Source organism: Ammospiza nelsoni, chromosome 1, assembly GCF_027579445.1.
Source record: "Ammospiza nelsoni isolate bAmmNel1 chromosome 1, bAmmNel1.pri, whole genome shotgun sequence".
Lineage (NCBI taxonomy): Eukaryota > Metazoa > Chordata > Aves > Passeriformes > Passerellidae > Ammospiza > Ammospiza nelsoni.
Window position 1 is genome coordinate 137,156,076 of NC_080633.1, and position 243,793 is coordinate 137,399,868.

Sequence of the window (243,793 nt, forward strand, 5' to 3'; positions counted from 1 at the left end):
ATGTTTTTACTGTTGGACTCAGCTCCCAGTAAGGTACTGGCTGTTGTCAAAGCACCACGGGTCTGCAAATAGACCCAAACTTGTTGCAGAGCTATTTATTTCAATAGCAAACCAGAAGTCTATTAAATTTTCCTCACAAGCAAATGATAATCCATCTACTTATCATCATAAATTTTTCCTTTAACATGAAGGGTTACACAATATGTTGGCTGCATGATATTTTCCATCCATCATCTCATTAAAATATCGACACCTGAATGCTTGGAGAAGCAAGTGGGTCCTGCAGCCAATCATTAGGCATCAAAATTTCTTTTCCAAGAAGATTAAAAAAATGACTTGAAGTCTTTTGCAATTTCTTGCTTTCACTCATTTGTCTTGTTCTCCCTTTGCCACTTCTAGTTATCTCATCTACTTTGGGTCTTAGAAACAACAGAACTGCTACAGCAAGAAGGAAACCAATAATACCGTTTTCCAAGAGGCTGACAGCTCTGTGACTCTTGTGCACCTGGAAAAATCAAGCTATTAGCATACTTCTTTGTCCTCTTGATAGTCAAAAATGGTGAGCACAGTCTATACAGACTATGCCAGTCACTCTTGCACAAAGCCCTGATGACAAAGTCATGGTTTGGGCCATTCTGCAAAACAAATCTCCTTTCTGCCAGGAAGAAAGAATATATTTATGTCTTGATCTCATATAATGCCCAAATCTTATCCTTGAAATGATACAGGAAGTGCATCTCTCTGGGAACATTTGGATCACACCGGAATTAAGAGTTGTTTCTGGCACCAGACCACAATTTCTCCCACCCTGTGGCTCCCATCAGCAATTAATCTCTAATTCAAACTTGATCAATTTAAATGGTATTTCAGAAATATAATGGAGATTAACACTGGTTTTCCTACTGACACATCAAACTCACCTATTACTAAGAATCATTTTGCAAGACTGAATGGTATTCCTCGAAGCTGCATCCCCCAATCATGGCTAAATGCCCTCTTTCATTGGATGTCCTGAAGTACAACCCCCTTGTCCCAGTTGGGCAGGTGTTTGGAGCATATCCTGGCCCCAGACATGGTCTCTGGCAGTCTCTGGCAGTGGTGGCCTCTAAGCCATGTCCCAACCTCAGCTGTGCAAGTACCAACTGGCCCTGACTGTCCCCATGCTGGGGACACGACAACCACTGGGAACAACCATTTACTGCTGTCCAAGCCCTGTGGATTTCCCAAGCAGCCTGAGAGTACTCTGTATTTCTGGTGCCTTGGCTAGATTACAGAAGGCCTTGTGCCTTCCCCTACACATCTCCATTCACCTCTCCCACTCACACACCACTGTGTCTTCCTCCCTGGCCAGGGATGTCCCTGCTGTGTCAGTCCTCAAGCTCCCCACATCTCACCACCCCCACATCTTTCACTTCTCCCTCACACATTAGTTGATAACCAAATCCTTAGGCTCCACAATCTGGATAAACAAATCTGAGTTTGTGGTAATAATGGTGAATCAGGTGAACTGACACAGGTTTCCCCCCTAGTTCTATCTTTCCATGATATTTATCTCTCAGCTGCCTCCTCTCTCCTGCTGCCTCTTTCCCTGCACCAGAGAGAAGGATGCCCTCTGCACCACCACTGCAGACCCTGCTCAGCCCTGCAGACTCTCCTGGAACCAGCATGAGGATGAGTGTCCAAGCACCACCAAAGCAAACAGCCTTTTCAACATTCATTTCTCAACTGATCCACTACAGCCCCAGGTGCTCAGCGAGCAGCCTGCTGGGTGGGGCTGCCACAGACCAGGGCTGCTGCTTGGCCTTGCTCGTGTCAGCTCTGCCCCAGTGCAGCAGTCCCTGTCCCAGCAGGGCCATCTCAGGGGTGTGCCTGGGTGCGTGAACATGTGATCTGGGTGAGCACAGGCACAGCCTGAATGGACATTTGGCCTGGGCAGCCAAAATCATCCCTTTCTGCTGAGCAGTGGCTATGGAAGCACTGGAGTCTTTGTGAAAAGTTCACCTCTGCAATTTTGCAGGCTGAAATTCAAATGTTGCCCCTATCTACGGTTGTGAAAGCTCTCTCTTGTTTCCTGTGCTTTACAAGGGACTGAACAATTGCTATCTGGGTCAAAATTTAATCCCAGTGTTGCAATGATGGACCATAACAACCTGAAGGTGTTTTGGACTTGTTTTTTCTGTAGCAAGATGGACAGAGAATAGTGATTTTTCCTGGGGGTTCTCAAAGGAAAACTAGATTTTGTTAAAGATCCCATAGAGTATGATTACCTCTTTCTCATTTTATTGCCCCACTCTGCAATGACAAAATACATGAAATCCAACCACGTCTAGTCATATAACAGCAATTGAAAGCACATTACAAATAATATATTATTTGTAATATATAATTACAAATAATATATTATTCACCACAGTGCAATATAATTTATAATACAATTTTAATAATCCCAGAAAAAATGGAATTTTGCAGCCTATGAGATTTTCCTAACTTGTGTTAGGAATGTAACAGCCATTGGATTATTTTTCATCCAGCCTGCTCTCCATGAGGCTGACACAAAACAATATTAAGTTAATTCTGGGAGAAAGCTGGACTTAAGAGTATGTGTAAACTGAGTACAATAAACTAAAGAAAAGTAAATTTAGAATAAAAATAATATTAAAATAATAAGGAGGCTTGACTGTAAATCAGAGATTTCGTAATTTTTGTATATTCAAATGTCTGCCCTAGCCCAAGAAAATTAAAATCTGAAAGTGGTGGAAAGTGTTCATTTTTTTGCCATCTGGCAAGTCTGGGGATCCAAAGACAATTCTAGACTTTAATAAAGTCAATGGTCTGGCTGGATCATCGCCCAGGTACAACAGAACAGCCTGGGCAAAAAACACCAGAAATGAATCAAACCAGTTACTGATCCATAAATAAATAAAAATCCATGAGCTATTGGAGAAATGCTTTAGAAATTAAAATCTCTGAAATGCTTCATGTTTTCTTTGAACCAAGAAGTAAATTGAGACAACTCACTAATTGACAAGTCTATCCTGCTTATTTCCCATGCTGGAAAAAAAATCATGAATAGGCACAATTTCATGGCTATGGGCCCATGACTACATTTCAGCAATGTCATACACGACCTGCTGGTTGCAAAGACCTGTACAAACTGGCTTTGAAAGTTAGGAAAGGCATGGCAGAGAACAATGGTTCCATGAGATGGACAGACAGCACAAGTATGTTTGACTGGATTTAATGCCCAGCTCCATGCATTGTCAGCTCAGCTGTGTGCACCATTAGAAATTTTGCTGATGATAGCAAAGTGGGAGGTGTTATTGAGTCACTTCAGAGACATGATGCCTTGCAGGGTATAGATACATTGGAGCTTTGAGCTATGGTTAATGGGATAAAATTTAAGTATTGGACTCCGCACTTAGGATGAAGTAATGCCAAGCACAAGAATAAATTGGGAGAGGAGTGCCTTCCTCAGGAAAGGAAGTGAAGAGGGAAGTGATAATTTTTTCTCCCTAGTATCCAGTGATAGAACATATGGAAATAGTTCAAAGCTGCAGGGGATGTTTAGACTGGACGTTAGAAAATACTTCTTTAGTGAGAGGTGTTTAAACACTGAAATAGGCTTCCTTGAGACATGGTCAATGCCCCAACCCTCTGAGTGTTTAAGAAGCATTTTGACAATGTCCTCAATAATAGGCTTTAACTTGGTCAGTGCTGAATTCTTCAGGCAGTTGGACTAAACTATTCACTTCCAACTGTGCTATAGTATTGAAATCTATTCTATTCTATTCTCTCTTTTCTATTCCATTCTATTCTACAGAGTCTGGTGAACTGGTGGGATGGATGAACCTGCTGTGTGCTCTCCCAGCAGGGTGCAACTCCTCAGCTTGGACATTATCTGGATACAGTGATTAAATATTAAACATGAAGGTGCTGCAAATTTTTTTCCCTCTCTCCTTGCCAACCCAGCTTCTGCCACCCAGCCCTCCTGTTATCATACAATGACTTTGGGGGACAGCTCCTGGTGTAAACTGTGAGACAGGCTCTCATGGCAATCAGCTGAAAGCCAGGTGCTTGGTGTAAAGGGGAAAACCTGAAAGACAGACAGGGGAAAAATAACAGCAAAAGGGAAGACACCTCCATGGAAAGTTGAAATATAGCTGTCCATTGTTGAAGATGGATCAATAGTCACTATAACCTCTAAAAACATCTCAACGTGTTTCTTCAGGCTGCAGCTGGATCGAGCAAAGCTCTCAGCATCTGCATGAGTGATGCACCTGGAGCAAGGCCATGTGCAGGGCCACATGGGTGCCAAGCTGGGATGAACCAGTAGGGGCAGGTGGGGTGACATTTCTGGCTGTCTGGCATGAAGGCGCCATTTCATTCTTTGCACCAAGGCCCATGCCAACCATGCTGCAAGGCTACCCAGAAAATTATGTTTTGAAGCAAGAACAAAGCCTGCTTAATCCTTGTTAACGCAAAGTCTCTGTTAAAAATGATGCGCACATTTTTAAGAGTTTGTTTCAAGCTGGCTAAACCATGAAAAGGGGACATTCTTTATTACCATTTCTCTTTAAGTGGATTAATTTCCATTCCTCCTGAAGTGAGCCTTAGGGAGTGAGGAAGAATCACTTCCTAAGAGCTAATGGGGAAGGCGTCGCCTATATAACACCACCAAAAATATTCAGTTACACTTTCCCCACAAAGCCAGTGAGTAATTTAAAAAAAATAAAACATCAGAACACAGGGCAGTTTGCTTCTCTGTAATTTAGAAGCATAAAAGGGAACTGATGCTGTAATTACAGGCTGAAAACCCAAAAGCTTCATTTTTTAAAGTTGTTTCAGTGAATTTTTTTTAAATTGGCATTAGCTCCTCCAAAGCAGGGACAAAACCTCCAGTCAAGGGCATTGTTAAAATTTGAATTGACTTAGGAAAGGTGCTGGAGGGGACCCTGGCAGATCAGAGGAGCTTAGTGTGCCACAAGGCAGAGCTCCAAGCGAAGGCTAGGATTTGCTACAGAGAGAATTAAGTGCAGAAGAGATTTGCCATGTTGATGGTATTTTCCATCATACCAGATAAGTATTCTCAGTTCACAGATAAGACACGTGAGGCACAGAAATAATAAGATTGATTTAAAAAATGCTGCTGAAGAGACAAAAAAAAAAAAAGCTATGCTAACACACCTTCTGTGTTTATCTTAAACCTACAAATCCTTTGGGTTCTGAGGTAGTTAGTGCATATACAGTCTAGTTAGCTATGTATGTGTAGTATAGTTATATATGTGTGCATACATAGAACAGCTCAAAATTAGCTAATTCTAGTATTCTAGTAATCTTAGTATTCTCAAAATTAGCTAATTTAAGCTCAAATGCTGCAGGACCATTGCAGCCTTTTGAGAGATCTGTTGCTGTATCTTCAAACAAATGAAACCAAACCTAGAGGGAAAGATATATTTGCAGTGAATATTTTCAGGGAAGCAACATAACTTGGTTGGACAACATAACTTCAAGATTATTGTGTCTTTTCCAATGAAGTTCCCTGTTCTGAGGTAAGAGAAACCCACCTCCTGTATCTCTGTGCCCTTTCTCAGTAATTGAATCTGATGTTGTTGATAATTTTCTGTTAGAAGGTCAAAAGAGATGGTCTCCTCCCTCGCCTCAGGAACACACTGTCTCTTGCTTATGCCAGAACACTTTTTTAGGCAAGGCCTCTGACTTTCTCATTTCCTTTCCTGTTTTGTTTTGCAAGGATTTTAAGCTCTTGGCTTCCAAGTTCTCTTTTGCCTTTGCTTATTGCCATTTAGATTTCAGTTGTTTTTGTTAAGATGCTTCAGGCGTGGATGCCCATAAATTAAAATGCATTATTATTATAATAAAGCTGCGTCACTGCTGAAAGCCAGACGCCAACATTGACCTCTAAATAGAGGGCTAAGTGAGAACTTGGATGGTATTGACCTGTACAACAGGCAACACAGCAGAAAGTATCTAATCTGGGAGGTGGAAAATATGGAGAGGAAATGTACAAAGGGGTGTTCATATAAGCTTCTGAGGACCTGTAAAGTTAATCTTTGAAAAGTGGGATGACCATGAAAACCTTTAAAACTTTCATAGGAAACTGAGATTAATTATATGCTTATAAAACTGTGGTTGTTCTAAACTGTTGGGATTAAATGCTAAAACAGGCAGCATACTTAGACTCCCATCTTAAATGAGCCAACCAACTTGAGACAGCAGCGACTGTGCACTACCACAATTACAGGGAGAGGTTGCTTATTGCAGCAGCCATCTATGAAATGAAGAGTTCAATGATCAAATAAAACAGCCTGCTCTATTTTTCAAGCTTCTCTTTGAATAGTCAAATAAAAAGTTTTCACTTCAGTGTGTAAAAAAAATTACCCCAGGTAGTTGTGCTTGTCGCTTCACTGCTGTGTTTAACTCAACTCATGGACAAACATTCAAAAACTTAGCAGTTCTCTATATTAGTGTGAAAACACTAGGTAGGAACCATCCTGCACAAGAAGGGGCCCTGGAAATTGTGTTATAATTTTACAACCTAAAAAGTAATTCTTACATGCTGAAGTTGTCCATGAAGTAAAGGAAATGCCTCAGAAGACTTCCCGAAAAATCTTCTTCTTTCTAATGCAGATGTGCAAGGAAACCTCCATCCAAAGAGTTTTCAATAATTTGCCTTTCTCCATTTATTATACAGAGAATGTTGTTCCCTAATATGTATTAGATTCCAAAGTTTAGCCACTAGTTAGTTGCCTAAATTAGGTGACCTGGATTCAACTTATTAATATTTTTCATGTACACTTTTATTCTGGGGTGCCTCCCATATGGAGACCTAAAGGCATTTCTATACATAAAGATGCACCACATTACTATGAAGAAAGCAAGTATTTCCATTTCCCCATAAGAAAATTGACCCCAAGAAAAGGGACAAAATTACTTAGGTTAGATATGCAATGCATACTTACAAACTCAAGTACAATCTTGTCCTTTAATTTTCAGGACTGAAAAGGAATAAAGTCCAAACCTGTAGTCAAATGCTGTCTGAAAAATACTTAGAACAAATAATCTCCCAAGCTCACAGAAAATTTACTGAGAAAATACCTCCTAAAGCCTAAATTCTAGAACCCACAATCTCTCATGTTAATGTGTCTTTTTAATTTGTAGCTTATTAGTCCTGTTCATGTTCCTCTATTTTAAGTAAAAATCCATGAACTACCAGTAATTTAGGCCATCTGGTTGCCCTTAGGTCTGAAATGTTTTCTTTCCATTTCTTGGCAGGTTTGACTTTTTAGCCTTTTCCAATTGAAACATGATGGGTCCTGGTTTTTGTTTGGTTTTGTTTTGTTTGTAAAATATCTGCTGATCTAACAAATAGAAAAGCTTAAGAAAATGTTCCTTGGAAAGAAATTATAAAAGTCATGGCTGAGTTGCCATAGGTTTTTTCCTTGATGTAAATAACATTTCTTTTAGCTAATAGGAATCAATACAACAGATATTAGAGGCTGATCTAAAACCAGATGATAATGACACTTGAATTCCTGCTACTTTAATGGAAAGTCCTACTTTAAGTTTTGCTAACCAGGAAACAGGCAGCACTACAGACTTCTTTAAATGCCATAGTTGTTAAATTTCTGCATTAAGTTCCCTTTCTTCCTATTTTTAGCTGTGAAAAGGTACTCTGGCTTTTATGCATACATGGATGCCTTGCATTGCTATCCAGAGAGTATGACAGTAAACATCTCTTTCTGCTGAGAAAGGAAAAGCTGGAGCATCAATCCTTCACTTCAGGTTTTAAATATAAAAGCAACTGTGTGGTATTATTAAAAAATACATTAAAACCAACTGAAAAGATTGCAGTAGCTTCTTCAAGGGAAATGAGCATCATGGCTGATTTTACTGCTGCTCCTTCTGCTAAATGCAGCTCTCAGCTGTTCCCGTCTAGGCTTCTGTCAGAACCTGGCCACAAGTGCAACTCAAAGGACCTGCCCTGGCTACTATAAACACTGACACAAGATTGCTTGTTATCTCCCTCCCTCCCTCACTGCACAGGAATCTGAAATGTGCAGTAGCTTCTGCACTTTAACAACTCCTCCTGTCTGGACCACTGCTCTGAGTGGGTCCTACTAGAAGCTGGAAGCCCTAGATCTCTCTGATCATGGCTCTGATCTGGTTAAACACACACAAAATTCATTAGGGTTCAACTTTTTGCAAATATTTTGGGGCAAGAAAATTTGGACCACATTAACTGAATCATCTGCCATGGTATTTTCCCCTTCTACTGAACTACAATTCAGTTATTCATACATATTAATTAATAATCCTTCAAGAGCCAAAGCATTAGTACATCATTTATTCCTTGCTGCCAGGAAAATTATACAAGGGACTTTGTATTCATTGCTCTGTTGCCAGTAGAACTGTACGCAAAAAACAGAAAAAAAGGGAGAAACAGACTGCCCATTCTGTAAAAGCATTGAAGGCATACATCAGACTTTGCTTATCGTGTCCTTAAACAAAAATACACAGCCTTGATGGTCAAATGGGAGACTGCAACAAACAAAGCTAATATAAACTGCCAATTCATTTGGGAGACAACCAAGTCCTTCCCAGGGCACTTTTCTTTCTTATCTGATATTGGAACTTTTTAACAGGCTCCTTTAACCACAAGCCTCGTTAATGAGGACTACTCAGCAATGGCTGCATCACAGCTTTGAGATAAAGTCTCCAGCTGTGATTTAAGGAGGGCAAATACATCTCTACTGCAAAGATAATCAAAGTGAAGCTTTCCCAGCAGTTTCTGTTCCAGTCTGATGGAGAGGACATAACTCAGTGCCTATGACACTGCTCCTCTGCTGCAGCCACTTGTGTGACGCAGCAGCTGAGCTGAGCATGCAGCATGCAGGGTGGTCAGGCTTGCCTTCTCACACAGGCCATGGAGATGACATTTAGGTCAGTTCCTTTAATTGTTCGTATCTAAACATTCTCCAAGAGTGGTTGGCTGTTTTCTTACATCAGTCTAAAGGACCTGTTTATTTTTTGTACATTTCTTCTCGCCATGTGTCACTGCAAAATTAATCAAATGGAAAACTTGCATAAACATTTATTAAAATGTTCATTCTCATTCAGCAAAGCTATCTATTTATCAAATTAGTCTGTTTTCTCATGTGAAATGATCTTATCTGTCCACATGAGGAACTCTAAGAGATAATGAAACAAAATTAATGTAGAGGTTGATGAATTCATGATATAAAATTCTTGCCTGTCTGTGAAGAATGGCTCATCTCCATCCTAGGATGTTTATTTCTCCCTCTGTCCCCAGATAAGGGACAAAGATAGTATTTGTTCTGAGAAGGTTTTACATCTATGTCCAAGTGACGACTTGACTATATAAATATAAGGGTCAGTCCTCAAGAAAACAGTTTCTCCTACAAGACTGTGTACTATTTGGAAAGCACCCAAGTAAGATCTTCTTAAAACTGTCTATTTTCTGGTGGTTTTGTCCTCAAACAAAACAGATGTGCTCAGGTTTTGCTGCCCTCCTCCACTGCAGGCACAAGTACTGTGGTAGAGAAAAAAAATCTGGTAACCAAGCCTTTGATATAGAAAAACCACATGGAGTTGAGTCATAAACTGTGGACACAAGACAACTAATTATGGGCTGTGTTAGGCATGAGGAACAGGTTAACTGCTACATAATTACAATTGAGATGGCTGTAGACACAGTCAAGGAAACCCAGTTAATAGAAAGAAGTAAATGAAAATGCATTGGTACCTATGAAGGAAAACAAGTCCTGTCTGTTTTCTGTAACTTCTTCAGTGATTTCAGATGTTTTCAATGTTTTATTGCTGCTTAAACATTATACTTATGAAGCCTAAACAGAGGTTTATGTTTCACCTTCTGCTTTTTTTCATGTGAATGGCAGGGAAGGAGTTAGCAAAGATTTTTTTAAGTAAGTGTCCAGCACTGCCAGTTGAGTGAAACTCCAGAGATGAGTGACACAATACAAACTGGGAATCTGTGAAATGGAAACTCCTGTGAAACAGATCAGCAAGTGATGAAAAGGAGATGGGTGGTCATACCAAAAGTGTTGGCAGTCAAAAGGCTGTGGGTAAAGGAGGGGCACAGGGAGAAGGATGAGCTGCAGGATGCCATGGACAGCAGAGCCTGTGGCTGCCCTGGGCCTTCCTGCCCCAGCAGCCCTGCCAGAGCTAGGGCAGAGCTGTCTGCTCCAAGGCCACCCCTTGTGGAGAAAAACCTTCTTCTGACAACATCAAAGGAGTGAGGAAAGTGAGGTGAGCATCCAGACAGGCTGCTTCCCCGAGGTTTCCCTGAAGAACTGACTCAGAGTAGTCTGAAGGTTTCCCCATTTCCTCCTAGCTTGGTGGAAACTTTTATCCTGGTTCCTTGAACTCGGCCTCTGAAAGTACACACCATTTCTGAGTATTCACCTATATATAGCCTCCTTCTGCAATGACACCTCACCATCACAGGCTGTTTCCTGTTGACACCAGCTAAATGTGGCATTGAAGTCTGAGGCTGAGGGGTCTCTACCTGAGTGAGCAGGCAGGCAGCCAAATGGACACCCAGTGTGCTTGACCTTTCTGTGGTGTCACAACTTGTGCAGCGGAGCTGCAGTCAAACACTGTGGCTCTCTGGGTTTCTCTGTTTGCCACAACGTTTACACTTCTGGTACCACTGTGGGGATGCCGTGGGTAAGCCTGGGTGGCACCGTGCATGACAGCAGCACAGGGTATCCCTCTGCCACACCAGGCATTTCCTTCCAGCTCCGCGGCTGGGAATGTACTCTTGTGCAAGAGACCCAGGTGTGATCCTGGTCTTTCAGGCACTTGTCCTGGTTTTTGATCTGCAGCTGTAAAGACACAGGTCTCCTCTTCAAGGAGAATGTCACCCTGTCCTTGAGCTTTTCCATAAATTTTTTGGCATTTTCTGGGTCCTACATATACAGAAGGTTTTTCTGTTTGAAGTACATTGACAGCAATGTATTTACACAAGTTAATCATGTGGGAAATTTCCAATGTGTACAAATCATTTAGCATCTCACAAACCTCCATAGTTTTTATTACTGAAAACAACTTAGTCATCTGCACACTTTAATTAGCTGGCTGCCTGCCTCCTCCTGCAGGTCATCCATGTCTGAGATAACCCCAGTCCCAGAAACAATACCTGGCTTTATACCATGATTCTCTTCTTTTCTAAGCCAAGGAACAGGCTTCCACTGTTTAACCATTTCCAAGGTTAACCATTTGCCAAGGGTTTCTTGCCCTAAGGTTACTTATACTACGGCCATTTGTACTGTGAATATTTGGAGTGTCTGTTAAAAAATTATGAGGGGTCTTTTTTGAACACTAGTGTAAATTGTATTTTCCAGATCAACTTTTCTGCAACTTGCCTTCAGGCTGTACTATTCCAGTTACTGACAAACTGCTGGTTTTCCCCTCACCAAATCTGTGATTTAGAAAGACAGAAGCACTTCTGATTCCCCTCCACATGAAGAAATGTCTTGCTTCAAGAAGTCAGGAGTGAGTTATGAGCCTGTGGAGTTTTGCAGCCACTGTGTATTAGAAATAACAACTAATTACAAAACTGCAAAGCGAAACATAATTACTAAGGAAGAGTATTTAAATGTCACCATAGTTTATTTTGACAGATGAGCCTGTCTTGAAAATAAGGGATTTCCCAGAGAAGAAATAAAGATTCTCAGGTTATTTTTTGATCTAAAGGCAATTTCTATACTTTTCTTTTCATCATCTCCTTTAAAAGGAACCATGATGCAGTGAGGCACAGGGTTAAGGGTGGAATGAACATTAAAGGCTCTTGTCACTCCAACAAGACACTGGAAACCTATGAATTTTTTTGCTGTTTTTCCTAGTAATAGTGTGATAGGATTGAAAGCAAATTTGGGCCCTGATGGATGACAACGGCAGCTCCAAGAGAAAAAAATTGAGGTGATTTCAGAAAGCCTTTCTATAACATCAAGCAAGGACTACATACACCAGGGTTCAGGGGTGCACTTCCAAGTATTCTGACTAAGAGGAAAAGAAAAAGGTAAAAAAAAAGAAAACAAGAAAGCCATCACTGTGCAGTGCCTGGGAGATGTTAGTCACCCTGGCTACTTCTTGTACATGAAAGTGAAGGTAACAGCTTTGCTTTGGTGATGTCTGCAGTCATTTCTGTAGCTGAAGTATATGCTTTCGCATGTGTCTATCTGATGCTGGCTGCGTAAATTATTCAAGTTTTTATGAAATGCAGGTGATCACTCCCAGCTGTGTGCTGTGCCCCTAACTTCAATGCTTTTCTGGGAAATGATCTTGAAATGACACTCAACCATAAACACACAGCATTTATTTAATTATTTTAGGGACCTGAAGTTGTTTATAGGCCGTTCCATGTCTTGGTTAAACTAGTATGTGTTGCAACACTAAAGTCATCTGATTGAAATATCTATCCTTAAACACCCACCAAAACAGAACTATCTGTCACTCCTAGATACCACAGAGCAGCTCTCCCAAGACAGTTCACAGAAGTAAAGCTGGTAATTTCATATATGCTTCATAAATCCTCTCATATATCTTGCTCAAGTTAACAAGAATATTTCTGACACTCTCTAAACATTGGCCTTCCTTCCTTCTCTCTCCCTTTCTTTTCTTTTTTAAATTTCAAGTTTCTCTCCTTTTACAGTCTTATTTTGGTTGCAGGCACCCATTTCCTTCATGTTCAATTTAGGTACGGGCCACTTTCCCAGAACTAAAATGAAGGCATGAGTCAGGAAAATGGCATGCAGAATGTGAGCACTGGTGAGGAGTAGACACTCTCCATGACTACAAGTGAAGCCTTTATTATCACCATGACAAGCCAATTCAGATTTACCATTAAGGCAGCTTTATTTTGGCATAGGAGAAAATAATCAGTCAGTTCTTAAATTGAGTTCAACTTTATAGACTAGCACAGTGAGTAAAAAAATTTTCTCTTCATTTGGGCCAGACATGGAACGACCATTCATCTGGGTAGTACACGTCTCTCATAGAGCCCTGTTTAATGTTTAGGCCTCCTTCAGAACATCTGGAAATTTGTGGGATTGACTTCAGCACTGTTTTCAGCCTCGGCACAAATAAGGCCATTTTCCTTGCATGGGGCTACCTCACATGATATTCACCTCTGCTGCCTGGATGAGTTCATTCATCACCCAGTCCCCAAAGCCAGAGCAGCAGAGAAGTGTGCACCTGTGTTTCATCCTACTGCACAGAGAAGAGAACCTGGCATGCTTTAAAAGTACCATTGGTTCTGCATCCCACAAGTGTCCTCCTCTGGTGATTTGCTTTCTCTGTGGGATATTTTTATTTTTCTTGCCATTAACCATATCACTGGACCCAACATGGGCCTGATGGCCATTTCTGTGAGGTGCAATAGTGGCAAATGTTGGAATTCTATCAATGAAACAAAACTGCAATTTCTAAGGAAGCTGAGAAGTGTGTGCATGCAAGTGCTTAGAGACTGAACTACTGTTTCATCCCATCATGGAGCAATATGTATCCCATTGAAATTCAATTACAAGGGGTGAGCATATATTAAAAAAAAAAATAAAAGAAAACCTAATTCTTTTTCCAAACCCATTTGCTTATTTACTAAAACAAACGGGTAAAACTATCATCAGGAAAACACTGCTACATGACCATTGCCTGAAGTGTATTCTTACCACTGGATCATAATTCCCTTTCTTTCCATTCCTTAAAAGTTCATTCAGTTCTAACTTCTACAGTAATGTTTATCTAGGGTACTTAATTATATAGTGCAACTTGCATCTGGAGTGCTGGTTCAAGGTTATTATAGTTCTCCACAGACATAACAAAAATATTATTTTAAACTTATCCATTGAGGAAAAATGGCTGCATTTCACCACTGATAGGAGCATATGAATGTAAAATAAAATCATTGGTACATAACAGTGTTGTCTATTCAGATTAATTTTCTCCATGACACTTGCTGTCACAGAAATATCTCCTTTTCGTTTCTGCTGCAGACATAAGATCTTTCAAACTAAACTTAAAATAAATAAATTAGATGTATAAAATGATGGATTATAGTGATAGGCAAATAAGAAAGGTGAATTTTTTGGATGCTTGTCAGTACATATTCCTTGTTGGGTAGATTTGATAAGATTAATGAAATATGAATAATGGAGTAGAATAATAATTTGATAGTTTCTCAGTACTCAGTACTGAGTACTTTTCAGTACTCAGTATCTGAAAAAGAACTTCTATTCAATCTATATCATACTGATTATATGCAGAGCACCATTACTTTTACTACAAAGAAGAAAACTTTCTTTGGCAACAGTAGAAGGAAAGTGGGCAGATAAAACAAACTCTTTAATTCATATGTCCTTACTCATAGGTTTCCCGTCAAGCATGGTTTCTTCTTTATTTAGAATCAATACTAAGTAAGGAAAGGATAAATATATAAATCGCAAAACTCTTTCTGTGGGTGTATTGGTAGCCAAAGTAAATTGCCTGAGGTTTGGAGAGACCATGGGCTTGTTCTGTATTTGCTCTAAAATTCAGAAGTGATGAAGAAATATTTTGCTTCAATCCCTAGAATGAGGCCCACGAGCTCTGCTGGAGCACTGGCCATGTTTACAACATGCAGCATTCCCGACAGCAATGCTCACTCCCATAGCATCCATGGCCTCTGTGGAAAGGGTGAGGTCTCACACACAGCCAGAAATGGGAAGTCACGAGCCTTTGGCTGGAGCCCAGGTATCATTTCTGCCATGCCAAGCATGTGCAAGGCAGGAACACTAAAGGACCTTCTCCTAAAGGGTTTAGAGAGTGGAAGTCTCCTATTGCTACCTCAGGTAGCTATTCAAGTGCAAAGGTAAAAATAGTCCTTTAAAGCCAGCAATGACTTTAGATAAGGAATGTGATTAAAGTTCTTTTACTGACAGTGGACTGAATTAATTGTACTCATACCAGCCGCCCCCACAGCACCAAGAAAAAATCACTGCTACCAGGCAAGTCACTTCTATTTTGTCCATGTCAGTGCCCTTATGTGAAATGGATGCAGTAAAAAGCCCAGGTGATGATGTGATAGAGTTGAGAAAGTTCATATTTTTGGCATATCCCAAGAACTCCAGAAAAAAGTTAAGCAAGAAGTATAGAAACTTTGATTTTTTAAGTAAACTTTGGTTTGTTGCTCAGGTAAGGCAGTCTTCAGATAATGAAGTCAGTTGGGAGAAATCCTAAGTTTATTAAAGGTATGATTTAATGCTACTTGAAAGCTCCTGGGACTTTATATGTGTTCCAATATTTTTTATTCCTCTTAATGATCAGAAAGAACTTTCACTTTTACTTGGGTAAAGATAGTATCAATATTAAAATAAGTTTGGGAACATGGGAATTGATACTTCAAGCTATTTGAAGTAAAGTACGTTTAAAAAATAAGGAAGTATGAAATACATGTGTATGGCATAGCTACTCCTCCCTTCTTTAAAATCAGGCATTTTTACCATTTTACAATTTACTATTCACATAGGTAAGCCAGGTCAAGTCAATGCAGAAAACTCCTTCACCATTCATAAAAGGTTTTAACACGAGAGGTTAAATATCACTTCAAAACATCTGAGTGTAGCCATCTGACTGGTTGCTTAGCAAAAATTGTCAGAAATGGATCAGTATCCTAAAGAATTATTGCTTGCAATATGTTAATGTACTGTTTGATCAGTCTTCCTTCCTTCCTTCCTTCCTTCCTTCCTTCCTTCCTTCCTTCCTTCCTTCCTTCCTTCCTTCCTTCCTTCCTTCCTTCCTTCCTTCCTTCCTTCCTTCCTTCCTTCCTTCCTTCCTTCCTTCCTTCCTTCCTTCCTTCCTTCCTTCCTTCCGCCACTTCCTTCCGCCACTTCCTTCCGCCACTTCCTTCCTTCCTTCCGCCACTTCCTTCCTTCCTTCCTTCCGCCACTTCCTTCCTTCCTTCCGCCACTTCCTTCCTTCCTTCCTTCCTTCCGCCACTTCCTTCCTTCCGCCACTTCCTTCCTTCCTTCCGCCACTTCCTTCCTTCCGCCACTTCCTTCCTTCCTTCCTTCCTTCCTTCCGCCACTTCCTTCCGCCACTTCCTTCCGCCACTTCCTTCTGCCACTTCCTTCCTTCCTTCCGCCACTTCCTTCCTTCCTTCCGCCACTTCCTTCCTTCCTTCCTTCCTTCCTTCCTTCCTTCCTTCCTTCCTTCCTTCCTTCCTTCCTTCCTTCCTTCCTTCCTTCCTTCCTTCCGCCACTTCCTTCCTTCCGCCACTTCCTTCCTTCCGCCACTTCCTTCCTTCCGCCACTTCCTTCCTTCCTTCCTTCCGCCACTTCCTTCCTTCCGCCACTTCCTTCCTTCCTTCCTTCCGCCACTTCCTTCCTTCCGCCACTTCCTTCCTTCCGCCACTTCCTTCCTTCCGCCACTTCCTTCCTTCCGCCACTTCCTTCCTTCCTTCCTTCCTTCCTTCCTTCCTTCCTTCCTTCCTTCCTTCCTTCCTTCCTTCCTTCCTTCCTTCCTTCCTTCCTTCCGCCACTTCCTTCCTTCCTTCCTTCCGCCACTTCCTTCCTTCCTTCCGCCACTTCCTTCCTTCCTTCCTTCCTTCCGCCACTTCCTTCCTTCCGCCACTTCCTTCCTTCCTTCCGCCACTTCCTTCCTTCCGCCACTTCCTTCCTTCCTTCCTTCCTTCCGCCACTTCCTTCCGCCACTTCCTTCCGCCACTTCCTTCTGCCACTTCCTTCCTTCCTTCCGCCACTTCCTTCCTTCCTTCCTTCCTTCCTTCCTTCCTTCCTTCCTTCCTTCCTTCCTTCCTTCCTTCCTTCCTTCCTTCCTTCCTTCCTTCCTTCCTTCCTTCCTTCCTTCCTTCCTTCCTTCCTTCCTTCCTTCCTTCCTTCCTTCCTTCCTTCCTTCCTTCCTTCCTTCCTTCCTTCCTTCCTTCCTTCCTTCCTTCCTTCCTTCCTTCCTTCCTTCCTTCCTTCCTTCCTTCCTTCCTTCCTTCCTTCCTTCCTTCCTTCCTTCCTTCCTTCCTTCCTTCCTTCTTTCTGAAAATGGTAGGAAAATCATCTGAGCACTCAGGATGACTCAGTTCCAAAGGAAATTAAATTGCTTTCAGGAATTTTCAAATTTTGGATAAAATTACCTGCATGTTTAGATGTGGGGCAGATGAAAACTACTGTCACAGGAGATGTGGAAGGTCAAATGACGAGACAATGCACTCCTTGTTCTTGTGTCCAACGATGACAAAAACAGGAAGGAAGTGGTAACATAAAGGGGATTATCTGGGATTACAGGCTGCCAGCACTGGTTAAGTGTTTTTGTTGCACATCTATCCATAACTAAAAACATAGTTCAATTTTCATAAAGTTGGTCCTTATGCATGTACAAAACATTCAAATAAACGTATTTCTGGAATCATTTGGTTTCAGGGGAACTAACACTGAATTCACAGAATAATTTCTTTAGGAGAAAAAATGCTAGTATTAGAATGGAGATGACGTGAAAGCAGTATTAGGGGTAGCTGGGACAGACAAGTGAGTGGTTCAGACCTGAGGTGACTAACGTTCAACAATTTGATTGCAAGATTTTGGAAGAAGGTTGCAAAAAAATCTCAGCCAAGATATCTTATGGAACAAACACAAGAAAAAAAGGTCATCATTCTAGAGTGAAAATTCTGAAAGATGGTGACATTTCCAATCTTGTTTTCATTGTTTATTTCAACCTTTAGAAATATTCTAAGTATTTACTCTCTACACTACAGCCCACTGTACACAGAATAGGGCAAATCCATGTTTAGTCTAAAATAATACAGGGATCTCTTTTTTGACATTTAAGACCACCCCCAACCCCTTAAAAGCCCCATGGGTCATAAGAACACAAAATAAAGAGAAAAGTAGGAAGAGTTTGCAGCAGCAAGATTGGCAGGCAAAGGGAAGGTGGTGGCATGGATCTCTTCAAGCCTGGGACAGAGTAAGTGGATTTCTTGGAGCTGATGAAGTGCCTTATTAGAAAGGCCAGGAAAGGAAAGAAATGTTGCAGCCCAGACATGGAGTAGGGCTAGTGGACACAGGCCAGACTGGAGCAGATAGGATGCAGGAGCTAGGGATGAATTTGTGAGTGCAAAGTGATACATGAAAGAAAAGATTTCAGGCTGTTAGTCAGAAAAAGGTGGGAGAATTTCACCCCCGCCAAATAAATCATAGGAGAGCTTGCGGTGAGATCATTATTTACCTAGAGGGTGTGGTAGCACCTCAACCAAGCAGGGTGCTTTCAGCCTGGGCTCCATCCACAGAAAGATTGCCACAAAGTCGAGCGGTGCAAGCAGCCAAGCTGAGGCCAGACAGGTTCAAATTTGCTTAAATCCAGAGATACCCTGCATTTTTTCCAGACTTTCAACAAAGCTATTACAGAGGTGATTGTGAGAACTGGCAAACTGCATGCTATGACATGAAATCCTTGCTGAGCCCAAGTGAAAGGAAAATAGCAATTAAATTTTTTTAAAGTCCTTTCTTCCACTCACAGTAGAGAAATCAGGGAAAGCTGAAGTAATCAATTCAATGCAGTACAATATCAAGAGTTCCTCTTAGTCTGAGAGAAAGCTCTACAATTTGTACACTGCATTGCCATCAGTATTTTTGAAATTACAAGGAAAATGGTTTTCATATAAGATTTGCACATGAGATAAATGTTCCCATGACATCAAAATACTCCCAACTACACTAGGAAGGCTAAAATTAATTGCTTGTTGTCTGAGCTCACACAGCTCTTCCAGGCCTTCCTGCCATGCCAGCAGAGTGCAATAGATATTTTTTTTTTTTTTTTGAGAGTTTCACTTTGGTGTCTGTCTGGCAGATTTTAGAGTGCATTCCCTTATTGTCCTTTTCACACCTACCATCAAAAGCTCCTGAAGACCATCACTGAATTCCAGTGAGAACAAAGGAAAAAGAAAAAAAATTAAAGGGATGAAACACCAGCCTCTTGTTTTCGTGTTTTTCTATTTCCAATAATATCAAAATATGTGAGAATCATTTGTTCCAAAGAAGAAGTAATGTAAATGATTAATTTTGTTCTACTTCAAGCTAGGGGACAATGGGATTACAGTTCTTTGTTTTTTCTTGAGTTCCACTAGCAAAAACTGAAAACATATTGGAATTTGTTTTTTTCAATTTCAAATGCTTGAGAAGTTTTCACTTAGAAGACACAATTCAAAACATAAAGCATGTGGGTACACTGGCAACCTGTTTGGGTTTTAATGAGCATTGTGTATATTTTTACTGGGGAGAAAGAAGTTCCTGTGTTTTTTTTCCAATATACCATGGCTTTAGTGGGATTCAAATGTGAAATGAAACCATGGTGTTAACCAAGAGGATACCAAGATGATAGTGTTCTTCGGTTGTTCCCAGCACTAATACCCACTTGAAAGCTGTTAGGAGACCTTATTTCCTTTTCGGGGGGTTTATTTTAGCATTTGAAATATGGTAGATAGCATAATTGGATTTTAAATATCTGATCCAAATTTATTTCAGGGGACTGAGTCAAAACAAATACAAATTCAAGTTTGTGTAGTGCATCTAAAAACTGGCAGCACATGCATTTCAGGACCTCACCAATTACAGCACTTCACTTATTTCTGAAGTAGTTGGCTGCAGATTATTTCTATCTGAAACCTGGTCCCACACTTTCAGGCTTAGTTGCGGATTCGTAAGTGTTTGTTCTATTATTCAATCATATTATAAAATGGACCACATTTTCCAATAGCTACTTCATGTTCCCTATTTAATTTTTAATTGCGGCGTTTCTTCAAACATCAGTTCTCCCACAGGATTTCGGTTTTGGACCACTTTTGCAAGCCACTAAAAATTATGAATTCTTGAAGTTTGCAATCTGAGCTCTCTTTAAGTCCACATACCAAATTCTTATCCAAAACCATGTCAAAGAAGCCAGAACCAACCATACCACTTCCTAGGTCTGAGTTGCACAACAAATAGGTCTGAACCCTCCCAAAAAATAACATAGGTCCCCTGACTGACTGTGTTTTTAACACACAGAGAGTTATCTCAATATCCAAAGAAGTATCTATTGTCTTACATCATGTAAAGATGAGCCTTTTGTCAATGTATCTGGTTTTTACTCTTGTATTTTAAATAATCTGATTTCCTGTGATCTGATGGCATTATTTGTCCGTCAAATACAGAAAAAAAAATTTTGCAATGACTGACAGGGTAGTTTTTGTCAGCTAAACCACCTTTTAATCTTTGTTTTAATTTCTGAGTGTCCGAAACTACCCAGATGCTTCTCCTCCCATACCCATACACAGTCTTAAGGACCCTCCTCTGCCCTGTGCTGCAACCTCTAAGACATCCTAAGCTCCCTCAGAGAAGTATATGGGTCTTTCAAGAATTCGTAGAAATACCTCAGGCTAGTAATTCAGCTTTCTGAGGAAAAAGCAGATCATTATTACAAAGTCCACATGTGAAGAGAACAATCAATCATCATTTTCTGGTGCAATAAGAAAAAAACTGCTGGTGAGAATGAGGTTGCTGCCATACGACTTATGGTGGCTGGGATCCAAGCAATCACCACATCTCAAGCAGGTCAAAAAGTACAGGCACCTCAGCTACACCTTCCATCACCATTCTGTTTGTAGCTTCTTGATGCACCACCAAAAATATAAAATTTTATTTTTCTTCTTTGTTGTAAAACACTCTGAGTAGAATTATTTCTTTTCCCTAAAGTCTCCTGAAGGCTTTTCGTTCTGGCACCAAGGCAATGAGGTTGTCACTGGGTTGCATTTGAAATTGCCTCCAGGCTAAGATTCAAAGCCAGCCTCAGGTGCTGCTGGAGATGCAGAAGACAGATCACAGAGTCACAGAATAAACTAGGCCAGAAAAAAACCTTCAGGATCAACAAGTCCAACCTATGACCTAACACCTCCTCATCAATTAAACCATGGCACTGAGTGCCATGTCCAGCCTTTTTTTAAACAGGTCCAGGGACAGTGACTGCACCACCTCCCCGGATAGATGACTCCAGTGCCCAATCGGTCTTTCACTGAAGAATTTTTTTCCTGATATAAGAAGCTGCAGCCTCTTCCAACTGCCACCAACCACTGTTGGTTCAAGGGTCCTGTAACCCACTGAGCAGCATGTGGAGGCATGTAAGGAGCTCTGAGGTGGTGGCAGTGCTGCCCATCTCCAGTGTCTTTGAGCCTACTGTTCTGCACATTTCTGCCAGGTTCTTGCCATAATCCCTGCTGTGTCATGCATGGAGCCCATGTTTTGGTGATATTCCCTGCATCCAGGTTGAGGAGTACTTGTGAACACTTAAAGAAGAGAAATTAGGGAGATTTGCTGAAGCTCTAATATCCATCTAACCTGGTCCATATGGCAAAGCAAAAGCAAGCTCAGTTTTTGCTGAGCAAACTGAGTTTGCAGTTCATGTTTCCATACAGCACTTGAAACCCTTAGTCTGTATCTCCACTACTTTCCTATATTACAGTTACAGGCTTCTTAAATTTCCCTTCTGTCACACAGTTGCTCACAAAGCTTGCCTCCCTACAGCACAAACCATTCCTGCCTCTTTCAGGCCAGGAATCCTCAGATCTTTCAGGAAGGTCAGTCAGAGCAAGATGAGACTGTGTGTTTTGCTTTCATGTCCAGTAAGAGGCCAGGTGCATTTCTTCCTACACTGTAACAAAGAATCTGGTATCTTTGCTAATGGAAAGGCCTGGGCTAAATCCCTTTTTTTCCCATTGAAAAATATCTCTTTTGGGATCTGTAGTCCACAAACAGCAGGTGAATAAATGTGTCTATAAGGCATGAATGAAACATCTCAGAATATTAAAAAATTATACATCTATTAATCTCAGCAGCAAGAAAATCCATTTGCATGTCCTGCTCCCTCAGATAGGAATCTGTAGAGTCCCTTGGCTTGGGAGGGTCATGTGAAAAGTTTGTAAATGGAAGAAATACAAAGGAAAAGCAAGAAAACTGCTGAGTTTAGAGAAACACAGTTAAGGGTGGACCTACACTCTGGTTCAGCAGTTAGTTCAGAAGCTTTTAATACATAGCTCCATTCAAGCCTCAGCAATCTTCACAATCTTCTGTATATTTATGACTCCTCATCAGAAGAGTATTACAGCAACCTCCTTTTGGGTGGCCAAAATGTTGATTGTTACAGGTTTGCATCTGGCAGAGAAAGTCCTATGTGCCGTGACATGACCATAAAAATTGGTTCTGGACTGAGTTGCTCCTGGAGAGTCCAGGTATGCAGCTGGAATATGCTGAATGCTGTATTTCACCATGCTGCAAGAGCCAGCTACACTTTCTCAAAGAGGAGTGCTGGCAAATGCTGCCAACTCTTCTGGCTGCCTTCCCTATTCAATTCCTCCTATCTGGCATGAGTCGTGAGATCTCAGCCAAGGCTTAAGCTTCTCAAAGTGGTCTATCACTCATCATCCATGTCAGAAATTACAGTGATGTAGGAACTGAAAGTCATCAGTGAATTGGATACACCAAAGGCAACATCCCTTCATAATCTTTCTTAAAATGTCTTCACACAAAAGCTAAGTCAGAAACAACGGGATATAAATTAATTGGGGAATACAAATTATATAGGTCCCAGCTAATCTCCTCTCCCAAAAGAAAGACTGGAGCCACAGACTATTATCACAGGTACTTTCCTAAGATTTCCTTATGTATACAGAAAGTCACAGTAATTCTATGTGAGCTTCCAAACACAGGTACAATGCCACACACTATAATGGACAGTATAAACTAGTGCTTAGTAAGATTGTTCTACCATGGAGTGCACCAGACACAGCATCTGGGCTGTGTCCAGCTGGGGAAGGGAGGGATTGTCCTCCTTTGCTCCTCACTGGGGCAGCCTCACCTTGAGTCCTGGGTGCAGTTTTGGGCACCACATTATTAAAAAGACTTTAAAGTATTGGAGAGCTTCCTGAGAAGGGCCACAAGGGTGGTGAAGGGTCTTGAGGGGAAGCCTTATCAGGGGCAGCTGCCGTCACTTTGTTCAGCCTGGAGAAGAGGAGACTGAGGGGAGACCTCATTGTGGTCTTCAACATCCTCATCAGGTGAAGGTCAAGTACTGATGCCTTCACTCTCATAACCAGTGACAGGACCCAAAGGAATGGCCTGAAGTTATATCATAGGGAAGTTTAAGTTAGACATTACAAGAAGTTTTATCATCCAGAGAGTGGCTGAGCACTGGAACAGGCTCCCCAGGGAAGTGCTCACAGCATTGAGCCTGCCAGATTTCAACAAGTGAATTCTTGGGGTGTTCTGTGCAGGACCAGGAGCTGAACTCAATGATCCTGATGGGTCCCTTCCAGCTTAGAAGACTCTATGATTCTTTGGTTATTCTCTTTTTAATTATCTACAGTGCAAAGTTCTTGATGATTTCTATGTACATATCTATATCTGGTTGAAAATGCAGAAAATGAAAGCAGGAAAGTGAATTCCAAGCAGAGTCATTCTGCAAGCAGCTACACAGAAGCACGTTAAATTACAGTTACAGTTGGTATCTGTAATTTTGATGCTTCTTAGCCTCTAATAAGCTGTTTTGCAGCAAGCTTTCTTTATATGAAGGTGGGGGAGTGTTGTTTGCAATTTTTAAGGTTCTTTGAAAATCCAGCAAAATCCTCTCCTCGATCCCTCCTTGTGGAATCTTATTGATAGCATGGACCATTGGCAGGGCTGATGTTTCTACCCAGAGAAAGTAAGACCAGCCAGTCATCTTCTGAGTGGGCCAGTTTTATAAGGGAGCATGAGAGGCAGTCTGAAAGTGAATTTTACAGATACTTTTGACATGAAGACAGAGCAAGTCTCAGCTATTGGGTGTAATTTCAAGTCTTCATGGTCACAAATCATGTGTACCAATTTACAAGGCTTTCCTTTCTTGTTTTTCTTTTCTCCCTTGACACATTCATGACCTTTTTTGCTTTATTCCCTCTAATCCTTTCTTATCACAAAGCTTCTTTTTCCTGTCTGTCTGCATGGGAAGTCCCATACACAAACATTATTCAGCATAACACTAAACCTTCTGTTCCCATCCACACTCTCCCCTGTTTCTGCTTCTTCTTCCAATTTCATTATTCTTTTCTTCTCCGTACATGAACCTGGCTCTACACCCAGCCTCACCAAATTAGTTTTGTATCTAGTGAATCTGCTTTCCACACACTTTTTTCATCACCTAGAGTTCTGTTTTCAGCCTTTCCTTTCCTCCAACCAGTTCTCACAAACTGCCATTCCTAATACTCTCTTTAGGCTGCTCAGCCATCTCTCCCTTAGTCTCTCTTCACGCAGACTGACTTCTCATCTGCTTTGCTCTATATTGTAACCAGCTCTTCATTCCTACGGTGTCTAAAGGTGACCTATGTCCTTGCACTTACCCTTCTTTATGGCTTTTCAGATGGACAGCAGAAATTTCTTTATCCCTGTCTTTGTTCTGTTCTGATATTGCCAGTCTTACCAGTTTTTCATATAGCCCATTCCTTCTTACTGGTTTTAGATTACGGTCTCCTTATCCAACAAGTTTATCCATTTATTTTCTTTTTAACAAAGTCTACCAGCTCTTATGCTTTTCCAGCTTAAGCTCTTGGTCCTCCCTGGACATATATCTGAGATCTTGGTCTTTTCTCACCTGGACTGAAGAGAGATGATCACTTGCTCTCTGTGGACCTGGCAGTGCGTGGGCACAGGAGGCGCCAGTCACAAGCCTCGCTGAAACTTTTAAAAGCATCTGCAAGGAAATCCTGGGTTGGTTAGAATGCAGAAGGCATAAATTACTCTGTGGAGATAATGCAGTTGGCCTGCAAAAGGTAGCACATGCTCAGGACAGACAGAAATTTTGAGGAATTAATCTGCCAAACTCTGCCATATTACTAAAGAATAGGGTTTAACGCTCAGCCAAATATGGGCAAGTGCTTATGTGTCTGGCACCAGGGGGCCTCCAGCCTGCCAACCTCCAAGTCAAAGCGTGGAGTAGCTAGCATTTCCAAAAAGGAATTCTTACAACCAATTCATTAACATTGGCAAAACAATGTCTTTTTTCATAATCTTTTTTCTGGGAAATAGTATAACCATTTTTGATTAAACTTTCCAAAAAAAATTGAAACATAGGCAGACACCCAGCATAAAAATTCACAAAGTTATAAATAACCAGAATAGGAATTCATAATGAAAAGCATTGAACACATTTGCAGTATTGGGTAGCATTGTATGGATAAAACTATTTTCACCAAAAATGCTGTTCAGGGACCACAGCTAAAATGCATGCAAACATGGAACACAGATATGTCTGCAATATTGTGTTTCCAAAGAGTTCATAACTCAAATTTTAGACAACAGAACACAAGTAGATCCAGAGACATGGACAGTGCAGGAAAACAATATGAAAATCCTATTCAGTGTGACTGGCAAGTCATCCCAAGGTATCATGAGTCTTTATTTCCCAATTATCATTTGGAAAAGTAAGACCTTTTAAAGAAAGTGAGGCTTGATCAGAGAACAATGAGGTAGTTTTGCAGATACTTACAGAGGTGTGGGGTCAGGATAGGAAGAAGTATGGAGGAATTTAAGTGATAGTACCTAGTAATGCTGTGGACCTGTGGGACAATGACATCCAGCAGTAAGAAAGAGCCAGTAGGTAGAGGGACAGGGGACTGAAAAACAAGCTAGTCAAGGATGGTACCCAAGGAGTCATCCTAATTATTGGGATTTCCACATGTGAACATCCCTGTGACTAGAGGGGACTGTACGACTTAAGGACTATAATTTCTCTTTCCTTTCACTTTCTTGTGAGGGAACCGTCTGCTTCTCTCTTGTGTGCATTGGAAGGATCTTGAAGATCCTATTTCTTTGTCCCTCAAGGGAGATTCGTTGGAGGTAAAATAAAGCCCATCTGTAGCTCTAATTAAAGTGGGTTCTTTTGGGATAGAAATGACCTTATCAGCTTGCCTCCGAAGCCTGAAATTCTCCACCATCCTAAGCGACGCTGTTCAGCGGGGCTGCCGCGGACCCCGGGGCCTCTGGCGCTCAGCTCGGCCCTTCGCGGGCGCCGGTGTTGGACCGGCAGGGACGTCGGGCCGGGTCACGCTGCGAGCGGCCCTCGGGCCAGCGGGAGCTGCCCGGACACCGCAGGCTGCGATGGGGAAGCCGAAGGGAGCGCGGGGAGGATCCTGCGGGACGGGACCGAGGGGAGCGCGGTGAGGATCCTGCGGGACGGGACAGAGGGGGAGCGCGGTGAGGATCGCGATGGACGGGACAGAGGGGAGCGCGGTGAGGATCGCGATGGACGGGACAGAGGGGAGCGCGGTGAGGATCGCGATGGACGGGACAGAGGGGAGCGCGGTGAGGATCGCGATGGACGGGACAGAGGGGAGCGCGGTGAGGATCGCGATGGACGGGACGGCGCTGAGGCGGGAGCGCGCGGCGCGAGCGCCATCTGCTGGGCGGGAGGCGGCGCGCGGGGGCTCCGCGCTGCCACCGCCCCATAACGTGGCCGGACACCGCCTGCCCTGTGTGACATGTGCCCAACACCGCCCTGTGCCATGTGCCCGACACCGCCCCATAACGTGGCCGGACACCGCCTGCCCTGTGTGACATGTGCCCAACACCGCCCTGTGCCATGTGCCCGACACCGCCCCATAACGTGGCCGGACACCGCCTGCCCTGTGTGACATGTGCCCAACACCGCCCTGTGCCATGGGCCCGACACCGCCCCATAACGTGGCCGGACACCGCCTGCCCTGTGTGACATGTGCCCAACACCGCCCTGTGCCACGTGCCCGACACCGCCCCATAACGTGGCCTGACACCGCCTGCCCTGTGTGACATGTGCCCAACACCGCCCTGTGCCACGTGCCCGACACCGCCCCATAACGTGGCCGGACACCGCCTGCCCTGTGTGACATGTGCCCAACACCGCCCTGTGCCATGGGCCTGACACCGCCTGCCCTGTGTGACGTGCCCAACACCGCCCCATCAGGTGGGCCTGAGACCTCCTGCCCTGTGACATGTGCCCAACACCGCCCCATAACCTGTGCCCGACACCTCCTGCCACTGCCCCATAACATGTGCCTGCCACCTCCTGCCACCGCCCTGTGACATGTGCCCAGCACTGCACTGTGACATGTGCCCAGCACTGCCCTGTGACATGTGTCCGACACTGCCCTGTGACATGTGCCCAGCACTGCCCTGTGACATGTGTCCAACACCACTCCATAGCATGTGTCTGGAACATTATTGGAATAATGGTGCACACTCATAGGATTTGCAATCTTTGTACTAGGTTGATTTCAGACTAAATTAAAGTTGCACAAAAAAAAAAAAAAAAAAAAAAAAGGAAAAATTGGCAAGTGGTAAAATATCCCACTGAGATTTTAAAGACTCTTATCCATGATTAACTGCTTTCTTAAAACCATTCAACTGAATGGTTGAAGCTCTACCCTTCTGAAACCTTACCCTTCAGATCCTTCTCCATACAGAAGACAAGTACCCAAACTTCCACTTGCAATTGTCTTTTATTAATGTTCCTTGAAGCACCTTTTGGAAGATACATGAATGGTGGTTTCAGACCATTTGTAATGATCTTACTCTTCATCAGAATCTCTGGATGCATCCTTCCACCACACTGTGAGATAAAATTGTGTTACAAATCACTGGCAAAAAACCCAAGACAGCAGAGATGAAACAGGGAGCTTAAGGCAAAGGATAAAAACTGGTGCTCACCTTGGTGGGACATTCCTTCTCAGTAACAGAAATTAAAGCTGGCATGTAAAAGTTTGCTTTTTCTGTTTTACTCTGCTTTTTGTTTTGTTTTGTTTTAAATAACGAGGTAGCCATTATGGCTACAGCTAACACAGTAAGGGGTTAGAGTTGGCAGAGCATGAGCACTGTAACTAACTGCTTGCTCTGGGTCTGCCCATTTCCAGCTTCAGTAATGCAGTTTGAACTGCCTACACTCTGGGTCCTAGCAGTAATATCCCTACCTTCAGTGAGTCTGCACACCTAGAAATATGAAGGTGGGAAACCTTTCAAATGGATGTAAAAAGACTGAAACCACAAGGCTGCTCTTCTCTTTCAAAACAGGTCCTTCTGAAATCTTACATGGAAGGCATTATCCAAATGATAAACAGGGTGAAATAACCTAGACTTCATCCTTGGAGAGAACCAGATCAATTATTTCTTGTTAGGAATAGAATGTTTTCTTACATTTGTCCAGTTGCTCAGTGGTTTTGTCAACTTTGCTACATTTAGCCCAAGGCTGTGGGCATAGGTGAGTGTAGGGGCAGCAGTGCACTGCTTGATTCAGTTGAGTGCACTCTGACCTGCTACCTAAGTACAAGGAGACTCTCTACAGCTACTTGTAAGGCCAGTTTTGAAGATAAAACCCTACTCTACATAGAAAATTAAAAAACTGGCACTAATCTCTATGAGACTGTGTCTCCTCAACACCGGTGCAATCAACTAATTCAAATTTCTTCATTTCTGAGAACATTTTAATATTGTCCTGTAGGGAGAATGATATTTCTACTCTACATCCTGCTTACACTTCTCCTTAAGAAATAATTGATCTGTCTCTTTCTTCTCTTCCCCTTTCTTCCCTTTTCTGTGTGTGTTAAGGCAGTCTACCAAGCTTATTGTGAATTACTATAAATAGTAATGTTATAGGAACCTTTCTAATTGTCTTAATCCTGGTGCCCAGGACTCCCTGTATGCACTCAGCACATACATTGACCCAAAGAGATTAGTCTAAACTGGATGTAGTGCATCTTTCAACTTTTTTTTATTAAAAAGACCACAAGCTATTGTGGACCATGCCTGGAGCTGACAGGGGTGGCTTTGGGTGGTAACTCCTACCACGGCAAGGAGAAATCTGGGAGGAAGAAGCCGTCCTGATGCTCAATGCTCTGCATTTTTGACTACTTGGAAGCATTAAGCAACCTGACAGCTTGTCCATAATTAAAGGATTTACTAAGATAGGTCTGTGATAGAGTGACTGCAAAGCAGAGATGCAGCAGCACTTTTTCTTTCTGCTATCATTTATATTAACTCCCAGAGGAAAATCACTGGTGCTAATTAGGACTTGTAAGTCTAAATGCCAATATGTAACTTCAAGGTAGAGAGGAAGAAGCTCTTCAGGAATTTTTTCTTTCCTGTACAGAAGAACACACAGCAAAACATTTATGTAAAAGGTTAGTCAGAAGCCAGCGGAAAGGCAGGAAACAACCATTTTTAAAATATATTTGGTAACACTTATCTGTTGCAGAATGTATTTTATACATGTCCTCTTCTTGAATAAACACTTGTTATTTGTTCATTTCAAAATATCCTGCAGTACATCTGAGTCACTGTTGTTGACATCCATGGACAAGGGAAGGCAAAAGAAGGTAAAAGACATTTTGACTAATTCCAGTGCTAAAGGTTGGACATTCAAGAACACAGAGATTTGCTTTTTTTTATCTCCCTGAACTCTTACCTTTCCATGCAACTGAGATATAAAATAAATTACTTAAGAATAGAGAGATAAAAATAATTTCCAGTAAACTGCATTTTCATTAAGTGGTTGGTTAGATATTGATGTTTAAACAACTGTAGAAAGAAAATCAATAATGAATGCAGCAATTTTGAGGAAAGTTTTTAAAAATAGCATTTCCTTTAATGTCCATGGTGAAGGAAAAAAAATCAGTGATATTATTACCTGTCTAAAATAGCCAACCTATAGCTAATTTCTTTCGTTTGATTAAATATGATCTTGAACAAGTTATTTTTTACTTTATTTGATATGACATAGCTTTAAATCAGTATTTATAGAGTGTGACAGCCAAGAATTGGAGGCACTGATTAAAACCAGCAGCAACTTAGGCCCAGGAAACAGGATGAACTATAAAGTGCACAGACCCCTAAAAGCTGTGCAACGCAAAATTGTCCTACAGATTTGGAAAAAACTGATTCCTGCAGATTATTTGCAGCATTTTAATGCAAAGATTCATGCAACTAGAACAAATGTTCCTTTAGTGTTATGAAAATTGGGATATAGCTTTCTTGAAACACACCTGACATCTATGAGTCTGTTCCTCGTGCCCACCCTTCACTGCCCACTGAATCAGGTTCTCATCTGTGTTAGTCTTAGCCATTAATTTTCTCCAGTCAAGCACATAAAACCCACTGACCCCAGCTTGGATATGCCTTAACTCAAGATGGATTTAACACAGGGAAGAACCTGCTAATGTAGTCATAGAGACTGGGAAAATCCTAGTGTGTCTCAGCAGATAACACACTTGGACACTCAAGGAATGCAAAGCCAGACAGGTAATAGTAATATATGTTGTACTTTGTTGTCCATTTTAATCTGGGTTAACCTAGATTCTCAAAACTAGGTATCTGTCATACAAGGAAGAGCTAAAGTTTGCTCTCATCCTATGCCTGAAAATCATGCATTGTGCAACACTGCAAGAAAGGACTATGTTAGGAGATTTGAGTCTCAAGAAAAATACAGGTTTGAGGTCTGTTTATATTTGTAGCTATGACCTAACAAACCTATAACTTGCCAGATAGAAGTTTATAATAACAATTTGGGCCCTAGCAAAGTGGTAACTTCCAGTTGAAACTATTTAGTAACAAATATTTTCTTGGCAAAATCAAAGCATTTTATGGGAAAAGTAACAACTTCATGAAAAATAGAATTGTTTTTCTACTGAGCAGAAATGAAAATGAAGTATTTGGTTTCAGGTTTACTTGGATAAAATTGTTTTGTTAACCAACAGCATGTTCCAGCATCCATGCCCAGGACCCACAGCTGCCGACGTGCAAGCAGCAGTTCTGGTCATGGATGCCAGAACTCTGTCCCAGAGCAGAAGGGAGGTGTTTAATTCCACAGAGCAAGCACAGTGTTGAATATGATGTTCTCATTGTTGTTCCTGTTGTCTAGCTTGTGGTCTCTCAACGTCCTTCCTCCTCTATCACGTGCTATCAATCCTATTCTGGGATTTTGGGCTCTTCCCACCCAGCCCAAGTGCTCCAGCAACGCCCTTGGGTTTCTGAATTCCTCCCGGAGAACGGGGCTTTCCTTGCCAGTTTGCATCCAAATCCCCTGATCTTTCCATTCTGTTTACTTACCCCAGGTTTTAATCTAACATTTTTTTCTTTTGCTCAATTTCCTGCTTGCACTTCTCCTCTTTCCTTGGCTGGTGCTCTATTCAGTGCCCTCAGGGCACAGTTATTTCCTCATTCTATTGATAATCCTGCACCCATCTTTGTGCCACTGGAGAGCTTCACCCTGTGTATGAACATGCCTTCTTCCACGTCATCACCACACACTGGAAGCAGTCTAGCTGGAAATACTAATCCTGAGTAACTGAAGCTAGGGTTCAGTCTATCAGAACTTACAGAAGAGTCCTGTAAGAGAGAGTCTTAAAGACAGAGCTGACAACAGGAAAGGGGAAGACTGGAGAACCAAATATCTCTCAAAAATACAGAGGAGAAAAAGTTGGAAAAACAATAGTGAGAAAATAATCAGTTTCAAACTGACTTTGAAACCATGGCATGAAAATCCAAAGTAAAAAAAATACTTCCAACTTCCAAAATGACAAGACCTTTTCTACTGGAGAGCCCATTGGTCTTTAGGATGTACACCCCTTTAATTAGCCTGAGAGTCCCTGTCTTAGGAAGACATTAGAGATTTCTGAAGGTCTTTCTGTGCTCACATAAAGTTATTGTTGCCAAAATAATATCTTACATACAAACTATTGTCAGCATGAGAATTTTCAACCTGCAGCAAATGTGTAAAATTTAATCTAGTTTAACCCTCTGCACGGAGGCTGACCTAATTCCAGTGGCTATGCATTTGTGGTGGGTTAAAATGCACACACAGCTGCTGTGATGAGGATGACATGGAGTGCATCACCTCATGATTTACCATTTCCAGGGATGTGTTTCAGAGAATCTACAGGCACCTTGTCCAGGCCTTCTAGACTCGGTGGTAACTTTTTCCTTCATGTGAATTGGTCCTCAGGATCAGTCCTGCAATGACAAAACAGGCCACTTTCTGTCTAATTATCCCCTTGCCAAAATACTTAATGTCTTCTCATTGCAATGTGAAATCACTGGGATGGGAGATTGCTTCCAGTGCTGAGGTGATTGATATCACTAAATGATTTCTGCCTGCTTGCACTCTGCCAGCCCTGTGCTGTCGATACAGGTCAATAACAGACTTATCACAAAATAAATAAATTATTTATTTGTGCCTGTGGTAAGCTGCAGCTCCAGTCTAGGTGGAGCAAGTAATTACTGAGGAAAACAATTTCTCCTTTTGATGGTTTTTAAGAGCACAAAGGATAAGTCAACTCTGACACTGCTGATTTAGCAGGAATCTGGTGGACCTCAGTAGAGGAGAAATATTATCCCTCCTGCCTCTGGGTTGGTGGTAGAATTTTAACAAGGAGTTCCTAAGAGACCCCTCAAATCACATCACTGCATGTAATTCATTAGCTCAGCTGCACCTGAGGTCTTGGATTTTCTGGACAGGGTGGGCTTCTGCAAAATAAAAAAATAGAGACCAGGTTCAAGCACAAATCTCCAGAGGAAGTCCAGATGGCTATTGTAAAAATGCAATCAAAAAAGGCCTCTGGCCTTGTTAATTTGTAGACTGATTTTAATAAGAATTATCAGAGCATTTTCTCTCCCAAATTGTGAGAGGATTTTTCAGTACAAAAATAACAATCTGTTACTCAATTAAAATTTGTTTATGCCACAAACCACAGGGAAGTCAGATGGTGAAGGATAGAAAGGTTGTCACTGACAACCAAATTTGTCAATTTTATTCTTTTGGATTAGTTTATTCTCTTATCTTTTCTCTAGCATATTTTAAAATATTTGACTAAATATTACAATAGTTGTGGGAAGGTTGAAGAAAGAATAAGTTTAACTAGATTTGAGGAAGTCAGGTCTGAGCAATTAACAGTTCAGTCATGGTTGGCCGAAGATACAATTTCAAAAATCTTAGCAGGTGCAAAGTGATGCTACATGGGGAGGTGGTACAAGTCTTTGTTGCAAGTCTGAACACTTCCTAATGAGCACATGGGTGAAATTTGGAGGATATCAAGCAACACGTGAAGGCATATCTTTTGAGAAAAAGTTGCACAAGAGATTATTTTCTAAGGTTTGGGCGCACTGTGGCCAGCAAGAACACTCTTAGCCAAAATAAAAGGATTAATAATTAATGTCTTATCTTTCACAATGTATAATTAAACTGTGACACTCATTTTTACAAAATATTGAGACCAAGAGTCTAACAGCATTAAAAGGAAGATTCTATCTTACAAGGATAATACTTAATCAAATGGGGTGGAAAAAAAATCAGGTAATACACAACCTCCCTGCTGTAGGCACAGACATCTACTAATTAATAATAAGACAGATATTCCTCTTGGTAGGTTATTCTGTAAGTGATCACCACCATCAGGAGATTCCTGATGCCCTCTCTTTCTGCCAAGAACAAACTCCCTGAGACAATGACCACACCAGCAAACCACCAGTGCATGCCTGGGTGCCCACGTACTTGAAAGGACTTCATCTAAAGAAGGGCCCATCAAAATTACTGTGACTTTAAGAGAAGAACACTGTCTCAAGCATGACCAGGAAATTACCTTCAGTTCTTGTATTGCCTGTTTTGCCTGAAAAACGAACATTTTATTCTAAAAAGGACCAAACAAGATGGGTAACCACTGTTAGGGGAATGGGATAAACAGTGCAAGAGATCTTGCCTCTACAAGGGGGCTAGCACAGAAAGAGACAGAGTACTCAGGTCTCTGAAGTGTTAATTGACACACACAAACATACACACACACACACACACACACACACACACACACACACACACACACACAAACACACACACACACACACACACACACAAACAAATTATTCTTTAGCTTTTTCCACTGTCGCCCATAAGAAATTTGAGGTTGTCTGAAAAGGCAGTGTTTTTCGTCAGATGGTCATAAAATATTCTTTCTATGGGAACAAAAATTAAAGCAATTATCAGTGAAATTTTATATACAGAAAGATTGTGCAAAGGTGGACTCCCACAAAGAATGGCAAAAGGAGGAGAGAACAGTCACAGGACGTACACAAAATTGTGCTTTTGTTGAAAGCATCTTCTGAAAACCAAAATAGCTGACCAAAACATAATTTACTCAGGCATAAAAAAATTAAACAAAATTTAAAATGGAAAATTCCAGTGAAATATTTCCTTTAGCTCTGTGCACAGTTATGCTGCCACATAGGGGGACTAGTAATGAAGACTACAAACAAAGGAACATGCTGAGCAGGATGCATCAAATCAGTCTATGAGACCTGGTCTCATTTGCTACTCTTGATCCATTGACTTCTCACATGAATACAACTCCTCCCTGATGCCCAGGATCCTATCATGCCTCTAATTTACTCAGACTCCAGTTTCATATTTTCCCTATGATAACAGCATTATACTAAATCCCAGGGATTTGGCACGAGGCTCGCTGTGGAGCTGCCTGGGAGATGAAATTGTGACAAGTACAGCAGGAAGCTTCACTGAAGGATGAGACACTCCAGGTGAGAATAAAAGCAAGGCCAGCAGCTACAGCTGGGAGGAGGACATTCAGTGCATCAAAGGTGAGGGTGTTTAATTGCTAAGTGGGTTAAGTGGCTATGTGGGTTAAGAGAGAAACTCCCCTCTCCCATCCAGCACAGACAAGGTGGAAGAATGAAGCAGCTGCCTACCAAAGACTGCTTTGCTCAGAAGCTTTCAGCACTGCCCATGAGAAAGGCAGGAGTGTGGGCTTGCTGCAGTGTCCATTGCCATCCAGCCCCAAGTTCAGAGGAAATACAGCTGCCTTTTCAGGATGTGCAGGGTTTGGGTCACATCCACCAGCTCCATGCAGATATCTCAGATCCATCCCTGATGTTCAGGCACCCAGACTGAGCCCTGAAATCCATCGACTGAAATAGGAGCTCAGACACCTAAATTTAGATGCAAATGTCATTTTCTAGAGATGCAACTGGAACCTTTAATGTGTTATCTGTGGCTGAGTATTAACTGCTCTGTGATTAGAGGATATATGATGGTAACATAGCAGATCCTTGCAAACCAGAGCGCAGGATCTCAAATGTCTTCACATTTTTGTGAAGAGAAACTGTAAATATTTGGTCTGTAAATGAGATTCTGGAAAAAGAAATTACAGTGCTGCTAAATATATCCTTTTAATCTTACCCTGTGAATCTCAGAAGACCTGAGTTGGCAGTGTTTTCTCAGTCAGAATTTCCTCTGCTGTTCATGGGATGATGTACTGTGGCTGCGAGTACCAGTGTGGGCAGAGTGGGAAGGAGAGGTGAGCTCTTCCCATAGGCATGGAGCAAACCCAGTGACCATGAACATTCCATCCATGCAATGATCTGGGCCTCCCTGCTCCCTGTGGTCAAGGGAAATCTGCCCCCACCTTACCATGCTGCAGAGCCAAACTTTTTCTGCATCCTCTTCACAAGTTAATGGAGCACAAGGAATTGGATTACATTAACCTCTGTGCTCATACAAGGGAGGAGGAAAGACTTGCTTCATTCTTCCTGGCTGCACAGGTCCAATGACATCCTTGCCCTGGAGTGCTCTCTTGGCTTGAGTAAACCCTGAATAAGCATGGACAGATCTGACTCAAACTACTACTACTTAAAACATTTTTAAAAGGATTAATAAGCAGTCTGAAAATCCCACATCAAATACATAAGGCTATACATATGGAATAATGCAGAATGTTTCATTCTCAGATGGATTTGCTCCATTCTATTTAAATTCTGTGACCTTCAGGCAATCAAGTTAGTTCTAGCTTTTAGTTTATAGATTTTGTGTTTGGTATTCAAGGTTAACTTCTTGCTTGATTAGACACAGGCAAATTCTTGCTGCTGCAGAACCACAGTGGAAATGTAGCCCTATACTGTATTTAGTCAGAAATGTCAAGAACCTAGTAGTTATCTACAAAGAACTCATTTTGTCTTCCATTAGCAGCATCAAAGTAAATTTAGTACTTTTTTTTCATGTTGCACAACATAAAAATGTCATAAAGTGGAACACATGAGATGATTTGAAGATGACCATCCCTATTTACACAAGGAGTACTATTCTGTTGTTAATTCATTATCACTATCAGTACAGAAACAGCAAATGAAAGTTCAAGCAATTTGGAAAATTATTTGCCAGCTAAAGGAGCCATTCAAACTATCCTGGTAACACTGTAAACAGATGCTAAAAATTGCAGAAGTTTGAACAAAATAAAATTCATATTCTGTGGCACACAAAAACAAAAGAAAATAATCCAAATGCACAGGAGGAAATCAGGTTCAGAAAAACCAGCAGTGTCGTGTTTGCCCTTGATTAGTTGCTTAAGATGCACTGGTGCTGGCAGAAGCTGGCCTGTCCAGACAGCTGCCTGTGCCTGCACAGAGTCTTGTAGGGACATGGCACATGTCCTTTGGCCACCTGATAGCTGCCATGGTTTGTGAGACACCTTTTGCAAATGCTGTGTCAGACACAAGTCTGCACCAGCTGAGATTATGAGGTGCTCCAGATGAGACCTGCTGTACCTGAAGCTGGCTGCTCCCAGGGGCTGCCAAAGCTGAAGGCAGTCTCAGGTCCAGCTAAAGAAAGTAAATGCTCAAGGCTGTTTTCAGGATGCTTCAGAACTCATTTGCCTTGGCAGCAGAGTGTGGCAGGGCTCTCTCTTCTAGGAGAGGGCCATTGCTGTGTCTGCTGTGGGCAGTGACATGAAGCCAGGCCAGAAGAAATGGGTGAAGGTGTTGGGCCAGGCAGTGAGTGCCACCCACGGGCTGAGAGGGCAGCCCTTGGAGAGGGTCTAGTATTGCCCTGGCAGGTATCCTTATCTTGCCCCAGAGACATTTCCCAAGACCTAGCCTATGAATTGTATAATTGTATAATCTCCATTGTATAATCGTGTCAGCATTTCCAGGGAAGTATGACTGTTATACAGCTGTTTCATGCTCCCAGCTCCAGTGTGAGCATCAGCTTCAAGTCAGACCTTTGCCTTACAATGTTTGGTTTACAAATATTACTGACTTTATATCTGAGTGAAGAGAGACAAATTTAGTTTGCAGTTGAAGTAAACACCTTTGAAATGACCTTGGCTAGTACATGGCTGTTATGCATCAGTTTGAAGTGAGCTTGACAAGAGAATACACATTGGCTGCTTCTGATGCACAGTTCAAGTGAAGACATGAGAGCTTGTTGACTGGGAACATTCAGTTATGGATCAGGGAAAGAATGTTTTCACATGCAGCTTCCTCCTCCACCTTTTTTTTTTTTACTTCCTTTAATATAATTTCCAGCTATTTCCCCAAGACATTGGCAATAGTATTTGCTACGTGGCAAAGAAACCCTATTTAGAGTTTTTACAAGCCATTCTAGACACATATTCAAAAGGTATTTGGATGCTACAGGAATATGACTATTTTTCTTCACTTACTAAATCAGGATTCAATCAGCTTTTTTATTTTTAGAAGTTGCCAGTGCAAAAGAATAAAGAAATATCATTTAATGCCTTGGTATTTGAAGATATCTGATCTTGCAGCATTGCTGCTAAGGTATATAGTGTGCTGAAATTTCAGCAGGATAGATAAAAAGTACCCTTTGTAGGGAAGGTCCTAAAATTGTCATCAGAATTTCAACAGCCCTCATAGCTGTCTGTGTGGGCATGCAAGGGATCTTGAGACTCACTTTGTTTTTTGAGGAAGATAAGGAAAGAAAATGTCATGTAGAGCTCCACTGTGGTGTGGCTGTCCAGAAAATATCTGTAGCTCAAAATTGTCTGCAAGTGTCAGGGGGACCAAATAATATGCTTTTGATACCATATCTGAGACTGTTGAGACTGTCCTGCACCCACTGGAGGTGGTCATCAGTGGGGTTGGGTAGGCTGTAGGCTCTGAGATGTGAAGTACATGGCTCTCCTGAGACTTGTTCTGCCACTGTCTGTGGACACACCTGGTGCAACTGTTCCCTTTTCCTTGTACTACTTTGTCCAACAACGCCCTTCCCATCACTAAAGATATGATTATCTCTCAACTGTGGTGATTGAGGGATTTTTCTCCATTCAGGGGACTGAAGGTCTGCAAGATCAGACCCACCCTTGCAAGCACCCAGGGAGCACAGGCTGCTCCAGAGCAAATTGCAGAGGAAATGTAACCTGGTTATGTTGTACCCTGGAAAAGTTTAACTTAGTATTGCTTGTGGGCTACTGTAACCAGTACTGGCCTCCTCGCAATGCCCAGGAAAGCTGAACCTGCCTGTGTTAAATCACTCTGCTGCTCTTGGAGGTGGGCTCAGCTTGTGCTCTGCGGAAAGCTCACAGCATGAATGGGGCCCTGACTGGGAGGAAGTGTTTGCACAGACTCCTGTAGGGTTGGCTGGGCCTCATGGCACTACATTTGGTGAGCAAAATATACAGTCCTGCTGCTGAATTGCAGCAGGGAGTAGTCCTCTAGAGCACTGTGAAGATCCAGAGGAAGAAATACACCAAAACCCCATGAGATGTGGAGGCTTCTCCCACTGGGCCATATTTATCATTCCCTGTGGAAGGACCATCTCCCCATCATGGAGGGTTGGCTTCTCCTCTGGGCAGCTGTCATGCACAAAGAACAGCCACCTTCCTCCTGCCTGCCCATGACTCCCTTCTGAAAGCAGTATCATGCACTGTAGTTTGCAAGCAAATAAATCAAATCATTCTTTCATTGTAATCTGTGACAACTGTGTTGAAGATGACAGTATTGCGGGTGAAGCAAAGCAGCAGCTTCCTATCTTAGAGTTGTCTTAAATGATGGGCTGGTGCCTTTAACCAGCATCAGCACAAGCTCATGCCACCATTCAGAACTGAGGGACACTCAAAATAGGAACATGTGCGTTGGTGATACTGAAGAAGAAATATCTGAGTAAAGTGAGGACTAGGAGTAAAAAAGCTCAAAGTGATTCAGTATGTACAAGAAAGTCCAGACAGAGAGCCAGGGTTAAATGTTTGGATTTCTGAAAAGCCTAAAGAAGGACTAAGATTTGGGGCTGAAAGCTAACGAAAAAGGAGCACAAGAAGGCATGTTATGCTGTATCATTTCATCCTTTTGGGAAAAGAAGCAGGATTCTAAGGTCAAATTTGCCAATGAGAATATTTCATGGCATTGCCTAATCCATGGACCAAAACTTTTTGGAGCATTAGCTTACAGTTGGTGGCCTATCATGTACATTTCCTGGATGGCCCAATCTACTAATTTTATGCCTGGGAGCTCAACTGCATCTTGTTTAAAACATGACACTCAGCTCTTAGATCCAAGTGATTACTGGCTGATTCATAGAAATGTTAATATGTATATAGAGGTGAGGGCTTTCCTTTCCCCACAGAAGGCTGCAAAATAAATCATAGATGCTAATGTTGATGCCTTGGAAATGAAAGCTAAAGTAAACTGTCAATGAGACTTATGTAATTGGTTCCAATAATTTTGTTTTGAAGAGAACTCAAACTCTTAGCATCCGCCAGCTGGCATGTAAAAAGTCTGTAAATATTAAAAGTTTTCTTTGGCAAGAATACCAAAATATTACTGGTATCTCTGGCATGTAATTCAAATAAAAATGAAGTCAACTGCAAATGTTAACAAACCTTAAATAGCCCTGATATCTACTAAATGGAGAGCTTCATTATGCCAGGCTGACATGGCCTCAAGTAGTGCTTGAATCATAAGGACTGTGTTGTGTGATTCCTGGGCAGGTGCATGAAGTGTTTAATGAGCCATGTTTTCTTAGGCACCTTGGTACCTTGCCTTGTATGTGGCTGGCTCTGCAGTGATAATCCCCCTCCCCTCTGTCTCCTTCTGCAGCAAGCCCCAGGCTGGGCTGTTGCACAGCCTAGTGAGGTTTTCCTTTTTCTGGTCCTTGATATTTGAGACATCTCAAGCCTTTTGCATAAGACTAAAAAGCACATGTGCCCTTCAGAGAAGGTCAGCACAGCAGCACATGCACTGAATGCTGATGCTGTGGATGCACTGAGGATTTCTGGATATTCAGTGGCCCTTGATGGACATGTCCAGTCTGATCTGTGAGCACTTGTGCAACTGCTCAGTGCACGGGAAGAGGCCCAGATATTCAGGGAAGGATTTCAATTAGAAACCCTGAAGAAATAGAGCAGTTGCCAAATTATGTGTGGAGAAGAATTGAGAAAGATATTTCTGGAGGAGGCTGACTACCCAGTAGCCTTATCCATTCCTGATTCCTGGAAAACAGGTCTCATGCAGCCAAGTAAGGATGTTGTGCTTGTTACCTTCACTTGTATTGATTAGGCCAGGTATGTTTGAAAAGATGGCAGGTGGCCCATTAATGCACAGGTCATTTCTCTACTCTGAACTATAAAACAAGCTTCAAAACACTGCTTGAAGATTGTTTCCCAAAGATCCCTGTCAGTGGGAAGGAAAACCAGGAAATCTGAATGCTGCTGGCAGCCTGGGCTGTGATGTGCATTTCCTCATCAGCCCCAAATCTGCCAAACGATTTGGAATTGTCCCTTGGGTCAGCTGTGATCAGCTGTCTTGGCTGTGTCCCCTCCCAACTCCTTCTGCACCCTCAGCCTCCTCACTGGTGGGGTGGGATGAGAGGCAGAAAATATTTTATGCTGTGTAAGGCCTGCTCGGCAGTAACAAACACATCCCTGAACTATCAACACTGTTTTCAGCACAAACCCAAAGCATAGTCTCATATCAGCTACTATGAAAAAAATCAACTCTATCCCTGCCAAAACAGAACAGTCTGGAACTGAGAAGCATCAAACTAATAAAAGCATGGAGATGCCCCTTTGTTAGTGAGCCCAGAGACTGTGGCACTGTGGCTCATTGCATATGCTCCAACACAAGCAGCTACATCTGTGCAGCAACCTGGCAAACCCCAGCAGAGCTCCCCATGGCACAGCACTTAGCCTGGGAGGACCAAGACCTGCAGGATCTTTAATTTAATCTGTACAACTCTGTGGCATGGAATGATAAATCTAGCAGAAATTGCAATTTTGTATTGTTGAAAAATAAAAAAAAATACCCATTAAGCAGAAAGAATACATTGTCAGGCACAATTATTTTTTGGATAAAAAGCAATGGGAGTTGGTGTAAGAAGTAAATTTTTCCTGTCTTTTCAACTGGCTAAGGGTTAGGTATATATAATACAATATTCCATGGTTCAGGAGAAGAACAACCTGAGCAGTATGGCATCATATTTTTCAAGGCTATATAATGAAAGAGGCCAAAACTGTGTCTAGATTATATTTCTGCAAGTGAGTAATGTGGAAGATAATAAAATATTTATGTTACATAACGGGAACCCTCTGGTTATGCTTTATTTTTGGAAATGTTAAAAAAAAGCGCCAGGGTTTCTTTGAAATGAGCATTTCCTAACAATGGGAAATGCAGTGTGGATTTAGCAGAAGCCATGAACAAAGCAGCAGACTGAAGTATCCAGTGGAGTGCTCTGGAGTTCTCTTGCATTGTACTTGCTGCAAGCCCCTATCCCATGGAGGATTACATGCTTACCACATTTGCCAGGAGGGCAGTTTTTCTCTGTGTCCCCACACAAATGTATATCTCATGTATGCTCCTAGGGCTTTTGACTGAGATGGGGTGGGTTTCCACCCTGCATTATCAGTGAGTAGTTTACACTCTTCCAGGGAGCAATACAAGAGAGGCAACAGAGCTCTGACCTACTGGAGCTGCCCACACTTTCCAAACAGGGTTGGGGGCTGGTTTTGTTGAACTGCTGCAAATGAGGAGGTGCAGGATCACCTGGTGATGTTGAAGTGCTTGTCTCTCCCATTATTAACCCTCTGAGTGCAAAATAGGTTTTGAAATGTTCTCTGATAACACCACATCTTTGCAGGCAGACTTGGCCTTTTCCAAAATGATGCAAAAATACCACAGTAAGATAAATACAGTACCATACCATGCCATTATCTGCCTCCTGACAGGATATTTTCCTAGGTAAGTGCTCAGGCATCCTGCTGATAAATTTGATAAGTGAACAGATGCAGAAAAACAAAAGAAGGGAGGACCACTTAGTGAAGAAAAGGTTGGTAGAGAGCCTGAGCCACAAAATTCCAACTCTGTTGGTGATCAGGTTAGGGAGATTGGACAGGCCTGTGTCATGTTATTTATTCAATTAACAGTACTGAAATCAAAACAGCCTAATTATTTGTTACAAAAAAGGCTATGTGAGAGTCAGTGCATTTTAGCACTGGCAGGATTTTTTCACCCCTACTTTAGCAACTGTTTGTCTGAGGACTGCTTGCACCAGCCTGTGACTGGCCACACGGGCACTGGTCATTGGGAAATCCAGATTTTGCATCTTCTCCGTAAATCCAGATTTTGCATCTTCATCTTGCCAAGTCTGTCATGGTGGGTACTGATGGCCAGGCTGTGCAGAGCTGCTTTCAGGGACAAAATTGGATAATGGTGAATAGACTGGGATTGTTGGTGGCTGCTCAAGATTTATATTAGGTTTTTCCCCCATTCACCTGTGAAAATGTGTTCCCCAAAGCTGATGGAGACAATGTGGTCTCTTCTACAGCTCCTGTGTTGGAATTCAAAATATGGGGAAGATGAGTGATTGGGGCAGGAGGTTTTTATGAAGCCCTACACAGTTTGTGCTCACTGTCATCTGGAGATTTTCTGCTCATTCTCTGAGATCTGTGAGAAGGAAAAATGTCTGCTGTAACCAGTGTTACACAAGCAACACAATACAAAGTAAACATCAGCTTGGATCAGGACAGTATGAGGTTCCCTGAGTCCATGAGGAGCAGTAAGATTAGTTATCAATATCTGCTATTGCAGATGAACTATTATTGGAGATGAAACTCAGAAAATTCACTGCCCCTGGCTATTGGCAGATGGAGGGTGTGTGGCAGTACGGGTACAGAGACAGGACAGGGATAAGCCATCAGCTGCTCTGCTGATGGGAGCCAGCATCCCACATACCCTCACTTCAGGGCAGTTACTGAACTCACTCTGGCACTTTGAAACATGCAAATGTTTCAAAGGCGGGTGGAACAAAAAAACCCCAAGTATTTGACAAGGACAGAGGTACAGGAAGGAATGGAAAATTCTTACTAACATATCAGGATGCCACAAATCATGCAACTATTGAAAAGTTGGGGGGAAAGCTGAAAAAGCGATTAGTAGCATACAGAGTACGAGGGTATTTAACTGTGAGACTCAGCTTTCCAAACAGTTCAAAGGCTGCTTGGCATCTGTGTGGCCATGACTATGTTGTTTTCTGATAAGGATATCAGTATTTGAAGAAGGATTAAGGAAATGTGATAGTAAGATCCTACTTTACATCTGCTACTACAATTCTGAGCAGCTGAGGAGAGAGCCCACTCTATCCAAATACACAGTACACCAAGTGTAGGAAACATCTACTTAATTGGCAGGTGAGAGACAACTCAAAAGATCTCCAAGCAGCTAAATTTCCTTCTAAAATTTCTAAACAATACAAAATCAGAACAGCTTGGGCATGTTCTATCCTTTCCCCAGTTTTCTGCCCATTGCCAGTGCTTTCTATTTAAGACCATTCATGTCCCAGTACAGCCAGGGCTGTCTGTGTTCCTGTATCAGCAATGTGCCAGTGTATGGCTTGAGCTTTACACAATTAAAAGTTTAAGATGTTTGTGATACAGAAGGCAAGTTCCTAAATCAAATAAAAATATTCTTCATTTGCTTCAGACTGTACAATAATTTGTTCCAAATTTCATGCTCTCCATTGGTCCAATTTACACAAACTCACAGTAATTAGGTGCAGAGATTCTTTTAAATTTACAAAAGCAATCATTCTCAGCGATAGCTTGATGCTATGCCCAACTCCCTCTGAATAGACTTTAATGACACAGTAACCATGGCTACAGTATATAAAATATGCAGCCATGAAATGGGGAAATGTAACAGTGTGATATAATTTTCTCTGGAAAATAAAGGGGTTTGGCATATTTGCATTAATTAGGACATCACATTAAGTATTTCATGTTTGCATTCTTTATGAAAATAAAAGTCATAACAGGCAAAGTGATTTTTGAATTCTATTCAGTGGCATACAGTACCATTGGGAAAGCATTTTCCCCAATAAAATGGGACAATTTAATTGGACATCTATAAGTGCCATTCTGGTAAATTAAAGTTATAGCATGTTGGAAACAAGCTGAAAGATCCACTGCAACTGGAGCAGCCATATGTCACAGAGCTCAGGCTTTTAATCTGAGTGGCCACTGGGAGGAAGCAGCTAAAGCCCTCGCCTGCACAGCTCAGCAGGTAACAGGAAATCTGTGAAGCAGCACAGCAAACCGGCACTGGCTGCATTGTGTTTTCAGGCATTCTGCTTTCCTGCTGATATTTGCTGTTACATCTGCTTAACTGGTATAAAATAATCTATAGCACACAAATCAAGACTGCTGCTAAATGATAATCTGTATATTTGAAAGCTGCAGCCCTGGCCACCAATGCTTCATTTATCATGCGACCTTCTTGCATGGGGCTGAGGATCCTCAGATCTCTCTTCTCCTGACAATATGCCTCTGCTGCAGACTTCATTGTACTGGTGGGCTAAATATAATCTACAGCATTTTATCCCTCCAACTCACACCTTCAACATCTCTATTTGGTACTTTATTAGGAAAAGGGCTGAGGATGGCCATCTCAGGGCAAAGGGAGAGGCAAAATGCAGCCCTGCTCTAACTTTTGATCTAGCTGTATTTCATGCTACCACATACATGAAAAATGTAACAGGTTGGGTGCTTCCTTCATCTCTAGTTTGAAATTGTAGAGAAAATTTGAACCAACTTAGCTGGTTAGCTGTGACTGAAACTCAAAATTTTACTTCCAACTGAGATGCTACCTGCTGCTCTGTCCTGTCCAGGGGACAACTTCAGAGTGGTCCTAATTAGCCCATCTGCTTAGCTGTAGTTTCAGCAGAGATGCCATAATGCGTGGCAAACAGCCTTGAAGGGACAGTTTTTATCAATACAAAGACAGTTATTTTATTTTTTCTTGAAGCATGCATCAAATGACATTAGATGAGGAATATATTTATGTAATCTGCTCTCTTCATGACAAACTGATTGCAAGAGAAAAGATTAAATTAATTGAAAAACATTGATTATGAGCAGGTCATTAGTTCTTGCCTCAAGCGAACCACTTCCTTATGAGCTAGGCATGGAAAAATGCTCTGAGTTCAGCTGTACCTCTTGTTCTCCCAGCTGCAGCCTAGTGAAGGAATCACAAAGGAAGGAAGATTACCCTTAGAAAATACAAAACGATGAAAGATTGGTGAAAATCCTTCAGTTCCATTTAGGTCAGGCTGGCATTCAGCAACTACTTATGTCCAATTAGGCAACTGGAGCGAATCTGCTTTTTGTCCCCATATTGTGCAACATTATTGCAGAAACAGAAGTGGAAGATAACATTTTCATTTCAGTTTCAAAATACAGATATAATAAGATTCCATTTAGGGAAATGAGACAAGGTTTCTCTTTTTTTGCTAGCATGTTATCTTTTTTTGTTTGTCTTCGATTACTTTTTTTTCCCACCATCCAGAGATCACATAGAAATGCAATTAAGATTGACATGCATGTGTTCTTTAAAATCTTGGACTCAGTTTCTGAGATATATATTTTGTTGGTGCAGAAAGGACAAAAAGAGCAGGACTCCTTTCTAAATCTTCTGTGTGTTGAAAGGATTTATAAAATAGAGTCATAGGATGGTTTGGATTGGAAGGAACCTTAAAGATCATCTACTTCCAACATCCCTGACATGGGCAGGTGTACCCTTCTCTAGACCAGGTTACTCAGAGCCCCATCCAACCTGGCCTTGAACATTTCAGGGGATGGGGCATCCACCAGTCCTCTAGACAACTTGTTCCAATATCTCACCATCCTCACAGGAAAGTATATCTTCTTTATTTCCAAACTAAATATATCCTCTTTCAGTTTAAAGCTATTCCCCCGGTTTGATCACAATATGTCCTCAAAAAAAGTCCCTCTCCTGCTTTCTTGTAGCCCCTTGATGTACTAGAAGCACTGGAAGGTGCTGTAAGTTCTCCCAGAACCTTCTCTTCTCCAGGCTGAACAGCCCCAATTTTATGAGCCTGCCTTCAAAGGAGAGGTGCTCCAGTCCTTTGATCATACTTGTAGCCCTCCTCAGGACTTATTCCAACAGGGACAAGCCCTTCTTATTTCAGGGCCCTGGAACTGGATGAGTACTGCAGGTGGGAGCTCACCAGAATGGAGCAGAGGGGCAGAATCCCTCCCTTGTCCTGCTGGTCGCACTGCTTTTGATACAGCTGGGGACACAATTGGCTTTCAGGGCTACAAGTGCACATCATGATGAGCTCCTCACTCACCAACATCCCCAAGTCCTTGTCTTCAGGGTTGCTCTCAACACACTCTCTTCCCAGCCTGTATTTGTGCTTGGGATTGCCCTGATGCAAGTGCAGCACCTTGTACTTGGGCTTGTTGAACTTCATGAGGTTCACACAGCCCCACCTCTCAAGCCTGCCCAGGTCCCTCTGGATTTCTCCTCACAGCACAGAGCATCTCCTTAAGATATTTGCAAAGCACTTGTCCCCGTAGGATCAAAATTAAACATCAGAAGAGCAAAGGAAAAACTATTTTCTACTGTATGCTTCCAAAGTAAAAGAAGGACTAAGTAGAGCACCAGCTCCAAACTTCATTCTAGGTTTGAGCTCATTTCTAGCAAAAAGCACTATGGACAACATCTTCCTTCCTCCCTTCCTTTAATGAACATTAAATCACCAAAAAAATCAAAGGACATTATTTGAGAAAGTAATGACTGTGTCCTGGTCTACCTAGAGTCATTTTGATAAAAAGCATGGTAAAATCCCAGTCTTCATTGAGTCAATGCAAAAATTAGCATTGATTAAAATGTTTTTCTTTTCATGTGAAACACAGACTCAACACTCTCTTCAACACTGACAATTGACATAAGTAATCCCTGACTCCTGGTCAGCCAGCCAGAACTTTCAGAGGACTGTCAGAGCTCATGGTGGTCAGGATTTCATGGCCCTTCTGAAGTCTCAGTGACATCCTGATGGTGGTTCCTGCCCTGTCAGTGCTGTGCCCACCTGTCCTGGTTCAGTTCTGCATCTCACAGAGAGTGGTGGCAGACACCTCCCACCCCTTTCTTACCCAGACACAGCACTGACATGCTCTGCTCACTGAACAACATGTCCTCATTCTGGTGTTCCCAATAATTCAAACCTACCAAAAATAGATGCCATTTTAAAGAGTAATTACACACTATTATGATCCTTTGAAACTGAATAAGTATATCAAATTATAGCAAAAAAGGACAAAGATATAGAACTGTGAGCTCCTTCTTACTTTTTACTGCTATGTTTTTGAGGTATACATTTCCATATGCACTGGGTTCTGTACCCAATGGCAACTTATGGTATCATATGGTATCATGGTTTCTTCTCCAGTCTCTCTTCCATGCAAAAATGTCAGCTAGACTCATCTCAGAAGCTGGCTGTTTGAAGACTACTACATGTTTTTTGATCATAATAATGTATGATACCTGTGTTTTATGGTCAAAACCAGTACTGACCTGATCCAGGAACATCTCCTGATTTAGGGCTGCCCCACAGGAACTGACCCATGGCATTACTGAGGAGAACCTGAGAAGATCAGCTGATGCAGTATACGTCACATCCAGACCTGCAGTGGTGCTTAGGTTCTCCCTCTTCCCTATCTCATGCTGAACTGTGTTTATGCTTTTCTGGGTTTTTAAACAACTGTGCTGGTAGATCTTTTTCAGTTGCTTGGAATGAAGAAAGTCTTTGCTTAAAATTGCTGCATTGCAACATCGCTACTCCCAGCTATTAAACATCCCACGGCACGAAACGCCGAGTCCACACAGGCCTACCTCAGCAAGAGTTCCAGTCAAGCACAACATGAGTCATCTTCTGAGCTTCAGATGGATGACTTGGGAGGAATTTGCAGGTGTGAGTGTTTGTTTGGATTACAAGGAGACTATTTAAAGTGGAGACAGAATGTTTCATTCCTGCTCCTCAGTCTCATATGCACGTTATATTTGTCACTCCGGTCAACAAACATTTGTAAACTAAAAATAATGAGTTAAATATATGCACTTTATTGCACTGCTCTGGAAGCCATTTCTGCTTACAACTTGAATTTCAGCTCTCGGCTATCTCCTTTCTTTGGGAGACAGCACTCTCACTGTGCCATTAGAAAGAAAGATCTGTCCCTCTCCCCCCATCCGTTTTCACTTTAGGCACCCTTACTTTCAAACTTCATATTCAGAGAAGAGCAACATCTTCTAAAAGTCCAAAGAGTTTGTAGACAGCCTTGGGAAAACTGGCTTGGGCAGTTTTTCAGGGCAAATTTGTGAGACCTCATTTTCCACCAGTGGAAGTTACATGCAAGCAAATGATAGCCTAACCAGGACCCTGTCAGGTTAAACAAACATGCTCATCCTTTCCAGCACAGGCTTTCCATTTGCTCTGCGTCTGTTTTGCTGGACAGCTCAGACTCTCCTGAAATAATTGTCTCATTAGGTATACAGGATACAATTTGTAAACTGCATTCTGTCATCTCACAAGTAAATTACCCCCAAACAGCTACTGAATAGTGAGTGAGAACACAGTCTGGCATCTATTTTGCATGATTCTTGGAACAAGCAATATCTACATGTAATCATTGCCATTCAGGTAGTAAGGTCAAGGCCAAATCCTTTGCATTGCCTGATCTCTTCCAAAGGCTGTGCAGAAGGGGTGCAATCATTATTCAGCATCACCTAACAAGGCATCCAAATATTTTTATGCAAATCAGATCAGATCTGATTATTTACAAGATCTTTCCAGTGGCCTTTCACGTGGTGCATGTGAGATAGGTAAAAAGAGAGGTGAAATGGGCAAAGTAGGAAAAGTGTCTATAGAAAACAAGGCAAAATAAGAAGGAAAAAAAGATAATTAGGTGAATGTTAACTAAGGATTCAAAATGGGATAAATATATAAAAATTCAAGCAAAAAAAAAAAGAAGTGAACAAGCACAAGATGCAAATATCATAAATTAAATAATCTCAGATGATTGTTATTATAGACATCTGTCTTCTCTTCAGCAGATGCTCCAAGAATTTTGCTTCTGAAATTGGCTGACTGCAATTTAATTATACTTCAAGCATACAACAAAGTGTCACAAGTGGAAATAGAATATACAATTATTTTCATTTTTCTTAATTAAAGCAAAATTGCATTCAATTTATACTCTTTTTTCTTTCCTGTAACACTTACAAAAAAGATAGTCAAAATGATTGGACCTTTTTGTCCTTCATTGTATCTTTCATTGTATCTATCAAATTTGCCCCTAGGTGATTTAAGTGTTTGATCAATTAGGAATCCCAGATGTAAAAACACACGAGAATTTCATGAACAGAACAGAATGAGAATGAAGGAATTTAGTTATGATTTTTCTGAAATGGACAGTGCTAGCAAGTGGTTCACAGGCTGTAGCAGGACTGCTGCATCTTTAATAAATGGCAGCTGTGCAATCTCAGGAGTCATCCAGGAATATATCATTTTGCTCTGAGACACTGGTTCCACCTGCCCAATTTTCTTAATGGCTCTGATAAGCCATTAAGACCTTCCCCCCATCCAGTCCTGCTCATCAAAAAATGTCACTGAGCTCCCATCACACACTACAACACGGCATGGGCAAATGTGTGGGCATCCTCTGCTCTTCTCTCATGGTGCCTAAGGCAGATACTCTGATTGTGGGACTTGTCACCAGCTCAGTGCATATCTCACTGTTGGGAGGAAAGGGTTAAAACAAGAAGATTTGACAAAGAGGATGCAATAGCTCCTCTCAAACTGACCTCGAAGCTGGGAATGCTAAGAATGTTGGTGTGGGGAAACTCTTTTATGGCTGGTATTGTTCTTCCTCTGCATGTTTTGAGAGGTGGAATTCTTGTGTGGAAGAACTCTCAGAGATACACTTGAGCTTCCTGCTGGGGGTGGGGAGGGGGAGAGAGAGGGGGGGGGAAGAAAGAGAGAGGGATCCTACAGGCAGAGCCTTGTGGTGAATTGTGTGTGTGAGAAGCCCTTTGGAGCAGGCAGTACCGACCCCACTGCTCCACTGCTGTGTGCAAGGATGAACCGAGCCTCCCCTCGTGTCTCTGCTGTCCAACACTGTTAGCCAGGTAATGAAAAACCCCAATCTTTGTATCTCAGCTGCAGTTTGGATTCACTATGGTTACCTGGGTGGGTTGATTCACACGGTCACACTGGCACCGGGTGCCCATTAAAATTAAACTCTCAAGGGAAAGTAATTTTAATTTGTTGTTTCTTTTTGCCTTAACTTGCTTGCTTAACACTTTTTTTTTGTTAGGGCAGATCAGTTTAGGATAGCACTAATGGTTCTTGATTCTATGTAGACCACTGCTGTTGAAGAAAGTGGTTTTGTGACAAACCAGAATGCTAGGGTGAATCTCCTGCTGCTTTGAGGGCTGTGCACATTGCAGAGCCATGGTGAAAGTGTTCTGGCTCTCACAGGTGCTGCCAACAAGAGCAATGTGCAGCTGCAGAGATGCTTGAGTGATGCTCTTCATTACAGCCCGTGCTCCAAAAGCCAGACTCCTGTTGCTGAATCTCTTCCATGGAGCTATTAGGGGTAATGATAAGAAAAATTTTTCTTTGACTGAGATCCTTCCACCTTCCTGAGATATTTCTGATCAAGGATGGTATGTAGGAGGAATAAGAGGAGAAAGCTCAGGAAATCTTTTTGTACCAAGCACCACTAGAAAAACACTTGCAGAAGATAATTTGTTTCAGCAGAAGACACATAATCTAGAAATAATGATTTGTAGTGCAGACTGTGTACATAGTTATGCAGAAAGAAAGAAATTTTTACAAATGAAGGAATGAAACTCTGCTACTGTGGGATTAACGGAAAACTCCAAGGAGACATTAACTCTGCCTGCAAGAGGTGGCAGACACTTGGCATGCTGAAAAGCATTTCTATATTATTCTAAAGGAGCGGCAAAAATACTGAAAAAATAAGCAAAGGGAATTGAAGATTAACTTTGACATGCAATATTCATAGCCAGAGAAAATAGCTATTATTATTTATGTAGGAAAGATAGACAATATAGGATTCTTGTGGACATTCAGCAATTTGTCTAATAATGAGAACCAATTTCAATCTTGTTCTAATCATAGACAAAACAAATCCAAGTATTTCTAATACTCAGATGAAAAAAAATTGAGCAAACAACAGAACAACCTATTTCACGCATATACACCTCCTTCTGTATCCTTGTCTCCAAGGACTGAAAAGATTTTGGTTTGTGACCCAGCACTCCAGCTGTATTTGGAGCTGTCCCTGGAGACAGCCTGAGCATCTGGGGTCACCCCAGGCTGAGCACTCCATCCTGCCAATCTCCTCTCGTGCTCTGTGGAGCCAGCAGGTTTGGAGATCAGTGCTGGAGGGGCACAGTTCAGCCAAGGAGTCTGGTTGAGGCAGAGAAGCAGCAGAGAGAAGATGGCTAGAATCTAGATTCCTGGGTCATTCTGTTTTAATGTCCACAGTCTTTTTTTTTCTTTTCTTAAGAATTTGGAGTTGAAAATTGGCTGAAGCCATTTGCATTATTTCTGTTTGGTGTTGGTTTTTTAATTCTGTTTTTTGGTTGGTTTGTTAGGATTGTTGTTTGGGTTTTTTTGCAACATCAGTATCTTCATTTGGAGAGAAATCTTTACCTGGTGAACTCTAATTAAATGTGAAGGTTGGTCTGTTTGGATGAGTACATACAGATTCAGGAGTCTGGGAGTGTTGCAGATGGTCACACCATGAGGCAGCTTTGGGAATCCCAACTGCTCAGGATGATGTAGTTTTAGGATAGTGCTAATCCTGTGATCAACAGTTCCTACCTTTGTGCAATTTGCATGCTTCAAAAAAATCAATATTGTTGTTGAGGGATGTTGTTTCCTTGAGGAAGACATGCCAGTAAGTGGCTGAGATGCTAAAAGGTGCTGGGGTTTTGCATCTGGGTGACAGGACATGATGCGCACTTCAGCACTCATGTAGGCAAAGAGATGCCAAATGTGAAAAACTTAGGGCTAGATGAACTCCTGTCAGAAAGCTGACTTGTACCTGAAATTGTTTTTCCCACTCTTCCTTGAAATATTCAGTAACAAGCATCGGTTGGACAGCAGAAGGAGTACAAAATGTGGAGAGATCAGAGATATCAATATTAAACATGTGTCTTCTGTGTATCATGAATTGAAATTAGCTACCTCTGCTCACAGGGAGGGAGTAAATCACTCTTTCTATGTATGGGGTTTTTTTAAATGCAATTTAAGGCCACAATGAAAGCTCCTGAACACTAGAAATGAAGACTAGTGTGCAAAGGCACACTTCATGGGTAAAGACTGTCCCTGCTGCACTCATGCTGGCCCTTTGGTGAGCTGCTGAGAGTGAAGCCCTTGGGAAAATCAAGACACTTGTTGGGTGCTTGAAATAAAGTTTTCCTTTCAAATCTTCATTTTATGCCTAAGTGTGTGATACATGAGAATATGGCTAAGATCCTTCCCACATAAGGACTCTGAAAACATGTGAGAAGGGTTCCGGCAATTTTTAATAGATTGGTATCTATATCACAAAAACCACAAAAAATTTTGATTATTTGATTTACTTAGAGCAACATGACTATGTAATAAAATGTCTGCTCCATCTGAAACCATTTGTTACTAGAGAGGGCCATCTATCCTGAAATGAAAAAATACTGTGACAGTGAACAAGAAATAGAGTTTATAAAACTTACAGAAAAATTCTAATAGAAAATGCATGGTATTTTATAATAAAAATCACAGGTGATAGTATTTTATGCCAAACAAAGATCAATATTTATGTTAAAGCCTGAGAAAACAATTACTTAATAAGCCTTTTTGTTATATGTCCTACAAAATTAAACATGGACTATGTACAACAAACTAACACAGGCTTATAGCAACAGCAGGACTTGAAAAGTTATCTGAAATTAGTGACATTTTGACTGTAAAAAGACAATAATGCAAGGCTATGGTTAAACCAGAATATCTTTGGGAAAACCTCTGTGGTAGAGGAAGCACTACAAATACAGGATAAGAAAGGATGAGGGATTTCCTTTGAAAAGGCATTTTTAAACAACAGTATCAATTAAGTTATTTACAAAACAACAAGTGAAATAACTAATACTGCAAATTGTATCAAATTCTTGACTTTCCCAACATCAGTTGATTGGAAACTACTAGCAAAGTTTAGAACAGGGTAGAACACATTTCTTTGATAAATGTTCAATGAAGGACCAGGAAGCAGTGGTGATATGGACGCTATTTCAGTGGGTGTGAAGCTCTTGTAGAAAATGTGGCTGTAAAATTAACTATGGATAGGTTACATTCTTCATATTAAATTGCAATATGAACAAATTCAAATTTGTAACTAAATTAGAGAACCAGGCTTCCCAACAGAAAAACACCACCATATAATATAATAAAACTTAGGATGTAGGAAATTCCTCTTCCACACCATTAAAAGAACTGGAATGTCAACTGGCAAGTCCAGTAGAAGGCACTTGGTGAAACCATAAATGTTGTCTGAAAGGCTGCAAATGTAGTACAGATATCTTCAGAGAAGGACAAAAACATGATTCTGAGCAACACCAGGCCTTTCAATGTAACTTTTACTGTGCAAAATTTTAGAAGAGATTTTGGAGGAATGCATAAGGAAGAGCAGATTGGGAATATGAAGTAGACAGCATTATTTTATTAAAGATAACTCAAGACAGACTAATCTTTTTTTTTTTCACTTAATGTCAAATCAGTGAGTTACTACACAGAAGCGTAGAGCAGATATAATCTAGATAGGTTTATGTGTTCATTACAACACTTTATAGGAAATTACTATTTAAGTTGAAGATATGAGGGATTAATGTGAAATGGATAAAGAGCTGTTTAAGGGGAAAAAATTGCCCTAAATCATATTTTGGAAAGAGTTATGAGGCTGACAGTGGTTACTACCTCAATGTTCAGTATTGGGACCTATGCTCTTCATATCAATGGCCAAGGAGACAGAATCAAATTATTTGCTAATGGAATTTACACATGACACAAAGTTGGGAGATATTATGAACAGCAAGAGAGTCACACAAGAAAACCTTTCTGCAGAAGACACTGAAATACTTTGGAATATAGTGTTCTATTCTCACCTATGTTGAAGAAAAGCAAAGCAAAACAAAACTAAACTAAATTGGAATAAGAACACAAGAGGCTTTGGAAAATGGAGTTTTCATTTTATAGGGAAAAATGAAAAGATTAGGGTTTATTTAATTTAGGCAAATGAAAGTTTGAAGAGGATTGACAGTTCCTTATATTTAGGGGAAATTGTTAAAAAGGAAGGAGTCCTTACATGAATTAAAAATGCTGGTCTAATATCAAATCCTATAAAACAATCATGAGTATTTATTAGCCAAGAAATTTAGAAGATGACTTCTAAACATCCAAAAAATTAAATTCAGGAGGAGTTTTCAAAAAAAAAAAAAAAAGGTTGTGAGAGCCAGAGTCTGAATTTGTTTTAAGATGGAACCTGGCAAATGAATGAAACTGTTGTTTGGCAATCTAAGGTTGCCTCACTAAAAACTGAAGTCTTTGGTATATATGTATTAGTATTTGATAATGGTGTTTTGGAATCTTCAAGAGACAATGAAGGATGGCTTGCTGATTGTTTGTATCATATTTACACTGTATCTGCATGACATACATGTTATTCTATATTTAGATTTAGGTTATTTAAATTTAGATTTATTAATATTTATATTTATTTATGAGGGTCATTCTTAGCAGAAGAAACGAAAATGTTGTTATCCTTGATAAATATCATCCAACTTCTGCAGTGGAATGAATGTGAAATGGGATTATTTAGTGTTTTCATGAAACTCTGGATGTTGAACAATCTAAGAGAATGTAAATAGAAGACAGTGGTGATTCTAGTGTCATTAAGTTCTTAGGTGATTGATTGATACATTCTGTTCTAATCCTCAGTGGTAAAACAAATGTCAGATTTGGAGTCATACTGGTGGTCTAGGGAAATTGAAGTATTGTTCTTTCTTTTGTCTTCTCTGCAACATATGGTAGTAGGCCATTTCCTAATATAAAGTAAGAGTTTTATTTACTATTTGCCTTCTAGGGACACTGATGAGTTCTTGTAATTCTTCCATTTTTCCTATGGTCCATTATAATGGAGCTCATTCTTTATCTAATATAGGCTTAAAGTTTAAGATGCTGGGATGCATTCTTATACTTAGGCTATAGCCTGATGCAGATTAGGAATTTCACAAATTAACCACTGTTACATGGTTTTCCCAACTGGACAAAACAGAACTGAGTGACCCCTGAGGGTCATTATTATTATAATGTTATTTTTCTTTATTATTATTAATTCTTATTAATTGTTATCAATTGTTACTATTTTTGTTTCTTTGCCCCACACTTCTGTAATTGGACAGATGCTCAGTCAGTAGTAAGGGGACAGGCAGGTGGGTTAATCACTTTTGTTGCCCTCTGCTGGATTTTCTCCAAGTCCCTCTGCCGGATTTTCTGTGTCTCTCAAGTCCTGAGGAAACCAGAACTGAACACAGCTCTCCAGAAGTGCCTCACCAGGGCCGAGTAGAGGGTCACCTCCCCTGACCAGCTGGCAATGCTGGCAATGCTCATCCTGATGCATCCCAGGATAGCATCAGCTGGCTCATGGACAGCTGGTTGTCCAGCAGGACCCCCAGGTCCTTCTCCTCAGAGCTGCTTTCAGCAGATCAGCTTTTGGGCTGCACTTGTGCCTGGGGTGATTCCGCCCAGGGGCAGCACCCTGCAGCTGTGTTTGTTGAATTTCAGACAGTTCTTCTCTCCCAGCCTGTCAAGATCTTCTGAAGGGTTCACAGCACTCAGGGGTATTGGCCACTCCTCCCAGCTTTGTGTCACCAGTGAACTTGCTGAGGAACCATCTGCCCCTTCATTAAAGTCATTGAGAAATAACTTAAAGGATACTAGGCCCAATATTGAACTTTAGGGGAAACCACTATTGAGAGGCCTCCAAATAGACCCTGCATCACTGATTACAATTGAAACAAAGTAAAATATAATAATAATAACGATGATGATAATAATAATAATATCAGCAGTAGTGATGATACTACTAATAATAATTGTGATTAAAAGGAGATGGAGACAGGGAGAGAAACCCCAAGAAATGTAAGTGATGCACAATATGGTTGCTCACTCCTCTTCTCGCCTGATGCCCAGCCTGTCCCCCAGAAGCAACTGGGCCCTTCCAGGTAATTCCCCCAGTTTATACACTGGGCAAGACATTCTGCAATATGGACTGTCCCTTTGGCCAGTTTAGGGCAGCAGTTCAGGCCATGCTCCCTCCCAGCTTCTGGTGCAGCTCCTCACAGGCAGAGCATGACACACTGAAAACTCCTCGGCTCAGGGTAAGCACAGCTTAGCAACACCCAAACATCAGGGTGTTATCAACACTCTGCCACTGAATCCAAAACACAGCCCTGTACCAGCTACTACAAAACAATGATATCTATCCCAGTGATATCACACTAGGCACTTTCCATTCTGCATTTTCAGATACAGACTCCAGTTGTTCTTCCAGTAATCATCAGTGCTCTTAGCATGAAACCCACAGCCACAGGCCAGATGGGTGTGGTGAGATGGGGACCATTGAGGCTCGTTGCATGCCAAGTCTCTTCCCAGCTTTAATTACTACTGTAGGCTATATCCATGCAGATATTTGCTGATATGATTTGTGAGAAAAACAATAATAGAAAGGTTAACAAAACTGGTCATGATGCTTATGTTATTATTTTTGAAGTGGACAATTGAGAGGACAGATGTCCCAGTCCTACTTAGCTTAGAAATTGTTAATAGCTGTTGGCATTATTTCAGGACTAACCAACTGGACAAAATTCAGTATCTTTGCCCTCCTATCATATTTTATACTCCCAAATATTTGTTCCAGTAAACAGATTATTGGGTTTTACAAACATCTAGTTTATAGAATAGGTGATCTTCTGCCCACAGGAGAAGGAGGTGAACTTTGTGTTTCCCCAAGAGTTCATGAAGATTTTTGCTGGAGAAGTCAGGAGCATAGTTTCTCTGAATTTTACACTATTTTTATCAGCAGGAGGTGATATGCTCTGCCAAACCCATTTTCATGTAAATCCAAAAGCCTAAAGGCAGAGATTTACAGAGGACTCTGTGAAAGCAACTTTGCAATACTTGCCTGGTTCTGTACTTTATTAGCTTCTGCAGGAAATGCAGCTCATAGTTACTGCAGTATTAAACTAAATAATGGACTTAATAACATAGCAAAATATATTTGGAGCCTTATGATGCAAAATATATGAGATTATTTCCAAGACAGGACAATCTGAGTCTCTGGAGAAAACCAAATGTAATTAAAATTATTTCTACTCCAAAAATTCACTCCTCATTACAAAAGTTGTCATGGACTATTCCCAATGTAATTTTTATTCAGAGTTAGAGATATTAGCCTTCCTGAAAACTGTGTTATCTTTAATCATAGTGTAGGCCTTGCCTAGAGTGAAAGACAAATGGGAAGTAGATGCTAGATTGTGTCAGGTGACTTTCAGTCTCCACATTTTCATGTTCTTGGCAGGAAAATGTAGTATTTGCTGATGCAGAGATGAGAGACAATCCCATGTGTCTTTGGAGTGCAATTATATGGTATTTAAGGAAGTTATTAAACATATGTGGAAAACACTATGTAAGAAACAAAGGAATCTAGTCATTAAAAGTGATATCTGCTAAACAAAATCCTCAGATTAGTTACCTAAATGAGAATACTTTAGGATGTGGTATCAGGGCCAACAACAGCAGGCCCTTTTGTTTGACTTTTCTTTCATTCATTTACATTTTATTTTCTTAATTTAAATATTCAGAGAAAATGAGAATTAATTTAGTAGATTCATGGGGAATGTGAAAATAAAATATATGCTTTTCACTGTTATAATGAAAGACTTTTGCTGAGGAAGAAATGTGTGCATACCTTTTACTTGGACAGGACACTTAGCCAACAGTAGGTAGAGACACCACATGATACAAAAATACAGCTTTACAAACACTCACTCCTCCACAAATAATACATTGAAAATTCTTCCTCTGGGTGACAGGAACAAGATCATGATTTCTCTAAAAGGAGACTAGAAAAGGAGATGTTGATACAGCAGGGAAGAGCTACAAGGCAATAATTTTGAAACAGTTGATACAACTATAATTGATACAGTTAAAAATACTTCGCCTCAGGGAACTCTGAATAAGCTTGAGATAGACATATGGCTTGTCTCTAAAAAACAAAGCAAAAAAGTCAAGTTTGTTATTTCTAAAAAAGGCCAACAGGTTTAGATTTTTGATGCATAGCTGAAAAAGTGAACTGTATCCAAATGTACTAAAAATACAGTATATTGATGCAGAATGATGTCACAGAGCTCCTCGATGGCAACTCAGTGAAGAACTGGCAACAACCCCACAGCAAATGTAAATGTCGACATTAGCAAAAAGATTTGGCAGAGATCAAACGGGATTTCTATTTTCTTGTTCCCCAGCCAATCTTGTCCCGCCAACCACCTGCTCTCAAATTCTGCATTTCCTGACCATTGTCATTTCACTGCTAAGTAATGAGCAAGCACTGTTTGCAACCACCTGTACAATTTTTCAGTGAAGCCCACAAAATTGCTTCCCCCCTTTCCACTTCTCCCTCATTCTCCATGGAACAATATGAAAATACACTCCATCACCTGTACTGACAAATGGCACTCACAGACACTGCAGCCCAGCAAGCACTTTGTGGTTCTACACTCCCAGTACTTCCATCCTCTTCTCCTTTTTTGGAGGAAGAGTGTGAGTGTGCAAGAATAGCAAATGAGAGCCCTCCACTATGATTAGAATCAGCTGCCTTCACTAACAAGCAGCATCCTTCAGATCAAAAGGATGGAAGTAAATGTTGTCTGGGCTCATTCAGCTTCTTGTAGAGAGCCAAACATCCTCTTGCAGGAGGATCAAAGCCTATGTTACTTTGTGTTTTACTGTAGCCTTCTAATAGCTGCTGCTGGACATACAAATCAGATAATCTAAGAAAAGATAGCCCAGCAGTTCCAGTTCTGTGTGATGGAAAATACTCATCTACCAAAAAAAGATGTAGTTGGTGTTCCCCTTGGGAAGGGCACTGATCAGGCATCCCTGGGCAGCAGGGGAAGGACAGACCCTTCCTCCTGACTGCCCTCTCTCTGGGTGATTATTGTTAGACTCCTTCTGTCATGCAATTGCTGTGACCATGCTACATCAGTACTTTTATACATTTAGAAGAAACACTGTAAAACCTGGACAAGATGCCCAATGATTTAGAAAAAACATCAGTGCACATGCACCATTTCTCCAAAGTCTGAATTTGTGAACATTTGAAAAATAGATACTTATAATACATGACATTAATCTTTCAGCAGAGAAAAATACACATTCTCTTTGTGCATTAAGCTGGAATGCAGGAAAGAGGCTTCAATCCCTTTCCTTGGTGATAAATGTGATTTGGTATTGGGGCTGTTAAAGAACCTGCTGCTTCCTGCATTGCTGCTTTTATGGCAAGTGGGTACAGGTGAGCTTGCAAATGTGGCACATGAAACACTGAAAGATCTGCTTGCAGAAGAGTGTCTCAGCTTTGCTGCAGAGAGCTCATACTGCCCGAGCAAGATGTGACATGAAAGAACACTGTAGTCATTGCCATCCAGAGCAAACTGATGACAGCACAGCTAAGTGGGCAGGTGATTCACAGCTCAAACTGCTCAAGATGTAAGAGCAGGACATGTTCTTACATGTAAGCAGTAAGGCTTACAGCATGGCCAAGAGAAAATCACAATACTGCAGACACAGCCCCCAAGCTCTGGGGAAAACAGAGGCACAGCAGGAACCAGAATGCTGCCAGCATCTCAGAAAATGTTCTTTGTATGACTTCACATTCTTAGGAAGAAAATTTAATGGTAACACTGCAAAAAACTGGTACTGACATGCTTGGGTGACACATCAGCTAATGTTTGGCATTATCACAGAAGCAAACGTAAATGCAATGAAGACACACCACCATGTAAACTGTTTCTGTTGTCATCAGGCAGACAAGAGGTCTATTTAATTAACATTGGATGTTGATTATGTACTTCCTGTAACATGAAACTGCTTACTTGCTCAGTTTGAGTGTAGATTGTTACCTGAAGATGAAATTCTTGAGTGTGGTTGTTTGCACATAGATGTGCTGGTAGGTATGATTTGGGTGCCTGCTGAATTCTCTACTAGAAAAGCACATAGGTATAGGTCCAGGACTACCACAATAAATATGCAAACACGTAACAAGAACTGCACTTCTTCACCATGAGATGTTAATGCAATGCAGAGCCCAGTTATTCATTATGAGCCACAGATGAAAGAAATTCTGCTGAAAGTTTTGTACACAGACATAAAATTTAGCTTAATCAGATACCATATGACAGAAGTTACTTTAACAAGAGGTTACAGCAAGAGATGATCAAGCAGAAAAACTTGTGAGTGACAAAATATGATCTGCAATGACAACAAAGCCATTGCAGATCATAGAGCACCTGAGGCTCTATGATGAGGCCTCTGTGAAACAGGGTTTTGGTCTGCAGAGCTTGCAGGGCTGAGAGGGTTATTTGGGAAACTCTATGGTACAAAAATATATTTCAAATTGAATGAGTAAAGCCAAAATATAATGGTGTTCATGGCAAAGGACTCCAGATGCTGCTGCTTCACCAAACACTCTCACAAGCACCAGTCAGAACCCAGGGTTTGGAGAGACAGCGGAAGGGTAAAATCAGGAAAAAGAGTAGGAACTGGAAAATGTCTATATAACAATTTAAACTGTATAAAATCATCATTGTCATCACTATTATTACTATTATCACCATTGTCACCATTATCACTACTGACAATTCCTTTCTGTGTAAAATATATTTTTTTTAGTAGTTTTTCCTTTTTCTGCAATACTTAAATCTGAGCCATTAGTCATTCTTAAATGAATCTATTAAGACTTCTATTGTAAAAACATACATTCCTGACCTTACATAAAAAGTGTGTTTCCTCCTTGTCCATAGACAAGCATTTAAATTTAACTGCACAGCCTTCTGGGACAACTGTTTGAATGCTTCTCAGAAATGGTGTCTATGTTTTTCGTTAAATTGTCTAGAATCCAGTACTGCTTGGATGCAATTTTAATTTTATTGTATTTTATTTCCTGAATTTACTCAGAAGGAATACAGAAGAACAAGCAGTAGAGGCACCAATCACTTTTGTCCTGCACCAACTCTGCATTACCGAAGTTGAACTTTGCCAGATAACACTTCAGATGGAGAGAGTCAACTTTTCTTAGGAATATAATTTTTCCAGCAGGACAAGAATTAAACCTTGACATTACAAATAGTTTGCAGTATCAAAGTTTAGAACTGCCAGAAAAATAGCAGGCAAAATGCTTTTCAGGCTTATTTCTTCCATGTTGTTAAAGAAACTTTGTCCTTAACTCTGCAGCACGACACTCATCTTATTTCATTTTTTGCTACTGCAGCTCTGATTCCTGATGCCTCACACTACGAAGTCAGAACTCTGCTCACTTGAGCCCTTTGGGATAATAGTAAGCCACTATATTTGATGCAAGAACACTTAATAAAACCAAGAGAGAGGATATTGCTCTTGAAAGACTCATGTACATAAAAATAGAGAAACTGCCCCTCAAGCCATAGATGCGAAAAGCATACAGATTATTTTCTTTTGAGAACAATAGAGGGATTCAAATGAACAGAGATATAAAATAGCTAATGGTCAGTGAGATGACTTGAATTTACAGGCATAAAGTCAGATCTTCACTGAAATAAAAAGCCCATCAGAAACTGAACACAGGACAGATGTTTCACCCATCTTTATTTTCACCCAGTCTCTGAACAATGAAGCCTAATTGTTGACAGTACTGGCATTGCTATCGCAATTATTTGAAAGAGAGTCCTTATCACATCTGATTCCACAGAAGTTAAGTGGCTTTCTGGCAATAAGATGGCTTAAAAACCTGAAACACCTTAATTTAAGATTGCCCCAAATGCAGTTGTGCAGTGTTACTCACTATTTTGTTATTTCACTAAATTGATACACAGAATATCTACAGTTGGCTCACGCTACACCTCAACTCATTTCAGAAGAAAAACCTGACAGTGGAGTGTGTGTTGGATTCTCCATTTGAATTAATATGAAACATTTAATTACTTACAGAGTTCCTAAGAAACCAATAGTGACCAATATGCCCCATTTATGGCCTGACTGACTTAAAATATTCATCAAGGCATGGTTGACATGATGCACCACTGAAATGTGGCTCTGCTCTCCTCTGGGTAGGAAAGGACTAGAAATGGCTCCAAGGTCACAGGACACACCTGCTACCACAGCTCACTTTTCTTTCTGCTGTTTTCAGCCAGGAAGAAAATCTCAGAGAATCTACATCTGACCAAGGATCACAAGTCACCATCCTAGGATGTGAATTTCTTCTAAAGGGAGGAAAGCATGATGCAGGGGCACCATTGGAAGCTTACATTCAGGAAACCAGAGAACCTGAGAATGTAAGTAGAATTCAGAAAGAAATTATTTTCAGGAAAGCAGGAAGGTCTTCACTGGAGACTTTCTAAAAGCTTTTTGTGGCATAATGGCAAGAAGCATGTTAAGATGTGGCTTGCCAAACATTTTTGAAAGACCTATTCAGCCCTCAGTCAGTGATAGAGTCCTTCCTTCTGACATGGGGTGAACTCACCATGGGGCTGAAGGTCACCACAGGGAAGCACTGATAGCTCCTTTGGAGGCCTTATTAATGGCATGGCTTTCACAACACAAGGGTAGTTTTAATTTTGTGGGAAAGACCATGTGTTTGCTCATTGGTGAGTGCTGCAGTACTTTTTTCACACCATATTGCTGTGTACTGCATTGTCTTTCTGATACTGTGTCATCAGATAAGAAAAGAGATTTGTAAAACAGATACACCAGCGAGCATCACCCATGTTGTAGTAGGAATCTTGCATCTACATTCTGCAGCTAATAGGTATTTAGCTCTTAAGGCTTTTTAGTGTAGTTCTGGTATAGGCAGAGGTGAAATACAGAATAAAGGCCTTAAAATTTAAATTACAAAGACTTAAGAATTCACTTGGAGTATGAACTGCAGCAGCAATAGAGGAGCAGTTCAGAGCACAAAGGAAAAATAAAGCAGTCTTATGAGAGAAACTGAAGGAGGCAGATGGCAATTGGGTGTCAGTAAGTTCTCATTAAAAGTGGATAGTTTCCAGACTCAGTTAAAAGAAAACTCTTTGAAAACATTTTTTTGGAGCAGTAGAAATAAAAAAAGAAATATTAAACCTCTTACAAGGTGGTTGTGTATTACAAAATATTTTGTTTTCATTTTTATTTGGGAAAAGAGTTAAAAAGTTATATGCGGAATCTGCAGTTCTGTCACATAACTCAGATTTTGCTGCTATAGGCTTGCAAAACAGGTGTGTTCAAACTAGTAGAAAAAAGGCAATAAAGCAGAAAAATAAAAGCATAACTAAAAGATTGTTCTTTGCTTTCTTCCTGTGTGTTAAAAATAATGAAGTCATTTCAACTGACATTCCTAAAAATAACCTGCAGTAACAATCTTGTAGAGAAAACACAGATTTCTCACCTGTAAGACACAAAGCTAAAGACTCCTTTTGCCTATTATCCTCAACAAATAATGCTGTGAGAGCTGTTAGGCTCAGGCCATGGTTGCTTACTGTCCTCAAAAATCATATCAGTAATGCGACACCAGCTCAGTCCACTATTCCTTCAGCTCCGTGAGTTGAACCAAGAGCATCCACATGGATGACTACAGTTTGCTCCTGGTCTGCACAGAAATTGTGCTCATCAGGGCTGAACATGGGTCAGAGCTGTGTCCCTGTGCACCCTGACCTCCAGTGGGTCTGGCTGTGGCCCCACAGTGAATGCAGGCTGGGCACTGCATGGCCTCCAGCTCCTCTGTGCTGTGTGCTGGGAGGAGCTTCAGGACCGGCTGAAGGCTACCAGAACCTTCTGAAGGCTACCAGAACCTTCTGAAGGCTACCAGCAGCTCTGAAGGCTACCAGCAGCTTCCACAGGGCGTGAAGGAGGAGAGAACTGAGCAGTTCCCAGCTCTCTGTTGCTCCTGGCAGGCATTTCTGTGCAGCTGGGACAACAAACGGGAAGTACAGAACACTGGGCACAGCCTGTGCCCCAGGGGGACAGTCACACAGCCTCTGCTGCTCAGTAGGACACTGGACTGGGATGGAAAAGTCTACCACAATGTCATAGTCTGTAGTCATAGATGTCACTGAAAGAATCTCAAAGGACACCAAACACTTGTGTTTGGACAGCTGAGTTGATGCTGGAACCTCTGCACACTAGGGTCACAACCACCACTTGAATTTCTGGGCTTACTGCATGTTTCAGAGCTTCTCCATTGCAATGTGTCAGAGAAGGGTACTTGGGGACATCTTCACTGGCTTTGGTACAGCTGCACAATGTCTGCAAGGGCACTTAAGTAATGTACTCAGCCTGCAGTGCTGCTTGGCACTGCTGCCTTCCATGATCTCCCTTGTCCTCTCCCCCAAGGCTTTCTGGCAGCTCACACAAAGCCCCTTGCCAAGACGGGCACAAAATAACTTGAAATTTATTTCCTGCTTATCTTTAGGATGGCAAAATCCAACTTTACAATAGAATGGAGTTTTGCAATTACCATAAAATGCTGGGCTAAGGAAGCAAAATGTCAGGGATTGCAGGAGGTTTCACAGTCATACAGATGGAAACGGAAGAACTTCATGTTCTCTCACTAACTACACTGAAGGAGCCTCCTCCCCTGTCCCCAAATAGACCATGTTCACCTCCAGGTAATCTTGGGGACAGAAAGAGACAGCATCTTTGGGTACAGGGAATCTCGGGCTCAGGGACAGCTCTAAAGGGCCTTGGTGAGCTGGGTTTGTTGTTTCTGCTGTTGGGCAGTGATGGGAAAGGTGCATTTCCTCCCAGATACCAACACCTCTCACATCCCAATTCCTGCTCGGACAGCAGCAGTACCTAGGCTACTCACATGGCTGTGTGCTGTTCCCCAAGCCAGTCTTTGGAACCGACAGCAAGCCTATCCTTGAAACTGACAGCAAGACCCATGTACAGCCAATTCAGCCAGTGTGAACAGATTTCTGTTCTCCTGAGCTGTGGGTCAACTAACCTGTTCTGGATACTTCACTTGAATCCTCCTCTACCTTCTATGCCAACCTAATCTAAATCAACTCCATCTACTTTCCTGGGATAATGCTTTGTGTGTGTGAGAAAGTAGGAATTGAGGACTTGGCACTCTGAAAGCTTGTCTTCATTTGCACTCATTAGTTTAACTTAATACACCTGAATGACTTCATTTGTACTTAGCCTAGCTTTAGGGAGCACTGGCATTCAGGAAGCACCACTCCAGCTACTGGAGTGATTTGATTAGCAGTGCTGAGTGATTAGATTAGCAGAGTGGCTGGGCAGACTGTTAATTACTTATTGTCATTCCAGCTGATGTATCCCCAGAGCACCAGCAGCTCGAGCTATGCATTTGCACAGACAAAACCTGAGCATGCTTGTACTCCATGGTTTGTAATTCACTGCCTTGCCTGCAGCCAGTGCTTCTGGTCCCTCAGCTCACATGCCAGAGGTCTGTACCAGCTGCAAACTTTATTGTTAGCCTGGACTGGGATCATTGCATGGTGCTGAAAATGTCAGCAAGAGAAACTATTGGTTCTTTGTCATCACTCCAGGGGAGGCCTCTTTCAGGTTCTCTGGGTAATGCTGTTTCTGGAGTGATGTTTCTTGGCATGCAAAAGTGCCTCATTGCAGAATACTATAGTTTTTTTGATGCTGTTACAAATGGCAGTTTTCACCATCTCTGAAGTACTCCTATGTTCCAATTATGGCAAAAAAAGCTTCCTAGGAAATGACCCTAGCTTTAAGTTTGGGGTTCCAGAGATGTATGTGCTCACATTCTATTTGTGATCATTTCAGTTCAGGACAAATGAAAATAAAGTGAATAGGAAGTGAAAGTAAGATTTCTCTCTGTGAACCTAGTCCCCTGTTTAAGCTCATTGGTCACCTGGACTGCTGAAGGCAAGCAAATTCAAAAGGCAGCATTCAAAAAATGCTGCTTTTCCTCCCTTTGGTGTCTTCTAGGAAATGCAGCTTTCCTGAGTGCTTGATGCTTTTGTAGCTAAAGATCAGTGAGATGGAAACAGACCTATGCTGCTGCTCCTCTGCCAAGAAATAGCAGACATTATGTTTCTCCATATGGAGCAGCACTCTGAATTATTGTGGAATTCCCTTTCTATTAAAAAGCAAACCAAAACAGCCTGTTCAGAAATAATTGAAAGATTTTTAGGAATGTGGAAGAGGTGTTTTTTCCAGGATGTCAGAGACAATTTAATGTTCTGTTAGATTGTTATAAATTCCCTTGTCCCTACAGGTAGTAAAAGCATGTAATGTACAAAGGTAAAACATAAAGTAATGCTGCCATAAGGAAAAGTAGCATAAGAAAAAACAGCTTTGCACTGCTCCTAGCAGTTGATTTTTGCACAGTAAAAGCATAAAATCCTGCAATACTGGACCTACACCTCCTCTGCACTGGGAATTTCACTATATGAGGTGTGAGGCAATGAAAAATCAGGGCCATAATATCCTACTGAGCTTCTCAGTCATCTTATTGCACCGAAGTAAAAGCACTTTAGAAAATACAAGCCATCTGTGATGTTAAATGCAATTATCTGATTTGCCTTAATAAATGCTCAGAAATCACTGCCAACCACTTCAATTTTTCAACACCATTCTGAGTCACTCATAAGCAGGTAAAGGTCATTGTGCTCAGACCTTATCAACTCTGATCATTATCAAGTTATTATTTTCTGCAATAACACAACTGCTTCCCTCCAAATCCAGCACATGAGACCTTAAAATGAGATGTAATTTTTTTTTAGCTCTGTCCTGGTTTCAGCTTCAACCATGACAGCTCTGACATTCAGAGGCTCACACTAGGTATATTACATTGAAATCAACACAGTATTGGCTATTACTTATAGCTTCTTCCTACTGGCATTAAGGTAAGTGACAACATTACTGTTGCTAAAGGTCAGATCCCAAGCTCTGTAATTTCAGATTCCTCATGACTGGAACTTCCGTATATCAGAAATCATCCAGATATTTCTCTCTTCTATTTGCACAATAATCCTGCCCAAGTGTGAAAGGGGCACTGTGATTGTACAAATGATATATTCTGGTTATAAGTTCATAATGCTCAGGATGTGGCAGCCCCATTGGGCACACACAGATCATGTTCTAGGCAGGCTCTGTACAGATGCACCAGTCTCACACTGCACAGGTTCATGTATTTCTTGTCAGGGAGACCTAGAAGAGCTATGGTGCTACCTAAAGCTTTATTTCTCAGAAGTTATTTACACCTGTTAACAAAAGTTACAAGTATGAATTTAAAAGCTATGTTGCATAAGTTTAAAAGTTTACAACTGGTGATCAAGAAAAGCTGCATGTGTTACCCACATCTGAGCACACTGAGCACAAATATCAGTGCACACCCTAGCCAGTGTCTAATATGTGAGCATAGCAGGAGTGGTTTGAATGCTCAACCAGTAAAAAACAGTATAGTAGTTCCACTGCAGACCTGGTCCAGGTTCCTCAAAACAGCAGAGAAGAAAACTGCTATAACCAGCAGAAGACACTGTCCAAGCATGCAGAGGTGGTGTTAGAAATGCCAAAGCCCACCTGGGGATTTATCTGCATGAAGGACAACAAGAAGAGTTCTACATCTATGTTAAGAGGAAGACTGGGGAAAAATATTATCTACTGAATGGATAACAGGCTATAGTGACCAAGTACATCAAAAAAGCCAATGTACTCAATGCCTTCTTCACTTCGTCTTTACTTGTAGGACCAGCCTTCAGGAGTGACAGGCCCCTAGGAGCTGTGAGAACTGGCACAAGGAACCCAGACCCTGGGGTGGATGAGGAATAAGTCAGGGAACATTTAAACATACTGGATTTATATAAACTCACAGAGCTTGATGGTTTGCACCTGTCAAGTGCTGAGGGAGCTGGCAAACACCAGAGCAAGGTGACTCTCAATTATCTTTGAAAGCTCATGGCAATTTGGGAAGATTCCTGATGACTGGAACAGAGCTAATCTGGACAACTACAGGTCAGTTGGCCTTGCCTTGATCCCTATGAAGGTGATGGAGAAACTAATCTGGGAAACCATTTCCTGTATTTAGGACAGGAATGCCACTGTACTGGAATCCATGGTCAAAAAAGATTTGCACAAGGGAAATCAAGTCTGACTTGACATTCCTGACCTGACAGCCTCCTATGAAGAAATGACTGGCTTTCAATTCTGTGTCCAATAACACTGTCTTAGAAAACTGATGAAGTACAGGCTAGGTAAGTGGTTGGTGAAGTGGACCAGAACTGGCTGATAGGCTGAGCTCAGAGGATTGTGATCAGCAGCACAAAGCCCATTGGGAAGCCAGACATCAGTGGTCTACTTCAGGGGTTCATTCTGGGGCCAGTGCAGTTCTGTCATTAATGAACTGGGATGATGGAACAGTGGGCACCTTCACCAAGGGAGATGATAATCTCAAACTGGGAAGGGTGGCTGATACACAGGGTGGTTATGCTGCTCTTCAGAGGAGCCTGGACATGCTGGAGAGTATCCACTGAGCACCATGAAGATGATTGAATAGTACCATCTTCAGGAGTACCTCTTATTCAAGAGGAGGCTAAGAGAGATGGGCCTATTCAGCTCATAGAAGATGAATCTTTGGGGTCATCTCATAACTGTGTATAAATACCTGATGGTGGGGAGTAAAGAATGTGGAAACAGGTTCCTCTCAGCAGTGTCTCAGAAACAAGGCAATGGCCACAAACTGAAATACAGAAAATTCCATTTAAATGAGAAAAGAAACTGAGGAGAGATCAAACACTGGAGCAAGTTGCCCAGAAAGGCTGTGCAGTATCCACCCTTGGCAAAACTCAAGCCAAAATAGACATGACCCTGAGCAACCTGCTCTAGTTGCCCCTGCTCTGAGCACAGGTTTAAACTAGATGATCCCTAGAGCTGCCTTCCACCACCAATGACTCTGGAATTCAGTACTTGCAGGTTACTTACACCACTGAATTGTTCCAGGCCACATCAAGTTGCAGTTCAGCAAACAACAGCATTAGTCAGGAGTGTTTAAACAAGTTACCCAACTGTTTGCCAACTGGTCACGTGTAGCTGCTATAGTAGACTGCTCCTCTAGGTCTGTTTAAATACACATCCTCTATTAAGTATGGTTCTTCCATTTTTTATGAGGAACTCTTATGTGGTAGGGTTCAGTGATTCACACTCTCCAATCATGAGCAAGGAGGGCACTCAATGTGTTATTTTTCTCTGCAGGAAAGGGACACAAACACTTTTCAGGAGAGCACAAATCTCATTCACTGCTCTCAGATCTACAGTACCAACTAACATGTCTAAGGCTGTCACTGAAACAGCCAAACTCTGCATCAGTGACACGACCCTCTCTTGTTCCCACCTCACACCACGCAATTCCTTGTGCTACCACACTGTTTGGGCAGCCACCAGTGAATGAGAACAGGTAACTCATGGGTGCAGCACTCAACAGGCTTTGCACTAGACTTCAGAAGAAAGGAAGGCTGTTTGAGGTTAATGATAGCAGGAAGGTAAATGCACCACTTTAGACAGAAGTGCTAGTCCAGGGCAGCTAAAGGCATTTATGAGATGACAGGATGGTTCAGGGTTAAAGGAAGCACAAGAGGTCTGTAGCCCAATCTCCTGCTCCAAGCAGGATCAGGTGCAAGATCCAAGCAGGTTGTTTATGGCTTTGTGCCCATGGGGGCTTGGCAATCACCAAGGATGGTGACTGCAAAAACTTTTCTGAGCACCAACCTGCTCCTATAAATTACTGTGTACCAGGTGAAAAAGGGTTTCCTTATACACAGCCTGAACCTCTCTTTTTTCAGTCCATGCCCAGTTTCTCCCAGCCTCGCCCCATACATGAGTGGAAAAGCCTGACACAAAAAGCTGCCATGTGAGGCAGTCACAGCTGTGGTCTCTGCCTGCAGCCCTGCTGCTGCTTTTGGACTGTATTGCTGGGAGAGTTGTCACAAACTGGCTTTGGGAGGAGAATCTGTGGCATGTTTCCACATTTGTATAAAAATTATCTGTAGTTTACCATAAAGCAATGAATGGAATAACCCATCAAAACATTTGATGATAGCAAAAGTCAGTACCATTCTTTGTGCATACAACATAGGTATTATTGGAAAGTGGAACTATCTTCACACTTATAACAGGAGTGATGTTGTTATGTAGTGCTCTCTGCCTCAGACATGCACAGATCATATTAACCCACCCACTTCCCTTCCCTGATCTTCTATCAAATGAAGTGAAACACAAAAAATTCTATGAATCTTCTGGGTATTTTAACACTCACATACCATTTTTTTCCTTGAAATGGAGAGCAGGGAACATGATTCTTGAAGAATATTTTAATTTATTTTAAAAAATAAATAAATAACTGAAAAAAAAATCAGAGAAAACACCAGATAATGCTACAGTAATGATAAAACACACCTTGCAGACATCTTGTGCTTTTTTTCAGTCTCCTACAAATCCCTACATGCACTTTCTGTAGTATTATGGATTATAATGCAAAATATTTTTGACAATTAGGAAATGTAGATGTGTAATATTAGCAATACTCAAAGTATATTTCAGCAACAGTATACACAAAGAATATTAATTATGTAATTAGCCTATTACACTAGTAAAACCTGAATTTCATTGCCTTAGTACATATTACATGTATTTTAAACATGTTTATCTATATTTTCCTTGCCTAATAGGTCTCTGAAGTCATTCCCAGATACCAGAACACTCCTTCTGAACATTAGCCCTTACACTTTGACATCTACCATACCTTGCGTCACTTTGTGGTAGTAAGCCTGGATCCACTCTAGCATAAGAATCTGTTTCCATGGATCAGAGCATGGGACTTATACCAAAAGTCTGTTTCTTCCCTTTTCTCAGTATATGCCTACATGGGTTAAAAATTTAATTAAAAAAACAAATAAACCAAACACCTGTGCACCCAGCATTTTCTCCCTGTGCCTTTCATGTATTTGCATGACTCTCAACAGGTTTCTTAGGAAATGCCACTTCCTAGAGAAAAAAAGAGAATCCAGAGAAACCCCAGACCCTCCTCCTTTCAGTCCAGATCTGGCACCCATTATTCCTCAGGCTTTTTTTTCAGCTATATGGCTCACTCTGCCAAAGGAAAGGGAATTGGAAGGGAATTTTCCACTCACTGCTTCCACACCTGAATTTCCACTTACCTCCTTCACTGTGGTGCCCACAAAACTTTCTTGTTTTTCATTGGCAAACAAGTGCAGCTCCTGGCCTAGGGTGTGTGCTGAGAGTGTGTGTGAACCACCTACAGCCCTTCCCTTTTCTTCTTCCCTCCACCTACAGCCCTCCGTACCGGCAGAGGCACTGCAGTGGAAAGCCCCTTCCACTTCTCCTTCCCCATCAGTATCAAATCTGTATAGTCCTACACATGTTCCTCCCACACCTTCTCCCAATCTCAACATACTTCTCATCAGTTACCTTTGAAATACACACCCATTTCCATGTATTCTTTCCCAGGAATATGCAAGGCAATATAAGAGTCCAGATACTGAAATTTTAGGCAGATAGTGTGGTCCTGTTTCTGTCATACTTGAGTTTGATGACAAACTTTGAATGGTTTTTATCTCACCATCACAGTTTAGGCCCACTCAGCTGAGCAAATCACAGCCAAAAATATTCAGAGACGGCTGTGCTACTCTTCACTGCCAGAGACACGTGGTGCCTGACTTGGGGTCAACGATTTTCAGATGTTTCTTAAACTGTTCCTCAAAACTTCTCCTGTGCATGTGGTTTGGGCACCAAAAAAAATCATGTTTTAAAATCTTGGGTCAGAATGATGTGGCAGAAGTACCTCGTTAACAAGATCATCAGATGAAGATGAGTGAGAATTTCAGTGTTTTACAGAAAAGACTTAGGAGCACAAGGGGTTGCCTAAAACTAAATGACTGTTGAATTTCTGAAAGGTGAAAGGGGAATAAAAAGAGAAAAATTATGATGGATGATGTGAAGTGTACAACTCTAACATCTTGTTTAGATTTCAGAACTCTTGCAGTAGGGCAATGCTGTTGATGGACATTCATCAACTGTACTTTCATCTGATGTTACCTGGCAGAAGTCCTATTCAGAAATAATTAGAATTGCTAAGGAGCCTCTGGTCAGTATTCCCTTTTCATCGGGTGACCCAGGGCAAAGAACACAGCAAACTGACTGTGGCTGTGACAAACCAAGTCTGTTTAAAGGAAGTTTGCTAACTTATAAGAGAAAGTTTAGAAGAAATCTCTCTGAAGTGAGGCAAGGTAAAATGAGAAGCAAGAAAGCAAGACAGGGACAGCAAGAAAGCTCTTTCTGAGCAGAGAAACACAGTCTTTTTCTACACTATAATTTAGCAGGGTGTTTTAAGAAAGTTAGCTCACTCTCACCTCATGCTTCTGAAAGCTCTTCTCAAAACAGATTGTGCTTTACCTTAGATTAATTAAATCAATTTACACACCCCCTTGAATCAATTCACAGGCTCTTTTCTCTAATGAACAACATACACTAAATTACAATTTGTCTAGTTTTGACCAGAATTTGTTAAGTTTCTGATGGGTTTAGTTACTGTTAAATATTACATTTCACTAGCTATTAGGTATCACACACTACACCTTTTAACGTCTGTCATGCCTTATTTGCTATCTAGTCACAGCCACAATTTTGCTGTTCTTCAGCAGGCATGAAGTTGTAATTAAAAACTAAAGGGCTGTTTAAAGGGCTTAGTAAAATTGATTAAATCATCCCCCCATCAGTGGGGATGTCCTCAGGGTCCAGACCTGAAACGTAGTTACCAGTAAGAAATTCAGCATGCTAATGGGGATAGGAGTCCAGTGCTCCATGTCCATGCCACTTTTAACTCTGAGCCTTGATTTATTCCCTCTATGGCTCCCAATTCATTCCAAACAAGAAAGCACTGCTCCACACATGCATTAGCCAGGTAATTACTCCAACATATCTCCAGATATTGTCAAAGTCAAATAAATGACTAATATTTGAATACATGAGCTTAATACAAAATGTTATCAAAGTCACAGGAGCTTATTATGCATTGAAGGCTGTATGTGTGTATTACATATATTTGAAAACATATATATTACATATATTTGAAAAATTATCTATGAATAAAAAACGGGGATATCCTTTTTTCTCCACAGAGAGCGTGCGAGCATCAGTCCATTCTGCCAGCATATGGGATCAGGTGTGTGACTGTATTGCACTCTGAAGGACTAGCACATCCTCTCAATTTTTTTAATTATAATGCACTGTGAGTGTGCCTATCACTTTGCAAACGCATGAACAACAAGACAGCTGCTCCAGGACACTTGTACAACATCTGGACCCATGTACAACACAAAGGCTAAAATTCAGGTGCTTATGAGAGCAAACAACAAGTCAATTCAGGGCAAAGTTGGTTATTAGAAGGCTTATGGAAAAGGCTGAGCTTCAAGACATTTCTTATAGCCTCTGAGTTTCCTTCATAAAATAAATGAAGACCCAATTTTTAATTAATTTAGCTATTTCAAGGATGTCAAAATTCCTGGGGTTTGTGCTCATATTGTGAATATACAATATGCATATTCCCTTGCATATTGTATATTCTTGCACTCTAATTTGAGGTTTGTTTTGCAAAAATAACCTGTCACAAATAACACTTATTAGCCACAATAGCCACTACTAACAAAAAGAACATGCAGCACTGTTTTCATGCCCTATCTGGGTTTGCCCTTGTATACTCAGTCCCTTTGCTGTTATTCTCTTGATTTTAATGACATAACTTTGGTGAGTAGAGTAACTCATAGACTGTTTGTGAGTAGTTAATATTTACTGATACACTTAAAATGAAAAAATGTCTACTTCTGAATGGAAAAAAAAAAAACCTTCAAAACCCTTCTGATATCTCAAAATAAAACTGAGAAGTGCACAAGACCACAGCTGTTTTCCAGGACAGATCTGGAGCGTGGCAGGCTGTTTGGTGTAAGATTTCTGGGGACCTGAAGCAATGGCTCCGCCACTGTGTCCCTGACCTCCTTCGTTTTTGGGATTTGTTGTGGGACCTGCCAGAGTGGGTGAGATGGACAAACGCTGAGGGCCGGATCGAGGCTGAGGTGCTGACCGATAGCTCCCGGCGCCGTGTGCGCCTTTTTCTTTCCCTGCGGACAAACTCCTCCGGCCGGCCAGGGAGTGCGGGGGACAGGTCGGGCTTATCCTGGAGCCGTCAGCCTGTCTGAGATCCTGAAATCCTGGAGAGAAACATCCCGGAGCTGTGAAATGAAGCTTCCTGGGGCAGGGTGCCCGCGCTGTCCCTCTCCCACACAAGCCCCGTGGGGTCCCCATCCCCGCCGCCTCCCTCAGGCCACGGCCGGGCCCCGTGCCGCTCTCCGTGCCTCCGGGGACAGGGGAGGCGCCCCGGGGCCCGCCGGCGGCAGGGAGCGCGGCTGCCTGGCCGGGGGCCCGTTTCCCGGACTACGTTTCCCAGGGATCCGCGGCGCGGCCCCGCCCGCTGTCAGCGAGCGCTGCAGGTTGATCGCCGCGGCTGCAGATGAGCGGAGCCCGCGCGGGCGGGGGGGCGGCCGGGGCAGCGCCGCCGGGGCCGGGTCGGCGGCCGGCGCACTATGCGAGGCCGGGAGGATGGCGGTGGAAGGTAAGGGCTTCGCGTCCCCTGCCCGCCGCCCCCGGGGTCCCTCCCCTGTCTCCTCCCCCGGGCACTCACCTGCGCCGTGGCCCGGTCCGGTCCGGCGGGACAGCGGCGTCCGCCGGCGGGGCCGCTCTGCCGCCCGCTGCCTCGGCCTCGCCGCGGGGCATCCCCGGCCCCCGCGCACCTCGGCCCGCCCGCCCGCAGCGCCGCGGCTGCCCCTGGCCAGGTGCCGTGGAGCCGGGCCGCGGCCCCCGCTCGCGGCGGGACAGGCGGCAGGGGCTGCCCGGAGGCTTCGCTCGGCAACTTCCCGCCGGGCCCGGAGGTGCCGCCTCTCCCGGCAAGGGCGGCCGACCTGCGCCGCCTCCCTCCGGAGCGGCCCCGGCCCCGCGCTCAGCCCGGGCGCCTCCCCCGCCCCGCCGGTCGCTCTCCCGGGGGCACCGAGGCGCCGCCGTCCCTCGCTGCTGTCCGGATCCCCCGAGTGCCCCCAGAGCGCGATGCCCACGAAGCTCCAGCGTGCCCCGCATGGGCGCAGAGCTGTGCTCGGCCCCTCCTTCTCTGAGAGCGATGAAGAAGCCAAAGGGCCGAGATGCTCAGCTCCTGGGCAGCCGGGAGCTGAGAGGTGTTCACAAGGTGCCCGGCTCCTGGTTATGTACCCCGGTAAATGAGGCGATAGCTACCAAGCCCTTGACAGGTGGATGCTTTGCTAGGTCTTCAGTAAATGCTGGGCTCTCTTTCGCCTTCTAACATCGGCTGTGTGTTCCCTTTCCATTGGGTCTTTTGGGAAGTTGGAAGAGACAGGTGTATGAGAAAAGGCAAATCTGCCTTCCTGCTGCCTGCTTCCAAGATTCACTTGGTTTTCTAGCGCTTTAGACTGAGGCAGTGACAGCCCTGCGTTTGCACCTCATCGTGCTTTATTCTGTGTCCTTGAGAAAATTTAAGAATCCTGTGTAAACCAGCCATCTGACCCCTTCTCCTGTGCTTAATTTAGTGTCTCCTGTGCTTAATTTAGTGTATGACAGTATTTTTGTGTGTTCATCTTGTGACTACCATGAGTTTTGTTTCTCAGTTGTGCTGAAATCTTCAGTTCCATCAGATGCGCTTGCTTTATTGCTGAAAATCATGCTGAAGCTGTCTTTTGCTGAGTACCCAAGTGAGCAGTGCAAATGATGGTCCAGCTTAAAAACTTAAACGTCCTGGAAGCAATGGGGAGCTTAACATCCCTGTAAACCAGCTTCCTGTGCAAATTCAAATAAAGATAAGCAAGACCACTGTGTCTCAAAAGGTGTCTGTCAACATCCCAAGTTGCTCATCCTAAGTGTAAGCCTCTCCCTAAGGCAAGCATTTCTCAGGCACAGGCTGCTTTACTGAATGGCAGTTTTGAAGACTGGAATGATACACAGAAGGAATGTAGTGGTCCTGAATAAAAGCATTACTTTGGTGGCAAAAGCATAATGACATGAACTGGGCATGCGTGCCTGGCAGTGGGTAAGTAAGTAAATGAAATGGACTGCCATGCACCAGATGGTTCATATGCCAGCAGCAACCCCTGTTTCAGTGTGCTCACTAATGTCATCCCACTTGATTTACTTGAAGTCCTTCTCAGTCTGTTTGCTAGATCTTTTCAGGTCTGTAATAATTCCTGTCATATCTGCAGTGGCCTCCATCTGAGAATCTCTAAAAGCTTTGTAAATATTAATGAAGGAAAGCTCTGCTAAAGCTTTGGGAAGCAGTGCCTTTCCCTTCTCCTGAGATGGAATTTTTTTCTTTAACTCCTTCCCATTTCCTTCCCCCAGGATGCATCCTGCTGTGGTGTGTCAGAACAGGCATTCTTGTCTCTGTGTTCTGCATTCCTCCCATTTTGTTTTTTTCTCCCTCAACTTTCTTGCCTTTGCACAATTCTGTTGCCCTCATGCTAACACACCACTATGACTATTTCAGCACAAGTAGCCATGTGGCCATGACTGCTTTGTGTGTTTGTAGTGCATTCACATTTCAGGCCTTTTATTATCCATCATTTTATGTTGGAGCCATGTTTCCTTGTGTGATTGTGCTTAAAAGCTTGCTTTTCTCTTAATGCACCTAGGGCCTTGTTGGAGCCCTAGGTGTGAGCTGTGTTCTGTTCCTGAGCTGTCACTTTTGGCAAGGAACACGTGGCATTACAGCTTCTGTTTGGAAAGCTGAGAGGTTACATGTTCCTCATGACTCCAATCATCACAGTGTACAGACCCTGCTTTAGTCTAAAGTAGAGTTGCCATTGAATCTTCTCAGTAGATGGTTTTGTAGAAAAATGTCCTGGACTCAGGAAGAGCAGACAGTTGGGATTTTTTTGTTTTCTGTTTGTTTGATTTGTTTGTTTTCTTTGGAAGCATGCTTTCCTGTTTGCAGCTTGTAATCTTGAGGACATAACCTGCTGTACAACAGTTTTGGAAGCTTGGAAATAAGGTTTAAACTGAGGTTGTCTGGCCTTCCAGTCTCTGCTGTGGTCAGCTGGGAGTCTGGCTAGGATGGACTTCCTGGGCTTTCTTTTGTAGAGTTATGCAAGGCCTTTGGGTGCTTGGGCCAACTGGCTTCTTGCGCAGACTTGGGGGTGGCTCTGGGATGCAGCTGGGGAGTGGAAGGTCTCTGGGGCACAGGGGAAGCAGGGATTCTGCAGCACAGGGATTCTGCAGCACAGGGATTCTGCAGCACGGGAGTTCCTGACTGGAGCCAACATCCTGCCCCACCAGCTCCACCAGGGCCATTGTTCTATGGAAACTGCCTGTTTGTCAACTTCAGCCATGAACCCAGAGTCTTTGTTTTGTTTTTCCTTTCAGAAATGCTCTGCATGCTAAGGTGAAACTACTTTGTAGCTTATACATTTTGGAAAGTCTTTGAAAAATTTATTTTATCTAAAAAAAAATACTGAAATCTTCCTCAAATCTGATTTTTTTTAAGCTGCCTTAGCATGGTGTGCTGGGGTTTAGCAATGTCAACACATGTCCATCCCTTTACTTAAGGAAAACATCCAAACTTTTTTACTGGGATATCCGACAGTGGTAGACTTGCATATATGAAGTAGGAATTTGGAGAATACTGCAGTTCTTCACCACTTATGTATAATACATTCTTTAGTGTCCCAAAAGAGTTTATGGAGACTGGGAGGTCCTTTGGGCTGTATAGTGCCAGTGCTTCCAGATTGATGTAAGCATTGGTGTGTGTGTATGAGGAAAGTGAGTTTGCACTCTTAATATGAGCCCGTTGAGATGGCAGCACTGCCAAGGTAAGTCTATTTTTAGACTCAACAGTTTTGACAATGTTCCTTTAAGTGTTTTTTCTCCTTCTAGTAAGAATGAAAGAACTAGGTCAGAGCCAGTAGAAAAAGGCTTTTGATCTCTGCAAGAGTGTTCTTTTTTTTTTTTTTTTTCCTTTTCAGTTTGCTCTTGTGCAGCAGAGGTAAAGGGGGAAAGAGAGAAATGGTGATTTCTTCCCCCCGCAGTGCTTATTGCACAGGAAGGTGAGAGACTGACAGCACTCATCAGATGATGTCTGCATGTAGGTGATCCCACACAGTTCTGTTGGATCCCTGCAGCTCTGATCTGTGGTGTTTTTGAGATTCCTTTGCAAAGAAAAGTGCTAATTGTTTCATGGAGTTCTTTAATGGTAAGTGTTTAATGAAATTTGGTCTAACACCTTTCTTGCTGTGTATAGGCTTTGGAAAGTGCCACATAGATTTGTTGCAGGTCTCCTCCTGGTAGTTTATGTAAACTTCCAGTCTCCTATGGCTCTTCTGTAGTGGGCTTATGCTACTGAGACCCTGGATCTTTCTGTGGGATAGTGCGTTTTACTGAGAAGTGGAGCCTTGCTGACATAAAATGACAATGACTGGCCTTACCCTTTGGTAATCCTTAAGGAGACTAAGACTCAGAGGAGGTTAGGGCATTCTGTGGAATGGCATCCAGGTTGACTGCTGCAGAACTGAAGTTATTTGCAGCTTGTAACCAACTTCTGTGAGAGTGATCCTGTGGATTTCAACTATGTGGTGTACCTTGGTTGAATGCCTGCAGTGCCTAGCAGCTCCATGGATATTGAATGCTGCCATGTGTTTCTTCAGAGACTTGAAATATGGTGAGCTCATAGATGTGCTATGCTAACTCTGCCAAGAATGTCAAAGCAAGTTCAGGATCACCCAGAGGACAGCTTTGAAGCAGCTTTCAGTGTAGGTACCTATCATGCTGTTCCAGGGTGTGCCCAAAAGTACAACTCTTCTGACAGGTATTCAGTTACTCAACTTTGCCTTATTCCTACACCCACTTTGAGCTCAGACTGGATGTGTCTCCATATCTGAGTTTCCAGGGAATGTGATCCAGTAGATGATGTTTCAGCACTTACTTGCCTATGGAGCAAAGAAGTAACAAGCCCTATGATTCAAAAATAGCGCATGCTTCTGTCATGTTTTTGGTTTCTTCAGTAATTTCTAACCACTTCTTAGCCTGAGGGATTCAGACATGTGGCTTAGAAATAGCTGCCAGCTGGAAGCAGGACTGAGAGAGACAACTCATTTCAACTCTCCAGGTGAAACAGTCACATTGGGTCATAGTAGAGGAGATGGGTAACACCAATGCTGGAGGTGTATTGGACAGTAAGGCATAAGATTTGAACATCTTTGGTCTTGAGTTTTGTGTGTCACTTTCTGACCATTTATTGCAAAAATGCATCAGCAATTATGGGATTCCAGATTGGAAGATAGATCTCTTATCCACATTCACGAGACAGCCTCCTTGTTGGGCTGTAACATCTACCCCCTTATTTCTTGCTCAACAACAGCTCTACCTCCCACCCACCCCCACATTGTGCACACAGCTTCATGGTTGTGTGTGCTTCTCTGCTTTGAACCACTGCTTAGAGCTTTCCAATCTCTGTTGCTACGTTTGAAAGGGAGACTGTGAGCTGAAGTTCAGAAGGTGCACTCCATTGTGGGGATTGGAGGCCCCAAAATGAAGCTGTGGCAGCAAAGAACCACCCTGCAATGGAGGGTCTTTGGGTGTATTCAGCTTGAGTGGAGGGTGGATATTATGGAAGTTATGTGATCATTTTACCCTCCCTGAATCAAGGTACCAAGTATAGGCTTGATGTGACACTGTTTCCTTTGGATGAAATTTGGTTGTAGGAGAGTGTTTCTGGAAATTCAGAAGTACTTTCATATCAGCCAGTTTAGATACAGTTCCATAAGTGTTTGACCTTACCCTTTAAAGTACTTGGAAGACTTAGAAGCTCAAGGAGGACACTGATTAATATGAATTTACTGGTTCAGTACAATTGAATACCATCATAAGGTTAAAACTTGTCCAGTGGTGGTAATAGGAAGGCAAATGGAAGGAGTGATGCTTTGAAAGTTTGTGTGCTTTCTCCACCAAGAAGAGAATGCAACTGAGCAAATGACAAGAGTTAGACTTTGGATGCATTTCCTAATGTACAACTGGAAAGTATTGACAAAACCTGTAGTGACATTGTAAGAGCTCATGTTTACTGCTTAAGTGGAAACTATAAAGTAGAACTTTTCTTGAGGGTTTTTGGAGGTTTTTTTTTGTTCTTCTGTTATGTCCAAGCATGGCAGGCAACATCCAAGGAGGTTGTGTATACCTTTGTTCCTCATGTTTACAGCTGAGTGTGTGAGGCCAGCTCAAGCTGCTCAGAGCCAGTCTCTAGTGCTTCCCAGTATTGCTGTGTCACAAGGGCTGTGGCAGGAGAACAGCAGGGACAGGCTTGGAGCAAGGTACTGCAGCTGGATGGTATTTGAGCTGCAGGCTGGTGCTGGTTGTTGAGCTGGTAAGCATGGAGAGGTTTCTGTCCAAAACATCTTCTGTGCAGGCTCGCTGGTGGGTGCAGAAGTCGGTGTCTGTAGAGCTCTGTAAGTTTTACTTTTGTCCATTGGTCTCTGAAAGCAATACAGCTAGTTTAATAATAATACAGCAGAGGTAGTAGAGCTGTTAAAAGGCTGCTTTTCAGTTCACTCAGTATTGAGTCTGTGTGTCTGCTGGGATTCTGTGCCTGGTTTTGGAGCCAATTTTCTCTGTTGTCTGGACTGAGACAGCTTTACCTTCTTGTGCCGTTTTGTCTCTTGACTTGTCTCTTCTTATGTCCAGACTGTGTGATCTCTAATACAATGCTCCTTTCTGTGAGCAAGAGATACTCAGAGTTTAACACTGAGCAATCCTGTTGTTGGGTATTTCTCATGAAAGCTGTTGCCTTTGAATGGATACAGGTATTTACCCTTGCAGATTAACAATTGAACAGCTCAGCCCTCAAGTATCTGCTCAAAACATGCAGAGAATGTAGACGGAGTAGTTCTGGAAGGTGCCAAAGGCAAAAGAGCTAAAAAATTAAGTAATTTTGAGGTCGTCTGAAACTGTATGGTTGGTGCTGGTCAAAATAGCAAATAAGATCTCAAGAACTATGAGGAAAGCTCTGAACAAGGCAAAGGAGGTCTTTGTTTCTGTATCATTGCATATTGCTCTTGTATTGTGAATGCTCCCTGCAGCTTTTGCTTGCCACACCCTAAAAGAAGGAGAGGACTGGAAAAATAGGGAAAAAACAGTCAGCTGGTCACAGACATGGTGTGTTCCCTGAAGGCAGGTTACAGATACTATAATTCTTTAGCTTGGAAAAGAGATGACCATGGAGAGAATCCTTAGATCTTGATGAATGGTGTGGAGAAGGTGGAAAAAGGAACTAGGTCAAAAGGCAGAACAATGAAGCCATGTGGTTTTGTGCTTTAAATTACAAAAGGAAATAGTTTTTCATATAATACAAGAGTTCCCCAAGTGCACTTTTAACCTTGGGGGTCATTCCTAATGTGCCAAGGCTGGATCACTTCATGTATGCCCTGCTCTCAGGCTGTTCCTTAAGCAGTGGCATAAAGGGCTAAACTTCTAGTCTGACCCAGCTTGATGACTTATGACAAAGTCTAGCTCATCTGCTGTGTGTCCAGAACAATTCCTCTCACCACAATAATTTGATTTGCATTTAGTAGCTGAGAGGGAAATTTGGTCAGGACAATCCAGAAAGAGAGGAGATGGGGAATCAGGCACTGAGCTATAAAAATGTTAACAAGCAGGGTTATGATGCATAAGATATGTTGCTTTCTTAGTTTATAAGAACTGATACTGCTCTGGAAGAGGAACTGTATGCCATGTCTGGTCAATGGTGTTTGGGGAAGGAGGGGCCTGACATTAGGCTGCAACTGTAGAAATGCCATCTGGAAAATACTGATTCTCCACAGCAGGCAGGGCTGGAAACACCTGTACTGACCTCTCTAAATGAGGTGAAGAATGGTCTGAGAGAGACATTCAGGAAAACCTGAAGCAGATTAGATCTACAGATGTCAACCTTAGTGGCTTCTGCCTTGAGTAAGTTTTATGTTCCCTCACCTTTGTGAAGGATCCTCCTTCTGTCTCCAGAAGTGTCCTGTTGCAAAAGGACTACAGAAAGAGTGAGGCAGTTGCTGAGAATAGTTGCATATTCTGTGTGCAGCATAAGGTAAACTTGGCATTAAAGAGCAGCTTCATTACCTGAAACAGTAAGAATTCACCCTAGTTTGTGCTCCTGGATGAAGCAAGGAGGTGTGCAGGGTCTGAACTTGGGCTGAAGCAAACCCTGCATTCAATTACAGGATCTAATATGCTTGCAGGGAGTATGTGATAGACAGAAATAAGAGTGTGAGGAAGACAGTGTGGGTTTTAGCTGGTCTTTATTGCAGCCCTATCCATCTCTATATGATATGCTAGCTCCTGTTCTCCAGCTGAACATTCAGGTTATTACTTCATTCCTCCACTCATTTGCTCACCTCTGCCCTTTGTGGCTCTTTTTTAAAACCAAATTATTTTCTTCCCCCAGAAGGGATTTTGCTTGAGTTGATTTGCTTCTCTGCAAATAACCTAGTAAAAGCAAGAAAGAGACTTTTAATAATGCTGTTTCATAAACATAAAGAAAGAGAATTGTAATGTGCATCAATAGAAGCTTTCTCTCAGATTGTCCTCTGCATGCTCTCACTGGTGGTTTGTTGCTACACAAATCATCTGGGGTACTAGAGTGAGTAGGATACAGTGGTATGAGCAAGCAGTAGGAGGTGAAGAATTTTACTGGGGGAAGGAAAGAAGGCATTTCCAGACTCTTCAGTTAAGTGTACAAGGGAAGGGATATCCTTGAGCAGTAATAAAGGAGGTAACTTTGGGGCAGTTGAGAGAAAGCCAGGACTGAGAACAGAAGTCAACTGCTAGATTTCAAACTAATTATGCTAGTGAGGATGAATAAAGATATTTTCCTTTGCATTTTGTTGACTGTGCCTCATTCATGGGACAAGAAATAAAGCCCAGATCCACAGCAAAATTGCGGCCATTTCTGTGCCACATGTTCAGCAGACACCAGCTTTCATGAGGAGGGCAAAGGCAGAGATCTGTGCTGCATGTGTGGGACAGTGCATCTCTGATGCCATAATAAGGACTTAACCTGTTTGTCTCTGAGCTGTTCTTTGTGTGCTGGATAGGCTCGTTAGCATTTAAAAACATTTTTTGATGTAATGTTGGCTGAGTATAGAATTGAACAGTAGCATTGTTAGGACTTGAGAAGAGGCAGTCTCAGAAATGTAGCTTGTGGTGAAGCGTGACTATCCAGCTTCCTAATCACTGACTGCAAGACAAGTTTCTTCCAAGATCAGTGGAACTAAAGCAGATTCATTGCACACCCAGGTGTGTTATGACTCTTTTTTATCTCTCCATTTTCTCTGCAAAATCCTTAGGGCAACAGTGTTACCTGGTTTGAAGTTTTCCTAAGTTGGTTGGTGACCAACAGTTGTAATATATGGTGAATTCTTTTCTTTGTGAGAGAAAATTATTTAAGGTCTCTGCCTCTCTATCTACCAATAGATTTTCTTTGGTTTTCATTCATACAATTCTTATCTGTTTTAGCACCCTCTTTTATGCAACTTTATGGGCACTCACAATCTTGAAATCCGGACTTCCTCACTATTCAAGAGAATCTCTGTAGATGCTTGCACAAGCCTTCTTATTGACTTACTAGTTTGCAAAACAAATGACCAACTATTTTGTATTTTAATCCCTTGCTTAAATTGTTTTCTCTTGTGCAGGTGATGCATGTTACTTACTGACCTTTACTACATTGTTCACTAAGATCCATTTTGCTCTAAGTTAATGGCATAGTTCTTTTAGTCCCCTTATGTGTCAGTATTCTCGTATTCTATACCTGTACAGGATTTGTGGTAACCTGGCCTTATTTATTCGCTAGATAGACTCATTTTTCAGCGAGTCTCTGTTGCTAGCATGAATTCAAGAGCTGCTTTTACCAAGTGTACTTTTATTAAAACAGAATGAGAAAACGCTTCAGAAATAATTTTGCTCTCCAGTCACTGTGTCTGCTTTTTATAATGAAATCTTGTTGCTATTATAAAGGCTGAACTTGCATTACTGAGACACCAAGGTCTGTCTAGCATAGTGATGACATGCAGTCTGCCTCCTGAAGAGCAGGTGTAAAAGAAACTGTTTACAGCATTTGCTAAAGTCTGTAAGATAAGAGATGGTAAGTGGATATTGCCATATATAAAATAAATAGTTTCCAGTAGGGAAATTGTAAAAAAAGGAATAAGGAAGTTTTTTTGCTGAAGAAACTTAATTGCATACCTATCCTGGTGGGATGAGGGTCTGAGAAGGCAAACTCAACCCACAGAAGAAGAGAATTTCTTATTCTAGGCTTAGTGTTTCTGTTCTGTAAAGAACTAAGGGGTCTCTTCTCTCTACACTCAAGATTATTTTTGGCCTTCAATCGAATTATGAGTTTAGTTTGATTCCAGATATGAAAGTGCTGAGTTACTCATTTGGATTTCTTGATATATTTCTGTCATTGTACAAGACTTTATACCATCTTACAGCTAAAGTTTGTTAGAGAGATATTTGTGAAGTGTAGTAGCTTGTCTCAGAAAACATGCTTTTTCTGTGTTCTTTTTTGGCTTTAGTTTTGTATATTTTTTAATTGTTTCTGGAGAGAGTGAATGGCTTAGAGTAGTAGTTGGCTCGATACCATGGGATGACCACCCCATTGTCCAGCTAGAGATGTTCAGGGATAGCTGTCTCAGGAATGCCATTACCTTAAGTTTTCTTGCTAATAATAATTCTGAAGAGGTAAAAAGGCAAAAGCCTGACAAGTCATAGTTAAAAATTAAAATGGATGCTCTTCCTCTGAACACTTTATCCCCTTGGGCCTCTATCCAGTTTCTACACCTGTGTCCCCTTTGCTCTGCCCTTCCTGCCCTCTGGATCTGGCTCAGCGTCCACTCCTTGCTGCTGGGCTGTCACCTGTCCTGCCCAGCTGTTGGGCACGTCCCACTGCTTTAACAAAGACTTGATTGTAAAATTCATATCTTGTAAGAAGCTGGGTTTTTGTTTATTTGATTAATGATTAGTAGTCATTATAACAAGAGGCTAGAAAGACAAGCAACAGGAGGGACCTGCGGGTACAGGTGGTGTCTGTCTGCCAAGCCTTGCTGCCTGTGTCTGTCTGAGCTTTGTGTGCAGAGCTCCAGGTACAGCTCAGCAGCAGCAGCAGCAGTTTACAGTGCACTCCCCAGCTCAATACTGGCCTCCCTTTTGGCACAGCATGTTTGGAATTGCTTGATGCTGCTTTTTGATGCTGACCAACAGAAGCAGACAGCTAGACCCTAATGTTACTTCAGTTAAATACTTTGGGATTTCAGCCTTACAGGAGGTTTGTGATAAATTTGTGTGACCTGTACTGAAGTAGAAAAGGTCCTGACTGATTTGCTGGGCTTCTTTGCTCTGTGTGAGTGCTGCTGATTTTGTGGCCATTAGACAGACAGATTTGAAGAACAGAGTGGGAAAAATCTTGAATTTACTTGCTCAGCAGGTTGCCAGCAGTATTTACTAGGTTGCAACATAAGCAGCTGATTGTATTTACGTGAAACTTTGACTGCATTTTCAGCTGGTTCCAAGTGATGTGTTGGGGGAACTGTGCAAATTTACATTAGGTGAAGAGAGGACTATATGGAGAAGTACTACTGGTAGGCAAAAGCCAGATAGTTTCTTAAAACTAGAAGCTGATTGATGAGGCAGATGAACCATCCATAGGAGTTACAGAAACTCATTACTATGGAAGACATTTCTGCCAGACAAAATAGTCAAAATAGTCCTAAATTTTATAGTATAAATTAAAGACATCTTTATTTGCTGTTTTTAATATTGGTTTTTGCTATTAAGGAAGTGGTAGTAACTGCTCAGGTCAGATATTTTTAAAATAATTCCATGTTTGCTAGGGATATGCAGAGCTGCTAATGAAGTATAAGCTTCTTGAAATACAAGAAGGGCTTTGCAGTGCAGATCCATCTTGTTCATTTGGTCAGTGTGAGGAGGCATCTCAATCTGAGCAAGACTTCAGTGTTTTCAGTGTGAATATCTCCTCTCTGATCAACCCAGATAAAGCAGGTTGTGAGTAAAGGCAAGCAAAAAGCCTCATGGATTCTGTCTTACTGCTGTGGACTGAAATGTAGCCTCTGGAAGTGTATGGAACTCTCATTGAAAATGCTGACTGCAAAATTTGATGTGATTGGAGGTTTGATTTACTTTTGACAAAGAAATGGGCAGTGATGGAAGGAACAAGTCCAGTGAGAGCTGCTGTCCAAAGGTGTTTTTCCCTAGAAATACTTGATAAATCTTTGTGACTACTGAAATGACTGAAAAGATATTTTGACCTTTTTTATAAGGTCCCTGCTATGTCCAGCCTGAGTTTGTTAATGTTCAAGCTGTAAGGATGAACTTTTGTCTATCGTTTTCAACAATGTGACATTTTATGGTGGGAGTAGTAGGTGGATTGTATGGACTTACCTCTTAGCATTGTGCAGCTAGTCTGTGGAATGAATACATAAAATGGAGCTTGCAAGGTTGCCAGTATTTGACACATGAAAGGTTTGTAAGGATTGTTAGAGCTTGGGTGGGTATCTCCTGTGCCTGCTTTTTGTCTCTGAATAGCAAAAGCTAGCATATGACTATGATGCACACAGAACAGGGCACATGAGTAAGAAGATGCTATTTTTACTCGATCACTTTTTAGAATAGAACAATTGTTACTGCATGTAACTCAAGTACTTGCCAAATACACTTTAATGTAGCCTTAATTGATCTGCCTAAAGTTTTAAGCAGCCAGCAGTATTCCCACTGAAACACATAGTTATGAAAGGCTTGACACAGTAGGCAGTGAGTGCACAGAGGTAGTGATTGATCATAGATTTATCTGCTAAGCCTTGAGCCTACAGATGGAGAGACAAAGACTTTCCATCTGCCCATGCAAAACCTTGGATATATCAAGGCTGTGTTTTGAAGAGTGCCTTCAGGCTTTTTTCCAGACAGGATTCACAGAGTACCCTCTAGGAAAAGACAAGGCTTGCCCCAGATGCCAGTAACTTGCAATGGCTCTTGGTGACTTCTGTGTACCATCGAGCATGCTCAGACAAGCTGTCTCTTGGCTGCTTGCCATCTGGGAGGCAGGCAGGCATGGGAGGAAGGTAGCTGGGGGGACAGAGCATTCTGATTGCCCTGTGAGCTCTTTTTGAAACTGTGTGTGCACCCTGGAGAGATCTGTGTGGGCATGGAGCTGGCTCACGTGTATGGGCCAGCTTCTGCAGGGCAACAAATTATCTTGCTCTGTATACATAGAAAAGACTTGAATTTGTGTTCCACCATATATAAATGTACTTAGTGTATTGCTTCTAGTTTTTTAGGACAGATGTGGGGTAATTTTTCCATTTTAGATGCTCTGCTAACTATTTTTCTCACAGAGCTTTTCACTCTCATAACTTGGCAGATCTCAGCAGTCTTTTTAGATGCTGGAAAAGTGGATATTAGATTCAGCTCTACCATTAGGTTAGGAGTACAAGAGCACTTAAGTACCTTTGTTTTAAATAATAGTTTGTTTCATAAATGTAATCTTTGGATCTATGTTATTGTGTCTGCCAGCACCATTCATTATGTGCTTGTTGCTGTGCAGTCAGAGCTCTGCAGAACATCCACCTTCCTTCCTCAAAAGGAAACAAGTTCCCACCACAGAAAGCTTTCAATACAAGTTGAACAACAATTGTTGGGGGAGCATGAAGAAAGATTAATCAACTGAGGTGGGGTTTCCAGCAGGGAAAGGAGAATATAAGTGATCTGAATCTGGATGAAGGGTTGTATTACTGAGATATGGATGATACATGAATATTGAGATTGTATGGAAGAATACTGGAAGAAGTTCTGTTTCAAAATCTAATGATACTGCTGACAGTGATATTAGGCTGATACCGTGAGCTGATTTGGAGGGTGTTTGTTGTCTTGATGTACTGTTAAAATTTGGGACTGATCAGGTGGATGCAGTTTGGTGGAATGAAGAGGTGCTGAGGCAGCAGGGATATTGTCAAAGGAGCAGTGTGGGGAAATGGTCTGAAAGTAGAGGGCAGGATGAGCTAGTGTTAGCCAGTGCCAGGGTAAAGAGGAGTAATGGTCTGAACAATATTTTAGCCAGAAACTACTTTGTCTGGAGTAAGATTTTTTCCAGATGAATGCCATTAAGTCCTAAAAGAAATTTAAGATGTGTCAGCTAAGAGTCAGAGCCCATGGGCTGTGATGAAGTTAGTGATTTGTGATTATTTTTTAAGAGCTGTTTAGACTCAGTTCTATGGGATGTTAACCCTGAGTGCTGTCAGCCCACCAAGCCCCATTAGGTTTGATAGTTGGTCCTGAGTTTTGAGCTGACCTTATCTAGTTAAAATTATATAAGATGTAGATTTAAGAAGAGAATAAATTATTGACCAAACATTGACTTCTTTGGTTGCCTTTAAAAAATCTTGAAAGGGAACCATTTTGGTTTGTATTGACATTTAAAAGGAGGCAAGAACTCCACCTGTGTATGCAAAGATAGATCTATGTATTCTGTGTGGTAACAGGAAATAACAGACCCATGCAAGGAAATATTTCTTGTTCCTATTCTCTGTGTAGCTGAGGGTTGCAGGTAGCACTAGGAGAAGATAATAGAGCTGGCTACCTAAAGATGTACTGTGACAAAGAAAGAGAAACTTGGCCAAGGGACTGAGATACTCATTCTGCTTAGGAGATAAATACCCCTAGAAAAAAGTTGTCTTTCCCCACTTCCCTCCCCCACCCTTCAATATTGGCAACTCTGGAAAAGTCCCCTAGGACCGCCTGTGTTTCTTTTAACCACTCACCTGTTTTCAATTATAAGGCAGTGGGCATCTCTGTAATTGCTAGCAGCCTCTTCCATTTTTTTCTCTTTTGTATCCTGAAGGAGCCCAGTAAAAGGCATTGCTGAAAAAGCACTAGCACTCATTACTCTTGAATGCATGATGGGCTAAGAGTCAAGCAGCATCCTGCCAAGTGACTTATTTAATTTTTAAGCCATCCAGGTGCTTACAGATTTATAAAACCATTGAAGTTGGAAAAGAGCTTTAAAATCAAGTCCTGCCCTTAACCCAGTACTGGCAAGTCCACCACTAAACCGTGTCCTCAAGTGCCATGTCTGCATGTTTTTTAAATACTTTCAAGGATGTTTACTGCCCCCACTTCCCTGGGCAGCCTATTCCAAAGCCTAGCAACCATTTCTTCCATGAAGAAATTTTTCCTAATACTCAATCTAAACTTCCCCTAGCCCAGCTTGAGGACTTTTCCTCTGATCCTGTCCCTTGTTACCTGGGGGAAGAGGCCGACCCCCACTGGCTCCAGCCTCCTTTCAGGGAGTTGTAGGGAGTGACAAGGTCCCCCCTGAGCCTCCTTTTCTTGAGGAGACAAACACCCCCACCTCCCTCAGCTGGTCCTCATCTGAGTTGTGCTCCAGACCCTTTCCCAGCTCTGTTGCCCTTCTCTGGACACACTCCAGCCCCTCAATGTCCTACTTGTAGCGAAAGGCCCAGAGCTGGACACAGGATTTGAGGTACAGACTCACCAGTGCTGAGTACAGGGGGACAATCCCTGCCCTGCTCCTGCTGGCCACACTGTTTCTGATCCAGGCCAGGATGCCATTGGCCTTCTTGGCCACCTGGGCACACCCTGGCTCATGTTCAGTCACTGCTGACCAGCACCCCCAGGTCCTTTCCCAAGGGCAGCTTTCCAGCCACTGTTCCCAGCCTGTAGGACTGCATGGGACCCAGCACTTATTGTGACCCAAGTGCAGGACCCAGCACTTGGCCTTGTTGGATCTCACACCACTGGCCTTGGGCCACTGATCCAGCCTGTCCAGATCCCTCTGCAGAGCCCTCCTACCTTCCAGCAGTGTGATCAGCACTCCCAACCAACTTGGTGTCATCTGCAAACTTTCTGAGGGTAGCCCCAATCCCCTCATCTAGACTGGTGATAGATATTAAATAGAACTGGCTGTGGGGAGCACCACCTGTGACCAGTCACCAGCTTGATGTAACTCCATTCACTACCACTCTCTGGGCCTGGCCACTCAGCCAGGTTTTTGCCCAGTGAACAGTTCCCCAATCCAAGCCATGAAAAGCCATTTCTCCAAGAGAAGGCTGTGGGAGACAGTATCAAAGTCGAAGTAGACAACATCCACAGCCTTTCCCTCATCCACCAAGGGTGTCATTTGGTTATACATAGAAGGAGGTAAGCTTAGTCATCATGCTGCCATTTTATCAAAACCTGTGTCATTTGCTACCTCTAATGCATGGTAAATTAGTGCCATAACCCAGAAGGGTCTCCTTGTTGATGCCATGCCACCCTTCTCGCTAATCTCTGTTGTTCGGGAGCACTGGGAAGGGAGGAGTTGCAATTCACAGGAGACTTGCTGCTGGCAGTGTTCTTCCAAGCAGTTTAAGTCCCACTGTGCTCCCTAATTTCTCTTTGGTGAGCACTGGAACTGGGCTGACAGCCAAAATCTGCCTGCTTCTGAATGTTGCTGTAGTGTGTTGGGGTTTCAAAGGTGTCTCTAGGAGTCTTCCTATTCAGCTAGGGAAGATCCTGGCAGAAAACAGTTGGAGGAATTTTTATGGATTGCATTTGATACCAAATGTCTTTTCACTGCTATCAGCCCTTGCTGGAGCAGGGTGTGGTGGGAGGGGAATACTTTTACAGGTCGGGTATGATACATTTACATTTTTTTGTACTGGGGGGAATTTATTAGGTTACTAACAGAACAGTTTTTATTCTCAGTGTGCTGTGAAAATACTCAGTCTTGGTGCATCACATCTATCTTTCTGTGGTCTGGAGGACAGGCAGAGTTGTTAGTAGTTGTTTCCTTCGGGTAGGTTAATATGATCTAGAGGAGCTAGATAACAGTAGGTAGATATAATCTAGGAGAGAGAGAAGTTTCTGATGTCTTGAGGGACACTGATGTAAATATTAACCACAGAATCAAATTTCTTTTTAAGTTCCCATAGTAGGTGTTCCTGGCCTTGGCTTGCAGATGTAGGTATTGTAGTAGTTGCAGAGATCACTTATCTTTTAGAAATATTTGGATGTTTTTAAAGATCTCAAGGCAAAATGGTCAACATTTTGGCCTGTGCTTTAATTCTATACCAAGGAATTTTTGTAATTTAGGCTCAAAATTTTCAATTAAGATTTTCAAAAGGTGCTGAAGTTAAATAACCCTTTGCTTTCACTGACAGCTTGAGCCAGTTTCTTGTGAGAGACCTTCAAGGGCTGATCTGTAGCTGGTAGAAACTGGTAGTTCTGATTTCTTCCCCAGCTCCCCATTCTTTGCTTCTAAGTCAAGCACGAGTAAAAGGGCAGCTTTTATTTTGGCTGTACATTGTAGTTTAGGTTTCTATTCAGATCTGTCAAACATTGCACCACAGTATCTGAGCAAAGTTCTTTTGTACACAGGGCAAGTTGGGACCATTAATTACAAGTAGTGCTAAAAGTAGCCCAGTTATGCAGGAACATAAATGCAAAAGTCAGCCACATAAAGGGGAAGTTATCTCAGGATCCACACATTTTTAAAATCACTACTATGTGTGTGAGTGCTGAAACTGTGAAAATTTGGGCAGAAAGCAAGCTACTGCCATAGTTCTAAAAGGGCATTTCTGTTGTATGGTTTGCATTTGTTTTATTTTTTTTTCCTCTGGATGCTTTCCTTATTCTGCTGTCATTAGTCCCTCCCTCATTATATACTCCCAGGGAGTACATCTCTCTTGCTTGTTAGGATGGTGTAGGTGGTAACTTGCAATGGTACAAAGGACTGAAGGAGAAATAATCAGCTGGATAAGTCATTACTCTGTGCAGAGACTGACTTGCTGTTTTTTTGTGCATGGCTTACTTATCCCACTTTCTTTAAGACCTAGAATGTTGTAGGAATTGAAAATGTAATAGAAAACCTTCAACTTGTTTGCCTAGAAAGGAAAAAAATGTATGGTTGGATGATGAGCATTTAATAAAAGCTCTAAGTTGAGGGTCTTGGATGCTCTAGTGAATCCAGCAGAGCACAGTTCTGCACGGTAGCCTGCACTAAATAAATGTATACAGTGCTGCATTCCTCTCTTTTTCTTTCTCAAATATCTCACCTTGAATCCACATCAAAGTACAGATGGTTCATTTGCTGTGGTCTGACACAGCTCTGGTTACCGCATGGCACTTCCTCAGTACTTCGTGCTAAATGTTTGAACCATTGGGTTCTTCTTTCCTAAAGCAATGTTTCTCCTATTTTTTCCCAGCTCTAAAGTGACGTTTCTCCTATTTTTCCCAGCTATCCATTGCAATCTGAATCCAAATGGTATTGATCACCCTGTCCCCACAGAAGGCATTAACCTGCAGCTAGAAGGTGAAGGAGTTGATTCGCTGGCGGTGAAGAACACTGGTACTCCTAAAGGGCCTGAGTCAAAAGACACACCCAAGAGACAAGTGGAGCCAGAAATATCTAAGGTAGGTAGAATTGCCTTATTATTTATTTTGGTGAGTCTTTAAGAATCCAGGCTTCTTGAAGTCCTGGCTTCTGCTTGAAAAGCATTTATCATCCTGTTAAAGACATATAAAGGTGTAAAAATAGCAGTCTGAGGAAATGGGTGTTACAGAAGCAAGGTACTGCTGTGGAGTTGTAGCATACACACATCTTGGATATTGCACTATTCTGTTTTTCTCTAAAGGAAGATAATTAAAGTAATGGGATCACTCTTTTTCAGACACTGGAGACTTTTTCCAAATTACATGGGTAACAAGCAGAATGGGCGCAGAAATGTTTTACTTGAGTTTTTTTCTTTGGGCAAGTAAAGGAGGAGATAAGTTCTGTGGATGTATGAATATGTGGATTTTTGTATGGGTGACTGATTTTAATAATCTGCTAAGTCATTTTAGGTAAAATACCAGGCCAGTTCTTCCATGTCTGATGAGACAGTGAGCAAACGTAGTTTAGAGATGAGCTCCTGAAAGCAAATGTGTCTGTTCTTACTCATAAGCTTCTACTTGTATGAGTGCAGCAGACATGACTACCAAGTGCAAGTGAATGTGTGTACTCAAGAGACTTTGGTATAGGACAGTAATTTGTCATATTAGATACATTTTTACCTGGAATCACAGAATATTCTGAGTTGGGAGGCATCCCACAAGGATCATCAAATCCAGCTCCTAAGTGGATGGCCCATACAGGGATTGAACCCACAAGCTTGGCATTACTAGCACTAGGCTCTAACCAAGGAAGCTGGTCTCAGGGTCAAAGGAAAGATAAGAGAATGTTATAAAATAATTGAGAAATATTCTTTAAAAGCCTTATCAGTATTTTTGATTCTTAAAGGCCTGACACCAGGAGTTTGGGGGTAATTTCTGCAGAGTGGAAAATTGAGTATTTATTGAATCTGACACTTTGAGAGTTATTAGAGCAAATAAAATTAGTGTCTTTTTTTCTAACAGGTTCAAAAAGGCAATAGAAATTATTTAAATGACTGAACAAATAGGAGTATTTCCTACTGCCAACAGTACAATAAACTTAAAAAATAATACACATATGATTGTGATGTATTTCACTTTTGGAATAAAATAGTAATAAATGTTTTGAGTATTTCCTTGACAATTCAGGTTTGGTATGAATTCTCCATTCTATTTTTTATATAAAATCTCTAGTTTAAAGTTATTACAATTTAACTAGTTTCATTCTGATTTAATGCATCAAACTAGATCCTTCATTACAGGCTTTCAGCAATTAAAAACCCCTGCCACCTGCAATCTGTTAGGTGGCCATTTATGAACCACCTTGCTGATTTGTCATGAACCCTTGCAGAACAGGTTCATGGTTACTAATTTGAAATATCCATTTGGTAACAAGATCACCAGATTTTGGATGGGTTTTGAGATAAAGCTCAACAAGTAAGGCATTTGCCCAGCTGTTCACAAAGGCAAGCTAACCCTGCTCATGTTTCAACATCAGCAAAAAATCTGCCCTGTATTGAAGGCTGAGGAGGTGTGGTAAACTTGGAAACCATACAAACTTGGGAGTGAAGAAACTAAATTGTGCAGTAGGGCTCCCAATTGAGAATGGGCTTGTGTGTAGCTGACATGGAGTACAGTCATATCAAAGTTGTCTTTGCTTGCAAAAGACTTATCCTAATGAAAAATCAGAGTGAATTACATCAGTGATTTAATGTAAGCGAGCCTGCTGTCGCTGTCTGAGCTGTGATTGTTGGACTGATGAATATAAAACAGGCTGTCCTTGCTGGAGATGGCTGGGGAAAAGGGGAAGTGTGGTGCTCTCAAAGTACTGAAATCCAGTATTTGTTTTCCACATGTGATTGCAGTAGCTTTATTTAGAAAACTGGGCATGATTCACATTTAAAAACAAACAAACCGATTTTTTGCTTAATGGAATAAGCTTAACATAGTAACATCAAGCAAATGGATTGGACTATTTTTCTAAATTTATTGCTGCCTTGTTAGTAACTTTGTCTTTTATGTGTGCATTAATTTAGTGATGTTTTTCATCTGGATTCATGTGATAGACTGAGGTGGCCTGTCTTTTCTGGCTTGCTCTGCCTTAAATTTAAATATTGGTTTGCTTTGTCCTCTGAAATGTGAGTATGGAGTTGCACTTCAGCTTGTGTAGCTTTAAGAGTTGAATTAAGCTGGCATTAGGAAACTTCATCCATACAATCATATATGTACAGTGGAAAGAGGAGCAGGGATTCAGGAAAGTTTTGTAAATAAAACATTGTGAACTGAGCTATTTGTTTTATATTTCCATTGCACAGTTGTTTTTAAAAGGATTTCTTTTCAGTCCTGTATATTCAAATAATATTAACACACACCTCATATTCACAGTAGTGAGACCCATGTTACACAAAGCAGTGCAATGTATTGAATATAATTTAAGATGCCTCCTAGGCTCTTGTTCCTGCTTTCAGCTTTCTAATTTATCATCAAGATCACTTCCAGCACTTTAAACATCTGGTTTTGCTGTCCAAAGACACAAACAAAATCTCCTTTCTAATGAAATGTGTCCTTTCTTTTCTGTCCTCAGCTATGGAATTAAAGAACAGTAGTAACTCATGGGTTACAGACAGATTTAAAGTTCCTTTTTATGCAGTTACTGTAATGTAAATATGGGAGTACAAGTGTTTGTTTCTATATTTGGGATGCACACAACAGAAAGCGTAGCTCCAGTGAAGGATCACTCATTTATAAGTTCCTGATGAATATGGAATTTAGTATTTATAGGCTGACTGAGGTAAATTTATAATGGAAAATGGAACAATGATCTTAGTCTCCCTCAGCTGGTTCCCTAAGGAACCACCTTGTTACAAATATGAGCAAGTACAAAACTGGCAAGATTATTCATAGCTAAACTAATGTCTGTAATCTAGTCAGACTCTGATAATCTTCAGGATAGAATACAAATTAAGGAACAGATATTAACTGTAAAAATGCTTCATTTTTTATTTCTATATATATCAATATACATATTTTCTTGATCAGTAACTGATTTTTCAGCATTCCTGGTATATAAAAACAATTCAGGCAGTTGAGTGGTCACTTTCACAGAGCAGTAAAAGTCACTGGAGAAAGCAAGGATGGTTTTTAATATGCATTTAAAAATATAAATTATTTCTCTACCACCTATGTTTAAGCACTGTTATGTGTGTTTTCTGGAATTCTTATCTTTTTCGTTGAAATGTTACTTCTGGCTCTTATGTCTCATCTGTTTGGTTTTAATTCTATAGTCACAGAGTAGAATTCTGTTAAAAACAAGCTAACTAAGGTTTTGCTATACTTTTGGAATCCTGTACTTCTCTGAGTATAGGCAGCTTTTTGAAGGAGATTCAGAAAATGATCTCTTACAGCAGTATTGACTTTTATCAAGTCCTCCCCCATGATGCACTCACAAAGCCTTGTTGATGGTGAGTGTGAGACCCAGATCTGGGCTGTTGCTCATTAGGAGGGTATTTATTCAGGGAGTTTTCTTTCCTGAGTAAGGTGTGCATATTTGGTGACACATTTTGTCTCATTATGTGGTAGCAGCAATAGCAGATAATAAAGGCTTTTTATTGGCAACTACTGCTTTTAGGCTTTTTATGTTGTGTTAGCAGTTGCAGGGGTTTTTTTATTTGACTTGAGAGAAATTTACAGTCCTTTAAAATGGTCACGAAAACTATGAAAAGAAACTGGTAAAAGAAGTGAGAAGCTTTTATCTTGTCTTTTGTTGATAACTGCTATATAGACATCAGTAAACTATGTTTTGTTGCAGTGTAGCTCATTAGTTCTTTTGGTTGCTTTTGCTTTCTAAAAAAAACCCTTTTTTTAAAAATTATATTGAACAGTACTGAAGGGCTGACTGAACTCAGTACCAAGAGGATAAGAATTCATCTCAGCTTACTGGGCTCAGTTCAGGACTGACTGGGGTGGAAACAGCTCCTCTGGCTTCCCTGGCAGGGATATGCTCTGCTCAGCAAGTGGGAGGGGTGGAGGGTGTCAAGTGTGTGGTGAAAAGTTGAAGCACAGAGAGTAAGGATTTTAAGTAATAAAGGTGCTACAGAATTCCTAGAAATATTAAAATTTTGTTAGTTATTTAAATAAAAAAGTCTTGGTACTGTTCTCTAACAAGAGACTAGGAAATCTTCTAGAAGAATTCTCCAGTTTTTTAATCCGTGGCTTCTGCTTCACAGTGTTTATCCCTTTTGGTCAAGCTTATCAAATGTGTTGGATGAGAAAGTCAGTGTTAGGCCAGTCTGGATGAGGCTTTAAGCAATCTGATCCCATGCCAGGGGGCTGGAGCTAGATGATCATTACGGTCCCTTCCAACCCAAACCATTCTATATTCCCCCCACACCCCACTTTATTTTAACCTTTTTTGCAGTTGAGAAACACCAATGCCCACTGAAGTGGGGCAATGAGGTTTTACCATTTTGAGCTGTCTTCCTATTTTCTTCCTCTGGTGAGACTTCTGGTGGCCACAGGGTATGGGAAAAAGAACCAGACTGGACTGATTAAAGTTAAGAAACATTTTTCTGTTGAAATGAAGGTTCAGCAAAACCCCAGCTGAGCTATTCAGTTCCTCCAGATTTTGATTTAAAATTGTATGTCAGGGTGTTTGAATTACAGATCTCTGTGTGTTTCTGAGTAAGGTACTGACCTTAGATGGGGAAATGTTACTTTACTGATAGATAGTTTGCTTTTCTTAGCTTACTTTTGTGGAGAAGTAGTTAACAGATTTCCACTGTCCACATCAGACTACCAAAATGAAAGTCAATTTTTTCCCTCTCCCCAGTCTGACTGTGATAGTGACCAAACACCACTTACTGCATTTGGTCTTCTTTATGACTAACAAAAATGGGCACAGAATCTCAGTGTAGAATATATCTGAAGTGGGTTTAAAAACATTTGGTAAATGTTGCTATCACATAGCTGAAATAATTACACTTCAGGATAATGTGCCTTTCTAGTGTCTCATTCTGTGATTATTAGTAATACACAATAATTACTGTGCCTGCTTCTATCTTAATATTCAATGCACTTTTCATGTGTTGCACAGTTATAGGTATGCATGTAAATTGGGGGCTGAAATGTTTGATGTGTACTCATCCCTTCCTCTCTCAGCCTGTCATTCACAATTGTGACCTCTGGCTGAAGCCTGAAGTTTCAGAGCCATGCAGTGAGCAAACCTCTTATCCTGAGCTGTGAAACAGCAGTGCCGGGTGACTTTGTGCATTTCAAACCACTGAGAGTGATATTTTGTTTATCATTCTGGGATTTCACAGGAGAGGGTGAAGTGCTGAAGTAACCCTACCTGTACTGCAAAATACAGCTGCTTAGTTCAGAATCCACACTCTCACAACCAAGAAAAACAAGAAACATCTCTCTCTGTTGGGGTCCTCTAAGCCAGTTTACCACAGGAGGACAAATGTCTGATTCAAAATCCCAGTATATTCTTGTTGTAGCATGATTTTTGCCATTGCTGTATCATCCATTTTTGCTATAAATAGTTTAATTTGAAGGCCTACATTTTTACAGCAAGGTTTCTCCTGTTCATTCTGTTCACAGTGATTGCATGCCTGGGGATTCTGAACAATGTCATCTCCTCTGCTGACAGCATCCATTTGGAAGTGGGAGATCTTGACAAGTTAGTGGGTTGTGCTCTGTCCAGGACAGTGAGGGAAGGGAAGGGCAGGTGAAAAGGACCATTTGTGTCCTACTCCTTTGCCCCTCATCTCAAAGTGGGACTGTTTTCCTATTGGTTTTCTCCCCACAGGAAATCAAAATAATAAACTCTGACTAATTCTTAGCTCTTAGGTGGTATAAGAAGAACAGGTGAAGTTTATTCACTAAGACACTGTTGATTGACCTTCTGAACAAAAGGCCTTTATGAAGTCCACCTGTACAAGCACACTCCCTTTATGACTTCAGTCCATCAGGTGATATTAGGAGAAGGAATTTGTTAGGATTTTACAGCTGGATTTTTTAACAGTTGTACTGCTGCTTTCAGAAACAAATCAAGGATGAAAACATTTTGGGTAAGTGCATGCGCGCAGGTGCTGCGCGTGGAGGACATCGAGGCGTTGGCCCTGGGAAGCGCTGCAGTCTGTGACCCTGAGCTGTGCCTGGGGCTGCACAAACACTCAGCACTGAGCTGGCTGCTGCTGCAGAGACAGCCCTTGTACAGGGCTGCCTTGAGCAGATGGTTACAAAGAGGCAGCTGAGAGAGCATAAGGAGGGAAGTGTAGTCTGATCTGGCTCCTGTTGTCCTGTGAAAACTATCAATGTGAAATTTGTGTTCTTTCCCATTGCACTAGTGTGAAAAGGAGCAGCAATTGCAGTACATATTAGCAAACATAAGCAGTAAAAAGCTGTGGTAGTGCTCTAGAAATAAGTGGGATGTTTAATACTACAGACACATGTAGATACAGACACCTTATTTAAAACAACTCCAGGGAAAAAGAAATGTAGATAAAAAGATGGAGTGGCTTTTAGAGCCTTTTTAGAGGAAAAAGCAATTCCATACAGAGTGTGGATGCATATTGTACTTACAAGTGCCAGTTCTGCTGCTTGCCTCATTGTGAAGCTGTTTCACAAGCCATCCAAACCCTCTGCTTCCACTTTGAAGCTACTTTAAGGGCTTCAAAAATAAAGCAGTATTTTAATGACACAGCTGCCTTGTTGGGGATGGAAAAATATATAGAAAAATAATAACTCCCTGGTCAAGAAAATAATAGCATTGTGATTAAAGGGATTACAAAATGTACTATGGAAGCAATTTAGCCTTTGAAATGGAAAATGGTCCACTGCTGGCACTACAGGTCTGTGAATGGTGTTTTTCACCTGAGTTATAACTCATAAATATAATAAAATAAGATATTTTATTAATCTGCCTCATGTGTTTGCTGGCAGTTGCTGTAGTCACTAGAGAATCATAGAAACATTTGTTTTGGAAACAACCATAAAAATGATCTTGTTCCACCCTGGCATGGGAAGGGACACCTTTCACTGGACCAGGTTGCTCAGAGCCCCATCCAACCTGTCCTTGAACACTTCCAGGGATGGGGCATCCACAGCTCCTCTGGGCAACCTGTGCCAGTGCTTCACCACCCTCACAGTAAGGAATTTTTTCTAATATCTAATCTAAACCTATTGTCTTTCAGTTGGAAGCCATTCTCCCTTCTCCTGTCACTACATGTCCTTGTAAAAAGTCTCCTCCATCTTCCTTGGAAGCTCCTTTCAGGTACTGGAAGGCTGCAGTTAGGTCACCCAAAGCCCTTTCTTCAGGCTGAACAATTCCAATTCTCCCAGCCTTTCCTCACAGGAGAGGTGCTCCATCCTGCTAATCATCTTGGTGACCTCCTCTGGGCTCACTTCAACTGCTCCATGTCCTTCTGGGCTGGGGACTCCAGAGCTGGAGGCTGCACTGCAGGTGGGGCCTAACTAGAATGGATAGAGGGGCAGAGTCACCTCCAGCTTCCTCTACAAGTGGGAAGTTTTGTCCTTTCCATTTCAAAAAATAACATAATTGTGGAGAACTGGGAGTGAGAAGTGTCATAGTCACAAAAGGAGTGTGGGACTGCTGTAGTCTTGATAATGTATGGAAGGAGTTTCTTGGCTTATCACCACTAAGAAGGGGAGGAATGTCATTAGAAAAGCCTGGAAAAGGGTGGCCTGGGGCAGAGTGAGGTCTGTCTTTCCCTGAGTTTCTGTGGGTAAGTTCAGTTTGCTGATGAAGGCAAATTAAATGACATGTCTGTGTGTAAGCTAGGTATGTAAACTCCTCTGACATTTGGTGCAATCTAGTCAGCATGCTCACAGGAGCAGGAGAGGGATCAGGCTCGGTGTGAAGTGAGTGCTGCTCACCTGAAGCTGTCTGCATTTTGGGGATTGTTTTGACACTTGAGTTTAGGTGGTTGGATCTCAAACTCGGTTCTTTCCTCTCCCTTACTGTCTAACCAGCTCTGCATTTGCTATTGCAGTGGTTATCCATGTCTGATGGAGGTGAAACCTTGTGTTGGGAGAAGCTGTTTCAGAAGCTGCACTTATCTCAAAAATCATAATTGGAACAATTAGGATAGACTATTCACATATATATGGTTGTGTTCAAAATTATATTCTGGCAAGCAAATACCTTGTAATCTGAAAAAAAAATAGTTTTACCTTTTGGATTAAAAGCAAATTATTGGAGTTTGTGTGTTTCATTTTTACACTCTTAGTTTAATTGGTCTTGGACTTTTAGAAGGCTGTTGCTCCTCTTTAGAAGTGAAGCTCTTGCTGTCTGGCTCAATTTACCCAAATATAGAAGAATGTTGATAACTAGGACCAGTTAAAACTGTTGTTTCAGTAGAAATCTGAGATATGGACTGAATTTTCTAACAAAATTACAAACTTGATATATGGAATAAATTTGCTAACAAAATTTTGTCTCTTGCATGTGTATGTACATTTGATTTATTGTTCAGGTCAGGCTGTCTGAGAATAACAAATGCAGCAGCACATTTGCTGCTGTTCCCATTCTTCTCCATGGGACAGATTCTCAAGCTGTTTTCCATGGTGGGTAGTGGTAGAGGCTTGCACTGATGCTTTCTCATGCCTCTGGTTTTGACTGGAAGTATTTGGTGGATGGAGACTGAAGTAAACTGGTCTTTTGCTCTGAGGGGCCTGTAGGCACTGCACAAATACCAAAAATAATGACCTCTGATGTCATGCAGATTTTCAGTATTCTCTTGTTTCATACTTTTCAAATACCAGGGTTTTTTTAGGTGTTTATGAATGTGGACTTCAGTCAGAAGTGTTTTGGTTTTATCTGAATTCTGCAGTCAAGTGCAGATTATTGGGTTGCTGCTGTACTACTGCAGGGAGCAGGGAAACAACTCCCAAATGTTAAAGTGTGCATTTGCTGTGATTCTGTGTACCATCCGTGGGGCAAGCAGAAGATACATGTTGTGTTTTAAACACAAATGTTGTGTTTAATGAGAGACAATTCTTCCCTTTTCCTTTTTAGTTTTTTTTACCAACTCATTTGTAAGTAGTATGGGGTTTCCTTGGTTGTAATGCCATTAAGTGAAACTTTGATATAGTGATTCAGCCTGGGGATGGCTTTAAGTGCCTCTGTCCTACTTCCAGTACTTTTGTGCTTCTAGTAATGTTGATGGTGTGCTTTTATATTGTCATTAGCTGATCTTGAAATTCGCAGGATTAGTTCAAAAATGAGAATGATGTCCAAGTATGACAGAGTCTTGAACTGAAAGAAGCATTGCACGTGCTCAGTGAGAGGGCAGCTGGAGTGAGGAAGCAGTACAATGGCATGTTTCTTTGAATTTGGGAGGTGCTAATGTGCAGCTGAGACCTGTGGCACTTTTGGTGAGGAAATTTTCCTGTGTGACCATCCAGGAGCCACTCTGAGAGTCACACTAGCACAACCTGAGCTGGGTTTGAGGCCCCTTCACAGCCACTGAGATGGTCAGACCAGGTTTCCTTACTGCCTCTACCCAGTCTTTTCCGCAGCAGAATCTCTGACGTGCGGATACTTAAAATAATTTCATCATTGTGCAATAACAAAATAACAACTCAAGCTGCTGCCTCTTAGGAAGGAGCCCAAACAAAGGAAACTCTGGGCTTTTGTATCCTTATGGTCTAAGCAGAGGAAGGTCTGGGCTCTTCCTGCTGAGTCACTGGCTCCTGCCGTGGCTCTGAGTCACCTGGCTGGTGCCACAGGTCCCTGCAAAGGATGGGTGCCGGGTCTCAGCCTCTCTCCTGCCACCCAGAGCTCAGTCTGCAGCTCTCAGTGCAGCTGCTCACCCAGCTACCTGTACTGAGTGTATTCCTGAGCCCTTGGAAAAGACAAATACTATTGGTGATAGTGGCATGAAACATCACAAGTAAATTTCCTTTTGGAGATTAGGGCATGTGTATCCAATTCTGTCAACAAATCAACACTTTAAGAAGAGAAAAGAGATTACATTTTAGGTTTTTTACTTACTTTAGCTTTTGAACTGTCTCTTGTTCTGTTTTTGCAAAGCTGTGATGCTTTCCTATTCTCTGAATATTCCAGCTGCCATCTTCCTGTCAGACTGTACAGACTGACACAGCCATCTCCTGCCTGCCACTTCAGTGTCCACGTTACCTGCCAGGCTGATCTTGTCACCCCTAAAGCCTCAATGAGGAGTGTCTTCCCTCGCTAGCTGATGTGTGTCTTTTGTCAAAGAGTTCACTTGAGTCAGGGTTAGGTACAACAGTTAAGGCTAATGTAATACTCAGCTTTGCTTTGCAAACTGTTGTCTGAAATGGGAGATGCTGATCCTTATCTCTGGTGCAGTGCTGTTAAACCCCACCACCTATGCCTGATTCAGAATGAATAACCAGCAGAATGTGTTGAGGCTTCCCAGCTGTCTGACAGTGAGTGTGCAGTGGGAGAAGGTCAGCATGGGTTCCAAGAGGTGGCTGTGCCCATCTCATGTCCCTCAACAGCTCACAGATGTGACCCTTCTTGCAAGCTCAAGAGCTGCAATAGCAGGAGCAGTGGGAGTGTGCAGCCCTGGCTGCTGGGAACTCTTTGGGTTACAGGGAGTGGTTATATTGGCCATTTTTGCTAATGTAAACATTTAATTTCCTGCTTACACAACTGCTAGCAGTCACTAAATGGTCTGGAACATCAATTCTTCCATCTCCCTTACTTCCTAGTTCCTTACCCAGAGATTAGAGTCATTACTGGTAGGGGTTGTTGCCAGAAGATTTACTTGGTAGAATGAATATTTCTAATTCTACCAATGTGTAGGAATTAATATTGTGATGAGGCATCAAGCTGCACTTCTGGGGTTAAATGTGTCTTTAATATGCATATCTAAAAATAGAAAATCTTCAGCACTGAACAAGGTAGACTTACTGCATATCTTGAGGCCTTTTTTCTGACTTTAACAAAGAAAATGTCGTAAGTGGGTATTATGTTCTGCCAATTTTCCTTTTTCCTCTAATGTCTGTAAGTGCATCCATCAACTTTGCTGACCTAGACACTCTCTACTTTTTTTGCCTTTTTTTTCCTTGCTTTAAACAGAAGCATGACAATAGAGTCTGTACCTAATGGTTTTAGAACTGCTATTAATCCATCTTTCATTCAAGGCTGATTGCTTTCAATCTTAGCAGCATGCTTTAGATTGTGACAAATGTTGTGAATGTCTTTTCATTATTTAAGGGCAGATGTGACTGAACTTCAGCACACCTATGCTGAAAATACAGTCTTCTATCTAAATAAAGCTTGTGATAGGTTTGAAGATGTAATTTTAAATAAACAATATTCTTATTGGTTGTGTTTTTTGTTTTGGTTTGGGTTTTTTTCCTGTTGATCTTTTATTCCCTTTGTGGGAAAAATCCCCACACCAGAGTGCATGCTATTATTGCTCTACAATATTTTATGCAAAATTTAAGTGATTTCTAAAACCACAAAATAAACTGAACAGATGAAATTGAATTTGAAAATCAAGCTAGCTTCTCTATGTGAGGCACAGTGATGACAAAACTGGGTCATTGTTGATGAAATTCTTATTTAACTCTTTTCTGCATGTTCATCACCTTCTTCTTCCCAGAACCATCTCCCATGGTTAGGTTTTTGTTCTGGGTTTGTGGATTGTTGTGTTGTCATGTGTTGCCACAAACCTGCTTCCCTTCAGGATCTAACAAAGCCTTCTACAAGACTGGAGAGGAGACATCATGCAGAGGAAGTGGAATTGTGTCCTAGCTGAACTGAGCCGATGATGGAGCACCCCATTTAATGATGTAGCACATTTCAGTCCCCAGTCCCTACCTGCTCTCATTTTACTGAGTTGGCAGCTCAGCTCTGACTTGAGTGAGTTGATCAGTTTTTCACCCACCTGAATGATCTCGTTTTGGCTTTTACTAACAGTAGGATACTCTGTACTGGTGGATCAAGAGCAACCAGTGAGAGCTGTCCCCTTTGGCAACACTTCCTTGTTAATTTGACTTATTTTAATCACTTTGCCATGCTGGCAGTAGTTAAGGGGAGTACTGCTTTGCTGCTTTTGCTGCTGGGAGGAAACTCTGTGGAAGTGCAATCTAAATGGAGCTAGTGGATGACTAAATCAGATTTGGAGGATGAACAGGGGATATCAATCTTAAGAGAGCTAACATTAATAACCAAATATATTTTGATTTTACACTATTTCACTATCTTTACCAAATGCTTCCGTTTGTTCTAATGCAGAAGAGATGAGAATTGGATGATACAATGAAACTTTGCAGGTTTTTTTTTTTCAGATAAATGTAGCAGCCCTCTGTGTCCAGTGTTACAATTATGTGAACAATATAGTGGGATATAGTGGAATTATCCATCTCATACACTTCAATATATGATTGAGCTCAAGGTATCAAAAGAAAAAGCCAAGGAAAGCATAGGCTGCCTGCAGGGATGGTGGGTGCATCATGGAGATCAGACAAGGAGCAGGTTGTGGGCAGCAAGACAGAATTTGACTGCAGAGAATGAAATGTAGTACAAAGGAAGAATAATTTCTAGGATGAGTCTGAATATTCCACTGTATTTATAAATCTTAGAATTGAGGAGGAGGTAAAAACAGGAAATTGTTGCTGCTGCATATAAGTACAGAAGAATAAGGCTGCTGTGCTGCATAAGTGAGTAGGACTATGAAACAAGGCAGGACTTGAAACTTTCCTACCTTTCCTTTCCTATTAGAAAGTTCCTCTCATAGTTTTGTTAATTGTTATTAATCTGCCACATATATAAACAGATTGACTGCAGCCTCTCTCTTACCAAAGCTCCTATCAGTTTTTCTTTTAATCCTGGTCTAAATAGATTGACAAGGATTATTGTGTAAGAACAGCAAATTGAGTTTTTCACTGACCTTTGGAATCAACATAAGTATAAGAATGTAAGTGATGAGCTTGAGTTGTTACTGATGTTTTAATCAGTGAAGCAAAAGAAAGCAAAACCCATATGTGAATATTTCTTCTCTACTTTGACTTTTCAGATTATTTATCACACAAGGTTTTTATGATTATTTGTGAAAGTCTTTAAGACCAGTGAATTTTGATAGAAAAGTTACTCTGATTTCCTATTTTTATGCTCTTGAAGCATATATATATATAAAGGATTTAGCTCTCAGATTGTTGCAATGCAAATCTCACATGATAAGTAATTGTGACACTGCTGGCATGTACTTTCAAATGACGTGCCAGAGTACTTCAGTGCGTCTTTACTGTGTTTTATGCCTATGTTTAGAAGTGATCAAGATGTTAGATAGCATTCCTAGAGGTTATTTCTGAGAATATTAGCCAAGGGAGTTTTTTGATATTGATAATATTTTCTTGTCTGTCAGGAAATAGCCTTTTCTTTTGTGCATCTGCTAATATTTTTGTGTAGTAAAATAATAAAAGGTCATATTACTGTGTTCAAAGAAATAAAACAGCAGCAGGATAAAAGTGAGGAAGAAACATCCATCTCCATGTAATCTTCTCCATGAGAACATAAAAGGATATTTCATTGCATGAAGTAAGCCTTTAAAGGAGGTGATTGCTTCTCCTCCAGGGACAGTTCAAATGTTTTTGACTTAAGTGTGGAAAACCCTTGTTGACTAAGGAGATTTTGGAAATGTCCTCATACACAGCTGGTGATAACATGTTAATTTATAATTGTAAGGTGGTGATATAGCAGCTGTGTACAAGAGGTGATCATCTCCATGTGGGAATCTTCAATCACAAGGTGAAATGGGAAAGTGTGCTACTGCATCTTGGAGCAGTTGGGCTCTGGTGATCCACGAGCAGGAGAACAGCTTAAATGTATTAGGTGAGACAGGGCAGGTGAGAAAATGTGAAAAGTACTGACACACCTCTAAGAGAAAGGTGAATTCCTAAAGGCTGAAACACAGTGGAATGCAGTGCCTTACAAAACTCCCTGGGGCTGTCAAAGTGCTGCCTGTCAGTAGATGGTGCTCTTTATATCAGCTATTTACTGTTGCTGCCTGTGTTTGGCCATGTTTTCATCTAAAAGGTCTGGTAACATTCTTTAACAGTTCATTTCTCTGAATTATGATGCATGGGAGATTAGAAAATTGAGTCTTTTGAGGGACTGCCAAAACAAATAAAAATAAAAAAGTGTTTTCTAGGCGCCTTTGAAGCATCCTCCATCGTTGAATTTTTTCAATGACTTTTGCTTGTGTTTGTGTACTGTTTTGAATTTGGACAAATTCAGAAGCTTTCAGCATAAAAACCCTTGAACAGACATTGTGGATTTGAGAATATATAGCAGACTAATTCAGTTTGGCAACTGACCTGTAAAACACTGCAATAACATGGTCTAAAATAAAATTGCAAAGCAGATTTGTCAAGCCATGTGCGATTTTTAAGTTTTCTTTTGCATGTTTACTTTGTAGTTTTACCTGCTGTTTCTGGATAGATAGGAATAAGTTTATTTTTAAATGTAATGCTTCTTAGAAGGGTCTTAAATGAATCAGTGCAACTGAGAGTTTTACCTGGAGTCATTTATGCATCAGTAATTGGATGGATATAAAAACCTGCATAAAAATGAAATTTCCTTATTAATGTGGTTGGAGTATTATTGGACCTGTCTGTATATGTTATTATTCAGAAAGCCAGCTTTGAAGGAAAATATATTAAATGTGGTAATTGTTCAAAAATATCACTTGCGAAAGGCTGCTGTTGAGACAAAAGCCCTGATCTGGGCAGCAGAACAGCATGGCAGACCTAATGGAAAATTTGAAATGTTTAAACTTATGTGTGTCTTTATGTCTTACAGAACATCAGCTACTTAGCCAAGAGTTAAATTTTGGCTTGTGAGATGTATTTGCCTCTGGAGTGAATCTTGAGAACTGCCTGCTGTTCACTGCCTGAGCTACTGGTCTTTGTGCAAACAGAAACTGAAGGATTAATGTGAATTTTTCATGTAATCTTAAACTGCAATCAAATGGTCCAGGAAAGAGAAGGGAACTGAGTTTCTTTCAGAAATCTAATAAAAGTACTTGCAGTTCTTATTTAGGGCATGTTTGTCTTCCCTGGACATTAATTTAGTTCTCCCTTCACAGTCTCTCTCCAGAAAAGATACAAATGCAGTCAACACATTACAGCAGATGAATATTGTTCCTTATTGTGCTTAATTTACCTTCCTTTAGCCCTTGTCTCAGTTTCACCTCCTTATGACATAAGTTCTTAATATTGAGATCAGGTGGACATAATGTTTTTATAAAAACCTCAGTGCCACATTTCTGTGTTGCCACATCTCGCAGGTGCCTTCTCCAGGAAGATGTTGCTGGGACATTTTGGGCATATTTGGGTTTTATTTTTTAATGATACCTGAAACTGAAAATGCAAATCTTCACTGGCATTCCTGATCTGCTTAGTCTCCATGTGGTGCCTGCTGGATGTTCCTGGGAACATCCCATTTTCCCATGTGGGCTGATGTTAACACCAGAGGAAATCAAACTCCAGATAAGCCATTCCCCATCCAGTAAAAGAGGGGCACAAAAGGAGAGACTATGGGTCTCCTACAGCAATTTGCTAAAAGCCCAAAGCAATGGAATAAGACATGCACAGTAACAACAGTATTAGTAGCAAAAGGGCCTGGGCTTTGTGGATCCCGGTGTGGGGGTAAAAGGGCATTGTAATGCTAAAGTTATTTTTGTGAATATAGGACATCATAAGGATGATAAGTGAATACAGGAATTCCCTTATTAGGGAGAGAAGATTAGTTTCTCAAAAGTAATTAGCAATAAATTACATTGACATCAGAAGTGCTCTGCTTGTTTTGAAAAATAAGTGATGGATCTGCCTTGTAGATAATTTATTTGAGAAATCCATTATGACCTTCTATACACAGGCATTGGAATGCTCTTGCATGAATCAGATGGTTGGGCTAATCTGACTCTTCTGTCAACATCTGCCTTTTTTCCTCCTGTTTTTGCTGGATGTCTTCTTGGGGAAGCCAGAGATTGACCTGTCAAGTCATGCTCAGACCTTTTCTTACTTCTGCTTATGTACTATAAAGTTGTTCTCCTCAAAATGTATTTGGCTCAAGAAAACATAGTTAAGAGTCAACTGGCAAAGATACCTACAAAACTTTGATTGCTGCTGGGTCTAAAATGCCTTGGCTGCTGCACCTGCCTTCTGCATATGAATGAGCCTATCCATAAAGACTGAAAGTTGGCATGGAAAGGTTATCCTACTTCTTACAGTGCAAGCCTCTTAATTGGCACATCTGCTGGAAGCAAAGGTGCCAAAATGTGATTCACTTGGAAGGAGTAGACCTTGTAAGAAAGCCTGTCATTTAATAGGGATTAAGATCCTCTCAGGATACTGGATGTTCTCCTTGTACAAATGTACTGTTGTTGAGCTAATGGTGGAATTAACCTCACTACTTGCTAACACTGAAGTAACAGCTTTTATAGCTCTTCTCTTATAGAAATGCTTCACTGTATGTTTAAGATGGAAAAAATTCACCATATACCTCTGATATACAGCAGCTATTAAAAAATACATCGTATTGAGTACCTTCTCAGCAGATACTCTGTACTGCTCTTTTTTCTTCCCCCCATTAAAGACCTATTTGTGTTGTAGTTGAATCCCTAGTAAAGAAAATAATTTTTATAAGTCTTAGAAAATTCTGCTATTAATCTACACATCATAATTTTAATTGCCATATTTCAGTTCACAGTCATGATAATATGGATTATGTGAATATGAAACAAGTGCATTTAAAACTGTCATGGTCCTGTGTAGTTCTTCTCATTTCAGGGCAGCTTGTTTTGTGATTTGTACTGCTAACAATTGGTCATTCAGCTGTGCTTGAAAGGGTACAGTTAAGTGACTGAAGAACTGCAGATAAGGTATCGTCAAATACATGTATTTATTAGTCAGACATAGCCTTATGATTTGCAAAACAAATACAGGCTGACCAACTGCCTTTAACTCTTTTTACTGAATTTGCAAGTGTAAATTCAGGACTTTTTTCTGTCCTTCAGATCTCTACATTTTTAGCTCTTGGTTTTAGCTGCTTATTTTTCTATAAGTAACTAAGTCTATAAAGTAATAAGATTTTAGTGTATTATTTCTAATTAAGATTTTTCCAGTCTAGTTTGGCCAGCGGATTTTGTATTTTAGGTAATACATTCTGCTGTGTGACCATCTTTAAATAAGTGGGTGAGAAATTCTGAGAAAATCAGTGTACCTACTTATATACTTGTTTTGTATTTATTTTAATGGAATTCCTGATAAACAGTCTTGGTTTAGTTCAACTGTAGATACAGCTGCCTAAGTTGTAACTTGCAGAGGTGCCAGAATTGGTTTAAAAAAAAAGAAAAAGTGGGAATGGAGACTCATTTGTAATTGTCAATTTTGTAGTAGGTAGATTTTGTGTGGTTTCATTTCTTTTAATTTTTATTTTAATCTAGACATGGAGAAAATATTTTTTACAAATACTGAACTTCCTCAGAATTGGAATTTCAGTTGCTGTGAAAGTATTTCAGAGTTCAGGAGAATCTGTTGGGAAATGGGGAGCTACATTTCATCACCATCTTAGTTATTACATATTCCTGTTTCCTTTCCTGTATGTACCTGAATGGATTTGAACTTACAGCTCCATCAAGATGGGGCACTCTCCTGTGGCTAATCCATGTCTGAAGAGAATATTCTGTGATGAAAACTTATGCCATGATTCTTCTTCACAGTGTGTGCAGTTCTTAGTCCTTGAGGCAGGATAAAAAATGAGCTAACCTGCAAGTTGTGTGTGCCATGTGGAGGATGAATGCCTCAAATTTTTATTTTTGCTGAGGTGGAAGGTCAAGTGCAGTAAAAAACATGTGCTAGTAGTAAAGTTAATTACTTGTTGTAAATTACTATTAATCCAACACTAGTAACTAAGATTCATTCTGTTTCTTCTTTGGCTGAAGAGTTTTAGTAAACAGGCTAGAGAAGGCCAAGGAGGAAACGTTTTTCTTCATAGCTGTACAAGGCTGGTTAGTTGGGCACCTGCAGTGTAAGCAGAAATTGTCTGATCTCCAGATCTATGCAGGATGCAGAGTAATTTTCTGTTTGTAAAACAAGAAGGATTTGTATTTATTTGTGAAGACTGTAATCTGTTTTATAAGATAGTGGTGGTCAGAGCCAGATTTGGACAGGTTTGAATGGTCTGAGGTAGAGAAGGGAATCAGAACCACATGAATGAAGAAGTGTCAAAGAACTGACATACCTTGTGAGGCAGCAATGCTCACCTCAACAGAGCAACTCTTCCTCTCTTCCTTTTTCATTTTCTCAGCAAATACCCAAAAGCAAATATTGAATTTTTGGACTGGAAGGAATCCACTGTGGTGAGTGAAAGACTCTTAAACTTGACAAGATTAAAAATACAGTTTTTTTACTAGAGGTGAATTTTAAAACATTATATGCTTTGATTGGGATTTGAAGGTCAAAACCTAAAATTGATGGTGCTCATGCTCCTACTTGTGATTTTATTGTTGGCCTGTCTGTCCCAGTTGTGGCTTTCAGGATTTTTGATAGCAATTAGAATGATGTTAGGCTTTTGACAGTGCTGAGGAGTGCTCTGTCTTCTCCTTTTTCTTTCTGACATTTCAGTTCTTCACAGTTTGCTGATAGTGCCACTGCCATTCATATCAACACCTGCACCTGCCAGTCATGATTCTTGCTTTCAGAGTGGGATATTTCATGGAAAGTGAGAGCTCTCACGGGAAATGTGTCACCTTATTTATCTTTGCCTGTTGTTTTGATTCTGTCTTTATCCTGATAAGGATAAAGCTCAGTGATATTATTTGGATACCTTTAGCCTTTCCTATTGGTGGTTATACATGCAACAGCCTTCAGAGGGACTTAACTCCCTCTTACCAACTTCTCGCTTTTCAGATGAGTCTCTTGTTTCATGATTTGTTTCCCCTCCCCTCCCGCCTCCCTCCCTTGCAGTCTGTTTGTACTACACCTGTTTGTGGCACTGGTACAGAGGGTGCTGGATTGGGGCAGTCCTGCTGCTGCTTGAAAGCCTGGGAAAGCCTCCCTCTTTGTTCAGTCTTTGAACAAGTGGTGGTGCTGCATGGATTTGGGTTTCTGCTTGTGCAGAGCTGGCTTTAAACACCCCAGGGCATTGTCTTGGCAGGGACAGCCCTTTATAGTCCTCTGGAGGCAACAAAAAGCAGCTGCTGAGTGAGTTGGGCCTTGGTGATGTGAAAACATGGAGAGACTCAGGAAGAAAGGAGGCAGTGAACCACTGCTGCTGATGTAGGAGGGAGCCCTGTAGCAGTGGCATTTTTTTTCTGTCCTCTTCCTTCAGGAAGAGGAAGGATAGGAACAGAAAATCTACTTTACAGCACTTTTTACACTTTTCTCCTACCTTCCAAGACTTCCCTGCCAGTCTCCAGTCTTTCCCCTACCTGGTCCTTTCTGGAGAGGGCTGTGCTAGTCCTGTTCACAGCTCAGAGCCCTGAGCTGCTGCTGCCCCAGTGTCCTCATCTCTTTCTCTAACTTTCTTCTTTCCCCCCCAGTACCAGAAGACTGTTACCATCTGTTCAGTATCTGAATTTCTGATCCAATTCAAGTTTTAAACATTCAGTTTTTTATCAGCAATCTTTTTGACATTCAGTCTTACAAAAGACAAGCTGTCTTACAGTATTTTCCTAGTTTGTTTGTTTTGTAAAAAACACATTTCCCTTGGTTTGTTGTTTTCATGTCTTCTTAGTATTAAAATTCTCAACAACATAGGTGGAAACCCAATACAATGGAGATTTCAGTGGTTTTATGGCATTTCTTATTACTGTAATTTTCTTCTGTCTTTGCTGGAAAAAATCTGTAAGTATAAACTATCTGACTATCTGAGAAAATGTATTGCTAAACCAAAATGTACCCTTTCCATATTTTTCAATATTTTAAGATAACACATTCACAAGTGTGGTTCATTTTTTCCCCTGGATGTAAAGCCACATTTATGCTAGCCATTGATTCTCAATTCTGTATAAGCAGTTTAATGTTGGAGAAGTAATTTGGAATATATGATATTTTCTCAGCTTTAGAAATGTAACTCAAGCATGTTTTAAAAGAAAATAATGTTTTTGAAGTTCTTACTTGGCATTGCTGTTCCTGCTGCTTCTTGTCATAAAATGATGAAGATGATGCTGTTAGCCTTGCTTCTGGAGCAGCCTGAAAGATTACATAACTTAGATCACTCCTGGAGCTGTGTAGTAAAGTTCCCTACTTTATGTATCTGTGTCAGATAAACATAAAATTTTATTTTATAATTTTTAAATATATCATTGACCATTTATAGTTTGCTTGCAGGAGGCATTATGTTTTGATGTAAGAAATATTTCCTTCTCTACTTGATGTATGAAACAATCCCATTTCTTTCCTTCCAGTCTCTTCCTCTGAGCACAGACATGTCAATGGTTTTCTGACCCATTTTAATGTTTCCTGCCCCACCTGACACTCTGTTATTCTTGTGACAGCCGCCCATACTGCTCTCTCTGTCCCTGCTAGGTCACAATGACCTTACTGCTTCTTTCTTTTTCTTGTCTCATATTGCCCCTCACAACTGAGTCCCCTTTTCCCTCAAACTGCCTGACTGGGCTGACATAATGGTTCAGCACTGAGCAGTTGTGTCTGAAGCACAGCCGAAGAACCCACACTGTTGGTCTAATAACTTGTGGTGCTTCTCCTTGTAGCCTTGCCTTGCTTGTGTTCTGTCATATTTTCACCTGGAATAGACTTTATTTTCTTCTTAGTCCCTGGTGCAGTGCTGTGTTTTGGATTCAGTAAGAGAATAATGTTGGTAACACGTGGATGTATTGGTTGTTGCTAAGCTGTGCTTGCCCTGAGTCAAGGACTCCTCAGTGTTTCATTCTTTGCCTATGAGAAGCTGTAGTAGAAGCTGGGAGAGAGCATGACCAGGACAGGTGACCCGAACTGGTACGTTCCATAGGATATCCATTGTTAGCATGGAAACTTGGATTTTCATTTTTTATCATTTTTCCTATGAAAACCTGGATGGGTGTTGGCCAGCACGCTGGTTTCATCTGGGGTAGAGTTCATTTTCTTCACAGTGGGTGCTGTGGGACTATGTTTTGGATTTGTGCTGAACACAAAGTTGATAATACAGAAATGTTTTTGTTATTGCTGAGCAGAGCTTGCACAGAGCCAAGGCCTCTTCTGCTTTCATAGGGCCACGGTGGTGAGGAAATTGGGGGTGTCTGGGAGGCTGGGAGGAGACACAGCCAGCACGGGTGACCCATGCTGGCCTAAGGGAAATTCCAGACCATATGGATATCAAGTGGGGGGAAGAAAGGACAAGGGAGGATTTTTGGAGTGATGGTGTTTGTCTTCCTAAGTCACTGTTGCATGTGATGGGGCCCTGCTCTCCTGGAGATGGCTGAACACCTGCCTGCCCCTGGGAAGCAGTGACTTAGTTCCTTGTTTTCCTTTGCTCATGTGTGTGGCTTTTGTTTTCCCTATTAAATTGTCTTTATCTCAACCCATGAGTTTTCTGGCTTTTATCATTCTGATTCTGTCCCTAACCCCACAGGTGGGAGAGTGAGTGAGCAGCTGCCTGGGGCTTGGCTGCTGCCTGGGGTTGAACCACGACTGCCAGAAGGAGCCAAGCCCTGGGGATGGGCTGGGTATTGCTGAGCAAGTGGTGAGCAGCTGTATTGGGCGTCACTTGTTTTACTGGGAAGTTATTTTCTTTCTCTTTCTTCCCTTTTAATCACTATCATTAGTATCATCATCATTATTATCATTGCTACTATAAACATTAATACAATTATATTTTACTTTGTTTCACTTATTAAACTCTTCTTATACCAGCCCATGAGTTTAACTTTTTTTATCTGGTTCTTCTCCCTGTCCCACTGGGGGAGCAAGTGAGTGAGCAGCTGTGTGGTATTTACCTGCTGGCAGAGTCTAAACCCTGGCAGTCCTTTGGCCAACACGGCTGTAACAAAATTGATTCTGCTTTGTCTTTTTCTAGTTAAACTGAAAACCCTGGAGCAGAGTCTCTCAAGATGTATATTGGAGCAGAATGTGCTCCAGCAATGCTTTCAGCAGTGCCTTTTTTATCCATCTGTTTCATAAATGGTGGGGTCTGACTTTGGGTAAATTTGAATGTAAATACGCATTGACCATGCTTACATGTCAGGATCAGTATGTTGGCAAACCAGATGTTACAAACAGTATGAGACAGCCTTATTCCAGGAAACCTGCAGCCCTGTTTGACTGGGCACCCTCATCTCCACAATCCCTGACTTTTGTAATCTGAGCAGGTTTGTAAATACACAAAATGTTAGAGTTGGAGAAGCACTTTCAGATAGCTTGTCTCAAAGTATGTAGTGTAGTTTAAATTATGAGATTGAATCCTTCATCACTCAAAAATACAGAGGCCCTTTCTTTCTGGAGTAAAATATGATAAATAAAGACAAAGAAATTCTGGTGAATAAATTGACTTCAAAGCTGGCAGGCTTGGTAAATAGCACCTGGAAGGCTGAAGAGATAACTTGTCCATCATTGCTTAGGAAGAGCAGGGCTTGGTAGCTGATGCTATTCTGAATACTAAAATACACTCTCTAGTAATGCACAGGCTGTAAGTTTTAGTTGTTTATTTATTTATTCTTGAGTTAGGGATGTTGAGTACTATCTTCCCTGCGCCATGGAACAAAGAGAGCATGAAATTTTGTCAAGTAGTAAATATGTTTTTTCTTCTTCTTGGCAGTCATTTTTGTATTTTGAGATACACGTAACAAAAGCTGGGGCAGTCTAGAAGAAAAAGTTTGTTACAAAATTCTGAAGAAACAGATTTTCCTTCAAATATACAAGAAAAGACCAGAATACTGTAGACTTTTATTCTCATTACATCTATATCTGGCACAAGACTTGGCATAGCATTTGGCAAGATTAAAACTATTACAGAGTTGCCACCAAAGGGTGATTTTAGGATTAGTTTATGTCAGGAAAATTAAAAGGAAGACCAGATCAAAGGTATTTTTTAAAATATATTATTTTATTTTAATCAATTTGGTCCTATTCTTTGACTGAGCTAAGAAACAGAAATACAATAAAACATACTATGTTTTTCACCTGTCTAGGTAGTTCATATGCAGTTAATGGCAAGGGTGTCTTTTAGTAGGTATGTTTAGGGTACAGGTAATTTCTTTGGTTTACTGGGAGGTTTTTTGTATGAGATCTAGCCTTCAGAGCAGGGAAGAAACTAAGAAATGAATTTTGTGGGAGGAAGGCATATTTTTAGGAGCCTTTCATTTGGAGCATCTGGTTAGAAAATATTTTGGGTATGATGTTCCAAAAATGAAAGTGAAGACATACTTTAGCACCATTGCTTTAAACCCCCTTTATTCCTCTAACTTATCAAGTCCTTCGAAATTAGAAAATGAAACCTAACATTTTTTATTGTCAATGTAAAAATGTCCTCTTTGGACTGTAGTTATAAGTTTAAATGTTTCTAACACAGTTCCAAACATTGAAGAAGTCAGCATGTATGCTTTCTGTGCAGGGATCTGTATTGGCATGGCATAAAAGCTGCATTTGAAACCATCTTTCAGTTCTGTAGGCACAGAGGGATGTGTTAAATTTGTGCTCTAATTGTTAATAACTTGTAGTTTGGATATTTAACATGATGGTGCTTAAACCTTTTAAGAGGACAATAGTTGCTGAACTGAAAAGAACAGCCTCTTGATTTAAACAAACGTTGGCACTGCTTGTGTACTTTCAGCTAGAAATAAGTAGATTGTAAGTCTATAGCTAGCTGTATATATTTGCATACAAATACTTATCATTTAAGTATTTTTGTGATGTACCAGAAAAACTATTAACCATTTATTTTCAAGGGCTGACAGACTTTCCTGTAGTATTCAAAAATTCCAATGCAAAAAAACCTTAAAATTTAAGCAGTAACACATATAAAGATAGACAGTGAATTCTTGAGCCTGTAGTTCAGGGATTTCTATGGAATCAGAGAGACTGCTTGTGTCACATGGCTACTTTTGCTTTTTTATTTCTTTGATGTAATTTGAGGAGGACACCCATTTATATCTGCATGTAACACCAAATCAGCGAACTGACTGCTTAATATTGGACTGTTCATTGAAACTCAGTTTCTTCTTTGACTTAAATAGTGGTGATGAGAAGACCAGAGAAGTTTGAGGGCCCTTTGATCTCTTGGGTTGCATGAGGAGCTGGAGTTGTGGGGCAGCTGCTCTCCTTACAGAGGCTGTGCCTTCTCCAGACCAGTGTGTGCTCCTGTGTGTGTAAAGACTGATGAGCTGCTCAGAAGGGGCAGTGCTAGGGCAAGTGCTGTCCTGGTTTTTGTGCACCCTCAGCACCTCTGGAAGTTTCTTTTTCTGTGAAGACCAAGTCTGTCAGTCAAGCTTCTGTATTTTGGTGGGTGGCAGCAGCAGATGAGACTGATTCTTTGGGGTGGTTTTGTGCATTATTATTATACCTCTAAATATGGATGATGCCTATTAGCATGTTTGAAACAGGATTCATGTTTCTGATGAGTTTATTTTTCTTCAAACCAAAAAAGGCTGAGCTAGGGGATGTGCATTGTGTTATATATTCAACCATGATTTTCCTACTGTTTCTTCAACTTTTACACAGGCAGTAAAAAGGAGATAGGGACAACTGGGCATGAGAAATTCAAGGCACATTTGCCTGCTGGATTTTTAGGTCTGCCATAATCCCTGGCCCTAACTTACTATCTTTGCATGACATACTTTATGGACTTAATAGGACATGCAAAGCACTAGCTTAAAATTGCTTTGGTCTTTAGGGCTTCTAGTAATGAAAATTTGAAAGCAACTTTGTGAAAGTCTGTCTGACAAAGTGCATCTGAGCAAGTGCTGGGATAAACCCTGCCTGGTGATGTTGAGGGAGTCTGCTATGAGTCCTAATGGAGAAGATGGGTTGAGATGACATTCCCCTTCACCTCAAATTTGTGCAGAGAAACTTCTCTTGAACCCTTTTCACCACCAGGGAGATGGAGGACAGCATTCTGCATGCATAGCATTGAAACAGACACTTTGATTTTATTCCCTAGACTCATTCCTTGACAAAATATGAAGTAAATGTATACATTGATGTTCACACCCACTTACATCAGCAGTGTCCAGTGAAACATTTATTGTTGGTAATATATGGTGACTGTAGAAAAGTTAAAGTTATAAAGGAAACAGAAATAGCTGCTTGTGAACATTATTAAGATTAGGAATTTTGTCAGCTGAAATGTTCAGTATGAATCAATATCACCAGCTCCATGTCCCTTGGTGTGTAGTCTCCTCTTTCCAGACAAAGCAGTCTTCAGGCTTGTTGGCACTAAAGGCCTTTGTTGCAAGATCTGTCATTGTAGTTGAGGACCACGCCTGGCCCGAGGGTACTCCTGGTCTTCTGTGATTATATCCAAACTGGGCCACAAATGTACAACTCTCCAGTGAGTTTGAACTATTCAAATTGTGCATCTGTTATCTTTTGGCTGTAGTCAATTGGTCACTCTTAACACTATTTATTGAAGCGCAATATGGTTCTGGGATGCAAGGAACATGAAAGCAATCGAAAGTAATGTTAAAGAACCTTCCACTGAGTGTGATTCCTGTGTGATGTATTTGAAAAGCAGGGTTTTGTGGAATGGGTTGGTTATTACTGGACATCTGTCAGAGCAGATCCTGTTTTGCATTTAGTATTTTAATATCATATATGGAGGTGACAGATTAATATTTCCAAAATTGTGTGCAGACTAAACATCATTTCTGTTCTTCATTCTCTGTTCCTAGTCTGGGACTGTGAAGCTGACTAAGCCTGTGGCGTTATGGACCCAGCAGGATGTCTGCAAATGGCTGAAGAAACATTGCCCTAATCAGTATCAAATCTACAGTGAGTCATTCAAACAGCATGACATAACTGGTAAAGTATGCACTATCAGCAATATTTTACTGACTTAAAATGTGGTGAATTGTTTTACTTTGCTGTTAATAGATTGTGACTGTGCACTGAGGGGTTTTTGTTGAATGTGTGACTAGAGAGTTGCAAGGTTTAGAGCAGAGGGAGTATTCCAGCTTTCATAGGATATGGTAAGTGATATCCTCATTTCTTTAAAAGACAGTTTCAGATAATTCAGGGTCAATATAATAAGGAAAGAAATCAGTCTATATGTAAGTAAAGGCCTCACTCTGTTCATTCCAAATAAGAAAAACCAAAACCCAACCATAAAGAAAGATCCTATGAGGCAAACACAATTTATGTAAATTTTCTCTTTCATTGAGGTGTTTGACCTTGAATACATATTCTTTTTTTGTGCCTCTGCCAACTCTTTAAAAAAAAAAAATCTTTGTGGTCTTAATATGTAGGGTAGGAAGTGATCCCAACTGAGCCCCTCCCTTAGCCTGAAGCAGGATCAGTACAGCAAGTTCATTTCTGATGGATGTTTGTCTAGCTTTGTTCTGGAAATCTTGCAATGAAGCAGATTTTTGCATCTCTCTATTCCAGTATTTTATGGTTCTTAAAGTCAGTATTTTCCTAGGATCAATCTAAAATCAATCTGAACTATTATTTCCAGCCAAAACCCCTGATTTCTGTCCAAAATGTGCCTTGAGTACAGCCAGCCACTCTTTTGTACAGTCTTTCCTTCGCTGTATAGGGTGCTGCTTCTCAGCTGCACATACTTTCCTTGCCCAGTCTAAAAAATATGTCTTTATTCTATCATGGTTACTCAACAAATATGCATAGGACCTCCAAACCATCAAAACCGGGTCTCTTGTCTTAAAAGAATGTATTGAATGCAAAATTGTATTGTGTTCTTATTTACTTTAGAAATTGATATTGATCCTGTTGATCTGCTTGACTTGTTAACTCCTACTCAGTTTGCTGTAGTTGTCTTTTGGCTGTTCACTTTGAATTGGCATGAGTTTAGCAAATATAACTTGGGAGTTAAATAGCATTTTTGCTCATATACCAAATGATAATTAATCTGTAATTAATTGTAAGTTTAGTATGGAACACTGATTTGTTCTCTGCAGTGGTGGTATACAAAACTGGAAATTGGCATTCTGCCATTTGATGTTAATCAGGAATTTGAGTTTCACACACAAATCTTAGTCTTAACAATGTGTTCTTAACTGATGTGTGTTTCAGTCACTGTCTGATCACATACATATGTACTTGTTTCCAATTTTGCCTTCATTCCTGTTGCTATTTTCTTTCTGATAATGTGTGAATGATTGCAAATATGATGAACTGCCCATATTTGTTTACTATGTAGCCATGAGTACATGTACACAAATGTAAGAGGTGGCTTGTATTGATATGCTAAATGTTAAGGTTTAGTACATAACCATTGTGCCCATTTCCTCTCAGTCACCATCTGTTGAATGCAGTCTGTGGGATTGTAGTCTGTGTCTCCACCCATGTGTACAGAGCTGACTATATCCAGAGCACTACCAGAAGAAAATGAAGCTATTTTAAAATATTTTCTAGTACTGCTTTACTATATTCTCTTTCTAGAATAAAGTCACTGTGAAATAAAGTTGAAAGGAAGACATTTTCATTTCAGCATAAACACTGATGAAAACTGTGGAATTTCATTGCAGATGTGCAAAACTTTGAACTTTATAGACCTCTATGAAAAAGAGGAATTGAGATCAATCTTTCTTACTTTACACAAAAGTGGTATAAGGGAAAATATTGGTATGAGTGTTAGAAAATAAATCTGCAGGAAAGAACTTCAATTCAGCAACTACCAAAGAAGAAACACAATCAATATCTGTACAGATTTTATAAAAGTATATTGTGATAATATTGTGAGTGGAATCATTAACTGAGGAGGATATTTCCAGTGCTGTTGGTCCCCATGACTCTGATTATTTGAAATCTAATAAAGGGAAAGAACAGAGGATTTGTGGCTTAGAAAAAGTAGAGCATAGAAGGACCATGGAAACTAATGTGAAGATTAAGCCAAGGTAGTGTAACTGTTCCCAGATATGGCTGTGGAAAATTGATGTGAATGATGAAAATCTCAGGAATTAATGTGACTTTATAGCCTGTTTTGATATGGAAAAATATGATGGGAAAGTTCTTGAAGAAAGTGACACAAAAATGATATTTAAACTTTATTTGAAGATAAAATCTAAGGCATGGTCATAAGCCAGGAAAATAATCTTGAGCAAACATATCTAACAGTCATTAATATAGATATTGAGAAGTGTGGCTTGTACTTGAGACTCTTGCTGATTGAAGTTTATTGAGTTGTGGACAAGGATGAAACCAAAACTGTCCTTTTCTTTGTGGAGATTTATACCTTTTTACTACTTCTGACAGAGCAGCTGCAGATGTATAAGAAAAAATTCCTTATCTGGAAACTTACCTAATAAGAAAAGAGATCTTCATATTAATAGTGATGTTGAGGACGCCATGGGGTGGGCAGAGAGTACTCTCATCAGATTTGCAGATGACAGCAAATAGTAGGTACCAGTCTATAGATTCAAGCAGGGACAATCCATAGGGGTCTAGGCATGGGGACCAGACACTGGCAGGAATGCATCAATAGGACCCTTATGAAATTCAACAAGGACAATTGCAAAGTTGTGCTGCTGGGAAGGCTGAGGCTCTTGCACCCCGCTGAAACTGGAGCTGACTGCCTGGGAAGTGGCTCTAGGGAAGAGGACCTTGATAGTCAGGAAGACAAAATGAGCCAGTGTTGTCCCTTGCAGCAAAGAATGCTGTCACTATCAACAGGAACATAGTAACCTGATCAAGAGTAATCATTATTCCCTTTACTCTGTACTTCTTAGACTACAGTTCTTAGATCTCCAGTGCAAGTCATGGTGAGGGCTGCAAAGATGCCCAGGGCTGGAGCTCTTGCTGTGTGCCCAGTGGATTGAAGGAGCTGGGCTGGTTCAGTCTGGGGGAGAGGCAGCTTGCCAGCATGGGATGGGGGCACTAGCAGCAGCTCCCACTATACAGGAGGATTTGTCAAAAAGATGGAACCTGACCCTTTGCAGTGATGTATGAGAGACATGAGGCTGAGGCTAAAAATAAGGAGAAGCTTTCTTCCCCTTTTAGGACTTTTAAGCTTTGGAATGGGTGGTTCAGTTTCTGTTCTGGGAAGGTTTCAAGCCCCAGCTAGGTAAAACCTTGAGAAACCCGATTTGATCTCCTAGCTGACCTTGTTTTAAGCTGGAGGTTGGACTAGAAATCTGTTGGGGTCCCTTCCGATCTGAATTCTTCTATGGTCCTATGATTTGCTTACTGAGTACTTAGTGAGCACCTCAGAACCAGTCAGGGAAATGCATTTTGCAGCCAGTTAGGGTGAATTAAATATGAAATAGTCTAATAAGAAATGGTGAGACTTTTTAATACATTAAGCCCTTGGATTCAGGGAGTGGAGCATGTGCTTGACTTACTCAGCAACAGGTGAGAAGTATTTTAAGGTGCTGAACCCAAAGACAGAGCAGAAAGAATTAGAAGCAGTAATACTGAGCAAGACCTAAGAACATCTGGCAGGAATCAGCAGTGGTGGGATAAATAAGAAAAGGAAAGAAAAAAAATGATGGTGGCCTATACAACAAAGAAGGCAATGCCATGGTAGGGGCATGTCACTAGAGGCTTTGCAATGGGTGTTGGTATTTACACCAGTATGAGGAGACATAAAAAGTTGCATTGACCTGCCAGTTTTTATACTGGTATATTCCTAAAGATAAAACTGAGAAATGGACCTTGCTCTGTGTGTGTTTGTGACTTTGAATTTGCTGGGCAGCAGAACTTTTAGCTGACTGGTGAATTCTAGAGAGATGAGTTCACTGATGGTCTTGTCCTGTACCATTGAAGCAAATGAGGATTTTTCTAATGTCTCAGCATTAATAGGAACAAGATTGGGCATAGAATGATTAAGGCAAATCTATTTGGGGATAAATGGTCCATTGACAAAGTAAGAAAGCAGATGTCTAAGTAATGGTTTATGGATGTGTGATTTAGGGAGGGAGGGAGGGAGGGAGGGAGGGAGGGAAGGAAGGAAGGAAGGAAGGAAGGAAGGAAGGAAGGAAGGAAGGAAGGAAGGAAGGAAGGAAGGAAGGAAGGAAGGAAGGAAGGAAGGAAGGAAGGAAGGAAGGAAGGAAGGAAGGAAGGAAGGAAGGAAGGAAGGAAGGAAGGAAGGAAGGAAGGAAGGAAGGAAGGAAGGAAGGAAGGAAGGAAGGAAGGAAGGAAGGAAGGAAGGAAGGAAGGAAGGAAGGAAGGAAGGAAGGGAGGGAGGGAGGGAGGGAGGGAGGGAGGGAGGGAGGGAGGGAGGGAGGGAGGGAGGGAGGGAGGGAGGGAGGGAGGGAGGGAGGGAGGGAGGGAGGGAAACCCTGCTTCATGTTTTGTTTTTAGACCATGTTCCTCAGTGTGCTACTGCATGTCTTCAGAGTAAGAGGTTTTACTGCTATGAGGTTTTAGTGCTATGATCATTAAACAAACCTCATTCTGTCAAAGTAATACCCAAGAGGTACCTTGGTCCAATTGAAGAAATTTTATAGGAGGTACTTGAAAGGACTCAAACCTTTTAAAATTAAAATTTTAGGAAGGAAAGGAACAGGACTCAAGAAAATCTCATTTTAGTTTTAGAAGGGAGAGAACTTCTGAATATTCATTAAATACCAAATGGCACCTTGGAAAATGAAATATGAATTGATACTGAAAACCTGCTGCAAATAGTCTTAAAATCTGCTAATTCTAGATCTTCTAAAGATGCTTGTATTAAATGAGCTTTATTGACATAAATAAGCTCTATGACATGAAATTGATATAAAAATCATGCTTTCAAAATCAGCATTGATTAATTTTTTTCACTTCAGTAATATATTTATAGATGTTAGGGTTTATCATATCAGATGAAATGTTCAAGTTATTTAGTGTTTTAATGAAGAGATAGTCTCATGGTTAAAGATACTACATTGGAATTTGGAGATATCTTGTCTCTATTTCAGTTTAGTCTGGAAATACACTGGAAGTTTACTTAGGAAGCATACTGAATCCTCAGGTTCTGAATTATTCTCTCTCTATACAGAGAAAGGGTTTTTTTAAATCAAAGTGTTCCCAGATATCTTTCCAATTTTTAGAACATATTTAATTTATTTCTGCCCTTTTCATGGGCCTCAGGTGAGTTTTGTGGTGCAGCCAGTGCAGTGACTTGAGGATGAAAGGTGTACAGTTGACTGCAGGGGCCCATGTTTCATTCCTGGCTCCAGGGCAGGAAGGGTGACCAAAAGTAGGTGGGTTTACTCTCTGTGGTGAGACCTCCTGAACATATTCATCCTTTGCCATATGTTTTGGTTGATGTACAACAGAGATAAAGATTCCAGTATTGTTAGATCTGTTGTGATATGTGTATAAAAGATACTATTTGAGTCAATCAAGCCTTCCTCTTAACAGGTCTGTTTCATTTGGAACAACTGCTGCTCACTTCCTGACCTTCCCTTGGCAAGTGATTCCAACATTATCTTTCATCCTTCCATTATTGATGAGCATTACACTCCCTCAAAATATCTCTTGTGCCAATGACACAACACAGCTCATGTGAGGCCTGATGCAAGAAGCAAAATGAGGTCTTCTGTAAAGTGGCCTTTGTAGGTGTCCCCCAGCTGTTTCCTGATACCTGTCCCTCGAGTTTTCTCACAAATCCTGCTGTTGTTACACTGCAAAAGACTACATAAACCAGCACCTTTTCTTAGATTATCTCATTGGACATTGTTTTATTGTCCCTTAAAACTGTCGCAGCCTACCCTTTAGGTTGTTATTGGTAGAGGTGTGTTTATGATCAGGTGTGGGACTGATACCAAGAAGAGAAGGTCCTGGATCAATGTGTTGTAGGAAAAATTACTTAAGCCTCCTTTAAAATATTTTTAAGTTTCTCTTTGCTTGGTTCCAAACTCTGGCAAGTTTTGAGTATTCTTCAGCACTGTCATATATCTCAGAAAGAACCTTCATTATTATTATTATTAAATTGAGGGTATTTCCAATAAAGTATTAGTTACCTTTCTTGTTTTCATGTGACAGTCTCTTCAGCACAACAGATGTCTTCTGCCAAGCAGTGTTAGTCTGATGGCGGAGAGCAGAAGCAACTTTCATCTCCAGCCATCTCTGGGCAGCCCTTCCCTTCTCTGTGGTGCAAAGTGTAAACCAGCCTCACCCTCAGTCCTTATTTATGCCACTTTTCCATGCTCTTTCTGTGAGGTCTTAACACCAGTGTTGGTTGATGGGCTGTCAAATCAATCCTGCCTACATCCATCTGCAGTTTAAAAAATAAAATAAATTCATGGCTTCACCCTGGAGAGAGCTTTTACTCTGCTGTCTCAGTAAGGTCAGGCCTATTTGCAACATTCTTTGTGATGCTTGTGTTGGAAAATGTGAGGGACTGAAGAGTTTTCCCTGTTTCATACTTGGCTGCTCTCAAATTTTTAACATGTGGAACACATCAGAGTGATGAGTGGTGGGATAAGGCTTCTGTTTGCATAATACGTGGCAACAGTTCTTTTTGCATGGAAGATATCAGAAATATATTAATGTACCCCTGTGTTTATAAAGCATAGAATTGAAAGAAGTTGGAAAAGTAGAAATCTTTTTTCAATATTCAGCCTCCTACTGACATAGAAAATTTTGTGTGAAAGTAATCTTTTCTCATGTCTCAGCAGTGGTTTCTGGGTCTGTCTTTTCTGTCAGGTGTTAGCTCCTAAAACATATAGCAAATTCCACAGCATGAGACAAAGCTGTGCTGGCTGCTGGGAGATCTGGTTTGGCCAGGAAGGCTCACCTGCAGTCGAGAAGGGGCAGCGAGGCATTCAAACACTTCATGGGAGTTGTAACTTAAGTGTTAATGTAGTTGATTATTTTCTGATCAATTGCCTTTTCTGTGATAAATTATCTGTAGAGTTCATCAATTAGTAATGAAATAGATATTTTTTTCTCCTCTGTGCATAAAACAGTGGTGGGGAGTGTTTGGTGCTCTTATTTGTTACATAAAATTCTGTGTGGAAGAAGTGATAATATAATCTGTTCTGTTTGGTAGAAAAGAGAACTTGATAAAGAGCAATGGATGCATTTTTGGCTTTGCTTGTCAATGATGTTAAATTCCATGTCTGCTAAATTCAGAATGAAGTTTCCATGCTCCTAGTCCATTATCAGCTGTGGGATCTGCTGTGCAAGTAGATAATGAATGTTTTGCAGTTTCCTGTCTTAGTGGATATTTTTTGGTCAAGCAGCTTTTCCTTGGTACGCTCTATCCACTTTACCTGGGAAGATCTCTGATGATCTCAGTAAACAGTTGCTCTACAGCACATTCAGAAGTGAATTTTATTCTAGCTGCCCCTTTTTCTTCCCTTTAGTTTTCAATAAAGCTGTGCTAGCCAGATTTGCTGTAGCTGTTACTCCTGCCTGATGTAGAACACAGAATCCAAATAATTTTGAACTGAAAAGCATAATTCCAGTCCTTCAGCTTCAGATCTGAAATTCCCTATCAACTTAGCACAGATGAGTTCTTCTGTACTCTTAGAGTATGAACATTTAGGAGAGAGAAGAAAAAGGTACATTGCTCTTCATTTGAAGCAGTGTTTAATTGTTCCTTGGTACTTACTCTTCATATGCTGTCAGATGGGGAATTAATGTTTCATAATTATACATGCAATGATAATTGGATTATTCCTTCCCTCTAACACAAAGATTTTTTCATTTTTAATTTAATTTTGTTATATTTACTTTAGGGTTTTTTTTTCTAACTAGAGATTATACCATGTTTTACTGTACTCCTTGGAAAGATCTTTGTGGTACAGTCCTTGTAAACCTGATCCACAGTATTCTCTACAGAACACTGATTCACATCAATATCATGTACAATGCATTGCCAAAAACTCTCACCATGGCAGCCAGTTTCAAAATCAATTTCTGTTCCTTCCTCAGAAGAGATCTAAAAATGTGAATTAGGGTGAGATATGGAAAAGTGTATCAAATGTCTTAGCAAAACCTATTTCAGGAATTCTCAAACTATATTGTAAAGCTTTGTGATATTTCCTAGTTTGCTGATAAGGCTGCACAGTGTATCTACAAGAAGAACTGAACACGGATTGTGATCCACTGACAGAGCCAAAAAGCTTAAGAGCCACTGATGCAGCCTTTGGGTGCTTACCCATCTATCTTAGGTAAGTCAGGCGTCCACCTTCAGTGGGATTTGTAAAACCGAGGGTAAGAGAGTGAATTACTGGAGTAGTAAGTGGAGAGGAAATTATTACCTTCAAGCAGATGAATTTAGTGGACTTAATATGGCTAAGAGAAGATATTATGTAAACGACCCTTCTATGTTCACCCTATTTCCTTTGTTCTCCTTTTGTTTTGTGACCCTTCTCATGCTCTTCATGAAGCCTGCTTTTTATCAACTATTTTGTCTGTAGCTGCTTTACAGGGATATTGATTACTTTATTAGAAGTTCTAACTTCTGATATTTTGGCCAATATCAAAGCTCTAGCTTCTCATTTTATTTCTTAGGATTTTTTTCTACGTTTTTGGATCTATCACTGACTGTTAGTTAGAATTCTCATTTCCCATCAAGACAGGCTTCTCTGCAACATTTCAGAAGTTTTAGATCCCATTCTGGTGTACTAGGAAAAGAAATGGGAGATATTGCAGGATCTCCTTTCAGGTAACTTTTGCTATTGTTTGGGAAGAAATATTTGTTGCTTTTGCTGTGCTACTGCAACATCAATTTTATGGCTCAGTTGAAGGTAAGGAAAACTTAGATGAGGTAAACTAGACTGATTAAGTGGAGGAGTTGTAAGAAGACCATGCAGTTCCTCATTTTGAAAAAGTGAATTAATTTGCTGGTTAGTGGGTGTGTGTTTGTGATATCAGTGAGCAGCTAGAGCTGATTCTTTTTATTTCAGCTTGTTACTTGCCAGCGTATTCATGCTACAGGGATTTAGTTTTAGTGTAATCTTATAATTATTTGGTAGTGTTCCTCAGTCTAATAACACATCCAACCTGACGGTGAAATGCAGAAGGAAGCTCCTGATATCTAAACCTGGATGAAGCCATGGCTGAGAGTTTGACTTCCTTTGAACAAGGAAGAATTTCTTCACTGAAAGGGGGTGGTCAGCCATTGGAACAAGCTGTGCAGGGAGGTTTTGGAATCCACATCCCCAGAAACATTCAAGAAATGTCTGGACATGACATTTAGTGTTGTATGGTTTCGTTGACATGGTGGTGTTGTTTGGCCAAAGACTGGACTTGATCTTGGAGGTCTTTTCCAACCTTAATGATTCTGTGATTCTAAGCGTGTATTTAATCTCTCTCATCCAGTTGGTCTGCAATATCCTGTGTTCCTTCTCTCACCTCTGACTTGCTGTTGCCTCCAGATGCCCTCCACCAATTATGCTGTGATTTCAGCTTCTCCATGGTCTCTGGTTTATAATAGATATGTAGGCAATGACTCCGCTCTTGCACCAAGTCTGTGACAACTGGATTAACCACATATGTCCCAGCCCTATGTTCTCAGCTGTGTTCTGTTTCCTCTGCTGAGACTCTAGGCACGGCCCACGGGGATTGGGCTGGCTTCTGCAGCTGCCCTGTCCCGAATTCCCCCGCTGCGGCTGGGCAAACAGCCCCTGCAGCCCTGGGGACATCCCCGCCGTGCCTCAGCCCCTCGGAGCCCCCCGCCGTACCTCGGCCCCCGGAGCCCCTGCAGCCCTGGGCACTTCCCGCAGTGCCTCAGCCCCCGGAGCCCCTGCAGCCCTGGGCACTTCCCGCAGTGCCTCAGCCCCCGGAGCCCCTGCAGCCCTGGGCACTTCCCGCAGTGCCTCAGCCCCCGGAGCCCCTGCAGCCCTGGGCACGTCCCGCAGTGCCTCAGCCCCCGGAGCCCCTGCAGCCCTGGGCACTTCCCGCAGTGCCTCAGCCCCTGGGCGCCTCCGGGCTGGTGTCGGACAGAGCTGGGGCTGCCCTTGGCAAAGCCGCGCCTTTTGCCGATTGCCGTGCACGGCCCGCGACCGCCTGCAGGGGGCACCTCCGCACCGGGAACGGCCCGGGCCGGCTCCGCAACGTGCGGAGCTGAGGGAGCCGCGGCCCCGGAGCGATCCCGGCGCCATCCTGGAGGAATCCCGGCGTTCGTGCAGCCCCGCGCAGTCGTGACCGCTGCGCTCAGGAGGGCCTCCTCAGCCGAAGCCTCCCCGCTCCGCTAATGAGCTTGTCAGCGCCTGGTTTGTCGTGTCCCTCCTTGATTCTGTTTTTGGAAATAGCCCAGCCAGCTGAGACTTTTGCGGAGAGCAAAGAGACTGGAGAAGAAATGATTTCTTCCTTCTCTACCTCCCCCATATTACAATAAAAATAAAATCCAGAGGTGTTTTGTTTTTTTTTTTTTCTCTTTTATTTTTGGTTGCTAAAGTGCTAATGCAGCTGCCCTCTACTAGTTGGGGTTTGCCAAAGTAATAGCTTTCACTAAAAAGAAGTGCCTCTTGGTGCTCCAGTGGAAATTGATTGATTTGATAAAGTTAATTGAACAGGTTGAAAGTCTGACAGGGTCCAGGGCGGTGCCCCTGACCCCAAGCTTCATCCTTGTTATAGCAGAATGCACAGTGCAGGGAGGTCACAAATACCTGGCTCTTCAGCAAACATGTAAGGACCCAGCTCCAGAATTTTCCTGTAGATTCTGTGAAAGGAGCTCTTTTCTTTAAAAAAAAAAATATATAAAATAATGCTGGATTCAATACGAGCCCTTACTGCATTGAGAAATTGATTTTCATCCCTTCACCCAGCGAGGATCTGCACACCCTGAGAAGTGTTTATCTGATTCCTCAGATCCTAGTGGTGACCAGCACTGAACTGATGCAGAAGAAGGCTTCCTGTCCTGTGGGCACCCAGACAAATACTTGCTGCTCAGAAAGAGGAATCTACTGAGAGAAACTTGTATGTTTTAATTGATTCTCTTACCTGTGAACCGAAACCCCACACCTAGAGATGTTAATCTGTTGCACAAAGCCTTATGATTGCTCTGAAGCATGTACATGTGGATTTAGCTGTGAACCTTTTTAACAAGGTGGACTAAAGACATGGCTCCTTAAGAAAGCCTCGACAGAATACAGTCTTCCCTCCCCTGAGGTTTCATTAATGAGCCCCAAAGTACTTATTAGAGGCAAATTCTTGTTATACAGCAATCAACATTAAGTGTTTGGCCTCAGATAAAATTTGAGGCCTCCTATTCTGATGGCTTCTTGTTAACTACAGCTACAATCTTACTTAATCCAATATGTGAGTGCTTTTATTTGATAGCTCTGTTGCTGCTGAAAATCAGGCACTCTGTTCTTCAGTGGCTGCAGTCTGCTGTGGATTTTAGTCTTTCTTTATTCTCGATTTTAGTCTTTTAACCCTACAGAAAAGGACAGGGAAAAAACCCCACAAAAAAACCCCAAACTGAAAAAACAAACAAACAAACAACAAACCAAAGAAGACCAAAAATCATGTCAAAACATGAGCTGTCCCACAGAAGTTTTCAGAATCTCAAGAGCCTGCAATCCATCAGGCTGTGCAGACCTTACCCTGCTTCCCAGTATTTCTGCTTGAAGGATGAGGAATTTGTGCCTGTCAGGTTGTTAAGAGAAGCCTCCAAGTTCCACAGACAAAAGTGTTGCTTCTTAATCACTGAATAAAAAACCCAAATGCTCTCTCAAGGGAAATTTGAGGTTTTGTTCAGTTTTGTGAAATGCTGAACAATGTTGCTCTTGAGGAAATGTGTATCTTTTGTCAGCGTGCCATGTGTTTGAGACAAGCTGTCAATGTAATCCCAGTCCTGTCAGCTGTACTGACAGGGCACCTGCATTGCACAGGGCCTGGTGACATTGTGCTGCGATTACAGGGAGGTCTTTTACTCAAATGTTTGATCCTCAAAAGAAGTTTATGTGTGTAAACCCCAGTCAGTCTCTCTGCAGGTTCTGTTGGGTGCAGGGAATTGCTGAATTAAGATTATTTGCCTGTTTGGAGGTCAAAAATCACCAGATTCTGTAACTGTTTTGGTTAGAAGTGTCCTTTTGAAACCATCTAGTCCACCCCCCTTGCTCAAGCAGATAAAACAAGATTGTCCAGGAGCGTGTCCAGTTGGGTTTTGGATGTTGGCACAGTTGTTCTGTTTAATCAAGGTTTTCCTTGACTGCAACTTTGAAGGTACAATTTTTAATGTTTGTTTTTCATAGGTTATGTAGATTTTATCTTACAGTACTTGTTCGTGATCTAAATATAACATCTCAGAACTTGAAGATGGATTAATAAGGTTATTCAAAAAACAGTGCCAAATGTGCAATGATCCCAAATGGCCTGTAAGGAAATGTTGTGTGTTCCCAATTTTTGCTGCTGTTTTAAGGTATAAACATTGTCTGGAGAAATGCCAGGAATGTGGCAATCTGTTATGAACATATCAAACCTATGAAGCACTGCAATCCAATCTGCTGTCAAGCTCTAGTTGAAGTGCCATGCAAAATTGCTCGTGCCCATCGGTTTATGGATGCTCTGTGCATATAGATAAAGCTTGTCATATATTGGCTTATCAAAAGCAAACAAAAGACAGCTTGATTGTGATGAATGTCACCTGTAACCATTATCCTAGGCTAATCTACTGCTGAATTTGCCATCCACAGATGTGTGCAGCCCTTTTTTATGTTCCATTAAGCCATATGCAGACCCACATCATAGTGACTCATTCTGAGTCTGTTTCATGCAGAAAGCTTCTTTCTGTTAATAAATGATGGTCTGCAATTTTTTTATTACTCTCAACACAAGGAGCTACAGACCTGTTAGCCTCTCTCCAGTTCTGCTAAAAGAATGGAACAGATAATTTGGGCTTCTGTCAACAAAGAATTGCATTGTATAGGTAATACCAGTTATCTTGATGCTCAGCCTGTCAAACTAACTTGGCACATTTTTCTTTCTTTCTTTTGTTTTTTTTTTTTTTGTTTTTTGTTTTGTTTTTGTTTTGGTTTTTTTTTTTTTTTTTCCATTGGTGAGGGTACAGGTTTAGTATTTAACAGCTACCATGCAGAATACATGCCTTTTTCTGCCCTGAAAACATACAGCTTAGGATCACATGACATCTTAATTAAACATGTGCCTTTAATTCTGTATGCCGCATGCTGGAACGAGGCTGGTTCATTGACAGATGCCTGTACACAGCAGGGAGACACTAATGAAAAGGGCCTTTATTGGTGTCCCCTGGTTTGGCTGGTTGTGCAGCATCGTTCAGCCTTTCTGTGTTGGTTGCCTAAGTGCAGCAGTTGATGTGGCAGCAAACAATCAGCAGGGTGGGTTAATGGTACAGGTGTGGTATAAATAATCCAGCTAAATGGAAATCCCTTTATCCTGCAGGTACAGCCTCTTCTCCCTTGGAAAGCAGGCTGTCAAGGAAAAAAATGAGTTGGGAGTTAGTGTAGGTAGACACATTTTATGTACTCTAAATGAAAAGCTAATGGGACTAAGGTAATCTCTTGTTATAAAGGTTGAATTGAATAGCAGGGATTGTTGTAATGTACACAGGTCAGGCTGCCTAAATCTACAAGGATGCTGTGTCCAGTTGTGATGTTTTAATTCTAAGAGTAGCATAGAAGGAGATAGAAAGCAGAGCACAGCTTTTTCCCAAGCCTGGAAGGTGAGCCTTGTCATGTTACAGGAGATGAAGCTGCTGGAAGGAAGGTTGATAGGTGACTTGATAACTGGATCTAGGGGCTTAGCAGGACAACAGTGCGTGTTCAAAAGCTGAAATTGGAAGCTTGAGTGATTCAGGAATCGGAAAATGAATCCTGGCTTTGCAGGTCATTCAGCAGTGGAAGTACTTATTAGGAAAAAGGGTAGACTTTGACAAATTCAAGTTTTCAAAAGGTGAGAAAGGTGGGTGGAAAAATACATGGTAAGCATGTGTGCGTGCAGTACCCAGGCTGCATGGTTACAGAGACCCTTCAGCAGAAGTATCAGCAATCTCTAGATTCCAGTACACTCTGCAACCTCATTTTGTGAATTTGGGTTGGGGATGGTTTGTATTTGCAGTTTTATTTTTCTGCTTCTTGAGAGTCTATGCCTTTAGAAGCAAACACCTCTCAGAAGTTCACATGAGCCTTGAATTAGGCACCCAACGTAGCAGGAGAAACTAGTTAGCAAACTACAGGTAAAACAATCTACCAATTGTTCTTTCTGTGCTCTACACATATTTTTTCCTCCTTGTTCAATCAGTATGTCAGACTAGGTCTAGGGTAAAAAATCTGATACACAAGCACTTCAGGCTGAATGTGAGCACTCCTGCATGCTCCTGGATACAGCCCTGTTGTAACCATCACGTTTGGAGTAGGTACTTGTACTTAGGGACCTGTGTGGTATTTTCCTGACAGCTCTCCCCTATGTTTGAATCTCTTATATTTTCCTGTGTTTGTCCTGAGAGCAAGCTGGGCTAGATACACCTACTGTGGAAAATCTAAATCTGAGATTTGAAGTTCTTGTCTATCTTCTCTTTGAATTCCCCTGTGACTTGCATTTGCAAATATATCAAATGTGATGTGCAAAGATGCCTGTAAACAGTCTTATGAACCCAGCTGGATGCTGATGCATGCTCACATACCTGCCATTCCTTTAATTCTCTTCTTAGGCATCATTTCTGTACAAGCCTGTTAATACCATCTGTTTTCCATGTCTATGTACACATTATTCTTAGAGCAAGAATAATGTGTACATAGTTTTGCTGCATGTGATTCTCTTTTGCTAGGACAGGTACCAGAACTTGCAGTCTGGTAGGAGACTCTGGCTTCTTGAGCTGTTGCCTGGGAATTTCTTTACATTTGTCACTTCAGAAGTGACACTTGCACTGTCCTAGAAAAGGATAATGAAAAATAACTATTGAAGAACATTTCTTCTGAAAGCACAACCCTTTGAGTATGTTTTCTGATTCAGAAATGTGTGGCCATCAAATAATGTAGCCTGGGTCAGACCACAGAAGGATTTTAGCCATGCAACTATGTTTGGCCTCCATATGCTACATGCAGTATTGCCATACTGTGTTGCTGGGATGGGACTTAGAGCTGCAAAGTGCAGACATCAAATCAATCTGACAGAAAGCAAGGTTCATACTGGCTGTGTTTGTTACATTTTTAGGCAAGAGTATATTTTCCTTGTGCAAATGCTCTTGCTTTTTTTTCTGGGTTCACAGCTTCTTTTGGTTTAAATAGAGTATATAATCTCAGGGTTTGAGATTTTGCAAAAGCTCTTGAAGGGTTCAGATTGTGAAGTTTGGGTGTTCTCTGATGTCTGTTCAGAATAGTTCAATGACTGTATGCTTCCAAGAGATTTTACTTTGGTGTGTGAATTTTCTTTAACAAAAGCAGAAACAGTTACCTACTCAGGTGAGAGAATATTATCCATAAAACTGTCCAAGATTTTTTCTGGGTGATAAGGCTAAATCTTAAACTACTGCATAAATTGTTCAAGGAGTAATGGAATCATCTGAGAGTCTGATTTCCTGGACCTCTATGGTAATTTTACATCTGCACTACTGCAGCATGGCACAGCTTTGCCTGAGCCCAGCTCTCAGGCAGGAAGGATCACATGGAGTATTCATGAGCAGTCTTCTCTCTGGGCTGTGAGTGAGGGGGAGCTTTGAGGCAGTGCTCTGTGATACTGCACTGGAGAATACATTCTTCAATGCATGTGCACCTGCAGACTGCAGCTTCAACTCAAAATGTTGAACTGCATCTGTTCCCACATTGCTCATTATCAGAGCTGAATTCACTGGAGCTGTCCCTGACTGCTTACAGAGATTACAGATGTAGGTGATGGTTTCCAGTCTTCTACAGGGACCAGTCACTGGAGGGCAATGAGGGCTTTATTTTGCCAATGAATTTCACAGCAATTGGCTGACAGTAGAGGAAGTATTGAGAGTCTTCTGTTTCAGATACTGATTAATGTCTATTTAAAGCACTGAAAATTCAGGATCTAACTGGGACCTTCCACTGTTTTTTTTTGTCGTAGACTTAGGGGGTTTTTTTCTTCTGTTTTGAGACTTTTTGTCTTTCTGTTGAACAATCTTCCTTTCCAATAGTGGGAACCTTTAGAAGTACAGGCACGACAGTTCTCTCATTGTATCCAGCTCCACAGAGGCACTACCTGGTTTGGATGACTCTGTTCCTAAGTCTGGGGCTTGAGCATGCACGGTCTCTTGAAATGATTCTTTGAGTGGGTCTGTTGAGTGGTTGCAGACTGAAATGCTTTGAAGGTTCTAACATGAGAAAATTTACATTGATCTTGTGCTGAAGACAGCACGTTGGCACAAAGGCTTACTATCACGTTGTACTTTCCAGTTAGAAACTGTGGGGTATTTTTCTTCTTCCCAATAATTACTTAATTCTTTTAACTGAACTGCAAGTATTTTCCCTGACCTTGTATTGAAAATCATTGAAATTTTGGTAACAATAATTAAGCCTTAAAAAATCAGTTTGATACAAATAACTGACATGGAAATTTTCAGCCTCAGTGGTTGAAGTTCAGCAACACTTGATGATTATGAAAGGTGTCAAGCAGCTATAATCATAGTCATCGACACCTGTGCTGTATGTGTGGACCAAAACATGTATTTGGTCTCCTTTGTAAGGAATATATGTAATGGCTCATTGTTGCAAGTCTTTCTGTTTGGCTGCATTGCACATTTCTGTCTGTAAAAGGAATGTGTATTTAGAGAGACTTGCTATTCTGTGGATTAAGTGTATACTTTTATGGAAGCTTTCATTTTCTTCTCATATTGCTTTATTTAACAATGAGTTTTTCAAACTAGAAATGCACTGTCATTCCTTATGTAGAAAATAATTAGCAGTAAATTGTATTTCTTAAGCATAACATGTTGTATATGCAGTTTCTCTGTGTAATGATTTTCATGAATTCTCTCTCAAAGCTGGTTTTCAAATCTGTTCCATATGCATCTTTAAAGCAGTGACATAGCTGTAGGTATGAGTGTGCCACATCAGGCTGAGGATGTATCTGGAGTAGAATGTTCTCTGTCCAATGGTAATGCTTATGAAGGAGTGTGAGTATGGGACAAGCACATTTCCTCCTAATACCCTCCTGCCTTCCAACAGTTTGAACAAATTATTAATTTAAACACGTTATGCTTCGAACCTCTGTGGTAACATGTATGAGTTAAGGACATGGGACCTGAAAGCTGACATTTCCTGATTGCTGAGATCTGAGCAGTGCAGCCTTAAGATTGACTTTGTGCTGGTGATGATCTTATGTACTAGAAGAGAGGAATATTTAAAGATGCAAGGGAGTAATAAGAGCATTTAAAAAAAATTCAAACAAAACACAAAAACAAACAAAACCCCACCAGACTGATGAATTAGAAAACTGTGTGCCCCTTGAGCTTGTTGTTTTCATTGCTATTTAGTTAGTATTTTAGTTTAAAATTTTATTTTCTGGATTAGATGATGGCACATATACTCTTATGTCCAGAAAATTCCCTGAACAAGGAGAAAATGCAATGAAAATGCTCCTGTGAATGTCTTTCACTTTTAATACATGATCCAGGTTTATTGATTCAAACAATAGTTTTGGTTGCAAGAGTCCCTTAAAGGTCATCCCATAAGGATCCCAAAAGTCCAACCCCCCCCTGCCATGGCCAGGGACACCTTCAATTAGATGAGGTTGGTCAAAGCCCTGTCTCCCTTGACCTTGAATATTTCCAGGAATGGGGCATCTACAGCCTCTCTGGGCAACCTGTTCCACTGCTTCACCACCCTCACTGAAAAAATGTCCTCCTTATATCTAGTCTGAATCTATCCTCCTTTAGGTTAAAAACAGGCCTCACTAAAAAGTTTGACCCTGTCTTTCTTATAGGCCCCCTTTAAGTACTGAAAGGCAGCAATAAGGTCTCCCTGGAGCTTTCTCTTCTACAGTCTGAGCTACCACAGATTGAGATATTTCTGTCAACATTGATGGAAGTTAGCTTTGAAGAATTCGCAGTATTTACTTACAGATCCCTACTGCAGCAATACAGTTCTGACCTTCAGAGACACCACTTCTGAAGAGCTCACAGAGCCTTTTTATTTTGTTGAATTTGATGAATGATGCCTGGCTTTCATTTCCCTGACAGACTGTTTATTTTCACCAGGTGTGCTTCAGGGCTGACTCTCTGTTTGTTTGTTTTTCTCCTTTATTAGAGAGATAGTTAGTTGTCAGTAAAATAACAATTACAGTATCTGTGCATTTATGTCCTGTTCTGGAATGCCAGATGTCAGAATACATCTTACAGAAAGACGATGGAAACTTTATCTCTTTTTAGTCATAGTAGTCTTGAAAATATAAGGCAAAGTAGAATATGGCTTTTTTACATTCCATCTGAGTGAATCCTTCAGTAGTAAGCAACTATTTGCATACTCTTTATGTAAGCAAGCTCTAGCTAAACAGCCTCCACTAAATCTTGTGCAGTCTATTGCTGACTTGCAAGAATTGCTGGGAACTGTTACACCAATATGATCATCCATCTGGCAGAAAAACGCTGTAAACTGCAGTGCCATTAACACTTTTGTATAGCAAAAGCTTTGATGTGCTGGATCCATTCTGTACCTCAATGAGTTACCCACAGTAAAAGAACAGTATGAACAATTGTGGTCTGAAACACTCTCTTGTACAAACCTGCACTTATAATTGGTAGTGAGAGACTGTGGGAAGCAGTATCTTTCAATGCTATCGCTCAAAAATATATCAAAATGATTAAACAGATTTCCCAAAGAATTTGAGGACTTGCTAATACTAGACCAGTATGTGATTTTAAAAAAAACCAAGCATGCAGCTTGCTGGTTTTCAGTAATTAATGGCTTTCTTGAGTGCAGAAAAGCGAATTTGCCAAAGGACCAAAATCAAAGCTAAAATATTGAACTTGTTTTGTTTTATGTAAACCACAGCAACAAGTCATGTAATTGTCCTCTGCAGGAGGTTATTGAGAAGTCCTTAAACTGATTGCAATTGTAGTGGCCCAACGTGGACAACAAATTTAACTCAACTTCAAATTGTGTTGCACTAGCAAGTCCTGTGTCTAAACTTTGAGTGTCATCTGGTTGTCAGCCCACACTGGAAGTGGATTGACTTGGGCGTGGGTTGGATTTGCCCTCCACAAAGTAGGCGTGGATGCCCTTGTGTCCTCTTGCAATTCTTACAAGCATCCCGAGTGTTCTGAGTAGCTCCTTACAACTCATACAGCCAGTAATGCAGCAGCCCAGTGCAGACTGATGTGCTCTCTCCTGCACCAGGGGGCATCAAGGCAGGATTTCATCTCCAGCTGTAAATATTGGTGTACAACTGTGACCATCCCATGCAATTCAAGTTCGTGGGGAGGTAACATGTCTTTGTGCTTATTGGTCCCAGTCATGCCTCAGACAACTCTATTGTGGTCATGTACTGGAAATGCTCAGTGTAATTGACCCCTGGAGAGGGGAACTTTATCTTTCCCAGGTGTCAGGCAGAAGTTTAACAGAGCTATAAAGTCAGGAGTCAGGCAGGTTCTGAACAAGGAGGCAGTCAGGGTTCTCTGCCTTTGTAAAATGGAATAGCTGTGGTCACACTGTATTGACTATTGCCTCTCAACACTACAGAGGTGTGATGCTCTAACTTAAAAATCTTCTGCACCTCTTGTTAGAGGTGCCATATTAATTCCAAACCTTGTGGTAGTGTGAATAATTAAACTCTTATGCAAACCCATGTGCTGCTGCAATGTGGAGTCATAGCAATCTCTAGTGAGCCCAAGTTAGAACAAGAAAAGCCTGGACTGCAGCTCTCCACCTCAACCAATAATGTTTCCAATTCCTGTAAGTATTTAAGACTATGTAGAAATAGAACTTAATGGAAGGAGAAATTATGTACTTATAGCCTTCCTGCCGCACCACTGGTGGACTGAATGTACCATTTAGAGGTGATACAAATTCTTTATTCTTCTTTTAGAGTGATAAGAAAGCTCAGAAAAGTTGTACTTGTCTTTCCACTGTGTGGTTTTTTACCACAGTCCAAAAGTAATAATAAAGGATAAAAAAATAACAGTATCACCTGATTGAAAGATTCTTAAGAAAGGTACTGGAGACAGCTCATGTGTGCTTTTTTTTTTTTTTTTTTTTTTTTTTTTTTTTTTTTTTGTAGAACCAGTGTGAAAAGATAGAAATGTAATTGATAGAGAAATAATTTAGTCTCCTTAAGCAAATGCTGTTCCAGCTTTGGACAGCCTTAGGACTCTGCAATAAAAGTGTTTTAATGTGAACAACTGTGGTATTCACAACTATTGAGGTTTTATTATTAAAAATAATAAGTAGTATACTGACATGTCATTTTATTTGTCATTTGATGGTTTTATACTCTTCTCTTTCTATTTTGAAGCATAACTGTCATAATATCCAAGCAGGCCCTATAACAAAAAAGAGAATAATTATGTGAAAATAACTTTGTACATCAGAGTTCATTAAAATTGAAGCTGTGCAATATGAATGAGAGAGTGAATGCCTCAGTTATGAGTAACACTTTGTATCAGTTCACACTCAGGTAGGTAAGTGTTGTCCTGGTTTTGGCTGGGATAAAGTTAATTTTCTTTTTCACTGGTACATTGCTATGATTTTGTTTCATGTGTGGGTAATGTTGGTTACACACTGATGTTTTGGTTGTTGCTTAGCAATGCTTGCCCAGAGTCAAGGGCTTTTGAGGGTATCAAGCTCTGCCCCTGAGGATTTGCACAATAAGATGGGAGGGAGCATGGCCAGGACAGCCATGAGCTGGCCATAGGGATATTCCATACCATAAAACATCATGCCCACTCTATAAAGTGGGGAAATTGGTCAGGAGGGGCCAAGTGCTGCTGGGGAATGAGGTGGGGGTGGTCAGCAAGTGGGGAGCAACTGCACTGAGCATCACCTGTTTTCCTGTTACACTTACTGTAATTGTACAGTACTAGAGTAGTAGTAGTAGTATATTTTACTATCATTAGTATTACTAGATTTTACTTTGTTTAGATTATTAAATCATTGTTGTCTAAACCTGTGAGGCTTTTTCCTTTTCCTGCCATTCCACAGCTGTGTGGTGCTGAGCTGCCAGCTGGGGTTAAACCACAGCAGTGTATATGAAGCAACATTTTACTTTATCACACAAGTAAAATTTCTTATCTAAGAACACGGATTTCCCATTAACCCCTCCTGGATTTGAAATAGCAGTCTCTCTCCCTCTCTCTCTCTTTAAAATCACTTCATTTCATAGTGCCTGTTTCATGTAACTGAGATGATCTGATACTGCATGTTGAAGTGCAGGTCTCTCTCGCTTTCAGAAAACTCTTGATTGCATTGCTGGAGTCAGCCATAGCAGGAAACATTTCTAGGTTAAGAGCCTGGTTAGCTGCTCTCTAAAAAGCCATTTTCCTTGATTGTTCTGGGACTTAAGGCAGACTTGAATTGATTCTCTTTTCTGGGCAAGGGTTCAGTGGAAGGTTTTGCAAACTTGGGGAGTGCATTGAATGCCTGGCAGTCCCGAAATGCTGCATGCTGATCTCAGGAGATGTTCCTCTCTCTATAGATGCAAATGTTCTTGTCAGCATGTCTGTGGGTGTAAGTCAGATCTTTAAAAAGTCCCAGCATTGTGGTACTTTTTAACCACTTTCATCACCTCTCCAGGTGATCAGTGTTGCTTTAAAGCTTATGAAAATATCTGTGGTGAATCTAAAAACTTTGAGTGGAAAATGGCAAGGTTTCTTATTAACAGCTTTGTACCATTCAGGAGCACTGAGAGAACAAACCATTAGGAGCTGTCTTTGTATTTACCACTTTTGTGACAGAGTAATTTTACTGTCTCTTACAGCAGTCCTGTAGCAGGTTTGCTGTTACCCAGCCACTCTGTAACAGGAGGAGGCTCTTGGTAGCAAAGAGGAGGTGCTTTCCAGTACTGGGGAAGTTACTTAGCAGAAGGTATTCAGTCTGCAGGGTTGTAGGAAGGTGATTAACTTTGATCACATAGTGTTTATGGAAGGATATCCCAATAATTACTGTGCTTAGATAAAGATCAAAACCTGGTGACTGTCTCTAGAGGTAAGATTTTTGTCAGTCTTCCTTTCCCAGACCTTTTATTGCCCTTGCTGAAAAGCTGTACCTGTAGAGACTGTGCCAGTGATAAAATTGTACTCATGGGTGGGAGGAAACCAATGGCATTTTTGACGTGTCCTGACAGTGCTTGAGAAACTGTGCTGGCTTAGAGGTCAGGATTGCAGAAGACATTAAGGGTGTTCCAAGAATTATGAGTGAAATGACATAGGCACACCCTACAACTATAATTAATGGTCCCTGTGAATCAGGCAGGATATATGTGTAAAAATCCTTGACAGCTCTTCTGACTTGTGCAAAGTGATATGCAGCATGTTGCCCTTCAGAAGCAATCCAAAAATGGACCTGACATTACTGCTTTTTGGGCTCTTTTTCACACATTGTCTCTTACAGGACTCCACACAAGTAGCATTCCTTGAAGAAATGTTGCTTTCTTCAAACACAGTATCCCAGTCATTTACACCTCTTCTCTTTCTCCCTCTCATTTCTGGTATTTGAAAATGTTGGAAAATCTTTTCATAAGTAAAACCTGACACAAAGCCTAAAGCTAGCAGAATTCTTAAAATGCCTGGAAGTGAAAATTAAGTCTAAATAAAATTGCTACCATCATAAAAAACTTAACCAGACATCTCTTTTCCATTGCTTTTCATCATTTTCCCTGTTGCGAGAACCAAGTCATTTAAAAGCTTAGAACAGGTAAAATGAACAGGTGAAAAACAGTAGAGGAAATTCTTTCCAGCTGCTCTGGCTTGTGCCAATGGACACATAGAATTCATGAGGAAGGAGGTAGTTTTGTCTCTCCTCTGACCTCTGATTTCTGAGAAATCAGCTTATACTTGTACTTTTCAGGAAGAGTGAATGAATCCTGGAAGTCTTCTTGTCTTCTAAGATTGAACAAACCCTTATGCAGCAGCTGTACTATTTTAGTACAGCTGGTTGGGTTTTGACAAGAGAACCTCTGGCTCTGTAATGTTGCCATGTTGATGTCAGTGGTGTTTCTCAAACATCATTTGACACTGAGGTTAATAGTAAGCAATTACAACAACTTGTGCCCATGTTGCTAGAGGTTCATAGTCCTAAGGATAGGATGGTTGTGTTATGCCATCTGTGGGAAATAGCCCCCAGTCTCTGCTCATTCCTGAAATATACCTGGAAGTTTCTGAGGAACTGTTTGGTGGCCCAGGTCAGTGGGATGTGAAATCTCAGGGGTGATTTGATAGTACAAACGAGTTCCAGCAGCTGAACCTTCGTGGCAGTGGTTAATGGTGTGGACAGCAGTGGAGAATGGATGTTCTTGGAACCACATGCAGTCCTCTTTTCAGAATGGGTGACATCAGATGACCTTCAAAGGGCTGAAAAATCCCACGTTTTACAACCCTAATAGACTCCATCCTTCTGCTCTTCTAACCTTGCTACTTACAGCATTTTCTTTAGAGAAATCCAGTATCTGGATGCTGCTGCTTCTGCTGAGGGATTCTATAGGTGGTGTGCACTTGTATCTAAACAATTTTGAGGGTTGGTAGGTATTTTTTCACCTGACTCCTTGGTTTGCACATTTCAATTGAATACATCAATGCACAAAGTACGTAAGACTCTCGGATTCAGTACCTGCTAGTTGTGACCTTGCTAACTCTCTTGAAGTTCAGGCCACCTGATTTGCTGCTCTGTACCTTCATGGAATAGAATCCATGGTTAGAAGGGACTCTGAAGGTCATCTTCCAACCTCCTGCTCAAAGCAGGGCCCACTAGAGAAGATTGTCCAGAGCTGTGTCCTGTCAGTTGTATCTCCAAGAACGGAAACTCAGCAACTTTTCTGAACCTTTGTTCCAGTGTTCAAGCACACTCAAAAAAGGTTCTTTACAATTAAATGGAATTTCCTTTGTTTCAGTTTGTGGCCATTGTCTCTTTATTCCTTCTGTTAGGTGTTTACATATGTTGGAAAGCTCCCCCTGAGCCTTCTCTCTTCCTGTCTGAGAGATCTCAACTCTCTCAGCCTTTCCTTGCCTTACAAATGCCCCAATCTATTAATCATCTTTATGGTCTTTTGTTGATCTTGCTGCAGTATGTCTGTGTCTCTCTTGTACTGGAGATTCCCGAACAGGACAAAGCATTCCAGGTGTGGACTCATCAGGGTCAAGCAGAAGCAAAGGATCACCTCCTTGGACCTGCTGGAAATGCTATGCCCTACTGCAGCCCTATGTCAGTGCAGCCCCACCTCAGCAGGACCTGAAAGTCTGGAATTCTCAGTAACCAGGGTTCCAACAGCTGACCTTCTTGGCTGAAAGGGCACATTCCTGGCTTACATTCAGCTTGGTATTCACCAGGATCCCAGGTCTTTTCTTGCTCACCGAATAACAAAAATGTTTCTTACACCATTATGAATGGATTGTATGTGATCTGATCCTTATCATTTAAGTAGAACACGGCTGCTGAGAGCAGATACAAGGTCCTGAGGCCATGACTGGGAGTACCCATGTCTTGCTGTATGTTGCAGAAAGAATCTTGGCTTGCCCATTTTCAAAGGTCATCAGAAGCTAGCTTGGGAGCAGATAGGAAATAACTTGATTTAGATCAGCTTCTTACGCAACTGTGCTGAAGGATTTGTAATTGATACTTCAATCTATAGGCAGCTGTGATCCTACATACCATCCAGCTGATTAAATTCAGGGGTATTTACAGGAATTCATCCTGTCAGTACTTACATATGGCCCACCAGGGGAGCTTTGTGGTTGAGAAAACTGCAGAAAAGAACTTGTTTCAGTGGGAAGAAAACAGAAAAGAGCTGGTGAGGAAAACCAAGCAAAATGGATATCACAAAGGTGGCACAAAGGAGAACATTACAAAGAAATATAAGTGAATTGAGTGAAGAGTATTTACATATCTGGATATTTGATTTAGAATTTTAATTATACACTGGAAGATGAAGTAAATTATTTAATAATATGTGTTGTCACTTTTTTGGTTTATATTGATGCTATTCAGCTCTTGATATCTGAATAGTGTTACTTGCTGGAGTTTCACAAGATGTGTCTACAACCCAGGAAAGAGAGTTAAGCCTAAATGTTTATTTATAACAAAGAAACAAGAAATTGTCTTTTGTGCATAATCAAAATCACATTTGAATCTAACCCTAAAATGATTTGGCTTTTGTATTGAAGACTGAGTGCAAGCTAATGAATGGAGATGAAGATAAACAATTTAGTACTTGACTGAGGATTCAATTTATGGCTCAGTACTCAAAAAACATTCTCTAGACTCTTGTGGTTTAGGAAAGTTTTGCCAGGCTGGAAATTGTGTTTTCCTTCTCTGTTTTCTTTGTATGTGTGTGTGTGTAAGCCAGTGGAAAAATTATTGTGTATATTTGTATCTGAGCACTGATACGAGTGACAGCACCTTCATTCAACCTGTCGGAATAGTCCCCCTCTGCATCAGTGAAGCATCTCACCCTGCAGTTAGCCAGTGTGTCACTGGTTCCTAATGCATATTCTATGAGTGAAAGAACTGTGCTTAAACACTGTGACATCTGCTCAGGGCGTGTGAGGGTGAGATCTGCTCATCTCCTGGGTGAGGGTTAGTCTGCAGTGTTACTGTAGGAAATTTCTGTGATGATCATTTCCAGAATTCTCCTCTATAAAAATTATTACAGGCAAATTGTCAATAAGGGTTATAATACATTCACTAGCCACAGTTGTTGCTTTTTCTCTAATCTGATTTTATAGGCTGATTAGTGTTTGTTCAACTCAGTGCCTCTTTAAAGAAAGACTTAAAGGTGGATCATGTCATGCATTCAAATGTGTCCTCTCCATATATTCTTTCTAAAAACAAGGTGTAACTGAAGATTCATACATAATACAGTGATTTGATGTTTGCTGTTCTGTCTGAAAGGAAAAAATTTATTGTAGAAAGAAAACCCACTGAAGCTATCAGAAAGCCAATATAATATAAAGCAGAAAACCACCCCATGTTACCTGAGGTTTGGGAATTTACTGGTACTTGTTTGATTTATATAAATTTCCTTGTCCTCCTTCTACTTTTTCCCACGCTTTTTTCCCCAGGCCTTTTTAAATGTCAGATCTCATGCAGAGATAAAGAGCTCTCCACTACTGCTGCCTCCCTCTTGTACAGACCCCAATTACCTGAGCTCCTCTGAACAGTCTCTTCCAAAACCTCCATTTCAAGACCACAAGGACCTGAGAATCACCCATTTCACTGCTAGGTGGCTCTGATTGTGAATTAGCTTCATCTTTTAACTAGTGTTTCATTTTAATTAGTATGGGTTTACCTTGTAGCACTTTTTTCTTGTTTTGCCCCTTCCTGCTAAATCAAATCACATTGGAAATGGCAGAATTTTTCTGCCATTTTAAAATGTTGGTGAAATTCCTCTCACAAGCAGTTCTAAGTATTGCTATAGTCGCTGGAAGCCATCCACTGACCTTAGGCTCAGCTGTGACTAAAATTATTCAACTTTGTTTTTGTTAATTAGTTGCTAAATCACAAGCTTTTGGGGAATGAGAGAGTATTTTGTCCCAAGCTCTTTTTTAGACATCTGCTGCTGAGCAGCCAATGAGTGACACTCACAGATCCCATTATGCCTAAGTCAGGTCCTAGGTGTGATGCTCTGGGTTGAAAAGTGAACTCCTAAATTATCATCCAGAATAGTCCCTTTTGTGGTTTCTGAAAAAGCCTGGAGGCACCTGAACATCTTGTTTCCCTTTTTATTTTAGCCATGGATTTACCTCAGTGCCTGCAGTTGATTCTTTATGCATGCCCAACATTTTCCCAATCTGAGCAGGAAAGCAGAAGGGAAAATAAGTCTGGCTTCCTCTTTAGACTGAGGGCTTTCAAATGCTGCCTCCAAACCATCCACCTGCCAGGGCAGTTGGCCCTTTCTCTAGCATGCAGGAAAGGGAGGGCTGGGGTGGGTTCTCTGTGTCTGGTCTTGGAAAGAGGCTGGGAGGTGGCAGAGCCTGGAGGCCTTGCACCCTGCACAGAGATTGCCAAGTGCATCCAGGAAGGTCAGGGCAGCCCCACCTCAGCTGGACCTGGGCCAGCCCCCTGCCTGGAGCAGGAACTGGCCTTCAGCACGTTCTGCTGGAAGTTTGAACATGAGCTGTCTCCATCTTTTTGGAAGAGCTCCCTTGCTCCTAGCTGTGGCAGTTATTTTATTTAAAAAGGTTCCACGATATTTTCCTGCACTTTGTAGTGGAAAACAAGCTTTTATTTTTGCTTGGGAGAATGAGACCCAAAGCTAGAGCCAGGGGCTGGGCTGCATGTTCCTTTTGGGCCACAGTGCTGGGCTGCAGCCTCTGGTAAGGCTCCTGCGCATTAGTTTTGGATCATTATTATTAATATTATTGTTGAGCCAGGTTCTGGAGGTACAGAATACAGAGTTTAAAAAATAAGGTCTGGATTCTGTTACAGGGATGAGTTGCTTAAAAAGTAGCTACAATCATTTGTTGCTTAGGTATCTGGGTTTTTTTCTGATCCAAAATTACTGTCTCACAGTGTTCTACATGTCAAGTGTAACTATTAAATAGGAGAAATACACCAGCTTCCGGAGCTGGTGTATCCTTATGTCCTGATTCTTCTCACAGCTATAGTAATAAAAGCTGGAAGAAGTGCAAAGTTTGGTGTACTACTGAGCCAGCAGTGCAATAACAGGTTAGTGCCTGTGTCTGTAAGACTGTGCATATAATTGAGTAGAAGTAACTTTTACAAATGGAAATTTATTTTTCCCTAGGTTATAAAATGGACAGTATAGACAGTAAGTTCAAGGCATGTCAGAGGTGATGTGTGCCACCTGACAGGTGCCAGGCTTCTAATTAAAGCCCCCAAAGAGAAATGCTAGACCAAAACATGCATCTGGAGAGATGTGGCTGGTTCCTCCTTCGGGTTAGGAGAGTTGAAGCAGTCTACAGTGCTTAACCTATTAGCATGTTGCTTTTAATTTTTCATTTTTATTAGTATGAATTATTAACCACATGAATATTAACAAAAAACCTTTCTCAATTTTATTTTTATTTTAAAAATGAAGCATTGAGCTGGTATGGGTGGAAGAAAGCATCACTGCAAGCTGCTTGGAGGTAACAGTGTGGAACAGGAGAGAGCTAGGGATACAGACTGGGAGGTGTTTTAATACTGTACGTACCTCAGCATTGGGATATGAAATCTTATTTCAATATTTAATAAAATTTTAATTTTTCTCTTTTTCTTTTAAACAAAGCAGTGATTAGAAAATCTTATTATCAAATGTAAGTTCTCAAATTCTGGAGTGCTGCTGGAGCTTTGATGGCCCACAGACCTTCTGCAATGCAGTACAGTAAGCTGTCTGCTCACATTATGTCGGTCCTCTGTGCTTCCCACTAGTTTGGCATTAAAAGAAACTCAGAAAATGAATTAAACATGTTTCAAAGACTTCTTCTTTGTGTAGGTTTTTGCCTAAATGCTGTGTGGCAGTTAGAGTAATCAGGAGGAAGAAGGGCTGGCTGTCCCCAGCAGAATGAGTCAGATGGTCCCCAAGATCTCCTTGCGAGGCGTGACTGTGGTGGGTTGATCTTCACTTGACACCCGGTGCCCCCCAAGTCTCTCCTCTCCTCCCCTCAGCAAGGCGGGGGAAGGAAATAAGATGGAAAAAACCTCGTAGGCTGAGATACAGGCAGTTTACTAAAATAAAATATGACGCTCAGGCAAAGGAAAAACCCCAAAGATTTAATTCTCTATATCCCATCAGGAAGTGATGTCTGGTGACTTCCTGGGAAGCAGGACTTCAGCACATGTAGAGGTTGTTCTGGAAGGCAAACATACTGAAATAATGAATGTACTCCTTTCCTCTTCTTATTTCTTAGCTTTTCTGTCTGAGCATATGTCATGTGGTATGGAATATCACTTTACTCAGTTTGTGTCAGCTGTCCTGGTTGTGTCCTCTCCCAAGATTTTGCCCATCCCAAGCCTGCTGGTGTGGGGGGAGATGTTGGAAAGACAGCCTGGATGCGGTGGGAGGAAGCACTGCTCAGCAGTAGCCAAAACACTGTGTTCTCAGAGGCTTCCCAACTGCTGCCACAAAGCACAGGCTCTGAGGGATGCTGAGGGGAAAATGAGCTCTGCCTCAGCCAGACCCGATGCTTGAAAACAATGAAGGATTTTGCTTATAAATGGATTGACTTCTGTGTCATGTCAGGGATTTCCCAGTTCCACTTGGTTAGTCACTTCAAGAATGAGTGTTGAGGTCTTTTGGTGTGTATGTTTGTTTATGGTTTTCTTGTGGTAATAAATGATACTTCTTTCTGCAAGAAATCTGATTTTTGTGAGGTCCACCATTAGGAGTTACAAAAGTTCTTGTTTGAGTTTGCTTTAAAGACTTCAGTCAATTCTAATGCTTTCCAAATCATCTTTCCCTTTCCTTATCTGTTCTGTGTAGAAGCTGTACATTATAATATAGGAATGTATGTTTACTCCTGAATAAATTAACAAGACTCTTGCCAGAAAAAATGATTTAATGTGATTTTAAAAAAATTAATAAATAAAGGGGATATATAGTGCATAATGTGATGCACAGGGAGCAACATTAGATTAACAAGGAATTGAAGAACTGTGTGTCCTGCTGATGCTGAACAAAACCAAACGTGTTGACAGATTCACTCACTCCATCATGAGCAGGAAAGACCTTGGGGATGTTTATTTGAATAGGGGGACCATAAATCTAGCACACAGGTACCAACAAACAATAGTCCTAGGGTTTTTTCCTAAAATATACGATGTGCAATATAATAAAAGGTCATTATTATATGTCAGTATTATGTCTGTATATAGCTGTAGATAATATATAATTTTGTATATTCAGGAAGTAGGGGGGCAGATGTATGTACAACAAGCAATGTTGATTTATAGACTGCCTGCTAAAGGTTTACATTTATCTTTAATTTACTTTGTGGGTCCTATTGGGTTCTTCCTGAGAGCACTAAAAATGGTTGTCTCACATTTTACAGTACGCTTGAAAAGTGCTGTAATGTGATTTGTGCCTGAATTTATATTTCAGAAGGGAATTCAAGTTATTACTATTTCCTCCTATTAAAATCATCAGGTGCTGAATATGTTCATCTGAAAAACAGGACCATCTAACAGTCTTTTACTCAAGACTTGTAAGAAATCAATATAGTTCCCATCAGTACAGTAAATTACCAACTGAACCACTTCCAGTAATCATGATACACAGTCTCTTATTAACCTCTTCCCTTCTCTATATTGAGATTTGTATTCTTATATTGTCTTAGAATAAAGATACTTTTGAATATGTCTGTAAATCATTAGACAATAGAGTAATTAATTCATTAATTAAAAAAAAAAACTATAACTAAGGGTCTTATGTATCTCTAGCAGTTCTGCTTAAGACTTTCAGTGATGATCTGGACAAAAGGATTGAGGGCATTTTTGGTAAGTTTGCAGACAACACCAGGTTGGGTGGGAGTGTTGATCTGCTGGAGGGCAGGAAGGCTCTACAGAGAGATCTGGACAGGCTGGCTTGGTGCTCCAAGCCCAAATGTATGGTTCAACCAGGCAAAGTGACAGGTCCTGCATATGGGTTACAACAAGGCAAAGTGACAGGTCCTGCACATGGGTTACAACAAGGCAAAGCGACAGGTCCTGCATATGGGTTACCTACCAGAGAAGATTTATATTGGATATTAGGAAAAATTTCTTGCCAAAAAGGTTTGTCAAGCACTGGAATAGGCTGCCTAGGGAAGTGTTAGAGTCACCATCTCTGGAGTATTTAAGAGGCATGTGGCTGTGCCTGTTAGGGCATGGTTTAGTGCTGGTCTTGACAGTGCTGGGTTAACAATTGATCTGAGAGGTCTGCTGTAGCCTAAATGACTCTATGATATAAGGATGTGTGATCCCATGAAGTATGCAATTAAATACTTGCTTGGAAATGTGTGGGTCACTCAAGGAGCAGGAATTGCTTGCTTTCATTATGGGAGGAGTTGGGAGTCAGGAGAATTTCACTTCTGGAGAAGGATTGTTGTCTTTAGTTAATTTTCAAGGTACCTGGACTCTTGAGCTACTTGGCTGGAAGTACGAGGGACAAAGAAGCATACTTTTAAATTGCAGTTCCTAAATTGAATATTCCAGGCCCATGCTCTGTTAACTCACTGTCTTTCAGTGTTCTTACATGACTTCACCATTGCTGCAGGTTTTTTGGTTTTGTTCAGTAGCATAAATCCAGCGTGGTTGTGACTGAGCTGATGGATGTGCCTGAGCCTGTGTCAGGAGCACAGCAGCCTCAGAGAGAGAGGTCTGGGGAGAAGCAGCTGAGGGCAGCTACCTGGGAGACATCCCTGGGAAGAGGCAAGGAGGACTGAGTGTCAGAAAGACATCTCCTAATTGAAATTTCAGAGGCCATCATTGAACAGGAGATGCAGAGCACAAAGGACTGTATCAGAATTAAGATAATAGAAAGTGACAGTGGCAGATGATAGAATATAGAGGGAATTGGGAAAGGCTGCACCAAGGTGAGAGGAAGTTACATCAAACTAAGTAATCTGAGTTAAATAGCTTGACACATGCAACACTGACATCTTAGTAAGTTTGTCAGAAACAAATTTAGAAAGAAAGCCATGGTTTGGCTGTTGCTAGTTTTGTATTTGAAAATGCAGCTAAGTTAAAGATTCTGTTGAGTTACTTTTCTTTCATATTCTGTTCATGCTTGTGGTTCGGAAGTGTGGAGGAAGGAAAGATGGGATGGTGCAAAAAACTGAGACCTGAGAAGGGCTTTATGGAAATAAACTTGTTTCATTGTAGATTTATTGGCAGAAATAAAAATAGTCATCACTTCGTCTTGTCAGAACTGTAAACAGACACCATATTGAAACAAGGGATGCAGATATATTCAGAAAGTGCCTTTGTTTACATAGTTGCTTCTTTGAGTTTGATCAGATGTTTATTGACCAATATTACAGTGTTTTCTTTGAGAAACTCTATTATAGAATGGGCATCATCCAGAACCAGCAAATAATGAGTGAGAAAGAGACAGAGAATCATCTTTGATGGTGCTAACAAATAACAGTGGGTCCAAAGCTAGTTTGATACATAAGCAAATTGATACATAGCCTTCCTGTAAACCAGGTTTCCTGTGCTTCCCCTGTAGATATACTGGAGTCGTGGGCTTCTTCCATTCATGTGTCTTACCAGAAGATAATTCCTATGGCCTCATGGAGGTTCACAGATTTTGTGAACAGGATAAGAAAGTACAAGAATGATGGCTCAGATGTTGGGGAACTTCCTCAGCAGGAGATCTTTAATATTCTTCAAGGTTAAATAATCTTCTCCGCTTCTCCTGGTCCTATCATTAGAAAATATTGTTCCTTCCTCTTTATTTCTGTATATTTCACAGAATATTTTGTGTCTCCTGTCTATTTAAGCTGGTCCCCAGCTGAGATTTTTTCAGTACATCAGAAGTACCAGTAAGTGCCAGTAGCAATTTTGGGAGCTGCTTAGGCTGGCAGCTGCTCTTATGCTAGGAGGTAGATCAATAAGGTGTTTGCTGCTATGGTAAGTCTGATGAAAAATTAATCCGTTTTTACTTTTAAAGCAAGTAAGTCTTCCTTGATTAGTGACATATTAGATATCTGAAGGGGGACAAAGAGGATGGTAATGCAAGTTGCAGTTTACCAAGAGTCTGCATTAGTCTTAGGGCTAAAATGATTAGTAAGACAAATCAGATCTGGCTGCCTTTGCAAGAAGAGCTGTAGATTTGCCACAAGGCATTGATGACAAAGTGGCTGATGTGTCTGGTTGACTAGTTATGAGACAGGCATGAGAAGGAGAGACAGGGTCTTAAATTCTCATGGGAAAAGCAGAAAATGTAGGACTGTAGAAGATCTGATAGGTTATCCAGAAAATATAATGAAGTTATACCCAGTTTGCTCTGAAAATTTGATTGATTTCTGGTTTGTGCTGTTTCTTTTAAAAGATATTTCTGAACTCAGCATCTTCAATTGTAATCACACCCATTTGTTCTCTTTTCAAATCAGTTCCCTAATATAGTCAGGAATTATATGTATTATATATAGTATATATATTCAGTCTAATAGTTCTTCTTTTTTCCCAGTGTTCATCTCCCCCCACTGCCATCATGAGGCTAGTCTCATTCTGTAGATGACTGTTCTTTTTCTTGCCTCCTCTCATAATTTTGCCATTCCTCACTATGAAATCATAGCCTCTTTCTCTGCCCATTCTTGTTTGCATTCTTTCCTGAGTACATGATGAGAGTTTTATACTTGTGTCTCACCAGCACCTGAACAATGATGTTTATGCCTGTGTCTCTTTCATGGAAATTTCTTACTTGATATGTCCAAGGCAGTCAAGAGCAGCCAACAATCACCCTGTTTAAGCAAGAGAAAAGCTGTGATGAGACTATTTCAAGTACACACAAAAGCACCACATTTGAAAAACTAGAGAAACACACTATTATCTGTTAACTAAGAATAAAATGGCATTTGCAGCATTTAAGTATAAACTTGAAAAATTTTTCATCTTACATAATTTAGGGGCTTAGTAAATCTCATTTTCCTGTTTTTTCAAGTTTTACAAGTAAGTAAACTGAACATCTTGTCTAGACAATCAGGTATATCTTTCATACTGTACTTGGAAGACAAGGTCACCTGTCTTGGCCGTATTTCTCACCATCATTTGTTCCCACTTGTGGTTTATCATTTTCATCAGCTTTAAATTACTCATAGTTTTTGTCAGGGTTTTGTGTCAGATCAGCCTCTCACTGCTATCTGCTCTTGTTTCCCTGCATTTCTTCAGTTCTTTCCACATGTTAAATAAGCCCTTTCTTACCTGGCCCTTTGCCTGCATTGCAAGTGTTCTTTCAAGGCTTCTTGTGAGGTGTCCCTCTGTGTGTCTGTACACTGGGGGAAGAGCAGTAGGATATAGCAGTGCAGGGAGGGCTGAACATTTCTCATTAGGCACAGCAGTGTGCTGCCTTCCTTGCTCAAGGGCCAATGCCAGCCCCATTGGACCAGTGCTTATACTCATGCTAATGTTCTGTGGCATGCAATGTTTCTCCCTCCATTCAGATTTTCATCTACTCCCAGCTTGATTCAATGAGATCTGTAGCAGCTAAGTCATATTATAAAAAATTAGGCCATCAATCTATTATTAAGCTGGAAAGTGTTTTATATTTTGTGTTTGCCCTCAGGGTAGCTCAGAACATTCCACGGCTGATCTGCCCTGAGTATGAGAGGGCTGGGATTTAGGTGTTAAAAGATGTGTGCATTTACTGAGGGATCTGTGGAATTTTGTTTAAAACATTTGGTTTCCAGCCTTGCAGCTAGGCTGAACCAAGGCCTAGGTGTTTGTCACTGGGACCTTTATGGTTCTCTTAGTTTAGGTGCTTTCAAAAAAATGTCCTGTTTGAAAAAAATGTACCTGCTGGGCAGGTAGCTACTACATCTAAGAGGCAGTGTCTGTTCTGCAGTGTAGGGAAATTTTCCTGCAATGGTGGTTAAGTTCATTCTACTTGTCTCTGAGCAAAGATCAGTGTATACTCTTAGAAAATGTGTAGAATAGATCAGTGTATACTCTTAGAAATGTTCTGCTTTTGATAATATATCTGCACTCTCTGAAAATTAAAAATCTACCCCCAATTTTTACTGTATAGCTGTCTCTCTGTTTAACCATGTTGCTTGATAAAATGGCCATCTTTTGTGTACTCTTAATAATTTCCTTTGTTAATCTCAGCTTTTTAAAAGAAAATAGGTATTTAGATCAAGTCTTTTATACAGGTTATTTCACAGAACAGATGATGTTGGAAGGCATCGCTGGCAATCATCTACTCAAAGCAGGGACAAGTGTAGCTCAGGACCCTGTCAAACAGGTTTTGAATGCTTCCAAAGACAGACACTCCACAAATTCTCTGGACAGTTGGTTTCAATGTTCAATAGCACAGAGTTCTTAGCACAAAATGATTACTCTTTCAGATATCCATAATACACAAAGTAAGACAGGGAAGCATCCAAAATCATTAGCTGATTGTCAGGATCTTGGCCTTAGTGACTAATTGGCTTTAGTGACTGCTCCAGGCACTAAAAATATCTTTTCAAAGGCATGATTTAGTGTCAGAATGAAAATTATTCCACTTGTGGCTTGGATGTTGTTGTTCTAAGTGTTGAGGGGAGAGAAGGTATGAGGAGGATTGAATTTTCACAATCAGGTCCTTTAGTGCCTGCTTGAAGTGCCACATTTGGATGTTTGCTTTCTCACCTCATCATTGCCTCGACATGTCACTTTGGATTTGGTGCAAGAAAGAGTTAATTTAAGGCAATTTGTGCAAGCTGCTACAGAGAGTATGAGTCAATAGCATCGTGCTTTGAGCCTAAGCAGCAGAAGAACTGACATGCAAAGAGTTGAAAAGAGACATCTCTGTTTAGTGCACACTCAACTTCCAAAGGCAGTGGCTGGGGTAGAAAAACGATTTGAATATGAACTAAAGAGTTGCCCAGAGGAAGGAAAGAGTAATGACTATCTATGGCCAAGAAGAGGTGGAGGGCACTGGCTGAGATGCATGGTCTCTGTCTGTCCTTTAATATTGCTGTTGCTGACTCACTGCCCTAAGATGACATGTGTTGGCACTCTTTAAACTGGTGTCTTGTATTTTTATTTGCTTTCAGTTGCTAATTTGACATTACAGACCATACTCTTGAACTTTTGTACATCCTTTATAAATTGCTTTAAGATATTTTAGTGTGATAAGACAATATAAAAATTGAAGTCATTATTGCTGTCTTTATCACCAGAAGAATTGGACAGCTGGCATTGATCTGCAAGAGACTTAAATTCAATAGTTTGTTATTACATTAACCCTTAGAATTCTTCTTGTCTGTGATTTCAAAGAAAGGTTTCCTAGTCAAAAGGTCATCCATTGTAATGCGTAGTGTTTGAGAGATGCAGAAGGGCTGAAAATCTATGAATGCTGTCATTTTTATCTGATCAATAACATCTTACTTTATTAATAGTAATATCCCAGTATTTTACATTGTGTCATATCAAGATCCTGTGGATCTGCTTGTGAGTGAAATATAGCAGTTTGTGAAAGGCATGCTGCTAACTCCTTGGTTTGGGGCAGATATTCTGTGCCCCTTTACATTTTTAGCATTTATCTTAAATTTTTTAATTAAAATAATTATAAAAATTCTCTACTCCTTGCTAGTTTGCAATGAAAGACTTGAATAAGGGCCTTATCTTGCTGTGTTGAGTAACACTTTCTAATGAGCTAAATTGTAGCATTCATCCAAAGCCACAGTAATGGTAGCACAGAGGCTGCTGTGTTGCAGAGGGAATAACTTGTTCTTTGCTATCTTCTCCTGGTTTCAGAATAAGGCCTGAGAAGTCAAAGATGGGATTTTTCATAATTAAAAAACAGAGGAAGTAAAAAGTTGAACCTGTTTAAGAAAGTGAACCAAACATGTAATTTTCAAGGTAGTATCCATGTAGCTCCAGTTTGATTTGTTTTCATTGGCCAGGGCACCTTTAGATAGCAAATGTGCATAGTGGCAATCAAGAGTCAGTAGGGGGCTGCACAGCACTCCTCCCTGTACTACCTCACAGCAGTGGGCAAGGCCAAAGAGCGTAAGTTTTCATTTTCTTCCTAGGGTAAAATTCTGCGTGATGCTTTAGTTCTCTGCTTGGTTCAAATAATTCCTTATTGTTGGCTCAGCCAGGGTACAGCCTTGCTCCTGTTTATTTATAGCACAGCCATGCCCAAAAGATGGAGTCAGAGTTCCACTAGCAGAATTGTAGATTGTATGATTTTTTTAACATCTACAATCTGCCTGGAGCTGTATTTCAACATTACCTAATGCTTAAGATAAGTCACAAACTGGGAGTGAATGCCTGCAAAGACCATAGGCAGATGGTTTTTTATAGTTGGACAAAATATTTTTTTGGGAATGTTTTAGATATAACTGATAGAAATCTCTGGGGGTTTTTTCCCAATTTTGCTGTGACAGTTTATTGTTAAGAGGGATTTGGAAGTCTGAACCATGAAGTACAGAACCATCCTGGGAAATGGTGCTGGTAAACTATAGACATATCTGAATTGCAACAATATTCATCACTGATATATCTTAAATTGATTTAATTTGTAAAACCCACAGTCATTGGTTTTCACTCATTTCTTGACATGATGTTTGAAAATAGGTGAGAGTCTATTTAGGGACCTATGTCAGTTGTAGACTTACAGGGGTTGTCCTTCCCATGGGAGAACAACTGGCCCTTAAGAACAGCAACTGGCTGTCTAAAATGACACAAGATTCCTCTTTTACATGCCTGTATCTCACAAAGCACTTGAACAATAGAGAAAAACAATAGAAAAGGGAGGAGTAGCACATAGGTCTCTAACAGTAAGGGAGTACCTAACAGATGGAACAATGTCTGCTCAGAATAAGATATTTCAGGGTTGAGAATTTTTTATGTAGTGAATTATCGTGTCAGAGTGAGCCTATTGCACTAATGGAAATTCTTGGGTGATTTTTCTTCTTGGCTTTTTCTTCCAGGCCGTGCTTTGCTGAGACTTACTGACAAAAAGCTTGAACGAATGGGCATTGCCCAGGAAAGCCTGAGACAGCACATTCTGCAGCAAGTCCTTCAGCTGAAGGTGAGAGAAGAAGTCCGAAACCTCCAGCTGCTTACACAAGGTATGGAAAATGTTTTTGATATGGACAGTTACTGAGATCAGATAAGAGAAGTCTGCCTGAGGGCAAAAAAGGTGAATTGATGTTCTTCTACAAGAAATGATGCATGAAAATGCCTCATAGATTCCACATGGTTTCCAAGGGGGGGATCAAAAAGTAAAATAATGCATAAATAAATAGAGATATTCAGCTGCCTGTTTTGTGTGATTAATAGGCTCCATCTATAATTTGATGGTGGTCCTTCCTAAGTGTCTGCTTACTAAGATGAAAATAATTATGTATTAAGGGCATAGATGGAAGACCTATTGTCTTTAAAAGCATTGTCCATTTTGCATTAATTGTTTACTTTCAATGTTAGATGAAACAGTGTTGTTTCTGTCACCTGTTTTATGGTAAGAGCTGTCAGTGGAAAATTACCTGTTAGACTGTTTTTTGCAGATGGCTGATTCCTTCTTCATGTTGAAATAATTGTATTGACTTGAATAGAGCTGCTTCTAATTTTTGCTGCTAAGAAAAAACAAAGCTGGGTTTAATATTAAGTCTAGATTAGAACACAGAGAAGAAGGAGTAACAAAAGAGGTTATATATATTTTCCAAATGAGGTTTAGACATTCTTTATGATGACTTTTGGTGTTAGCTCTCTAGTAATGGCTGTGGTAACATGAAAGAAAAGCAGTTATTGTGGCAATACTGTAAAGGAACATTTAGACATCCTCTACTATATATCTGCAATACTTTATGTTAAATGTTTGGTAGTCCAATGGGATAGCATAAACCACATATTTCTGTGGTGTTTTGGTTCAGTGCCTGTTGTATGTCACACTGTATGAAAAAAAGCAGAGTTCCTCAGTACATGCAGTGTATTTTTAACAAAATGTCCTTCACACATTACATTATGTTCCTAATTAAGCCTTGCTCACTGTGCTCATAGGGAAAACTTTGATTAGTTGAATAAGCTGCATTTTATCTGAAAGAGCTGAAGTCTCAACTGAATTGTTTCTTCAGGCTGGGTGTCTTGTGGATTGTGATGCAGTTTTAGGGTTCCTTTGTTTTTCCATGAGCTGTTAATAGAAGCTCACCTCATCTTGTGTCATGTCATGCTGAAGCATGAATGTCTTCCTCAGATGTTAAGAACTCTTCTTTTTCCCTTTATCCACTCATCCATTATTCCTACATCCTTTTCTTCAGTGTTGGCCAGGTTCTCTCTTCCACTGCATCTCGAATGTTACTTGAGAGTTTGATGGACTTCAAAGTTCAGGTCATCCACCATCACTGTTATGGGCCTGCTTATGGAATTTGGGATTTGATTGATATGGGACAATGAAGACACATTAGCTATAAACTTGGATCAGTTGATCACTGCTGTCCAGAGAGATTCCTGCATAGACTTGTATATGACATTGAGGACGATGTATTTCCTGTGATGTGAATTGTTTCTGTCTGGTTCTTCTCTGGACACATAACTGGTGTATGACTTGGGCTCACTCAGGCAGCAGTGACCCCCATTGCAAGGAATTCAGGGCAGCATCCCTTGATGCTGCATTCTTTGCCTATGCAGTTGAGGATGCAAATTTGGACTTTGGTAAGAAGGAATAAACATGCTGGGCTGTGAAGGACAGCAGGATGTGTGTTTAATGCAGTGTGTGTGTACAGGGAATGTTCTCGAGTACTCTGAACCCGCAAGGGCAGGACATCATGTGCTTTGTGAAAGGCAGCACAGGCTTGGCAAAAAGCTGGAGGTCTGCAGCTCTGGCTGTCTTCCCCATGATGGTGTTGGCCATTGTGCTGCACTTCAGAGCCACTCCAATATATCCTTGGGGAAATGGCTGGGTCTGAGAACTTGTGTCAGAAGAATTTATTCCTTGCTTTGCTGGGGTCTGTTACAGTGTAACCACGTGAGCCAGTGCCCACTGCTGGTGGTAGGGTGGGTCAGCTCAGAGACACAAAACAGGCTGCATTCAAAGCTGTGGTTTTTAGGGTTGGGTGGCTGCTGGTGTGACCACCAGCCACAAGAGCTTGTGGTTGCCCTGTGTTCCAGAGCTCAGCTGGGAATGGCTGTGTGAGGGAGCAAGAGCTTTTTGTCCTTGTGGGGAAGAAAACAGTGGCACTAATCCAAACTCATATCAGTAAAACTATACACAAGTACCATTTTAAAAAACAAATCTGTGAATGGACCTGATGGACTGTAAAACTTCTTGTCTGAAAGCCAATAATCTTCATGTGCTATTGGTCCACCAAGGATAATGTGAAAACAGGCATCTCCCAGGTGAATAAAAACAGAATGCTTAAGCAGACTCTTTCTTTTAAAAAGCTAGGGGAACCAAAACTGTTTACTTTCATCATCTTAAATGGAGCTGAAGTTATGAGCAGAACAACAGTTTATAAGAACATTCACCTGTGCAGCAAAGCTGTGTTATGATTCCAAGGTGGGGGAGCAGTGAGTGACAGGATGACAGCAATACTCTGGTCCCTTATCACCTCATTTACACCAAGCTGGAGTGTGTGTCCATTGGAAGTGCTTGATGGCAGTACTAAGGTTAATATATTATTTCTATACCACAGTACAACTTGTAAAGCTCTTGGTATGTCAGTTGTTCTCCAGAAGTGGTTGTCGCCTTTCTCCAAACCATGTCCACTCATATTCTTATTATGATTTATATGTTCCTGGTCCAGCTTGTTACTGGAATAGCTTTCTGTAACTGTTGTTTTGTTTTGTTTTGTTTTGTTTTGTTTTGTTTTGTTTTGTTTTGTTTTGTTTTGTTTTTGTTTTTGTTTTGTTTTGTTTTGTTTAACACTTACAGAACATTTTTCCTGTGAAAAGCTGTTTCTGCCTTTTGGAAATTGCACTCACAAAGTTCAGATCACACTGTAGCTATTGCTATGCTGTGCCTTGCTGTCCTCCAGAAAGAGGGGGAAAAAAAGCCCTCTGTCTCTCCGTGCAGAGCTCAGGAGACTGTTAGGTGAAAGAATCTGTTAAAACCCATTTCTGAATTAATGCAGCACACAAGCTGGGTTGCAAGTATTGAGGTCCTAATTCAGAACCCATTGATGTCAGCAAAAAGACTTCCACTGACTTTAGTACATATGCCAGTTGAAGCTGGATCGAACAGGGAAAGTTTTAAAAAAGCATTATATAATCGTTACCAGATATTTTAAGTGGCTTTGTGTCCTGTTGTCTGCAGAGAAAGTTAACCTCATTTTAAAAACTCAATAGCATTCTTTTCTACTCCTGTTTCAGGAGTAGAAAGTGACTTAAACCCATTTCATTCTTCTTCATTCAAGACACACCATCCAGCCTCTTAAAGCCAGAATAGTATGTGATTGTGTAATTGAAGTCTTGTCTTGAGTTTTAGGAAGACTTTTCTTTGGAGCAAGAGCTGCTTGATTGCCTGATTGAGGCTATTATTGGTAGAAACACTATTCCAGCCTCCACTAGGGTAGAAGGGCACAGGCCCAACTACTGATCTGTGCTTTTTTCCCCAGACTTAGTGATGTTGAGGAACTAATTTGGCAAAATATCTTCCAACATCTCTTGGGAAGAGCTGCACACTGTTGGAAACACCATTATTATACTGTTATCACTGTAAGCCTGAGTTGAAAGATCATTTTTTTATAAAAAGCCTTACATAACTACACAGAGAAGGAAGAAGTTATTCTGAGATTTTTCAATGTGAGTCCTGCTTTGGGCTAGCAGAGAGGACACTCCTCAAAGTGGTACAACAGTGCTGTGTATTTCTCTGCAAAGTATCCACAGACAGCAATCTGCTCTCAGGGCTGAGCTTGAGAAGCATTTTTGGATTTGGATTAAATGATAACCTGCATTTACAATGATGTTAGGCCCCCTTCTAAGTTCCTCTCTGAGTTTCATATAAGACAGAAGTGCTACTTGAATATACTGCCAGGACAGTATTTCTCCTCCTAGCAAAACATGTTAGAATAAATCTTTGTGCTTCATTGAAAATCTTCTCAGCAGTTGATACCTGTTGAAATTATTTCTTGACTAAGTTTTCTGCTCATCCTGCGCTGACGCTCAGTTACTGAAATACATATGTGCCCAATGGGAGTCCCAGTAGCACTGATTCCCTCCCTCCCACCCTCCCTCCCATTTCCAGTGTGGTCCTATTCAAAACCTGTTAAGGTACCCTAGCACTGTATTCTTCCAGAAGGGAAATTAAAGGGCTTTCAGAGTTGCATCTCATCTGCATCTAAATTCAGGAGTGATGCATCCTAACAATAAAAAACTAAGGCAAAAAATGCCACAATGCGTGCATGGGTAAATGAGGAGCTCCTGGTCAAACTCAAACACAAAAAGGAAGCCTTACAGAGACTAGAAGCAAGAACAGGTTGCCTGGGAGAAATGCTGAGAAAGTAAGAAGCAGGAATCAGTTAGGAAAGCTAAATCTCTGATAGAATTAAAGCTGGCCAGAGATGTCAGCAGGAACAGGAAAATCTTCTATAGGTGCACCAGTGATGAAAGGAAGACTAGGGTGAATGTGAGTCTTCTCTGGAAGATATGGGAGATGTGGTTACCCAGGACATGGAGAAAGCTGAGGTGCTCAACAGATTTTTTGCCTCAGTTTTCACTGGCAAGTTCTCCAGCCATAGAAGGCAAAGGCAGGGGCTGGGAGAATGAAGAGCCAGTTGTAGGAGATCAGGATCAAGTACATCTAAGGAACCTGAAGGTGCACAAGTCTATGGGACCTGATGAGGTGTATCCACAGGTCCCAAGGGACAGATGAAGTGGCAGTGCCACTATCCATTGTATTTGAGAAGTTGTGGCAGTCCAGTCAAGTTCCAGTGATGGGAACCTTAATTTTTAAAAACAGAATAAAGGAAAACTGGAGAAACTACTGGGTGGTCAGTCTCACCTCTGTGCCCAGCAAGATCATGGAACAGATGTTAAAGAAACTTTTCTGTCTGACCATTCTTGGGCAGTCACACTCTTGCTACCAGAGATTTCAGGGCTGGAAGCAAAGCCCCTCCACAGTGGGTGGCTCCAGGCTGATGTGTGCACAGCTTGACTCCCTACACACACACCACTCTCACAGGCAAACAAAGTTTCCTTACCAGCTCAGCCCAGGATTTCCCATAGTAGTCTCAGACCTCAGAATTCTTTAAATAGCTTTATCATAGTACAGCAACAAAATAACAGCTCAAGCTGCTGCTTTTGGAACAAAGGAAACCCTGGGCTTCTGTGTCCTTATGATACAGGGGAAGGTCTGGGCTCTTCCTGCTGAGTCACTGGCTCCTGCCGTGGCTCTGAGTCACCTGGCTGGTGCCACAGGTCCCTGGGCCCTTTGCTATGCAAGGGGTCTGTGCCAGGTCTCAGCCTCTCTCCTGCCACCCAGAGCTCAGTCTGCAGCTCTCACTAGCACCAAGCTACCTGTTCTGAGTGTATTCCTGAGCACAGATCCTTCTGGAAACTGTGCTGAGGCACACAGGAGGTAAGCAGGTTTGATGGCCTTCTATGATGGGGTTGCAGGGCTGATGGGTAAGGAAAGAGCAACTGGTAAATCTAACTGGACTTGTGCAAAGCATTTGAGACTGTCCCACATGACATCCTTTTCTTTAAATTGGAGAGACATGGTTTGGATGGATGGATGGATGGATGGATGGATGGATGGATGGATGGATGGACATGGTTTTGATGGATGGATAAGGAATTGGCTGGATGGTCACACTGAAAGAGATGTGGTCAATGGCTCAATGTCCCAAGTGGGGACCAGTGGTGAGTGTCATTCATCGGGGCTTGGCATTGGGACTGGCACTGTTTGACATCTTTGTCAGTGGCATGGACAGTGGGATCCAGTGCACCCTCAGCCATAGCCACCAAACTGTGTGGTGCTGTTGACACTCTGGAGGGAAGAGATGCCACCTAGAGAGGCCTGGTCAGGGTACAAAGGTGGGCCCATGCAATCCTCATGATGCTCAGTGAGGCCAAATGCAGGGTCCTGCACCTGGGTTGGGACAATGCAAAGCATAAATGCAGGCTGGGAGGAGCATGGATTGAAAGCAACCCTGGGGAGAAGGGCTTGGAGTGTTGGTTAATGAGATGCCCAATGTGAACTGGCAGTGTGCACTTGTGGCCCAGAGAGCCAAACATGTCCTGGGCTGCATCAAAGGCAGTGTGACCAGCAGGCCAAGGAAGGTGATTCTGTCCTCTCCTTTGCTCTCCTGAGACCCCACCTGCAGTGCTGCATCCAGTTCTGGGGCCCTGGAGAAGAAGGACATGGAGCTGTTGGAGTGAGTACAGGTGAGGACCATGCAGATGATCAGAGGGATGGAGCATCTCTTCTGTAGAGACAGGCTGTGAGAGTTGGGATTGCTCAGCCTGGAAAGGTTCTGGAGAGACAAGACCTTACAGCAGCCTTCTGTAGTACCTAAAGGTGACCTACAAGGAGCTGGAGAGAGACTTTTCAAGGGCAAGGATAGGACAAGGAGTAGTGGCTTCAAAGTGAAAGACAGTAAGTTTATATATGATGTAAGGAAGAAATTCTTTATGTGTAGCTGGTGAGGCACTGGAATAGGTTGCCCCAAGAAGCTGTGGCTACCTCATCCCTGGAAGTGTTCAATGCAAGATTGGAACCTGGTCTAGTCCAAGTTGTTCCTGCCTATGTCAGGGGACTTGGAACTGCATGACCTTTAAGGTTCCTTCCAGTCTAAAATATTCTATGATTCTATAACTGAGCAAATAACAAGTGAGAGCCTTGTATACTAGTGTTGGATCTTTGTAACAGAAACATTGCCTTCTGGATATGTGTGGTGAGTAAGTCAGGACCATGAAACCCTCCTTAACAGAAGTGTTTCACTAGGATTTTGGCAGCATTATCAGCCTGTTAGTACTAAAGGCAGGCTTGATGAAAATATGGCATGGAACCCTCCCAGTCTATCAGAAATATGATGCCACTTCCTTTTCTCCCTATCTGCTTTGTCCATATGGATATCAAAGCTGGGAGGAACCTGAGCACTGTCATACCAGGTTTCATCACAACATGTGAGATTTATTGTAATTTTTCATAACCAAGACTTTAAAGTACTAGACTCAGTCCCATCTTCTGGTTTCCCACATCATAAGACCTTTCTTTCTGTGGTGACTCCAGTAAAGAGCATGAATGATTTGGAGTTATACACCTGGTTGAAAAGGGGCTTGAGTGGTCAGAAATTTGGAGAACATGGAACTTGCCAAGCACAGGACTAGAAAGTCAACAAGTTTAGAGAAAGCAATTGCAGCTTGCTGTCCCCCTCCTGTAGACTTTATGGATCCTGTGGTATCTGAACTGTTACTGCCTGTTGTCCTTCAGGTTCCTTGAAGAAATGTTACTTGAGATCAGCACATTTTTTTGTCACCCCTGCAAAGTACATTCTGAGTAGTACATTCGGGACTCAAGGTTTTGGCATCCAAGGAACCTTGGTTTCATATACCTGTGCTGTTTCAAGGCCTGCAGCATTTGAAATCTTGACTGTTTATCTTTTTACCAGACATCACTTCTTTTGTTTTCATTTTTCTGATCTTATCTTTTTATTTCACCTGACCCTGAAGCTTCCAGCTAGTCAGGAAGGGCCTTTCTTCCTGAAGCACAGAATACTATGCAACTGTTTCTTGCATATGCTGCATACATGGCATCTGTCTAAGGCACAGAAAAAAATACTTGCTCTTTCAGATGAGCTCCAGCAAGCTTAATTCCCAGCCAGTTTCCTTTGCTCTGCACTCCTGTTATGCTCCAAAGTGTCTGAGAGACCTTGTGAGTTGAACACAAAGTGTATCATGAAAGCACTGTCAGAAATTACCCAATAACAGTAGTTTATCCTTGTCAGAGCAAGAAAACTGTGTTCCAGAACTCAGCATGCTAAATTGCCTGATTACAGGTAAAGAAATCTTAACCTTCTTCTCAATACAGGTTTATTTTCACTAAATGTCCATATCCCTTTTACTCCTTTCTATTGTATGTCCTTTTTTCCTGTACAACTGTAGGAATCATTGCACTTGTTCTTAACACTGCTTTCCAAGACTGTGAAATGACTTTGCCACCCATTAGACTACAAAAGAGCAGTTTTTGTTGTATTTTTCCCATTCCAGTCAAGGACAGTTTCATCACTTAACAGAGGATGTAGCTCTGGAATCAGAAGCCGTGGTTGTTCAAGAGAGGCTTTTCAGACTTTAGGCACTGTAAAGATGTCTGAAAATATTTTTTTCACGTTACAAGTGTGCACTGAAGGGTTCTGTATGGTTTTCATTTGTTTTAGCTGAGACACAATATTGTATGTGGAATGTATATCTGAGCAAAGATAAAATATCTAATATACATGCATGAGTGATGATAAATATCAAGTTCCATTTATGGTTTAGTTACTTGAATTTCAAGTGTCTGGCTTCTAACCTGAGGAGTATACTTTGCAATGCAGTCAATGGTCCCTGGAAGGCCATTGTATTGCTCTGGGACTGTTAGTTACCTTTAAGCTATTGCTGTGATGCTAATATATATTCACATCAAATAACCAAGTGATTCAGCTGACAGGTAAAATAAGTTCCAATACACTGGACAATACATTGTAATGCACTGTGGATAGGTTTAGCACAGAATTGTCCTTCAGTATGTGTAGTATATTAGTTTAGAATATGAATAAGAAAACATAGGACCTATGAAATTTGTATTGATGAACTTGTCTGGCAAGATTTTAGCTGTATGATATTATGATGTGCTTGCATTTTTATGTGTTTCTATAAATAGTATTGCATCTCAGTCTACTGGTAATATAGCATTAGCTGCTTTGTATGACTGCAAGATTTGGTTTTTTTCCATTCCTGCTTTTCAAATTTATCAGAAGTCAGCCTGCTGGTCAGTTTGGTCAGGAATGTTTAGTCCTGCAAAACTAATGCATACCCAATAATGTCTTAAATGTTTGGGAAATATATATATTACACATATGTATAAACATACATACATACATACATACATACATACATATATGTATATATATGTATTTATGTATGTATGTATGTATTTTCTCACTCGTGTAGATTGGAAAGAGAAAAAAAATTTTTTCTCAAAGTTTATTAAAAACGTAAACTACTGCTGTTTGTACTGCAGCCAGCCATGAAAGACTTTTAGCTAAATAGGAAAGCTTTCAGCAGTCAGTCTGTTATTTAACAACAGCTGTTTGTGATCAGTGCCAGTGGAAATCACTTGTTTTCACCCATTCACAAAGAACAGGCTGGTAAAAGGGATTCCAGGAATAGGTACAGTCTTTCACACAGAGTTTGAATAAACCATATTGTAAGATGGTGCCATTTACAATGTAACATAATTATGATTTCTAATGAGATTTTTCCAGAAATCAGACATAGAATAAAATTAGGATTCATCATAGAATTGTCTGGTTGGAAGGGACCTTAAGACCATCTAGGTCCAACCCTCCTGCCATACAGGCACATCCTGCCACCTTCCACTAGCCCAGGTTTCTCAGAGCCCCATCCACTGTGGCCCTGAATAACTCCAGGGATGGGGCATTCACAGTTTCTCTGAGCAGCTTGTTCCAGTGCCTCACCACCCTCACAGTAAAGAATTTCTTCCTGATGTTTAATCTAAAGCTACCCTCTTTTCAGTCTGAAGCCACTACCCATTGTCCTATTGCTTCATGCCTTTGATAGATTTTTTTATAAAAGAACTGAGCAAATCAGAGCCCTAACTATACTTCTGACCTGTTAGAAAGTACATGGAAATTTTCACTGCTGTGCTTCTGTTTCTATCCTGACTGTCTTCATCAATTTACACTTTTTTTTTTTGGTCAGACTGAGTGTATAGCATTGGAAACAAGCAGACAAGAAATGCCATTCTCAGTTGGATCCAGTATCCCTCTGTCCCACTACTTGGCATCTAATAGTAGTAGGTGATGTTTAGACAGATCCCCAGATCCTGTTCTCTCTCTTTGGTCCCATTCCCTTGGGCTCTCCAGCATTCAGAATTGGTGCATTTGGAAGAGTATTGCCCTACCTAGTTCTTTAGTATCCATTGAGAATCTGTCTCACGGTCTTAAGAAGCAAGTAATTCACAAGAAGTTTTTTACAAACTAAAATATCATCACTGGCAATCTCGGTGGTGACAAAAGTGCCAAAGCCTAACTTGGCATGCCTTCAGGTGGGTGATTCTGCCTTCCACAGAGACTCTAAGCAATCCTACTATCATGTGCATGCAGCAGTAGCTGCACATCCTCTGTATTTGAGATCCAGCAGTCACACCTCAGACACATCAGATGAATTACACCTGTTGCTCTCCATCGATTATTACAGACACTTGCAATGGTTGGCAGATGTATTTGTCTACACAGTAGATGACTGAATGTGGATCAGATAAATTCCCACTTGCTAAGCCTAGATGTAAACTCCCACGCTAGGAAAAAATTGGTCTGAAAGCTGGATGAATTGTCCTCTTCGTTTCAAATGGGTTTTGGTAACATCATCTTGCTGATTTTATGAAACTGGTATTGCTGTGCCTACATGAATGTGTCCTGTGTGTTAAGTTCTTCACAATAGTGAGAGTTCCAACAAACATGGAAGTAATTTAAGCTTTTTTGAAAATGTAGAATAAAGTTTTGCTGTTTTGAATCCCTGAAGGTGAGTGTTGCCAAAGAGTTCAAAAGCATTTTTCTTCCTGTTGTTACTAGCATTTATGGCCCGTGCAATAAAAATTTCTAATTACTGGAAAGATTCAAGGGAGGCAGGAAAAAACCCTCTCCTTTTTATGCCTTTGTGAAGTTGTTTTTCTGTGTTGTGTAAAAAGAACCTGTTTTATTTAAAAGCTTTTCTTTTTCTTCATTCACATTCTTTAAAAGCTTTTCTGTATTGTAATTTTAAAAATGAATGTGGTTCTATTCAAATAAAAGTTTACTTTTAATGGCATTTATGCTTCATATGATAGAGCACCTTAATTTAGTTAGTTATACATAGGCAGTCAGCAGTGTTATGAACTGTTTCTTTTTTACTAAGCAGTATGCAGATCTCTGGCATATTCCACAAAGGAAAGGGTGGGTTATTTTAAAGCCTTTATTTGACTTGATCATAAAGCATGGGTACTAGCCTAGTGTTTTATGACATGCTCAAGTATGATTAATAATTTTAACTATGCTGGTTCCCCCATAAGATCAATATTATAGAATTTTTCCAGTCACCATTTCAATGTATTTTAATTGAAATTGATTTCCTATGAAATAATAAATTGAAGCCTATTAACAATGGTCTTATGGTCCTTGATATTCAAGTTCTGACTTCTAACAAAATTCTGGACAGATTTTAAAAAACACATTATTTACCTCTACAGAGCATAAGTACTCATGAAGCACCTGTAATTTTTGGTGTTAATTCCAGTAGATGACAGCATAAATACAGCAGCCTTAATTTGAAACAGGAATGTGAATGGAAATGTGGCAGAGAATTGTTGTTTTTAAAATAACTTGCTTCTCTGTCAGCAGTTCAACAACAGTTCTATTGTATGAATTGAAAAATATTTTTATCAGTAAAAGTGCATGCCAGTCACATGAATTATTAGAAGTTGCCTATACAAAGAAAAGATACATTGAGAAAATCTGCAGTGAGCAGCTCTGTAAGAACTTCTGTTTTTCCAAAGGTATCACCTGGAGGGCATTGAGTCAATCTTTGATTATTTTTCTCAGGGTCAGAGTGATAAGGTGAGTTTCAGGCAGTTTGTACTTGGCAGTACCATAGTTCTGAAGCTCCTCAATCCCACTAAGTTTTCATCCACATTTTAGAGCTTATTCTTGGTTAAGTTTATCCACATTGTTGGAATAGTTTGTTTATGTACTTTTTGGCTTTATCAGTGGCTTCCACGTGAAGACAACCTGATTAGAAAATACTCAGGGTCAGGATTGGCACAGTGTGTTATATCCAGCCAGCCTGGTATAACATGCCAAGACTCTGACTTGGCATACTTGTTCAGCTGCACAAGAAAGCTGGATCTCTTTCCTCAGGAACTGGAGAGATGAGCAAGTTAGAGACTTTTGTATGTGAGCAGAAAGACGTGTCAAGGTTCCATTGCAAGCTTGAGCACAGTCTGAAGGCATGTACATTGCCATGGTCTTGGAGTTTTGAGTCCTCTCCACTAGAGAGAGGATTCACATCTTCCCAGTCCATTTGTCTGGCACACCCAGCTGCCATCAGCTGGCAATTCATGAAATGAGATGGAGTTGAAGCAGCTCCAACACCTGGACCTGGAAACAAGTAATTTTGTCATATTCTTTCTTTAGTGAGACCAGTTAAGAGGCTTACTTCTGGTAGCATCAGTCAGCAGACACTTGCTTTTCCACATTGAAAGTGCCCTGTTGTGTAGGACTTTCAGGAGCCGGATTTTGAGAGAAAGATCTTAAAGAAAAAAAGTCTTGCACAGCAAAAGGAGTGATGCAAAGCTTCTGTTCTTAAAGTTTATTCTCCAAAGTCCTCTAAGTCCACCAAAGTCCTGTGTTTTTTGTTTTCTTTCCACTTTGGCATATGTCAGAGGTAGAGATGGGGAGAGAATGGTGGTCACATTTCCTTCATTCTTTCAAGTGTTAGGTAATTCCAGTCTTTCCTAGGAATAAAGAGGAAAGCCTTCTTTCTTACTCTATTTCTTTTGGTTTTCATTCCTTTAAGAACTCCTGAGGAACTGAGGATTGTTGTTAAAGTTGGACCAAGAAATTAATATCTCCTGCTCTAGTTTTATTTTATTTACTTTCCCATAGTCTAAATGTTTAGAGGGCTGGTTAGACTACAGTTGTCTGCTGAAGACTTTCTTTACAGAGAGTGTAGCTATGTGAAACACTTTTCAGTAGTTCCTTTTAATTTTCTGTCATAGGATGCCAGGATAGTCCAGCTGTATTTTATGAGTAGTTAAAAAATGTTGGATGGTGGAAGGAGCAGTCATCTTAGACAATGCACCAGCTTTTAAAAGTATCAGGCAATTAAGGATGCAGATAAACCTTTGAAAATTCCCTGCACTGATCACTCCCAGTATCACAACAGTTATAATGCTCAGTCTAAACTTGGAAGACTTGGAAGCAAACAAACTGTATTTCAGATGAAAGAGATAGGAAAGAGGAAGGGAAGGATACTTCTACCTCTAAAGCCCCACTGATAAATCAGTTGTCACCTGGGTAGGTTCTGACCAGATCTTTCTCTGGATTCCAGAGCTGCTTTAATGCCTGCCTGCCTGGCTCCCATCCATCCTGTTACAGTGGTTCTGTGACACTGACTACTGACAGTGTTGACTTTTGTATGTCTCTGCTCAAACCTGGAAGGTTCTGAGGGTCATCAAAAGGCAGCCAGCCCTCACAGCCCATCAAGGTAGTGAATGTCTTTTTGCTAGGATGGATCTTCGTTCACTGACAGATCTATGAGCTTTTTTGTCTTTTTCTAGAAATGTTTCCTTTAGGTGTGGAGGTTTATCTCAGATTGCATTAAAAAAAAAATTGTGGTTTATTTTCTTTTAATCCTAATAAGCTCTTTTCCAGTGAATTATTATTTTTTACTGATATTTGCTTGCTAGATTTGTTTGTTGGTAAGTTTTCTTTCTCCCTTCTTAAATATCAGCTGCTGTGATAAGCAGTAAAATGTGTGACTGCTGCTTTGTCAGCAACTCATGTTTTCCTCTATTATACTGTTACTGCTGTTCTTGACAACTTTTTGGTTCTCTGTAGTAATGGAAATGTCACTGTGGGAATTTTACTTTACTTCTACATGGCTTAGCTGATCACAGGATAATCTGGTGTGAGAGAATATGTGCTTTACAAATTTCTTTACAATTTTCTTTTGATCCAGATGCTCAGAACCCAGGCTATTTAAGTGAGGAAGGAAAATAGATGCTGGGACAAGAAGAAAACTCCTTTTATCAGGGATGTCTCTAGAAATTAGGAGCACCTAAAAATAGTATCTTCCTTAAGTTTCTACTGCTTATAATTATTTTGACTAGAGTCTTTGGGAACGTCTTTAGCTGACTTAAAACTGACCCTTACTCTTTGTGTATTTATTCTGTACCAATTCTAACACAGTAAACAAATAGCAAGAGTAGCTTCTCTAGTAAGAAGAAGCTAAATTTATGTCTACCACCAGCTATGATTTGGTTTTATCCCAATTATCTCCCTTTGAAAATTGGCGACCTCAACTTTGCTCTTGGTTCTGTGTGGGCAAATGAAAGAGTAATGCTCCATTGATTGTAGAGAAATTGAAGCTAGTGAAAATGAGAACGGGATCAACCCCATTCTTCCTCTACAGCATGAGACTGTAAAGCCCAGTCAAATCAGTGAAGGGTACCAATGACTTTGTTGACCTTTGAATCAAATCCATAAACCTTTTCATAACTTAAAACCACAAATACAGAAACATAAGGGTTCTACTCTCTAACCCAGCATAGGTCTTTGTCAAATTGAAAAATACAACTTCTTGCCAGTTTTACTGTATCAAAAATACAGTTTTGATATTTTATTGTATTTAGAAGTTTTTTCTTAACTATATTTTTTACTTAGTCTCAAAAACTCCTTTGACAATGTGCACTGCCTATGTTATTTGCAATCCTAATTTCATAATCACTGCTGGAAATGAAAGTAAAAGCTGCACTTTTATCTTATACTTTATAGTCATGCTCAATGCTAAGTGCCATAATCAAAGATAAAAACTATTATACTGTATTTTAGCTTAAGCAGTTTGAAGAGTCTCTGTCACACTTTATCCAGCTAAAACTTTAGTGTCCAGTTGAATGTTTCATTGTTTACATTTCTCAAATAATCAACAAAGAACAAAACCCACCCTCAGAGATCATCTGTGCCCTTCTAAAACAGGTGCCTGTGATAGGTGCAATATATTGCCCTCTGGAATTTCCTGCCTCTGTAAGATGGAGGACTTGCCATTTAATTCAGGACACCTAAATTTAACAGAGGAAAAGTAGGCAGTAGCTTTTCCTACTTTATGCTTTTCAGAATCAAGAGTGTAACAAAGTGATGTTCCCACTGCTAATTTGAGAGCAAACTTGCACTGCCTTAGTATAGTAATTTTATTTCTTTATCTGTATCTGTTAGCAAAATCTGGTTATGCTATGCCTTTAAATTGCACTTTTTTTTCTGAAAGTGATAACATCATCTTTCATATTCTATTACTTTTTATTAACTTTTTTTTAATTAAGCCTAATTACTATTCACTGGTAGTAGAATTAAAGCAACACTTAGGTGTTCATAGGTGAGCATTTAAGGAGTTGTACATTCTGGGTTAAGGGTCTTGGGTTTTTTTTCAGTTGTTATTTAAATAATTCTTCAGTCAGAAGCAGACATGGATGCATTTTATATATTGTCTTGGGATAGGTTTATAACTTACCTTCGCTTCAGCAATTTTTCTCAGACACAAGTGCTTTAATAAGTGCAGTTAGACAGATCTTAGTCCTCCGAGTTCTTCTTTCATCTGGATACGGTTGAGCCTGATATAAATATTAAGTAAGTTTTTTTTGTTTGTTTGTTTGTTTGTGGATTTGTTTTTTGTTTGTGCCTCTGTGGAGCTGATCCAGTCTTAGACAGGAAGGCCAGGACCAGGCTGAGAGCCCCATATGGAATGCCCACTAGGAACTGAACTTTTACCTTATCATTCAGAAAACTTACTGAAAACAACTTCTGTTTCATATGATTAATTAGGACACAGTTTCAATTAAATAGAAAAGCCAGTAAAACCTATCAAAAAATGGGATAGTGATGCAGAAGGGTGACTGAAAAAAACAAGTTTTTTAATATGTCTTTTGTTTGGGCTTTCTTTGTCCCCTTTAAAGCTCTCTTGCATTCTCATGCAGCTCATTCTTTTTATTGAATACTAAAGCCCTTACCATCTGCCAAAAGGTTTTATTTTGGGGTTTCCTCTTATGTGGGAGGGTGATTTCCTCCTTCCCTTCATGCTAGTTTCATTGCTATCTTTAGGATTCGGAGCCTACTGGAGACCTTCCTGTCTCCTTTTTATGACACAGTCTCCTCCTTCCGTGCTGCAAGTTCCTGCTCCCAGGGGCAGGGAGGAAAACAAGAGCTGAAACTGCCTTTGAGCTGCCTGGCTGATGCCAACAGCTTTTGTTTTAAACTCAGGAGTCCAGTTCCTGGAGTGCAGGGCTGCAGGGACTCCTCACCCACGTTCCCGGGCTGGGGGTTTTTAGGAACAGTTCCTGTGCAAAGGCCATGTGCAGCCTCCCTGTGCTTTGGCTGCAGAGTGCAGTGGCTTCTGAAAAAGGGTGCTGTAATGTGTAGCATTTACTCTAAAAGCAGTGTATCCCTCTCTATTTGTTAGTCTTTTACCTCAGCACATTAATCCAACCTGTTCTGCCATTGTTAAGACATCTATAGCCAGAGCCCTGCAGTTTCTTCCTCTTATGGGAACTTTAGATGTTTATTTTTTCTATGAACGTATTGATTTCCTATCTTTACCTTCCTTGTGCTGCAGAGAAAAAGAAGTGAAATTGAAGTATTATGTTTGCAGAGGGATAGAATTACATCTTTCTTTTTTTTTTTAATTTCGGAGAGCAAAATAAAGCAGATGGCAGTGTGGGTTTTTCAGCATAGCTCTCAAGGCTGCAGGGAATACATACAGCTGTAGTGGGGTGTGAGTATCCAGATGTTGAGCCATGAGCACAGGAGAAGAAGGTTGTGAGCCCTGGTCATGTAGCTCCATTTAAACCTTTGCTGTGGAGCTCTTCAAAGTACCTGCCACCATCTCTCTTTGAAGGAGATGCTGCATGGAAGAAACAAAGGCTCCTGCCTTTCTCTTCAGCCTCTGCCTGCTGGGAGTGAGAGCATCTCTGTCTGAGGATTGTGCAGTCCTGTTGCTGCCTGTCCTAATTTGCTGTACAGCTGAGCCTGTGACTGGAGGCAGTGGGAATGTGGAAGGCACAGGGATTTGTGCTGGGTGTCAGATCACCTCCTGAGGGCTCTGCCAGGATCCATATCAACCAAATTATGCCTCTTTTTGAGTGCATTTCTGGCACTCCTTTTTTGATATTTTAGTTAATCACTGGCATTACACCAAACAGCATGTCAGGTAGTAATAAGAATGTAATATAATTTTATTTGTGATTAGCTCATCTCTTGGGCTCTGAGATGTTCTAATCTTTGTCCTTCTGTCATCACCCAGGTTTCTTTGGACCTCTGTCATTTGGTTTATTTACTCTCCCTCTGTAATTGAAAACTTTATACTGTTGATCACCATGAAAAATTTTCAATGCTTAAAAATAAATGATCCATTTTCCATCCCTTCAGTGTTTCTAGTTTTTCTGACTGCTGGAATCTAATACAAGGTTGGAATGTGGATGAGGAGGATGAGGGTGACCCAGGGTGTTACCTAAATGCCTGATCTACAGATAAAAAGCAGTGCTGGGATTTCTGTTCAGGAAAGTGCCAGAAAAACTGCCTAGTTCTTAGCACTGCCTATTTTAATGACATTCAGTTCCAAACTCCAGGTACAGCATTGCACAGAGAGGTCAGTGGTGCCCATTTCTAACAGCAGAATGGTGCAACATAACAGCCTGAGATGACATTCTCCTGGAAAATAAGAGAGCTGTGTGAAAAAAATTCAAGCAGGAGACACATGTATCTCGTCATTTAGAGAGCAATGCTTTGTGCTTCTGATTAAATGCTGGTTTCCATGTTCTCCCTGTCACAGATGCACACACATGCACATTCTCTAATTGGATAAAACTGTAAACAGTAAATTAAGGATATGATTAAAAATTAAACAGCCACTGCAGAAACCATCAGTAGTAAATGCTTATTAACTTACACATAACAGCATGCTGGTGTGATAGCTTCAAATTGCCTGCTGAAACTGATTTGCAGCAAGTAAGGCCAGCTTTCTAAAAGATATTTCTGGGTTTCAGTAATCAGACCCTCAGCTATGATTGCTTGGTTTTTTCCTTCACAATTTTTGCCAGCCTTTTTTAAGCAACTGATAATGTGCCTCACTTTCTTTAACTACAGTGGGTGATGTACTTAATCCTTTGCTTCTGCTGCTTAGCAGAATGAGTCAGTATGGGTCTGATCCAGCTTTGTCCTCTCTCATGCACTGCAAGGCTTCTGTGGTTTGCCTGTGGTTTTATAGGGCTTCACCAGAGCCTCTGTCCATTCTAGAACCCACCTTGCTGGCTGTTTATGTGCACACTGCATGATGAGCTGGAGGGCAAAGTGGATTTATACAAATTCACTTGCCCTTCTGTACTAGTTTGAAAACAAACCCCTGGGAGATTCCAAGTCAGAACTACAGTTAAGTAGGAAAATTAAAATAAAGGCAGAAAACACTGGCTTAAACTGACAGACTCAGGATACAACCTGACACCCTGTTTGTCAGGGTGGTAGTAGCTGTCCAACCAAATGATGGCTGCAGACCTGTTGAAGTGATAGATGTGGTTCTGTTGGAGCAGTGATCCTTTAGAAGGTCTGGTCTTTCTCTGAAGATCCACTGGTGGTTATGTAGCTCTTGCCCTCTGGGAATCCAGTCAGTAAGGCTGCTCATGGTGTTCCAAGCCACAGATTCTAACCAGGTAGGAATACTTGCTTCCTCCCCCTGGGCAGAACATCTCACAATGGGATGATGTAATTTCATGAGTCATGCAGTGAGACTCAATGGCCCATTAGCAGATGATACCCCTCCAATGGAGTTATCAGAGATAGGTCATGGAAGAGATAAAGAGCACTGCCCCTGTTAAAACCTGGTTTTAACAGCTTATGAAGATGGTGATAGAATACATAGATTTGGTTACATCTGACATTGACACCATCCACGTGCCACATCCATGCATGCACACCTGGGATCTCCAGAGCAGCTCCACCTGGCAATGCATGGCAGAGGCTGCAGTTTCTGGAAGGGGCATTCTTCCAGCTCCATGGGCCCTTTCCATCTCATCTCAAACATCTATGCCCTACTCTTATGTGTCCTGCATGTGGAGTCCATTGTGTTGGACAACAGGTTGTTTGGCCATCCTACTTTGTGAGAATTAGCATGTTTCCAGCCAGAGCAAGGGATTCTCACGAGACCTTTTATAGCCTTTGTCGAACACCAGCAGCTCAATGCTAGCTTTAAGTCTTTAGGGGAAAGTTGAAATAAGGTTTAAAAACCTCAAAATTTGAACTAATCTGGAGGGGCAGAGAAAAGCAGAATCTTTTCCAGTGAGCTCTGACTTCTTGGATATTTGCTTTTCAGGTGGGCTCCATAATATGGATATTTAACCAGTATATGGTATAAAGGAACCATTGCATACATATTTCTTGCATTCATATGGACAAAACTGAGGGCTGCTCTCTCCAGAAAGCAGCTGAACTTTTTGCATTTTATCTGGGGCTCCTGTGTTCATTTAGGCTGGAGACCTACTTCCCTCTTTTTTCCTGCCAGTCAAAATCAAGAAATGAATGGGTGTTTCTTGAGTGAAAGATAATTATAGTCTGCCCAGTATCAGAGGGTTGTATATATCCTGTAAAAAAACCTTTAATTCTACCTTCCCGTGAGAAAGTAGCACATCCCCTGAATCACTGCCAAACCCCTTGAATGTGGCTGCAGGTGGCTGAAATGTGACTTTTGTTAAAGCAGTGCTGGAAGATGATTTCTGTCATTAACACCTCAGCCCTCTCAGCTGTTTCTGTTCTTGTTCTGCTCCAGCTGGTGGGTCCATATTGGAGCTGTGCAGTGGTGGCTCTTTGGTAGCTGCCAGAGTTGTAGCTCAGTGCTGGCTGCTGCCACACTCTGGGCAAATGGTGGCACTCACTGGAGCAGCTGTTGTCTGCTCAGGGTTGCCCTCAGTTGTTTAGACCACTGACTGTGTTTGAGGGATATACGGGCTGCCCTGACAGTGAATTTACAATGTGAATGTCTGCAAGTAGAAGGAAAATAGTGTGAGAAGGGATGCTGTGGCTCTGAAAAAGGGGAGGACACAAGAGGTGCACCAGGTCTGAGATGCAGAGTGAGGTGCCTGCAGCTGCAGAGTGCCACAGCAGGAGCCAGGATCCTGGGTGAGGTAGGTTCAGTATTGGCTTCACTCTCATTTTCTGGGTTTTGCTTTGCAAGGCCTTTCCAGTGTAGTTACATCCTTGTCCCAGCACCCAATTGTCACAAGGGACAGCAAGCCACAGGTGTACAATGTGCCCAAGTGGAACACAGGGAGCAAGGTTGGAAACCCACTGGTTAGGCTGGTGGAGCTGAATTGCTGTCAGCAGCAGAGGGAAACCTCTCCAGAGTGGTCTCAAGTGTACAGAATACCAGAGGGAGCCATCCTTTTTCTTCTCCATGTCCTGAAGAACAGATGGATCTGACATGTTTATTGCCGTAAGCTGTCTTGTTTTATCAGCACATCAGATCTAGGTACTTGACAGATGTGCCAAACAGAAAATAAAATCCATCCATGCCCAGAATTATGTATTTTAGCATCTGTGTTTTCTATTCTGAACTGTTCTCTTTATTGTCCAATTCAGCCTGTGCAAAATTAGGAGGAATTTTCATTTATAATTAAGGGAAGATAGAGACAAATAAACTATTACAAGTACACACCAATTTGTGAGCTTTAAAAGCATTGTTTGGCATATTCAGCTTTTTGGTTCAGAGCTGTGTCTGAGATAGCAAAAATGTCATATTTGATGCAAAAAGGCCAGGTTGAACCATACTTGCAGTAGTGAAGCAAGATGTATATGTTACAGATTGAATAGCTTGATATTTTAAAACCTGTGTAACAATTGCAAAAACATGAAATAAAAGCTTTTTGAAGCCAGCATCATGGTTGCTCAAAAGTTATTTCAGTATAGTTCTGAATATTGAAAGATTTTATTCACAGCTACCCCATTAGTGTTTCTTGCCCTCAGCATGCATTTGGATTCTTTGGGGGATGAGGAAGCAAGTGCTTCTCTGTCTTTCTCACAGCAAGTTCTCTGTCATGGGTTACTTTTTTTCTTCCTCTTCAAAAAAAAAAAAAGGGACTAAAAATTGTATTAACATGCTGTGGTATTTCCAACAGTTGCAAACTGTGCAGTGCAAAGTGGGTATGGAATATTTAATGTGATTTTAAATTAAAACTTTGCTACATATTTACTTTTTTAAGGAAAAGTACATTGGATTTACTTGAATTTCAGACAGCAGAATGAAGTTAGATCATACAGGTTCTTGTAATTACTTAAATTTCTATTTATCCATGTATAGCAGTGGCTGCTGCTGAAACACAACTGAAGTCAGGCAGCAGGCTTGGTGAAAGCCACTGGTTAAACAACTGTTGTTGAAGAACTAAACTTTTTCTACTTCTGCAGGTGCAGAGATAATATCTTTTTCATGTTTGTTCAGCTATTTCAGTTCAGTGACTGGTTCATTCAAAAATAAGAAACCACTTGGGAGGAGAAAAAAAAGCTGAAAAGCTTGTTTTCCTCTTTAAGTCTATAAACAAAATCTGTGTGGTAGAGGATGAGATCTGCCAGTTCTATGCTCTTGAGAAATGTGGCAACCAGAACTGACATGCAGCTCACCAAGGTTTTTTGGTTTCTTCCTTGCTTAATGAGACTGGTTACCTAAAAGTTTAACGATAAGCTTATTTTTGCCTTGATTTTGTAGCTTATTTGGAAAATACTGTTCTTCAGCATTTTTATTGGATTTCACTTTTACACTAACATCTATTTTATAACTAGAACTTTACATGAACCCCAAGTAATAAAAAAATTACCTAGAATAATGTATCATTGCCCATGTCTGAATATAATGAAACTGTAAGGAATGGAAATCAATCAAAAGTTGTGTGTGAAAGTGAAAATCATGTAAATAAATATGTGTGGGTTGTATTAACTGAATAAGAAATGCCGTACATATTTATACATGCTGTTTTTAAGTTTATATCAACAAGCTGAAACATTCACTAACATTTGTTTCCTACTGCCCACAAGCTTAGGACAAGTCAGTCACAGTCAGCATGGCTTCATGAGAGGAAAGGCCTGCTTGTCAAACCTGATTTCCTTCAGGCCAAGGTAATCCACCTAGTTGATCTAGGAAAGCCAGTAAAATGTAATTTATTTTTTAAAAGGCAAAGCTTTTTAAATACTGTCTCTCACAGGATCCTTGTGGACAAAATGTTCAGCACACATCAGAACAATCATGTTATGTGATGTGTGGCTCGTGGGTCAGGCTCAAAGGGTTACAAGTGAATTGGGGTCACATCAGACTGGCAACCGGTCACTAGTGGGGTTTCATGGCACTCCTTCCTTGGCCCTATGCTCTTCAGCATCTTCATTAATGACCTGGATGCAGGACTGGGAGGAATATCAAGCAAGTTTATTGAAAATATTGAATTGGGAGGAGCTGTCGAGTCTCTTGAGGGCAGAGAGGCCCTGCAGAGAGATCTTGACAAATTAAAGGGCTGGGCAATCACCAAGTGTGAAGTTTAACAAGGGCAAGTGCTGGATTCTGCACCTGGGATGGGGCAGCCCTGGCTGTGTTTGAGAGGCTGGAGAGCAGCAATAGGGAAAGGAGTCTGGGTGCACTGGTTGATGGAAAGATGAACATGAGCCAGCAGTGCCCTGGCAGCCAGGAGGGCCAACCCTGTCCTGGGGGCACCAGCATCAGCAGCCAGGCAAGGGAGGGGATTGTCCTGCTCTGCTCTGCTCTACTCTGCTCTGCACTGGGGTGGCCTCACCTCAAGTCCTGGCTACACATTTGGTCACCACAATATAAAAAAGGCATTAAGATGTTGGGTAGTGCTTTGCTGGAAAATACCTTGGGGTCTTGATAAACAACAGCTTAAATACAAATGAGCAGTGTCCTCACTGCAAAGGGGGACAAGAACTTGCTGGGCTGTACAAGCAGCACTGTAGTCAGCAGGTCAAGGGAACTGATCATTCCCTTCCTTTTGGCACCACCCTGGTGGCATCTTGTGCAGTCTGTGCAGTTCTTGCTCTGCACAGGAAAGACAATGACAAACTGGAGTGGGTCCATGGAATAGGTCCCCAAGGCAGTCAGGGTCTGGAGCACATGATGAGAGAAAAGAGGGTGAGGGTTGGATTTGTTCAGTCTGAGGACAAGGTTCTGTGGAGTCTTATATCTGCAGCAGTCTTTTGGGAGAGTGGAGAAAAGGCAGAACCAGACTCTTCCCAGATGCACACAAGACCAGAAGAGGTAATGGACCCAAATTGTAATGCAGAAAGTTCTAGCTGAATATAAGGTGGGGAGAAGGAGTGATGGGACAGTGGAATGGCCCCAGGAAAGGTGTTGATTTCCATCCTTGTAGACACTTCCTACTCAACTTGACACAGCCCAGTACAACCTGCTCTAGCACCACTCCTGCTTGGAGTTGGACTGGAGACCTCCAGAGGTCCCTTCCATCCAGCACAGTGCTGTGATTGATAGGTGCCAGTGTGTGAGCCTATTGCCCACTGTGAGTCACTCTAGGAAAAATATGAACTATTTGAGATGTTTCATATGATTTTCTTTGGGCATTTACTACATTGTAAATTGAATCTCAGTCTGGGAGGCTGGTCTCTTCTCTGGGCTGACAAGCTGAAAACATGCCTACCCTTGGTCAAGTGAATTTTATCCAGGCTGTCTAACAAGAGTTAAAATCTAAAAAGGTTTGCTTTTGTTTCTGAGGGTAAAGGAAATTAGTGAAAGAATTTACCTTTATGCTTTATTCTGAGTAATGAGAAGAAAATGTCTGAGAATATGAAGACAGAAGACAATGTGAGTGAAAATGATCACAAAAGGGTTTCTGATCTGGAGGAAAGGAAGGAATGAGTAAAAGAAGCTGAATAATGTCAAAGGACTTTAAAAGAGCTTCTTTCTTTCAACTTTGGAATTGAGAGGTAAGGGCTAGGAAGGGAGGGAAAAGAAAGTTCAAAGGAACTGGCAGATGTTTAGAAGGTGAGATCCTACAGACATGGCAGCATACTGTCCCACTGAAGAAGGAAAACACAAAATATCACAAGTACTTCAGGCCCTCTGCAATTACTTGAAAATCAGGAATTCTGTAACTAATGACAAGATAATGCACTGGTAAAGGAAAAATTTAAAAAGTAACACAGCTAGTTCAATGAGTGACAACTACAATGGGTATTAAAATTGAGGTGTTTCAATGCTACAGAAATAAGGGAAAGATGTTGGAAGTTAGAGTTCTGTTACTTTGTGGACAATGAGAGGAAAGCTGGTCACGAAGAAGAGAATGTACACCAGCCTGTCCTGGATTCAGTTCTCCCAAACAGACTAATTGCCATGGGGTGCTTGGAACAGTTAAGGTTAACTTACACTGAGGGAAAGGAGCACAAGCTAGAATAGGGGACAGAGATGAAATAGTGGAGGCAAGCTGGACACAATCAGAGTGTTTCTTGACACACAATCATCAGAGTCTCTTGAAAAATGTCCCTTGTGTGCCTCAAATGAGACCATCCGTGAACTTTAGCTTTTAACAACTTGTGAAGGATGAGGAAGGGCAAATTTAAACATGAAAATGAGGAAGCCTGTCAGCTTAACTTTGATACATGGTGAAATGCTTCTGAAAATTATTAATCAATTTGTAAACACCTTGAGGGTAATAAGCTGATGGAAAAACAGTCAGTGTGGATTTATTACAAAAAAAATGTGTCAAAACTTGCTAATTTCCTTTTTGAGTAGAATAAGAGGTGTAGGAGATAGAAATAGTAGGTATGTCTTTAGTACAGCTTTTGCCAGTGTTGTGGAAAACTGTGTAGCCTTCTTACAAGTAAACAGGTTAAAAAATAATCCAGGTGAAATGATTGTGAGGCAAGTGAAGGACTCCTTGAAGTACTGTGCCCAAGGAACAGTTGTTGTTCCTTTGGCAGACGGGGAGGCAGCCTGAAGTGCAGTGCTGCTGTTGTTACATTGTGCCCCAGGTTGGTGCTGCTCATGGATTTCATTATTGTCTCGAACAATGGGCTGGAGAGAGCAGTGTGCAAGGGACTAAAAGCTCCAGTAGGCTTTGGATATTGTGGAGGTCAGACTTAGAGTTCTGAGTGGTCTTCATAAAATGCAGAAATGGTTACAATTACTATAATGGGAATTCAGAAAATAAAAGTAAGGCCTTCAGTGGAGTGTTTTCCCCATAAAGGGAAAACAAATGTGTGTATGCAGACTAGGGATATGTGAGTAAGTAACAGTGAGAGACCATGTGATGTTGGGATATCACAAGCTGAATGTGAGTCATGCTATGATATGGCTGGCAGAGAAAATGGGGAAGAAACCAGACTCTAATCCAAGTCACAGTCTTGTATGTAAGCCCTAGGACATCCTTCAGCGTTTTCTGCTGATTGGCTGTCGCTCTGCTGGGACAGTGTCCAGAGCTGGCTTCACACCATGGAACAGTATAGACTCACTGGAGAATGCCAGAAAAAGAGCAGTAGGAGTGAGCAGAGATTTAGAAAAGACCAGTGAGAAAATATTGAAAGAGTTGGGCCCAGGATGCAAGGACAAAGATGGAAAGAGAGAGAATCTTTGAAGTATATTAAAGGTTTTTTAATATTAAATCATAGGGTGTTTTGCCATACCATCTCCACTAACCAAAGGTAAGAGGAGAAGGAATAAGTTCAGTTTGCACCTAAAGAGATTTAGTTTGAGTATTAGAAACTTAGCATAAGCATATTATAATGGAGTAATTGGGGGAACTGGAACAGAGTGGTAGGTGTGAGGAATAAGTAAGAGTCCCCTGTGTGGATATTTGTCTTTGCCTTGAGTCAAAGGGCAGACTAGATTAGTTATTTGAAGTTCATTTCAGTTATCTTTTGTGGTTCAGTCCTCTAAAGGAATATACAGATTAAAAACGTAAAACAAGAGTAAAATTGATTTAAACCAGGGGTATCTTTTTGTTAATTTGAACTGTGATTATACTGAGCATTTCAAATATTCCTACTTTAAATTAATCCCTTATGTTCCAGTGTTAGTATCATCTGTTTATGGAGATCTTTCACAATGTCTTTTTATTTATTAAAAAATAGTCCTTGGTGTGATAATATCTTTGAGTATGAGTTATACAAGTAATGAAGAAGACACTACAATGTTCCTAAAATTGTTCTCAGGTATTTGGTGAATGCCCTAGTATTTCAGTAAATTGGCTGAATCCATCCTGTAAAAACTAGACATCTTGTGAGACAATATGTACAAATAAATGCCAATGTCTTAAACATGTAACACTTGGATAAAGAAGTATCTGACCCCTAAAAATGATCTGCTCTCAAAAAACTCTCAGCTCATCCAGTAGCCTTATATATCTTCCTTTATCCACTGTTGTTCTAGTGACATTAATTCAATGAGGAGACCAAAATGGAAGCATGATAGTTATTTTTCATGTTTGATTTTCTTCTCTAGGAATTTAACATAAAGACATTTATGTTAAGCTAATTATGCCTTGGCTTTTTGTTTTCTGCTGCTGGGTGAAATCATGTACAAGGATTGTTTTTTTCCCTTTTCCCTGAAGAATAGAACATTCAACCACGGATGCCATTTTTTACATTAGATAGAGAACCTTGCTGTCTATTACTGCAAGTGATTTATTAGTACATAGGTCACTCTGAGGAGCAGTGACTAGCCAACAGGACACAGAAATCACAACACACAATGCCTGCAGAATCTAATTATGTTTGATATTTAATATTAACCCAAACTGTAAAATAAGACCTAAACAAACAAAAATCCTCAAAAAAAGGAAAGCCCAAAAGAAAACAGAAACCAGAGAATTTCTGGGATAAATTTTCTTCTTACAGGAAATCAAGGCTGAGCAGAGTGTCCAAAGCAAAGGAAGAGCTGCTTTTTGCCCTTCTGCATTCTGCTGCACCCAGCTGTCCTGCTTCCTCTGTCTCTCTCTCTGCACATATGTGCCACCCACCTAAGGAAACAAATAGAAATAACTGGTCCCAGTGTGGCACTTCAGTCCTTCAAGTTGATTCTGGCCGGAAAATTTCTTGTGTATAAAATAGTCTATTCACACCCCCAGAGCCTCTGCTTCTCTCAGTGTGGGGGGCACATGCTCACCTGCTGGCACAGGAGCCTTGTCATCCACTGAGCTCCATTTAGCCAGATGCCAAGCACCTTTCATCTGAAAAAAGGATCCTTAACAGCCACAGCTAAGAATGTGACTGACTCAGATAATGTATTAAAGCAGGGATGAAAGAGTTAATTCATTTTTCCATCCATAATTTTTTTTCTTTGTAGAACTGATTTGACACAGTCTAGCAGGGTGCTGTTACTGAAAAATTGAAGCACCAGGTGTGATTAAATAAGACCACACGTTTCATTCCCTCTTTAATTTCACATCATCCTTCAGCAGCTGTACCCTTTGCTTTCTGATGGTTGGAGAGCACATTGCTTTTACAGCAGGCAGCTTGCTGCACTGGGAGTGTGTACCATGGGGCTGTTGTGAATCAAATCTATTTGTGCACACAAATTTTTTATTGTTTGATGGACCAAACTTATTAATCTGTTTATTTCTCAAGTAGAAAATACAGAGTGCATTTGGGTAATGGAGACAAGCTAGCGTGGCTCCTTGGTATTTCCTGAGGTTCATCCATGGAGCAGAATGTGTCATTCCACTGTAAAGAGAATGAAAAGGTAAAGTGTGAAAACAGTGGTGGACTTGAGATCTTTCCTCTGTTTTCTATAAATCAAAGCTCTGCAGGATCTGATGAAGTCACCTGCTTTGCTGAGATTCTGTGGCCTGAATCTCGGGCCACAAGGAGACTGAATCACTGCTCTCCTGGCTACTGCAGGGCAGTTGTACTGCACTGTGCAGAAATGGTACCCTTGTCCCTTTGCTGCTGCATCAGAAAGGTGGCACTGAGGCCACAATGGCTATTAGTGGTTAGAACATGATGCCACAAAAAGAAAACAGTAATATTTTTAACTGTCCTTTGCTTTAGAGTAGTGTTCCTATGTAAAACTGAATTGGATTCTTAGAATATTGCTGGTAGTTATTCCAGGCAATGTTTCCACTCACAAACTTTGGTTGGCCTCACTTGTCAGCCAAGAGCAGCTCAAAACAAAAACATATATCTTTTAATTTTTTTCATTCCTCAGAGGAATAGGGATTTTTCTGTAGTACTGTGGCACTGTTGCTTGCAGTAAAAAAAAGGTTGTGCAGGAGTGGCAGTGGCTTGGTCTGAGGTGTTCCAGTGCAGCTCTGCCATAACTAATCCAAAGAACAGAAGTGTGTGCTCTGTTGTGCATCAGTTGAATCTGATGTATTGTTGTCCTGTGGTGTCAGCTCCAAGGCCTGCAATTCACAGGAACACAGGTTTGGGTGTTTCTGAAGAGCCTGCTGCTGTAGCTTTGGCTCTGTCCTCCTCCTGCGTCTCTGGGTCTGCACTCCATTTATTTCCTGCTGCACTCAGTGGTGATATTTATACAGCTATGCCTGTGGTGTTCCTGATACAATGTGCTGGCCCTTCTCAGCAAGTTTGAGCAGCATTTGCCTGTTGCCTGTTCATAAATGTGACTGTGCAGCAGTCTTGCCTGTCCTCTAGCGCCCTTAGTCCCCTGTGTAAACCAGCCAGTTTTGCTTTCTGAGGACTTGTCAAAAATGCATCCATCAAAATTAAACAGATGAGTTAAACAAGTAAAAGGGTGCCTGAGTGCTATAGTTCTTTTATTCCCAAGTAAACAGGGTTTTGAAAGCTGTAGCATTATTCCAACATGAAAGCAAAAAGATGCCAGGGGACAGTGACAGAAGGAGTTTGTAGGTTCTCGAGATGCACCTGGTCCTGTGTTTCAGTATAAATAATGCCTGTGAACACCTGTCCCTTCTTAAGTTTGATCTTGGAAGCAGCATTGGGATCAGCTCATTTGATGTCATCTCTTTTTTAAATTGAGCTCTGCAGATAAAACTGGCTGCCTGTAAATGCAAAGGTGTCCTTAAAAGTGAGCTGGCATTTATGCAAACTTGACTTAAGTTACACAGGAGAAGATAATCCTTAATCTGTGAGAGAACAAAAATTAAAACTCCATTGAACTCCAAAGGAATTTTTTTTCTTTTTATTAGTAGACCAGTCTTCATGGAGATGGAGAATGGTGCTCTGACCTTTGATAGAGCATCACTGTTTCATCCTAATTCTGAGTTGTCTAAAGTTTACTGGTGTTAACACAAACATTATTATTTCTTCACTGTGTAGTCACATATATACAAAGGAAGTGTTTCAAAAGGGGAAATTATATTCAAGTAGTTGTTTCTTGTTATGCTGAGGAATGTTTAAAATTATTTTCTGAGGTCATGATGAAGGGAATCTTTCAGATTGTGAAAGTTACCCAGTAATGTCAACCTAAAGTATTTAAAAATATAGTATTGACCCCTTTCAGAAATAATGAGGTTTAAAAGGAACCCACATTTTGCTCTGGATGTTTTGGGAGGTGGAGTCTATAGTCTATTCTTGGTTTGAGGCTGAAGCATTAAACGTTTTATAAACCCAAAGTAAACATTTTCGTGCCATTCCCTGTTTTACAGAGCTGTTGCTTTAAAGGAAATGCCAGATTAATCCTGGGAAAGTCAGCAGTAGCCCTTGCTCCTCTTGCCAATGCAAAGCAAGGTGTTATTATTTTCCCTACTGCTTTCTCCACATCCCTTCTTTTCTTTAGGGGAATGAAATTCTTTCTCTACCTCAAAAACACCCGAATGCTTTTGCCATCAGTGCTGCTTTTCCATCAAAGTCCTTTAATGCAGCTCTTTTCCTCTCCACACACAAAGCAGCCCTCACTCACACCTGCTCTGTGATAGGATCCTTCTCCCTGAGGAGAGCACAACATCTGTTTTGTTTCCTCCATGGAGAAAGAGAGAGACACTCAAGAAATTCTTCTCCTTTCCTGCTTGCTAGCAACAACAGAGATTTTTAAAGCATTTGGTGTTTGTGGAAAGAGGAAAAGACAGTAGAGTACTAGACAGGAAAAAACAGCTGTGGAAAAATAAATTTGAACATAATTTCAGCTATAATTAAAGGTCTTAAAAAGAAGTCAAACTGCAAATTTTCTTGCCAGAATTTTTTTTTTTTTCTGGAAAGAAAAATGAGCAGCTTGAAATGAAGTACCTTTATGGAAGGATGTGCTTGGGGTTATAGTGTCAGACTGCTCTTGGGACATCTTGGTTCTAAATCTGCTCTGAGCTTCTTGGGTGATACCAGACCAGAAACTTAACCCTTTTTTTTTTTTTTTTTTTTTTGATGGTCCATATGTAAAATGTGGTGGAATTGTGATTTTTGGTGTTTTGTAGTGCTCAAAAGCACAAGGAAATGAAATTTCCTAAATAGAAGCAGCTGTGCCATTGCAGTGATGGCAGTTTTTTGTGCATGATACTAAAAAGGGTTTATATCCTTTAAAGTGTGGGAAGCATTGTCAAGCAGTGTGTAACTGCATCCCTGGGGAATCACTTTGTTGTTAGCATAGTGGGACCTGCAGCTTCAGTAAGGGGCCCACTTGAGAATGAGTTAAAAGGTGTAAAGTGAAAGAGCTCCACAGAAGGGCCCTGTGCTCTGCCTGCTCACGCTGTCCATGCTCACTGCACAGATTTTGGAAGCAGTGGGTTTTGTTCCATACAATCTCTCTGCTAGTTAGAAGCCACACTGAAACCAAAGGCTCTGAGCTGAGCTGTTTGTGGGCTGAATTGGGGAAGATTTCACATCTCTGTGGGTGCTTCTTCTGTGGCACATAATAAGAAGCTGTGATCAGTGGGAGATAGGGCACTCTGGCTGCTGCCTGGAAAATCCACATGTGCAGCTTTATGCTACCAAATAAACATTGCAACTTAGCAAAGCTTCTGCTTGTGATATGGTTAGAGCTGGTGTCATACAGATGACTAGTTCCATCATTCATAAATTCTTAAATAAATTAAAAGATTTTTATCTTTTAAAGTTGACCCACAACTCCTTAAACTCTCTTTTATGTTTACAGTTTAATACTTCAGCCCCTGACAACATTACCAGTTTGAACCCAGCACATCAGGATTTTTTAATACTAATGAAAAGTCTATAATGTGCTGCAACTTCCTCCTGCAGTACCAATCAAAATAAACCAAAGATACTCTGTTTTTACTACTGATATCAAAACTGTCTCCAAATCAGTATGGAAATGTGTTTGGAGGAGAAGTAAAATATGTATTTCAGTGGCATCCCGGTTTAATCTTTTTATAGCTACATTAGCAAAAATGCCCATTCCTTGGTGGTTATTGTGTGTTTGAAGGGCCAATACAAATAACATTTTCAGAGGTGTCAGAGTAGGAGAAAGTTGTTAGTAGTGTTTCAGAACCCTTTAATTCACCAAGCGTATTCTTTGTATGTATTTCTGCAGATCAATTAAAACAGTCTTCTGTGTTTAAAAATTCACCTACCAATATCACAACTTAGAAGCAATCTTGCAACATGGTATTTGTCCTAATCGGATGAATTTGGGACATGCTGTAGTTTAAAATAGTCAGGCTTTTATGTCCATTTGCTGTAACATTTCTACAGTGTAACATCCGGGCCAGTGGTGGCAGTTCTGTCCTCTCCCCAGTGCTCGTTGTGATGGCCGTGTACGTTTCCCAAACCTGCCATTCACTTCCATTGCTGGTTGTGTTTGTTACTAGGGGAAGCCACCAGGTTTCCACCATCACCACCTGCATGTCCATCACTGAGGACAGTATAGCTTGTGCATAACCAGCAAAAACCAGGGGAGCAGAAACACTTGGGAAAAAAAGAAAGTAACAAGGAAAGAAATTCTGACTACTGGAAAGAGAAGATTGGTTGAATTGTAGCAGAAGTAATGAAGTGTGAAATGTGCTATTCCCAACCAGTACGCCATGCTGCTTTAATTTACAGAATATATAATTATACAACATTAACATTCTGGTACATCAGTCTTTGACAAAAATTGAAATGAAAACAGCAAAATGCACGAGTCTATTTTAAAGACAATTATTGTAATAATGGTGGATAAGGCTACAAACTTAAATAATTTTCCTGATTTTAAGATTATGTCTTTAAGATTCTTTGATTTTGTGCCCTGGTAAATCTTTGAATACTGTTAAAAAACCACTTAGTTTAATAAACCTTTGCTGAATACTTGTGGAAGTCCTTCCAGCATACATTGAACCCCTCCTCCCAAGAAGATGTGTTTTAAAAATCAGATTAACTTTTATATTTCTAGTACTTGATAATGATTTATACTAAGCCCATAGGCAGCCTAGAGCATACAGAGTGCATATGCACAGACCTGGCTGGGTCAAGAGCTGACCTTTCTGAGCTGCTGTCTCCAGAGGAAGGAGCATTGTTTAGTCACTGAGATGCTAACAAGGCAGTGCTGAGAGACAAACTAATTTTGGTAGCTTCATGCAGAAAAAAAAGCCCCTCTGAAACTTAATGACCTTCTGTAGGGGAAAAAGGCTTTAGGCATGAAGATACAAGCAGAAATCAACAAGGCAGTCATCTGGGAGAGAACACAGTAAAAGAAACAACTGGAATGCACTGTATGTTCTAGTTTAAGTTACTATTTTGACATAGGAGCATAGTTGACAGAGTAGGTAAGGTACAAAACCATCACTGTATTTAAAACAAAGCTCTTGATCTTTCACAAGGAATAAAGTGTGATTTTTATTAATGAATGCCCGATGTCTAGATGTGTTGTGTGCACATCATCAAAGGCAGCACTGAATTCTCAAAATCATGAAATAATATATTATATGCAGGACGAACCTGGGGAGCATATTTAGAGGTTTTACTGAATTTTGGGAAGAGAGATGTTCCTATTCTGACAGGAACAACAAGAAACTCCTGTTACTGAGTTTATTTTCACTCAGGTAGCCAGACTTCTATGTTTTGGGTATATAATACTCAAAGAGACGAATGGTTTAGAACAGCTGTTCTAAAAGTGTTTAGAATATTTTAATGAAGAAATAGCTTTCTTACATGTTCATATTATGTCAGCACTCATACAAGAGTGGATGGCAGCATGGCATGGGAGTGTTTCTTAGGAAAAAAATGCCTAGAAAACAGATATCCAGGTTTTATGGACCATGTAGTCCATCCCTTTGCACCAAAACAAAATCAATGCATAGAATTTGTAATTCTGTCTGGAAAACAGATATAATTATTACTTTTAGTTGGCAATATTAATGGTTTGATAGCATATCACAAACGTCAGTTATACAATTACAATACTAAGTGATCATGTCATGTAGCAACCATGCAGTTATTGAAGGACATGATAATGGGATGGTGACTTACTCAAATTAATTTGTAGGTCACCAACCCCTGGCCATACACTTTGATGGTGACCAAGATAAATAAGTTCATTCTTACAGCAATGACAATACTGCAGATCTTCAAGAATACAGGCCTTTGTGCTGATCCAGGGTATGTGACTCAATGACATTTTTCTTATGCCACCGGGGGGGACTCTGATACTGGAGGCTGTCTTAATGCAGAGATTGGGATATTGTGCCAAAACTGTGACTCAGAGAATGAGTTGCTGTGGGACTTCTCTAGCTGGTGTTCCACATTAGACAGGTGGTGCTGGTCTCACTGAAACTCCCACTGTGCAAAAGGCTGACAAATGCTTTGGACTGACACAACAATAATACCAAATTTCTGTGGTACATGTACCATAGGAATTCAACATATCCCTGAACTAGCTCAAGTCCTTCTATGTTCTATTTAAAGAATATTGACAAAATGGGCCACATTATCACTCAAGTGATTAATATGTAAGCTATAAAAGGACCTGGACAAAAAGAATAAATAAAGGAAAAACTCTAAACCAAACCTATTTTCTGCTCCTATGCTCCTGCTGCTGGTTATGCAGAAGCAGTAAACAAGCCCTATTCCCAAAGCTGTGCTGACAGCACTGATGATGGTGGTGCACAAATTAGGAGGTAAACAAAAAGCCGTGTTAATTTCAAGCTCCATTAGAAACACAGGCGGTTAAAAAAAATCAATGTCTCCCAAACAGAAAAGGTCAAAATTGGTAGGGAAAGAAAGCTGGTTTTCCGGTAGGTGTAAGGCTTTTAAATTATTATTATTATTAATTTTAAATTGTGTGTAAGCAGAAACCACTGGTCAGCATCACATTAGTGACTAGAACACTGAAAATAAACAACTAGCAAACTTTATTTTTTTAGTAAAATATACTCATCTTTGGCTCAGGTTGAAATTCTTGTATTTAAAGGCTGGTTTCTATTTTAAATTTTGCCTGTAGGTCCTGTGGATATTCAGTTACATTTATAATCTTGGCATGACACATTTGAGGGATCATTCTTTTGAAAAGTGTAATCATCAGATTTCACTGTTTTCTCTTGGCATGGTATATTCTTGGATCCAAATCCTTGGGGCCTGTTAATTTAAATTTTAGGTTTTGTTGTGCATCCAGATTAAGTCTGGAAATACATGTGTGTCATTTTGTTATCAAGTTGTCTAGCAGAGGATGACAGGAAGAACAAATACTGCTTTGTATGTTTTTGTTTTATGGTAGTGTGTCACCTTCAACTCCACTCACATTAAATCCTTATCACTTCATGTGATCTTTGCTTTGCATATTAAACTAAGTTTCATATGGCCATGTTAAATTATGTATGGAGATAGAGTTGTGTGGTATGGTGTTGGGAACCATTTCTTCAAACACCAATGCATATGTAAACACCTTGGAATATTAACATGACAGAGTTTGACCTTACAGAGACAAGTTGCTCACTAAGTGTTTGAGGAACTGGTGGCCTTACCACGGCCACAGATTTTCTGAAAATTGTTATTCTTACACTTAGAATTTATAGAACTGCTATCATTATATGTATTTAGTGCAACCTCTTTTGGTCAAAGGAATGTAGTGAACAAGGCTCCTAATGCTTCATCCTTCTGCATTACCAGCTAGTTACAGCTTTTTTCTAACACAAATGTCCCAGTGTAGTGGGCAATAACCTGCTCTACAGAATAGGATCAGAATGCAGGGAGTTCAAAAACCGTGGTTTATGTACAAAAATGTATTCATGTGATAGATACTTAGATTGGTTTTAAACCATTTTCCACTAAAGTACAGCCAATACTTTTGTAGTAGAGTCAGGATCTCTGGTACAGACCCCAACTTGACACAGTTTCCTTCCAAACAGCTGCATCTCCTCATTGTCTTTTCAGTCATCCTTAAGACACAGCTTGCTCTTCTAATTGTCATTCTCTTCAGTGAACATTAGCATACTTGTTAAATTGGCCATTTGTGTCCCAGAAATCCCCTGCCTGTCCGGTGACTCACTCAGACCTGCATTTTGCACACCCTGGGGAGGCATGGAACAAGTCATCTCAGTCCTTTTAGCTCCAGCTCCAGAAATTATTGAGCATCAAATTCAGTCCTCCCTTTTTGCTTCATTAACTGTCGTTGTTGTTAGGGGAAGAGATGCTTTTAAAGAGGAAAAAGTCTGAAAGAAGTCCTAAAAGGACTTCTTCCTTTTAAAGAGGAAGAAGTCTGAATCTGTTCTCTCCTATGGATTGTTTCAACATCTTCTTTGGGGATTTTTGTTTTTACAAGTTACCAAAGGCCTTCTTCCTCCCTGGCTGTGCTGTCCTGCCAACCTTACCTGCCTGCCTCATGTTTCTTAACATAATCACCACCAAAAGAGACCTACTCTATCTGGTGGTGTTGCAATTCAGGCATGAAGGTGGCATATAGAAGTCATGAAGGTGGCATGTAGAAGTCAGTTTGCCCATCCATGGTTGCACTGGGAATGTATCCCTAACAGCAGTCAAATCTTTTTTAGCCAGGAAAGGAAGCAGGAGTGATTTGAGGCTGTGTAGAAAGCTGGTATGTTCAGTGCCAGCTTTTAAAAGTTGTCATGATCTGTTTACTTTCATGTTCATTTTAGCTCCTCAAGTTAATGATCGCTCATTTTGAGAATGGGACATTTGTAATTGTTTCAGAGAATAATGAAATTTTTTTTCTAGAGACAGTGTTGTCTTTCATCAAAACTTTACACACAGCCTCCCCTTCACATGTCTGAGGCCAAATACTGCCCCTTGGAATCCTCAGAAGCTAATGTCAGTGAGTCTTGGGGTTGCTGGCTGACTTTTGTGCCTGTCTAAAAATAAATTAACATCATGTTGAAGACTTTGTGAAACTACCCTTCATGAAATCTAAGAAGTAATGACTTCAGTGAAGCTTGAGGGCAAAGTGCTCACCGTTTACTACTGCAGTAATTCTTTCACAAGGCTTTCCTCTCTTGCAGCACAATTAATTTTACATTTCATTTACTGACATTGGCATGCACTTAGCTTTATAATATTAGTTAAAATTGGTTTATGATGTCGATTTTATTTTTAGCACATTGAAAGCCGGGGAATAATTGAAGTGTGCTATTGTACAATTTAGGGCTTGTGGTGGACTTGGAGAGGTGAGGATTGCCATTCCTGCTTTAACTGACCTAGAGGGAATAACTCTTCTCTTTAACATTTCATTGTAATCTTTCTGATGATACCTCAAAATGTCAGCTTGTGCCTCCTGGCTTAAGTAAAGGTCCCAAAATAACTTCTAATGGACCTCAGAAGTTTAAAAATTAAGTCTCAGTGATACATACCAATAATATTTTAATAAGAAAGGCAGCTGAAGTTCGGTGTATAATTTATTTTGGTTTAGTTCTTTTTTTCAGTTCAAAGTTGTCTCTTGGAACTTAAGTTATAAGTTGTCTCCTGTATGTTAATGCCAACAAATTTGCTTTATCGTCTGATACAGGGCACTCTGCTGGTCAAGCTGAATAGCTTGAATTCTTAGTAACTTTCTGAGATGAAAGGGAATTACATATTTGGTCTGGAGTTTTCTTGCTTGTTTTACAGCATAATGCTTTGGTTCTAAAATGCCAATTTTTCTAATTCAAGTAATTTTAACCTTTTCTATGAAGAAATTATTGCATTAGGAAGTCAGTCAGATACTGATTAAAATCTGGTTTGGGTCTTATACTGACTTCTACAACCTCCCTTAATTCTTGACCTGGAAAAAGGGACATTCATAAATGTTTCCTATAAGGAGTGATGTTTCATCAGGAGTTTGAAGAAGGAAGAATACTCTGAGACATCTCCACGTGAGTGGCATCCTACTTGAGTTGCCTTCAGGGAAAATAATATGTATACATCATAAGGTTGGTCCTTTCTTTGGAGTTTATGGAACATTTGCTACTGTGTTTGCTTTTCCCTATGAGATAAAGCAACCACTGGAAAGCACTGAAATTCAGTGTGTTCAGAATGCACAACACACAGAGCTTGAAGAACAGCAAGACCTTCATCAGCCGAGCAAGGTGGTCCAGGTGCTGACCTGACCTTACTCCCTCTTTTTCTCTTAGGAGAGTGGGTTTATTTGCCAGTCATTCTGAACTCTCACTATGAAACACAGTTTTTCTGCTGTGCTTGTATCTAAAACCTATGTACTTTTATTGCTGTCCCCATCTGAAATATTTCAGACTAATGAAACAATATGATTGTTTTTATCTCCAAAGTACTTCATTTGTACTGACGAATGTCATAGACAAGAACTCAAATCTCCATCTGAGTGGTTATCTCTGCTAAGCTGCTTTTTAAAAATGAATTAGCTTAGTAAAAAGCTGGCAAATATATGCCAAACATTTTGTGAGGATCGCTGATGGTGAAGTTTTGTTAAACTGCGCTTTTTCCAAGCAAGTACAAAAATAGCAGCTTTGGAAAACATGAAGCTGAGTCTTTTGGACAACTAATGCTATTATGAGACTGCAGGTAGCTTTCTTTTTCCCTTTTTTCCCCTTTGAAAGCTGAACATCCTCTCAGAAGTGTGAGAGAGAAGTAAGGTTGATTTATGCTTAATGTGACTGACTGCTCAAGAAATAGGTACTATTTGCTATTTTAAGCATTAGCCAGTAATTAGGATCTGCAGCACTGAGTCTCATTCTCTTGTCATTAATGAGGTCGTTAACAAAGATATGATACAGTCTTTTCCTCCTGTTAGCTATGTAACTGAAATAAGTGAAAACTTCAAATATTTTGAGGGCAGTGTTACACTTTTTATGAACTTGCTTCTGTGATGCATGTCAGCACAAGCAAAGTGAACTTCTGTAATCCTTGGGAAACTGTCCCTCAGAGCCATTGGGAATCATTTTCACATCTGACTCTTACATATTAAACACAGGATGTTTCTCTTCTATTCCAGCCCTTCTTGGGCTCCTTCCCTCCCTAGCAGCTTATGGGTTACTGAGGTCATTCCCCATTACTACAATGCCACCTCCCCCCAGCCATGCAGGAATGATGATATCACCTATGCTGTTCCTTGGGAGGAACTCCCTGCCACAAAGTCACCCCAATCTCCTCAGACCCTACCTGATGACTGTGTTTTCCTGGCTGAAAGTTTGCCAACATCTGAGCTACTGAGGAGTGCTGATTGCCTGCTGCCTTGCCAACCTGTGGCTCGCTGTTTTCTTTTGTCTCTGCATCTGCTGTTGGTCTTGTCTTTGGGTATGTCTGTACTGCCTTCTGCAGTATGTCATGAAGAAAGATTACCCAGCCAGGCAGCTTGGACGAGCCTACCTGCAGGAGGGAAAGCTGTGTGCTCTGCAATTGTAGCTCCTTTTCTTGAGCCAGCTCATTTAGATTTGCCTCACTCTGCTGTACATCAAACTCTAGTGCACAAACTCTCTGTTTTGCAGTGGGAATGCACTTGACATAAGGAGTAGGGGAATAGTTCCATTATTAATAGATAAATATGTTTTCACGTGAATTGGACAAGCAATATATTTCTGTAAATTACAGATATGCACTATAATGACAGGAAAAAACATAGAATCCAGAATAACTGGTTGGAAGAGACTTCAAGGATCATCGGTCTAACCTTTCTTGGCAAAAGCATGGTCTAGACAAAATGACCCAGCAGCCTGCTCAGCTGAGTCTTAAATGTGTCTGATGTTGTAGAATTCACCATTTCCCTGAGGAGATTATTCCAACAGCTGATTGTTCTCATTGTGAAATATTTTCCTCTTGTGTCCAGTTGGAATGTCCCCAGGAGTAACATGTATCCATTACCTTTCCTGTTTTCCCTGTGACTCCTTGTAAAAGGCTAGTCTCCATTTTCTTTATAGCCATCCTTTAAATACTGAGACACAGTATTAAAGTTTCCCCTAAGTCTTCTTATCTCAAGACTGAACAAACCTTTACCTCAGCCTTTCCTTTTTTGTGGCCATTCTCTGGGCCCTCTCCAGCCTGTCCACATATTTTTTGTATTGCAGGGACCAAAAGTGAAAGCAGTATTCCAGGTGTGGCCTGAAAAATGCTGAGTAGGGCAGGATAGTGACTTCTTCATCTCTCCTGGGGATGCATGTGTTGATGCAGGCCAGCATTCTGTGGGCTTTCTTTGCCACAGCAGCACACTGTTCACTCATCTTGAGCTTATTGTCCACCAGGACCCCCAAGCCCCTTTCCACAGAGCTGCTCCCCAGACAGACCTGTCCTTGTTTAACTTCATAAGGTTCTTGTTAGCCTACAATTCCAGCCTCTCCAGTCTTCCTGCAGGCTGGCTCTCCCTTTCAGAGTGTCCACCTCTCACTCAGTTTGGTATCATCAACAAACTTCATTGGGGCACAATTTATCCCATCATCCAGATCTCTTATGAAAAGTATTAAGCATTGGAATGCCCTCCCCCCACCCCCCCCCAATGGTGTACTTCTTGTGTCTCATCTGATTTGCCTTGCCAGTCTTCAGGACACCCATAATGTAAGTGTAGCTTCCTGTCAGCCTCCCATATCTTACAATAATACAGTTATTAAGAGTATGATGTAAGAATTTTATTTTCTGATGTTGCTGCCCAAAGACCATTACAAAATGAAATCTTAAGGAAACAGCTTGTTTGGTGGCTCTCTGTCTTTGTCTATTTTAATAAATGTGTTATTATGGAGTACGTTTCCACTTTTTTTCCCTTTGATGCTCTTCACATTGGACCTAAGAAATTCCAAACTGCTCTGCAAAGTTGTTTTTTCTTACTAGCTGGCTAGAAAAGTGAGAGGGAGGGACAGAATACATAAACTTGACATTTGAAGGTATTTTCCAGCTCTTTTAGCTATTATTTTGTATTACATTAGTTAGTATTATATATATTATTATATATATTAGTATTTAGCTATTATTTTGTATATATTATTTGTATTATACTTGCCACCCCCTGGTGAGAATGGCTGCATATGCATGGTAGAAGGCAGTGGCTGTCCTGCAGAGCTTGCCTTCTAACCAGGGCAAATGGTAGGAAGTGACACCTGAGGGTTGCTCTGTGGAGGATGAGGCACAGAGGCACCAAACCAAAGCCTTTAGGTTCTGGAATCAGAACAGAATGGCAGCTCAAGGTTTCTCCAACCTCCATTCCTGAGGAAAAATCCTTTTCTGGAGGATATTCAAAACCTCATCAGTGAAACCAATTCTCTGACAGTCCATATGTGTGAAAGCAAGAGCAGTGCCAAGCCCAGTAGTGGCTCCCTTGTTACCTCTGCACTGCTTGCAGGAGCCCTAATGAGACCTACCAGCCTTTTCCATCCAACCTATCCACTGAAGACTGGAGGAAGATGTGATTTATTAGCTAGGACCAGGATGGATGGCATCATAAATCTCCTCTAGACAGTAACAATTAAAGTTGCCAGGGCTCTCTGCATTGCCACGTGGAGTCCAGGCAACTCTGTCCAGATTTGACTGGCTTATTTTGCTAAATGAGGGTGTTGAATGACCGTCTGGGTTTTATTAATAAGTGTATAAATCTGAACTATAAGGAGAAAGAAGATGAACTGGTGCTGGTATATCTGTGACATATACTTAATAATAAAACTTAAACTCTTATACAGCCTGATACAAATTACTCGCTCTACTGCGCCAGTTCTGCCACAGCTACACATTTCATTTTTGTGATATGCTCTGCGACTGCTCCACGAGTAAGTGCTGAGAAGGGAGAGAAATAGAAAGATAGATGCATCTGGTATTTATAGAGGACTGTTTTAATGGTGCTAAAAAACTGATGTGCTCAGCATTCCTTGCAGCTGCAGTTGCGTTCGTGTCAGTAATCATATCAGGAGGGTTGCTGGTTTCCAGAGTAATTAGAACCCTGAAGCAAATAAGCAGCAAATGAATTCTCTTCTTTTGAAGTTATCTTCTTTTTACCCCTCTTTTAAATAGCCCTTCTCTGCTATAATTATGTACCAGTCATTATAGCATTAAAAATAATTTTAAGTGAATGAATGCTATTTTTATTATTGTTGTTCATTGCTAATTATTATGAACTAATTGTAATTTAGGATAGTCTTCTGAAAATCTCATTTCATTAGAGAATGGCTACTGACTTAAATTGTTTCCTGCCTTGATCCCAGGGAGAGCCAGGAGCTCCAAGCTGGGTTCATCTAAGCTGTGCTGATGGCTTACAGCACATGTGGGTAGAACACAAGTTGTTGCTCAAAGGCTGTTTGATAAACTTCTGCTCTTCTAGCACTTAAGCCATAGGTTAAATATAAGTACTGTATGCTTGCCATCAGGGAAGTGATGACAGAGATACTACATGATAATATAGGGAGGTAATCCTATCTGGCTTTTTGTGACTTGGTCTGGGATAATACATTGTGCCCCAAGCACTCGTTCCTGAAAAGATCCTGGCAGGAGTTCAGAGGACACTAACAAGCCATGTAGTTGTCCAGGGAGGATTTGGCTCTAAACAATGATATCTTCACCATTTATCTGGGTTATTAATTTTGCAACATTTGTGGCTTTAGTCAGATGTTTTCTATTTGTGCTCACGTATGCTGAGTTACGGAGAATGGGCACTGGGTCATCCTTGTGTAAACTCTGTAGTCTGGGTTGCATTTTTTGGCTCTTGATTTCTAACCAGTTTCAAGATTAAAAAGCAGAATAATAAGGATTACTTACAGCTGCATAAGCAGTATATATTAATTGATGTTTCCTGGTAATGAGGTATGAGAATGAAAAGCCCACCCCACCTCTCAGATCCCAGCTTGAGTTTTTAAGATGGCTGTTAGAAGAAAAATGTCTTTGTACTCACAAATTGCACACATTCAGCCCAGAGTTACTCGCACATAATAAACATGGAAACATCTAGTGACGCTTTCTTTAATGGACTCATTCTTTAGACTAGAACCACAGCTTTTATAACTCAGATTCTTAAAATGCCTTTATAATGTTGTTTCTTAAACAGCCTTAGCTTCTGTTGTCCTGTAATGGCAATTCTTTCCTACCACGAGGACCAGGACAGCACAGTGCTCTGGCTGTAATCTGGCAGGTTCACAGAGATACCTGAGAAAGATGATGGGGAGACTAAAGCTTCTGGGGGTTCAAATATTTCTAAACTTCAGTTCAAATTGGAGTTCAGGAGATATTTCTATAGCATTGACTGTGCTTTGGACTTCCTTCCTTTCCTCACCCTTCCTGCAGTTATTTTTGGGTGAGAGATTTATAGCAACAGAGCAAATTGCCATGTTAAATCTGAGCCCAACTTTCAAATCAGTGGTCACTGAGCTGGGCCATATATACCCAAATACATAGGGGAAAGATAGGCCAAATCTGCTAGTGCTTTAAGTCAATGCACCTGTGATAGAGCTCATAAAGTTCTCTAAGGAGAATTATGATGTTGAGAGTTATGACTACTTTATGCTTGAATGAAAGCTTCCCCTAGTTGGTTTGAGGGACACAACCTCCTACACAGTGAGTTCTTTCTTTAGGGTGATTTATCTTAATTTCCCTCAGTGTTTCCATATTTTGAATTGGAGTTCATGTATGCTGAATTATAGTGTATAGACCCTGGGTCATCTTTTTCTGAACCTTATATTTTGTCATGCCTTTTTTACCTCTTGGCTTTGAAAGGCATTGCCAGAGGAAAGAATGTAGTTTTGTGCTTGTGATACATCTCAGAGGCTGTTTAGATAATGGTTTCTTGTCAAGGAGGTGCTTATGTTTTGGGGGCTTTTTTGCTAAGTGTTTTTATTCCAATTGTGATAAATTTGTGATGTATAACAGTGGAAATAAACCCCCCATAGTTTATTTTGAAATGAGCTTAGGAGTGTGCCATCCAAATGCCTCATGCTGTCAGGAGAAACCCTTAACACCTACTGTTGCTGACACTTCTGCTGATCCAGGAGTTTCTAAGCCAGGAAAGCAAGGTTCTTCACAGATGTGTATCAGCCCCAAAATGAAGAGGGGATACATTTAGATGAGAAAATTTTCTCTCAAGGAAAAAATGAAATTACTGCAGAAAGTCTTACAATCTTGTGGTGGTCTGCCAGGCAGCAAATCCCAGAAAGATATCTGATGACAAATGGCACTGTATGTCTGGTACAGGCTTCTGATTGATATTTCAGTCAGCTAGATAAGAGTGAAGATAGAAGTGAAGCAGAGGTAAGGAATCTAATCATTCAAAAAACACATGCTCACACAACATTATCTCTCTTCTGAGGGAAAATGAACATAGCAGCTCACTTAGACCCATGGCAGGCACAAGTAGGTAGTTTCCTAGTTCAGAGAAAAGCTAATAGTGTAGAAAAATATACTCTATTAATTTTTACTCTTAGCAACACATTAGAATTTGAACAATTTAGATGCAATTAATGGGACAATAAAATAATTGTAAAAACATAAGCAAGACTGTGATATTGTGCTCCTTGCAATTATTTTTAATGCTAAATAAACACACTGCTGAGAAAATTGTAATTTGTAGTTATTGCACAGTACTAAAAAGAGCAGTGTGATAGCCAGTGCCAGGTAAGCCCTCAATGAATAAACCAGTTTTTTATTGCATTCTGCAATGCTGCATTCTGACAGTGTATAAAAGGAGAGGGTTTCAGTGGTGATGTAGGTTCAGTAAAAGACAATCATGCCAACCTGTTCTGTTCTGGTTTTTGGAAGATGGAGAAAGGGAGGGGAGGGATAGCAATGTCTGTCACAGAGAAAAAAGGCAATGAAATGTGACCCTCTTTTAATTAAAGGGTCCCACAAAGTAATTTCCCCCTTTAACTTGTGATAATATGGTTTTGGCAGGAAGAGTAATGTGAACAAAACACTTTTCTTTAGAAGCAAAATCAAGGAGGGCAGGCAAATTGTATTCAGTAGCAATTTGTTGGGGAATTTGTCATTTGTTTTTTAAGAGTGCTTGGAAATGGACAGCAGGAGTGGGGTGTTTTGCTTGTGCCTTGTGAATGGCAGCTGCAGTGGGGTTTGAAAAGCTTTTAGAGAAGTCAGGGGATATTTTCCCATGGGAAATTATAGAAAATACCTGTCAGTTGTAATGGTAACTCATCATTTCAAAAGAAGACTAATGTGCTCTTTGGAAAGATATTTTATCAGCTCAAAGTCCTCTTTGTGGTAACATAAAATAAGGTAAATATAGTCAAGGCAGTGAAATCTTATAAACATCTTTTCAGCTTGGGGAATTTAAAGAAAGACCTATACAGGTTCCCTCTGGATTTTTTAACACGGTGTAAATAAGTACAAAAATTGTCCTTTTTCCCCCCATTTTGATAATGTCTGATATATCTATTCCTTATTTTCTGCCCATTTATGACCAGACTGAATCAATATGCTTAATTTCCTATTTTCCAGCCTAACAGTGCTTTCCTTGTGAAAGGACTATTAAGAGCATATGGCCAGAAGAGGTGGAGGTCCTTGCTTTTCCCCCACTGGTTAGTTACACTTTGGTCTGTATCCTTAGAGCTTCTGGAGAAGTGCACCATTCTTTTATATGGGGTGTAAGAAAAAATACAGCTGATGTAACTTAATTAGTATATCATGTCTCTCATTGTAGGGTCTGGCCTAGGAGGGGTTTTTTTATTAAGGTGAGATGCAGCATCTTGTTGAGCAGAGAGGCTGAATGACCCTGAAGTGGGTCTGCAATTAGTGAGCCACAGACAGGAGAAACTGTGCTGCATCTGACACACTACTCTGTGTTTTCCAGCCAGAAGAGACACATGCACAGTGCTAGGGAACAGCTGACAGCAAGCCTTTCTGGAAGAACAAGCTGTAACACAGCAAAACTTAATCAGTGCTGTCCTCCCTCTTTCCTGCTCTGTATGTCTTTATTTCTGCCTTGTGCATCTGCTGCTTCTATTGAAGACATTATTTTAGACATTAATGTCCAAACCAGGAATCCTGCAGAGGAGTCTTGCAGGGTGATGGGATTAGGTGGAGGCAGTAGGCTTTAGGAAATGGCCAGAGGTTAGTGATGCAATAGTTGTTGTTACTGACAAATCTGTTAGAACCAGAGGGAAGTGGAAATGTAAAGGCATGAGGAAAGGCTAAGTGCTCATACCAGATTTTACTATCCTAAAGATAACAGCAGGGTTAGATTCAAATAGCCTACCTTGAAATAAGTGGCAGCAGAGTCCTTTCCTTTGGTCTGCAGATCCATTTTGGCCCATCTTCTTGAGTAATCTCACCATTAAAACAAAAATAAAATATATATCATCCTGCTCTTAAATCTATCCATTCCAAAGCATGTGAGTCGCTGTCATTGTGCTTGTCCTGCAGCCAGATCAGAGAAGCAGCACACACTCACGTGTGAAAAGAGGGGCAGAGGAAGGCTGTTCTGAGAGCAGCTGTAATTAAACCACATCATCTTCCTGAGCCATAGCTCCAGCAATAACACAGCAGTGGCTGTGTCCCACAGTAATACCAGCTGGGCTTTTCTCTAGTGCTCTAGATAGATTTTCTCTGCAGAGATGCTCTTCTCTAGCACAGCTCAAGTGAGAGTGGCCCCTGTGCAGACAAAAAATGAGCTGTTGTGTCCATATTCCAACTGGGATCACACAAAAGCATCCTTCATGCTACTTACTGAGCAAATACTCAGATAACCCTGATGGAAGATGTACAGTGCTCTCTTGTTTGCATGTGTCACAAGATGATGGTGGGGATTGTGTTATGTTTTTAGGGACTGCTGCAGTTGCAGAAGTCTCCAGTGTCTGCCCTTTAGTTTCCAGAGGACACTCAGTCACACTGCCAGACTGGACTGTGGAAGGGGCACTAAGGCAGAGGTTGATGCCCTTTTTTAGAGATTCTCCCTCTTCCTGGCCCTCCAAATGCACTCAGTCTGGCAGTGAGGTGGCTGCACATTGGTGAGTGTGAATCAGCCCTGAAGGACCTCCTCAGGCAACAGTTGCTGCTGCTTTCAGTGCTGCCCTAAGCCCTTTGTGAATCTTTAATACTGATCCACAGTACTCAGAATTGTTTGGGTTTGTTTCTGTTGCATCAAGACATATTCTGATCCTTCTTCCCTTTCAGGGGAAGAGAGGACAGGGAGCAGCTATCCCATCTGAACCTTCTTCCCCTTTGCTGCCTGTAGCTGTCTCACCCTACAACAGCTGGATTTCTGGCCTGGTGCCTTTGACTATCTCATCATCTGAAGCTGTTACCTGATTCCACATCAGGATTACCATGTCCATCAGCCAGCATCTCCCAGCATCTCCCATATTTTTTCCCACTTTTAAGGATGTTTGGCTTGCATCTGTTTTTGTTTGAAAGGTGTTTCTGTTCTGCTGTTTATTCATATTTGAAATGTTCCTGGGACTGTTTCTTTTCACAAGTCCACTGGTTCCTTTGACAAGGGCAGAGGCATTTTTGGCTATCTAGAAATACCAGAGGAGAAAGGAACATGGTATCTTTGCCTCCTGAACATCATCTAGCAAATTATAAAATTTAATAACAGGTGTTCCATTACTACTACTATTATTATTATTTTTATTATGTTTATTATGTTTATTTATTTAGTTTTTTAGTTATTTTATTTTATGAGTCTCGTTACACCTAATTTGTTTCAGACATTGTAAGCCACCATATGGCATCAGTGGAAACCTGGTGAAAATGTATTTATCCTCTCACAAAACATATATAAAAATGTCAAACACATAATTAAATTAGAAGAAGTCATTCTCTTTAAGATATAATCTTACCAATTAGTCATTGGGAGCTTCTGGACCAAGTCTTATCAGCTGTCTGGCAGGGGATGTAGTGAAGATCTGTGTCACGAGTCAGGATGAGGTAAAGGAACTGTAAAAGCAGTGCTATTTCAGGTATCACAAACCAGTTCTGGGTTCTTGAAGATCTTGAGTGAAGTATTTTGTTCTTATGGATTTCTTAGGACAATCTCTCTTGGAATAGAGGAGCAAATGAAGCTCTATGGAGGACTGTTTTCTTGGTGCACAGCCATGGCATAGTACAGCCTGGGTATCTCCCACCAGACTTGCAGTTTACATCTGGAGTTGGAAGTCAAGAAACCTCTTTTAATCCACTGATTCAGATAGGCTTCCAGAGGGCAGTTCACATTTGAGGCAGTATTACTCCTCCAGTACATATAAAGTAATCAAGTTCTAAATTTATGAAGTAATTTATTTAAATGTTTTCAGTTCTGTGGGATGAAGCCAGCCTATGAGATCTATCTCTGCAGCCTGGCTGAATTTGCTTGGACAAGAATTTGGCTTCCAGGGAATGAAGAGGTTATGGAGAAGCCAGGGAGAGCCTCTTTAGAAGAGGAGAGCTTGCTCCACAGCTCTAACTTTATGAAAGTGTGTGGTACCACTACTCCTTTGCCCAATACTTAGGTCAGTCATTTTTCTGGTTAAACACTCTTCCTAAAAGTCAATTGCATCATTAATTCTCCATTCATTAAATATGAAAGTAATAGATTTATTTTTTGTTTCCTTTGCTGTGAATGTGACATAAATTCATCTGTTAAGCCAGGCTTGGAGCAGGTCTAGTCAGCATCTGCTTTCAACTGCTGTGCCCCTTGTGCTGTAGACATGTCTATGGTGGCAGCAAATCCCCATCACAACTTTCCATCTAACACAACAATGGGAATATTTCGTAGATTGGTTCCATTTTTTGAGATGTTTCTGTAGCAGTTTAATGTCATCTGGTGGACACTGCTGCCCAGTTTCTGGCAGGTTTCTAGCTCCTCTTTTGCAACGCCTACAGCAGTGTGGAGAACTAATTTAATGAGTTGATCTATGTAGAAAATAGCCACTGTAAAGACTAATGGCTACTGAAGCATTAGGGAGATTGTGTACTGAAACATTTTTCATTAGCAAGCTTTGCATCATGCAAGTGTGTTCTCACCTCCTGCATGCACACAGGTTTGTGCATGTTCCATTTGGAGTGTGGGACTGTAGGGATTCTGGTCCATGTTCTCACCTTCCTCTGAGAGACAGTACTGCCAAAAGCAGAAGGACTGTACTTTTTGAAAGGTGGCACCTGTTGTATTTGAGCTTGCAGGAATAGCTGCTGTGGTCCCTTTCCAGACCACCCTGCTCCATGTACCGTGTATTTGTGTGGGAATGGTGCATGCTGGGGTTGGCCTTTGAAAATCTGTGCCAAACTACTTGCTGTCAAACTGATCCAGACTCCAGTGGTGGAGTTGCTTACCCCTGTAACAGCAGCAGCACTGCCACTTCAGTTTGCTTCCCCAGGGTCCACAGTATCCTGTTGTTCCAGAGGCAGACAGGGTGGATCAGCTGCAGGTTCTGTCTGTGATGGAGCAGGTGTTGGTCTCTTCCCAGAGGAAGGACGGGCAGTTCAGTGGTTTCCTCCATCCACAGATGGCTCTGTCAGGTGGTGGGGATGAGAAATGGGCAAGTGGGCAGAAGAAGTGATGGGATAACCCTGGGGCAGGCCACCAGACATCACAGACCTCACCTTCATGTGGGCCTCTTTTTGCCCTCTGAAGACAAACAGGCAAAAGTTCATTCTTTGTATATTTAGCAGTTGTTTGGTGGTGGTAAGAGGGCAGTTTAGGGAGGGGGCTGCTTTCCTGTACCCATCCCCCTCATGCCAAAGCTCTCCCCCATGTCTCTAGTAATGGCTATTCACTGTTTTAAAGTGCCTTTCTTTTGTGATGTTATTTAGCACAGGCTTCAATTAAAAGCAAGCCCAGGGAAAATAAGGGGTGGTTGCCTAGTAACCAATTGCCTTGGGATCTGGAAAGATACAGCAGAAATAAGGGTTAATTTTTGCAGGTGAAAGTAGGAATGTCCAGGGATGTGGGTGGTGGAAGTTGTAAGCTAAAAAGATCGAGGATGTGTTTCAGAGAAGCAGAGTTCCTACTGGGTTCTCTCTGCAAATAACAACACGAGATGAACGGTGTTTATTTAGTGAGAATCCACACCGATGGAAAGTTAGAGAGAACACAAGCTCACTCTTTGAGGGTGCTTCCTTGTGTGTTTGATTTACATAATGTGCCATGGTATTGCAAGGTTTTCTATCTCTGCATCTCATTCACAGTTCAAAGCTTGCCTTAAATAAGCAGCTGCACATGGCCACATAGCCTCAAAAATAGTGACTGCTTTTGTACACATGTTCCCTGGGGTAGCCTGGTTTCCCCAAGGCACCCACAGGTGTCAAAAGATCAGTGTTAAATACTTTAGGTTTATTTTGAGAGAGTCAAGGCCTGCAAAGAGCCCCTGGAGGCTTCATACCTCTGAAAATCAAGCAGCAACCATGCTTCTTCAAAACTTCCTACTCTGCTTATTTTCCCTGCTTTCATATATTTTAGGTCATTTTAGAATAGGATAGATAGAGAAGAGAGATGGTTTGTGTGACAGTGCTTGCCACTCATGATAATGTCCTTGGCCTATGTGTCCAAACAATCTTGAACTGAAGAGCATGAATCCAGGTGTGGAGCTGAGTGACCTTTTGGGATGCCTGTGTCCCAGTGGAGAAAGCTGAGTGAAGGAGCTAAAATGCAACAAATCAGATGTGAAGGTACCTAACTGTGCTTCAGCTTGGACTCTCTGATGGTGTCATCCTGAGGTGTGAAACTCCTCTGCAGATGTGGAGCTGATTCCCTGTGAAGGTAATCAGGCATCCTGGGAAATCCTTTGCACATTAATGCTACATGTGCAATATGCAGTGGTTATTTTGTCTGGATATTAAACTCCTCTTTTTCTCACTGATGAAAGCAGAGGATAAAATTAATCCTTTTCACATGCTGTTGTTATTTCTTTGTGCTTATTTATATTAGGACAGCATTTTAGAAGCCTTCCATGTGGGCCCTCCCTACTGCACTCAGTGCTTTATGGGTATGGACTGCAAAGACTGCAAAAGACTGCATGCTAACTATGGCAGAAAGCATGCAAATAGATATGGGAGAAGAAAAAGACAGTAGCGCTCTCTTACAGTAAGTCATGATCCCAACAAATCTGTCAGGTTTTTTGTAGACATCATGCTAAAGGGAAATCTCTAGATTCCTTCCAAGATTGTTCAAGAAGACAGTTGTGGCCTCACAGTTGTTATGAACAAACTTTGCCCAGAAGTGGGAGCCTCTTGGGAGAAAATCTGATTGCCTGATTGGAATTTCTTTGACTGGGTAGCAGAGGCAGGTATCTCTGTAAGAGTTAAGATCAATAGCTTGGTAACAAGAAATTATGAGTAAAGATAGGTTCCACTCGGAGGGACCATGACATGAGAGTCTTCAGATGTTTCTGAGTCTGCTGTTGCAAATATGAATCCATTATTATCAAAACAAGGAAACAGAAAATAGTCTCCATGGCAGCATTTTGAATGGAGGGAAAGAAGGACCAGGAGAATATGTGAAGTGCTACAACACACAGGTGATGAACTCTGTTTCTCAGGATAGCCATAAGCTTGGACAAATCTCCATTTGGAAATGAAAAATATTGTAAGGCTAAGAGAGAAATACTGCCAAGACTTAAATATGTTTTTAATCTGCACAAGATTGCCCAGGTCCTTGGCAGAGCGCAGTTTGAACTATTAAACTGATGACTGCATTGTTGTTCATCAGATTTTACATCCTTTGGGCCAGGTACAGTTATCTAAAGACATCCTCATGCTACAAGCTTCATGTTAGGTGCACTCTGGAGAAGAGGAATGTATGTGTTTGGGGTTTTTTCAGTGTTTTATACTAAAATCCTTTGGAGTATAATTTAAAATACAGTATCCCTTCACTCCTCAGAGAAGGATATGTGTGCTGGGCTTTCATGTGGTATCCCACTTAGACCACAACAGCCACTCTAGAGGAGAGCTATCCTGTGGGACAGCTGTATTTTGCATTGAGATTTACCAGTGGGCTATCCGGTGGGACAGCTGTATTTTGCATTGAGATTTACCAGTGGCAAAGCATTTCCCTGTTTCCCCATTTCCAGTAATTGAGGTTTATAAGTAATCAGCTTGTTCCTGAGCAAAGAAGCAACTTTTTTCATGATCATATGAGCTTGTAAGCACAAGGTGTGCTCAATGTGTTTATGAAGGAGCTACAGGCAATAAGTTTTTTTAATTAAATTACTTTGACCTAGAATGAGATTTAATTAAATACTATATTAAACAGACTTAAACAAAGAGGCATTTAGTAAACCACTATGCAAATTTAAAGGTAATAAAAATTTGAAATCTGTCAACTTTACGTTATCTCTATAATTGATGCTAAATGTGAACAGATCAAATACACTTTTTTATTATTGTTTCTTTTTAATTTTTTTTTTTGTGCAAGCTAAGATTGCTAATGATTCCTTTGAATTATTTCTGTATCTATCTGATCTGTTGGATTCATCATTAGCGTGGGTTTCTTTGGGGTTGGTAGTTACTGGTTGGTTTGGATGCACCAAAGAAGTCTTGCATAATACAGAAGTGACTGGGCACTCATTAGAGAAAATAAGCTAAAGTAGTAACTGAAGACAATAATAATGAAGAAAGTACTTCTAACCAGAAATTTTGACTAGTGACTCTCCAAGTTAGGCTGAAAAGAGTGGCTCAAATGTAAAAAGTACATGAAGCCAATAAAATAGATAAACATTCTCCAAGAGTTTCTAGAGTTGGAACTGGACCAAGTCCACTAGAGCAGGACTGTGTTCAGTTGACCAAGACAGCTGACTAACGTAATTCTTGAGACTAAGGTCAAGAAAGCATTGAGCAATATTCATAATTTTCTAGCCAAGAGTGACCGACCCTGGCTTTGAGTGATAAATAAGCAATATGCATACATCAAAAGCCTTTAATAAATGCCTGCAGTTAGGCAGTATGCTCCCAGATGTTGAGAAACCTGGTTCTGCTGTTTGAAGCCATAGATAAAATGAGTGGTGAAGGGAGTGCCTCTGCTCTCAAACCTCACAGGGAGTCAGAAGTGAGCGTGACTTGTGGGCCCAGTCTGTGCCTGCCTCTGTAAAAGCCAGGGCTTAACTAAGCTGACATATTTCTGCCCTGGTGACATCTGTTCCTGCTGCTCTGCAGCAGCTGATGTGACCCAGCTGTGGATCAGCATTTATGAAGGAGCTGAGGATTATGTGCTCAATATCTTTTCAATACATCCTGCTGCAAACTTTGCTGATTTCCAGGGCAACCTCTGGAGAGCAATCCAAATGTTCAGAAAGCTGCCAGCTCTCCCTCTTGCTGTCCTCTGCATTGTCCTCCTCTCCTGCTCCCCTGCCTGGCCCCCCTTACCTTGGGAATTCATCCATCCCCAACCACCTCAAGAAATTATTGTGGTTTTTGCTTTCAGAATTGCAGCATGTGTCTCAGAAAATCATAAAATACCCACAGCCAGTTGAACAGGCAGGATTTAAGATGACCTGCAAAAATCTGGGGAGAATAGAATATAACCATAGATAAAAATTACAATTAAACTTCTATTTTCTGAAAGAGAAAAACCTCACGAAAACAATGGGCTCTCCCATTTACCCTCCAGATTACAAGGTAACAGAAATCAGTTCTTATTGTATCGAGTCCTTAAAAAAGATCTGCCTTTCTCAGCGTATTTATAAATTAGTCTGACTTTGAAATTGTGGCATGTGAATGGTTTCAGAGGTGAAAAGATGAGCATTATTTGCATAATAAAATCACAAAAAGAGTGAGTATGCAAAATGTAATTTATTTAAAATTCACCCATCCAACATGCTGGGCACAGGTGCAGAAGATTAATAACAAAAATAGTTACCTTCTGCATATAAATTAATGACAATGTCCAGAACTAAGAGCTTTCTTTCCCACACTCAGAAAAACCTTTGGAGAAGGGATATTCAGCATGATCTGACTGTGACAGATCCTGTTAGAGCAGGGAGGGTGAGGGCAGGCAGTCCCATGCTCCCCTGTGCCAGCAGCAGATTTTCTGAATACTCCATGGGGTTTTGGCTATGAGCTGCCATGGGCCAGGGTAGCCAAACAAGCAGGCCTGAGGGGCAGCAGTGCCTCTGTCAAATGAAGCACATTATAAGTGCTTTAAAGGATCTGCCCTTGTGTTCCAGAGACGTTTGTCCCTTTTTTTTCCTTAATCAATGTCTGTGCAGTCGGTTGACGCAAAATGGATGACTGGAAGGTATTTGGTAATTCCAGGATCTTGTAAAAATAACTTCTTTTTTTCTATTACAAGCAAAGGTGACTGTAATGGTTGCAACAATGACACTACATTTCTGACAAAAACTTGATGAAGAGATTGGGTTTTATTACAGTTTTGTGTTACGTGGTTAGTGATGCGTTACACTTGAAAAGCCCAGACAGAGACAGCCTAAATTCTTCCTGCATGCCCTGTATTTTCTAGTAAATGGTTTCTGAAGGTCTTACCCCCAGGGACTACTTGGCCAAGGCACAGGGAAGGATATTTGAGCTTGGATTTGATAAAGAATACGTCTGAGCTCTTCTCTCCTAACTTTAGACCCAGTGATGTGACCTACATCTTGCCTAGTTTAAATGTCTACCTCCAGATGGAATGAGATGAGCTACACACCAGAAAGGTCTGTTGTTGTCTGTTGTGGAAGAAAGGAAGATGGCCACTGACCTCCTGGCTGTTCTGCTCTGTGGAATGCTGCTGCTGGCTAAATGAAACCTTTCCTAAGGGGATTGAATGGTGGCCTGGAAATGGTCAGTAAATAACTGTTCATGGTATTGGAAGTAAGTCTGTAAGGGCATGTCTCAGGAGGCTTCATAGCAGAGATTAAAGCATCTGAATATCATAGACTATGGGAAGAACAAAGACTACTGTTAGATTTTTTATGGGTTTATGGTTTGAATATATGATTTGCAAATATTATTGGGTTTATTTCAGCTGAGTTTTTAAAATCAAGCCCATGCCGAAAAGCACATTTGAAAACTCCACAAGCAGCTTGAAATAAACAGGGGGTTGTCTGTTAATCACTGTTTTGCTTATTCTGCTGCTGTGTGATCCATTGATGACCCTCTCTGCTCACTAATAACATTGGTGGTATCCATACTGCATCTATACTGTGGGATCTGGTGCTGCTTTTCAGCACTTGGGTCTAGCTACTTCTCAGCTCCACAGTGGTTGAAGGCTCTCATTTCCTTCTTTCAGTAGACCCCCAAACTTTAGTTTACATATAGAGAAAGCCCAAATAGCAGAGCATCACAGGACACTCCATGGGCCCCCTAGGTTGGCCATCAGATGGGAATAATTATAGAATCATAGGATTGTTTAGGTTGAAAAAAAATTTTTTGTCAAGTTCTACCCTTAACTCAGCACTGCCCAGTTCACCACTAAACCATGTCCCTAAGTGCCACATCCACACATCTTTAAATACCTCTAGGGATGGTCACTCCACCACTGCCCTGAAAAGCCTGTTCCAATGCTTGAGAGTCCTTACTGTGAAGAAACTTTTCCTAATATCCAGTCTAAACCTCCCCTGGTGCAACTTGAGACTGTTTCCTCTTGCCCCATCGCTTGTTGTTTGGAAGAAACTGACCCCCAGCTGGCTACAGCCTCCATTCGGTGGTTTTAGAGAGAGATAAGGTCACCCCTGAGCCCTCTTTCTCCAGGCTAAACACCCCCAGCTCCCACAGCTGCTCTCATAAAGCTCAGGCTCCAGCCCCCTCACCAGCTCCAACCCATCCATGTCCATCTTGCAGTAAGGGGCCCACAACTGAGCACAGGGTAATTGTGGCCCAGGTGCATTTTATAACTCATTTCTGCCCTATATGATAAGCTGAGCCATGGTGATTCAGTTCATCTGAGCATAGATCAACACAAAGGATTTAATTTAATGCTTGCCTTTGCTTCCAAAGTCCATTGTTCAAAGGTTTATAGAACAAATCAGCAAAAGTTTTGTTATGACAGATAACATGATACATTTTCTTCCTGCTTTGCTTTCTTCACCCTTCCATTTCTTCTCCCTCTTCTGAACTGGTCCATATTGTCTCTTTCTGCTCTGCTTCCAGTTCTCCCACAGTGCACAAATGCCACATAGGTGTCAGCTGACCTTTCCGTCTATAGTAGGCTGAGCTGCTACACAGCAGGTGTAGCTGCACAGGTGTTTGCAGCACCTGTCCAGGGCTCTCAGCCTCAGTACTGACAAATCAGTAGATGGCAGCTGAGGTGAGTCTGCAGCTTGAAGGGAATCAGGTGAATGAGAAACAGGGGAGGAAGAGTTGTACCCTGAGCATGGAGTTGCTCCACCCAGAGACCTACTCAGAAGCAGCAGCCAGAGAACTGGCAGTTTCCATCTCCTGGCTGTTATTAAATGGTATTGATCAACAGGAGGGATGGCTAATGCTAAAAAAAGCCCTGGTGTTGGGCAGCTGTCGGTGCTCTCTCCATTCAGACCATGAGTTTCTATCTGGGGGACAAGCAAGCCAGGATAAAATGAGTGTGTTCAAGTTGAAAGATCTCTTCTAGGCACATTTTGCCTAGGTCAGAAGGGCATCTCCGTGTGGGAAAGTCAGAGACAGACTGAGGTGCTGAGCTACGAGGGCGGAGCTGTCAGAGGTAGATAAAGATGATGGCCCCCACAGCCACATTTGGAGTGCAGAAGGAAATCACTGGGCAGTAGGAGTGGAAGAGGAGCATGTGGCAGGCAGAAAATACATGATGTGGTCAGAGAGTGAAGGATAAATTTCAGTGTTGACAGCATATGGATAAATGGATCAGCAGGATCTGCACTGATAAAACTGACACCAAATGCTGTCACTAAGAGAGCTGCACAACTAAACAAGAATTTAAGAATGGAGGCAGCAGTAGGAAGAACTGACAGAGCAGCACACAGGTAAAATGAGGCAGAGAGAGATCATTCAGCTTCAGTCCTCTGCCTTTGCTATCTTCCTTCTACATCCAGAAAAAAACCCTTGAGGAATGAGACAGGAACAAAAACAATTACCATAATTTGCCATAAATCTCCTTTTGGCCCTACTTTCTCTTTCCTATGCCAGTGGCATAATGGGAGGTCATCTCCTGAGAGCATTTCCTCTACCAGATTTTTAGAAGGTGCAGAACAAAGATGTTCACTGTGAAGGATGAAATATGGCTGATGCCCTTTATGAAGGAAAATTGTTAAGGGTAGATTTGAGCTTTAGTCGTGCTGGTAATACATAGCATGGTATGCTGTCCAGATGTGGAGAATGGCTTCTTATTTATTCTTGATGGAAAAAGTATGAATGATCCTAAATACTGCCTGCTTCTGAAGAGATTTGTGGCATGAGCTTAATGTGGGCTTCTCAAGAAAGTATGAGAGGAGAACATAAAATGAAACATGGCTGTTTATAATTGGAGAACATTCTCCCCAGGGGACCATATCACCATTTTTTAATGAAAATTCAGTGAACTAGATATTTAGTTAGCCCAAGGAAATGTTTTCAGTTATCAATTAGAGGAAGTATGGGTGTTCTGTTGCTTGAAGATGCCATATCTTAAAATGAATCAGGATGCTGGATAATTATCATTTTACTCCTTATTAAATTGCTTCTTTTTCCTCCAGCAGTGGCTGTAGCAGCTGTTTAGCCACATTCATTACATTTGTAGAGTAAAAGTTTTTATTTTAACCCCAAATACTAGGACTAACATTAGTTTTTTTAAGTTAGTTTTTCAGCTGATAGTTAAATACTGAATGAATTGGAATTTAGTTGATTTACTGTTTAAGTATCATTTAATATAAAGGCAAATTTCTAAATGTGAGTTGAGTTTGGAAAGAACTTAATTATGAAGTTGCTTTTAGTGCTGTTGTAAAGATCTGCATTTTTGAGAATTTACATTAAACATGCAAAATTATTTGCTTTTTAAAGTGATTTAGCAAAAAGGATTTGTACATGAAAGATGATTTTTCATGAACGTTAATAAGGCATGGATAAAAAAAAAAAATTGAGCATTCACTCAGAACTGAAGCCAAAGTACAATTCTACTGTAGATGAGAAGATGTTTCAGTGCACTGGTCAAGGTAGATTTCATTGATATTCACAATTACAGGATGTTTCAAAACTTGGTGGTCATGGAGTAGTGCACTGAAATAGTGCTGCAGAAAAGTGAGGAGTTATATAACAAGCACAAGAAAAAGCACTTAACTGTAACATTTGTGAGTATCTCTGTGTGATAAGGACTGAAACAAATTTGTATGCACAGTTTTGCAGGGGCTGGGCTGTAGTTCCAGTCACATTCTCATGCTGACTCTTGGCCTTCTTTGTCTTAGGTCTTGTCCTATGGGTCTCACAGGATTTGTAAGTTATCTTTCTGAATTTTATCTGAAGACATTTCTAAGCAGTTTCAGATCTGTAGATTGAGGACAAGATGTTGAATTGGTTGACAACACACCCTAGATGATGAAGCTGAAGGATGATATGCAAATATTGACTTGAGGAAACTGTGAAGCTGTAAGTGCACAATAGGGTACCTTACAGTTTGAGTTTGCATTAAATGCATTTCTGCTTTAGTCCTAAAGTCTCACACTGTTTTACTCAGAAAATTAGAGACTTTTGAGTAAAGTACAGCTATAAAACATAAACTACTTTGCATTGTCGGAAAAACCAATTGCAAACAAGAAGAGCTGAGGTGGGAAGGGATCTCTTGAGACTCTCTAGTACAAGCCCCCTGCACAAAACATTATCATCTAGAGCAGAGTACTCAGGTTTACCCATTCAGGCATTAAATCTTTCCAAGCATACAGACTCCATAACCACTTCGGACAATCTGTTCCAGTGTTTGATTATGAGCCCAGTGAAAAGCTCTCTTATGTTTAAATAGAATTTCCCCCTGTCAGATTCAAGCCCATTGCCTTTTGACCTGTCACTGGGTGCTGCCTAAAGGAGCCTGGCTCCATCTTCTTCCCTTCTTCCATCAGATGTTTACGCACAGGCACGTATTCCCCCAAGCCTTCTCTTCTCCAGAGCTGAACAGGCACAGCTCTCACACCTCTCAGTCTCTCCTTGTATGACAGAAGCCCCTCCATCATCTTTGTAGCCTTTTGCTGGACTTGCTGCACAAAGTCCCTGTCCCTCTTGTACTGGGAAGCTCAGCACTGGACACAGCATTCCTGACCTCAGTTTGTCACTGGTGCTGGGCAAAAGGAAGGATGACCTCCCTTGCCCTGCTGGCACTGCTGGCCCCCTTCACTGCAAGGGCCTGGTGCTGGCTCATGGTCAGCTTGGTGTCCACCAGGACTCCCAGGGCCATTTTTGCAAGGCTGCTTTGCTGCATTTGCCTGAGTTGTGTCATGGTGCCTGGGTTATTCCTCCCTGGAGGCAGGATTTCGTGCTTTCCTTTGCTGAAGTTCATGGGACTGACACTAAAACAGCAGATTGTGAGACTCACTGGAACTAGTTTGTTTCCTAAGGAGAGGTGGACAGAATACATTGAATGTTAGATAAAATGGTAGGATTAAACCTTGTCATTCCTTAGACTGGCAGAGCAGGAACTCGTTTCCTGAACTGCCAGCATTTGGCTCTCACAGTCAGATGGAAGTTTCTGATTAAGAAGCCTAAGCCTGCAAGTGCTGGAAGTCTGTGGGTGCCATACCATGAGGTGGAATGTGGGAGTGATCCATCTTTGTTAATGCTGGGTCATTTTTAGATGCAAAAATAGTGTGGTTGGGTACCTAACTTTCACCTCCGTTTCTGCAAGCTTTTTCTTTCAAAAAACTTAAAGAACACTTTTTGGCTGATACATGTTCATATCCAGATAAGCCAAATGTACTGCAGCTTTCCCAAAAACTGCAATCTCGACGTTACAGCTTTCCTGGCATTCACAGGCAGTGCTTGAAGGCAGTCTGACATGTTCAGTCCAAGTGAAGGTGTTGTGCATACAATGAAAGACCTCTCATTGTTTTTAACCTTAACTGCAAAATAGCATCGAGCAAGTGCAGGCAGGTTTTTCTTTGTGTGTTTTCAGCTTAACTGTAGTTTGAAAACAGATTAACTGAATCGCAATGTAGAGGAGAAGACAAAAAAAAATGAAAAAGAGAAAATAAATGAATAAGCATCTGCTCAATATTTAAGATCATTATTATGAAAAATATCAAGATACATAGGCATTGTATGCTATTAAAGATTTAAATGTGTTAGGTCGTAGTTGGACCAAATATTTTTCTGAGAATATCTGCTCTCCAAGAAAACCGTTTGGCAAGACTGAACAGTGTCCCTTCTTCAGACTTGCCCAAAGGCACTGAGTAGTTTGCCTTCTGAAACTGTGATGAAGGAATGCCTTCTACCTAAAGAAACTCTCATAATGAAATGGCTCAAAATCACTCAAACTACAAATAAGCCTTCCTTTTAGCTAGAAGTTAATCTAGGATGATGGCATGATGCATCATGAAGAGTTTACTTTTGCCTGTCCTGAATAATTTCAGTTAAAATCAGGTTTCTCTCTTATGTCACCTTCTGTTTACAGTCCTCCCAAAAATTGCACAGCAAGTCCATTGCTATGTTGACAAGCCAGTTGTGTTTTCTGTTGGGTCTCCTTGAAACAAAATCTATGATAAATCTTTGTGTATCAAGTCTGTTGTAAATGAAAGAATGCATGCACTGCTCGCTGTCCCAGGACCAGTATATTGCTGCATATGTTGCTGTATATTGTTTTGAAATGTAACACAAAGCTCAAAGAATCGAGATTTCCTGGCATGATAATATATATTCAGAGAAATGTTGCTGGTGTCAGGACTTGTTTTGAAGTGTTTGGAAGGGGCTCAGGGAGGAGACGGGGAGCATACGGGGGATGGCTATCTTTTCCAGACAGTTGACTGATGCTGTGAAAAACCCAGTTCACGCACAGGAGGCACGACTTCACAGCTCTGCTTTTCACATGTTGCTGTCAGCAAGTCTTTCAGAAAGGATCAGTACAGAAATAGGCAGGTTTGGTGCCCGCCACCCATCCCACCCTAACACCATCTGGTGAAAACAAGAAACCCTGGGAGCGGTTTGTGCAAGTGGGTTTGGCAAATGGCAAATAACCTCACCTGCACTGCCTGGGAAACACTGCCTGGTGTCATTTTGTCAAAGGATAATGAAGAAAGGGAAAATATCTTGATACTACATAAAGTAAATTCTTGTGCAAATGTAAACATCATATTTAGATCAAGCTTTTCTTATGCTATGAGCTTTTAATTAAATTAGTTATGCAATCCCTAGGCAAAAGCAACTGAATATTTTCAAGTTTGAAATTTTATGGGGTTTAGCATTTATTTTGTTTAACTTCATTTCTGTTCACTGAAATACAGAGAATATTTTAGATTCTATTAGGAAGAAATTCTTGACTGTGAGGGTGGTGAGACACTGGAACAGGTTGTCCAGAGAAATTTTGGATGCTCCAACCCTGAAAGTGTCCAAGGCCAGGCTGGATGCAGCTATGGGCAGCCTGGTCCAGTGGAAGATGCCCTGCCCGTGGCAGGAGGTTGAAACAAGATGAACTTTTAAAATCCTTTCCAACCCAAACCATTCAATGATTCTATGATTGTCATAGGATTGAGATCACTATGTTTCAGACATCCCTTGCCCTTTTTTGCCAGACCTGGCACAGGCTGTGGAGAATTGAATGGGTCTGAAATTCTTTGTTGAATGTTTTTCAGTCTTTTCTTGTTCCTGGAATTGCAGTCTGCAGAAAGATGTTTGAGTGCATTATTTCCTATGTAAAAGAATGTAAAGTCATTGGTCCATTTCAGGAAACGGGGCCTTTACATAATCATAAAATAGGTTTTAGCAAAAACTTTTTAATAATTAGATATTTCATGTTTTCTAAAATTTCATAATCATAATTCATTTTGCTTAACAGAGCAGACACTGGGAGATATATAGTGAAATTCTTTTACTTTTTCTCTGAGATGAGAAATTAATCTTTGGACATTAGTTGTGGTTTTATTTTTCTGCTTTCAGATTCACTGATTAATCCAAGCTTAGCTGTAAATGAACATATGACTCATTCTCTGGATAGCAGTTTGGAAAGGCAGTCTTTACATGCCTAGCTTGTTATTGTTTCACTTCCTTTTAATATTGTAAATTCTGCCTTCAGTATTAAAATAGATTGTAAGGGAAGCATGGTACTTTTTCAGAACCAGTCTTTACCCTAAAAGTCATTTTTGTAAACAGAAGTATCTACTGATCTTTTGGAAGTATTGACATTTTTTGTAAATTCTGCATTGCATAATCATGGGAATGACTCTTTCTGTTTTCATATTGCAAGTCTTTTGTCAAAATTGTCACTTTGTGAGTGGAAATGTTTAAAAGTTCAAGAAAAGCAGTGGGCTGGAAAACAGTAGAAAAAGCACTAGAGGGCAAATAGAAGGGGTTTAATTTTTTTTTAGTTCTAAATTCCTGGTATTGCTGTGTTACTTTTCTGAATCAGTCATATATTACAGTTGGAGAAAAATTAAGCCAAGTGCTTTTGAAAGTAATCCCCCTACTCTCCACAAAATTTAAACCCTCTAATCAGAACAGCAGTTTAAACATTGTAAAGTTTACTGACTTAATCATAAAATGTTGCAATACAGTAGCAAATGCAATCAAGAACCAGGAAATACATCTGATTCCGTGGGAGAGCATGGGATATCAGATGCATTACTTCCTCCAAGAGAAATCTCCTACCTGAAAATATTTCTACATGTACTGGGTAAAAGCAGGTAAATTTAACAATAAATTGTGATTGCTGCATTCCCTGCAGAAAAGTTTATAAAATATCTGTGCAGTATTGAAGTTCTTTATAGAATCACAATATTCTCTCTTTTCTCCTATGAAAAAATTATTTTCCAGATTTTTTTACATCTCTTGCCTTTCTTAAAAGTCTGTCTGCATGACTTGCTTCTGAAGGTAGCACTTCAACCCTCAAAATCTTAAAACTGTGACCAATTGTATGGTTCATTGTGACTGTGACAATATTTGTTATTTCTCTTTGAGCCACTGCTTCTGAAGTCATGCGAAATTACGAGTTTTCAGCTTTCATTAAGCAATAAAAAAGAAGTTTCTGGCCCTTCATGGTCTGGAGAGAACAGCTTGGAAATGTGACTGGTAACAAGTGAAAAATCAGAAAGCAGGTCAATCTCTCAGATTGATTTTTCACCCAGCCTTATGTTTCTGTGGAGGGGAGTCTGACTCTCATCTTCTGCTAAGGCTGACAATACTGTCAATATTCAGTGATCTCTGGCAGTGTATTTTATCATGTGTATCATCAAGATCAGAGTTTCAAATTTTATCAAAGATAAAATTGTTGATAGACAAAGTGATGGTAGAAATATGGAAAAAAGTGAGTACTTTGAAAAGCAATTCTGCGTGTGTGTGAGAGCTTCTGTTTTAAAATGTGCCCTGAAAGTTCCTTTTCTTCTGGGTTATTTATCTCTATGTATGTGTGTGGTTGTACACACCACTGGTCTTGCAAGAGACAAACCTGCACAGTCCTGGATAAGGCTGTATGGACTTTAACTCAAGACCTTTGATTGCTCAGACACTTTGAGGTTCCTGTCCTTCAGCTTGGTTTCACATAATACATCCAAACTTGTCTCCTCCAGGCAGAAGAGAAGAGTACAGGGCAAAGTTTTGCTATAATTATAGATGTAATAAACCATTTTTATATTTCTTCAGGAGCAGTTAACTGAGAACACCCAAAAGCTTAGATCCAGCAATCTACTATTTTAAGATTGCCCAGAACAAGTTAATGTTAGGTTTAGTGCCTTGTAATTTAACTATGGAAGTGCGCCTAAAATTTTTAGATTGAGTGTTGCGGACCTTAAGAAGTTGCTTCTCTGTTTGTATTTATATTAAAGTGTGTTTAATAATTTGCTGTTAGGTGCACAAAACTACAGCTACAACCCCAGGTTAGCTAATAGTAGTTGACAGTGTCTTTGTTTTTTCTCTGGGCTTTAGGAAGAAGCCTTTTTTTTCTGGGTTTTAGAGATTCTGTACTGCAACCTTAGCCTGATGTCAATGAGATCCAGAGATCCAGCCAGGAGTTAAAAGAGCACTATCCCCTGCATGCACACACACACACACACACACACACACACACACACACACACACACACACACACACACTCTCACTCCAGAAGTACTGATGGGGCTGTTCTATTGCTCAAAGAGGGACTTGGGAAGCTGCTGCAGCCTCTGGAGCTGGGGTTTGTTGTGGGGGGCTGCTTAGAGGTAACCAGGACAAGACTGACTGTGGCCACCGGGCTTCAGGCTACAAACCAAAGTGGGCTAAAAACCTGAGCTTTCAGCTAAATCTAGAGGAAAACATCTGTCCATGGTGCAAGACTAATCTGATAGTTCCACCAGGAACAACCCTGCTTCAGCCCTGTCTTAAGAGGACTCAATCCTGCTCCTAGAGGAAGGATCCCACCTGTGGAAGGAAACAGCCCTGATACATCCATAGCTGTCTCACCTTATACAACAGAAGTGTGAGTTATCTAATAAATAATCACTGAATTGCATTTATTTGCACATGGGAAGAGAGCAGGAGAGACAGGGGAGCATTAACTGTTTTTTGTTGTAAATGGCACAGAAAGGTGAGTCATGCCTGAGCAGCTCATCCATGAGGCTGCTCCCAGTTTGATGTGGACATTTAACTGGTTTGAGCCAAGGGCTATCCCACAGCCAGCCTCCAGCTTTAAATTTAACTCTCCTGCTTGGAAACCTGCTTATCTGAAAGTGTCTTTCTACACAAGAGGCTGGACAGAGTGCATGACATAAACTTGCTTCATCTGCCTGTGGGTGCCTTTCAGACAGTGACATTGAAGAGGAAACTGGTTTCCACAGATCCAGAGAGGCAGAAACAAAATGGAAAGAATGAATGAACTCAGGATGAAGGCCTGAGTGTCTTTGACTACATCTTACCATATTAAGTAGGGAAGAGTTTATACCACTAAAAAACCAACCCAAAACCAAAACTTAAAAAAAATCCCCAAAGCAAACAAACAAAACCAAAACCAAAAAACCCCAAAGAAGAAGTAGAAGGAAACATGTTTAAGCAGCTAAGGTGAGTCAGCATACTGGAAGCTAATGCACATGACTGATGAGATTATCTGTAAATCTCTTTTTCCACTTTCCCCCTCTTTCCCTAAATTACAGTTTAATGACTCTGCTTTTTAAAGCTTGGTGCTTTCCTGAAGCCCAAAATCTCTCTCTGTCCTGCAGAGAGGTCAGCTCCCTTCTCCTGCAAGGCACAGAGCTACATGCCCATAGGCTGGGGGCACATTTTAAAGCCCCAAACACATGTTAAAGCCCATCTGCTAATTATTAGCTTCAGGAGAGAATAACTTTGATTTCACAGTAACTATTTTCAAGGCCATTTTTTAACCTTGCACAGGAAGGATATTCAGTACCTTCAATCATGAGTGTGTGTGAGAAGATAATACTGCAGGGCCTAGATTTGTAGCACGTGCTGAGGCACCAAATGCCAAGGATAACCACACTTCTAATTGAGAAGCGCCATCATTAATTCAGGTATCTCATGTAATTAAGGGTAATTAATAATCATCATTAGTTAAGGTATAAATTAGGTGGGGTAAATGCAGCAGTAAGGTTAGGCTCTGGTGGATCTGATTTCTCTGTGTAATGGAGGAAAGGAGTCTCTAGAAGTTCTCCAGCTCCCATCCAAAGATATCTGTAAGGTACCTTGCGCAGTTACCAATGCCTAAACCCCTCACAGACCCCTCACATCCCTAACTCAGGCTGCCAGTTCAGCATCTTTCACAATTGTTAATCTTTTACTAGGGAGGTGGGGAGCTGGGATTTTGGCTTTTTTTTCCTTGCTTTTTCAGAATAGCAGTGCTTGCTAGCATGGCTGGGAGCACATGCACTGGCAGGCCCGGTGTGCTAATCCCCATGGGATGCCCAGCTCCTCATTTCCTGAGTACATGCTGTTCATCAGCGTGGGCTGACTGTGATGCAACTCCAGCCAACACCCTCAGTGTTCACAGTCCTGACATAACTTGATTGCAGGAATGGCTAGAGCCAAATCTGCTTTAACTTTTCTCCTTCCTCATGTGCACTTCAGTTTTGTGCCTGTGATCCAAGTTTGTAAATTCAAACCACTGCTCAGGAGAGGAAGGTGTGGCTTTCTGCTTTGTTCCTCCAGATAGCCTTAAAACAGGAACGGGGAGAAGGCAAAGTTACTCTTCCTTTAAAGAAATGCACTAATTCAAAGCTAGGTACTTGCTAATGTTTATCAGCCCGTTCAAACAAAGCTCCTATGGCTGTCTTTATGTTTAGAACCTTCTTCCTGGGCACCAATGAAAATTTCCAGTGAGAGAAACCTAGTACCACATTATTAAGCCTTTAAATAAGGTGCTTAAATGAGTGGCCACACTTCTATAAGCCCTCAAATTTCACTAAAAATGTTTGAAACGGTGGTAGCTGCTGTAGGTTTAGCATTGTGTTAAACAAAAAAAACCAAAACCCAAGAACCACCACACCTTCCCTTTTCTTTGTGCCTGCAAGGCACAAAATGCTGGTTTCTGTTCACCTCCAAGCAAAGGGTAATAGTGGATGTTGTGTTACTCTAATCTCACTGATGACTATTTTTACAAAACAGGCTACAGTACACTTACTGGTACATGATGGAAGGGCATAAATAATTTAAATAACAGTTGTCAAAATAAATGAGCAAAGTGCATTTTGTGATAAATTACACTCGGTTTTTTAATGTGCTTCTCACTTAGTTGGAAAATTCAGTAATTTGCATTGGATCACCCAGTCCTTACAGTGAATTAGCAAGCCTCTACTCTCTTAGCCATAATTTTAACCTTAACTAGAAAGGAATTATTTAGTGTAACTTTGGCAAGGGTTCCTCCTTAATATTCTTTTACAGCCATAGCCTTGCAGTATAATGTAAGTTATGTATGTATCCCAGGGACTTGGATTTTAGAGCTGAAAGCTGACTGTGAACAGTAAAGAATTTCAGCTAGCATGAATATATAATTGTTCTAAATAGAATTTTAACAACAATTCATATCACTGACTGCTTCATTCCTTCCATTGGTATGCAGATGCCAACCAAATTCATAGTGGTTTAAGGAGTGTGTAATGGGAAGTTACATTTTAGATGTGCAATACCAACATTAATGTACACATAGAGCATACATTTTCCTAATTTGTCTACTTGTGTGTTTTTAGGTAAACATAAATGATGGACCTGTGTTGTCACCAGTCTATTGTTTAACATTTATTTTCAATTATGGGGTTGTTTTTTTCACTTCCTCTCTCCTGAAACTAAAGGAGGCTGACACAGTTGAGCATCTCTGCAAATCAGAAATTAAATCCTTTTTCACTGCCATTCTGTGGGTACCTATGCTGGATTTTGCTTTGAGACTGGCTTTAAAGAGAAAAAGTGGCAGACAACCTAAAAAAAAAAAGCAGTAGGTTTCAGGTGCACTAGTAACAACCAAAATACTTTTTAAAAGCATTTAGCTTGCATGGGCTAGATAGGGAGATGAGAATATGTTTTTAAATAAATCATCCCTGATTAAGTATTACTGTGAGTCCATCTATGTGTTACTCAGACAAAACAGAAGGACTTAAATAGAGACTTTCAGAGGTAAGTCTGGCATGCATCGTGACACACCAAGGATAAGCTGGAACAGTTAAAAAATATTTTTGTTTGCATCTGCTGACAAGGTGGGTGTACACAGTAATCAGTGCCAACACAGAGAGACAAGATAAAATTTGATATCCAGACAGATAGACAGGTGTCAATAAGAGGCAGATTTGATTGTCTGTACAAAGTGCAGTCTTCTGCCATAGCCCAGATGTCATGTTCAGAGCTATTTTTGTCCTTCTTCTGGACCTTCTGTCTTGGCCATCAGTGACTCGAATTGGGGCAAATCATCAGCATTAAAAAGACCTTTGTTTGAGGGAATAAAACTCTAGAAGTACAAAAGGAATATTCCCCAGTCTAGATATCCTACCTTGAAATTGAGTTTAATGTTTCTACTGGAATGAGATTGGCTGTTTACATGATTTGATTTCACATTCAATATTAAGTTTGCAGACAGTTCCAAATGTGTAACACGGGGAAAGAAACCAGCTTCTGGCTGCTCTCTAATGCTGCACAGTTACAGGGGATGCTTTTAGATCCCCCAGAGCTGCTGGAGAATTTGCTATATCCTCATTCATAGTGTCTGCATGTGTACTGATTCCTTGTGAAGGCTGATCTAGAACAGAGGCTAGACTGAGCTAAAGTAGATATTTATTAAAAGGCCTCAATGGGCACACCTTGGGCAGCACAAGAGCCCAGCCAGGGCTACAGCCAAGATGAACCCAAAATGGTCACAAAAAATGGATGACCAGTCACAGGGTCTGACACTTTTATAAGTTCTGGTCCATTTGCATATTGGAGTTAATTGTCCAGTGACAGCTTTAGCACATGAAGTCCCATCCTTCTTTTCTCTCTTCAGTCCACATTGTTTATGTTGGGCTCTCAGGATCCAAATCATTTGTCCTTGGGTCCCCAGCTAGAGAAGGAATTGTTTTGTCTCCCTGCTCTGTGAAGAGAGCTTACTATCCCCTAATATGAAGCCCAGTCCCACACACTAAAGCAGTACAGAATCTGAAAAATATAAAAGTCGAAACCTGAGGCAGCAGTACAAAGACAGTTCTGTGTGTTTGTCTTGTCCCTTACATTAAGCAAGTGCAATGACATGGGGAGATTGTGAGTCCAATATTAGAAAGTCTGAAAAACTAAGAGGATTGAGAGCTACTCTCTGTTTAGAATGGATGTGCTTCTGGGTGAAGAAAGCTCCATCAGTACCAGTCAGACTAGAATGAGGTAATTTGCTGTGCAGTCATAACAGGATGTGTAACTGCTGGCAGATAGCTGGTATCAGACCTTCCCAGATTTTTATGTAGAGAAAAGAGAAGTCCAGCAATCAAGGAACCTATATGGTATTAATGGGGAAACTGGTCAACAGGGCACAGCTTCTATTCCAGTCTTCCAAATCCTTTTTCTGGTCCTTAAAATCTCAAATAAAATGTTACCACAATTTATAGCCAGCACTAGAGTTAGCAGTGATTTATTATAACTGGTATTTAAGCAGGGTGTCTTGGTCATTCCCAACAAAGTCAGTAATTCTGCTTCCAGGCAGAGATACAAGCACCAAGCAGGCTACTATCAGAAACCACCATTTCAGGGAGACGGTTTTTCACCTTTGTAGTGGTTGTCATGGTCTTCAAAAGGCAAAGTTCCCAAACAAGTTCTGTCTCTCACAATAACTCCTATAAAACATTTTTAGAGTGTGCTATTACACATCAGTATGTAAGAATGGCACTGCGTTACTCAAAAAAATCTGTTCTGTGTGTCTTCAGATCCAGGCATTGAGCCTTGGTTAACTGGAATAATTTAGTTACTTTTTCCCCCTCAGCTCTGTAGATGCAGCACAGCTCACAGTTCATTTTCTCAAGGGTTAACTGAGATTATGGTTGGACAGGTCAGGCCATTGGATTAGATAATCACTGTAGGTCCCCCCCAACTGAACTATGCTTTCAGTGAAAACCTTGCTCTTCTGCATCACTAAATCAAATTTTGAGGTTCCATCTCTCTGCAGGTATGTCCCAGATTTCTTGGTGTTCCCACTGCAGCCAGCAGTAAGAATCTCCTGAGAGCAATCAGGTTTAGTGCTGGGGACCAGAGGCAGGGCCTGGCTCTGCACTGTGTAGACAGTCTGCAGACATAAATAGTTAACAGCAGGAGGTATCCAAAAATAGTTGAATGAATCTGGGCCACACTTTCATTTGCAAGACCTTTGCTGGTACAGCAGCCCAAAAATACCAAGTGTGGTAGGTAGACTTTGAGTTGCATGTCTTACATAATATAAGTAACTAATGTTGTGTAATGGGGAGCAGATATTTTAAACAATCAACTGCTATGACCTTTAGTGGTGCTTCTCTCCTGGACTTTGGTTTCAGAATTGATCCAGATCCCTACCTCAGATTTTAAAGACCATTTTGAGAGATCCAATTGAACTTTTGGCTGTCAGAACACCTTAGTTTTAGCAGAAAAGGTTATCAAACTTTCCAAAAACCTCTTAGAGGCTGCTGCAAAGGTTTTGGAAGCGGAGTGTCGGAATAGGGGGCTAAAACATGGTCTCAAAACAGTTTTTCATGTTGGATCAGGTGAACTGGAGTTGTGTAAGATATTAGCCACTCAGTCCTGAGCTGATATCCTGGTCACTTGTCCTGCAGGCAGTCTGCCCTGGCAATAGGGGTCATCTTCTTGAAAGGTCTTTGCAAATGATATCTTGGCATGGTGGTATGGATGAGTTACTGGGTTTGTAGAATGTAGGTATTTAGTCCTAATCACTTGTGGTTTTTTTATATATATGTAGTCATGATCGGTAGATCTTATGTGATATATATGTGTACATATGTATGTTTCTTGTGACATTTTAGCTAGAGATACTGTAGACATGTAGCCTATCTAGATTTTAGACACAGAACCTGTCTGTATTTTGCATTTATTGTGTAAAAGTGTTCTAAAAGTGCTGTGCATGCCTCTGAGCACCTCATGCTGTCACAGCAGAGATGATGGCTGTCTAATGATAGACACAGTGAACTCCTTTGTTCATGGGCAAATGAGTATGTGGTTGTGCAGTTGGTTTGTAAAGCACACCTGGATGAGCAGCACTTGATAGAAGCAAGATAATCACTGTTCATTAAAATTTGTTTTAAGGTCATGTACATATATAGACTTTCATTTCTGTGTATTCTACTCCAAATCAGTATCATTAATGAAACTGAATAATTTGCTGTTAGCTGGCAATGTGTTTTCTGAGTAGCTAATTTTAAATATTAGGACTGTAACTGCAGTGCATATTTTTCCCACATAGTTTCTTTAGAAATGGCATATGCCCCATTTGTCTAATCTCTACTTCTGTGGTTACAAAATAGCCAGGTTACATAAAAACAACTAATTACATATTTGCATATAATACTGCTGTGGCTCTGCAGAAGCCATTTTGGGCTGTTCAATGCTTACAATTTCTTTCATTGAAAGGGCTTGTTATTTCACCAGCAGCACTGCAGAGTTGTTCCAGTCTTTGCTTGGAAACATTTTTTATCATTCTACTCCAACCGCTGTAAATGAAATAAATAATATTTAGTAAAATAAGTAATAAAATACAATAAACCAAAGTACTGCTAATGTAGTTCTTTCTGCCATTTAAACCTATGGGATTTTTGTAAGTTGGATTTCAGAGTCTTTGGGCAGAAACCAGCCTTTATTTAAGTGTTTGAATAGCACAGTGGGACCCCAATTCATGGCTGTGCATTGACAAAGTAACACTACTAAAAATAGTTTGCAGAGTTGGGCCCTCCAGTAGCAAAAGAAAAGTCAGAGAATGCATAATTTGAAGAAATGCTCTGGCTGTTGCCAGTGGGTCTGCTGTCCCTATTGTTATTTAAAACCAGAATTAGCTGTGCCTGTTATCTACAGTACAGTCTATCCATTTGCAGCCTGCTGGCTTCATTCTTTATTACCTTTCTAAATCTAGTTTAAAATCTATGTTTTTTGAGAGACCATAGTCAGCATTTGGGGAGACACAAGCCAGGGCTCCACGTTCTGAAGACTCCTGAAGACTCAGAGGCTCTGCTGCTGCCCTGGCCATTCCTCCCACTCCCTGCCAGGACCACTGGAGCCATGGTGGGGCTCTGAGGCAGATCTGGGAAGTAAATTGGTTTAAAGCCTTGGTCTGGCTTTTCTGATGGGCTTGTTTCACAGGCCCCTTGTGTTGGGCCAGCAGGAGGGCAGTGGAGGAAGGGGAGGAAGGACTGGAGAACTGTCTCTGCCACTGAGTGATTCTTCACATGGAGCTGTGCTCCCAGCATTGTGTGCATGCTGGAAGCACAGCCATGGCCTTCAGCCCACAGAGGGAAGCCAAATCTCTTTCCATTGCTTTAAGGTGCAAAAAGAAAGCTGTTTTAGCAGTGAACAGAATGACTCCCATCAGGCACCCCCAAGGAACGCTGAATTTGCACACTCTTAACAGCAGAGACACCAAAATGCCATGAGGAGTTTGCATAGGTAGGGATATTCCCTGTCTTGGCATTGCATAAACCATGTTCTTTAGCATAAAAAGCTAGAGCACACATAAAAACTTGTTTTCTAGGAGAGAAGGGTAGCTATTGGATCACCTTTTTAAAATACCAGATTCAGAAGTCTTACCTCTTTACCAGTGATTTCACAGGTTATTTCCTGGTGAAATTCTTGAGACTGAATCAGAAGCAAAAAGGCTTTTTTAAAAGCTTTTTTTTTTTCTTTCTACATAAGGCCATTAGTATCTGCAAGAGGAAAATCTGGGTTGGATTTGTAGCAGTGGATTGAGAAGTGCTTACTGGAGTGGCCTGGTCTGTGTAACAGCAATGAACAATTGTCATATGCAATGAAGAAATAAATACCTTTTATCTGTGTCAGAAGATGTAATTTCCTGAGACATTAGGATGACTTTCTCATTTGGAATCTGGGCCCGGAGGTTAGACAAAAGTTCTTGTTGGCAGGCAGTGCCCAATGATCACAGAGAGTCTCCTGGATGCTCCACAAAGGCCACAGATACAGTAATCTCATGGGATTCTCTAACCAGAGAAAACTGGAAAAAACAGGGAGCCCTGAGCTGCAGCAGCATGTTGTAGTTACACCCTAGTGAGGTGAGATCATTTCTCTTTGTAATCTCAGAGTGGAAAGCAGAAGCTGAATGACAGTCTCATTAAGAAGCTGACATTTAACACATTTACAGCTTTCCCAGTTCCCATACCCTTCAGGACCAAATTCCAGAATCCTCAAACCTGAGACTTTTCCAGAAAAAAACTTTTTTATTAGTGGGGCAAACCGGCTGCTCCTGAACATCTCACACTGTTTTTCTGATAAGTTTTCTGTTCAGTTTTGCAGTCTCTGCAACACCACAGCTTCCTTTTTATGTCCATTTAGGCATTTTATGTGTACAGTGTGTAAATAGTGACTCTTCAGGAGCCTAGGGCATGGATCCTCCCAGCTGAACTCTTAGCCAACCAGTCCCAGAATCTATTTCTTCATGATTCACCCAGCCTTGTCCAGCCTTAGTGGGGATGAGTGCCAATAGAAAATCCTTGAAGGGTGTGTGTTTGAGGTGATGGAGAACAAGTTAAAAAATGGCTTAGCAGAAGATGTTCTGTTTGTGTTTACTGGGCAGTGTGTGATGGTGGCTGGGCTTGTGAGGCAAATCTGACAGTGTGGCTGCCTGAGCCAGGGGCCAGTGAGGCCCCTGAAGATGGCCATGCTCTCATGAATGCTGAGCACGTGTGGCTTGCTCCTCTCCACTGGCAGTGCCCTGTTTGCCATGGGGAGAGGGCACTGCAGAGCATCTGTTCTGCTGCACATCTACTGTGTTCACAGAGGCATGCCCTTAATTACCCTAAAGAGACAATTGCATGATGCAGATTGAAAATTCCAGACATATGGACATGCCAGAAGTTTTGTGTCTCCTGTGGGTGAGGCTTTAGAAATGTCTTGAGGGGTTACCAAAACTTGTTGCTATCCCAGATCTGCTTTTGAATGATGTGTCAGCACTTGTTTAAGGTAAATATTGAAAGATTTGTAGGCATCATCAGAGAAAATTTTCACAAGTAACTTGGAAATCAAAGTCTTGTTGACTTTAATAAGACTTTGGTGTGCAAATTACTTGGGGGTTTTTGAATATCTTGTCCATCTTCCTTCTAGCCAAAATCTGTTTTATGCTCCAGTGGCAAAAATCCTTCCTTCCCTTCTTCCTTCCTCAAAGCAAAAATTTAATTGGGATTCTTACTGTTCTGGCACTGAGGGAGAACTACCACAGCCCATTACATATTTTTCCCTGATTTTTGAGGCACGAAAATTTGTCTGCACATGAATTGTGATAAACTGTTTGGCCTGAGATAAAATGGTAGAACTTTTCCAGTTACAAGTGCTTGCCAACCTAATTTCCTACCACAGCTAAAATATTAAAGGTATTTAATAACAAACAAACCACTATTTTTGTTTACTCAAATTTTATTTACTTATATAAATTTCTCTTCATTTGTTCATATATTCCAAGTGGAAATGAAAAGAAATCAGTGGCAAATCGAAACAATTTGGCAGCATAGGCACAATAAATTATCTGGCTACAAAATGATACCAGTAGTGCTGAGTAAATAATTCCTCTACAAAACTTTAGTACTTTGTGGATTTTTTGCAGGAAACATCTCATTATCTCAGTTATGTGTATGAATTTGTAAGAAGATTATTTGGTGTGTAATTTCCTTGTCAAATTCCAATATCCAAGGCCTCAAAGGAATTTAGGGCTCTTATCCCTCACCAGAATCTATATTGTTCTTGATATCAGTAGAAATGTAAGCATGAAACGTGCTAATCCTGAACATTGTGGTACCTACACTTCACATGCTAATTGGAAATTGTAGCAATCAAATTAGGCACGAAGTTGCAATTCCTGTCCCCTCTTGTTTGCCATTTAATTGGTGGATAACTACTCTGAGCTCATCATTCAGCTTTCTAGGTAATCAGAGAAGAGAGGAGCTGCCAAGGAATCATTTATCCAATATGACAAGTAGGTAGGTGGGTCACTCTTGGAAGGGCCCTGTGTTTCTCCACTGCTTGTGGAAGAAGCTCAGATAGCAGTGTAGGCTGGTTGCCTCTCTAGGACAGGGGAAATGAGTTTGTTCAGCCACCACACAAACTTCAGAGCCAAGTGAGCTGGGGCTCTGCACAGCAAATTGCTTCTCATAGCTCAGCACAGGCAGGGATGGACTCTGTGTTTTGTATTTATCTGGGGTTCCAGTCTGCAATTATGTGTGGAAATACCCAGCTGGCTTTAATCAGACTATCTGCAGAAGTTAATCATCTCAGAAATCCACATAAGCTTTATTTATTTACATCTCTAACCTTAAAGACAAGATTCCAGGTGGCAGAGAGATATGCTGTATGTCTTTTTTTATGCTGTTCCAGTTTGTGCAGAACAATTATGTATTTATTTAACTAGACAGCAAAGGGAAGTCTAGTGATATGGCAGATAAAGCCTTTGCCTTAACCACTGAGATGCTGCTCTGCTGCATATTTCACTTTCTTGCATCCATCAGTGAGTACTGTTATGTTCTACAAGCAAAGAATCTGAATGAAGAATGAAAGTCCTTTTCCTGATACGACATTTAACCCCAAATCCTTATCTTTAAGGTGTAGCAGTGCCTTTCTGTCTGACATCTAAAGGTCAGTTTCTACCTGGTAGTGAATTATTTTCTGCCACCAAGTACATTGGTCCCATCCTTGATTTACACTGGGCATGCTCTGCTGCAGCACCTGAGAGTGTGTCCCAGCCCTGGGAGCTGGATGCCAGCCTGGCCAGTGATGGTGGCACATGAGGGTGAGGATGGGCAGTGATCATCTTCCTGGGCCTGGGCTTCCTTGGGAAGGCAGGCAGGGCAATGTGGAGAATTCCAGCAGGTCCTGCAAACTGTCCCACAGGACATGGTTGACACCACTTTGTTTGGCCAAGGTACAGATTACACAGCATTTTGCTTGGGATGGCAGCAGCCACACACAGCATCATCTCCACAGCATATGGTGTGGTCTGTCACCATTTGTATCCATTTCTGTGCAATCGTCTTTTCAGGACCATGTGCGGGATTCAAAAAGAGACAGAAGAATATGCAGGTGCTTTGGATAGCCTCCAAATTAAAATGATAGGAAATGGTCAAATTAGAGTAAAGCACAACTTGCAGCCAGTCAAATAATCCCTGTGCTGAACAGGAACTCCCCAAAACCCTGAAAGACTGCATAGCTCATGCACTCTGAACACTGGCCTGCTTTGTTTTATACAGTCAGTCAGGTTTCCATGACTGACTTCTCTGCTTGGCTCTGTGGTCAGTACAGCCCACATAATTTCAGTACTTAGACTTCATGCATGACTTGAGAACTTCTTTGATGCAAACTGCCCATCCTTTGTTTATCAAGCCCTTCTGCCAAGGCAGCATTATTAGTATTTAGGATCTCCTTTGGAATATGTCCAGATACAGTCTTAATAATCACCTAGGGGACTCTTCAACTGTGGTAACTCATTTTGATCACTGTAGTTCACTTTCCAGCTGTTCAGACAGAGACATGAAGCCCAATGTGCAGAGGGAGAGCCCTCTCTGTTGCCTTGACACAGCATCAGTCATGGGGTAGAAGAGGATCCCTGCCTTGGATAGAACCTGCCCTCATTGCAGCTCTCCCTGAGCTTGGTCCTGCAGCTGGGAGAAGGAGACCAGGTGCCTTCTATTTGATTTTATTTTTAAAACAGTAGTGGCATATGCAACATGCTAATTGTTGTCCAGACCTTTCTGGGGATGCCTAGCAAGACTTGGTCACAATTGCTGGGATTCATAAAATTATGAATCGTCCCTGGCTGGACGATTTATTTCAAGACTAGAGCTTTGCACCTTGGCTAAGGCAACTTTGCAAGATAGGTCTTTGTGTATTGGGTGTTCTGGCATTGATATTGATAATAATACCCTGTATACTTCAGTGTGTGTGGCGAATGATGAACAAAATGGTCCGAGAAGTTTTTGTCATACAAGAGAGAGAATTAGGAAGTAGAAGCACAGAGAGTGTTCGAAATCTCACAGAGGTAGTAGACGAAGGTGTAGACATAGAAGAAAGTTTTGAATTAAGACCCTAGAATCGACCAGAGTTTTTTGAACGACTTGTAACTATTGTCAAGCGTGATTCATATCTCTTTCAAAGACTGAGCCTTCACAGCATTAAGTTGCTGTGCTGTAACATAGCAATGCTTAGGATCAGCGCGAATAGGCCTCCAGCAGATAGTAAGCAGAAATTTTATAGTAGAGCCATGAAACACAAGTAGTAAACGACAAGAAAATGAAAGTTTCTTTTTGAGTCAACAGAGAGGGGGAATTGCTGGGATTCATAAAATTAGAGGGTTTTGAGAAAGTGGTTAAAAAGGCAGGCCTCAGACAGCAGACTTGTGAACATTGCTAATACAGTGAAAAGTTTTCTCAGCAGTAGAGCAGACCTGAGAAATAGCACAATAGACTTTTGTAATGTGTCTTCATAGGTTGCAACAAGGTTATTTAATGTATATCTTTAGAAGGTTAGCATGAATGAATCTCTGTGCTTTGTCTCTCATGAACGAGCCATTGTGTTAGAAAATAAGTCTCTATTGTGTTAACTACCATTACGTGTGTTTCATATGATTAGATAGAATTTTTGTCAATATGTGTTGCTCTATGTGTGATTGGCTGAAACCTAGGCTGAGATGGCTTTATGCTGTGCTGTAATGCAACACCCCCTTGGCATTCCCTATGGATCAGAGAGCTGTTAACATAATCTGTCTCCATTGTCCTAACAATGTACTGAGACTGATGTGTTGAATAAACAGCTCATGACACTGGTTCAGATTTGCCCCGTCTGGTTTGTGAATGTATATAGCTGCCGTGACAACAATCAGATTGATGAGGCTAAAATAGCAGCTGCTTTTTTCCTGTACAACCCAGTGGTTGTGGAGGGCCATGATGGATTCTTAACATTGAACATTGAAGGTCCAGCAACTTCATTTTCAGATGACAATCAGTAAAGTACTCTTTTGAGATAAAATGAGGCTTTGGGCCAGATTAGGAGAGGCATCATTGGCATTCTGGAGTATGTATTCCAGAAGCTCCTCAAACCCCCTTTCTCAGAGCCCCACATGGCTCTGACAGCCTGAAGCACTTGTTGCTGGAGCCAGGAGCTGGGCAGACAGCACCAGTGCAGCCTTGTAACTCTCTTTGTACTGAACTAGGAGCTGTAAAATAAGGCCATGTCTTCTCACTGAGGTATTTTGAAATTCAGGCCCTCTTTGGTGACATGTTTAGACACTGTGTCCATGGGAATAGCAGTAATTATTTTCCAGATGGAGGTTGGACATTGTGCATTAAATGAGATGGTGGGGCACATGCTGAACTGCAAGAGTAAAGCAAGCACCAAATGGTACCAAAATGCTCTTTGTCTGCATTCTGTCTGTCTGGTGCTCAGAACAGTGCAAGGGTCCTGGTGAAAACAGTGATAACACAATGTGATAATACAGGTAAAGGGTATATATTGATTAATTCATGCAAAAAGCTAAACAAATTTATTTGTTCAGCTAACTAAGGAGTGGGGACTGGTTTTGTAGGTTTCATGAGGCATTTTTGTTTTATTGTGTGGTAAATGTGTGTGTGCATGTGTGCAGTCCTTTGGTGGTTTTTGTAGGTATAATTTCCCTTTTTGCTTGGGTAATCACAGAAAGAAAATTTTCATTTCAGGGAATCTCACAGTGAATATCTCCCTAAAGGTGGATAGTTGGTTCCACCTATTAATCCTGCATAAGCTCTGCATAACCACTGAGGGAGTTGTAGCTCCAGAAAGTTTCCAAACCCCTTTTGCTATAATACTTCAATTTTTCCAGTGAAATCTTTAGTTTCATCTGATTGTGTTTCTTAACTTAATGTATATTTCATTGAGAATCCTAAATCAAGTAATAGGACAATATAATGCACAGAACTGATAATGCACAGAATAATTCCCAAATGCTGCTGCATGCATCTGAGCAGGGTAGGCTTGAAAGTGTGCTGTAGAATCTGCAGAATAAATGCAAATTCAGGTTCCAGTTGGTGATCAGGGCAGCCACCAAACCTCTGGGGGCTGTGTGGTTAAGCAGCTTACATGCATGCTGAAGTACCACTAAAGGCTGTGTCTTCTTGGAGTTCACTGAGTCTGTGCAGCTCCTGGAGATTCATTTTAAAGCCCATTCTCTGGAGGTGAAAGCAGTAGATGTGCAAAGGCTCACAGTGCAGTGCAAATGGCTGCACAGAGCCACAGCCTGGGAGTGCCACTCATCTGGGACAGGGACAGCCTTGTCACTTCCTGCAGAGCACCCAGAACAACCTGGGGAGACCAAGAACTGATTACAGCCTGGCAGAGAGAGAGATGCATGATAAGGCATAAAGTCAGCAATCTCATATGCATTTTCAGTTTCAGACAGCACCAGATAAGACTATTGGACTCCTTAGGCATCACATTCCTTTAAATCTTTGCTTGCTACAATTTGAGTTTCTTGGACAGAATGCTTCAGGACAGCCAGTTCACTGAGCACAGTAATAGATAGGGAGGTTGCAGTAGGTCAGGTGACTTCTTTGAAAGAGCCCATAAGCATTAAGGAAGCAGTTGCATATAATTTTTCAAAATATTTTAACTGCTTGTTACTCAAGGATATCATCATAATCTGTTGAATGCAAGTAAGTGCTTTTCTCTTTTCTTTGAATGTTTGCAGCAGCAGGTGGGTGGTGGGGTGTATGAAGCATCTTGAGTTGAGATGAATGAACCACTTTGAAAGAAGAAAGAATCTCTCCTGGGATTTTTCCTGATTTTTGAACCAAACTTCTAAGCTTGGGAAATTTTCACAAGCTGGGCTGGTTAGGCACAGGCATAGAAAGGACATAATTTCTTGGGACAGAAATTTTTGAGACAGAGATTTTTGTCCTGAGATTTTCAGATTACACTGTAAAATCAAGTTCAGAAGATGTAAAAGTCTTTTAAGATATTTTTCAAAACAAGGCTAGAGTGTGAGCTTAAGCACTTTAGAGAGTTGTCCACCAAGAACTCTGATTTTTGAAGGAAAGGGCAAAGAACCAAAATTCCTGCATAAATCATCTGTACACAGAATCAATGTGTGTCCTCATTTTGTTTAACCTAGTAAAGTTGCTGAGAGATTTGCTTTGGTAAGGAAGCTGGGGTTGTGTGTGACTCATGAAGAGACTCTTGGCTAATCTGACTATTTGAGGGCTTTGAATAGCTTAGCAAAACACATTTTGGACAACTACATTTTCAACCCATTCTGTGTGAACCAACTGTGTTCCACAGAGCAGCTGCAATAACCTCTGACTAATTGTCTTTTCAGAAGGTTACCTGCTGAGAGCATCTGCCACGACACCCATTCTCCCAGAAATGTTTCATCTCAGAAGTGCCTGATGCAGGCTGGAGAGCCCAGCACCACAGGCAGGAAGGGAGTTATCTCTTGAGACACAACACAGATGATGGGATTTGCCTGACCTTGTTGAATGTTCATCATCTGTTTTAAAACTCTGAGCATCCTGTCTAAACTGCTTTGGAAGGCTCCCTGAAGCCTTCCTTGAGCTGAGATGTGCTGTTGATCTGGACAGCACATCTGGGACTGAGCCAGGATCCCACACACCCTCGTACTCACCATGCAGGCTGTGCCAAGCTGTGCTCCAGCTGCCCCCTCCAAGCCCTTGTCTGGGCCTGGGACACTCAGGGAGCAGTGCAGCAATACATAAATAACACCAAGGAATTTATTGCTTGTTAATGCCATTCTCTTCCCCAGATCTCATGCAGGAATATTTATTCAGGAGCATATTTGTGGTGATGGTATCAACAGATATTAAAGCTCTATCCAGGAGGATTAAGAGTACCTGCTTATGGGAGCAAGTTGTCCAGAAGAAGAAAAAGAAACCTTGAATTTATCCTTGCAGAAATAGCAATTTATATGTCAGCAGCTGTTTGTTTTAAGGACTCTGCTCTTGGAGTCTTGTGATGATACATCAATGTCCCCGATCATTTCAACAAAAAATGTCTTGTTTCATGGTTGGGTTTTATAGTTAATGACAAACATGTCTTAACTGTCCCCTGAAAAGTAGGTGTGAAGGGAAGACAGCATTTGATTCAATGTATTTTTGGCTTTTACAGTTATTTTGCATGGACTCATTAAAGAGTATCAAATGCTTGGGATTAGGATTAGCATAGGATTACTATGTTGGATGCTCTAGGTGTTGTGCTCACAGACCCACTTTTTCTGTCAAAAGTGCTCCAAAATCAAAATCTTGGTTTCTTGCTTGGCAACCAAATTAAAAAATCAAAGCAAGAAGATACTTCCTTCCTTTCCTCCTGGGTGTTTTTCCACCATTTGACAATTGCACTTGACAACATTAAATTACCTTCAAGACTGTATCAACTACTAGATTTAGTAATGAGGGGAAAGTCAGGCAAGTCAGACCAAGACATGATTGGTTGAGAATCAAAACAAAATTGGCACTTTTATCAAAAAGCATCCACGTGTCTGTATTCTCTTGGCTGCTGGGTGTTGCATTCAGTCCCTAGTGTTTAGCAGAGGCTGCAGGGCTGTGGCACTGTCTGAGCCCTGAGGCCTGACCTGCAGCCTGTGCTGATGAGAGGAGGGGTCAGGGTGGATGGAGAGGGCTGGGGCCCTGCTTTGCCTCCCTCTGGCTGCTGGCTCCAGCTGGCTCCACACAGGCAATGGTTGGAGGCAACCTTGGATCTCTGGCACTGCCGACTCTGGTTATCAGCGGCCTGTTACCAAAGGAGGATGTGCAGCAGCAGCTGCCTTTACCTGCAGGTTACAAGAACCAGAAGTGCTGTTCTCCACCCAGAGCAGGAGTGGGATGGCTTTGTCATAGAGTCAAACCAAATGCAGGTACAACTTCATTGGTAAAGTACAGGGTAAAGTGGTTCCTGTCCCTGCCAAGGCTGCCCATGGCAGCCCTTCCCAGCCCCTGCCAGTTCTCCTTCCACCATGGTGGCTCACTGGGATCAGCAGCAGCTCCCCAAGAAGGAACTTTCCTTTTACATGAACTGCCATGAGCCTTAGAGAGACGCCTCCTTCTCTCACACCTCAGTGCTAATAATAATTCAGTGCACAGTAAAGAAAAGGATAAATCTATGAGTGGGCTGCCAGGCATTTTCTTCTATCAGTGTCCAGAACTCTTCAATGGTAGTGGTATCTGTTGGGGGCCCCAGAGCTGGACACACACAACATCTGGAGTGCTGTGTCCAGCTGTGGAGTCCCCAATACAAGCAGGACATGGACCTGTTGGAATGAGTTCAGATGAGTCCAGAATCACTCAGTTGATCATGGGGCTGAAACACCTTCCCATGAAGACAGGCTGAGCTGGGGCTGTTCAGCCTGGCAAGGAAGAGGCTCCAGGGAGAGCTTATAGCACCTTCCCCTTACCTTAAAGGGGGCTACAGTGAGCCTAGAGAGAGAATTTCCACAATGGTGTGACAGGACAAGGAGCCTTACCCTGAAAGGTTTAGATAAGGTTTAGGAAGGTGTTCTGTACTGTGAGGGGGGTGAGGCCCTGGCAGGGTTGCCCAGAAAAGCTGGGGATGCCCCATCTGGGGCAGGGTCCAAGACCAGGCTGGAGGGGGCTCTGATCCAGTGGAAGGCTCCCTGCCCATGGCAGGGGGGTTGAAGCTAGGTGGTCTTCAAGGTCCCTCCCATCCCCAATAACTGGACAGTTTCATGAACTCTAGTTAATAGCAAGATGAAGCAAGTCTGCAGTAATATACAGCATATTAAAATGTCTCAAGTGACATGAGACACATGAAGTGAATTACCTATGTCCTTTCTAACACAGAAAAAATACTTGTAAATGAAGCCAAATGCAGTTTTTCACAGACTCCAATGAATAGATGGTAGAAAGATGTTTGGAAATAGACATTTTTCATTATAATCCTGTGTTTGAAATGTGCTGACTTTAGAAATTTTGTATAAAATTAGTTCCAGGAGAGTAAACCTAGCAAAGATAATGGATGCTTGTTTTCTTTATCAGAATCCCTCAATTATGGAAATGTGGCAAATAGGTAATACCTCTAGGTTGAGTTGAATTAACATGTGTTCAAAATGAATCTAAAATGTGTCCCTTTCTCAGACAAAAATCACACAGCACAGATACTCAAAAACTGAAATACATCTCTGGCTTTGAAATGATAGTTGTTTTTCTGCATCAGCTTCTTGAAAATGTCATGTGAGATTAGATCTGTTCACTGTTGCGTTGGTAAGCATATACACCCCCTGCAAAGGGCTGTCTTTGTTTACTGTCTCAGGCTGGGTTTTCAAAGGCAACTGCTCATTTGTGATACCTTTTATAAAGATCTTTACTTTCAGTAAACACTGGATATGAACTGTTACAAAACCAGGGTCCTTAGAGGAGCCTCCAGCTGGGCACGAAAAATGATGCAGGTAATGAGGAAGAATAAATGCTTCTAAAACCCTGTCCTCAAAAGACAAAGTGAGAAGAAACAGGCTAGATGACCACTAAAGCCTGAGTTTGCTTGCTCTAATTGCAGAGCTTGACAGAGCTACTACTGTCTGCTTGCTCAGTGTTGGCAGCTGTGTCCAGACCCTCTGATGGCTCAGAGTGCTTTGCTCCCTCTGTGGGGTGGATGGAGCTCAGGTTGGCATCAGTTGCATTTCTCCTCATTCATGGGTTTCTGTCTGAAGGGCCAGCTGGCTCATTTCAAACTGAAGTACAAGGACAAGCTAATGACTGAGACAATGGGGATGATTGGGGAATTTCAGCATGAGTGCAGTCCTGAGGCCTGACCTGATGTAATTAGCTAGTTTGCCCATTTTATTTTAGTCCTCCAGCTCTGTGGCTAAGCAAGGTATTTTCCATTGCTTGGGAGAGCTTTTGAAATTTTCCTTTCTTTGCAGCAGATGAGCTCAAAGAAAGAGAGATGGGTCTTTGTGAGACAGGCTTATCTCCACTGATGCTACACAGATGGGAGACACCCTCTAATTCACCTGAAATCAAATACTTTTGAGATTAAGTACCTGTTTGCTCTCTCCAATTTTAAAACCTCCCCATAGATTTGCCCTTTGTCTTCAAAATTGCTTATGTCACCATTGCTTTCTTTTCTCTCTTGGGGGATGCAGTCAGTTGTATCTGTATCTGTCTACACCAGCTGAAGGCTCAGAACCTTCCTGTATGTTCTTCCATGGTGTGAAACCAGTTGCTGGGTCTGAAATGTGCACCTTTCTCAGGCCACTGCTGATGTGGGCATCTCATGTAGTAGATGACAGTAGGTGGTGTTGGGAACATTGCCCTAGAGAACCTGGAGGATAACAGCAAAGCAGCTATAAAAACAGAAATCAGAGTAGCACTGTAATCAGGTAAATGTGCCCACATAAGGAGGGAAATAATTAAGGAAGCTGGTTTTTACTGTTCCTCTATTTCATAGGGCATGTTTACACTCAGGGGTCAAGTGCTCATGGCAGGGAGTGGGTGGATTTTTTTAAGTCTTGTGCAATGCCTACTGATTTATCATCCCATCCTTTCTCTGCTCAATCAGACCTTCATGTCCATTGCTACAGGAGCTTGGGGTTGGTAGAGGCAAATATGGGCAAAGTGACAGCTTGGCAGAGCCAGTCAGCCCACAGCCCACAGAGAGGAGCCTACCAGGAATGATTTTGAAGGAGTGAGAAGCAGGAATCCACTGCCAGCTGAGTTTCAGCTGATGTGAATGCTGCCTTGGCAGCATCAGTATCCTGTTAGCTTCACAGTTGGGAGCCTGGTCCCAAAACCCCAACAGTGCAGCTCATCCCACACCTACAGATACATGCTTTCATGAACTAAGCAGGATGTCACCTGGAAAGGGTGCAAAGCCCATCCTGATGAGTCCCATCCCAGCACTGCCGTGGTCAGAGATCTGGTCCATAAAACAGGTGATGAGTGAGGGCTGGGTGATGGACACAGCTGCATCCCAAAACATTTTAGTGGTGGCCTTGGCAGTGCTGGGTTAACACTTTTACTCAATGATCAAAAAGGCCTTTTCCTACCTAAACGATTCTGTGATTCCATGAAATAATATGGTGAACTTGTCTCTGCATGGGTTCTCAGCCCCAGAAGCTTGAGCCTGTGATGAGTTTACAGGCATTTATGTGCTGCACCCTGAATTAACAACTGACTGTTGCACTCATCTCCTGTTCAGAAAGGCAGAACAAGGAGCACAAATCTCCTTCAGAAAATGTACAAGCTTAAAAATATTTGGGTTGGAAGAGGCTTCAGGAGATGGTTCCAGTAAACTCTGCTCGAAGTAGGGCCACATCAGGTTGTGTGGGGACTCATCTGGTTGAGCTGCAGATTTCTGTGTAGGTGGAGGTCCCACAGCCTGGTCAGGAACTTGGTCCTAAAGGTAACCACCTCACTTGGAAGAGTTTTTTCCTTGCATCTAACTGGAATATCTCTTATTGCTTCTGGTGTGCGTTGCCTCTTGTCCTTTTGCTGTGCTTCTTAAGACAAGTTTGGGTGAAGGGGAAGTTACAAGTGACCTCCACTGTGGTGTGATGGCTGCACACCTCTGCAAGGGCTTTCAGAGCAGCCCCCAGCTCTGAGTGTGCTATACTGCTTAGCAGGGGAAAGAGAAACTCTGAAACCTCCTCATTATCTTATGGGGTCTGAAGGGGGGAAGGATAGGGGTGAGCTGTTTTCACACCTATGCACCAATGGCCAGTTCTCACCATCTTAGCCAGCAGAAAGGGTGTGGGAACAGCAAATACTACTTGGGTGTTTGGCAGAGCCTTTCCAGCTTTTGGCCATCAAGCCTTCAGTAGTTAATGGAAATCCAACCAAACAGAAGAGCCCTGCTCTCTGGGACTCAGACTACAGGAAGAATAAGCTGTGCTTTCACATGAGGCAATAAAATTCAAGTAGGATTTGTTAAATCATGCAAATGATTTCTGGTCTGCACTTTATCTAAGGAATGGATTAAGAGTTTTTTGATTGGTGAGTAAAGTTGATTTTAAAAAGTTCTAGGGTCACAATATATATTCTACAAGTACATTTACTAAGCTCAAACCTGACTTTTTTCATTTTAGTTGAAATCATTATAATTTCTTTGCTCTGTTCTATACTCACAGTCTGGTTTTGGATTTCTGTTTTGTTTCTCACAGCCCCAGCAGAGAGCTCTCCATAAACATTTCCAGCCTCTAAAGCTGCTGTCCTGCCACTTGATATGAAAGTGAACTTTCCTTCATGAAAAAAACCACAATAAATGGCGCTGCCAGAAGATGACCATGGAGGATTGAAGAAAAACTTGAAGTAAAATCAGCCTACTCAGCTGATACATTCTGGGGAGACCTGGTTTGCTGTGGAGTAAATATGTGGTGCAAAATATCCAAAATATCTAATTTGTTGAAAATGGTCATTGACAGACCTTTAGCTGGAAAATTTCTTCCAGTCTTCATCACTGTGCATAACTTTTGAGTTCCCTTTAGGGGACTGTCTATGCCCTTCACTAGAAGTCCTGTTTTAGCATGGCAACTACTGGATTCTTTTATTATGTATGCAGATGGCATGATGTTTTAGGAAAAACTTACAACAATTCTCCAATCTCAGTGGATATGTTCACAATATTACACCCTGATAGGAATGTAAACGTCTTGTATGTGTTAGTTTTGCAGTCTAATGGTATTCTGTTAAACAATATCAGCACTTCATATGTGCTTTTCTCACAGAACTAGCACAGTCCATATATATATAATGGTCCTTTTTTAAAATACTGAGGATATGTTTCAGTGTTTGTGCTGAGACTGCATCCAAACTAAGCCCAGTACTAGCATCCCTTCACTGGTTCACAGTAGGTTGTGTAGATAGATTTGCACGTGGCAGAGATGTGACTTCTTTTATCAAGACTGAGAGAAAAGCTGTCACAGAGGTAGCCAAAACCAGGGTAGTTTGAAGGAGCTGTAGGATACTGTGTCTGCTCTCCCTCTCACCCACCAAATGTCAAAGGGTCCTGTTGTTGGTGTGCCAGTGTGTTTTCTAACTCAGCAAGGGAGAGGCAAGGGAGAGCCTTTCTCAGACATGTATGTGACCCTGGGTTTGGTCTGCAATAAAACCAGAATAAACTGGAAGAATTCAGGTTCTTTATGCTGGCCACCACTTATGTTTTGGGCAGGGCTGGGAAATTGTAGTCCAAACCAAACTCTCTAAAAAGGTAAAGTGTAAGACTATACTTCTAGGGAGCAAGACACTCCCTTTGGAGAGGGCAGATTTCTTCATTAACTTTTTCCACTTTCTACTCAAAACAGTATTTTGGTAGGAACTGGGAATAAGCAAATGGCTCCAATAAGCCTTTCAATATACTGTAGCAGGCTCATGACTGTTGCATTCAATCTGAACGTTGTTTTTTGTTCAGTCTCTGAATGGCTGACCTCATCACTGGTTGTATCACAGCTGGCTGTGGTGCTGTTTCTTCCATGGGGACTCAGTGGAATTTTTGTCTGTCCCTTACATCAGGACCTTCTCAACACACTCTTTATAATGAACTGATGTCACCAACATTCTGAGGGGGCTTACCTCTTTGTTCCTTCTTCCTTTAAAATCAAAGGTAGCTTTTTTGTGTACTTAAAGACTGTCACTCTCTCCAGCCTGATAGAGTAGAGTTGCTGTTAGCGTTAATTCCAAACTGTGCATGAGACAATGCTGTGTGAAGGTGCAGTGATGGAGAGAATGTGCAGTTAGAGAAAGTCACAGGCACCTTTCTGGAGGAAGCTCCTGTGTTATAATTCTTAAAAATTGTTGTGCAGTTCATTGCTAGAGAATGGAAGGTCAACCACTGAGGGTGTACAACAAACAGATAATTATCTTCAGGGTTTAATTTTTTTTAAGATGGTTATGGGCTTAGGTTTCAGCTCTCCACCCATCTCAGATTCAGCATAGTGGATACTTCTATAGCACTCAGTGCAAAAGCAAAATATTTTTACTGGTGACAAAGATTTTCAGAAGTTGCTAGTGATTTTTAATGGTTTGGGTCTTTCCATGGATTCTCAAATGGAGCTCCCGAGAATTACAGAGTAGTAATCTTCTACATTCTCTTTCTGAAAATCCTGGTCCCTAATTTCAAATTAATTGCTGTAAAAATTCTCCTTAAAACATAAGGATCTTTGCCAATTGCAACATTTGCACTTTTTAGAGCTTTTCATAGGGTTGCAGGTTGGAATCTGATACCAATAG

The 243,793-nt window shown here is 41.1% G+C and overlaps 1 protein-coding gene across 2 annotated transcripts; it reads left to right on the plus strand.

Annotated features, from left to right (window-relative positions):
* Positions 1–75,040: 75,040 nt before the first annotated feature.
* SAMD12 (sterile alpha motif domain containing 12) lies at positions 75,041–242,707 on the plus strand. Of its 2 annotated transcripts, none has more exons than XM_059484240.1 (5): positions 75,041–75,157; positions 92,885–93,060; positions 118,902–119,031; positions 156,764–156,904; positions 241,729–242,707. In XM_059484240.1, the coding sequence occupies exons 1-5, from the start codon at positions 75,145–75,147 to the stop codon at positions 241,749–241,751; spliced, it is 483 nt and encodes a 160-aa protein (XP_059340223.1). In that variant the 5' UTR covers positions 75,041–75,144; the 3' UTR covers positions 241,752–242,707. The 2 variants fall into 2 exon arrangements, with proteins under 2 accessions (XP_059340223.1, XP_059340134.1); XM_059484151.1 differs by lacking the exon at positions 75,041–75,157 and adding an exon at positions 78,768–78,790.
* Positions 242,708–243,793: the final 1,086 nt, after the last annotated feature.

Excerpts from the sequence above, each read along its gene's own strand:
- SAMD12 (XM_059484151.1), top strand. Across the intron at positions 93,061-118,901 it reads TGGAGCCAGAAATATCTAAG|TCTGGGACTGTGAAGCTGAC; the intron begins GTAGGTAGAATT and ends CTCTGTTCCTAG. Across the intron at positions 156,905-241,728 it reads CCTCCAGCTGCTTACACAAG|CCCCAGCAGAGAGCTCTCCA; the intron begins GTATGGAAAATG and ends TGTTTCTCACAG.